At 35.6% G+C, this 242,078-nt stretch overlaps 2 protein-coding genes and 1 pseudogene across 8 annotated transcripts; all 3 read left to right on the top strand.

Moving 5' to 3' along the window:
- The first annotated feature begins 5,758 nt into the window (after positions 1-5,758).
- INTS2 (integrator complex subunit 2) lies at positions 5,759-59,012 on the top strand. 6 transcript variants are annotated; one of them, XM_027626474.1, is made up of 26 exons: positions 5,828-5,842; positions 6,755-6,827; positions 7,115-7,421; positions 8,068-8,206; positions 10,376-10,478; positions 11,777-11,890; positions 15,263-15,393; positions 15,646-15,819; positions 18,685-18,911; positions 20,802-20,927; positions 24,647-24,718; positions 24,796-24,910; positions 27,472-27,540; positions 29,187-29,321; positions 30,462-30,638; positions 31,405-31,513; positions 40,232-40,336; positions 42,448-42,612; positions 44,190-44,391; positions 47,776-47,901; positions 51,846-52,044; positions 54,086-54,337; positions 54,917-55,024; positions 55,154-55,259; positions 56,688-56,864; positions 56,966-57,141. In XM_027626474.1, exons 3-26 carry the CDS (start codon positions 7,129-7,131, stop codon positions 57,133-57,135), a joined length of 3,594 nt encoding a protein of 1,197 aa, XP_027482275.1. In that variant the 5' UTR covers positions 5,828-5,842; positions 6,755-6,827; positions 7,115-7,128; the 3' UTR covers positions 57,136-57,141. The 6 variants fall into 6 exon arrangements, with proteins under 6 accessions (XP_027482273.1, XP_027482271.1, XP_027482277.1 ...); XM_027626473.1 differs by having other exon boundaries at positions 5,838-5,855; XM_027626472.1 differs by lacking the exon at positions 6,755-6,827 and having other exon boundaries at positions 5,759-5,842.
- Positions 59,013-60,580: 1,568 nt separating this feature from the next.
- Positions 60,581-237,827, top strand: BRIP1 (BRCA1 interacting protein C-terminal helicase 1). 2 transcript variants are annotated; one of them, XM_027568558.2, is made up of 20 exons: positions 60,581-60,776; positions 62,549-62,667; positions 63,782-63,893; positions 65,756-65,929; positions 77,492-77,619; positions 80,173-80,292; positions 114,468-114,755; positions 117,169-117,390; positions 120,513-120,712; positions 126,209-126,341; positions 139,316-139,470; positions 142,064-142,229; positions 142,339-142,479; positions 145,861-146,022; positions 186,082-186,241; positions 187,465-187,586; positions 210,435-210,547; positions 228,390-228,472; positions 230,985-231,311; positions 234,832-237,827. In XM_027568558.2, the coding sequence occupies exons 2-20, from the start codon at positions 62,572-62,574 to the stop codon at positions 235,575-235,577; spliced, it is 3,648 nt and encodes a 1,215-aa protein (XP_027424359.1). In that variant the 5' UTR covers positions 60,581-60,776; positions 62,549-62,571; the 3' UTR covers positions 235,578-237,827. The 2 variants fall into 2 exon arrangements, with proteins under 2 accessions (XP_027424359.1, XP_027424358.1); XM_027568557.2 differs by having other exon boundaries at positions 62,545-62,667.
- On the top strand, positions 65,092-65,177 carry LOC113908404 (annotated as a pseudogene).
- Positions 237,828-242,078: the final 4,251 nt, after the last annotated feature.

The following is a 242,078-nucleotide window of genomic DNA, read 5'->3' as shown; positions in this document are numbered from 1 at the left end:
TTCTGTGATTTTTTTTTTTTCTTGGTAGCTTAAAAACCCTTTATGGGTGCTTCTTGCTCTAAATATCAAAAGTCTTACATGGTCTGTCCCCTACCTTCTTTTCCACAGGCCTCAGAATGGGCTTTCCTTTGTTTTCCTCCCAGTCTCTTAGGCATATGAGTTCTTTGAAAGCCCTATGGTTATTTTTGCCTTAAGACTTCCCCCACTTTCCACATACACACCCTTGCTTCATACTAGGTCCCCAAGTTATATTTCTTTATTGTAATATTCTATATGGAGCCTTCATAAGTGTTTTTCACAGTTTGTATATGTCTCCTACCAAACAACCCTATGAGGGCAGAAAATGGGTCTATTTTGCTTACTCCTGCATCTAGAATCCAACACAACATCTAGCACATTAGTAAGGCACTGAAAAACTTGAATAGACTTCTTGTGATAAGTACCTCAAACTACAGTACTTAGTTGAAGCGTGAGTTTTGCAAATAATTTAAATGAACTTGTACAATTCTAATTAGGACTATTTTCACATTAGTAGAAATAGTTTAGGATCACTAGATTAGGATTCTTGTGCTCTTAGGTTTGCTACCTTCTAACTGGTGACTACAGAGAAAACATTGGAACCTCTTGAGATGTCAGTTTGTTCATTTGTACGTGAACTCCATAGTAACCATACCTTCCTAACATTAGCTTTGGGAACCTCAAAGGATTACAAAAATTTAGAAATTTGTAAAATACAAATGTGAGGGATGATTAATACCTGTGTTCTCTAGAAGAGTCAAATCCAGAATAATTAAGCCTTGCCAGAGGGGAAAAATGCTTAAAGGCTACAACAGGACTTTTATTTTTATTTATTTATTTTTTAAAGATTTTATTTCTTTATTTGACAGAGACACAGAGAGAGACGGAACACAAGCAGGGGGAGTGGGAGAGGGAGAAGCAGGCTTCCTGCGGAGCAGGGAGCCCGATGTGGGGCTCGATCCCAGGACCCTGGGATCATGACCCGAGCCGAAGGCAGACGCTCAACCAGCTGAGCCACCCAGGCGCCCCTGCAACAGGACTTTTAAAATATGCTCTGGGTGCCTGGGTGGCTCAGTTGGTTGTCTGCCTTCAGCTCAGGTCATGATCTTGGGGTCCTGGAACCAAGTCCTGCTTCGGGCTCTCAGTGGGGAGCCTCCTCCCTCTCACTCTCCCTCTAAATCTCCCTCTCACTCTCCCTCTAAATGGCCCTCTCTCTCAAATAAAATCTTAAAATATGCTTCTAGCAAGATCAAGGATGGAAAAAATGCAAAGAATCAAGTATTTAATACTTTATCTCTCTTTTTTTTAAGATTTATTTATTTATTTGAGACAGAGAGCACATGAGAGGGGGGAGGGTCAGAGGGAGAAGCAGACTCTTTCGCTGAGCGGGGAGCCCGATGCAGGACTCGATCCAGGGACTCCTGCTTCATGACCTGAGCTGAAGGCAGTCGCTTAACCAACTGAGCCACCCAGGCACCTTCTTTATCTCCTTTCTCTCCTAACCTACTCCCAACTAAAAAAGCCAGCTTGAAGGGTCTTAAAGCTCTAAAGTGTAAAATAACTTGTCTATGATGAAATTAAAATCTGAGATAGTTAACTGACTTAAAGGATTTAAAGGTGCCAGGTCCAAATGAGTTACAACCTTGGTGCTAACAGAACTTCTAGATAATGATTTCAGAAATACTGTAGAAAACTAGAAGATGCCAGAGGAGTGGAAATGTGCAACTTCCCCGGTTTTTTATTTTAAAAAAAGTTAGAAACTACTAACAAATTTACCTCACTTTTATGACAAGATCTTTAGAAACCATCATAGTTTTACTAAAGCACTGTTTTAATAGACTACCATAAACTAGTTATGAGATACAAACCTTTGACCTTTAGCCCTAGTCTACTGAGAAACATACTTGTATATACATAATTAGTACCATAAGACTTCTAGAGTGATATGAATAAGTGTAGTACATATACTACACTTATTCATATAGTGTAGAATAGAGAGAATAGAATAGTTGAAATCAATCTCCACATTTCATTTTGACAGCATTAACAAACTGATAGAGTATAGAGATGCATATTCAGGTTATTTAATAAGGTCTCATGAGATCATTACACTTAAATCATTAATTCAAACCAGTATTAAGTACCATACTGTGCCAAGGGCAAAGAAATAAAATATAGGTCCTGCCCTCCAACAAGGGGTTTTTGTTTTTTTGGTTGGTTGGTTGGTGTTTTTTTGTTTAGGGGAGACAAGTTTTAACAGTATAGTGCAATATGTGAAGTACTATGATGGAAGGAAGTAAAGGGTGTCTTGGGAGCATCAATGAGACATACTTAAATCTAATGAAGATACAGGTGGTTTGTCAAGGAAAGATTTCTTAGCAAGGAAACACTGGAAGTGAGACTTAAAGTATACATAGGTACTACATAAAGAGAATAAAGGAATTCAGACAGAAGGAACGGGGGGTGGGGGTGGAGAAGGCCCATGAGTAGCATGAAGGATTTGGAAAACAAGCAGTTCCAACAGACTAAAACAGAGGTGCTTATGGTGGGATAGATAATGCAGGAGTTCAAGACAGAATTAAGAAGTCAGACCATGAAAAACTCTTAATTTTGAGTGCCACCTTAGGGAAAATGAACTTTATCCTAAAGCAGGGAAGTGTTATAGTAGTTGGGATTATTCATAATTAATTGAACAATCATACCAAAAAAGTCTTGATTAATGGGGCTATATCAACCCAGAGGGGTGTCTCTAATCTTGTGCTATAGAATCTTGGCTGGACCCAATTCTATTCAATATTTTATCCATAAAATTAATGAAGATAGATCTTCAGATAGAAATGGTCATGAGCCTCAGTACCACATTGGTCTTAAAAGGGGGTTATTCCCTCAAACATTTTATATCACAAAGGGTACACCATAATTATATAAGATACTCCTTTAAAAAAGTTTTGTGGTTTATACTCCTTTAATAATCAAAGTTTTTGTGGTTTATAGGCAACTAAATGTTAGGACTACTTTACCCTTCTGTAAGTTCTTAATCTGTCTAAAGACCAGAGCTGCAAAGTCTTTAAAAATTGATTTTAGTATGTTTGGGAATGAGCCTCAGAGGAAGCTGATCTAAAACTCAGAAGTTCATGAGTAAATCTTTTTTCACTAAGTTCTATATGATTGTCAAAATGACTTCACTGGCAAACATTACAATGTAGATTTGAAATACTCTGACTACATGGATATGAGTGGGGAGAGGCTGGAGTTTGGGATGACTTCCAGGTTTCTGGCTCTGAGCAATTCCGGGTAGTGGATGACACTCACTGAGAGTAAGAACTGGAGGAGAAGAACAGGATGACTGGGTGGCTCAGTTGGCTAACTGCTTCTGCAGCATCACAATTCCGGACCTCAAGCTCTACTACAAAGCTGTCATCATCAAGACAGTATGGTACTGGCACAAAAACAGACACAGAGATCAATGGAACAGAATAGAGAGCCCAGAAATGGACCCTCAACTAATCTTAGGCAAAGCAGGAAAGAATATCCAATGGAAAAAAGTCACTTCAACCAATGGTGTTGGGAAAATTGATCTGCTGATCATAGACTGAGATGTATCTGCATGTTGTTTCTCCATTAATGATTACAGGATCATAAACTAGAGTTGGAAGAGATCTTAAAAATCACTTAGTTCACAACCCCTTTCTCCTCTTTCACCCCTCAAAACAGTCTTTGATTTCTCTTCATTCTCCCCCTGTGAAATGATCATCCAGGGAGATTAAATTGTTAAACTGCTCTCAGTCTTAATTTCCCCACAATTATAAAATAGAGACTATTACCTACCTCAGAGAATTAAATCAGATAATAGATATAAAATACTAGTGCCTAGCAACTGTTCAATAAATGTTCTTATTAAATATCTGCTTAAAAATGACAATTTACAATTTGTAAGTCTCTTGACTATGAAATCAGTTTTAGTGTGTAGTGACCAGCAATTTAAAAAAAAATTTTTAGGGGCGCCTGGGTGGCTCAGTTGGTTAAGCATCTGCCTTGGGCTCAGGTCATGATCCCAGGGTCCTGGGATCTAGCCCTGTGTTGGGCTCCCTGTTCAGCCCTGTGTTGGGGAGTCTGCTTCTCCCTCTCCCTCTGCCTCTCCCCCTGCTCATGCTCTCTGTCACTCTCAGATAAATAAATAAAATCTTAAAAAGAAAAAGAAATAGAACATGTAACATGTGGAATGTGTATTACTCCATAAAAATTTTGTTCCATTTAAATGTGGGTATAGGGGTGCCTGGCTGGCTCAGTTGGTGAAGCATGCAACTCTTGACCTCGGGATTGTGAGTTCAGACCCCGTGTTGGGTGTAGAGATTACTTAAGAAAATAAAATCTTGGGTCACCTGGGTGGCTCAGATCATGATCCCAGGGTCCTGGGATCAAGCCCCACATCGGGCTCCCTGCTTGGCGGGAAGCCTGCTTCTCCTGCTTGGGTTCCCTCTCTCACTGTGTCTCTCTCTGTGTCTCTCACTGTGTCTCTCTCTGTCAAATAAATAAATAAAATCTTAAAAAAAATAAAATCTTAAAAAAAATGTGGGTATATATGCACATGTGTGACCTGGGTCACAATAGGAAATGTATTACTGTAGGTCAGGTGGAAAAAAGTTTTGAGAAACACTGCAACACACATTAATTCTTTTCTTCCTTTGCTGATTTATTTTTAATGTTGAAAGCAGACTTTATTAGATTATCACTCTATGCAAGCCTTGAAAACTATACAGTATGAAGTTGCAGCTCTGTAAAATATTTTTGCTTCCAGCTTGTAGCACAATAGCTGGTAAAGAGAAGGTGCTAAATGCACGCTGCTTGTACCAGGAACTAGAAATAGTATGAAAATATATAGAGATTAGTAGTTCTTAATCTTTTCTGGGTGCTTAGACTCCCTTTGAGAGGTTGTTGAAAGTTTTGGACTCTCCTTCCAGAAGTGCCAAGCACTCACAATTTTGCAGATTCTAGGGAATTCCTGAAACTCCATCCATCACTTTCTAAGGATCTATGGACCCTAAGTTTTTGGTTTTTGTTTTTAAAATGGAAGTAAAGTTGACATACAATGTTACATTAGTTTCAGGTGTACAATATAGTGATTGGACAACTCTGTTATGCTATATGCTCACGACAAGGTAGCTACCATCTGATAGCTATTACAATACCACTGACTATAATTTCTATGTTGTGAGGGAGTTACTCATCCATAACTAGAAGCCTGTACCTCCCACTCCCCCCTCACCCATTTTTCCCATCCCCTAACCCTTGACCATAAAGTACAGAACCCTGAAAGTAAGATGTTTAACTCCCGACCTTGAGGGTGTGAGGTCAAGAGCGGAAGAAAGCTCAGGAAAATATTAGTTTTTCAATTCACCCAGAAATCCTAGGATTCTAGAACTTTGGTGCTAGGAGGGCAGAGGCAGAGATGGAGATAGTACTGTCTGATTCCATTAAGTGTTCCGGTCAAAGAATAGTGGAAACAACTTTAACATTTCTTTTACATACGTTACTTCATTCAAGCGCCACAAAAATCCTGTGACGATGAAACTGTAGCTCGGAGAGGCTTAAGGACTTAATCGAAAAGGACACAGGTACTAAGTACCCTCTGGAGAAGCACCATTCTAAATCTCCGGGTCGAGGGTGGTGTAGTTAGGCTGGGCAACTGCGGGGAGGAAGGGGTGGGGCCGCGCACGCGCACCGTTGCATCAACGCAGACGTCTCTGGGTTTCCTTTCGCAGCCAGCCGTCCTTTCAGTTCAGTACGGTGGCCGACGGGAGCCAGAGGCTGGGGATGAATGAAGGTGCTGGCTGCAGGTTGAAACAGCCCCCTCCGCTTTCCCCTCCCTTCAGCGCGGGTTCTTCCTTTGTGCTTGTGCGGTGTCCCCATACAGTCTATCGCACTGCCAACCCCATTGGTCCCGGCGTCTGGGTTTTTGGTGCCTGGGACGACTCAAGGCACAGCTAGGGTTGGCGAATCGGGATTTTTCGCCTAGGCCCAACTTCGGATCGCGCTCTAGATTTCTACCGCGTCCCGCCTCTAGGGCGTGGAATCCGTGTTGGGTCCCGGGAGGTTGGAGGGCAAATCTTAAGGTATGAAGCTTCCGCCTCTCAGGCTTTAGCGCGTTTCCCGGTCCACGTCGGTCACTGGCTTTACATTTCTCTGCCAGAGGGACTGGTTGGTTCTCGTTAGGCTGAGGGCGAAATCTGTGAGCACACACAGGCTTGGTGCCTCCGCTCCCTCAGCCCGCCCCTCTGTTAAAAGGCCAGCGCCTCTTGCTTAAAAACAAAGTAACGTTTCTGACCACGACTCTGTTAACCCACGATTTTGCTAGTCTGTGGGTTTTAGAGGGGATGGCTTTGCCACCTACTCCCTGCCTTTTTTTTTTTTTTGGAGGGGGTGGCTTCTGATTACTAGTGAAGACAAATGCTCAAGCGGAACTCATCTTTCTCCCATAGCTAATTGCACCTCCACAGCTGTTTTTCTTTTTCCCCAAGCAACACAAGGGACATTAGGATAGTGTTATGGCCTCCAGAACGTTGATTCTGGCATTGCTTTTGGTTAGTGAGGAGATTTTAGCTTCCATTGACTCGTGGAGGGTGGGAAAGAGAAGCCTAACAATTCTTTACATTTGTTGAGTAGGCATAAAAAACTAAAGAGGTGCGGAAGAAGAACATTCTTTACTACTCATTTTTATTTGCATTGTGGTGCTCAGATGATTGATGCAGTGGAGAAAGTCTTGGACTGAGATTAAGCAGATGGGGATTCAGCGTTGGATTTTGCCACTAGTTAGTCATCACTATATGCCTCTTATTTAATCTCTCTGGGCTTCATATTTCTTTGCAAAATAAGTATTAGAATAGAAGATCCCTAGGGCTGGAGGAGATATTAATGTACTCTGTTTTCTTTCTCAATTTTTAGGTGGGAGTAAAAACACAGGGAGCCTTTAATTGTGCCAGAAACCTAGCCAGCATAGGGACCTATTAAAGATAAACCACGTTTCTCTGAGTTTTTAAAAAGAGGGGCGTTCATACATGTAGGAATTATACCTGCTTTCTTTTTTTTTTATCATTAGGATCAACAGTGATAATGGCTGAGTGTACAAGTCTTCAGTTTGTCAGCCCTTTTGCTTTTGAGGCAATGCAGAAGGTGGATGTTGTTCGGTTAGCATCTTTAAGTGATCCGGAATTAAGACTTCTCCTGCCCTGCTTGGTGCGGATGGCGCTCTGTGCGCCTGCTGACCAGAGCCAGAGCTGGGCTCAGGATAAAAAACTGATCCTTCGTCTTCTCTCTGGAGTGGAAGCTGTCAATTCCATTGTTGCGTTGTTGTCTGTGGACTTTCATGCCTTAGAACAGGATGCCAGCAAAGAACAGCAGCTTAGGTAATGTGTTATATAATATGTGGATTGGGATTTACTTAGATTTATCAAAGAACAGGGAATCAAATATTTCTTTGGAGCTTTTAGGACTTTTTATTGGATGCACTTTCCCAGAAAAGACTGAGAATCTAAACTTTGGAGAGCATTTTACCTAGTTCTTTTCTATTTATAGTTAAAATTTTAGGATCTTTTGAGTTCTGTATTCTAAAATGTGTAGAGAGAAGTTTGGCGACATATACTGTTGTATTCATGCTAAACTGATTAGATCAATTACTCTCAGTGGGAAGTGGGTAGGGTAAGTTCCCCTAGAATAGAAGTATTTATTGGAATCACCCGGCAGGCTTTTTGAGCTTACATTGATTTCCCAAAAATCTGGGCAGTTGTTTGGTTGGTTCTTCCCTACCCATTGTGAATCCCAATAGCAAGCCATTGTTGTTCATCGAAGTAAGTGTTAACTATCAGTTGGAGTCTTTATATAGGTTGTGAATCCCTGAAATAGGCAAACTAAATAGTATTTCAGAAGTATTACATTCATGAAATGTATGAAAAGAATTCACACATTCTTTTGTAGATTATTTCAACAAAAGATAATTTTATTTCTGTGTCAGTGTTCTCATGATAGTTGTTTTACACATTTGTACTTTATTAGGCATAAACTTGGAGGAGGCAGTGGAGAGAGCATCCTGGTATCACAGCTTCAGCATGGATTGACGTTGGAGTTTGAACACAGTGATTCGCCTCGTCGATTGCGTCTTGTGCTTAGTGAACTGCTGGCAATTATGAACAAGGTGCATTTATTTTAATCACACATCAGAATATGCATGATTTGATGTCTGCACATAGAAAGTAGAAACAGGGGACGCCGGGGTGACTCAGTGTGTTAAGCACTTGCCTTCGCCTCAGGTCATGATCCCCGGGAGCTGGGATCGAGTTCTGCATGGGGCTCCTTGCTCAGTGGGGAGCCTGCTTCTCCCTCTGCCTGCCACTCCCCCTGCTTGTCCTCTGTCTCTGACAAATAAATACATAAAATCTTAAGAAAAAAAAAAGTAGAAACAGGCTAGAAGGCAGGCAAGTTGCATCCTCCTTTACACGTATTTCTATTTGTTTTGAACGTGTTTTCTGTGAAAGGCTTAAAAGGCTGTTAAATGCCTATCTTTCTCTACTATTTTCTCTCATTTATACCTATTCTGCATTTTCTATTGTAGAGATTTTTTTTCTGCATGGACTCCATACAATGGCTTTTTGATATTTAGAAGGGTATATAGCTCAAGACTTCTACAAATTACCAAATTTGATAATATCTTTATAGGGTATGATTTTCCTCATAAAATATTATAAAACATAACTGAAAAATGTATGTGATTCCTTTAGACACTGAATGAGCATTCATTATCTCACATAATCAATGAATAGGGAATATCAAAGCTGAATTGGATGTGGGATCATTGGCTAGGCTTACTCACTATATGACTGAATTGCAGCTATACACTATTGAAAGCTATTCAACTTTGAATGTCAGCAAAATGATAGATTACTTAGTTCATGGACTTTTGGGTAATTATGATTAATTGAAACTCTGAATTTTAATTTGTGCATGTCGGGGTTCTACTATAAAAATAATTAAGCTGGATCTTCATATTAAGATGGCTTATATATTAAGCCCAGAGTTTCGGAGGCAAAAATTATTTACTCTTAGAATTTCAAGGTCAGTTACTTTATAATAAATAAAGTTTAGTTTTATAAACTGCAGACTGAACAACTCTAAATTCTGTTTCCAAGGAAAATACTGGTGGTGGTTGGGGGGTGCAGTTAGTGCAGTCTTTAAGATATGTTAGAAATCTTTATTTTTAAAAATTTATTTATTTATTTATTTTAAAGATTTTATTTTTTTATTAGAGAGAGAGACAGCGAGAGAGGGAACACAAGCAGGGGTAGTGGGAGAGGGAGACGCAGGCTTCCCGCTGAGCAGGGAGCCTGATGTGGGGCATGATCTGAGCCGAAGGCAGTTGCTTAACCGACTGGACCACTCAGTCGCCCCTATTTATTTGTTTTTTTAATTCAAATATATATGTTAATATCTTTTAAAAAAGGTTTTTGTATTACAAACAGTTATTTCTTTCTATTCTTTTCTACTATGTTGATAGCCTTAATTTCAGTCAATATTTTTCCAACACCTTTTTCTTAATATCTAACTTGATGGATCTTGTAAAATAAGTGACCTTTCTCCCCTGGGAGGTTTCCAGTATTTTGGTTCAGAACTCTTCAAATGGGAAGTGTGATGAAGCTGCTGTAGGAAATTTTTAAAAAAGTTAGTAGCTACTTCTGTTGATCTACATGTTTATTTTTTGTTTTTCCTACAGTTCATTTGCAATTGAACATAATTTATATCTGTTATACTGCTTTAAGTTTACCATTTCTTGCCTTTTTTTGAGCTATAACTTAAAAAAAAAATTTTTTTTTAATTTTAATTTATTTGTGAGAGAGAGAGAGTACAAGCAAAGGGGGGGAGCAGGGAGATGGAGAAGCAGACTCCTTGCTGAGCAGGGACCCTGATGTGGGACTTGATCCCAGGACCCTGAGATTATGACCTGAGCCGAAGGCAGACGCTTAACTGACTGAGCCACCCGGGCATCCCGAGCTGTAAGTTTTGTAGGTAGCATTCCTGGTTCATTTGTTTGGTTTGTCTTATCTTTAATTCCAGATATCTCCAAATATTTATATAGAAATAAATTATTGAGACCCATATTGCCATGTCTGAATAATAATTAATGTGACTGTGATTAAAGCGGCTCAAATTTATGAAATACTGCATATTCTGCTGCAGTATATTAATAACATATTTAGAAACGTCTGTAAGCTCAATAAATAATTATAAAAATAGTAAGGGATTTAGTACATTATCTGAAATTAATAGAGTTCATCATTTCTTTTTTCTTTTTCTTTTTTTCTTTTTTAAGGTGTCTGAGTCCAGTGGAGAATTTTTTTTTAAGTCATCTGAGCTGTTTGAGAGTCCAGTGTATTTGGAGGAAGCTGCAGATGTACTTTGTATTTTACAAGCAGGTACTGTAATGACTGCTAAGATACATTACCTTCATAGTTTCTTGTTAAATGGTACTGTGTAACTTCTTAACTTGGAAATTGTGTTATTTTATGTAAATATATATTTTATAAAAATGCACCTTAAAATGTTAAGACAAAAATGGCTAGTAGTGTGACAATGATTAAGTGAATTATACTATTCCCATAGTATGGCATGTTAAATAGCCATTAACATAGTGTGTTTGAAGGAATTTAATGATCTTTTGGAAAATGGTCATAATCTGTAAGTGAAAAAAACAAAAGGTAAAATGATAAGTAGAATATAATCCCAATTTTGTTTAAAGTTAAGACAAAACCTGTGAGGGGATTGAAATATTTCAAATTATTAACTTTGAATGATTGGATTAGAAAGAGGACATAAAAATGCAAAGATTTTCATGAAAATCCCTCTTGCCCACACTGTCCAGTGTCACAGTGGCAGTGGTGCGTGTTGTGCTTTCCATTGTAGTAGTAGCCACTAGCCACATGTGGTTACGGATTGCTTGAAATATGGCTAGTGGGATTGACTATTTTTTTTAAATTTAATTTGAATTAATTTAAAGATTTTATTTTTTTAAATTTTATTTTTTTTAAAGATTTTATTTATTTATTCATGAGAGACAGAGAGAGAGAAGCAGAGGGAGAAGCAGAGGGAGAAGCAGGCTCCCCACTGAGCAGGGAGCCCGATGCGGGACTCGATCCCAGGACCCTGGGATCATGACCTGAGCCAAAGGCAGACGCTTAACCATCTGAGCCACCCAGGCGCCCAGAAGATTTTATTTTTAAGTTATCTCGGGGCACCTGGGTGGCTCAGTTGTTAAGCGTCTGCCTTCGGCTCAGGTCATGAACCGGGGTCCTGGGATCGAGTCCTGCATTGGGTTCCCTGCCCCTCGGGAAGCCTGCTTCTCCCTCCCTCTCCCACTCCCCCTGCTTGGATTCCCTCTCTCGCTGTGTGTCTCTCTCTCTCTGTCAAATAAATTAAAAAAAAAAAAAAAATCTTTAAGTTATCTCTACACCCAGGGTGGGGCTCGAATTTGAATTTACAACCCTTAAGACCAGGAGTTGCATGCTCCATCCACTGTGCCAGCCAGGCACCTCAGTTAGTTTAAATAGCCACATGTGGCTGGTGGCTATCCTACTGGACAATTCAGCTCTAGACTATGAAAAGAAAGTACCTTAATTGCTTTTAGATGACATCTGTGAAATGTCCAAAAAATGCTTATGTATAATACAATGAAATATCACTCCTTAGTAGTAACATTGACTTTATTTTCTTGTAGAGCTCCCTTCCCTGCTTCCTATAGTAGATGTAGCTGAAGCCTTGCTACATGTTAGAAATGGTGCCTGGTTCTTATGTCTGTTGGTGGCCAATGTTCCTGATAGTTTTAATGAAGGTAAATATTACTTTAAAATAGGATATTGAAGAAATTTTTTTGGGCAGATACAGGACCTGCTTTTTGAGCTAAGAAGAAATATTTATGTGCTTTTATTTGAGGTTTTATCTTTGGAAAATTTATTAGTGATTATTCATTGTAGAAATGTTGAGAAGATTTCAAAATTGTTTTGAGATTACAAATTTAAGTACGGTGAGTGTGCAAGAAAATTTTTTTGTCACTAGACACCAGTACTATAATAGGACAGTAAAAATATTAAAGAACTAGAAGCTATAAATCTATGTTCATGGAGCAAAGGGAAGAAGACATATATCTGTGAAACATCCAGAGTGCAATGCAAGATAGCATGTAATCAGAAATAGCAGCAATCAAACCCTTTGTGTTTTAGCCTTATTGCTGTCAGTTTGCAGAAAAGTTGAAATTGAGAAAAATCAACTAAAATTTTCACCTCTATTTCAAACTACTACTGATTGGAGATTGTTGTTTGGGTCTGTGTGATATAAAAATAAAAGCATTTTTGAGCAAGGTTGTGAATTGGGAGCTAAAGAGGAAAAAAAACACTGGATGTGGCAGTCATAATTTCTAGTTTTGTCACTCCCTTTTTGGGTAATCATCAAGATACTTATCATATATAAAATGAGATATTAATAATAACGTTTCCCTTACATTTCTAAGAGATTTATTGAATATCACAAGATATATAAAAGTTTTTTGTAAAAACTGTGCTAGTGCTGATTTTCTGTCTATGTGTTTTGTCAGTTACTGAGAGAGGAGTGTTGATGTCTCCAAACAATTTCCTCCAAACAAAATCTCCTTTCATTTTGTCAGTTTTTGCTTCATTAATTTTGGAGCTGTGTTTGGGTCCATGTACATTTAGGATTGTTATATCTTTATGATGAGTTGAGCCTTTTTCTTTTTCATTATGATATGTCCTTCCTTATCCCTGGTAATATACCTTCTTTTGAAGTCTGCTTTATTAATACAGCCATAGCAGCTTACAATTACTGTTTACATGGTATATATCCATCTCTTTGAAAAATCTGTATCTTTAAGGTGGGTTTCCTGTAGACAAGTATAGTTGAATCTTTTTTTTTTTTTAATTTAGTTATAGTCTCTGCTTTTTAATTGGAGAGTTTAGACCCTTTACATAGACCATTTAATGTGATTGTTGTGATGGTTGGATTTAAGTATATCATATTGCTATTTTCTATTTGTTTCTTTTTCCTTTCTTCATTTGGATTGAAATTTTTAGGATTCCATTTTATCTCCACTATTGTCATATTAGCTATACGTCTTTGCTTAATTTTTTCTTTTCATTTTTATTTCTTCATTTGTTGTTGTCAGGTTTAAAGTCTGCATCTTTGGAGCACCTGGGTGGCTCAGTCAGTTAAGTGTCTGACTTTTTTTTTTTTTTAAGATTATTTATTGATTTGAGAGAGAGTGTGAGTGGGGAGAGGAGCAGAGGGAGAGGGAGAAGCAGACTCTGAGCTGAGTGTGGAGCCCAAGGTGGGGTTTGATCCCACAACCCTGAGATCATGCCTGAGCTGAAATCAAGAGCCGGTCACTCAATTGACTGAGCCACCCAGGTGCCCCAAGCGACCGACTCTTGACCTCAGTTCAGGTCTTGATCTCAGGCTCATGAGTTTAAGCCTTGTGTTGAGCTCCACGCTGGACATGGAGCCTACTTAAGAAAAAATAAATAAAAAAAAAAAAGTATGCATCTTTAATTTATGGCAGTCTACTTTCAGTGATTTTCTACCTCTTTACATATAATGTAATATACTTCTATTTCCCCCTCCTGTCCTTTATGCTACTGTTGTCATAGATTTTACTTTGACATGTGTTACAAGACTCAGAATACATAGTTACTACTTTTGCTTTAGCGATTAATTATATATATGTATAAAATTTTATTTTAGAGTGAGAGTGTGAGTGAGGGGAAAAGGACAGAGGGAGAGTGAGAGTGAGAAGGAGAGAGAGGATCCTAAGTAGGCTCCACGCTCAACGAGGAACCTGACATGGGGCTCAGTGTCATGACCCTGAGATCATGGACTGAGCCAAAATCAGGTCTGACGCTTCATAGACTGAGCCACCCAAGTGCCCCACTTCATTCCTTTTTATAGCTTCACATTTCCATCTGGTATAATTTCCCTTTAACATGTCTTGCAGGTCAGGTTTGTTGGCAACAAATTTTTCCAGCTTTTCAAGTTTTATTTTTACTTTTTAAAAGATTTTATTTTTAAGTAATCTCTACACCCAAAGAGGGGCTTGAACTTAACCTGGAAATTTTTTTTTTCTTAAAGATTTTATTTATTTATTTGAGAGAGAGAGAGAGAGAGCGCACATGAGAGGGGGGAGGGTCAGAGGGAGAAGCAGACTCCCTGCTGAGCAGGGAACCCGATGCGGGACTCCAGGATCATGACCTGAGCTGAAGGCAGTCGCCTAACCAACTGAGCCACCCAGGTGCCCCTTAACCTGGAAATTAAGAGTCACATGCTTTACTGGTTGAGCCAGCCAGGTGCTTCTTTCCAGTTTTTTTTTTAATCTGAAAAAAACAAACCTGATTTTGTCTTCATTCTTCAAAGATATTTTTCACTGGGTATAAAATTTTAGGTTGACATTTTCTTTTAGCTCTTTAAAGATGTCATTCTGTTGTCTGTGGTAGTTTTGATTTCTGCTTCTCTGTGTATAATGTTTGTTTTTTTTCTCTGGCTGCTTTTATTTATTTTTTCTTTCTGTCTACTTTTAAGATTTTCTCTTTTCCACTGATTTTCAGAATTTTGATTATGATTGGTCTCAATATGATTTTCTTTGTATTTATCCTGCTTGAGCTTCTGTGATTATAGTTTTCATCAACTTTTTTTTTTTTTTTTTTTAAAGATTTTATTTATTTATTTGAGAGAGAGAGAATGAGAGATAGAAAGCATGAGAGGGAAGAGGGTCAGAGGGAGAAGCAGACTCCCTGCTGAGCAGGGAGCCCGATGCGGGACTCGATCCCAGGACTCCAGGATCATGACCTGAGCCGAAGGCAGTCGCTTAACCGACTGAGCCACCCAGGCGCCCTAGTTTTCATCAACTTTGAAAAAAATTTCTTCAAATATATTTTTGTCCTCCATTTTCCATTTTCTTTTTCTTTGAGACTGTAATTATATTTGACTACTTGATATTGCCCCACAGGTCACTGTTCATTTTTTAAGTCTCTTTTCATTCTGTGCTTTATTTTAGCCAGTTTCTATTGCTGTGCTTTCAAATTCCCTGATCATTTTCTTCTATAGTGTCTATTCCACATAAATGATTAATTCAAAGGCTGAAGAAATTGTTTCTAACATCTTACTTGAAAGCTTAAAGTAATAGTGGCTATTAAATGTTCAGTTTGCAGGGGTCTGATAAAAAATGGAGAACGACAAGATGAAGAAAGTCTTGGAGGAAGGCGCAGGACAGATGCACTACGCTTCTTATGTAAAATGAATCCCTCTCAGGCCCTCAAAGTTCGAGGGATGGTGGTAGGAGATCTTATTATTTTTATGACACAAAAGCCTTTGTATTATGATCAGAAATTTTCCCAGGGTGGTTTTAGAGTCTTGTAGCAATTTGGAATTATATACTGGATATATTATTACCATCCTCTCTGGGTTTTTATGTTTTGGGATATGCCTTCTTCTAAACTTTAGAAGCTTTAAAACATCTAAACACTGAAGTGTCCTGGCCCCTTTCCTTATGATTCTCAGTTCAGTTTGTTTTCTTTGCTGTGTTAGGTGGAAGAATGTCACTTGCCAGGGCTTGGAGTGGCTTTGACGTTGGATCATACTAAAAATGAAGCTAGTGAAGATGGAGTGAGTGACTTGGTTTGTTTTGTTAGCGGTTTGCTTCTTGGAATAAATGCGAAAGTCCGGACTTGGTTTGGAACTTTTATCCGAAATGGACAGCAGGTGAGGGTTTAAAGATCTTATAGGCTAAGAATCAGGATATTTTGGCAACTAGTAAAAGAGAAAGAAACACTTTTAGAATGATGTCATTAGAGCAGTGGTTCTCAATACTTCTAGTCTCAGGAACTCCTGACTTTTTAAATCCTGGGGGTTACTAAAGAGCTTTTGTTTATGTGCTTTTATCTGTTGATATTTAACATATTAGGAACGAAAACTGAGGGCTCCTGGGTGGCTCAGCATTAGGCATCTGCCTTCAGCTTGGGATCGAGCCCCACATGGGGCTCCCTGCTTAGCGGGAAGCCTGCTTCTCCCTCTCCCACTTCCCCTGCTTGTGTTCCCTCTCTCACTGTGTCTCTGTCAAATAAATAAATAAAAATCTTAAAAAAAAAAAAGAAATGAAAACTGAAAACTTTGAAATATTTACTTAATTCACTTATTTTTATTTTTTTATTTTTAAAGATTTTATTTATTTATTTGAAAGAGAGAGAGTGAGAAGGAGCAGGGAGGAGGGAGAGGGAGAAGCAGACTCTCTGCTGAGCAGGGAGCCCGATGTGGGGCTTGACCCCAGAACTCCGGGATCATGACCTGAGCCAAAGGCAGACACTTAACCAACTGAACCACCCAGGCACCTCTACTTAATTCATTTAAAAATAATAACTGTATTAAATATGAACATATTTTTAATGAAAAATAACCATATTTTCCAAAAATTTAGTGAGAAGAGTAGTATTGTTTTACATTTTTGCAAATCTCTTTAATGTCTGGCTTAATAGAACCTTTGGAAAGCTATATTGTACGCTTGTGAGAAAATGAGAATAGAAGCGGCCAATAATGTTTAAGGAAATGTTTTTGACCTCTGGACCCTCTGAAAGAGTTTTGGGAATCTCTAGGGTTCTGGGTTAGATTTGTCATCAGAATAAGTTATTATAGTCTGTAATTTTAATAGATATTTTTTATTGTAAAATACACATGACATGAAATTTACTGTTTTAATCCTTTCTAAGTCTGTGGTTCAGTGGCATTCACAATATCTTGCAACCATCATCACTCTTCATTTTCAGAACTTTTTCATCATCTCAAACAGAAACTCTGTACCCATTGAATAATAATTCCCCATTCCTCCTTTCTTCCAGCCCCTGGTAACTTTTTTCTACTTTTTATCTCTATGAATTTGACTGTTCTAGGTACCTCATATAAGTGGAATCACACAGTATTTCTCTTTTTGAGTTTGGCTTGTTTTAGTTATCATAATGTTTTCTTTTTTTTTTTAAATTTTATTTACTTATTTGACAGAGAGAGACACAGCGAGAAAGGGAACACAAGCAGGGGGAGTGGGAGAGGGAGAACCAGGCTTCCCCACAGAGCAGGGAGCCCGATGCGGGCCTCGATCTCAGGACCCTGGGATCATGACCCGGGCTGAAGGCAGACGCTTAACTGACTGAGCCACCCAGGCACCCTATCATAATGTTTTCAAAGTCCATGCATGTTGTACCATATATCAGAATTTCTTTCTTTTTCAAGGCTGAATATTATTCCATTGTATGTATATACAAATATTATTTGTTTATTCATCTATTGATGAATATGTATTATTTTGCAACAGTTTTTAAATTATAAGAAATTTTACTTTTTCAAAGAACATTTCGTGGTGGAGCACCTGGGTGGCTCAGTCAGTTAAGCGTCTGCCTTTGGCTCAGGTCATGATCTCAGGGTCCTAGGATCGAGCCCCACATTGGACTCCCAGTTTAGCAGGGTGTCTGCTTCTCCGTCTCCCTCTGTCCCTCTGTCTCTCAAAATAAACAAATAAAATCTTAAAAAAAAAAAAACATTTCATGGTAACTCTGTAAATAGAGTTTCTATGAAGGACTCTGTGCAGACTGATTTTTATCTTGTTGAAATCAGTGAATTAGACAGTACTGCCTGGTCCTCCAGTCATTTTTTTATGCTACTGGCTCACCATACTTTTCTATATTCCAAATTCTACTTTATTTCTAGCCCATTTGAGAACAATTTTTTTTTTTTTGAGAACTAATTTAAGCTTTGCTTAAGGGAAGTGAACATTTATTGTACGCTTTCTATATGTCAGGCACTGTGTTAAGCACTTTGGTATGTTCATCTTGTTTGTAATTGTCCTTTGTGTGCAGTAAATTTCTCTTATTTATACCTAATCCTATTAAAAATGCAGGCTTATTATATTTTACTTAGAAACATTCTAAAAATGACTAATGTTTGCCTGGTTTTTTACAGTTTAGAACTGCTTTCATATGTATTTTTTTGTTCATTCATCAGTATAAAAGATACTGAGTGCTTGCTATGTGTAAGGCACAGTGGTAGGCCCTGCCAAGTAATAGATGACTAAGACATCCTTGCTTGAAGAACTGTGAGGGTGATAGATTTGTAAACTCCTAATTACAACACCCTTGGGAGTTAAATATTATTAATAAAATACTCACTTCCTTGTCATTAAGGAAAGTGGGGTTCAGAGAGGTAAGCATACATAATCAATGGCTAAGTTATTGTTTAAACCCAAGATGTTCTGTCTCCAAAATCTGAGCACTTTCTACTGTATCAGAGATGACTCCTTTAGTCATTATGTATTTGCAAGTTTAATGTTTAACCATTTAAATGATAGTTTACAGTTCAAATTGTCATTAATTTAGTGTTTTCTGTGCAGCCAATCCAGATTAAGGTGAGTATTCTTCAAAGGAATCAGTGAATTTTGAGTTTGCTCATTTGGTTAAAATGAGATTCTGCAGTTCTGACAGCCTCTTCAAATGGGTCGGTTTTAAATGTTTAACGGGGGAGTTTCGTTTGAGCATCCTTAAGTGCTCCATGCTTCCTTCCTTTTGTGGTCCATATTTTTTACAGAGAAAAAGAGAGACCAGTAGTTCTGTCCTTTGGCAAATGAGAAGGCAGCTTCTTCTGGAGTTGATGGGCATTCTTCCCACAGTAAGAAGTACCCGCATTGTGGAAGAAGCTGATGTGGAGATGGAGCCCAGTGTGTCTGTGTATTCGGGGCTGAAAGAAGAGCATGTTGTGAAAGCCAGTGCGCTCTTACGTCTGTACTGTGCTTTGATGGGGATCGCTGGACTCAAGTATTCAATAATTTGATATTTTACCTTTTTATCATTTTACTTTCTTGTTTCTAATCCCAAGAAAGTGAGCCAAAGGCCTTTTATTCTGAGGATTTGGGTTTTCTGTTGGGCTTAGGCAGTGGGCTGGCCTATATTAAGAATAAAGTCCTAAGGCAAAAACGTTCCCAGGGGGGATGTATCCATCTATTTTTGTCGGATTGTAAATAGAATTATGTGGATATGGGAGGGGCCAGAGCAGTTTAAGAAAACCTGTGACTTTACCACAGCTTGACATGACTAAAGTGAATGATATGTGAGTGATACTTTATTGAGCCCATGCAGCTAGTTGAAGTAAATCTCTCCTGTTTCCTTTCACAACTGAGATCACAGATTATTTAAAATTGATATGTAGTGATTATTAAGCACAAGGTTTCTTATGGAGTCACTGCACTACATCCTTTTGAATAATGATCTCAACCGTTATACATACAGTCCTCACTTTGCATGTCTCTGAATTTCACTAACTTAAACTTAGCGTTGGCTTAGTTAAATAACACTGTTCCCTCAACAGCTAATATATCAGTTACCGTGATACATTGACGAAATAATTGTATGATATACAAATTTTGCCGAGAGCTCTTCAAGCCACAAGACGGTCTGTGAATAGCAGACGCACCTCATTTCTTTTAAAGTTGTTGGGGACCAGTCACTGCCAATCTATTACTCAGCTGATGAACAGACAGGAAAGTGCAGAGTTGTACTGTTGCCTTGTCTCAGTGATAGACCCATGTGTCATTTGACAAAAATAATTGAAAGAAGAAATTGGCCAAGAAAGATGAATGTGTAGCAAAGAAACGAGGGTGGTAACACTGGAAGTGGCATTTGAACCAAACATAAATGGAATAGCTGATCATGACAATGTCGATGCAGCTGCCATTTGAGAAACCCTAGATACATAGCAGAAGAACTTAGTGAAGGTGCCCTTGTCAACATGATTGAGGAAAGTCATTGTGAAAAAAAGGATGACGCCCCAGAGGAGGTGATTCTGGCAAAAATCTTCACATTAAAGGAACTCTTAGATATTCCATGACTGAACATAACAAAGGATAAAATGTTGGAATTAGATCTGAACTTAGAAAGGGAGATGACAGTTCATCAAGGCGTGAGAAAGAGGTTCACTCCACATTATAAGATATACAATGAGAGGGGCGCCTGGGTGGCTCAGTCGGTTAGGTGGCTGCCTTCGGCTCAGGTCATGATCCCAGGGTCCTGGGATTGAGCCCCGCATCGGGCTCCCTGCTTAGCAGAAAGCCTGCTTCTCCCTTTCCCTCTGCCTGCCCCTCTGCCTACCTGTGCTCTCTGTCTTTCTGTCAAATAAATAAATAAAAAATATCTTAAAAAAAAAAAAGATATACAATGAGAACAAAGCAAGGGCTTTTCAAACTATTCTTGATAAATTAAGAAAAAAACCACTTTAATTCCCAGTGTTTGTAATATTTTCAACTATAGAGCACTATATAAATATTTGCTGTTTTTTTTTCACTTCCCTATGCATTATGACTGACAGAGTTTTTGACGTTTTGGCAAATTTTAAAGGTCATGAACATTTAACTTTCCCCATTGGTTATTTCAATCAAGATGCATAGTTTCAGCTTGCATAGTTATTTTTATGGTCCCACACTACTGTGCCAAGTGAGGATTGCGTGTATTTGTGTCTGAGGAAAAGCCCTCGTTGTAAGCTCAACAGTTCTGCTTTTAATGATTTAAAGTATTAAAGATTTTATAAATAGGAAGGTATCATTATAAAGCTCAGAATTTATATCTGAAAAGTTAAACTCTTGGGAAGTTCCTTTTTCTCCCTTCCTCTCTCAACTAACAAAAGTAAAGCCTAATAATATATCCCTTTTTTAGACCAACTGAAGAAGAAGCTGAGCAATTGCTGCAGTTGATGACAAGCCGTCCTCCTGCTACGCCAGCTGGAGTTCGCTTCGTTTCGCTTTCCTTTTGTATGCTGCTGGCCTTTTCTACACTTGTCAGGTACCTTTCTATATAGGTTGCTGTTTTCTGAGGGTCTGCTTTTGTTTATTGAAATGCACGTATAGCATTAATTGAGAGCTTACTAGAAAAATTGGTCTAGGAATGGTAGGTGGTATTATCTTTTAGTAAATGGCCTCAGTAGCATCTGCTGTATGCCAGTTGAAGGAGTCATTCTGGTTCTTCAAGATTTGGTAATGCGAAGAGCAGTCCCTATTCCCTTCCATCCTGTTGCCCTTCCCTCAAGGCGACTTCTTTCAACTTTCTTCAGTTCTTTTAGCTGATTCTTTTGGTTTTTATTTCCACATCTTTAAATAACATGTTCGTATTTGCCATGTTTTTGATTTTTCGATTTTAGGAGTAATCGTTGATTTCCTACAATGAGAGATGAGGAATTAGTTGTCTCCTTCTTGTCTTCCCCCCAGAGTATCTACATATCCTTTCCATCTTCCCATTGTCCCAGTACGGTTATATTGCAAGTTTGCTTTGACAAATATATAGTTGTTCAGATTGTCTCTCCTGGGGGCTCAGCCACACAGTAGATGATAACTTTTCTTCTGCAAAACTTGTTTTTTGTCTTAATAATTATCCTGTGTTTTGTTTGTTTGGTTTTCATTTGCTCTTTATTCTGTGTACTTACTTTGATGCAACTTCAAGCTCTGCCAATCTGACCCTCCTCTCAAGATATTCAGGCTCCTTCTTCTTCTTTTTTTTTTTTTTTAAGATTTTATTTATTTGACAGAGAGAGACACAGCGAGAGAGGGAACACAAGCAGGGGGAGTGGGAGCGGGAAAAGCAGGCTCCCCGCTGAGCAGGGAGCCCGATGCGGGGCTCGATCCCAGGACCCTGGGATCATGACCTGAGCCGAAGGCAGCCGCTCAACCGACTGAGCCACCGAGGGGCCCCTCCAAAACCATCTCTTACTTGGATATTGGACTTTCTGAAATGATTATCTTATTTTCTTACCCTTTCCTCTTTTCCTTATCTTTGTCTTGTTCTACTTTTTAAGAAACAGCTTAGTTGAGAGACCATTTACATACCATACAATTTGCCCATTTTAAAATGTACAATTCAGTAGTTTTAAGTATATCTACAAAGTTGTACAACCATTACCACAATCTGATTTTAGAACATTTTTATCACTCTGAAAAGATACTGCTCATTCTACCTTCAAGGATTTGTTTTCAACTTCTAATCCTCTGTCACTTCTGATATCTAAGAGCTCTTTTTTGTTTTCTGGTTATTTCTTCTGTACGGTAGCTGTTGCTTCATGGTGGCATGATTTTTCTGATATTAATCATGATGATTGAAGTTTTATTAGTATTGTTGCTTTTCTCTAAGTTTTTTTTTTTTTCCTGCTTTTTTTGGTCTCTATTTTTCAAGTTAGAAATTTTTTTTCAGGGCTTTGATCATTCTTGATTGTTTATATTTAAGAGTAGGAGGGGTGCCTGGGTGGCTCAGGCAGTTGAGGGTCCGGCTCTTGATTTCAGCTCAGGTCATGATCTCAGGGTTGTGAAATCCAGCCTCACATCAGGCTTTGCGCTCAGCGGGGAGTCAGCTTGAGATTCTTTCCCCTGTGCCTCCCCCTCATTCCTGTGTGCTTTCTCTCTCTCAAATAAATAAATAAATCTTAAAAAAAAAAAAAAGAGTAAGGAACTAAAAAGCAGATTGAATCTTTTAATGCATAGGTGGCTCTTTCGGAAACTCTTGGGCTTATTACATTCTTAGAGAAGACTTTTGTCTTGCCTGGGGAGTAAAGCCCTGAAAAGAAACCCATAAGCAAAGTTAAAAAGTGAGGGTTAAGGGCTAGGGATCTAAACCTGCAGTATAATCATTCACTTAATTCTACTTTTAGAATGGTGTCCCAGATATCCCTGGTTGATCCTCAGTTCAGAGACATCCTCTTTCACCATCTCCAGAGCACAAATCTCCAGTCTTCTCTCTGCTGGGGGATGGGGATTCATCTAATTGTGTCAAATGGAGGAGGTGATCTGGAGGTCTACTCCTATATAGACTGTTGATCTTTTTAATTTAGTCTGTTTTCACTCTCCCTCCCAGAAATGCCTGGAGCTGTCAGTTCCTGAGCTCTTTGGGGATGCTGTGGTATAAAGTGGATTAGCTTTTCCCTCATGTTAGTTTAGTATTCTGCTTTCTTGAGTCTGCTGAGTTAGTTACCACTCTTCAGAATGTGCTCTCGCTCCTAGTAGTTTGTGTTGTCGTTCCTCAGTATCATCTTATGCATTTATGCCTTTTGGGAAAATCCCTTTAATGTAGTTTGGAGTTCTAGGAGGGTGTGAAATTAGGTAATAGAATCAAGTGCTTTCCTTTCTCTTTACCTGAAGTAATTGCTAAACATTATCTTTAATCTTCATTACTTCTAGAAGGTGGGTATTTCTATCTGTATTTTTGGATAGGAGAGTTAAAGTTTAGAAGGATCATTTAAATTTCTTGTTTGAGATCTCATTACCAATAATTAATAGAGTTAGGATTCCTCCTGAGCTCTGCCTTGCTCTAAAGGCTGTTATCTTTCTATTATGTAATGCTGTCTTTTATTAGTGGAATGGTTTAGCTATAGTTGAGAATGACCTTTTAAATTTTCTTAGCATGGGATAGCAGGCTTTTCAGTTGCTTTTTGTTTTACCCATTTACACTGCAGTGAAGTAGAAGAAAATCAAAATTATTTTCACAAGTCAAAGTTGACTTGTACCTTTTAATGTAAGTCTTGGAATTCCTTTTAAAAACATTGTTAATCATTTTTTATGTCTCATGAACCCATAGATCTTTTTTCTTGTTCTTTGAATAGTGATCACTTACTTCTCTATAATTTTGAGTTCTGCTCAAAATGTTTCTGTAAGGGGCTCCCGGGTGGCTCAGTTGTTAAGCATCTGCCTTCGGCTCAGGTCATGATCCCAGGGTCCTGGGATCAAGGCCCGCATCGGGCTCCCTGCTCAGCAGGTGCTCAGCGGGAAGCCTGCTTCTCCCTCTCCCACTCCCCCTGCTTGGGTTCCCTCTACCGCTGTGTCTCTCTGTCAAATAAATTAAAAAAAAAACTTAAAAAAATGTTTCTGTAAATTAAATTTTATTTTCCTTGGGTGCCTGGGTGTCTCAGATGGTTAAGCCTCTGCCTTCAGCTCAGGTCATGATCCCAGAGTCCTGGGATTGAGTCCCACATCTGGCTCCCTTCTCAGCGGAGAGCCTGCTTCTCCTCTCCCTCTGCAACTCCCCCTGCTCATGCTCTCTCTCTCTATCTCTCTGTCTCAAATGAATAAAAAAAAATTTTTTTTTTTAAATATATTTTCCTTGGAACTGCTCTACTACTCAGTTTGTGACTTCTTGATGACTGCTTTAACTCTAGATTTTTTTCATATGAAATATTAACCGTTAATACAGTTCTTCTACCATTTTAATCCCAGAAGGTCTTTGCTTTTCTAAAAAATGAGAGGAATTTCACTCCAACTTGCAGATGCAGTAATTAAGCCTTTGAGAGGGTTTTACTGTTCACATTCATAAAGAAAAGCAAAAGGCCCTTATTCTTCATCTCTGGAACTACTTCATATTTCATTGACAGTTAATGGCCACTTCAACAAGCAATTAATTTGAATTGATATTTCAAAATAGGAAGGAAAAAATAATTTCTGCTAAAAATAATTCCAGAATGTTTTCTCATTCTTATGCTAGTATACCTGGTTTAAGCCAGTGACTTTTTTGTATGTTTTATATAGTACACCTGAACAGGAGCAGCTAATGGTAGTGTGGCTAAGTTGGATGATAAAAGAAGAAGCATATTTTGAAAGGTAAGATGACTTAATTTGTTGCAGTTAGTGTTTCTTATCCTCTTTGGAAATTCATATTTTCTTTTTTGTTTCAACAGTACTTCTGGTGTCTCTGCTTCTTTTGGGGAGATGTTGTTATTGGTTGCTATGTACTTTCATAGCAACCAACTTAGTGCTATCATTGACTTGGTCTGTTCCACTTTGGGGATGAAGGTAATTTTCTTTTATCTTCTTTCTAAGGAAGGTAGTTCTAAGCTGGGTGGTTTTTTTTTGTAGTGTACAGTACATTTTGTTTCCATTTTGAAGTAATTTTAGTTTAACAGTTTAAAATTTTGTCAGGAGCTCTTAGAAAAAATATATATTATGAAAACATTTATTTACAAGAATAAAAGATGTTCAATATAGAAAGTTGTGAAAACCCAAAATATAGAAAGCTTGGATAACACAAAAGAAAGGAAGAATATTATTTCATTGTTCATTGTTCCAGATATCAAGTATACTACTGTTAACATTCTTGTGTCTGTTCTTCCTTTACACTGGTATATATATTTTGTATATATTTAAAGAACTTAACTAATATATGATGACATTTCCTCAGTAAATGTTCTTTAAAGATTTTTATTTATTTGAGAAAGAGAGCAAGAGAGAGAGAGCACGAGCAGGGTGAGGGGCAGAGGGAGAAGCAGACTCAGCACGGAGCAGGGAGCCTGATTAAATGTTCTAATACAATATAATTCTCATTGATTGTATCGTAGTCCGTCTTATGCACCAATCATGACTTTCTTAATGGATCCTTTCTTATTTGCTATGTAAATTTTCTAGTTTTTGAATGGTGCTTAGATGGTTATCCTTATTTACATAAATATATACAGAGGCACTCACATATGTTTATCTTTAAACAGTTTTTTTTTTTTTTTAAGTAATCTCTACACCCAACGTAGGCCTTGAACTCAGGACCCCGAGATCAAGAGTTGCATGCTCTACCAACTGAGCCAGGCGGGCGCTTCCTTTAAACAGTTTTTGGATTAGCTCCTTAGGAAACAGTTCTAGAAGGCAGTTACTAAGTAAAAAAAAATATAATGATATTAAGGTGTTTAATGAGTATTGCCATATACCTTTAAGAAAGATTATACCAGTTTAACTGTTCTCATCAGTGAATGAGAGTGCCAATTAACTGGACTCTCACCATCACTGGGCATTACCATTCTTTTTAATCTTTACAATTTTGATTGATGAAAGATGATCTCACTTATTTTGCATTTCATCCATTACTAGGGAAACTGTAGTTTTAATTATTATTCTTTTTTAGTTATAGTTTATAGTGGGGTTTTTTTGGTAGTTTTAAAAATCTGTTTTGGCTGTTTTTTTTTTTTTAAGATTTTTTATTTATTTATTTGAGAGAGAGAGAGCGTGAGCAGGGGGAGGAGCAGAGGGAGAGGGAGAAGTAGACTCCCTGCTGAGCAGGGAGCCCATTGTGGGGCTTGATCCCAGATCATATTTCATTGATTTCAAGACACACATTTTATCCAATATTGAAATGGGGCTTTATTTTATAGTTGACTTATAATGTAATATGGTTGTATTCCCTCCCCCCGATTTTTTTTCTTGAAAAGTTACTATTTTTTTTTAAGATTTTATTTATTTATTTGAGAGAGAGAGTATGAGCAAGAGAGCATAAATGGGGGGAGCAGCAGACTTCCCACTGAGCAGGGAGCCTGATACTGGGCTCGATCTCAGGACCCTGACTGAGATCATGACCTGAGCCGAAGGCAGCCGCTTAACCAGCCGAGCCACCGAGGCGCCTCTTGAAATGTTACTATTAAATCAGCATATATTATAGTCCTTAGTGTCTTTAAAAGTGAGAAGTATACAAATGTTGCAGTTGATTCCTCTGAGTCTTTTTGGCTATGTGGAAATTATTTTTATGTGTATTTAGTATTTCCTTTATGGTTCCTACTTTGCTGTTACACTTAGAAATGTTTATTTTAAAAAAAAAAAGTGGTACCTGGCTGGCTCAGTTGGTAGAGCATATGACTCTGGATCTCGGGGTGGTGAGTTTGAGCCCCATGTTGGACATAGAGATTACTTTTTTTTTTTAAGATTTTATTTATTTATTTGACAGAGAGAGACACAGTGAGATAGGGAACACAAGCAGGGGGAGTGGGAGAGGGAGAAGCAGGCTTCCCACGGAGCAGGGAGCCCGATGCGGGGCTGGATCCCAGGACTCTGGGATCATGACCTGAGCCGAAGGCGGACGCTTAACGACTGAGCCACCCAGGCGTCCCTAGAGATTACTTTAAAAAAATTTTTTTTTAAATGAAAAAAATGTTTTTCTTCAGGTTTAAAGAAACAGTTACCTATATTTTCCTCCAATGTTTTTGTGGCTTTGTGTTTCACATTTAAATCTTCAGTACGCTTAGAGTTCATTTTGGATATAGTATCATGTGTGCAGGTATATATATATATCTGTATGTATATATTTGTTTATTTATTTATTCCCCAGAAAGGTAGCTATTTCACCTTCATTTATTGAATAATCCACTTCTTCCCACTGACTTGAAAGGCTGATAGTAATATTTACTAAGTACTTTTGTATGTTGGTTCAGTGTCTGAGCAAAAGCACACTTAAATGTTGGGTTTGAGAAGCTACTTTTGAAATAGAGTATTTGAACATTAATGTTACATATCACAGTCCTGTTAGATAATACATTTATCAGAGAAAAATGTGCTTCATATATTTTTGCATGCTGTTAGAATTTTTTTGGTTGTTTTAGATTGTAATTAAGCCAAGCTCCTTGAGCAGGATGAAGACTATCTTCACACAGGAAATTTTTACTGAGCAGGTACTTCTTTTCACGTTATTCTTAGGTATTTCTTTAACTTTCTTTTACAACATTCTTTGGGGGAAAACTTGTATATCTCAGTTTAAGAGAATACTATGGTCTTTTTCTATTCCTTTTTAGTTTCCAGTGATGGTTTCTTTAATCTTTATTTTTTATTAAATATTATTTTATTTTAAAGATTTTATTTACTTATCTGAGGAAGAGAGAGAGAGTGCCCAAGTAGAAGGAGAGGGACAAGGAGACTCCCCACCGAGCAGGGAGCCTGATGCGGGGGGCCGATCCCAGGACCCCGAGATCATGACCTGAGCCCAAGGCAGACGTTTAACTGACTGAGCCACCCAGGCGCCCCAGTTTATTTAATCTTTAAAATATCTGTAAAGAATAATCCCATGTACTTACTACATACAAACGCATGTTTTAAATTTATATATTTTGGAGATGTTAAATAAATGCTTAAGAATATGGTCTTCAGTACTGATGGTAGGGATCTCACATGGGGTGATCATTTGGGTTTGTCAGGAGAAAAATAAAATTGAGACCTGTTAAAACTTTTAGGCTGTAACATTCATTTCTAACTAAATTATAAGCTACAGTCTAAATTTTTTATTCTTTAAAAAAATTTTTTTAAGTACGCTGGGCATGAAGCCTAACCAGGGGCTTGAACTCATGACCCTGAGATCAAGACCTGAGCTGAGATCAAGAGTTGGATGCTTAACCGACTGAGCCACCTAGGCACGCCTAAATTCTGTATTCTTGTATTTACATGTTCTTATTTGGCCCCAGCACTTTTGTCCATGGGTAAACCTAAGGATATTTTATTTTTTCAGCCAAAGAGACAATTCTGAAATTTAAGATTAATTCCCAGATTAATTTGTCAATTTAAACTTCAGATTAAAAAAACAATTATTTCTGAAAAAATGACATATTTGAAAATGCTCATGGATGCATAATTGTTGCTTCTTTTAGGATAATATTCTCATCCCTTTACCACGCTCTCCTTTCTCCCCTCAATATACATGCACTCCCACAAAACAGACACAAATAGTACATAGGAGACTTGTAAGTTATTTTTTATGTTTTTATTTGAACTCACTGGACAACTTTGGGGAGGGTCTTTGAAAACCATTAGAAGTCTGTGCATGACACAATGAGAATCACAATAAAAATTCTCTATCACAGAGTATTTATGTCACATATAAAGATTTGATACTTTATAATTCACATATGTTTTTCAAACATATTTTTCAGTTTTTTTCCCCTCACAGAAACCTTTTGAGGCAGATAAGACTGTATTGTCCCATTTTGTAAATGTGAAAATAGGCCCAGAAGATAAAGTGACTTATCTAAAAATCACTGAGTCCAGATTTTATGATTCCAAATTTTATATTTTTTTACCTTACTACATTACTGTCAACATATCTATGTTTAAAAAACAAATTTAAAAAATTAGAGTGTTTTACAAATCCCTAAATGTATGCTGCCTTATCATCTAGAAAAAATTAAATCATGTAATAATTAGTTTTTCTCATTCATTCCTAGGGACTACATTTGTATTAAGTATTGACACTACCTGCTAATCCTCTTTCTTTCAGAATAATTTTATATTTGGTTCTGTCATATGTATTCATACTATTTTTCCCTTTTAGGTTGTCACAGCTCATGCTGTTCGGGTCCCTGTCACCAGCAACCTGAGTGCCAACATTACTGGATTTTTGCCTATTCATTGTATTTACCAGCTTCTCAGGAGTCGTTCCTTTACCAAGCACAAAGTGTCAATAAAAGTATGATCTTACATTTATATTTCAAGCTACAACCCAAGTTTATGTTTTTTTTTTTCTAGTTCTGTTTCAGTTTATAGGCTTCTACTATGGATTTTGTGTATGAAATATGTCTAATTACTAATCATTGATATATAGTAACTAGGACTATAATTAATTTCAGATTTTTTTAAACAATATAACTCTTAAGTTATTGACAAAATGTACAGTATTACTAATCCATTTAAAATTTCAGTAATATCATGGGGCTATTTCATTAAAACTTGGTAAGAAATTGCCATTTTCTATACTTTGGTTTTGTTCACCAAACTGAGAAAGTTGCTTGTCAGCCATGACCAGTATTTGTACTTTTGTCACAAGGACAGCTAACACTTATATACATATTTTGACATATTTTCCATTAGTTATAGTTGGCTATATCAAACAGTTAAAAGGCCTTCTAAAGAGAAAGATAAGTCCTGGAAGGTAAAGAGATATGAGCCTTTTCTAGAGGCTCTTCTATTTATAAAGAACAATGAACAATATATGCATTGATATATCACCTTTAACTATCCTTGTTTTCATGATTTAGTGAAGTTATTTTCCAGGTAGATTGTGTCTTCTACTTCTTTATGTTTTTAGTAAGTGAAATAGATAAGAGTTAAGAGTCTGAATGCACACCCAATGTATCCACATATCCTCTATCCATGTATAGTTAAGTGATGGTCTCCCATAAGAGGTTGCTAAGGCCACTTTCTTAATCTATCTGAGGATTTGCTGTGAAGAACTATCCCTCTCCCTCAATTCCTCTGTGCTGTGGGGTCTTCTACAACACAGATGGTGCTCTAAATAGAGATACAGTAGGGACTTAAAATATTTTTCCCTACTCCTTAAAAACTAAGAGATTAAAAACCCAAAGTCCAAATTCAAAACCCAAATTCATCATTATAGATTTATCTTCCACTGGACAATAGTCTTGATTAGGATATAAAAGTAATTCATATATTTTTAGATCAAAGACAGTTGTGAAACAGGGTAATGTATTTGTAGCGGCTAGAAGTTAATAGTTTCACTGATTCATAAATTATGTAAATTTTGTTTTTACTAAATTTCACTTTTTCTTATTGCCATAATTGACTTAGTGCCTATAACTGTCTTTTTTAGGACTGGATTTATAGACAGCTGTGTGAGACCTCTACTCCACTTCATCCTCAATTGCTTCCTCTGATTGATGTGTACATAAATTCCATACTTACTCCTGCATCTAAATCTAATCCAGAAGCCACAAATCAACCAGTCACAGAACAGGAGATTCTCAGTATTTTCCAAGGCGTCATTGGGGTAAAATAGTAGTTCCTGTACATTTATTAGCTGATTTTTCTTTTATTCTTCTGACTTGTTCCATATTTTTTCTTTGATTATTAGAGGGCTTCTAGGTGGTTCTGAATCTGAAATGGGATTACATTTCTTCAGATCACTTATGAAATTTACAAGTATGGTATTAGTTCCAAGTAGTTTGCTGAAGAGGCACTTTCTGAGGAATTCTTTAAAAGAGCTCCATTTTAAAGTCTAAAGAGTGCCCCGGAGAGCGTGTGCTTAACAAAGGATTATGTGACATTTCAACACGGTCAACAGAGCTTTGTTTAGCTTCTTGAGAATCTAAGGTATACTTAGATTCAAATGGGAAATTTGAAGAAAATCTTTCTCTCTCCACCTTTTAAGAAGGAAAAAATGGTTATATTTTTCACAAATGTATTCAAATGTACACTCTTTTTTTTAGGAGTTATTTTCTTCATTCCAGGTAATACTTGAGACTCCTGTAAACCTTTTTCAGAAGCAGCCTGATGGAATTGCTGTTAAGGAACAGCTGAAGTCTTTTTTTTAATCATAAGGACTGTTAAGCATGTTGCCTTTGATCTCCCATGCCATCTCAAATTTAAACTTCAAGTTGTCTCTTTGAGTTTAATGCAAACATGGCAGTGTTTCTCCCATTTTATCTGAGCTTGGGAACAGTGACACTGAATAGTCTAATTTAAGTGCATTTACCATCAAGAAAGCACTCATGAAATTTAACAGTATTTTAAAGTATTTATAATATTACTTCCAGGGTGATAACATCCGCCTTAATCAACGGTTCAGTATCACAGCACAGCTTTTGGTGCTTTATTATATACTGTCTTATGAGGAAGCTCTCCTAGCAAACACAAAGACTTTAGGTAAGTTGTACATATACATGGGGGAGTGTTTCTAGTGATAGTTCATTTTATTTGTTTACATTTTGTTACTTTCCAAGCTGTCATGTGAGAAAATAAGGTCAGATATTCTAACAAGCTCCAGTATCATTCTGTAATCTTTGTAGTCTAGGCATTATATACTCTGATGTGTAAATACATATATGTGTGGGCACATAACCACCCCTTGAGGCTCTCAGCCCTTTTCTTAGTAGGCTAAATTAATAACTGAATTGTCTGTATTTTAATAATTTTAGGGACCTTACTAAGTGCTGATAAATTAAGAGATAAACCTGAAGGAAGTATAACTGAAAATTGTTTTGCTTGATTTCATTCTTTGCCCTGCCTCCCTTCCATTAGGTAAAGAATAACAATCTAGTCAAAAACAGTAGAAAAAAATAACAGTTTCATTTTGACATTAAAATTATCATTGAACTGGGCTTTCAAACACAGCTACTTTCTATAATATCAGAAGGTCATGGGCGCCTGGGTGGCTCAGTCGTTAAGCATCTGCCTTCGGCTCAGGTCATGATCCCAGGGTCCTGGGATTGAGCCCCGCGTCGGGCTCCCTGCTTGAGGGGAAGCCTGCTTCTCCCTCTCCCACTCCCCCTGCTTGTGTTCCCTCTCTCTCTGTGTCTCTCTCTCTGTCAAATAAATAAAATCTTTTAAAAATAATAAAAATAAAATGTAATATCAGAAGATCAGATTTAACATAGAAGATATCAGTATAAAGCAGTGTGTTTTTCTATATTTGGAAAAGAAAACTCACTTGTCTTTTAGGCTTGCTAAATGCATGTAGTTCCGTATTTGAACAAAAATGTCAGAAAGCTGTAGGCACTGACTATGTACATGCAGGAAAAATTCTTCAAAGGGTTGTTATTTTGCCACAGCTGAGTTATTTTACTTCTTGAAAGCTATAAATCAGAAGTTACTTTTCAGTGTTTGGCAGATCAGTTTCTTTTATTGATCTGAAGTATTATGTTTTAAATATACTGTGAATTTCTCAGCTGCTTTCTTTTCTGACTATAATTGTTAGAGTTATACAGATGATATCTCATAACTATAATTATAGTCTTTGTTGTATTAGCCAAAAGATGGGCTAATAATAAGCATTAGATGATAGTCTCTCACTTTTATCCTCTTGTAATGAATTCTGTTAAAGAATATGACACAGATAGTGGAAGAATAAATTACAAGGAGGTGTTTTGGGGAAGAATTCAGACCATGAATACTGTAGCAGGGACCAAGATACACCCTTATTTTTTTACATACATGAATATCTAGCAAAATTTGTTTTTTAACACAGGAAAGTACAAAGAGTAGTATAGCCAACCCTTGTGTCTATACCATGAGGAAATAACAAGGACTCAGAGTTTTTTAGGGCTGGAAGAGTCTTTAAAGATTATGTTTTCCAGTCCCCAGTGACATGCTTAGTTCAACCCAGTGTTCCTGGTTGCTGCTGTCCTTTTTATTTTTTTTTATTTTTTATTTTTTAAGATTTTATTTATTTATTTGAGAGAGCGAGAGAGAGAGCGCATGAGCAGGCAGAGGGGCAGAGGCAGAGGGAGAAGCAGACTCCCCGCTGAGCAGGGAGCCTGCTGTGGGGACTTGATCCCAGGACCCTGAGGCCATGACCTGAGCTGAAGGCAGACCCTTAACTGACTGAGCCACCTGGATGCCCCTCCTGTGAAGCTGCTGTTCTTTATGTAACAGTCTGATGGATCTCAGTGGGAAAGTTAAAGATTTTAGGTTAGGAGTACAACTCAGCCTAGATTGAATCTTGGGAAAAGAACTGAGGGGTTAGAGGAAGTAGTTAGTAGGTTTTTGTAAGATTCTAGGCGAAAGGAGGTGTGGTTTGGACTGGTAGCAGGGTATATGCGTTTTGAAGGTAGAGTTGAGAGGTTTGCTAATGGACTCATGAGGTTTGAGAGACATGAGCCAAGGTTGATGTGGAGGCTTTTGGCCTGAGCCTAAGGACAGAATGGCTGTCAACTAAAATAAAAGAGCCTGGGGAAGGAGCAGACTTGTGGGGGATCAGGAGCTCAGTTTTAGACATGTTAAGTTTGAGATGTCTGAAAGACTTTCAAGTGGCAATGTTAAAGAGACAGTTATATATATCTATATACATATATACACTGTTATATACATATATATACTGGCCTGGAATTCAGGGGAGATACCTGGACTGAAACTTTGAGAGTCTTTAGTATATAATAGTGCATATATATATATATATATATATATATATATATATATATATTTAAAATCACGACATTAATTTGGATCACCAAGGACGGGCGTTTGGGAGAATCAGGAGAATATGATGTTTGGATGCCAAGGGAAGAAGAATGTTTCGGAGGATACAGTGATCACCTATGTCAAATGATGTTGCTAGATCAGTTAAGGTTAGGACAGGCTTAGCTGATGACTGCATATTGCTTGCTGGAGGTCATTTGACCTTTACAGTTTTACTAGTAAAGTGGTAGGAGAAAGCTCGATTGTAGTGAATTGAAAAAATTAGAGGAGATATACTGAAGACAATGAGTAGAGACAGCTCTTTGGAGGAGTTGTAAAGAAAGGAAAGCAATGAATGTGGTAATCTGAGAGGGAAATGAGGTCAGGAGAGGGCTTTTTTTTTTTTAAGTGAAATAGCTGAGAGAATATGTGTTGTTGGGAGTAACTTACTGGAGAGGTAAGGTTGATAATGCTTAAGGGAGACTCCCTGAACTGATGTCCTTGGGAGGCAATGGGATGTAGAAGACAAATGGAGAGATTGGCCTTTCCTTGGAGAATTTTTTCCCCTGGTTGAGGAGACCTTTTCTTAGTCTAGTTTCTCATCCCCAAGGAGAATAAATGACTGCAGAATATGTCACAACATGAGAGAACTTTGCTCTTTCACAGTCAAAAAAGGTGATTATTCTGCCTCACATTTGTTCTTATATGTGAAATTGTGTTGTAGTTTCGGTACATTGTTAAGTATTCTGTGGTTTTGGCCTTAGAATAAAAATTATTAGCAGCCACCAGGTAGCTGTAGATGTTCACATATGGAATTCTAAAATTTGAGTTAGAGCCAAGTATTAGAATGTCATAGTCATTTAAAAAAAAAAGTGTGTATTTGTTTACATATATGTATTTTCATATGCACATATATTTTTGGTTTAAAAATATTTATATTTATATTATGTCAATTTTAGTTAAATATTATATTGATCCAAAAGAATATGTATAAGAAATAGAGTACTATAATAAATTCTAGTGTACTAATACCAATTAAAATGTGAGCATTACCATTATATTTCCAGTGTTTAGACTTAAAACGTGTTGCCTGTTTATTACATCTGAAGATTTTATTATTAGGTATAACAGTTTATTTTTAGATAGTTTTGAAGATAAAGACAGTAGTAATTAATATTGAACATATGAGTAGACTATTTATCTGTTCCTAAGGGAGCCAATGGATTCTAAATGCAATCTCATTCTGAAATAGCTAAAAGTACTACTTGCTTAACTCTTTCCCTCAAGCTTAACTTCATTTAAAAACAGTTTGGCCTTTTTTTCCTGCTTTTGTCTGTTACATGTAAAATTTCCTAAATTTCCTTCTTGGTCACCTGTAGATGACACATCCCATGGTACTTGGGAAACTGTAATGTTCTCTGGCTTTAAATTCCTTGAACTTGAAAATTTTCTTTGCACTTTACAGTTAATTATTTTCTTTCCAGAAGAAAGTTAACTCCGTCTGCCTCTTTCAAAATGCAGTAACTTTTAAGCAAACATTGACCAATGTTATTTTTTGGCAGCTTCAAGTTTCAGAGCTTTAAAATAAAGTTTTGACAAAAAGCGATTCTAATAGTTATATGACCATATTTTAGAGTAACAGTATAAGAATTTTAAAAACTTATTTCATTATTTACCTAATTATATCTTGCTCAATCCAAAGGAACTGGTTTTTAAGATAAAAACATGTATTAGAAGGTGTGTTTACTGGAAAAATATCTAGGAAATGAGAAAAGTAAAAAGATCGAAGTATAAACCACCCATAATTCTACTGCTAATCACCATTAGAATTTTGCTAGAAAACCCTTCAATCTTTGAACAGATGATAGCTTTTACAAAGTCAGAATCATAATACCTTTTTTTAAAGATTTTATTTTTATTTATTTTTTTAAAAGATTTATTTAATTATTTTAGAGATTGAGAGCACGTGTGCTACCAGGGGAAGTGGCAGAGGGAAAGAATCTTCAAACAGACTCCCCATTGAGCACTAGCCTGACACAGGGCTCGATCTCGTGACCAATGAGATCATGACCTAAGTGGAAACTAGGAGTCAGGTGCTCAACGGAGTGAGTCACCCAGGTGCCCCAAGATTTTATTTTTAAGTAATCTCTACATCCAATGTGGGGCTCGAATTCACAACCCCGAGTTTAAGAGTCACCTGTTCTATCTACTGAGCAAGCCAGGCACTCCCAGAATACATGTTTTTAATCTACCCTTTCTCCTTAATAGCACATTTTAAACATTTGCCTATTATAGTAAATTTTTAAAGACATCTCTAAATAGCTGTATAATATTTCTTTATAAATATGTCTACTTAATGTATTATGTCCTTATTGTTGGACATTGAAATTATTTCCAAATTTTGCTGTTATAAACAGTGGAGGAATGAATATCCTTAGGGCGAACTTTGTATATAGGTATGATTATTTCTGTCCTTAGGAGAGATTCCTGGATATAGAAATACTAAGTCTAAGATTTTGAAAAATTACAAGATTTAAAAAATGAATTGCCATATTGCTTTCCAGATAGGTTATACCATTATAGACTCCCACATTTGTATAAGATGTGAGTGCCTTTTTATAATATTGACTGTTATCATTTATTTATGGTGTTTTTTAATTATAGAATTTTATGGGGAGGAAAATCTTCCAAAGCAAGGTACTAACGTTAATATAACTCATCACCTATATATTATTTTAGGACATTATTATTTTATTTTTAAAATTTAAGTATGCCTTTAATTTTGCTGTAAAGTATGGAGTACAGATCCAGTTTTATTTTTTTATAATTGGTTATTTGTCAACATCACAAAGTGAATAATCTATTATTTTCCTATTATTTTGGAAAGTTGCTTTGATGTATACTGAAGTTTTATTACAAACCTATGTCTGATTTTGGATTTTCTTTCTTAAGTCAGACATTTCCAGTGCCTTCATCATAACCAATCTTATTCAGTATTTCTGTCTATTCTCATATATTTAATCTTTCACATGAACTTAATAATTTTGTCAAATTTCAAAGAAGATTATCAAATTAGGATTTTGATCAGAATTATGTTAAACAAAGATTTGGAGACAATTTACATCTTTACAGTATTAAACCTTCCCATCTAGATACATGAAATAATTTTTTAAAATTATTAAAATGTAAGCTTTGGGGCATCTAGGTGGTACAGTTGGTTGAACGTCTGGCTCTTGGTTTTAGCACTGGTCATGATCTCAGTAAATATTTTTTTTTTGGCAATTATTGAGATGATTTTGTTTGGTCTATTTATATAATTAGTTATATAATTAATATCTTTCTATTCCTGGAATGGGTCCTACTTGCTGAGCACAGAGCCCCCTGGGGGGCTCAGTCCCACGACCCTGAGATCATGACCCGAGCTGAAACCAAGAGTCAGATTCTTTACCAACTGAGCCACCCAGGCGCCCCTACCTTTTCATTTTGTTGATGGTTTTCTTTCCAGTGCAGAAGCTTTTTAGTTTGATGTAGTCTCACTTGTTTATTTTTGCTTTTGTTTTTGGTGTCAGATTAAAAAAAAAAATCACTGCCAAGACCTAATCAAGGAGTTACCATCTATGTTTTCTTTCTTTTTTTTTTTTTTAAAGATTTTATTTATTTATTTGACAGAGAGAGACACAGCGAGAGAGGGAACACAAGCAGGGGGAGTGGCAGAGGGAGAAGCAGGCTTCCCGCAGAGCAGGGAGCCAGATGCGGGGCTCGATCCCAGGACCCTGGGATCATGACCTGAGCCGAAGGCAGACGCTTAATGACTGAGCCACCCAGGCACCCCTATGTTTTCTTTTAATAGTCATATAGTTTTAGGTCTTGTGTTCAAGTCTTTAATCCATTTTGAGTTAATCATTGTGTGTTGTGTTAGATAGTGGTTGAGTTTCATTCTTTTGCATGTGGCTGTCAAGTTTTTTTTAACACCGTTGAAACTTTTTCAACACTGTCCTTTTACTCTTTATATATTCTTGGCTCCTTTGTTGTGGATCAGTCGACCATGCAGGGATTTATTTCTGGGCTTTCTCCTTTGTTCCATTGATGTGTCTGTTTTTATGCTAATACCATACTGTTTTAATCACTATAGCTTTGTATTACAGTTTGAAATCAGGGACCATAATGCCTCTAGCTTTGTTTTTCTTTCTCATGGTTGCTTTGGAGTCTTTTGTAGTTTCATACAAATTTTAGTATTATTTGTTCTAGTTCTGTGATAAATGCCATTGGATTTTTGATAAGGATTGCATTGAATCTGTAGATTGCTTTGGGTGGTATGGGCATTTTAACAATATTGATTCTAACAATCCATGAACATGAAATATTAGTTTGTGTCGTCTTCAATTTCCTTCATTAATGTCTTATAGTTTTCAGTATTCTGGTCTTTCACCTCCTTGGTTTAATTTATTCTTAGGTATTTTATTTTTGATGTAATTATAAATGGGATTGTTTTCTTAATTTCTTTTTCTCATAGTTTATAATTAGTGTATATAAATGCAACAAGTTTTTGTGTATTGATTTTATATCCTGCATTTTTACTGAATTCGTTTATTCTAACAGTTTTTTGATGGAGTCTTTAGGGTTTTCTACATATGTCATCTGTAGAGTGTGACACTTTTACTTCTTCCTTTCCAATTTGGATGCCTTTTATTTCTTTTTCTTTCCTAGTTACTTTAAGACTATTTCCCTCAATAGTAAGTGTTGGAACCAGGATTTGACTATCATTGGAACCTATTTTGTTTAACTGCCTTCTGAAACATGTTCTTACAGAATTCATACAAAATTGGTGTGGAAAACTAGGATGCTAATTTATTAATTTTCAAGAGGGGGTTATGTTTAGTCAAAAGGTATATGGTCTTTGGGGCGCCTGGGTGGCTCTGTCATTTAATTCCCTGCCTTCGGCTCAGGTTATGATCCCAGGGTCCTGGGATCGAGCCCCATGTCAGGCTCCCTGCTTAGCAGAGAGTCTGCTTCTCCCCCTCCCTCTGCTCCTTCCCCCTGCTTGTGCTTGACTCTCACTCTCTCTCTCTCAAATAAATAATAAATCTTTAAAAAAAAAAGGTATATGGTCTGTATAGGCAATGATTCTCAACCTTTATTTATTTATTTTAGATTTTATTTATTAGAGAGAGAGAGAGAGAGCATGAGCAGGGGGAGGGGCAGAGGGAGAGGGAAAAGCAGACTCCTCGCTGAGCAGGGAGCCTGCCATGGGGCTCTGTCCCAGGACCCTGAGATCATGACCTGAGCCGAAGGCAGATGCTTAACCGACTGAGCCACCCAAGCACCCCAGTTCTCAACCTTTATTTTAACACTTGCACTTATGTACTTCTTGTCTTCAACCAAAGAAAAAAAAATTGAGTCATTTTGTGGTTTGTATTTGAAAAAGAATAAGTATATTGCATATGCTTTTTCAAACTATGAACATCCTTGTTGAAATTCTCATATAGTCCTATGGTATACAAATAAAATACCTTGGAATGAGATGAGGGTGCCATGCATATAGACTGTGATGGAGGTGAGGGACTCCTGGGTGGCTCAGTTGGTTAAGCTTCTGCCTTCGGCTCAGGTCATGATTCCGGGGTCCTGGAAAAGAGTCCCGCATCGGGCTCCCTGCTCAGCGGAGAGCCTGCTTCTCCCTCTGCCTGCTGCTCCCCCTGCTTGTGTGCTCTCTCTCTCTGAAAAATAAATAAAATCTTGAAGAAAAGAATATGATGGAGATGAGACAGAGAGAGATAGTGTTGATTGGCATCTACCTTTACTCTGTAGGATATAGGAATACACTGAAGGTTTTTGAACATGAGGTTTTTTTATTTTTAAGTAATCTCTACAGCCAATGTGGGGCTCAGACTTCTGAGATCAAGAGTTGCATGCTCCACCAACTGAGCCAGCCAGGCGCCCATAAGATGGACTTGTCTTTTTAAAAAAGGAATTGTTTGCTGGCTGAAGATGGAAGTTGTGAGAGAAGGGAGTCAAATTCATATTGCCCAACTTCCTTTAAAAAGAGTCACCACTATAACATGTAATTAAATTAAGACTGTTGGAGTCATGAAGCTTTAAGCCATATGGCCATGACTGAATTTAGTCTTCTAATTAGATTTGGGAGAGTCTTGACTTACTTATCAGGGGTTTTGTTTCATTTTGTTTTGTTTGTTTTTGTGTTTTAGTGTAGGGCACGTCTGCAGATGGCTTCTCTCACTTACGATTTTTCTCCTCACTAGTTTCAATTTGGGGGCATTTTCCAGATCCTGCCTTTAGATATGTTCTTGCTTTTCCTGTGTATCCACTATTTCTTCATTTTTTTGTGAAGTATATTCACAGGTTAAGTGAATTAAAAGTCACCTAATGTTGTTTTTGTTCCATTTAGGTTGAAGGTTAAGATTTCTGTTGTTCATTACCCTGTTCTTACTTTACACTTTGTATCTTTGACAGCCGCCATGCAAAGAAAGCCCAAGTCCTATTCGTCATCTTTAATGGATCAGATTCCTATCAAATTCCTTATTCGACAGGCTCAAGGGCTGCAGCAGGAGTTGGGAGGTATTTGTTTTCCTTGTTTTTTACTGCTAGCATTTATTGTTAAAAAATACCTTACTTTATAGTGTTATGAAGTGTAATATGTGCTCAGTGGTTAAAAAAAAAAAACCATTCAGGTGTGAAATTCCTCTTTACCCCCCTCACTATCTTACTACTTGCATTCCTCCTTCCCCAAAACCCAGTTTTATTTTGGTATGGAATTTTAGACTTTTTTCCTATTAAGTTGAACCATATGAAATTGCAGGTATTCAACTTTTTTTGACCCACAAAAATACAGTTTCATATGGTTGAAGCTAATAGATACACACATGAGTAAAAAATTGTTTTTTTAAACTATGAATGGCATTATACCCTATTTCTTCTTTTTTTTTTTTTTTAAAGATTTTATTTATTTGAGAGAGAATGAGAGATAGAGAGCACGAGAGGGAAGAGGGTCAGAGGGAGAAGCAGACTCCCTGCTGAGCAGGGAGCCTGATGTGGGACTCGATCCCGGGACTCCAGGATCATGACCTGAGCCGAAGGCAGTTGCTTAACCAACTGAGCCACCCAGGCGCCCTACCCTATTTCTTCTGAGACTTGTTTTTTCCTCTTCAAGTCTTAGAAATCTTTTTATGCCATTACGTGTAGATCTACCTTACTGCTTTTAATTCCTCCACAGTATTCCATAGCGTGGAATTACTATATTTTTTACTGTAAAATTGTCAAGTAGATATATAGTAATATTTTTTGGAAATTAAGTTTTCTTAATTTGACAGCTCTTTTTATAATGTTTGAGTATGGGTTTTTTGTTTGTTTCTATGAAGTTGGAGTTTTCGTTTTCTTTCTTTGTTACGGTTGATTTCAAGCAGGAACAAAGATGACCTTCTTTGGTCACCTTTAATCAGTTGTATGCATTTATTTACTTATGTCTTTGCATAAACTAATGTTATATTTGGCAACGTTTGGCAACTAACATTTTACTGAAGAGATTATGAAATGTAGATTAGTTTTCACTATGGTAAGGAGTCATTTTGTGACTGTTTTGAGATAGTCTTAACTATACATGTAGTTGCTGCTTTTAGATATTTAAATGTGTAATACTACTTTTGCTTGTTGCAGCATTTTTTCAAACAGAAATATTAATTTTAATCAGTTTCTATGACAAAGGAAGCAGATACTCTCCCTACTGTGACTAAGTGGTATGATTTGATCTAAGTTGCATAATAAGGAGATTTTTGGATGAAAAGTACTTTTATTACAACTAATACTGTTACTACTACTCTTACAACTCTGACGAGGATGATAATATAGTAACAACAATATTTATTAGGTATTTATGTGCTAAACACTTAGCATAGTGGTACTTCATATATCTAAGTAGACATTTTTTACAGAACCATTTATCATTAAAAATAATAGTCATGAATAGTCAAACTGTGCTAAAAGCACTGTCTTGTAGGTAACATCCATACTTGCTTTGGTTGGCTGACATACTTAGCTGTGTGACTGGGAAATTTAATAAATGCCTTTCAGTCTGTTTCCTTGCAGTAGAATGGAGACAATATTGCTTACCTTGAAGGGATGTTAGGGAGAAATGGAAAGCTGTACATAGAGTGCCTGAGATCTTTTTAAGCACTCAAGGTGGCAACTTTGATTTTACCCGTCTGTAGCAGTGATTCTGAACTGGGTTGGAAGGGAACACGTGTTCTTTTGTAGAAGCCTATCAGAATTTCTGAGTAAGGCCTTTCTCAGACCATATATGATCTCTCTCAAATGGACATTCTTTTCTCCTTTTTTTCTTTCCTCCCCAGTCAACTCTTGAACTACTGCTATGTAAAACAACGTTTCCCGATTGGAGACTTTTATGTTGGGATAGGGTGGAAGAAAGTTTGAGAACTTTTGATAAAACTAGTAGTTTCCACCTATTTGTGTATCAAATCATTTGGGGATCTTTATTTAAGCAGATTCTCTGGCTGAATTACCAAACAGAAGTCCTCAAAGGGTAGTGTGCATGCACAAGATGCGCACGTTCCTTTGGTTTGCTGTAAATGAAAGGGACAAGGGAGAGGGGAAGTGAGGAGAGATTTTGGTATTTGAGAATGAAGAATCCAGTTGACTTCTTGTAAATTTTCAAGGGCTGCATTCTGCTTTACTACGTCTCCTTGCAACTAACTACCCACATTTATGCATTGTGGATGATTGGATCTGTGAAGAAGAAATCACAGGGACTGATGCCTTGTTAAGGCGAATGCTACTGACTAATAATGCCAAAAACCACTCTCCTAAACAACTCCAAGAAGGTACAGTAAATTGGATACTCCTTTTACCCCTTTAGTAGTACAAAGAGATGTTAGGCTCATTGAAGTGTTAAAAACATGTGGAATTTTCCTGGGTATGTAACAATGTTTGGTCAATATATTGAAATCTTAAAATCATGTGGAATTTTCCTGGGTATGTAACAATGTTTGGTCAATATATTTTAAGTAATTTTCTTTGAGTTTAAGGAGTTTTAACCTTTTCAAAAAAATTATTTATTTTATTTATTTGAGAGAGAGAGAAAGCACATGTGTCGGGGAAGGAGCAGAGGGAGAGGGACAAGCAGACTATGCACTGAGGCCGGGGAGGGGAGTCCTACTCGGGGCTTGATCTCACGACCCTGAAATTGTGACCTGAGTGGAAATCAAGAGTTGGACACTTAACTGACTGAGCCACCCAGGTGCCCAGTAATTTTAACCTTTTCTTTCTGACTTGATTGTGTCTGTTTTATCATAATTTCTGCATTATATGGTCATGTAGTTTTAGGAAGGTCCTAAACTGGTCAGAAATAAATGCTGTGGAATAGAGCAATGTACTTGCGTTAATGGATAAAGTTCAAGCCCTATCAAATAGAAATATGATACGAGACACACATAAAATTTTAAACTTTTTATAGCCACATTAAAAAAGTAAAATCGGGGCACCTGGATGGCTCAGATGGTTGGGCATCTGCCTTCGGCTCAGGTCATGATCTCCAGGTCCTGGGATCGAGTCCCACGTCCGGCTCCCAGCTCAGCGGGGAATCTGCTACTTCCTCTCCCTTTGTCTTTGCTTCTCTCCATGCTTGTACTCTTCTCTGTCTCTGTCTCTCTCAAATAAATAAATAAATCTTTAAAAAAACATTATTTAAAAAAAAGTAAAACACAGGCAAAAGTAGTTTTAATTATTTTATTTAACCCAATATATCAATATATTATCATTTCATGTAATTAATATAAAAATATTACTGAAATATTTTATTGTTTTTCCACAGAAAGTCTTTGCAATCTGGTATATATTTTATCCTCACAGCACATCTCAGTTTGCACTAGCTACATTTCTTAAGTGTTCAGCAGCCAGATGTGGTTAGTGACTATTCTATTGAAAATCACAGTTCTAGAAATTTTTTACTAACAGCAGTCTGCTGGATACTTACATGCTATAAAGGGGGCCATCCAGACAGAAAATATCAAGAAGTTTGAATCTTATTGAATGTTACTACTAAAAGCACTACTTGGGTATATTTTCATGTTTCAGTCAATTTTTAAAATTAGTCTGAATCACCAAGGAAATGACATTTGTCTTTGGGTCACTAATGTGTTTTTTAAAATGGGATTTTTATTACTTTGGTCTTTATGATTATTCTTATCTTTATAATATAAGTATACTTAACATGAATTTTTCTTAGGCCCTTATTTTAAGTGTAGCCAAAACTTGTGGCCAGCATTGAAAGTTTTACTCTTTTTCAGCAACAATGTTTCCTTGATTTGTGTGGTATGTAGTCTGATAGGAAAGTATTACCAAATATTATTTGGTAAGTTGTATAGAATTTAGATCATGACTGCTTAAGTTTTCCTTTTAGCATTTTCAGCCGTCCCAGTAAGTCACACACAAGTGATGCAGATTCTAGAACACTTGACTCTACTCTCTGCCAGTGAACTTATACCTTATGCAGAAGTATTAACATCCAATATGAACCAGCTATTGAATTCAGGGGTTCCACGGCGAATTCTTCAAACCGTCAATAAACTGTGGATGGTTCTTAATACTGTGATGCCTAGAAGGTAATTTCAGTGTATTGTTTCATGTAATAAATAAGCATATAGCAGTGATTGTATACGATAACCTAAACTTAAATGTTGAAAAAATTGTTGATTATCTGACAATATAAGGCAATTCTGAAGACCACTAATTAAAGAGCTGTTATAACTCTAAGGAAAAGAATAAACTTTAAGAAGCAGAGAAACCTTAAAGTATTTCCAACTTGAGAAAGTTCTTTAAAAATGAGTTCTCACATAAGTCATTTGTGTCTAATTGTGACTTAGATCACCATGTGTCTTGCAATCCTTGTGGTGGCTTCAAATTTTGCTGCACATTAAAATCACCTGGAGAGCTTTTAAAACTCCTGATCTGCAAGTTGTAACCCATGCTAATTAAATCAGAATGTCTGTTGGTGGGAGTTAGCCATTAGTTTTTTTTTGTTTTTTTTAAGGATTTCCTGAGTGATTCTAGTACACATAAAATTTAGAGAACACTAGGTTAATTATTTTGCCTTTAGGAAGATGAGTCTCTCCTGTTCCCATATATTGCATCAAAAACACCTGTTCTAAATAGGTGATGGGATTAAGGAGTATACTTGTGATGAGCACAGGGAGTTGTATGTAAGGGGTGAGTCACTAAATTGTACACCTGAAACTAGTATTACACAGTATGTTAACTAACTGGAATTTAAATAAAAATAACAAAAAAACCCTTTAAATAGAAAAACAAACAAAAAACACCAGTCTGCTCTAAAAAAACCCAGAATACTGGGCTGGACTTAACTGAGATTTTGATTCAATAAGTCTGGGAATATTTATGCTTTTTATTTTTATTTTTAAAAATTTTTTTACAGATTTTATTTATTTATTTGAGAGAGACAGAGCTGCACAAGTGGGGGAGGGGGAAAGGGGCAGAGGGAGAGGGAGAAGCGGATTTCCTGCTGAGCAGGGAGCCTGATGCGAGGCTCAGTCCCAGGACCCTGGGATTATGACCTGAGCTGAAGGCAGACCCTTAACTGACTGAGCCACCCAGGCTTCCCATATTTATGCTTTTTAAATTTAATTTTTACTTCTATCAAATAAATTAATGCATATAACTTAAGAACTTAAATAGTATATTCCTTTCCATTTTAAGATTGTTGCTCCCCAGAGACAGCTGTTTTCAGCTCTTTAACCTTTTTATTCTGGCATTTATATCCCCCCGTCTATCTCAATAACATACCTATAATGACTGTGATTTCCTGACTTTCCAGTTTAGAAATCGTCTGTGACTTTGCACTATATAAGATGAAGTGTTGGCCCTCTTACCGGTTTTCCTCCCCTGTGAGTCCCTCTTCCCCCAACACACACTTTCCATTCCTCCCTTTCTCCCAACAGAGTAATACCACAATTTTTGGTCAAAGCATATTCAGTGTGCCTATTATTATGACTACAACAGTGCTGTTTTTATAGTTGACACATGCAATATCCTTTGATTACAATTTCTTTCTTATACAGCTGCCTTCCTTCCTGCCTCACACACAAACCCTGAGTTCATACTTCCCTCTTCCATTTACTTTGGGGTTTTTTTTGTTGTTGTTCTGTTTTTGTGTTCATTTGGTATCAATAACTAATTCATCCCTAAACTCTGTTATTGAGGGGACATTTATGTTATAATTGTTACAACACATCAGGTAACATATCAGTAACATTTTTTTCTTGGAAACATTCCTTTCATAGCTTTCCGTCCTCATGTTTTAATTTGGGACATGCGCAGTAGCCATCCTGGAGTTGGTTTTGTCTCTCTTCTTTGTTGAATTCCATGTTTTTCTCTTAGTGTAGTTCCTCATTTTAGTGAGTGGAACTCACACTTAAGTTGCTTCCTGAGAAAGGGTGTTTAGGGAACTTATTTATTTGTCATTCTACTGAATGATTTAAGCTTCCCTTGTTGCTATTAATTAATCCAATGATATGTCAATTCCCACTCCTTGGTATGTGACCATTGTTTTTTCTCTCTTAAATTGTAGGGTTTTTTCCTTTCACTGTTTTCTGGAATTTCATGATGTTGTATTTTGGTGTGTTTTTTTTTTTATTCATAGTGTTGGGTGCTTGGCCTTTTTTTAGTCTGGGCACCAATGCCTTAATTTCTGAGAACATTTTCTTATGTTTTTTTTTTCTTCAGTGATCTCTTTCCCTTTGTTTTCTGTAATTTTTTGTAATTTAGTTTTTAAACCTCTTATTTAAAAACCCCAGATTTTCCAATTTTTTCTCTTCTTTTTAAATTTGTCTTTTGAATATACTTTGAGTATTCTTCAATGTTATCTTCTGATCTTTCTTTTGAATTTAAAAGTTTATTATATTCTTAATCTCTAAGAGTTCTTTCTTAACTGATATTTTTAGTTTTTTCTTTTTTTTAAATTTTATTTTATTTTATTTATTTATTTGAGAGAGAGAGAGGGAGGGCACAGAGGGAGAGTGAGAGGGAGAAGCAGACTCCCTGCTGGGCAGAGAGCCCAATGTGGGGCTTGATTCCAGGATCCCGAGATCATGACCTGAGCTGAAGGCAGATACTGAACCGACTGAGCCACCCAGGCGCCCCATCTTTTTTTTTTTTTAAGTAGGCTCCATGCCAGCATGGAATCCAACATGGAGCTTGAACTCATGACCCTGAGATAAAGAGTCAGATGCTTAACTGACTGAGCTACCCAAGTGTCCCTTACCTGAATATTTTTAAATGCCTCCTGTTCTTGTTTCATATGTACAATATTCTATCCTTTAAGGATATTAATTATAGACTTTAAAAAAGTTTCTCATCCCTACATTCTCTGTTTCTTTAGAGTTTCTATTTGCATATTTTAATCTTTTTCAAACTAGATGCTTTCCTTAAATGTCTGATGACTCTTGGCTGACCACTCATATTTAAAGAGTGGGCAAGCTCTGTGTGCAAGTGGGGCTGATGGACTCCTGGGCTTCACTGAAAGAGATCAGGTACCCTTCCTGTTGGCATATCCCTTAGTAATTCTGATGTGCAGTCAGGTTAATAATCACTTTTAGAGTTTATTGATGTCTAATCTCAAAGTGGCTTCTCACATTGAGATTTTGTGATGATAACAGATCCATGGCTTATTTATGGGGCCAGATACAGTTTCAAAGTGCTAAGGTTTTAATTCGTACTTTCATTTTATATGCCATGACTATTCCATTACAACTGTGAGGATTTTTGAAACTACTTTGTGTTTACAGTTTTATCTTCATTTGTTTTAGAGACATCATAATAAGGTAGATTTCTATAATTCTTAATTTTTCCAAGTTCATTCACACCTGTTTTTTAATTTTTTTCTGAATATATCCTTCTGAGTTAGTACTGGATGGCTGCAGGTTTCAACTATAATATAGCTGTTTTTGAACATGTGATTATTTTCTCGTCAGGCTGTGGGTAATGACAGTTAATGCACTTCAGCCTTCAATAAAGTTTGTACGACAACAAAAGTATACTCAGAATGACCTGATGATAGATCCTCTCATTGTCCTAAGATGTGATCAGAGGGTACACAGGTATGTGTCATTTGAGTTTCATTTTTATTCTGGAGTTATACTTTGGCGAGCCAAAAGAAATTGAAGAAATTCAGTTTAAACATCTGTCTTAGTGTTCTTGCAGGTGATTGGTAGTGTGTGCTCTGAGGTTTTTTGTTTTTGTTTTGTCTACATCCAAGAACTCTTCAGTTTAATATTTAATATGTGATTAGTAAAATCTAGCCTTGTTGCTAGCATTTTTTAAAAAGGCTTTTAAAAATTAGCTTATTATGAACCATTACATGCATTAAAACTGTGATCTTTTCCACATCCTCAGTTTTGATATTAGCTTCATTGATTTCACATTTGTCTGTAATTCCTTGCCAATTGCTGAACTTAATCAATTGCTTTGAAGTGGCTTCACCTCAAGAGGCTGATTTAATTAATTCACATCATTAATATTTGAATTTCCTATTGCTGTGCTAAGTAATGTCAATGATACATAGGTTAAAGTGATTATCACCTGTATGGAGAAATAAGGCAAATACATGAAAAGTTAAATAATATGGTCATATGCAGATGAATGGTTTAGTAAGTGGATGCTATTAAAGGTTCAGGAAAGATATAGAGGAAGTGGGGACCTGAGTAGTTTTTAAAGGATAGAAATGGGGTTTGGATGAACAGACACTATAATGATGGGGGTAAGGGGTTAAGGAAGGCATTGTGGGGGAAAAGGAAGTGTGAGCAAAAGTATAGAAGCACAAATGAAAAAGGCTTGGAAGGGAGGGATAATTTGTTGAGAGGAGCACACTTTAGAATTGGAATCTCAAGGTAGGGGTCAGACTATGGAGGGCCTTGAATGTTAGGCTGAAGAGGTCATTTAGGTGGTAACTTAAGAGAAGCTTTGCATTAGATGGCTTAGGGGAGAAAGAAATTGGAATTAAAGAAGACTTAACTAGGATACACACTCTATGAATGTAGTCATCTGTCCTCAACCCAAGGGATGACATTCATGAAGTGACAAAATTTGCAGAATCAGCTATGTATGGTTTGGTGAGATCAAGGTCTCATAGGAAATAGGAGTCAGGAGAATGAACAGTTTAAATGACATTAAGTATCTAGTAAAAGAAAAATAACATTAAGTAACACTTCCAGAAAAGAGCAACTTCTAAAACAATTTATCAGTGTTAAAAATCTGTTTAAGTAAGTAACCTTTCACCTGAATTGCCTCCAGTTATTCAGGAAGTTGTTAAATTTTGCTATCATAATGTATATGTTTTTGTACCCTGGCTTTTCTCTTAACTTGCCAACTTTTCCCCTCAGTAATAGATATTCTGATATTAATTGGCTGCATAGTATTCCACATAGATATCTTTGCCTAGCCCAATCCCTATTGTTGGACATTTTGTTTATTTCTGTTTTTTGTTATTATCAATAGTACTGTGGTGACTATTCTATGTACTATTTCCTTAGAACAGATTCTTTTTTTTTTAAATATATTTTTTTAAAGTTTATTTATTGAAGTAATCTCTACACCCAACGTGGGGCTCGAACTCAGGACCCTGAAATCAAAAGTTGCATGATCTTCCAACTGAGCCAGCCAGGTGCCCCAGAGCAGATTCTTAAAAATGGAATTATGGGGGCAAAAGTAACATGCTCATTTTTTAAGACTTTTGATGCATATTTTTCATATTGATATTTTGATTCATATTCATTTTTTTCATTCTGCCATCTAGAAAGGCTGAACCAGTTTACATTCCCAAAGCAATGTTTGATATTGTACTTCACTACTTTATATAATATTTTCCAATTTGATAAGTGAAAATTTGATTCTCAGTTTAATTTCTATTTTAGATTGAATATTAATATGCTTATTCACTATTGATATCTCTTCTTTATATTTTAGTTTAGTTTTCTATTGAAATGTTTATCTTTTTGATTTGGAAAGAGTTCTTCATAAAGGACATTAGCTCTTTATATTACAGTTTTTTCCTTTGTTCTGTTTTGCCTTTTAATTTTGTTAATTTTTTAAAATTTAGTTTTTTTACCAAGTGATCATCCACATGATTTTTAAAAATATGAAACAATATAAGAAGATATACACATATATAATGTTTAGGATTTGCTTTGAATTAACCCACTGGTGGTGATGGGAAAGTGGATGGGGGTGTAGAGGAAATGACTGGCCATGTGTCGATAACTGTTGAAGGTAGGTGATAATTTCTTGGAGATCCAATATCATATTTCCTTTGTTATGTATGTATGAAAGTTTTCATTATATACATTAGTAAGTGAAAAAACAAGAAGATCAACAGTAAGAAAAAGGTGTACAGTGAAAAGTCTTGTTGTTCTCTCTCATATCTATCATGTTGCTATGGCTAAAGCAAAGTTGCTCTGTGACCTCTTGACCAATCCCTGTTCCATCTCCAGAGGAAACTTTGTTGTCATACTAGTGTGTATGTAGCTTTACTTTCTATGTATTTACAAATTTATAAATAGAAATACTTACTTTTTCTTTCAGTGGTTTAAAAAAAACATAAGTAGTATTATATTGTAGGCATTATTTTGTTCTTTTTTTTTAAGATTTTATTTATTTGTTTGACAGAGACAAAGCGAGAGAGGGAACACAAGCAGGGGGAGTGGGAGAGGAAGAAGCAGGCTTCCTGCTGAGCAAGGAGCCTGATGTGGGGCTCGATCCCAGGACCCTGGGATCATGACCTGAGTCGAAGGCAGACACTTAATGACTGAGCCACCCAGGCGCCCCTATTTTGTTCTTTTTTTAAAAAACTTACTGTTGTTCATATGTTTTCCGTATGATATGCATAATTCTAACTCATTTTTTTTTTAACTGGTGCATAGTAACCCATATGTAAATTACTAGGCTTATCATCCAGAGACTCTGATTCAGAATTTTGGAGTGGAGCTTGAGATTTTTGGAAACATTGCCAGTTTTTTAATACTGACACATATTTTTTTTTCACTATAAATACATAGATGTTTATTGTAGAAAATATGGACATTTCAGAAAAACCATTGATGAACATTTAAGCTCTTTCCATCGTTACATGGTTATAAACACAGCTATACTGCCTGTTCATGCATGCTAGTTCCTTCTGTGATAGACTGAGACGTGGCATTATCAGGTTATTCTAAGGGCTTGGCTTTTTTTAAAAGATTTTATTTATTTATTAAAGAGTGTGCATGTGCACACACACGCAGAAGTTCAGGGAGGGACAGAGGGAGAAACAGACTCCCCACTGAGCCCAGAGTGCAGTGAGGGCTGGATCCCAGGACCCTGAGATCGTGACTTGAGTCAAAGGCAGATGCTTAAATGACTGAGCCACCCAGTCGCCCCAGGGCTTGGCTTTTTAAATTTTAGTGGTTACTAATTTATCATTTTTTTCCTTTTTTATATTTAATTCTTATATTTGTTCTTATCTCATTTAATCTGTAACAATCTTTGAGGTATGAAAAACTACTCTTTTTATAGATGAGGAAACTGAGGCTCAGTAAATAACTTATCCCAGATCAAGTGGATGAAGTACTTTTGGAATAGCAAGTTGTCTTGCTCCAAAGAAGAAACAGGAGTAGAAAGAATAAATATTCTGTTCTAGTCTCCTTCATCTTATCAATAATAGAATATTTCTCTTCTTAGGACAGCTGCTTTGCAGGTTCCTATTTAAGAGACTTCCTGGTAGTGCCATTTTTTTGCAAAAAAGGAATCTTTTCCCTAGGGCATTCATTATATTTGGTTTTAGCTGATAAGATGATATAGATAATATTTAATATATATTCAATATTCAATATAATCTTGAAATATAGAGGATAAGACAAATATTAAACTTTTATTTTTAGAATAAATATTTCAGTGGAAGAGTGTTACTACTCTTAGGTTTTTCAGGTACTGTTCAGGACTGATTGATCATATTCTGACTAATTTATAAATATATATTCTTTCTCATGTATTTTTCTTCTTTCTGTGTTAGATGCCCCCCACTGATGGATATTACTCTACACATGTTGAATGGATATCTTCTTGCATCCAAAGCCTACCTTAGTGCTCATCTGAAGGAAACGGCAGAGCAAGATAGGCCTTCCCAGAATAATACAATAGGTTTAGTTGGGCAAACTGATGGCCCAGAAGTTACCAGAGAAGAATTGAAAAATGCATTACTGGCTGCTCAGGTAATAAAATTTAGTCAAGAAATGCATGGGTTTCCCCGTTAATATAATTAGTTACATAGATGGCATATGATAGCCCTTTATGTACAATGGTGACATATTGTGCGTCTTTCATTACAGAATGTATTATAATGCTGTTTCCTTTGCTTCTGAAGATCAGATGGACTATATTACTTAAATTAGGAATAATCTTCATGATATTAGTTTAATAGCTATTTAAATGAGATTTATATTTTAACAAAATATAAAACTTTTGTTTTTTAAAATCAAATGGTGGAGACAAACAGAACAAGAAGTGTATATAATAAAATGTCAGGTAGTGGTAAGTAGTATGGCAACATAAAGTGTTCACTTTTATATTTAGAAAAGTTTTATAACAATGTAGAATTTTACTGAAGCCTTTAGTAATTTTTGAATAAGGCAGGAGATGTGAGATGATTAAATGTTAAGCAGTTTGAGGTCTTCAAAGTAGAAATGTTTTCTTAATTTGAAATATACCTTTTGAAATGTTTTCATTGGCAATAAGGGGAATTAGAGCAATTATATATATCCACAATCCCTTATCTATGATACAGAGATCAAAAATGAAAACTGAAGCATTTTTTTGGTAATTCAGTTGGCAGAAAGACCTGACCTGATGTGATCTCATTTGTGACAAAACTTGACCTGAATTGATATGAAGCTATTTATGGCCTTATCCCACTTATTGTGAATGTTGTTTTGCTGTAGAAATGTGAATATGTTTGACTGTACTGTGTGCTATCCTAGTCTCTGCTGGAGATATTATATAATATTACATGAAAAAAGACTTCTGAGTTCTAAATAAGTCTGGCCCTGAGAATTTCAGATAAGGGACTGAGGATCATAATAGCTACCATTTATATAATGCTTACTGCATGCTGAGTGTATTGTAAATTCTTTTTTTTATTAACTCATTTATTCTTTACAGCCAACTGATGAGGTAGGGAGTATTATCATCCATTTTTACAGATTAGGAAAATGAGACTTAGGGAGGTTAAGTCCCTTGCTCAAGGCTACGCATTAATAAGTGGCAGAGCTAGTATTCAAGCCTGGGTAGCCTGGCGCCAGATTCTACAAACAAAAACAACAAATCAACAACCCCAAACCAAAAACCCTTTGACCCAAGAATGATAATTATAAAATAAAGCTAACCTTACTTTATAATCAAATCCATCAAACAATTAGATGAAGTAATTGTTTTCTTCTATTCCAGGCAGTGGCTGTCTTCCAGAGATACATGTCATATATTCATTTTTTTGTTACCTTTTCCTGCTAGATAAGAGTGATTACAGCTCTCCTTTAAATGTAGGAGCTGCTACATTTAAAGGTGGATCACCCCTCAGGAAATTACTGTTCTATGAAATGACACTCAAGCTTGTAGACTGAACAACAGTGAGTTGTACAGGTGGAATAGATGGTAAGGCAGAATTTTTCTTTGCAAAACCAGGGCCATAAAGAGCCCATCTTCAAATTAAAAAGGGAGAAAAGCTTTAGGAAGTGACGTTTAGGCATTAATTATTAATCACCATCTTCAGAGGAATTAGTTAATTGGTGAGAAAAAAAAGCCAGGTGAGAAAAAGAGGAGAATACAGGAAAGGATCTTGGGAGATGTAGGAATTTAAGAGGAAAGAAAGAAGATTCTGGTAGAAGTCATTTTTTTGCTTAGGCCCTGTTTAGGATGTCACTGAATCAGAATACTCTTCTAGTACATGATTTTAAACTGGATCTGCTTTAGTGATATGTGACTACCCTGAAATTATGCAATATATTTGTTTGTATGTTAATTTTTATACGGAGAAGGTATGTAGTTTTCTTTAGAGACTTAAAAGTTTTCATGACCCTAAACAAGGTAAGAACCACTGCCCTATAGATTGCTCACATTTGCTCTTAAAAGTACCTCCTTTTTTTTAAATTTAAGAAACAGTTATTTTACCACTTTTGTTCATGTGAGAACAAAATTAGATTTGGTTTTCAAACAAAATTCTCAGAAACTTCTTAAATTTACTGTTTTATTTGCTTGTAGGATAGTGCAGCTGTCCAAATTCTCTTGGAGATTTGCTTACCTACTGAAGAAGAGAAAGCAAAGGGTGTCAATCCAGACAGCTTGCTAAGGAATGTTCAAAGTGTTATTACTACCAGTGCTTCAAATAAGGGAATGGAGGAAGGAGAAGACAATTTGCTCTGTAACCTTCGAGAAGTTCAGTGCCTTATCTGTTGTCTGTTGCACCAGATGTACATTGCTGATCCCAACATTGCTAAACTTGTTCACTTTCAGGTGTGTTTTCAAAGAACAATGCTTATATGGTTGACCTTGGTTTTTGAGAGGGGGAGTGCTTTGATTACTATATTAATGGGGATCAGTTAGCAATCAGAGATCACACAAATGATCATAGTCCTTTGCAATATGGCCCCAAATCCAGAGTTTTTAGATTTTATTTCACACTAATAGATTCAGATAATTTACTTTTATTCTGGTGCACCAGAAAGGTGAAACGCCAGGAAACATGTAGGGCACTGTAGCCTTCTGAGCAACTTTTACATAAAGGAAGAAAATCTCGGGGCGCCTGGGTGGCTCAGTTGTTAAGCGTCTGCCTTCGGCTCAGGTCATGATCCCAGGGTCCAGGGATTGAACCCTGCATCGGGCTCCCTGCTTGGCGGGAAGCCTGCTTCTCCCTCTCCCACTCCCCCTGCTTGTATTCCCTCTCTCGCTGTCTCTCTCTCTGTCAAATAAATAAATAAAATCTTAAAAAAAAAAAAAGGGAAGAAAATCTCCCTGTGTATTTTTGTCTGTATTTGACTTACAGTTGTTTTTTTTTTTTTTCTAACTCTTCCCCCCCTTTTCTTGTTGAGATAGGGTTATCCATGTGAGCTTTTACCTCTGACCGTCGCAGGTATTCCATCTATGCACATCTGTCTGGATTTCATACCTGAGCTTATTGCACAGCCAGAACTTGAAAAACAGGTAATGAGCATTTTGGAGGTTTAGGAAAATTTTAATCTCCCTCCAGTCTTGCTAGTTATCAAATATTTAAAAAAATTTAATACTTAAGGATTCTTCAGAAACATGTAACATTTTGATTTTGTATTGCAGATATTTGCTATCCAGTTGCTTTCTCATTTGTGTATCCAGTATGCATTACCAAAGTCACTCAGTGTGGCTCGCTTAGCTGTGAATGTCATGGGAACTTTGCTAACAGGTGTGTAGCCAACCAACATCAGTAACAAAAACTTCTAACATAAAGTAGTACATATTTTTACTGAATTTAGGAGTATGATGTTTCTGTGTCACTAATAGTTTAATTTACACCATCTTTTCAATTATTCTTTTGAAAATTTTTTTATTACAAATGTGATTTATAGTGTAGAGGAGATGAATAGGTAGGCAAATTGTATCTTTCATTTTGTGAATAATTATATATAGATTTAAGTAAATAAAATAAGCTTTCCAGGGGGGCTTGGATGGCTCAGTTAGTTGAGCATCCGACTCTTGACTTTGGCTCAGGTCAAGATATCATGGTCGTGGGATTGAGCCCCACATTGGGCTCTGTGCTCATGCAGAGTCTGCTCCAGATTCTCTCTCCCTCTGCCCTTTCCCCTGCTCGCACACGTGCATGCTCGCTCTCTCTAAATAAATAAATAAATAAAATTTTAAGGGAAAAAAAAGCTTTCCATATTTTACAAATGAAAATCAGATCTGCTTTCTGAATGTCATTAGGTCAGTAGAAGGCAAATTACAATTTATTACAAGGGCTTAGAGTTCCAGAAAAATCATGATGTGTAAATAAGAGATAAATATATTAGTTGTTTCCTTAAGTTCTAAAACATACCCTAATGTTTTAATCGCTGTCTGGTTTGTAGAGTAAAACAGTATGAAAATAAACTACTTTAAAAGATAGAACTATAATTCATTCTTTTAAAGTTATGACTTAATTTCATATTCTTTTGTTGTGCTCCCATAATGCTTTGCTCATTTTTCTTTTCATCATATATAGATCATGTTATTATTTTTAGTGGTTAAGAGCTTTAACTGCCTGAGTTCAATCCCAACTCTACTACTAACTGGCTGTGTAGCCTTGAACAAGTTTCTTTCTTTCTTTCTTTCTTTTTTTTAAAGATTTCATTTATTCATTTGAGAGAGAGAGAATGAGCGGGGCAGGGGAGAGAGAAAGGGAGAAGCAGACTCCCCTCTGAGCAGGGAGCCCGATGCAGGGATGCAGGACTCGATCCCAGGACTCTGGGATCATGTCCTGAGCCAAAGGCAGATGCTTAACTGACTGAGCCACCCTGGCGCCCCCTTGAACAAGTTTCTTAATGTATGGTTTATTTAAGAGTTTTTCTCCTCTATAAAAGAGGTGTCATAATAATACTTTCCTCATTTATAAAACTGTGAGAATTAATTAAATTAAATAATGCATGTAATACACTTACCACAGTGCTTCAGAATAAGAATTTATAGGTTGAATGATGGCTGACTATTAGATTGTAAACTCCCTGAAGGCAGGGATCAGATATATCAGACAACTTAGTAATCTCAGCACAGAGCATAGTGCTTAATATATTTAATAGGCCATGTACGTTGAATTTATATCTGTAAAGTAAAAAATTGTTTAACTTCTTTCCAACAGTTTTAACACAGGCTAAGCGGTATGCTTTTTTCATGCCAACTCTGCCGAGTTTGGTCTCTTTCTGTCGAGCCTTTCCTCCACTGTATGAGGATATTATGTCTTTGCTGATCCAGATCGGGCAAGTCTGTGCCTCTGATGTTGCTACTCAGACAAGAGACATCGATCCAATTATCACACGTAAGTAGGAACTGATTTTCAAACTTGCTTTAATATCTCAAACATAAAGGCCAAACTCCTTTCCAGATTCCTTGCCTTATTTTTTTTCCTTATGTTTTTAGGTCTTCAACAAATAAAGGAGAAACCAAGTGGATGGTCTGGTATCTGTAAAGATCCATCTTATAAAAATGGGTCTGGGGACACTGGAAGTACGGATCCTGATGTGCAGCTCTGTCATTGTATTGAAAGCACAATAATTGAAATAATAAACATGAGTGTTAGTGGAATTTAAAAAAAATGAAGCTGTTTGCTGCATATACTCAATACGAATTTGCATCTTAAAACAACTCTAAATTGAATGGGAACAGTAACATCTTGGAATCATTAAACAATTCAGTTCAACATGAATATAATTTAGAACTCTCTTTAAGAATTATGCTTGCTTGTATTTGATTGATAGTTCTTTGAATCTGCTTTGCTGGTATGTTTATAGTATAGCAGCAGAGCTTTGTTTTTTCCTATTGGGAGCACATTTAAGAAACTCATTACTAGAAAGTGAATTTGGCCTTGTATTTAGTTTTTGCAATGAAGAAACAGTGCCATGCTTTTAATTTCTTATAAAAATGCATCTGTCGGTAGCCCTACTGTTTAATGTCAGCTAGTAACAGTGTGACAGTGAAGCAATGATGAGAGGGAGAAAAAGGGAAGGGAGAATTCAGGAAAAATTAAGAGTTTTAAGTACCCAATAGAAATCGCTAAAACTTGCAATGCAAGTAATAGTAATGCAAGTTGGAATTCTGCTTCTCAAGAAATAGTATTGAGAAGGCTTTAAAAACGGCAGGTAGCTTTTTGTAAATGATTTCCATGGAATTACAGGTGAGAATTTTAAGATTTTACATATTTGCTTCAATTTTTACTAATATGGAGACATGTTTAAAGAGATACTTGAATAATTTGGAATTTTAAGATAATAATTTAGAAGTGTTTACAGAAACATCTTTGTGCAGAGAAGAACCTGAAAGGAGATCTCATTTATTTTTTTTTTAAGATTTATTTTTATAATATTTTACTGACTTACCTAATGGTCAGTGGAAGGAAATGCATTGGTATCTAATTAAAGTTCAGAGCAGTGAAACACACCAGATTAAAGAGCCCTTGCTGTGCCATCAGATTTATAATTCATGTCATAATTTTAGAAGATCTCTGAGTAAGAAAATATATACAGTGTTTGGACCTCAGGAAAAATTAAAAAGCATAAAGTACCATGTTGCTGAAGGATTTTGCAGTCCTCTGTTAGTAACTTCCATTGATTAGGTGGATGCATTCAGGTAAACCGTAGTCCTTATTTTTTCCCTTCAATTAAGTATCTAACATAGAAGTTACTTCTCCTTGCTTTCTGAGATATACCTGAATGACACACTCTTCCCAACCCCTTCAGTCCCCTGCCTTGAAACAGACCACTTGTAAAAGAAATTAGGTAGGCATAAGGAAGTGTGGTTTTTAAGAAAAGGAATTTTTCAATCTTCTCACTAGCATATAGGCACATGTCATTTTCCTCCTTTGTAAAATGGGATTACTACTGGCCCTACCTCATAAGGGTATTATATAAGAACTAATTTGTAGCTGTTTCAAATCATGAAGTACACAGTATCCTAGATGATAGAATATTTATAACTTTTATTAGATGCTTACTGTTCAATTAACTAATTTTGATGCAAAAAGTAAAAGCATCCACTTAAAAAATACCATAAGAATTTTCATATTTTTAAACAAGGCAGTTTTATAAGTCTTTTAAGATTAAATACAACTGCTCCTGTTTGTTTTGTTTAGTTTTTAAACTGAGACTTTGGAATATTTTGTGTGAGTAGGTAACCTCTAGGAAATCAGAAAAGGTTGAAATATGTTTTCTAACTAAATGCAGTGCACATTCCTGGATCACTTTTCAAAGACTGGTCAAAACCTGCTGTGTTAAAATAACATATGCTGTTTTTCATCAGATTTGTTGATGATGTAAATAAAATGTAAATATATTAGTAAATGTTAATATTCATGTATTTTAAGTTAAGCTTATAAGATTTGTCACAATGTGATTTTTTTTATTCAAGTGAAAACAGATGTGTGCAGCTATTTTGAATATTGGTTTATAAACATTCATATTCTTTATTCAAATGAACTTGTAGTTTTTTGTGTTTTATTTCACTGCTACTAACTTGAAAGGGACATTTCAAGGGACTGGTATCCAGGACTGGCTCCAGAGTCTGTGTCCCTTTCTGTTGTTATGCCACATACATCAAATGGCAATACAAGGTTGGAGTCAGTTGAGAGCCTTAGGAATTTAGGAGAGGAAAATCAGAATAGTTACCCTGGAGCAGTTACTTAAAAGATTAGATATTTAAAAAATTTATAAATGCAGAATAACAATTTGGAAGGTGTTTTTGAGGACTTTTATAAATTACCCTTCACTGTCTAAAAAGTTACATTTTTAGTACTTTCTGTTCATCTTTGCTTATGCACACATATTGTCACATAATGGAATTCATAGTATCCATTTGGAGTCTGCTTTTTTTCATTTAATTTCATATGAAATTGTTTTTGCAAGTTGTTTAATTTTTATAATTATGGTTTATAGTAATTTATTTTTTATAATTTTATTATAAAATCATCAATCATCATGGCTTCATGATGATTGAATTAATATAACCATCTCCCCTGTTACTATACTGGGAAGTTTTTTTTTTTTTCCAATATTAGGCACCCTTAAAAATTGAGGTATTACTACTTTTCTTTTTCTTTCTTTTAGATTACTTATTTAGGATAAATTTCTGAGTCTGAGTAAAGGGCAGAACTTATTTTCATGACTATGTTTTGTCATTTGGGGACAATGTAGTAAAATTAAAGTGAGGCAAACAAATCAGCTCCCCTCCTGCTGCATCCTCTTGCCGCAAACCTCTCTCCCAAATCAGTTTCTCGAATCTGAGAAAATGTCTCAGGACACTAGTATTTTAGCCAAGTTTAGGCTATACGGAACTCTTTAAAAATAACAATTCAGCGAGATCACGATTAACCTAGTTTTGAGGAAATTTAAGTGTACTTCTTGGCAAAGAATGAACTGGTCTCGGGAGGGACAGAGGTGGCTGAGCCTTAAGAGAGGTAGAAGTCATCTGGTGCTGGAAGACCTCGCGAGCGTTTGTCTGGTTTAATTTGGTATCTGGGAAAGACTTAAATATTATGAGGTCCTGTAGACGGTTGTCATCGAACCTTTTCGCCTGGTTTGGCTCATTCTGGCAATTCCCGCCTCAATCTTTTCGATAGCCTGCCTACTTGTAAGTTCGAATTTGAATTGAGTGGTACTGATGAATGCTCGGAGAACTCGGCAAGGCTTCTACAGACTTTACGAATAGAGACTTCGAATTTCCAAGAAATCTATGCACGGGTTAAATAACCGGTTGCAAGAAGTCAAACGGAGAGAACTCTCCCTTTAAACCCCTAAGATTTGGACGACTTTTTCCCTCTTCGGCTGTTCGCCTTCCGGTGCCGCCAAGTACCTCGGGCCCATTCTTATTACGAAGGCTTCCATTGGGTGCCAGAGTTCTCGTCCCCTAGCCTTGCGCCAGGATTGGTTGCTTGATATCTGGTCTTGGCAGGTGATTGGTTGTCTGAGCTCGTCCGGCGATTGGATGCCGGGAGTCGAAGGGGTGGGAGGCGGGAATTCATCCGGGAGAGCGTTGTTGAGAGGACTGATGAGAACTGGCGGGGGAAGGCTCAGCACCCGCGACCCTGCGACCAGGCCCGGGTAGTAGCAGCCCGCTGAGGAAGAGAGAGAGGCCTGTGACCCTCTTTGCCAGAGCTCCACTGTATTTGCTTGCGGATATGTTTTCTTTTCTCCCGTGAGTCGGAGTCCAGTCCGCGGTGCTTCAGTTTTCCTCAGGACAGGCAAGTCTGTCTCCCCGGGGGAGAGCGCGAAGCCTGCGGGAAGACTGCTTTCTGCTTTCGCCCAAACTCCCCGCTGGCCCCTCGGTGTGGACTGGATCACTAGGGACTCTGGGATCTCCACGGGCTGAGGGAGGAGGGAAGTGTGAGGACGAAAACCTGGGGAGAAGGGAGCCTGCTCCTCCCCGCCCCGGGAGCGGAGGCCTGTTAATATAGCCCGGGGCCTGGCGCTAACTCTTGGCGGCTGTGGGCGACGGCGGGAGGCAGATAACCGTGGTGTGTTTTTGTTTTTGTTTGCTTTATTCCATTGTAAGGGGGAAGCTACCCCATTTTGAGATGCCTGTTGCCACAACTGGGGCTGGGGTTGGATTGATTTCCGGGTTATATCCGAGTAACTAGGCCAGCGTTGAGTTGTTGGTTTAGATTAAAGGGTTGGATTCCACCAAATCTCATTCTCAGAATCACAAAATATTAGAACTGGAAAATACGTTAGAATAGTGTTTCTTTTGGAACACATAGGCTTTGGTTAAGGTTATTACTGGCTTTCTAATCAGTTGCATTGGTATTTCAACCATCCCTCCATCCCCAGATTGAGTTTATAATTTTTTTTCACTTTTGCAGTGATACCAGTGTATATCATTTACCCCCCCTTTTCAGTTTTTTTTCTTTAGTGTATATTTCTGGGAATGAGAAATCTATGGACTCTCTTTTCAGAAGAATGCAGTCGTGCACAGAAACTTCCACATGCAATAACAAGAGATCACAGTTGCTGAATTATATCTATGTATCTTAGGTTAAGAAAAGGTGGTTTAGAAGGGTGGGGGGATTAAAGTAGATCACTTCTGTTTTAGATCCTGGAGTTTTTCCGCACATTTCTGTACAGAGGGAGAAACAGGGTCCCAGCTGAGCAAGGAGCCAGATAAGGGGCTCCATCCCTGAGCCCTGGGATCATGGCCTGAGCTGAAGGCAGACTCTTAACCAGCTGAGCCACCCAGGTGCCCCTCTACTTTATTGTTTTTTAAAGATTTTATTTATTAGAGAGTGAGCACTAGCGGGGGGCGGGGGGGGGGAGGTAGAGGCAGAGGGACAAGCAGACTCCCTGCTGAGCCGGGAGCCCATGCGGGGCTTGATCCCAGGACTCTGAGATCTTGACCTGTGGAGAAGTGAGAAGTTTTTTTTTTTTTTTTTTACGATTTTATTTATTTATTTGACAGAGAGAGACACAGCGAGAGAGGGAACACAAGCAGGGGGAGTGGGAGAGGGAGAAGCAGGCTTCCTGCTGAGCAGGGAGCCTGATGCAGGGCTCGATCCCAGACCCTGGGATCATGACCTGAGCCAAAGGCAGACGCCTAATGACTGAGCCACCCAGGCGCCTCCCCACTGATCTTTAAATTAGAATTATTGGGTACCTGCTTAGTGCCAAGGCATTTTCTCCCTCATAACAGTTTTTAAGTTAGGGGTTACTACAGATAAGGATCTTAGTTTAGAGAAGTGATAACATATATGAGTTGTTTTCAGAACCTGGTCTAGATCTTATACTGTCTCACTTCTAGTCCACAGCTTTGGCACAGCAGGAATACAAATCCACATTTGTCACATTCCAAGACATGCTGTCAACCACTGTGATTTATAAGACTAGGAAATTCTTTTACTTTCCCATTTGTTTTGCTTAAACACTTGTTCCAATTTTTATTTCCAGACATCTGTCCTAGTGTTGGATATCTGGTTTTCTTTGGTACTGTTTCAATATTGATTTTCATTTCTGTTGCAGTTAGGAATCTGAAGTAAATAGTAAAGTATGATGTCTTCAGTTTGGTCTGAATATACAATTGGTGGGGTGAAGATTACCTTTCCTTATAAAGCTTACCCATCACAGCTTGCTATGATGAATTCTGTAAGTATTTTTCAATAGTTATTTTAAATCTTTATTAAGATACAGGTGCTTATAATTCATGAGACTGCATTCACTTTTCCAGATAGTAAATGGATTGAAAATATTTGCTGGGTTCATTGAAGAACATCTAAACTTGGAAAAATAATACTGATCACTGCTAAACTGTATCTGTCCATTGTTATAATGGAGACAAAGGAGAACATTCTGAAAAATGTTCTCATCTCAGTTGGAACTTCTATTTACTTTGCAGAATTAGTGCTTTCTACAAAATATTTGCTGTACATTACACAGAACAGTGTATTTCTCACCATAATTTTTTGAGATAGTTGTCATATAGAAAATTAATATACAAACTTAAGTAAGCCAACTTTCCAACTTTGTTAAATCTGAATATTTTACCATATTTACTTTATATCTTGTTTGTGAGCAAGAGTATTTCACATAATTTAAATGTTGCATAATGATATGATACTATACCTACCTGCAGAAGTTGACTTTTTTCGCTTAAAATTTTTAAGAGGCCTGTTGATTGTTAATCCATTTTACTTGCTGTATAGTATTCCATTATATGAATGTACCAGAATTTTTTTGTCCATTTTCTTTTGTTAGACTTTTAAGTAGTTTACATTCTTTAGCAATTATAAACAATGCTGCTATGGACTTTCTTATACAGGTTTCCTTGTGTTCATGTGGGAAAAGTTTGGAGTATATACATAGGACTGGACTTGTTAGAGTTGGGGATCTTCACCTTTCCTAGGAATTGTTAATTTCTGTACAGAGTGGTTTTAACAGTTTACACTCCAACGAGCAGTATCCTCCGTTAAGTTTTCATCAAAAATATTCATGTGGCTACATTCTAGTTTTACAGAAATGATTAAGGCACAAATTACTTTTTTCATTTCTTTTTTGCTTGATATGCTTTTAAGGCCATAATAATTTTAGGGAGAGGTATAAAGGAATAAAGTTTAGGTTTAGCTAAATACTGGTTCTCCCTTCTGCTATTGCTGTGCTCCTGGAAGTGCAACCTTACTTCTCATTCTGTTTGTACTTCTGATGGAGAGACCCTAATGAAGTAAATTGTTTATTGATATTTTTATTGTTTTTGTTTCCATAGATTGTCAGAGGATTAAATAGTAAGCAACATTGTTTGTTGGAGAGCCCTACAGGAAGTGGGAAAAGCTTAGCCTTACTTTGTTCTGCTTTAGCATGGCAACAGTCTCTTAGTGGTAAGTAGTTGGTTGATACCTTTAGGTTCCTTAGTGGGACCAGAAAAAAATATTTTAATAAACTACTTTTTATCCAAAATGACTCAACCATGTTCTAGCTAGCTAATTTAAGTACAGATTCTCTTTTAAGGTATTTCTTTATAAGTTGTATATCTTCCTTTTTTTATTTTATATTATTTTATTTATTTATTTGAGAGAGAGTGAGTGAGCAAGGGAGCAGGGAGAAGAGCAGAGGGAGAGGGAGAAGCACAAACTCCCCGCTTGAACAGGGAGCCCGATGCGGGGCTTGATCTCAGGACCCTGAGATCATGACCTGAGCAGAAGGCAGATGCTTAACCAACTGAGCGATCCAGTTGCCCCAAGTTACAGAGCAAAATATGTTGTTAATTCTAAAACAGTTTTGAACATAATATCGTCCTTTATTTGATGATTCAGAGTCTAATAAGAATCTTGGATGCTTAGTTATTATGAAAATGATTATGATATTTTGTATGTGAAAGATGCAAGAGATGGGCCTGTCATGATGCTATAACATACACAAATAATTGCTTTGAATAAATCCTTTAATATATTTCCTTATCTGTCCCTTCTTTATAACATCAGACCATAGGATATATAAAGGAAATATTCTAATTGATTTTTCTACTTGTTTGGATGCCGGATAAGGAAAAGTTTATTATAATATTGTTTTCATAAATACATATTATTTTGTATTACTTTTACTTTATTTGCTAACAAAGGCCTAGTAACATTCACTTTTATGAAAGACTAGCTAACATACCTAATGAATCTGAAATACAGTATTGGATATATTTTAGTTACATAATTAGATGGATTTTGACCTAAAGTTTTAGGAGAATTTAAAGTTAACTGTGAGTGTATGTAGGTATGTACATATGTATTTTTATGTGTGTGTGTGTATATATATATATGTTTTTTAAAAGGAAATGTGCTACTGATAAGACTATTAAAAAGTAAATATTTTATAACTTTTGTTCATTTTGATTGTTAATGATGTTACTTTTTGGGGAAAAGTGAGATAATCTGTTAATAACTTAACATTTTAATGGGAGACTGAAAAATAGAATTAGTAGTATTCATGTAGTACAGATGGGAAAATAATGTCAATACTGTTCATAGAAAATAGATTATTCACTTTTTTTAGTATCTGTGAACTGTGTATTTATACATGTAGGCCATTGCTTCTTGGCCTTTTGGCTAAGATCAAGTGTAGTATACATGTAGGCACACAATGTAGACCTCTATTAAAATTATGTAGTCTATTTAAGTATTAAAAATTATCTGTTTTATTTCAATATTGACCTTAAAATATATTTTGATACATGTATCAGAACTGATAAATCATGAAACATGTTTCTATTTGAAATAGTTACATAAAGTGGGAATGATTTAACCCTTATATATTTACATTATTTAATGTATTGAGCTTTGTTTCTTCAGGAAAATAGTAGTAATTAAGAATATACTTTAGGTCTTTATTTTAATCTTCCCTGCTTGATATTTTAATAAAAATATAAATGAATACCCAAGTGGTTAACATTATTATTCTTTGACTATTATCAGATTTTTACAAATTATGTAAATTGATGATAATTTCTCTATAAGTGTTTCTGGTATAAGTGTTTCTCTCTTGTGATTTGTTGCTGGAGATAGGGTGACCGACTTGCTTATATCTGCCAGGTACTTTTCCAGTTTTCCTCCAGTTTTAGCGCTGAAAATCTTGTATCTTAGGAAACCTCCCAATCTCGTGCAAACTGGGTGGTCGCTCACCGTAGTTGCAAAGGAAGATTAATGTTTTTTACAGAGAAATATTACAACTTGGGTTCTTTCATTTTTTTTAGGGAAGCCAGTGGATGAAAGCTTAAATAAAAAAGCTGAAGTACCATCATCATGTTGTTGTGTATGCCATTCAAAGAATTTTATAAACATTGACTTGAGCCAAGGAACTTCACATCATTTCAACAGTCCAAGTACACCACCTTCTGAAAGAAATGACACTTCATCAACTTGTCAAGGTAGTTTATATTTTGCCTGGCTCTGTTGGTATCTGTAGTAGCCTTAATTATTGCTGTTGTGAGACTTAAATTTGTTTAGCATAATTGACTATCTCCACCTAATTTCTCTGGAATTATGTTTAGATAACACATAGGATAGTCAGATATCCTTGGACTGTTTTATTGGCTTGACTTTTAATTTATTCAGACACTTTGCTAGCTTAAATCATTTTTTGAAGAAGGCAATGCACAATAAATGATATTTAGAAATTGATCTTATTTGTAGGCAGTATTGTTAATTATATGTTAGAATTTTTGGGGCGCCTGAATGGCTTAGTCAGTTGGGCATCCAACTCTTGGTTTCCACTCAGGTGGTGATCTCGGGGTTGGGGGTTGAGCCCCTGGTTGGGCTCTGCACTAGGTGGGGGGACTGCTGGCTGGGGAGACTGCTTGGAATTCGCCCTTTCCTCTCCCTCTGTTCCTCCCTCCATTTGCATGCACCCGTGCCTCCCTCTCTCTCTCAAATAAATAAATAAAATCTTAAAAAAAAAATTATGTTAGAATTTAAAAACACACTGATTTTTTTTTTTTAAGATTTTATTTATTTATTTGACAGAGAGAGACACAGTGAGAGAGGGAGCACAAGCAGGGGGAGTGGGAGAGGGAGAAGCAGGCTTCCCGCGGAGCAAGGAGCCCGATGCGGGGCTTGATCCCAGGACCCTGGGATCATGACCTGAGCCGAAGGCAGACGCTTAATGACTGAGCCACCCAGGTGCCCCTAAAAAAACACTGATTTATAAGACAAAATGCAATTAGCCTCATTTATTCATCCTTATGAGTTTGCCTGAACTTCTGAGGACAGTATATCTTATATGAGGCTTTTTTCTTTTTAACATATATTAGTTTTTTTAATTGAAGTATAGTTGACATACTGTATTACATACATTAGTTTCAGGTGTACAACATAGTGATTCAACAAGTCTAGGTGTTATTCTGTGCTCACCACAAGTGTTGTCTACCATCCATCACCTTATGCTATTACAGTGCCATTGACTGTATTCCCTATGCTGTACCTTTTATCCCTGTGACTTATTTATTCTGTAACTGGAAGCATGTATCTTCCATTTCTTTCTGGCAACCATCACTTTGTTCTCTGTATTTATGGGTCTATTTCTGCTTTTTGTTTGTTTATTCATTTGTTTTTTAGATTCCCCACATAAGTGAAATCATGGTATTTGTCTTTCTCTGACTTACTTTACTTAGCATAATACCCCCTAGGTCCATCCATGTTGTCACAAATGCCAATATTTCATCCTTTTTTATGGCTGAGTAGAGAATCAGGTATGTTTTAAATATGATCCTTAAACAGTTCTTACTAGATTTTTTAAAGAGAGGTGTACTAAGAATATCACAAGATTATTAATTTTTAAAAATATTTCTTTGGCTTTGAGTATATGGAAAGGATTAACAACCATTATTTACCTAAGCCAAAAACTGAGGAGACATCCTGTACACTTTGTTCTTCCTTATTTCTCCATGCAAACTTCTATCTCCATTGATACCTCCTTAGTCCAAAGTGCCATCTCTTGGTTAGAGTATGTGATAACTTCTTTTCCTGCTTTCACTCATGCCATCCTTTAATCACTGGCAGGAAGAAAAGAGGTTGCCATGATTGACTTAAGTCTAAAGAGTATCCACTTCTTCTTTTTATTTATTTATTTATTTATTTATTTATTTATTTATTTGGTTGGTTGGTTGGTTGGTTGGTTGGTTGGTTGGTTGGTTGGTTGCGGGGAGAGAGACAGAGGGAAGAGCAGAGGGAGAGGGAGAAAATCTCAAGCAGACTCCTGATGAGCATGGAGCCCCATGTGGGGCTCCATCTCATGACCCTGAGATCACGACCTGAGCCGAAATCAAAAGTCAAGCACTTAACCAACTGAGCCACCCTGGTGCCCCTAAATAGTATCCACTTCTAAAACGAAGGATGGAGTTATCTTCTAAAACACATGACCATGTGTGGAGGAGGGTAGCTGCTTGAACTAAAGTATGATTCTGTTAGGAATGAGGAAGAGGTGGTTGAATATATGCTGGAGAGGTGACCAGTAGTGTTGTCTATACTGTTTTGACGCTTAGCCCTTTTGGCTTTCTTTCCGTTCCTTAAGAGGATCATGCTTTCGCCTGCCTCAGAGCCTTTGTTTATATTAGTGTTTCTTCTGAGGAAAGGCCCATCTTCCATTTGTTATCCTGCATTTCCTTTAGGTCTCAGCTTAAATGTCATTTCCTTGAAGGAGCCATACTGACCTTTCTGTCAGATTAGATTTGGTTTCCCTATTATACTCTGTCCTCTCACTGTGCCTCTCCTTCATAGCACTTGTCACAGTTTGTATTATCCATATGCCTGTGTACATCATTTATCAAGCTCTGCTTCCTGTAGCAGACTATATACTCCTTGAGGTCAGGGACCATGTCAGTTTGCTTATCATTGTATTTTTATTTTTTTTAAAGCATTTTTTTTTAAGATTTTATTTATTCCTTTGAGACACAGAGATAGAGAGAGAGAGAGAGAGCATGAGGAGGGGGAGAGGCAGAGGGGAGAGGGAGAAGCAGGCTCCCTGCTGAGCCAGGAGCCCGATGTGGGGCTCGATCCCAGGACCCTGGGATCATGACCTTTGCCAAAGGCAGATGCTTAACCATCTGGGCCTCCCAGGCGCCCCTTATCATTGTATTTTTAGTACCTAACAGAGTGCCTGGCATATGGTAGGTGCTAGATAAATATTTGTTGTATGAATGAATGGAATTGACTTTGAGATAATTAAAGGAATTCTGGTTTATGTTTATATACAAACTGGTCTTTTTTAAGATTTTATTTATTTATTTGAAAGAGAGAGAGAGCACAAGCAGGGGGAGCAGCAGAGGGAGAGGGAGAAGCAGGCTCACCACCAAGCAGGGACCCCAACTGGGGGTCTGATCCCAGGACTCTGGGATCATGACCCGAGCCAAAGGCAGACGCTTAACTGACTAAGCCACCCAGGTGCCCCTACAACCTGTATTTTTTTTTTAAAACAGCCTTATTGAAATATACTTGACATAACTATACATATAAATGGTACACTTTGATAAGTTTTGACATAGGTGTACCTCCATTAAAGCATCAAGATAGTGAACATGTCCATCACTTTCAAAAGTTTTCTGTTGCCCCTTTGTTATCCCTCCTTCCCAAGCCTCCATGACTCACTCTTTCCAAACAACCACTGATTTGCTTTAGATTAGTTTGCATTTTTTAAGAGTATTTACATGGAATCGTAGTTTGTACACTTATTTGTCTAGCTTCTTTCACTTAACATAATTCTTTTGTTGTGTTTGTTGTGAAACATAATTCTTTTGAAATTTATCCATGTTGCATGTATCGACAGTTTGCAGTTTGTTAATTTTTATTGTTGAGTAATATTCTATCGTATGGATATACTACAAATTGTTTATCCAGTCACCAACTGATGTATATTTGAATTATTTCTAGTTTTAAGCTACTACATATAAAGCTACTGTGAATATCTCTGTATGAGTCTTTGTGATGGACATATGCTTTCATTTTTTTAGAGTAAATACTAGAAATAACCAGATCACTTATGTTTAACTTTGTAAGAAACTTCCAAACTGTTTCCCAAAGTGGTTTTACCATTTTACATTACCACCAGCAATGGTTGGGAGTTCCCATTTCTTTATATCCTTGTCAATACTTTGTATGGTCAGTCTTTTACCATTCTAATAGGTATGTAGTGGTATCTCATTGTGGTTTTAATATGCATTTCCCTAGTCACTTATGACAGTTGAGCATCTTTTCATGTGCTTATTAGCCATCTGTATCTTTGATGAAGTGTCTGTTCAAATCTTCTGCTTGTTTTTTGTTTATTTTTTCTTCCTGTTAAGTTTTGAGAGTTCTTTATATATTTTGAGTACAAATTTTTTTTATCAAATATGATTTTAGCTTTTACTTTTAGTTTGAGATCTATTTCAAGTTAATTTTGTAGATCGTGTGAGGTATAGATCCAAGTTCATTTATTTTGCATATGGATATTTAATTGTTTGGCACCATTTATTGAAAAAGCTATTTTATCCACTGCTTTGCCTTTGTGCCTTTGTAAAAAATCAGTTGTCAATATATATGCAACCTGCATTTTAATGTGACTGTGAGTTGAAGTTGTTTAGAATAGTCTCTTGAAGAATCAGATGGAATCAGGGTTATATTTTGATACTCTGTATTTTTAAGTAAGTTCTTTAATATAATATAACCTAAATACAGAAAAGTTCAGGGATTGTAAGTGTATAAGCTTGATGAATTTTCACAAAGTAAACAGTCATGTAACTACCACCTAGATGAAAAACATGGGACGTAACCTATATCTTAGTAGAGGCCCTCCCTAATTGCTATCCTCCCGTCACCATTGATGGTTTTTATATCCAAAGAAATGGTATTACATGTGTACTCTTGCACATTGTGCTGCCTGTCTGCTTTTGCTTAACATTGTATTTCTGAGATTCATTGGTGTTGTTGCATATAGTACTAGTTTTTGTATATTATTTCTACCGTTTATTAATCTGCTCTACAGCTGTTAGGCATTTGAGTGGTTTTTATTTTTGGTCATTAATGCTATTATCAACATTCTTTTTTGGGGGGATTATAGAGATTTTATTTTTTTAATTTTTTAAATTTATTGTTATGTTAATCACCATACATTACATCATTAGTTTTTCATGTAGTGTTCCATGATTCATTGTTTGCATATAACACCCAGTGCTCCATGCAGAACGTGCCCTCTTTAATACCCATCACCAGGCTAACCCATCCCCCCACCCCCTCCCCTCTAGAACCCTCAGTTTCTCAGAGTCCATAGTCTCTCAGAGTCCATAGTGTTCCCCTCCGATTTCCCCCCCTTCATTCTTCCCCTCCTGCTATCTTCTTTTTCTTTTTTAACATATAATGAATTTGTTTCAGAGGTACAGGTCTGAGATTCAACAGTCTTATATTATCAACATTCTTGTTCATTCTAGTGCAAATGGATATTTTTTACTAGATATATACCTAGAAATGGAATTGCTGGTCATAGTGTGTGCTTATGTTCAGCTATAATAGATATTGCTAACATTTTCCAAAGTGGTTGAACCAATTTATTTACCCTTCTGCCCTACATCTAACAGTATTTGAAAGTTACATCGTTCAACATTCCTGTTAACACTTAATATTTCCAGTTGTTTAAAATTTTAGCTGTTTGGGTGCATCTGTGGTGTTCTCCCGAGTTTTAATTGGTATTTCTCTGGTGACTGATGAGGTTGAGCATCTTTTTATATGTTTATTGGTTATTTGAATATCCCCTTTAGTGAATTGCCTATTTAAGTTGTTTGTCCATTTTTCTATTAGGTTGTTTCTTAACTAATTTCTAGGAGGTTTTTTTTTTTAATATATTCTAGATAGATCTTGTTTCTTTATACATTATATTTTAAAGACTTTGATAAACTTCCTACAAACTCCCCTGCTGTAAATATAAAGAACAAGAAGATAAGCCTTTTTTTATATGCATATAATGTGATTTTTTTTTAAGATTTTATTTATTTATTTGAGAGAGAGAGAGAGAATGAGAGATAGAAAGCACGAGAGGGAAAGAGGGTCTGAGGGAGAAGCAGACTCCCTGCTTAGCAGGAAGCCCGATGTGGGACTCGATCCCGGGACTCCAGGATCATGACCTGAGCCAAAGGCAGTCGCTTAACCAACTGAGCCACCCAGGCGCCCCTATAATGTGATTTTTAAAAAATGATTTGGGATTAATCTAATTTTGGCACATGGCAATTCAGTTTTTCTAAAACTAAATTATTGTTTTGAGTGGATATTTCTTACCCTTTAGTGGGCCATACAAATTTGCCCCTTGATTTATTTGGAGCAGAGTTTCTCAACAAAGACACTATTATATTTTGAATGGTGTAATTCTTTGTTATGGGGGCTGTCCTATGCATTGTGGGATGTTTAGCTGCATCTCCTAGGTCTCAACCCACTAGATGCCAGTAGTATTCCTGTATTTCTTGACAAACAGAAATGTCTATGCCCAATGTCCCTTGGGTTGGGACTTGGGGTGTTAAAAGTGCCCCAGTTGAGAACCAAGATCTAGATTCATTTTGTGGGTATTTTACCAGTTTGACAAAAAAATCACAGAGCTCAAAGTTACATGTCTTTTCTAAAATATATATGGAAACACAAAGGACTAAGACATTCTTCAGGAACCAGGTCAAGGTGAGAGGACTTGATCTATGAGATATCCTGATTTTTTATGTATAAAGCTATAGTAATTAGAACAGTTTTATATTAGCACAGTGTTAGACCAGTGGAAAACAATAGAGAACCCAAATTCAGTTCCACATCTATCTAGAAACTTGATTATTTATAGAAGTAATGTCTAGGGGTGCCCGGGTGGCTCAGTTGGGTAAGTGTCTGACTCTTGATCTCAGCTCAGGTCTTGATCTCAGGGTTGTGAGTTTAAGCTCTGCATTGGGCTCCATGCTGGTGTGGAGCCTACTTTAAAACAAAACAAAAAAAAGCATGTTTATGAGCAGAGGACTGAGTAGGGACTTTTTTTTTTTTTATAAGCGGTACTTAGATATCCTTATGAAAAAATTTAAGTTGGAGTCCTACTTTATGCCATACACAAAAATTCATTCCAGGCAGATTAAAGATTGAGGTATGAAAGGCCTTTTGTGGTTCCATACAAATTTTAGGATTGTTTGTTCTAGTTCTGTGAAAAATGCTGTTGGTATTTTGATAGGGATTGCATTAAATCTGTAGATTGCTTTCAGTAGTTTAGGCATTTTTAACAATCTTTGTTCTTCCAGCCCATGAGCATGGAATGTCTTTCCATTTCTTTGAGTTGCCTTGAATTTCTTTCATCAGTGTTTTATAGTTTTCAGAGTACAGGTCTTTCACCTCTTTGGTTAAGTTTATTCCTAGGTATTTTATTGTTTTTGGTACAGTTGTAAATGGGATCATTTTCTTATTTTCTCTTTTTGCTGCTTCATTATAAGTGTATAGGAATGCGACAGATTTCTGTACTTTGATATTGTATCCTGAAAATTTACCATATTCATTTATCAGCTCTAGTAGTTTTTTGGTGGAGTGTTTAGGGTTTTCTGTATATAGTATCATGTCATCTACAAATAGGGAAAGTTTTACTTCTTCCTTACCAATTTGGATGCCTTTTATTTCTTTAGGTTGTCTAATCGCTGTGGCTAGGTCTTCCAGTACTATATGGATTAAAGTGATGAGAGTGGACATCCTTGTCTTGTTCCTGACCTTAGGCTCTCAGTTTTTCACCATTAAATATAATGTTGGTTGTGGGTTTTTCATATAAGGCCTTTATTATGTTGAGATATGTTCCCTTAGACCTGCACTGCAGAGGGTTTTTATCATGAATGGATGTTGTACTTTGTCAAATGCTTTTTTTGCATCTATTGAAATGATCATATGGCTTTTATCCTTTCTTATTGATGTGACATATGACTTTGTTTTGCTTCAATAGCCAAAGCAGTCTTGAAAAAGAAAAACAAAACTAGAGGTACCACAATTCCACAGTTCAAATTATAGTGTAAAGCAGTAGTAATTAAAATAGTATGATACTGGCCAAAAACAGACCCACATATCAAGATCCACATATCAAGAAAACCCAGAAATAAACCCACAATTACATGGTCAATTAGTCTTTGACAAAGGAGGAATGAGTATACAATGGAGAAAAGAATCTCTTAAAAAAATGGTGTTGGGAAAACTGGACAGCCACATGCCAAAGAATGAAACTGGGCCACTTTCTTTCACCATACATAAAAATAAACTCAAAATGGATCAAAGACCTAAATGTAAGACCTGAAACCATAAAAATCCTTGAAGAAAGCACAGGCAGTAATCTCTGACATTGGCTATAGCAACATTTTTCTAGATATGTCTTCTAAGGCAAGGGAAATAAAAGCAAAAACAAATTACCCTGAATACATCAAAATAAAAAGCTTCTGTGCAGCAAAGAAAGCAACCAACAAAACTAAAAGGCAGCCTCCTGAATGGGAAAAGATATTTGCAAATGAAATATCTGAAAAGGTTAGTATCCAAAATGTGTAAAGAACTGATACAACTCAATACCCAAAAAAATAATTCAATTAAAAAATGGACAGAAGACATGAGCAGATATTTCTCTGAAGAAGACATACAGATGGCCAACACACATGAAAAGATGGTCAACATCACTCATCATCAAGGAACTGCAAATCAAAACCACACAAGATACTACCTCATACCTGTTAGAATGGCTAAAATCAAAAACATAAGAAAACAAGGATGTGGAGATAAAGGAACCCTCTTGCACTGTTGGTGGGAATGCAAACTGGTATAGCCACTGTAGAAAATAGTATGCAGGTTCCTCAAAAAATTAAACATAGGACTATCCTGGGGTACCTGGGTGACTCAGTTATATGTTTGAGTTCAGCTCAGGTCATAATCTTGGGGTCCTGGGATCGAGCCCTGCATTGGGCTCCCCGCTCAGTGGGGTCTGCTTGTCCCTCTCCCTCTGCCCCTTCACCCCTGCTTATACTCTCTTTCTGTCTGTCAAATAAATAAATAAAATCTTTAAAAACAAAGGAAGAAAAAAAACAACTACCCTACAATCTAGGAATTGCACTATTGGGTATTTACCCCCCAAAATACAAAAACACTAATTCAAAGGGATACATGCACTCTTATATTTATTGCAGCATTAATTGAATAGCCAAACTATGACTTTGTATCCATTGATAGCAGCCCAAGTATCCATTGATAGATGAATGGATAAGGAAGATGTGATATATATATATATATACAACGGAATATTATTCAGTCATAAAAAGAATGAAATCTTGTCATTTCCAACAACATAGAACTAGAAAGTATAATGTTAGGCCAGTCAGAGAAAGACAAATACCATATGATTTCACTCATGTGTGGGATTTAAGAAACAAAACAAATGAGCCAAGGGAAAAAAAGCAGAGACAAACCAAGAAACAGACTCTTAACTATAGAGAACAAACTGATGGTTACCAGAGGGGAAGTGAGTGGGGGATGGGGGATTTATAGGATGGCGATAAAAGAGTACACTTATGATGATGAAAAAAAGTCATCTGGAAGGATTCATTCTGAAAGATAAGTAGTGATTAGTTCAGAGAGGAAGAATTCGAAATGAGCAAGTTGGGGAGGGAGGGAGGGAAGTGGATGGCATTTTACTATTTCTTATTTATACTTCTAATTTGCTTAAATCTTTTTTTTTAAAGATTTTATTTATTAATTCATGAGAGACAGAGGGAGAGAGAGGGAGAGAGAGAGAGAGAGAAGCAGAGGGAGAAGCAGGCTCCCGAGGAGCAGGGAGCCCGATGCGGGACTCAATCCCAGGACCCTGGGATCATGACCTGAGCCGAAGGCAGATGCTTAACCATCTGAGCCACCCAGGCGCCCTAATTTGCTTAAATCTTTTACAGTGAGCTTATATTAGTTGGTAACTTTTTAAAACTTAAAGCTATTGAGGGCACCTGTCTGGCTCAGTGGGTAGAGCATGGAACTCTTGGTCTCAGGGTTGTGAGTTCAAGCCCCATGTTGGGCATAGGGCTTACTTTAAAAAAAAAAAAAAGTTAAAAAGGGGCATCTGGCTGGGTTAGTCAGTAGAGCATGCGATTCTTGATCTCTGGGTTATGAGTTCTGGCCCTATGTTTGGTGTAGAGATTACTTAAAAATAAAATCTTAACAAAAAGGTTTTGGATTATGTTGGAAACAGGTTTGGAATCAATTCCATTGTTTACCTTGGGCACTTACTCCATTTTTCTATGTACTGTAAAATAATAATTGCTACTTCATGGGATAATAGAAGGAGCTGATCTGTGTAAAACTTTTAGCCCACTGCCTGATACTAATAAAATTGAATTGTATAGGTCAAAAAAAGAAAAAAAACCCTAAGTATGAAAGACAAGACCATTAAGATTTTAGAATATAGTGATATTTGTTTATGTATTTATTTAGAGCACTCGAGTGTGAGTGGTCGGTGGGGGGGTGCAGAGTAGAGAGAATCTTTTTTTTTTTAAGATTTTATTTACTTTGAGAGAGAGAGCGAGCGTGAGTGGGTGAGGGGCAGAAGGAGAGGGAGAAGCAGACTCCCTGCTGAGCAGGGAGCTGGATGTGGGGCTCTATTCCAGGACCCTGGCACCATGACCTGAGCTGAAGACCGATGCTTAACCGACTGAGCCACCCAGGCACCCCTGAGAGAGAATCTTATGCAGGCTCCATGCCCAGCACAGAGCCTGATGCAGGGCTTGGTCTCATGACCCTGAGATCATGACCTGAGCTGAAATCAAGAGTCGGTCACCCAACTGACTGAGTCACCCAGGTGCCCCTAGAATACAGTGGTATTTAAACTATGTTCCTAAGAGTCATAGGAAAAAAATATGGCCTGTGGGGGTGGGGGGCAATGAGTCAGGGAAGTTCTGGGTCTTTTATTCTACTTTGGAAATTTTAAGCAATATTTCTTTAAGATATATAGTCCTCTCGGAAAAAACTTGAAAATCAATGCTGTGTGGCATAGATTTACGTGTGTTTTTACAGACTCAAACTTGGTTTTTGAAAATAGTATTGGACCTGCTTTCAGGGCTTTCTTCCCTAATAGTCTGTAAATCTATTAAGGCCAGAGGCTGTTTCTTTTTCACTGTTTTCCATGATGTCTGGAATTGTATGGACTCAGTAAAAGCTTGTTAAATGAATTCAAGCCCTGGGAGTGGAGAGCTGAGAGGAAGGAAGGTACTTTTAAGAGCACTCACATTCAGGGAAAGGAGAAACCCATGTATAGGAACAGTTAAGAAAAGAGTTACAGAAATTAAGGAAAAAGGAAATGTGTGTGTTGTATTTCAAGAAGACAGTGTTATGTTTGGCTGTATCCCTAGAAGTTATGCTGATGGATTTTGGAGTCAGACAGTAGGAGTCACTCATATCCATGCTCTGCCTCTTACTAGCTATATGATATTGGGCATATTAACTTGACTTCTTAAAAACCTAGTGTTCACATTTATTAAGTGTGTTAATATTAGGTGATTAAGAGGTCACTGATGACCTTCAAGGTAGTGGGATTAAAGGACAGATTTTAGGAGCTTGATTCTGCTGTATTTTGAAGCCTAAAGAACATATAGAAGCTTAGTGGGGAAAAACATTGAGACACTGTAAAGAAAGATTTTTATATAAATGAAATATGTTTTCTTGTGAGACCCTTACAGTTATATTTTTTAAACCACATTATCTGGAGTCATTTACAAAAACATAAACCTATTAAATCAGAATTGGACTTTCCTATTGAAAGCATATTTCTCAAAATGTTACATCTTTTTTAAGTAAACTCAGTAGTAAAGAAATGCTTTTAAACATGTTGAGCTTTTCATGTTTTAAAGTATGTTTTGAAATTTTGAGAAGTCTTAACATCTTGATTCTGATTTTTCCTAGAAAGATTGCCTAAGTTTTTTATGCTAATTTTTTATGACTTCTTATATAAGACTCTCCTGAAAAAACTACGCTGGCTGCAAAGCTATCTGCCAAGAAACAGGCTTCCATAAAAAGAGATGAAAATGATGATTTTCAAGTAGAGAAGAAAAGAATTCGACCCTTAGAAACCACACAGCAGGTAAACAGTTTATTGGCAGTGAAATAATACCGTTATTGCTGTACACGGGAGTTAAGTATCAATCAAGTTTTCAGTGGCACTTGTACAATTTAATTGGGTTGTATCATAGACATAAATGGTAAATTATTGTAAGTTCATTTTGTATAGTTATTCATTACAAAGGAGTTTGTTATTATAGTAGATTACTCATAATAACATGTCTTTAAAGTGAAACAGCATGGTGCTTTTCTATATATGAAGAATTTGATGGTAAAATATTTACTTAAGGCATATATTGGTAATACAGATACTTTGTACTTTTTAAGTCCTCTGTTGTTTTTACCTAATGATGGCATTTTCTTTTGGCCAAAGTATCTTTGATATGAATATTTTTGTTGATAGTTTTAGCATAATGACAAGGTTTAGTCTTATTTATTGAGTTTTAATATCAATACATGATAAATTTTTTTTTTTTAAGATTTTATTTATTCACTTGACGGCGAGAGAGGGAATACAAGCAGGGGGAGTAGGAGAGGGAGAAGCAGGCTTCCCGCTGAGCAGGGACCCTGATGCAGGGCTCAATCCCAGGACTCTGGGATCATGACCTGAGCTAAATGCAGACGATTAATGACTGAGCCACCCAGGTGCCTCGATAAAATGTTTATTTCTAAAAATTGCTGAAAGACCTGAATTACTAAATATTTTATATGAAATGTGTTTTTCATACATGAATACAATGTTTTTGTTTTTGTTTTTAAGATTTTATTTATTTATTTGACAGAGACACAGTGAGAGAGGGAACACAAGCAGTGGGGAGTGGGAGAGGGAGAAGCAGGCTTCCTGCCGAGCAGGGAGCCCGATGTGGGACTCAATCCCAGGGCCCTGGGACCATGGCCTGAGCCAAAGGCAGAACGCTTAACGACTGAGGCACCCAGCCGCCCGTGAATACAATGTTTTGTCATAGAGTTGATGGCAGTGAGGTAGGGAGATAGGCTGGGACTTTGATAGACTTAGTTACAAATAAAGAGATTATTATAATTAATTAGCATGTCCTTTGTAGATAATTACATATTTCTAATTGAATATACTCAAAAAGTGTTTGCATTCTTCTGTAGTTTACTCTACTTACAATCTTTATTAACTTCCATAGTTAAACCTTGATTTTAGAAATAGAATGAACTAGTTTATTTTTGGAAAAGTAGTGATTACAAATGAAGTATGAATCTGTATAGATATTCTTCTTCACAATGTGTACATAGAGTTGGATATTGTGTGATAGGGCTCAACAAATAACATTTATTCTCTGACTTAATTGACTCTCATTTCTTTTTTGATAGGAATGGGATTATCAGTAGAAATGCTTTTTTTTTCCCCTTCATAATTTAAGTAAATAGGTTTTTGGCAAGTAGGAAAAGGCATAGACAGTTTGGAAAGAAAACTTAGCGGTATTTATAGAAGAAATTTAGTCAAGTACAATTTGAATTATCAAATGTCTAGTAAGTAATAATACTAATAGTCAAATAATTTATTTTATCATGTAGGAAATCATAACTATTTACATTTAAAATTTTTATTCTGAGTTTTTTCAAATTATTTTTTAAAGATTTATTTAGTTGAGAAAGATATAGAGTTTGGGGGCGGGGAAGGGTAAAGAGAGAGGGAGAGAGAGAATCCCAAGCAGGCCAGTGTGGAGCCCCACACAGGGCTCTATCCCACAACCCCGAGATCATGACCCAAGCCAAAACCAAGAGTTGGACACTCAACCAAATGAGCCCCCACCAGCCACCCTGAGTTTTTGTAATTTAGAATGAAGTTTTATTTTTATTTACTTTTACTATCCAATTAGATATGTAATTGAACTTTGCTATAATACTATACTTGATATTCATATGGTAGGACTCTTTATGGGAAGATCATTTTAGAATACTATAGTTTTGACACATGACTAATTAAAGCTATTTTGGTTAGGATTTGAGAGATATAAGGTGCTCATTTGTGGGGCGCCTGGGTGGCTCAGTCGTTAAGTGTCTGCCTTAGGCTCAGGTCATGATCCCAGGGTCCTGGGATCGAGCCCTGCATCGGGCTCCCTGCTCAGCGGGAAGCCTGCTTCTCCCTCTCCCACTCCCCCTGCTTGTGTTCCCTCTCTCACTGTGTCTGTCTCTGTCAAATAAATAAAATCTTTTTTTAAAAAAAAAGGTGCTCATTTGTATTTTTAAAAATTATTTGATTAGAGCGCCTGGGTGGCTCAGTTGGTTAAGCGACTGCCTTCGGCTCAAGTCATGATCCCTGAGTCCTGAGATCAAGTCCCACATCGGGGTCCCAGCTCAGCGGGGAGCCTGCTTCTCCCTCTGACCTTCTCCCCTCTCATGCTGTTTCTCTCTCTCTCTCTCAAATAAATAAATAAAAAATCTTTAACAAAAATAAAAATAAAAATTATTTGATTATTGCCAGTTAGAAAAAGTCATCTTTTTTTTAATGCTGAAAACATATCGAAAACTATTTTGACCTTCAAGAATAACTGGCCTGCTCAGACTTTTGTTTACATTAAACTTCATTTTGGTTCTGTGTTTACAGATTAGAAAGCGTCATTGTTTTGAAAAGGAGGTACATCATTTGGATTCAAAAGTTGCTTCAGGAAAGACCACAAAACTCAACTCTCCATTAGGAAAGATAAACTCCTTTTCTCCACAAAATGTATGTATTTATGCCATTGTTCAGTTTAAAGAAGGAAAATGTGGAATTTGCTAAACTTATTAAAAAAAAAAAGGAATAGTATAATGCAAAGAATAGTAGAAAACAATTCAGAAGTCCTCTAAGTGCTATCACATCTCTGCTACTAATATGTGAGATGGGAAATGCTATTTTCTTTGAGCTCCAGTTTCCTCATTTGTAAAATGAAAGGAATTGGGCTAGAAAGAAATCTGAAATGTTTTTTCCTCTTGTACATTCTAATGTTGTGGACTCTTCTTTCCTACAGTTCTTTTCAGTGTCCTTAGAGCAAATAGTTTTCAAGGAGTAGTCCAGGGAGCTCTAGAGATGACTGGTATTTTTTTCTCAGGCAAGTGTGTGTGCTCAAAAGTATTTTTATAGTAATAAGAAGATGTTATTTGCCTTTTTAAAAACTGTCTTGACTTTTTCATTGATGGTGCAAAAGCAACAATGGGTAAAATTGTCAGTGCCTTAGCACAATCAAGATAGTGGTACCGACCTGTTTTAATAGTGGTTTTCTTCACCATCATTAATGCAGTTAAAAAAAGCCAGTTTCACTTAAGAATGTCCTTGATGAAGTAGTAAAAATGACTAATTTTATTAAATCTCAGCCCTTAAGCTGTTTTAACATTCTGTGTGAAGGAGTGAGTAGTACTCAAAATGTTTTGCATAGGAATAGGATGATTGTCTTGAGGAAAAGCACTTATAAGATAGTTTGGATTGTTAGCTGAACTAGCCACTTTTTTTCACGGAACATCATTTTTACTTGAAAGAATGACTGACAGATGAACTATGGTAATTCTTAAAGTAAGCCTGATAAAATTTGAGTGAAAATCAGAATTTTGAAAAACTATATGCCACTGTGAGCTTGGCAGTTTTATGATACTTAAAGACTTTCCTGACGACAGTGGTGGTAATATTATAGAATGTGACTTTTTTGATATTATATAATGAACTGTGTTAACATTTATAAGATCTGTAAAATCAGGGAACCAAATATTTTCTGAATGGTTTGTACATGATATTACAAGATAATGCCTGGAAAAGATCCATCCTAAGTGCCAGATAGACGAGTGGATTTTTTTTCTTTTGCCCTATCCCCCCATCCCCAGGCATCCTTAGACTTTTTTTTTCAGTCACTATAGTGACTGATGAAACTATAGTTTTCATTTCCATAGTTTTATATAAATGGAATCATGCCTAGTTTTTTAAAATTAAATTTCAGATGTGAATTTTAATTGCTGGGTGTTGAATGTTGTTATATATATGTATATATATTTTAAGATTTTACTTATTTATTTGAGAGGGAGAGTGAGAGCATGAGCTGGGGGAGGAGCAGAGGGAGAGAGAGAAGCAGACTCCCCGCTGAGCACGGAGCCTGATGCAAGGCTTGATCCCAAGACCCCGGGATCATGACCTTAGCCGAAGGCAGACACTTAACCGATTGAGCCACTGAGGCACCCTGGATGTTATTATATTTCTATAAATACTTGAGTTTTGTTCTGAGATGCAGTTAATTTAATTGGAATCAACTTGATCTTTTTGGGTCTGCTTTTAGAATTTGTTAGATGGGACCTGAGCTTAATATAGTTGTAGGTTACTTTAATAGAGGCTAACTCCTTCTGAGTCCTCTAATGCTCTATGAATTGTTAGGTTTTTCAGTCGGGCTGGTGGGAACAGGCACTATTCCATGCCCTGTATGAGTGTCTCATCATTTCAGGTGGTTCTTTACATTATCTTGGATTGTTAACTCACATATGTTGATCAATACTCGGCTAGATATTTGAGAGGTTCCTCTACAGATCTGTGAAATTCATTCTTTGTACAGCTCTTTCTACTTTCATATTCTTCCCTGTGAACTTTAGTCTTCTCTGACTTCCTGGACTGAAGAGCAATGTCTCTTCAGCTCAGGTTTACTGGGCTGTATCTGTGTTCCCCTTCCCCATGGCACAACCTAGAAACTCTCAAGACAGTAAGCCTAGGCAATCATAGGGCCTATCTCATTTATATCCTATCTCTCAGGGATCACTCTTACCTGATATCCCATATCTTAAAAACTATTGCTTCATATATTCTGTCTGTACTTTTAGTTTTTCAGGTGGGAGATGAACAAACTCATTGACTATGGAGGCAATTGTTTATCTGTACAGTCATAAGACCTTTATAAACTTACTGTTTTCTTTTGCCCTTTCTGCTCCTCCTCCCTCTTTTTTTTTTTTTTTTTTTGATAAACTTCTGCTAATTCTTCAGAAAGCCTTTCTTGACATCCCCAATTTTGAGTTAGATTCCCATCTGGAATGTTCCTTCTACTAGAATTTTAACATTTACCCTTATTATCTTCTCTGCAAGGCTTTTAAGTTCCATTAAGGAAACACCAGGTTCTCTAGTATATTGAGACCTCCTTGAAGGCTGTGACTGTTTTACTCATTTTTATGTTCCAGGCACCTAGCATTGTGCTAGGAGCCTAGTAAAGGCTGAGTGAATGAAAACTATATTCCCTGCCCTCAAAGAGTCTTCCTTTAAATTCTTAAAAATGCTAAATGGGGGGAAAGTTGTTGGTTATCTTCATAGAAGGCATATAGTTGGAGAAGTCATTTTAGGAGCTTTTAATATTAAATTGTCAGTAATAATATATGCTATATGTTTGCCTCTGCCAGTGTTTTCTCCCTCATTTCCCTTAACAGTGCCTTATTTTAATAGCCCTTAGTATTTGAATTTATCTACCTTTTTATTATCTATCTGCTCTGTTAGAATAGAACGTCAGTCTTTTTCACACGTATCTCTAGTACCTAGAATAACATATAGTGTATATTAGTTGCCCAATAAATATTTGTTAGTAGAATCTTCTTGAATTCTTACAATGACACAGGCAGGTAATATTGTTGTTCCCATTTTACAGATAAGGATACTCTGAGAAGTAAGTAATTTGCTTAAGGTCACAAAGCTGGCAGATATCAGAGCTAAATCTTACCTAAGTAGTATGATGCTCTGGCAAATGCTCTAATCACTTTATTGTACATTATCTCTAAAATGCCTCTCAAATCCTGGAGTCATCTAAGCAGGATTCTCATACCAACATAAAGGAAAGAAATACTATGTAGAAGCCTCCAGAATAAAGAAATAAAGCATAGAATAAGCTGTGATTAATAATAGCTAAAATAAGAGAAGTAGATTTTTTTTTTAAGTAAGTGGAACCCAGATAAATCTTATGTATTTATGTATTTATGTATTTATTTATTTAGAGCATGTGCATGCAAGCCAGTGGGTAGGGGGAGAGGCAGGGGGAGAGGGGGAGAGAGAATCCTAAGCAGGCTTCACCTGGGGCTTGATCTCATGACCGTGAGATTATGACCTGAGCCAAAATCAAGAGTCAGATGCTGAACTGACTGAGCCACCCAGGCACCCCTAGAGAAGTGGATTTTTAAATTTTGTTTTGTTTTTATTGGTTAAGAGAATGAACTTGAATCAGAATGCCTGGGTTTTAATCATAGCTCTGCTCTTTACTAACTGTGTAACCTCTCTGAAGTTTTTAAACTGTTGCTACTTCAGTTTCCCCGTTTGTTAAGTGGGGATAGTAATAGTACCTATCTCACAGGGCTGTTATGAAGATTAAGCAGGTTAATATTTATAAAGTGATTAGAGTATACCTGGCATATTTTAGGGCATATTAAGTGGTAAGTGGTAGTAGAAGTAGTGATAGGAGTAACAGCAAATGGTTGTTACATTTGTGTGCTGCTAATAAAGATATTATATTAATATTGATTAATGTTACATATCTGTAGTTATCTTTAAATGCTGCTAAAATGTATTCTGTAGTATTGATACTAATTTTGAGGAATTAGGTTTATAATTAAGTAACAAATTTTAATATCTGTTAAGGATGTCTATGGCTGAACCTGTTTAGAGTCTAGACCACTTGTAAGCAGAGTTCCTCACTAGGTACCTTAATTTTAAGCCAAGTGCTTTGATTGATTTCTCCTTTTGGTTATGTACTATGTTAATCATTTATTATGGTCTTATTGGTTAGGTATAATTGTATTTATAACTGTATATCCATATCTTTATATTGGTTATATTTTTAAACCAGAATTTATAAGTTTTGTTTCCTTGGCTATAGGTGGTATAACAATATTGCTGTAGAAATGCAGTATTTGGGTGGGTGATTTATTATTTATAATATTAAAGGCATTGGTTTCTGATAATTTCCTCATAAGTTTGAAGATTGTTAAACTAAATTTCTCAATTCAACCTAGTAACTCAAATGATAACATTTCACTAGTGTGACATAGAGCTTTTATTTATAAAAAGATGTAAGTGGTATATGCCATACTAATTCAACATATATAAAGTACATTTATCATCCCCAGAGTACTTTTGCAATGACAGAAAAACCATATGGTTGAGCTCTAATATTTGTTCTTTTTTTTTTTTTTTTGTAGTCTGTAGTCAAAAACATGAATATATGAAGTACTTTTAGGTACTTTCTGAATGGTTAGGGAAAAACTCACAAATAGGTAAAGTGATGTATATTTTCAATGTTATTTTTTTCTTCCATACCAAATTAGAATAAGCAGTTAAAATAGAAACATGATCAGTACAAAATATAAAATTGTAGTTAATATTTTCATATTTTAGTAAATTGGTAAATTTTAGTAAATTGTTAAGAAAACCTATAGATTTGTGTGTGTGTATTTTAAAGATTTAATTTATTTATTTAAAGATTTAATTTATTTATTTGTCAGAGCACGCACACACACAAGCGGGGGAGTGGCAGGCAGAGGGAGAAGGAGATTCTCCGCTGAGTGGGGAGACTGACATGGGACTCAATCCCAGAACCTTGGAATCATGACCTGAGCTGAAGGCAGACGCTTAACGACGAAGCCACCCAGGCATCCCAGATTTTATTTATTTATTTTAGAGAGAGAGCATGCTTGTGAGAGCAGGGGGAGGGGCAGGGGGAGATGGGGAGAGAGAATCCCAAGCAGACTCTAAGCTGAGCATGGAGCCTGATACGGGATTCTATCTTATGATCTTGAGATCATGACCAGAGTCAAAACCGAGAGTCAGACATTTAACTGACTGAGCCACCTAGGTGCCCCAGTGTAGATTTGTGTGTTTTGACTGTCATCTTAATTTTAAAAGTGGATAGTGGCATTTTTAGTGTAAATCTCGTGGACATTTAGCGCTAAGTAATACCTCTAGTTTTTCAAAGAACCAGGACTGATCATTTCCATGGATATAAGAAAGAATAATGGGGATATGAGTAGAGGTAATTTATTTAAAGAAAGGAATCTTTGAGTATAGAACTATTTTTTCACCACTAGAAACTCACTTTGCTACTGGTATAACATTTTTCTTCTCTCTTTTTTTTTTCTTTTGAATAGAGGTGTAATTGCCATTTTCAAGTGTATAACATAATGATTTGATATTTGTACACCTTTTATAGTTACAGAGCTTTTTTTTCTTGTGGTGAGAACTTTCAAGATTTACTCCCTTAGCAACTTTCAAATATAAAATATAGTGTTAACTGTGGTCACCATGCTGTGCATTACATCTTCATGACTTACTTATTTTATAACTGGAAGTTTGTGCCTTTTACTCCCTTCACCCATGTCTCCCACCCCACCCCCCTGCCTCTGGCAACTACCAATCTGTTCTCTATGAGCTTTTTTGTGTGTATGTTTTTGTTTTTTTAGATTTTATGTATAAGCAAGATCATGCCATATTTATCTTTCTCTGTCAGACTTACTAACTTAGCATAATGTCCTTGAAGTCTATCTATACATGTTGTTGCAGATGGCAAGATTTCATTCTTATTTATGGCTGAATAATATTCCGTTGTATATATATACATTTTCTTTATTCATCCATTGATGGACACTTAGATTGTTTCCATATCTCAGCTATTGTTATTTTATTTCATTTATTTGAGAGAGTGAGCATGAGCAGCGGGAGGGGCAGAGGGACAAGGAGACTCCCCGCTGAGCACAGAGCCTGATGCAAGGCTCCATCCCAGGACCTGGGATCATAACCTAAACTTTTTCTTTTTCTTTCTTTCTTTTTTTTTTTTTAAATATCTATTTATTTGAAAGAGAGAGCACAAGCAGGGGGTGCAGCAAGCAGAGGGGGACGGAGAAACAGGCTCCCAGCTGAGCAGGGAGCCCAATGCAGGGCTTGATCCCAGAACCCTGGGATTATGACCTGAACCGAAGGTAGCCATTTAACCGACTGAGCCACCCAGCCACCCCTGTATTTTGGTTCTTATAAGATGATAGAGGGAAGATAGAATTTATTTTTGGAAGAATAGTTATTTGGATTAATAAATTAATGGTTTAGTTCTCTTATTCCTACAAAAATACAAATGTTGCAGTCTTTATACATTTAAAATCCATAGTTGTATTATTTCTTCGGAAAAATTTTCCTTCGTAAAGGAAATGATAAATTAGTGTAATGATTTCTCTTTTCCTCTAAATTCAACATTAAACTTTTTAAGTTTTTCTTTATAATTTTCTTAGTTTTCATTAAAATAATTTAGTTTCCAGCCTGTCAGTTGGAGAATTGGATAGTTGTCTTTTTACCATCCTATCATCTCAAATGTTCTTGCTGTCTCTTCAAGTCAGAAAATATTGTCAATACCTCCTCCTTACATAATTACCTTCCTTGTCCATGCTATTCTCTTTCTTTACATTTTAAATTCTCCTTTTCACTGATAATTCAAATGTCAAAGATCTAGTAAGGCATTAGTCTCCATGTCAAAATATAGTTAAGAGAAACATTGTTTTTTCATAGTGTTACCATTCTGATTTTACTTGTTCCTCTATGCATAATCATTTTCTCTAGAATTTATTTCTATTCTTTTCACTCTTTTAGTAAATCTTCAGAACAGGTGAGGTGTTGTTATAGACTCACTCTTATGCTTATACCTGATTTTTATTCATTCATTAGATAAGTTCTAACATTGACCATATACTTTTGTAAAAGTAGTTCTATTTTTTTTTGATTTAGTACGGCAGGGGCCTTCATTACTTTTGCCTAGTGTGTAGAAGAGATGTGGGTCCAGTAGAGTGCGCTGTTGGCCTTCGATAAAGTGTTGATGGGCAAACCTTGGGGTTTTTCTCCCTTTTCTTCCTCTTACATGTCCCTTTCTTTCTTTTCTTTGTCTTTCCCTCTTTCTCTTCCCCTTTCTTCCTTTCCCTCCCATCAATATTTAAGATGTTCTCTAGGATTTCAAGAGAAAATGATGAGTTTTCTCTGAAATTATTTTGTAAGTCATTTTCTCATAGTTTAATTTACTTGCATTTAATATTACTGCTTGTATAGTGATATGATGCTTACTATGTGCCAGAAACTCTTCTAAATATTCTAGAAACATTAATTCATCTGGTAAATACAGGTTCTTAGGAGTTAACACCTGTTGCAAGTTCTTTTAACTTTTCTGTGGATTTGACAGTTTTCCAAATAAAATGAAAGAATTTAACTCAATCCTATTATAGCCCTTTGAGAAAGGTATTAGTATTTTCCCCAATGACATATGTGGAAATTGAGGCACGAGAATTTAAGTAGCTTGTTCATTTGACAAAACTGGTAAGTAGAGGCTAGTTTAAAACCCAGGCAATCTGGCTCTAGAATTGATTCTCTCAACCACCTCACTATTCTGCCTGTGAATAAACTCTTCCAGATGACCTTGGATGAAAGTTCTTTTTTGTACTGTTACAGGCCATATTATATTCAGTACCATATAGATAATTAAGATTCGTTCCTCTTTTAGTCTTTCTCTCAACACCCTGTTCTTTACAATGCTTACCAAAGTTTATAATTATATATTTATTTGTAGGTTTTTTTTTTAATTTTTATTTATTTATTGAGAGAGAGAGAATGGTAGAGAGAGAGCATGAGAGGGAAGAAGGTCAGAGGGAGAAGCAGACTCCCCACTGAGCAGGGAGCCCGATGCGGGACTCAATCCCGGGACTCCAGGATCATGACCTGAGCCGAAGGCAGTTGCCTAACCAACTGAGCCACCCAGGCACCCCTTATTTGTAGGTTTAACTGTTTTGTTTGACTCCTTGTCAGGCTGTCCATAAGGACAAGTGTTATGTCTCTCTCGTTGCCTTTTTTTTTGTTGTTTTTTTGTTTTTTTAAATTTTATTTATTTATTTGACAGAGAGATAGCACAAGTAGGCAGAGCGGCAGGCAGAGGGAGAGGGAGAAGCAGGCTCTCCGCTGAGCAGGGAGCCCGATGCGGGGCTTGATCTCAGGATCCCGGGATCATGACCTGAGCCACCCAGGCGCTCCTCTTGTTGCCTTTTTAATAACCAGCATCTGGCACAGGACCTGCACCTAGTAAGGCACTGACATATTTGTTTAATAAATGAATGAGAAAATGGCCAAAGTTGAGAAAATGCAGGATTTACTATTGTAGCTTACAACTTTTACTCAGATCCTTATTCTAAAGGAGGTGTAACAGTACTGTTAAATAGAGGAGACTTAAAGCAGGTTTAAAATTTTTTTTCTTTTGCAGTACATTGTGGAAGTAGTTTTTATTTGGTGGCACACAGAAATAAAATACCAAACAGTGATTTCAGGGGGTAAGAGGTAAATTGATGCTTAATATAAACAAAAGATTAGAAACACCTTTTGATTTCTGTAGCCACTATAGGAATAGGTTGTTAAATAATTTTACCAACTAATTGAAGTATAATTTATTCAAGGCAGCAAAATTTTTGAAGCCTATTACATGCCAGACACTTAAAAACAATAACGTATATTTCTTAAGGGGTTAATAATGATATGATGATAGCTTTTTAGAATATATACTTGTGCCAGGCAATTTATATGTTCTCTTATTTAATCCTTGTATCAGCACTGTGAAGAAAATTGAGCACTCTTTAGACTCATTTTACAAGTAAGAAAATTGAAGTCCAAAGATATTAGATTATTTGACTATGATCATACTACAAGTAAATGGTGGAACCACGATTTGAGCCTAGCTCTAAAATTGAGTGTATATAGATTCATGGATTATAAATGGGGAGAAAGGAGAGAAAGGAATGGCTGGGAAACTTTTTTTTTCTCTTGTTGGCTGGTGAGGAAAAAACCAAATCACTATGCTAGAGAAAATAGATTTTATTATTCAGTATATGTGGCATTAAAGAACTACTTTATTTTATTTTACTTATTTTTTTAATATCTACTTTTAAACAGTTAATGTGTAGTTGGGGAAAGATTAAATTATCTTAAACATTTTGTGTATTTTATCTACTAAAGAGTTTTAAACTAAAATTTAAAAATTATGAGTAATACACATCGTTTGAAAAACCTTTAATAGTGTAAAAGTGTACAGAGTAAAAATTAAAATATTCTCCCTTAAAACATTATTCCCATCCCCCTTTCTGCTTCCCAAAAGTAAACAAGATGAACACTTCCATGAGAATCTTTCTGGATCCTTTTGTAGAAATTTGCAACAGATATTTTTCATAGTTCAGTATAGTTAAAAAAAATTTTTTTAAACATTTAACCCTTTTATTTAAAGGATTTATTTTAGTATATGTATGAGTTCAAGCTCTGATTGTATGCCTTTCCAAGTAGATAATTAGTTGTCCCAGTGTCAGAGAATAATTTTTCCTGATTTGAAGTTTTGCTATTTTCATACACTAAATTGTTGTATATATTTGGGTTGGTTCCTAGACTGTTTATCTTTTTAAATTTTTATTATTTTCAAAGTATATATGTAAATAGAGTCAGAGAATTCTACATGGCTTTGAACAAACATCAGTAGACCTTTGCCCTAGTTCCATTCTCCAATTCCTATTATCTGAAGTCAATAATTTTTAATCATTTTACTTATTTATTTTGGTATTTATTTATTCAGGAGTAACGTATACATATTGCTTTGCTCTTGAATTTTTGGTTTTATATTTTTAGTTTTAGTTTTTTAGATTTTATTTATTTGACAGAGAGAGACAGAGAGAGCACAAGCAGGGGGAGTAGGAGAGGGAGAAACAGGCTTTCCGCTGAGCAGGGGGAGCCCGATGCGAGGCTCGATCCCAGAACTGTGGGATCATGACCTGAGCCAAAGGCAGACACTTAACTGATTGAGCCACCCAGGCACCCATTGAATTTTTGGTTTTAGATACCTTCTCTTGCCTTCCTAGTATCCTTTCTAATTGTCCCATTACTTCTCTGTCTTAAACCTCACAACATTTGGTGTTTACATTATTGTAATTATATAAATATCATTAAAAACAGAGCTAAATATTCTGTCATTATGTTCTTTCCCCAAACCAGGTTTTATTCATTTGTTTAGTTTTCTTTCTTTTTTTCTTTTTTTTTTTTTTAGATTTTCTTTATTTAAGAGAGAGAGTACGCATGTGAGTGGGGGAAGGGGCAGAAGGAGAGAGAACATCTTAAGCGGACTCCGTGCTGAGTGAAGAGCCTGCCTTGGGGCTCAGTCTCAGGACACTGAGATCATGACCTGAGCTGAAGTCAGTAGTCCTGCACTCAACCAAATGAGCCATCCGGGCACCCCTGTTTAGTTTTCTATATAACTGTAACTATCCTCAAACTTTGATAGAATGTAAAATCTTTCAGCTCATTCAAATGCATCAGGTCAAGAATGTCCATATTTTTAGACTCTCGGTATTTCACTAAAATAATGAAAAATACTTTTTAATATTGAATTATGTTATGTGTTTTTTGATGATGTTGAGGTTTTTTTTTTGTTTTTTCTTTTTAGAGAGCTAGAGTGTGCGCAAGTTGGGGGGAGGGGGAGAGGGAGAATCCCAAGCAGGCTCCACACCCAGCGCAGAGCCTGATGTGGGGCTTGATCCCATAACCCCAAGATCATGACCTCAGCCGAAGTCAAGAGTTGGATGTTCAACCGACTGAGCCACCTAGGCGCCCCTGACATTGAATTTTTTGGATACAAAGGCATTATCTGTCTTTTAGTGAAAATTTGGAAAGCACCAAAATGTGTACTTAAGTTACTAATATTAATCTTTAATTCAACTATTTTCCTTAGTATCAACGCTGATATTTTGCTTGCTGTCTGTTCTTAACACACACGCACACATACACAATTACCCATTACTGTGTAACAAACCAACCATTTATTTAGCTTACTATTCTGGGGATCAGCAATTTAGGCTGGGCTCAGCTGGGCAGTTCTGCTGATCTCAACTGGGCCACTCATGTGTCTATGGTCAGCTGCAGGTCAACAAAGCGGCTGTGTTTCAGGGGCTTGGTTGGCAATTGGCTGGAACTGGTGGGTATTTCTCATCATCTAATCCTAGCATATATTATATATAGTGACTGAGGGTTCAAGTAGCAACAAGAGAGCAGACCCCAATGTGCAAATACCTTTGAGCCTCTGATTGTGTCACATTTGCTAATGTCTTAGTCACCAAAGCAAGTCACATGGCCAAACCCAGATTCAAGTGTTAAAGCTCACTTTTTGGTGGGAAGACCTACAAAATGACCTTGCAAAGGGGCTTACATATAGAGATGGGAAGAATTTGTGGCCATATTTGTTATATCACATATATGTAGAAAACACACATATAATATGTATTATGGATATATTGCATTTTTAATTTTTGTTAAAAATTTGGATTATAGTGTATATAGCTTTTACTTTTCACCTAATATATCATGGTCATAGAAAAGGCTTTTAAAAATCCAAATGATAACTGGTCTATTTTGATACATACTTTTTTTTTGTAAAGATTTTATTTATTTATTTGACAGAGAGAGATATAGCAAGAGAGGGAATATAAGCAGGGGGAGTGGGAGAGAGAGAAGCAGGCTCCCTGCTGAGCAGGGAGCCTGATGCAGGGCTCAATCCCAGGACCCTGGGATCATGACCTGAGCTGAAGAGAGACACTTAATGACTGAGCCACCCAGGAGCCCCGATACATACTTTTTTGATGCAACATTTTTTCTATGCCAGGAATTGGCAAACTATAACTCATGGGCTGACTAAGACCTGCTGCTTGTTTTTATAAATTTGGGGGAACATAGTTTACATTCATTTCATATTGTCTGTGGCTGCTTTTTTGGTACAGCTTTAGAGTTGAGTGGTTGGAGAGCAATCATATGGCTCATAAAACCTAAAATACCTACTCTCTGACCCTTTAAAGATAGTTTACTAACCTTTGTCCTATGCTATTTTAATCTTGGTAAGTGAGGCCAGAAGTTAGGGGAATTAGTGTGAATTTGTTGCTTTATCTGCAAATTTACCTAAGGACAGGATGGTAGAATTGATTAGTAATTGCTTGAATGAATTTCATTCAGCTCCAATAATTATGATTTTTTTGAACATTTATAGAAAACATAAAAACATAGTGACCTCTATAGTGGAAATACAACGGAAAAGTCAAAAATTTCAAATCTTTTTTATCATGTTGAGTGAACTTGGTGCATGTTTTAGAAAGATTGACAATTATTTTTCTTGATATGTATACTTAATGAAATATCTATACCAGTCCAGCCTACATGTGTATGTGTTTAGTGACAATAGAATCTACAATTGCCATACAGAAACTTTTCACTCATGGATAGTGGGTATAGAAAGATTACTTTAGAACACTGCTTTGTTAATTGACATATTTTCTGGCCAGTAGATTTACTTATTTGTTTCTTTATTTTAGCTTTTTTAAGATCTGACATAGCTACAACATTCTCCAAAAATTGGAAGTACAATACAAATATATCTTTTTTTCTCTGGAACCATTTGTGAGTAAGTTGATGACCCGATACTCCATCACTCTGGAATACTTATGTCTCTATTTTCTATAAGCAAAGACATTCTTCTATATAACTACAATAAAACCATAAAAATCAGGAATTTAAAACTAATTCATTTCTATTATTTAATACTCAGAACCAGGTCAAATTTTGTCAGTTATCTCAATAAAGCTTTTATAGCAGGAGGATCCAGTTCAGAATCATGCATTGCATTTAGTTGTCATTTTGCTGTCTTCAGTCTGGAACAGTTCCTTAGTCTTTCCTTGACTTTCATGACCTTGATACTTCAGAAGAATACAGCCTTTGTAGAATGTCTCTCAATTTTGGGTTTTATCATAATTAGATTAAGGTTATGTATCTTTGGCAGGAATGTCACAGAAGCGGTGCTTCCCATTCTGCCATTCTACCCATTGCATTCTGTGAGGTGGCAAATAGTTTCATTTTGTTTCATTAGTGGCGATTACTTTGATAATTTGATTAATTTGATGACTGGTAGGCATCATTGTAAAGTTATTTTTTTCCTTTTATAATTAAAGAGGACTTTGTGGAGAGGAACTCTGAAACTTTATAAACAGCATGTCCTCACTAAACATTCACTTTATTTGTATTATATCTTTATGGACTCCTGATTTCCCATTTTATTCAGTGAGTGCTAATCCATTATATGATTTGTTTACATATTCAAGTGGGAGTTTATTTAAAGTTGCTTTTGTATTTCTGACACATATCCATTATTCTTGGAGCATTTCCTTACTTTCTGGCACAAGATGTTCCAGGCTTCTATTATCTTTTCTGTGCCCCTGTCCTGGCTTCAGCCATTTTTCCAGAGAGCCCTGGTTCCTTTTGGCAAATAATATTTAGAAGCCAAGTTCTGGGTGTTAGCTTTCTTTATTGCTGTTGGGATTGCTCTTCCAGGTCCTTTCAGCAGATAGAGCTAGGAATTACGTGTGTGTGTGTGCAAATACACACTCATATGTATTTATATTTTTTCTACCTGTATGTTGAAAATTACATGTTCCTATCAATACATCTAATTCCATTTCAACACCAGAGGGTTCATTCTAAGTTTCTCCCTTTTCATATTTTTAACGGAAAAACCTTGTTCCCGTTTTTCAGAAAGTTGAAAATGGAATTACCATATGTTCCAACAGTTTCATTTCTTGGTATATATCCAAAAGAATTGAAAGCAGATACTGAAATATATACTTGTACACCAATATTCATAGCAGCATTATTCATAATAGCCAAATAGTAGAAACAACTTAGGTGTCCTTTGAGAGATGAGTGGATAAACAAATGTGGTATATGCATACTATGGAATATTTAGCCTTAAAAAGGAAGGAATTTCTGACATGTGCTGCCACATAGATGAACACTGAAGAGATTATGCTAAGAGAAACAAGCCAGACACAAAAGAACAAATATTGTATGATTCCACTTTGAATTTATTTTCCAGTTATGTGTTTTTATTATAGAAATAGAGTTCATTTTTGTGTATTGACCATGTAACCTGCAACTTTGCTAGATGACTTTTTGGTTCTACTTGATGTTGGAAATTTTGTGGAACTTTGTAAGTACACAGAATTGTACATTTATATTCTCTGGTAAATATTTTACTTTTATAATGTTTGGCTCTTAATATATTTTCTTGCCTTATTGCAGTGGCTAGGATATATAGTACAAAGTTGAATTGGAGTATTGAGAGTGGATATCGTTGCCTTGTTCACATCTTGGAGGGAAAGCATTCATTCACTCTTTCACCATTAAATAGGACATTTGTCATTGATGTTTTATATACATCTTTTATCAGGTTAAGAAAGTTTTTTTCTATGGGGATGCCTGGGTGGCTCATTCGTTAAGCGTATGCCTTCAGCTCCGGTCATGATCCCAGGGTCCTGGGATTGAGCCCCGCGTCGGGCTCCCTGCTTGGCGGGAAGCCTGTTTCTCCCTCTCCCACTCCTCCTGCTTGTGTACCCTCTCTCGCTGTGTCTCTCTCGCTGTCAAATAAATAAAAAAATTTTTATTTTAGAGAGCCAGGGAGAGAAGAGGAGTGGGGGTCGGGGGGAGGGGCAGAGGGAGAAGGAGAGAGAGAATCCTAAGCAGGCTCCACACTGAGCATGGAGCCTGAAGCAGAACTCGATCCCAGGACCCTGAGATCACGACCTGAGCTGAAATCAAGAGTCGAACACTTAACTGACTGAGCCATCCAGGCTCAGTTTTTTTTTAAAAAACTATTTAATTCTTTTACACATTTAATTCTTAAAATAAATATTCAGATTTTCTCTTGCTTCTTGAATTGGTAATTAGTATTTTTCAAGAAATTTGTCCATTTCATTCAAGTTTTTTAGTTTATTGGCATACTGCTCAAAATATTCTCTTTAAAAAATGTTTGCAGGATCTGTAGTGATATGCCTCTTCCTTTCTGATATTCATAATTTGTGTTTCTCTTTTATGATCAACGTAGGCAGACATTATAAGTTTTATTATCTAAAACACAACTTTGTCTTCTCCATTTTCTCTGTTTTTCCATCTACTAGGTTGATTTCTGCTTTTATCTTTATTTCCTTTGTTTTATTTTGGATTTAGTTTGCCCTTTTTCTAATTTCTTGAGGTTTAAGCTTAATTGATTTTGGACCTTTTTTTTTTTTCCCTTCTAAGGCAGCCATTGAAAGTTATACATTTCCCTCTAAGCACTACCTTATCTGTGTCACACAGATTTTGATGTTAGGTTACTTTTTTTTTTTTCTTATTTTCCTTGTGATTTCTTCTCTGACCCGAGATTCATTTACAAGTCTAAATAAACATACTAAGTAGGTGTTTTTTCCACAGATATTTTTCTCTTAATTGATTTCTAATTTAATTTTGTGGGTTTAGAGAACATATTCTATATGTTTTTAGTTTTAATGATCTATTGGTAAATGCTCTGAGTTCTTGGTGAGAGTATGTATTCATTTATAGACTACTGCTCACTTATTCATTGTAGTCGTCTATAAATGTCAGGTCAGTCTGGCTGATTATGTTTATGTCTTCTGTATTCCTGATTTTTTTGGTCTATTTGTAAATTAGAGAAGAGTGCTGAAGGCCTTATAATTGTGTATTTGCTGCTGCTTTCAATTCTATCAATTCTTACGTCTTAGATTTTAAGTTTTGTTATTAGTGGTATATACATTTAAGATTATGTCTTCCTGGGGCTCCTGGGTGGCTCAGTTGGTTAAGTGACTGCTTTCGGCTCAGGTCATGATCCTGGAGTCCCTGGATCGAGTTCCACATCGGGTTCCCTGCTCAGCAGGGAGTCAGCTTCTCCCTCTGACCCTCCCCCCTCTCATGTGCTCTCTCTCTCATTCTCTCTCTCTCAGATAAATAAATAAATAAATAAATAAAAATCTTAAAAAAGAAAGATTATGTCTTCCTCATGAGTTAACCCATCTGTCATTAGGAAAGTCTGTTCTGAAATCTGCTTTGTTTAATATTAATATAGCCACTCTAGCTTTTTTTTTTTTTTTAAAGATTTTATTTATTTGACAGAGAGACACAGCGAGAGAGGGAACACAAGCAGGGGGAGTGGGAGAGAGAGAAGCAGGCTTCCTGCGGAGCAGGGAGCCCGATGTGGGGCTCGATCCCAGGACCCTGAGATCATCACCCAAGCTGAAGGCAGACGCTTAAGGACTGAGCCACCCAGGCGCCCTGCCACTCTAGTTTTTCATGCTTAAGTATTTTTTCATCCTTCTATTTTTAACCCATGTGTGTCTTTACATTTCAAATGGATTTCTTATACACAGTTGAATTTTCCTTTTTTCCCCCAATTTGACAACCTCTGCCTTTTAATTGGAATGTTTACATGATTTACATTTAATGTAATTATCAGTATGGTTACTGTATGTTTTCTATTTGCCCCATCTGTTTTTTATTCTCCTTTTCTTTCTTTTCTGCTTTCTTTTTAACTAATTGAACATGTTTTAGGATTCCATCTTTTCTCTACCATTGCTTTCTTAATTATATCTGTTTTGGTGTTACTCTCAGGTTTATAATTTACATCTTAAATTTATCAATGTACTTTAAAATTTTTATTTCACATATAATGTATAAGAACCTTCTACCACTATACTTTCATTTCCACCCTCATCTTTTGTGTAACTTTTGTTATATATTTTACTTGAACCACACAGTATTTTATTACTTTTTTCAAATCATCAGTTATATTTTTAAAATATTTATTTATTAATTTTAGAGGAGAGAGAGCATAAGCGGGAGGGACAGAGGGGGAGGGAGGGAGAATCTCAAGTAGACTCCACACTGAGCACAGAGCCTGACATGGGGCTTGATCTCACAACTCTGCAATCACAACCTGAGCTGAAACCAAGAGACGGATGTTTAACTGTGCCACCCAGGCACCCCCAGTTATATTTTTTAAATTTTAGTATTTTTATTGAGAATTTGTTTTTGTAGGGCAGTTTAAGGATCACAGCAAAATTGAAGAGAAAATACAGAGATTTCCCATATATGCCCTACCCCTGCCAACATGCATGGCCACCCCTTTATCAACATCCCCCACCAGAATGGTGCATTTATTACAGTTAATGAAACTACATCAGCACATCCTAATCACCCAAAGTCCATAGTTTATTTACAGTTCACTCTTGGTGTTGTATATTAAGTGGGTTTGGACAAATGTATTAACATGTATCCGTCATTATGAGGTCATACTGAGTATTTTTACAGTCTTTTGTGGTCCACCTATTCATCACTTCCTATCTTCCCTGAAAACTCCTGGCAACCCCTGATCTTTTTCCTGTCTCCATAGTTTTACCTTTCCCAGAATGTTATATATAGTTGGAGTCATATAGTATGTAGCCTTTGGTTTGGCTTCTTCTTAGTAATATGCTTTTAAGGTTCTTCTGTTTTTTCATGGCCTGAAAGCTCATTTCTTTTTAGTGCTGAATGATGTTCCATTGTCTGGATGTGCCACAGTTTGCTTATTCATTCACCTGCTGAAGGATATCTTGGTTGCTTCCAAGTTTTGTATGAATAAAGTGGCTATAAACATCTTTGTGCAGGTTTTGTGTGGACATGTTTTCAGCTCTTCCAGGTAAATACCAGGGAGTATGATGGCTGGATCTTATGGTAAGAGTATGTTTAGCTTTGTAAGAAATTGCCAAATTGTCTTCCATTGTGGCTATACCATTTTGTATTTCATCAGCAATAAATGAGAGTACCTATTGCTCCATATTCTCATCAGCATTTGGTATTGGCAGTGTTCTGGATTTGGCCATTCTAATTATGTGTGTAGTGGTATCTCATTTTAATTTGCATTTCCCTGATATATGATGTCAAGCATATCTTCATGTCCTTATTTTTCCATCTGTGTATTTTCTTTGGTGAAGTGTCTAATGAGGTCTAAAGGGTTAGGGGCACCTGGGTGACTCATTCGGTTAAGCGTCTCCCTTCTATCTCAGGTTATAATCTTGGGGTCCTGGGATTTAGCCCCTCATCAGGCTCCCTGCTCAATGGGGAGTCTGCTTCTCCCTCTCCCACTGCCCCTCCCCTCTGCTTGTGCTCTCTCTCTCTCTCAAATAAATAAAATCTTTAAAAAAAAAAAAAGGTTAAAAAAACTCATTTTTAATTGGGTTGTTTGCCTTTTTCTTAAGTTTTAAGAGTTGTTTGTATATTTTGACTAATAGTTGTTTATCAGATGTATCTTTTGCAAATATTTCTCCTAGTCCAGTTTATCAGTTATTTCTTTAATGGATTGTGCTGTTGGTGTTGTATCTAAAGCCATACCCAAGATATTGACAGAGGGAATCATAAAACTCTATGTTGTGTACAAGAAGCTCAACTTTAAATATAAAGATACATATAGACTAAGAGTAAATGGATAGAGGAAAATATGCCATGCTAATAACTAATCAAAAGTAAGCAGGAGTAGCTATATTAATATCAGACAAAGGAGACTTTAAAGAAAGGAAAATTATCAGAGATAAAGAAGGGCATTGCATAGTGATAAAGCGTCCAGTTCTCCGAGAAGAAATAGTAGCATCAAACTATATGAGGCAAAAACTAATAGAATTGCAAGGAGAAATAGTGAATAATAATATAGTTGGAGACCATTCTCTTTGGTAGTCTCTCTGCTCAGTATTTTTTTCTTTTATGTGTATTTTTCAAAAATCTTTTTGTAAAAATGATATTTATTCATTATAAACAATTCAAGAAACACCAGAGTATAAAGAAGCAAGGGAAAAAAAAATCAGACTGCCATTATCATAGTCTAGTTGTTAATTAATAATATTTCTTCTGTTACTATCTTTTCTTTTCTTTTAAAGATTTTATTTATTTGACAGAGAGATACACAGTGAGAGAGGGAACACAAGCAGGGGGAGTGGGAGAGGGAGAAGCAGGCTTCCCGTAGAGCAGGGAGCCCGATGCGGGGCTCGATCCCAGGACCCTGGGATCATGACCCGAGCCGAAGGCAGACGCTTAACGACTGAGCTACCCAGGCGCCCCTGTCTTTTCTTTTTTTTATAATTTACTATTTTAAATGTTTACAGGGGAAGACATTTCATTCATCAAATTTTTTTCAGCTTTGTCAACTTTTTATTGATTATGGCTTCTGCCACTTAGTTCCTTTTTTTAGGCTGTTGATTTCTAACATTCAGTATTTATAGGTGATGTTTCGCTAGTCATAATTTTGTAAAATAATTGCTTCTTAAGTTTTAGTCAATAGTAAGTTTTATCTTGTGCTGTTTTAGCCAGTGTGAGATGTTTTGTTGTTGTTATTTCTACAAGTAATGATTATTAAGTCTTCATTCTCTGTTAAGAGTGAAATGGTGATGTCAGTATATCCCACTTCTCTATACATTGTTTCAACATTATAGGGAGGAGCTGTGTCTGTAGTGCCAGAGGAAGACAATTTGGTATTTTAATTTTTTAATTTACATTTTATTTATCTATCCTTGAGAAGCATATATGCCTATGGTATAAAATTGAAGAAGAACAAAAGGGTGTATATTAAAAAGTCTCCCACACCCGATTTCTCAGCCATTTTGTTTCCCACCCCAGAGGCAGTTGTTACTGTTTTTTTATGAGTCCTACCAGAATACTAAAAGCAAATATATATATATGTAATATATATTTTAGTATTATAAAAGTATATATATTTAGGTAGTGTGTGTATATATATATATATATATTATAAAGGTAAATTACACATAATACTCATGCACATACGTATACATGTTAACCACTCTTGCAAATGAGTTATGAGTGAGGTTGAGTATCTTTTTTTATACCAAATTATTCCTTTTGTCAGTTAGGTTTTTCGTCTTTTTCTTACTATTTTACAGGGTTCTTCAGTATTAAATTAGACCTTTGTGTTTTGAATTGCAAAGATCTTTTTTTTTTAGTAGTTATTGGTCTTTTGACTTTTTTATAATGATTTTTATCATGCAGGAAATTTTTATTTTATGTAGTTGAATTTATCAGTCTTTTATGGTCTTTGGGTTTTGGTCACACTTAGACCTTTCTCACTCAGGTGATTTAAACATTTTTGGGGGCGCCTGGGTGGCTCAGTCGTTAAGCGTCTGCCTTCGGCTCAGGTCATGATCCCAGGGTCCTGGGATCGAGCCCCACATCGGGCTACCTGCTCGGCGGGAAGCCTGCTTCTCCCTCTCTCACTCCCGCTGCTTGTGTTCCTGCTCTCGCTGTCTCTCTTCTGTGAAATAAATAAATAAAATCTTAAAAAAAATTTTTTTTTTTCAAAAAAATTGCTTTATTTAAATCTGAAGTTTATCTGGTGAATAGTATGGGATATGAACACAACTTTTTCTTTCCCTTGGATTGCTACCCAGTTATTCCAACATCATTTATTGATAGTTCTTTTCCCTACTAATTTGAAATGCAACTTATATGACTTTATGATGTTCTAGATTCCTTAATGTATCTGGTTCTCCTTCTGGACTTTCTATTTTCTTTTCCATCCCTCCACACTGTTTTGATTATTGTACTCATTAATATTTTATGTGTCTAGTTCCTCCTTATTACCTATTTATCTATTCTTGTTTATAATTACAGATGTATTTTGGAATTAGACTGTCTATAGCTAATAATAAATTTTTGGTATATTTTATAGGTTATTTGGAAGAGAGTTGTGTTCTTTATGATGTTGTCTTTCTATTTAAGACCATGCTCTGTATCCATTTGCTTTGTTGGTTTTTTTTTTTTAATTCCCTTCAATAGTGTTTAAAGTTTTCTTAATAACTTTTTTTTTCAGGTTTAATGAGGTGTAATTGATAAATAAAATTCTAAGGTAAAGTATACATCTTGATTTGATAAACATACAGGTTGTGAAAGATTTGCCCCATCTAATTAATACATCCTGTTACTACTTCGATATATTTTTAAGTTGATTCCTGGGGAATTTATCTTTTATTTCTATATAATTGGGATTTTGTTCTTCAGTTACATTTTCTAATTTGTTATGGTTTTATATGAAGATTACTGATTTCTGTCTTTCTTTTTACTGAACTACATTTACTATGTTTTTTTACCAAGCCACATCAATGAATTCTTTTAATAGTTGCAATAAATTTTCTCAGGTTTTCCAACTATATAATCATATTTTCTGTAGTGATCATTTTATTTCCTTTGCAATTTTATATAATATTCCCAGTGTTAAGTGTAATAGTAGTAACAGAAGAATCATATTTATTGTCCAGAATAGGACACTTTTGGGAATCAAGGTGGTGGGGGGCATTATTAATAATGAAGCTGAAACAACAGATATAAACTGAGATTGTCCCAGGTACAATGGGAAGTAATGGTCATCATTGTCTTCTTTGAGACATTAATGGGAATGCTTCTAGAGTTTCTTCATTAAGCATGAGAGTGGCTTTTGAAAATTATATGTAAGTCATATCTGTAAATATATAAATATGTTAAATTATACAAATTATATATTTATATGTAAATTATAGATTTAATTATATATTAATTTTACATATAATTTTTGTTATAGTTGAGAAGAATCATTTTATTCCTATTTTATTCAGCATTTTCATCAAGAATGAATATTAAGGGGCGCCTGGGTGGCTCAGTGGGTTGGGCGGCTGCCTTCAGCTCAGGTCATGATCCCAGGGTCCTGGGATCGAGCCCTGCATTGGGTTCCCTGCTCAGCAGAGAGCCTGCTTCTCCCTCTCCCTCTGCCTGCCTCTCTGCCTGCTTGTACTCTCTCTCTATCTCTCTGTCAAATAAATAAAATCTTAAAAAAATGAATATTAAACTATGGATATGAATATAATTTTTCACATTTTATTTTTTAATATGTTAACTACATTAATAGATCTTAACACTGAATTATCCTTTTGTTCTTGGCTTTTTGGTGTGTGTGTGTGTGTGTGTGTGTGTGTGTGTGTGTGTGTATACACGTATAAGAATCATAAGAATCCTATTTCCTATTACATTTAGAATTCATTGTTAACAATATTCATGTATCAATGATCTTGATCTCTTCATATTTTCGGTTAGAAAAGTTTATCCAGATTTGCTTTAGGATCAATGTTGTACTTGTTTTATAAAAAGGAATTTGTAGGGGCACCTGGGTGGCTCAGTCAGTTAAATGTCTGCCTTCAGCTCAGGTCATGATTCCAGGGTCCTGGGATTGAGCCCCGTGTCAGGCTCCCTGCTCAGCTGGGAGTTGAGCTGGGAGCTCTCCCCCCGTTCATCCTCTCTGTCGCTCTCTCTCTCTCTCTCTCAAATAAATAAATCTTAAAGAAAAAGAATTTGTAAATTTTCCTTACTTTAAAAATATTATGGAAATTTCATACGCAAAGCAGAGGACCGTATAATGAACCTCCTTGTGCCCATTACTCAGCTTTTATAATTATCAATATTTTGCCATTTTACCTCCCCTATTTGTTTTATTTACCCTTTGCCTTTTTTTTTTTTTTTTTTGAGAGGGATGAGAAGAGGAAAGAGTGAGGAACTGGAACTTTTTTTTTAAAGTTTTATTTTTAAGTAATCTCTGCATCTAACATGGGGCTTGAACTTACAACCCCAAGATCAAAAGTTACATGCTCTACCAACGGAGCCAGCCAGGGGCCCCAAAAGGGGCTGCTTTCATTTTATTTTTTTAATTAATTAATTATTTTTTTAAATTTAATTTTTTAAAATTTTATTATGTTATGTTAATCGCCATCCATTACATTGTTACTTTTTGATGTAGTGTTCCATGATTCATTGTTTGCATATAACACCCAGTGCTCCATGTAATACATGCCCTCTTTAATACCCATCACCAGGCTAACCCATCCCCTTACCCCCTTCCCCTCTAGAACCCTCAGTTTGTTTCTGAGTCCATAGTCTCTCATGGTTTGTCTCCCCCTCCAATTTTCCCCCCTTCATTTTTCCCTTCCTACTATCTTCTTCATTTTTTTTTCTAAACATATAATGTATTATTTATTTCAGAGGTACAGGTCTGTGATTCAACAGTCTTACACAATTCACAGTGCTCACCACAGCACATGCCCTCCCCAATGTCTATCACCCAGCCACCCCATCCCTCCCACCCCCCACCACTCCAGCAACATTATTTTTAAAAATAATCTCTATACCCAATTTGGGGCTGAGGGACTGAGGGACTGGAATATTTTAAAGCAACTATTAGACTTTACATATATTTACCCATGCATAATTTACCTTTTATTTCTAACAGCTATTGACTTTTAAAAATATAGCAATGACATTTTAAAGATAATATTACTATGGTTTAGAAAATTAACAGTAATTGTTTGTCTAATACCCAGTCTGTTAACAATTGTTTTTCATAGTTTAAAAAATGTTTTAGAATTGGCTTTTTAAAAATGAGAATCTAAACAAGGAAGTTGCATGACATTTCTTTTAAGACAGATGCCATTTATTTGTTGAAAAAAACTGCATCATTTGTCTTGTAGGATTTCTTATATTCAGGATTTGTTTGAATTTATCCTCATGGTATCATTTAAGATAGTGCTTTATCCCCAGATTTCTAGTAATGGTAGTTAGATTTAGAGGTTGAATTAGATTCAGGTTTGATTTTGCCCATGTATTTTGTTTTTCAAGACTAACACAAAGTGATATATGCTTACTGTTACATCCTTCAGGAGACAAATAGTGTCCAATTATTTCTTTCTCTTTTTTAAAAGATTTATTTATTTATTTATTTATTTATTTATTTATTTAGGGAGAGAGAGAGCACGTGCGAGTGTGTGAGTAGGAGGAGGGGCAGAAGAAGAGGGAGAGAGAGAGAGAATTCTCAAGCATACTCCCCACTTAGTGCAGAGCCCAAAGTGGGGCTTGATCTCAGGACCCTGAGATCATGACCTGAGCTGAAACCAAGAGTCAGTCACTTAACCGACTGAGTTACCCAGGCATCCTCAATTATCTTTCTTTATAATAATGGATCAGGATCATGTTTTCATGTCACTTAATATTCTTCTGCATCACTTTTAATGACTACATTGCATTTTGTTGAGTGGCTGGTCTATAATTTATGTTTATAGTCTGTGTCTGGATATTTAGGTGAGAGTCATTGTCTTTATGCTAGTTATTAGTGGGTTTTATTATATTGAAGACTCAGAGACTTCTTTAACTTAGGGAACGTCTTGTGTTATTACTTTGATCATTTCAACCGTCAATCAAGAATAATTTCTTTTGAGGGGCGCCTGGGTGGCTCAGTCGTTAAGCATCTGCCTTCGGCTCAGGTCATGATCCCACGGTCCTGGGATCGAGCCCCACATCGGGCTCCCTGCTCGGCGGGAGGCCTGCTTCTCCCTCTCCCACTCCCCTGCTTGTGTTCCCTCTCTCGCTGTGTCTCTCTCTGTCAAATAATAAATAAATAAATCTTTAAAAAAAAATAAAAAGAATGATTTCTTTTGAAGAAGAGGAAGCCCATTCAAAATAAGGTCAAGCAAGAAATACAGTTGCCCTTAATGGAACTCAAAAGTTCTTAGGTTCTCTTTGGGGCCTCAAGTTTGTCTTCTCTGCCTCTCTCTGCAGAATTCTCTCAGTTTTTTTCTCTGTCATATGAATTTACCATGACGTCTCAGAATGGAAACCTTGAAGTCTTACGAAATGTTCTTGTCTACTCTCGTTAATCTAAATGCCCCAAATACAAGTTCTCGGAAAATGAATCTTACTGGTCTTGCTATGCCTGGGAGTATTTTGGGTGTGGTCATGTGTTATTAGGTCCACCTTTTTAGCAGGGGCTATAGATGATAAACTCTTTTAAGAATATAGGGTTGGGGCACCTGGGTGGCTCAGTTGGTTAAGTGTCTGACTCTTGATTTTGGCTGGGGTTGTAAGATGGAGCCCCCATCGGCTGAGCACTCAGTGCAGTCCGCTTGTCACTCTCCCTCCCCCTGCCTGCCCTCTCTCTCTTTCAAATAAATAAATAAAATCTAAAAAAAGAAAAAAAAGAATATAGGGTTGGACACATGTCTAAAGAGGTGCCTAGCACAACATTATCACGTATACTAAATTCTTACATATATAAAAATACCATTCTTGCCTATCTTCCTTTCCAAATACTTTTTGGTTATTCTCACTAGTTTATTTTTCAGATTAAATTTAGGACCTGTTGTAGTATTTTAAATCTACATTGATATGGTAGCCGTTAGCCACATGTAACTATTTCAGTTAATTAAAATGTAGTTCCTTAGTTGCACTAAGCACATTTCAAGTACTCACTAGCCCTGTATAGTAGTTAGTGGCAAGTGTACTGAATAGTGCAGATACAGAGCATTCTATCGTAGAAAGTTCTATCGGGTACTGCTGCTTTAGAGGTTTGTATAATGATAATAAGTTATCCCTTTTTTAATGCTCATGAAAGAGTCAAAAATCTATTTTGTGTGGGTTTTGCTTGTAACATTTTGGTCAATTATGTAGGAGAAGGTGATGTCACAGGATAGCTTTGTTTTCTCATTTTAAAAAGTTCATTGAAGGAAGTTTGAAAAATATGTAAGTGTGCAGTTGGATTAATTTTCACCAACCAAATAATACATAAAAGATGTATATAAAGGAAACCACATTTCCTTTATTCCTGGGTTCTATTTGATTCATGTCTGATTATTTGGATTTCATAATCATGTAGTTTTGTTCAAGAAGAGCAGATAAGTATTTTTCTAATACCACATCAAGAGGTACGTTGATACCAGTTTGTCTGACCACTGTATCGTTTGACCATTTGGTTAAACTGGTGTCCATGATAAAGGCACATTTTTCTTTTGCCATTAATAAGTAATCTGTGGGGTGATATTTGGAGGCTGTGTGAATATCTTGTTCCCCAACAACTTTACACTCAATGATTTTAGCATCCATTTAGGTAGCTTTCAGGAATCAGTTATTACATGAGAGTTGCAAAGTGGTGATTTTAAAAATTCTTTCTGTTTACATACAACTTTTAGCTGATATTCTTTAAGGAAGAGCTTTCCCTTTTCCCCTCATATTCTTTGATTTATTTTTTCTTTTCTTTTTTTTTGTTATAAACACCCTAGGTATGTCTCATGAAGTTGGCCAGTGTGACTTACTATACTTTGAGACTTGTTGCTATAGGCACTTCTGTGTAAAGTGCTGTTAAACCAAGAGAATTTTTGCTTTATAGGTTTGGTCATTTTTAACATGTGTTTATTCTTAAAATGAGAATTTTTATAGAATATAATTGTTATGAATTAGGTAAAAAGTTATACTGCTTTGGATCTTTTTTGATTAATTCTACTGAAACATAAACTTTTCAGAAACTGGGGCAACTGTGTTAAGGAATTCCCATTTACACCAGGCAAGAAAGTAAACAGTAAGTGAAGAGTAGGGTAACAAACACTTATGGTATCAAAAAACAACCGTGAAAAGGATCTGTCTTAATGTGCTAGCCCATTGCAGTTTAACATATTGCTTACAACCTTCACAATAGAATTTGAGTGACTTCAGTTACACATTCCAGGAGACTGGCAGTCTGTTACAATCAGAGTCTGAACTTTAGAGCAGGCTAATTTACAGCGATGGGATGAAGAAAGTTGTGGATTTGTATTACACACTCTCACCTGACACTGTATCTGATCCCTTACCTGCTGATTGACATCTTGAATGAGCTCTTTGAAGCAAGTTCCAGCTTAATTAAAACGTTTGCTTGGTTAGCAGTGATCTGTGAAAGCCTGTGATAAATATTGAATCAGGTTCACCTGCTGGTTGCTGTGAGTGGATAAACAGCTGCTTTGTGCAGTTTAATCATGAAACTGGCAGTAGAGTACTACTGTTTGAATTTTTTAAAAAGAACAGTTGAGAAGGTATAGTTATGTCACTTTTGCAATCGTACTAGAGTGTGTGCTTATGTGAGATTTTGCACAACAGGCATTCAGTACCTGTTTAGATGGCTTAGACAACAGCACTTGGTTGATAAAGATTAACAATAAACCCTCTTTTTTATGTCTCAAAGATCAGAGTATAATTCTACCTTCATTGGCTTTTTACCACTAGCTTTTTATGTACATGGCATTCTGAAATTAAAAAGGGTAATATTTTGCTTTTTTGCCAAATTAAATGGTAGATGAAAATGAGCCTGTTAAGCAGTCTTTGTTTTGAGGTTTAAGTTTATGAATTCCAACTTTTCCACAAAGTTATCATGTATTTTATAACAACTTGAGGAATTCTTTTAGATTTTATTTTTTTATCTGTAAAATGGAGTTAAAAATAAACAATGGCAATAAACTAGGTGTTTTAGAATTATGTTAATATTAGGTAATTAACAAAAGAGAAATGAATTTATAAGCAGTGGAGGAACTTTATAAAATTGTCTTCTTTGGATTCTGAACTTGTTTATTCCTCTACAGAACAAATGTGTCTGGCCAAGTTGGTTGTAAAGAAAATACTGTTTCTATTTGATTTTCGTTATAAAATCAGACATAAATTCTGGAAGAAAGCCCTCACCCAGTAAGTCACAGTCCAGTCTTCTCGAGCACCTGAGGAAAGTTTGGACTTACTTTCTGGAAATGCACACAAAATTGTGTCTGTAGATTCTGGGTGATCTCAAACCCTCTCTTCTGTAATAGTTCATGGACCCTAAATTAAGAACATATTTCCTAATAAATTAGGTTGAAACATTTTGGTCAAGAGGTATTAAGATGAAAGCTATCTGCTTTCATAAGCAGCTGAGGAAGAACCAGAATAGACTGTATTTGCTGTGCTAGGTTTCTTTTGAAGTACTTTTTAGCATTTTTCAGATATATTGTCCACTACAATCCTTAGCTCCAAAGATTATCTGCTACAGTGGGCGTTCCTATTTCTGTACCTAAAGTTTTATAGTTTTATTTGTATCATCAGTTTGTTTGGAATTTTATGGGGAGAATAAAATTTTATTTAAGTTACACTCGGTCTGCTCAACATTGTTTTTTTGATGTTTATGTTAATGCATGCAACTCCGGTTTTTATTTTTTTCATTATGGGTAGCATTCTCTTGATTGAGAAAAAAACCCACAATTTATTTCTCCATTCTTTTTTTGATACATTTAGCTTGTTTTCCTCACTATTAAAACAGTGCTACAAAGAACATCCCTATTGTATCTGTCTTAATGTGCAAGAGTTTCTTTGGTACGTATACTTTACAGAGTCACGCTGGGTCAGAATGTCTACGTATCTTTGATTCACTAGATCGACAGTTTCCTCTACGAAGTGGATGTGCCACTTTCTACTTGGGTCAGCAGTGTGTGAGAGTTGCTTCATATCTTCTCTGACACCCTGTCTGATGGATGGGAAACAGAATTGAATTATGATTTTACATTTGCATTTTCCTACTTAGTAATGAGGTTGAGCATTAAATTATATATCTTTTCTGATGTTTATTGGCTTTTCAGCTTTTCTCTTCTGTGATTTTCTTGTTCTGGGCCATCTATTGGATTTGTCTTTTAAAATTGATTTGTTGGAATTCTTCATATGTTACAGATACTGGTCTTTGGTTATATGCTATCTTCACTTAGTCTGTGCTGCTGCCTTTTTCCTTTTTTCCTTTTTTTTTCTGTTTTAAATGAAGGGGAGTGCCATTTTAAATAGAAATTTTATGTCTTTAACAAGATTGTGTTTTCAGTCATTGTGTTTTTGGTGTATTGTTTAAGAAATCCTTCCCCACATTGGAATCATAAACATATTTTCCTAATAAGTGCCAGAGACCTTATTTATCACAAAACATAAAATATTTACTTTCTGGCCCTTTACGGAAAAAGTTTGTTGATGTGTGCTTTAACAGTCTCTTAATTGAGAGTTTTGGTTTTTTTTTTCCTTGAGGAACATAATGTAAATCTTGTTAGAAAATATTTGATTTAAATATCAGCTAATAATAAGTTAAAATAGTTTTTTTGAACTAAATTTTATACTTTACTTTTAGGAATATTTTGTAATTGCATTCAGTAAATAATGTACTTGGAGTACTAACTTTAAACAGTTCTGTAACTCATGAGTGAAACTGGTATTGATAAGCTCCAAAAACTGCTTTGTAGAACAAGAGTGAAGCATTGTCAATGAGATAAGGTGACACTTGTCATTATCTTCTGCTTGGCTTGATCTATCAGGAATTCTAATATTTCTTGAATGAATGAATGGGATAGAACATATAAAGTGTTTAGCACAGGGACAGTCTTAATAAATGATCACTATAATTAACAATGACTATATCAGGATATGGGTTTGTTGCTCACAACTATAAAGTGGCCCAGATATTAGCATAACAAGATGATTTTTCTTCTTGGCCTTGAAAATAACAGATTGCCCTGCACTTTTTCTTTTAAAAGCTAACCTCTTTATTTTGAAGTAACTTTTTGATATGTGAAGAACTTCAAATTAGGACATCAATTATGCATCTGTTGGATAAATACAATGTTGTACATGTACAGTACTTGGCTTGGGGACATAAGTCACAGTCCTTCAGTTAAAAAAAGTTTAAGTTATAGTCATGTGCAAAACACCATGTTTCTGAATGAGTTATATAAAGAAATGTAAGACATAGTTTCTGTCCTCAAGGAATTTGCAGTGTGGTTGAAAGACAGTACATGCACATGTGGAAAGTTTCAGAAAAGTATGTAATTATTTCATGGACCTAGTTTATCCTTTATTTCCTACAAATTAACTTCTTTTGGTCTTTTTTCCTCTTTACTTTTTTTATATACTTACTTTTCACATAAATATACCCTTTTATGTCTGTGTGTAGAATTCAATTCAGAGCCTCCTTTTAGAAGGTTACCTGATTTTTGACTTAGCAAAATAACTTCTCTGACGATACAACAACATCCTTTGTTATTTTCCATTTTTAAATGTATTTAGTCACCATGCTCATTTTTATTTTTCAACTATTTAGGCATAGTAATTTTTTAATGTATTTTTTAAAGATTTTATTTATTTATTTGAGAGAGAGAGAGCGAGCGAGTGGGGTGAGGGGCATGGCAGGGCTCGATGCAGGGCTCGATGCAGGGCTCGATCTCTGGACTCCAGGATCATGACCCGAACAGAAGGCAGGCGCTTAGCCAACTGAGCCATCCAGGCGCCCCTAGGCATAGAAATTTTTAGGTTGTTGTTTTTGTGGGGAAAGGTTGGAGAAAATTATGAAACTTTAGACCTTGACATTTTATCTTATTCTACTTGAACTTATAACTTTCTGAAAGAACTATTTCTGAAAATAGTGACAAGGACTCAGAATTTGGTCTTTCTTTCAAGATCAAATCTTAAAATCTTTCTTCATTCTTTCAGAAATTTAGATATATATTTCTATATCATAGGACAAGAGGGAGAATAGATAGAAATTGTTAGACATGAAGAGAATTTTCTAAAATCCTTGGTTGCTGACCTAAGAACAGTTTGACTATTGTAGATTTGAAATGTATTTTAAACAATTGACTCCTACATATGGAAAGAATATAGTGTCACGCCGACATGCATCTCTTGTGTTTCTTCTTATGTATGTAGGCTTCATGCCCAACTCATGACCCTGAAATCAAGTCACATGCTCCACTGATTGAACCAGCTAGGCGCCCTTATAGTTTTTTTTTTTTTGTTTGGTTTGTTTTTTCTCTTTAAATGATAATGGAATTTTGGTGTTATTTGGGTTGATTTAGTGTTATTTCTTGTCTTTTGTTGAAGTAAAAGGACTCTAGGCAGTTTCTATAGGAAAAGCAGCCATCTCTTAAAGGGCTTGGCTCTGCCACCCAGTGTAGCTACTTTCAGGTCTTAGAGATTACAGGTTTTGGGGAGCCTATATGTTTTATCTTTCTTGACATGCAGATACGTTGGATGAAAGTGAACACTTTTTTAAATTTATTTTCCATTTCCTAATGCAATCTCTGTAAATTCAAAGGTCAAGAGCAAAAGGAAAATATCCTTTTGAAAGACAAACCTGATAGCTTGTTAGCAGGAGAAATACTTAATGAAAGGTACAACATTATTTTATTTTGTTCATTTATTGTTTCAAGACGGCTAGGTCAAAGTGTTTTCAGAGAGAGGCCATAAAGTGTTAGCCTATTAATTGGATTGGAGGATATTATGACTTCCTGCCATGACTGTTTTTAGTATTCTTTCTCTGGTTTTCTTACAGAATTGGAAGTAGGTGATTTTGGTACAAATAATTCTCTTTTGTTGTTAAATAAATGTCTTTTTGAAGCCTCTGTTCTCCTGCCACATTCTGTTTTTTTCTATATTAAATATGATTGTACCAAATCCATTAAATGGAAACTTCAATAGAAGATCACTTCTGAAGAAATAATTCTTCTTTAATATTGCAAAGGAAAAAGAAACAGCTTTCTTTCTTAATTTCCATCTTCTACAATACTTGCTCAACCACCCACTGAAAAACCATATTCTTGAGAGTCGGCCTCAAATTCGTAGATGATATAATTACTTCAGACCACTATAAAACATAATGAACAAAAATATGTTTAATATAAAATTAGCCATAGTTTATAATTTTATCAGTTATGGAGTGAAAAACAGATTTAAGGTACCTAAATAAAGCTGCTCTAATGGGAAAAGTTTTTTTTTTTAAAGATTTTATTTTATTTATTTATTTGAGAGAGAGAGCACAAGAGGGGGTAGGGTCAGAGTGAGAAGCAGACTCCCTGCCGAGCAAGGAGCCTGATGGGGGACTCGATTCCAGGACTCCAGGATCATGACCTGAGCCGAAGGCAGTCGCTTAACCAACTGCGCCACGCAGGTGCCTGGGAAAAGTTTTCTGAAACTAGTTCTCGATCTTTTATTTTTGTTAGTTACAGCTACTATCATAGCATTTTAAGATAGGGAGATCCTTTTTTAAAATTATTAATGCCAAATTCGTCCCTTTTAAAAAGTAAAAAGTTTTAATACAGAACAGCAAGTTATAAAACTATATAATAGCATCCCTTTTTATTTGGAAAAATATGGGAGATATATATGTATGAAGGTATTTAAGTTATATATTAAATTATTTGTCAGAGGTGGTTGACTTATTTTTATTTCAGTATTGTTTGGACTTTTGGTTAGAAAAAAGTGGAATTAAAATAAAAGGTGTAGGTGATAAAGCTTTAACTGAAATTGATGTTGAAAGTGTTTCATCAAAAAGGAGGTTTTCTAAGCCTTGAGAGAAGACCACTTTATTGGATTACTTTTATGCTTGGACATGATATAGCTATATGGTATATAACATTTCAGTATTCAATTTAATATTCAGTATTTAATTTATTGTATCAAAGGAAGAGAAATAGTATAATGAGTGAAAAGATTAAAGGTACAGAAAAGTAAACTAATTCTACCTAGAGTTATCTTAATTCATTTACCAGGTTAATTAATGTGATCATTGCAAAGGCCAAAAAAGAATTCAGTCAGAAATACCATGATATAATTTGCATTCCATTTTCTGTGTGACCATAAATTGTTAGATATTGCAACATATGTAACATAAACCACATGTCAGCTGTTTCCGCCCCACTGTTGACAAGAGCCCCATTCATAACTCTTCTTTTTATCCTTTCAGTGAATAAGTAATTATTCAATATAGAAGGCAGGATATTTGGAACTGGCTATTTAATGTGGCAGCACTCTGTAATGAAATCTGCTGCTACTGGCAACCTGAGAGGGGAATGTAACAATTCCAGCATGGCTGTAACTTTATCTGCTTTGACTGACTGTTTATTTGGCACATCAGTGAACCTTTTATCCCAGTGAGTGACAGCTCCAGAAGGGTCACATTTACATCCATTCTATCATGTATTGTAATATTTAATGGCGGACAAGGTTGAGCGAGACTGGGAGTAATTTGAACTTCTTTTCCACTGAGTTGAGGCTAAAAGACAGCTTGATCCCCAGTATTGTGGTGTAACATGCTATGACTTAGCATTTGTTTATGAAGGCTACTCTTACTGATTATAATTAAAAAAAAAAACAAGAAAAAACTTCAGTTAAAAGGTGTCTTTGTTCTATTGAACAAATTCTCTTAACCTACTGTGCTATTTAGCTTTTTTTCCCCATCAGTGACCACTTCTATAACCATTTCACAGTATTTCTCTTAAATGAGGCTGCATTTTGTCTCATTTGTATAGTAATTGAAGTTGAGGAGGGAATAGTTATTAACAACTCATGGTTCTAATATAGAGCGTTGAACTTTTTATTTTATTTTTGAGTTTGGAAACAAGAGAAAAATCAGGTAAATAACAGACTATATTCCTGCTCTTCCATATGTTGCGTTTAGGAGACATTTATCTAATTATTTTAATTGTGGAACTGAATTATGAGTAAAATTGTCCAGAAAAAGCTATCCTGAAAAATTTTACTGATGGATTTGAATTCCATGACAGGTAATCAAATTTCAGATGTATTTGTTCCACACAAGCAACCTGCCTCATTATTAAATATTGATAATTTGCATTCATTTGCATCCCTTTGCTAGAGGATAGTTTTCTTGTTTTTAATGCTATTTTAGATTCAACTTGATATTTCTATTTTTTTGTAAGCTGTATTTAAAATGCTCTTTAAAGTGTTGGTATAGAATATTTGAATGGGCTACACTGTGAACAAAAATAGCACTATCAACTCTAAACTGTATTATTACGAGTTCACTTGAAGCCTAAGCAAAAATGAAAATTGTCCTCCATTTTGTCTTATTTTTATAATTAAAACCTCTTAAAACATTTGGAATTTGAGAGTCGGAATGATATGTTAGAAAGCCATGCAAATATGGAAACATTGTAACTTTTAAGAGTGCAAGAAAAGCAATTTGAAATGGAATTTGTAGTTTTTTCTTTAATGGCAAGTTTTAGATGATGTAATATCTTGACATTTCTCTTTATTTGACAGTTGTGATTTATTACTTATAGATTCTGATTCTCTGAGGGGTTTAATAACATTTTTTGTGGTAACCAGGCATAAGTTCTCTTTTCTTTCCTTTGTTATAGCCCCCTGGTCACTGTTCCAGGTGTTGTTCTACTAAACAAGGAAGCAGTCAAGATTCCTCCAGTACGACTAAGAAGGATCATGGGGGGAAATCCAAGATACCCAAAATATATTTTGGGACACGCACACACAAACAGATAGCTCAGATTACTAGAGAGCTCCGGAGGACAGCGTACTCAGGGGTCCCAATGACTATTCTTTCCAGCAGGGATCATACTTGTGTCCATCCTGAAGTAGTAGGTAACTTCAACAGAAATGAAAAGTGCATGGAATTGCGGGATGGAAGAAACGTGAGTAAAGTTATTTTGTTTTAGAGAAAAAAATAAGCTGAAAAGATTCAATTTACTCAATTTTTTACATGTTCATTTTCTATTTTATATGTATATTTCCAGTGATAATCAAATAACTTATGAAAACCAAATGAATTGCTAGTATTGCTATTTTTTTTAAAGATTTTTATTTATTTATTTGACATAGAGAGAGACAGTGAGAGAGGGAACACAAGCAGAGCGAGTGGGAGAGGGAGAAGCAGGCTTCCCACGGAGCAGGGAGCCCAATGCGGGGCTTGATCCCAGGACCCTGGGATCATGATCTGAGCCGAAGGCAGACACTTAACCATTGAGCCACCCAGGTGTCCCTAGTATTGCTATTTTTTGAAAAATAATTTTACCATAAAATCTTTCTTCAAGTTTAAAATGATAGGTTTTGGTTCTAAAGCTTGGGGATATTTAATTCCTTGAAATTAATTTCCTAGTACCTCTTTGAAATCCCGCTACCAAAAGTAGTCAAATATGGATGATGTCATAGGAGGAGATAAAAGTATTTAAATAATTTAGCCTAATTCGATCTAATTAATATATTTTGTATATTTTAAAACTTCATGAGAAGATAGTTTATTTAGGCTCTCTGAGTAAATTTTTAAATGCTTTTTAATTGAAAGAAATATAATGATTATCCTATCTTGTAATTCTGATTAGTACAAACTTCTCTTTAAAAAAAAGTTATATTAAATTATTAACTTTAAAAATATGTCATTGGTGGTTTTGAAGTTTTCAAGGGAAATCTTGAATAATATGAATTTGGTCAAGGTGGAATTGAGAAGTCTTCTTTAGTAAAACCAATAATTTTTTTGGCAGTATTAGTTTGATAGTCTGTGTACAGTTTAATAACTCATTTAGTCTGAAACTGAAGTTACAAGTCTGGAATATACTCAGAAATTATTCATGAACCATAAATTGATAGTCTGAAATGACCAATGGTAAATTAATATATTTTGAAAGTTGTTCTATCTTTCACTAGTATTTTGTCGAACAGAGTTGGTTCTACACAAAAGGCTATGAGCCATAGACCCTAGAGTTTAATTTAATTGATATATCACCTTCTACCATGTAATGTGAATATATTATTTTATATTATGCATTTCTTTCTCATTGGTTATAAATAATTGAAGATACCTGCTTTTGGTTGTCTGGACCTAATTCTGCCTCAGAATGCTTAGCTCATAGCCATACATGAACATTCTTTTTCTTGTTCTCAAGTCCTTAGGGTAATTTGGTATTGTAATGATGGCCAATTACAAAGTCACTATAGGTGTCTATGTTTACTATGGCTGAATTACCAAAGCGAAATGATAAATAGATAACTGACAGTTTGAGTGAAAAAGAGCTTAAAGTGTGATAACACTTCAATTGACAGACTCCCCTCAGGGTTGTGTTACACGGCTAAAATGGATGAGCCATTCTAGTTTTGCTATCAGCCTGCACAGGAGTGTCATTCTAAGTGCCCTTAAAGTCTAAACTTTCCGATTTTTTGGCTTGATCCAAAGGCACATGTGTTTTTGTTCACTGTTTCTTTTACGGTAGTCGTCCTATACTGGAAAAGCAATGCACTTACCTGCTAAAAGTTAATTTTTGTTTCAAGTAAGAAAAACTAATCTTAACTAGCCCCGGAAATAATTCTAAAAAATTATTTTAGATTTGGAAGAATTTTTTGTGAAGATGAGATTTAACAGTTAATAATCATGTTCTCATTATTTTAATATTGGGTCACATTTTAGAGATGTATCCATATGTACATAGTTATAGAAGAAGTATAAATGAAATACATCAAAATGTTACTAGTACATTCTTTCTGTGATAGAATTATAGATAATTTAGTGGGATTTTTAGTACTCCATTGTATCTTCCAGATATTTTATAGTGAACACTTCTATTTTTTTCCCCTAAGACATCCCTTTCTCCCTTTCTCCTTTCTTCCTTTCGTTTTACTTCTTTATATTTGATTAAGTAATACTGTCTCATGGCTCAAACTGTACAAAAATGTAAAAAGTGTTTATAGAGAAAAATCTCTCTCACTCCTGTCCCCAAGTCACTTAGTTGTCATCTTTGAAAGCAACCATTTTCTTGTGTATCCTTCAAGAAATGTTTTTTGCCTAATATCACTTTAATCAGAACAATGGCACAACAAACATAATTAAAAACATTTTTTTCAGGTTAGTTTAGAGTATTAGAGCTATACTGATCTGGAGCTCTATCTGAGTCAACTAATAGAGTTTCTTTAAAATGGCTGTGATTATGGTTATGGTATAATTTCTCTCCTGTAAAATCTTTGCCTTATGGTTTTAATGATGTTCTGAAAATTATGAGATAAACTTGTTTTATTCCTTTGTTGATTCACATTTCAGTAACGCATGTTTGTTTTTAGGGCAAATCCTGCTATTTTTATCATGGTTTACATAAAATTAGTGATCAACACACATTACAGACTCTTCAAGGAATGTGCAAAGCCTGGGATATAGAAGAACTTGTCAGTTTGGGAAAAAAACTAAAGGCATGTCCATATTACACAGCACGAGAACTAATAGAAGATGCTCACATAATATTTTGTCCTTACAACTATCTTCTAGATGCACAAATAAGGGAAAGTGTGAGTAACTATGTGAAAATTAGAACTTTTCTCCTACTTACTGGAATGTAAATGATCAATGTGAAAGCTTTTAGATGTTTTACTTTTTACTTTATTTTTTGCTTTATATTTAATTTATGTAAATGTATAAGCAGATTAGAGTCCTGAAAACATATACTGAGGTGTATTAAAAACCGAATTTTAGATCTTATCACCTTAATGTCCAAAGTAATTAATACTTTTAAGGACCTAGTACTGAGTGGGATTTTTTTTTTTAAAGATTTTATTTATTTATTCATGAGAGACAGAGGGAGAGAGAGAGAGAGAGAGAAGCAGAGGGAGAAGCAGTCTCCCAAGGAGCAAGGAGCCCGATGTGGGACTCGATCCCAGGACCCTGGGATCATGACCTGAGCCGAAGGCAGACGCTTAACCATCTGAGCCACCCAGGCGCCTGCCCTGAGTGGGATTTTGATGGGGTTTTTTCAGCCTATAATAATGACATTTTGGGCTTGACAATTCTTTGTTGTGGTGATATCTTGTGTACTGTAGGATGCTGAGCAGCATCTCTGGTTTTATCCACTAGACACCAGTAGCACCCTTACAGCTGTCACAATCAAAAATGTCTCCAGACATTGCCAAATATAACCTGGGGGTGCAAAATTACCCCCAGTTGAGACCTAGTAGTAAGTATCACTCCTTCTACTTATGAATGGTCAGAATTATTTTAAAACATTCATCTGAAGAATCTATAGTTTGAAGAACTTTGTGGGGAGAATATACTATGCAAATTATGCTTTGTGAGATTTTGAGAAATGAAGTTCGGATATAGCATTTGTGTTTATTTGCATGGTTCGTCTTAAAACCATCCAGTTGTTACAGCATAAGAGAAAAAATGAATAACTTGGGGGAGCCTGGGTGGCTCATTCAGTTAGTCGTCCGACTCTTGATCTCTGCTCAGGTCTTGATCTCAGGGTTATGAGTTTGGGCTCCATTTTGGGCCCCCCACTGGGCGTGGAGCTTACTTAAAAAAAAAAAAAGCGAATAACTTGGTATATTCACCTCTTATTCCTCTCTTTAGATCTTACTGCACAACTCTCATTAGCTTTCTATTTAAACTTAAAATTAATAGGCATTATTATGTTTACTATTTCTACTGTCCTACCTCTTATTTGGTTGCCTCTTAGCTAGGCCCCTTTCATTTGAGCCACTGTACATATTAATGCCAGGTCAGTCTTCCTAATATTACTTTTATTACAGCTTTCATCTGCTTCAAAATCTATTGCACTCTTGGCTCATGGGATAAAGTCCATATTTCTTTTTTATTTTATCTAATTTTTAAAATTTTTTAAAATTCAAATTCAATTAACATAGTGTATTATTAATTTCAGAGGTAGGGTTCAGCAAATCATCAGTCTTATATAATACCCAGTGCTCATTACATCACGTGCTATCCTTAATGTGCTATCCTTAATGTCCATAACCCAGTTACCCCATCCCCCCTACTCCCCTCCCCTCCCCTCCAGCAACCCTGTTTGTTTCCTATGACTGAGTCTCTTATGGTTTGTCTCCCTCTCTGACTTCGTCTTTTATTCTTCCCTCCCTTCCCACATGATCCTCTGTTCGGTCTCTTAAATTCCACATATGAATGAGATCATATGATAATTGTCTTTTTCTGATTGGCTTATTTTGCTTAGTATAATACTCTCTAGTTCCATCGATGTCATTGCAAATGGCAAGATTTCATTTTTTTGATGGCTGAGTAGTATTCCATTGTGTATATATATACCACATCTTCTTTATCAATTCATCTGTCGCTTAAAGTCCATGTCTCTTAAGCTTACTTTCAAGATGCTCAATAGTCTGGCTTGAATCTACCTTTTCTGATATCTCTGCCTCAAACTCCCAACTTGGACCCTTCAAAAATTACCTCGTAGTCCCCTGAGGATACCTTGTTCTTAACTATATCTCTGCTTCTGATGATGCCTATATTGAAATGCCCCGACTCCCTTTGCTATCCAAATCCAAATTCTACTCACCTTTTATTTATTTATTTTTGAAGTGGGGGGACAGAGGGAGAGAGAGAGAGAGAATCTTAAGCAGGCTCCGTGCCCTGTGCGGAGCCTGACTTAGGGCTTGATCTCACGACCCTGGGATCATGATTCTAGCTGAAATGAAGAGTTGGACGCTTAACTAAGCCACCCAGGCAACCCTCTACTCATCTTTTAAACCCCAATATATTTCCTATTCTTCCATGGTTCTTTTTCAGTCATTGTCAACTCTGTATATTTTTTCCTCAGAATAACTCACTGGCAATTGCTTTGTTACATTACTTTGTATAAGCCAGGACTCTTTCAATTGCAAGTGACAGAAACCCAGCTTCATTAGAACTTAAGAAAAAATACTTGGCTGACTTCATTGTGAAGGCTTTATTCTCAGGCAGTTTCTTTCCAGTGGGAACAAAGATAACCACAAGCAGCCACCTAACCTGGAAAAAAGAACATGATCTTATATTCAGCACCCAAATTTCTCTGATTGGCCTACCTTGAATCTCATCTCCTTTCTTGAACCTGTGACCACAGAGGGATGGAATACTTTAACTGACAAGCCTGGGTTCTGAGTCTATGGTGTGAGAGTGGTGATGTCCCTTAATTAACAGATTAACAGTTCTGTCAGCATCACATGGCAGCTGGGGAAGAACAGTTCTCAAAATGAAGGGTTGTAGCAACAACTAAAATGAAACAGATACATGCTGTATTTATATTAGTATTTGGAGAGTCTTTTGAATCTTGTATAATTATTTTAGTTTTAAAGTTTTTTTTTTAAACTCCTCTTTTAAAATTGGAGATTGCATAGTGAGATTTTTATACCCTTTTGTGTGGCCAGTTGTACCTTAATCCAGACTCAGTTAACTCATATTTTGGTTGATAGATTCGCAAAGTATTTTGAGAGTGAAAAATGGGAAACTATAATGTTGATATTTGTTAGCCTTAGTGCTTTAAAAGTTTTAGACCTAGAATCAGTTACTTAGATAATAATCCTTGCCATGTTGGCCTATAGTGTGAAGTTTTAAATGCAATATCTTGCCTACTGCTGTTAAGTCCATTTTACTGAATGTTTTACAGGAAAATTCTTTTGTCTTATAGATGGATATCAATCTAAAAGAACAGATTGTCATTTTAGATGAAGCTCATAACATTGAAGACTGTGCTCGGGAATCAGCAAGTTACAGTGTAACAGAAGTTCAGCTTCGGTTTGCTCGAGATGAACTAGATAGTATGGTCAATAATAATATAAGGAAGAAAGACCATGAACCTCTACGAGCTGTGTGCTATAGCCTAATTAAGTAAGAACATTTGTCTAACAGTGTCATTTGTGCTGCCTTTGTATTAAAATCATGTTCTATTATGCCATAGTATTTTAATTAGTAAACTTTGATCAGACAACTTGGGAAATGGATTATTCCTTACCTGTTAAACTTTTAGAAATGGGCCAGTCCAAACTTTTGTCTTGTTCAAAAGAATATAATAAATAATCGATTTTTAAATTGGTAATTGTGAATCTTATTTCTAATTTAACAGCCCATGTATGATGTATATAGGACATTGGGCTGAACATTAAAGATTTTAAGTAACATTTTGAAATTTTGGATTATGGCTTTAACTTATTGCTTTATCTTTCAGTTTGAGTAGGATTCTGGTTTGATGAGTTTTAATCAAGATTTCACTACTTTAGTAGATTTAGTAATAGTTTTATTAAAGTTTACATTGAATTCCTTTTTATTAGACGTTAGGTTGTTGATCTAGAATCTCTTTATCTTAGATCTTGACCCTACATCCTATTCCATTTACTGTAGCAGTTTACTGTTTCCTTCATAGTGTACTTAGTTTTTTTGGAATGTTATATAGTCACATGTTTGAACATAAAAGATATACAAATTTATGTTGTAAAAACTCCTTTCCACCCCATTCCCCATCTGCTTAGTTTCCCCTCCTTCTGAATAAGTTTATCCTTCAGTGCATATTTATGAGCAATTCAGTGCATATATGAGCCAATATAGATACTTTCCCTATTCCTCCTTTTTTACCCAAATGATGGCATACTATACTTTCATTTTTTTTTTTTTTGTCTTCTCCATTTTTTTTTTTTTAAGATTTATTTTAGAGAGAGTGTGTATGCATGTGAGGGAGAAGGGCAGAAGGAGAGGGGGAGAGAGAATCTCTAGCAGACTCCCTGCTGAGCATGGAACCTGACAATACAAGGCTTGATCTCACAACCCTGAGATTATGACCTGAGTCAAAATCAAGAGTCAGACGCTTAACTGACTGAGCCACCCCGGTGCTCCATTGTCATCTTATTTTAAGCATAAAAATGTTATTTTTAAAGCCATTTTATTGAGGTATGATTGACATACACAAAACTGTAAATATTTAATGTATACAACTTGATGAGTTTGTGGATAAGTATACATCCATGAAACTATCATCACAATCTATGCCATAAACATCACCTCTGAAAGTTTCCTTCTGCCCTCTATATTATTTTTTTATAAGAACACTTAATGTAAGATCTACCCTCTTTGCAAATTTTTAAGTATACTGTACAGTATTGTTAATTATTGGCACTGTACTTTTACCTACATTTTCCTGTATCTTGCCTTTTTTCACTTAATATATTTTGGAGATGTTTCCATATCAAGATTTAGAAAGCTTTCTCAGTTTTAAAAAATAGTTGCCTGGAATTCTGTTACATGGATGTACAATAATTTAACTAGCTTCTAATTAATAGGTATTGAGGTTTACAATCTTTGCTGTTACATTGCTGTAATGAATAACTTTGAACATAAATTATTTCATATGTATGGGAGTATATAGGAAAATTCCTAGAAATGGGATTGTTGTGTCAAAGCATAGATCTACCTGTAATTCTGACAAGGATTTCTAAAATTTACACAATAAGTGAGCAGGTGGAGGACTAATTTATACTCTTGTGAGCAATGTATGAGAGAATGAACGTTGTTTTTTTCTAGCCTGATGGGTGAAAAGTGGTATTCCAGTGCAGTTTTTACTTACATTTCTCTTAATATGATTGGTATTAAGCATTTTTTTTTAAAGATTTATTGTTTTAGAGGGAGAGCGGGGTGGGCGGGGGGAGAGGCAGAAGGAGAGGGAGACAGAGTCCCAGGCAGACTCCGCACTGAGCGTGGAATCCAACGTGGGGCTCGTCTCACAACCCTGAGCTCACGACCTGAGCTGAAACCAAGAGTAGGACACTTAACTGACTGGGCCACCCAAGTGCCCCAATATTAAGTATTTTAAAAGGCCACTTACATTTCCTTTTCTGTCAACTGTCTGTTGACATCTCTGTCCTTTCTTTGGTTTTGTTATGGTTGTTACTGATTTGTAGAAGCTCTTTGCAAATTAACCCTTTGCCTGTCTGTGATAAAAGTTGCAAATACATTTTCCCCTATTTTGCCATGTGCTTTGTGCCTTTCCTAGTGGTATTTTTGTCATGTAGCAGTTTTTCATTTTTATTTCACAGCATAATTTGTTGAAAGAGTTGTCTATAGTTGCTAATTCTATTTTCTCACTTCCCAGTCTTTCCTCACTGAAGTCAGTTGTGTTGTCTGCAGAATTCTACTAAAACTGTTCTTATCAAGGTCACCAGTGATCCATATGTTGCCAGATCCAAAGGTTAATTTTCTGTTACCTTACTCAGCCTCTCAACAGTGTTGTTTGGGCATTGTGGACCCTCACTCTATAAAAAATGTTTTTGGCTTACCTTCTGTGAAATAATGGAAAATATATACACATTGCTCTGTGTTCCTGGTTCCTGGCACAGAGTTCCTAAAACCTTTGTAATTTCCTAAGTGATAAGAGCACTAAGAGCATGTTTGACTCCAGTTCCTGACAGAACTCCTAAATCCTTTGGGATTTCCTGGGTGCTAGGGCTGTCTTTTGTTCTAATGCGGTGATGCTTAGTGGGCTCCTGGATGGGGGTGGTCACTAGAAAGACTAAACCATGATTAGAAGCTTAGAACTTTCAGGGGCGCCTGGGTGGCTCAGTCGTTAAGTATCTGCCTTCGGCTCAGGTCATGATCCCAGGGTCCTGGGATCGAGCCCCACATCGGGCTCCCTGCTCTGCAAGAAGCCTGCTTCTCCCTCTTGCACTCCCCCTGCTGTGTTCTCTCTCTCTGTCTCTCTCTCTGTCAAATAAATAAATAAAATCTTTAAAAAAAAGAAGGAAAGCTTAGAACTTTCAGCCCCCCCTCCCTCTGGAAAGGGGAGATTGGGAGTGGAGATTCATCATGCCTACGTGATGAAGCCAGGATTCAGAGAGCTTCCAGATTAGCAAACATATTTATGTGCTTGGAGCATCCCACCTTTCCAGGGGCAGAAGCTCCTGTGCTCAGACCCTTCCAGACCTCTCCCCATTTATCTCTTCATCTGGCTATTTATCTGTATCCTTTATTATATAATAAATTGGTAAACATAGGTGTTTCCTGGAGTTCTGTGGGTTGTTCTAGTAAGTGATCACACCTGAGGAGGGGTCATGGGAACCTCTGATTTATAATTGCTTGGTCAGAAGCACAGATGACATTTTGGACTTAAATGCTGGCCTCTGAGGTGAAGAGGTGGGGGGGGCAGTCTGGTGATATCTGAATGCTTAGCCTGTGGAGTTTATGCTAACTCCAGTTAGTGTCAGAATTGAATTGAATCATAGGACACCCAGTTAGTGTCTTGGAGAATTGCTTAGTGCAAGGAAAAAAAAAACCCACATATATTTAGTGACCAAATATGTCAGAAGTGAACTAGTGAGACAAGAGGACACATATAGGAGTACTTTTTCCTAGACAGCTTCTATGAGAACTGATTTTCCTCTTCCTCACAGTTCATTCTTTCTCAGTTTCTTTTGATAGTTCTTATTCTGTTTGATGTTTAAATGTTGAAGTGCCTCAGGACTTGGTCCTGGGACCTCATTTCTTCTCTATCTCTGTACTTTGCCTAAATTACATAACTGAGTACCATAGTGGTACTAGTAAGGCCTGAATCTCTGTCTAGCCCAATCAATAATAAATCTAGATTCTAATCTGTCTCTGGAATGCTATTTTCATATATCCAACTGTACTTTATATATGTCTGTTTGGATTTTATTTTCAACTTTACAAAACAAATTCCTTCCCTTCCCCTACTTACTCCGCCCAGATGCTCTGTCTTCCTTATCTAAGCAAACAGTACCAGCCAGTTCCTCAAATCAGAAATCTATTATCCTTGATTACTGCCTCACAATGCCACCTGTATAGTATATCCCAAATCCTTCAATCTCATATCTATTATCCCAGAATCATCTCTCAACTAGAATTCTGTAACAGCCTCCAGCAGGCCTCTGCTTTCATTCTTGCCTTTCTCCTATAATCCATTCTGGCTTAGAAACTGGAATCATCTTTTAAAACTTAAAATGGATTTTCTCTCTCTCTCTCTTTCTTTTTAAGATTGTATTTATTTAGAGAGAGAGTGCACTAGTTGGGGAAAGGGTAGAGGGAAAGGAAGAGAGAGAATCTCAAACAGACTCTGCAAGCGCAGAGCCAGACCCAGGGGTTGATCTCACAACCCTGAAGAGAGTCAAATGCTCAACAGACTTAGCCACCCAGGCGCCCCAGATTGTCTCTCTCTTATTTAAAATACTGCATTTAAGGGGTTCCTGGGTGGCTCAGTCAGTTAAGCATCTGACTCGACTTGGGCTTAGGTCATGATTTCAGGGTCATGGGATTGAGCCCCACATCAGGCTCTATGCTGGGTGTGGAGCCTGCTCAAGATTCCCTCTCCCTCTCCCTATGGTCCTACCCACCCCTCTGCTCACAGGCTCACGTTCTCTCAATCAACCCTCCATTTAAAATCTTCCCCTTTGCATTTTGAGTAGAATCCAGATTCCTTACCTTGGCTCAACATGATCTGATTCCTGCTTAACACTAATATTGTTCTAACATTGTTCATAATGTTATTCCTTATTGCCCATTGTGTTGCAACGACAGTTGCTTTCTGTCAGGTCTTTAAATAAGCAAAATTTGTTTACTATTTCAGAATCTTTGCACTACCTGTTGTTTCTGCTTTGAATTTTTTTTTTTCCTGATCCTTTCATGACGGGGTACTTTTTGCATTCAATTGTTAGAATAAATGTCACCTCACAGAGAAATTCCTTGACATTCAAATTAAAATAGCAAGTAGACTACATTAAGCTAATTTATTTTCATTATATGACTTTTCATTACCTGATATTTTCTTGCTTCATATATGTGTTTCTAAGTTTATTTTTCCCTTTAGTAGAATGTAATTTCCATGAGAATAGGATCTTGCCTATTTTACTTATTGCTGTATTTCCAGTACCCAGTCCCATTAGTGTCTGACATAATATAGGCATTTAAGTACTTACTGAATGTAAAAATGTATATGTATACATAAAAATGAATATATTTTCTAGTAACATTTTTGTCTTAATATGTAACACCTTAATTTCTATATTAGATTGTTTTATATTTCCTTTATGTGCATTTGGGATCAGCTCCTATACCTGGTTCTCAGTTGGAAAGATAAAACAGTGTGAATCTAAAAAAACACAACTGGGAAATCACATGCATGTTTCTCTTTTCTGAATAAAAGCTTACTTTTTAGCTATATAAGTATTTATTGTGCAATATGAAACGTGCATGCATTTTAAAATGTCTTAATTCACATTTGGATACTAAGAGTTTCAAGGAATATGATCAATGTATCACAGTTCTCTTTGTTTTGTTGAAATAGTGCATGTAAGGATGATACTGGTTGATGGAATTGTTTTATTTTAGTTGGTTAGAAGCAAATTCTGAACATCTTATGGAAAGGGATTATGAATCATCCTGTAAAATATGGAGTGGAAGTGAAATGCTCTTAAATTTACACAAAATGGGCATCACCACTGCTACTTTTCCCATTTTGCAGGTAAGATTTTTTTTCTACCTGTGACATTTATTTACTGGATCAGAGATGGTTTAACAGTGAATAAATTAGTGCAGACTTAAAAAATGACAATTCAATTATTTTAAAATTTTATTATCTAAGTTTGGTAATCTTTTTAAAAAAATTTTTTATTGGTAATGTTAATCACCATACATTACATCATTAGTTTTTAATGTAGTGTTGCATGATTTATTGTTTGTGCATAATACCCAGTGTAAGTTTGGTAATCTTTAACTAATGGTGTAAATTATGGATTTAAAAAGTAGCATTATTTAGTTTGAAAGAAATACAGCTTAAAGGAATGAATTGCTTTGTTCAAATCTAAAAGAAGTCAATATTTTTAGGTTGTAAAATTATTTTGTCAGTTATAAGATTAAAAATTTGAAGATAAAAAGATAAGGAGAACAAAAAATAATTTTGTTCTCCTTAACTTAGACGTTATAAACCTGGGTGGATAGAAATCATGAGTGGGCTGGAGGTTACTATGAATCTCATGAAATTGTATGTAAAATTTTATGAGTATGTACTTTTGTACCTTTTTCTGAATAGAGGCTTTCTGACTTATATTGTGAAAGGTTTTTTTTTTTTCTTCCTTCAGATGAATGTTTTTCTTTTCTTTTCTTATTATTTTTTATTTAAATTCAATTAGCCAACATATAGTATATCATTAGTTTCAGATGTAGTGTTCAGTGATTCATCAGTTGTGTATAACACCCAGTGCTCATTACATCACATGCCCTTCTTAATGCCCATCACCCAGTTACCCCATCCCCCCACCCACCTCCCCTTCTGCAACCTTCGTTTTGTTCCCCAGAGTCAAGAGTCTCTCATGGTTTGTCTCCCTCTCTGATTTCTTCCTATTCAGTTTTCCCTCCCTTCCCCTGATCCTCTTTGCTATTTCTTATATTCCACATATGAGTGAAACCATATGATAATTGTCTTTTTCTGATTGACTTATTTCACTTAGCATAATACCCTCCAGTTCCATGTACATCGATGTAAATGGTAGGTATTTATTCTTTTTGATGGCTACGTAATATTCCATTGTATATCTAAGCCACATCTTCTTTATCCATTCATCTGTTGAATGACATCTCGGCTCCTTCCACAATTTCGCTATTGTGGACATTGCTGCTATGAACACTGGGGCACGTGCCCCTTCGTTTCACCACATCTGTATCCTTGGGGTAATTACCCAGTAGTGCAATTGCTGAGTTATTCAGTAGCTCTATTTTTAACTTCTTGTGGAACCTCCGAACTGTTTTCCAGAGTGGCTATCCCAACTTGCATTCCCACCAGCAGTGTAAGAAGGGTTCCCCTTTCTCCACATCCTCGCCAACATTTGTTGTTTCCTGTCTTGTTAATTTTAGCCATTCTAACTGGTGCAAGTGGTTTCTCATTGTGGTATTGATTTGTATTTTCCAGATGACAAGTGATGTGGAGCATTTTTTCATGTGTCTGTTGGCCAATTGTACGTCGTCTTTGAAGAAATGTCTGTTCATGGCTTCTACCCATTTCTTGACTGGATTATTTGTTTTTTTGGGTGTTGAGTTTGATAAGTTCTTTATAGATCTTGGATACCAGTCCTTTCTCTGATATGTCATTGCAAATATCTTCTCCCATTCCATAGGTTGCCTTTTAGTTTTGTTGACTGTTTCCTTTGCTGTGCAGAAGCTTTTTATCTTGATGAGGTCCCAATAGTTCATTTTTTATTTTGTTTCCCTTGCCTTTAGAGACGTGTCTTGCAAGAAGTTGCTGTGGCTGAGGTTGAAGAGGTTGCTGCCTATGTTCTCCTCTAGGATTTTGATGGATTCCTGTCTCACATTTAGGTCTTTTGTCCATTTTGAGTTTATCTTGGTGTGTGATGTAAGAGAATGGTCCAGTTTCATTCTTCTGCATGTGTCTGTCCAGTTTTCCCAGCACCATTTATTGAAGAGACTGTTCTTTTTCCATTGGATATTCTTTCCTTCTTTGTTGAAGATTAGTTGACCATAGAGTTGAGGGTCCATTTCTGGGCTCTCTATTCTGTTCCATTGATCTATGTGTCTGTTTTTATGCCAGTACCATGTCTTAATCACAGTTTGTAATGTAGCTTGAAATCAGGCATTGTGATGCCCCCCAGCTTTGGTTTTCTTTTTCAACATTTTCTGGTGATTCAGGGTCTTTTCTGGTTCCTTGCAAATTGTAGGATTATTTGTTTCAGCTCTGTGAAAAACGTCGATGGTTATTTTGATAGGGAGTACATTGAATGTGTAGATTGCTCTGGGAGGCATAGACATTTTAACAACATTTATTCTTCCAATCCATGAGCATGGAATGTTTTTCTATCTCTCTGTGTCTTCCTCAATTTCTTTCATAAATGTTATATAGTTTTTAGAGTACAGGTCCTTTACATCTTTGGTTAGGTTTATTCCTAGGTATCTTATAGTTTTTGGTGCAATTGTAAATGGGATCTACTCCTTAATTTCTCTTTATTCAGTCACATTGTTAGTGTATAGAAATGCAACTGATTTCTCTGCATTGATTTTGTATCCTGCCATATTGCTGAATTACTGTATGAGTTCTAGCAATTTTGGGGTGGAATCTTTTGGGTTTTTCATGTAAAGTATCATGTTATCTGCGAAGAGTGAGAGTTTGACTTCTTTGCCAATTTGAATGCCTTTTATTTCTTTTTGTTGTCTGATTGCTGAGGCTAGGACGTCTAGTACTATATTGAACAACAGTGGTGATAGTGAACATCCCTGCTGTGTTCCTGATCTTAGGGGAAAAGCTTGCAGGTTTTCCCCATTGAGAATGATATTTGCTGTGGGCTTTTCATAAATGGCTTTTATGATAGTGAGGTATGTTCCCTTTATCCCTACATTGTGAAGAGTTTTAATCAAGAAAGGATGCTGTATTTTGTCAAATGCTTTTTCTGCATCAATTGAGAGGATCATGTGGTTCTTGTCTTTCATTAATGTGATCTATCATGTTGATTTATTTGCGAGTGTTGAACCACCTTTGCAATCCAGGAATAAAACCCACTTGGTCGTGGTGAATAATCCTTTTAATGTACTGTTGGATCCTATTGGCTATATCTTGGTGAGTATTTGGCATCCATGTTCATCAAGGATATTGGTCTGTAATTCTTTCTGATGGGGTCTTTGTCCTGTTTGGGGATCAAGGTAATGCTAGCCTCATAGAATGAGTTTGGAAGTTTTCCTTCCATTTCTATTTTTTGAAACAGCTTCAGCAGAATAGGTATTATTTCTCTTTTAAATGTTTAGTAGCATTCCCCGGGAAGCCATCTGGCCCTGCAGTCTTGTTTTTTGGGAGGTTTTTTGGTTACTGCTTCAGTTTCCTTACTGGTTATTGGTCTGTTCAGATTTTCTGTTTCTTCCTGTTTCAATTTTGGTAGTTTATGAGTTTCCAGGAATGCATCCATTTCTTCCAGATTGCCTAATTTGTTGGCATATAGTTGCTCATAATATGTTCTTAAAATTGTCTGTATTTCCTTGGTGTTGGTCATGATCTCTCCCCTTTCATTCATGACTTTATTAATTTGGGTCTTTTCTCTTTTGGATAAGTCTGGCTAGTGGATTATCAAAGTGATTCTTTCAAAGAACCAGCTTCTAGTTTCATTGATCTGTTCTGCTCTTTTGGTTTCTGTTTCGTTGATTTCTGCTCTAATCTTTATTATTTGTCTTCACCTGCTGGGTTTAGGCTTTATTTGTTTTTCTTTCTCCAGCTCCTTTAGGTGTAAGGTTAGCTTGTGTATTTAAGATTTTTCTAATTCTTTGAGAGAGGCTTGTATTGCAATGTACTTCCCTCTGAGGACTGCTTTTGCTATATCCCAAAGGTTTTGAACAGATGTGTTTTCATTCTCATTAGTTCCATGAATTTTTAAAATTCTTCCTAAATTTCCTGGTTGACCCATTCATTCTTTAGTAGGATGCTCTTTAACCTCCAAGTGTTTGAGTTCCTTCCAAATTTCCTCTTGTGATTGAATTCAAGTTTCAAAGCATTGTGGTCTGAAAATATGCAGGGGATAATCCCAATCTTTTGGTTTCAGCTGAGACCTGATTTGTGACTCAGTATGTGATCTGTTCTGGAGAAAGTTCCATGTGCACATGAGAAGAATGAGTATTCTGTTGTTTTAAAATGGAATGTTCTGTACACATCTATGAAGTCCATCTGGTCCAGTGTGTCATTCAAAGCCCTTGTTTTTTTGTTGATCTTCTGCTTAGATGATCTGTCCATTGCTGTGAGTGGGGGGCGTTGAAGTCCCCTACTATTAATATATTATTATCAATGTGTTTCTTTACTTTGGTTATTAATTGGTTTATATAATTGGCTGCTCCCATTGGGTTGGGGGCATAAATATTTACAACTGTTAGATCTTCTTGTTGGATAGACCCTTTAAGTATGATATAGGGTCCTTCTTCATCTCTTACTACAGTCTTTGGTTTAAAATCTAATTTGTCTGATATGAGGATTGCTACCCCAGCTTTCTTTTGAGGTCCATTAGCGTGGTAAATGGTTCCCCACCCCCTCACTTTCAGGTTAGTGGTGTCTTTAGATCTAAAATGGGTCTCTTGTTGACAGCATATGGATGGGTCTTGCTTTTTATCCAGTCTGATACCCTGTGTCTTTTGATTGGAGTATTTAATCCATTTACATTCAGAGTAACTATTGAAAGACATGGATTTAGTGCCATTGTATTGTGTGTAAAGTCCCTGTTTCTGCAGATTTTTTTAAAAAGATTTTATTTATTTATTTATTTATTTATTTATTTATTTATTTATTGGAAAGAGAGTGATAGTGAGAGAGCACAAGCAGGAGGGTAGCGACAGAGGGAGAGAGAGAGAGAGAAGCAAACTCCCCACTGAGCAGGGAGCCCGACGCGGGGCTCAGTTCCAGGACCCTGAGATCATGACCTGAGCTGACAGACGCTTAACCAACTGAGCCACCCAGGCACCCCCCCTTTTCTGTAGATTGTCTCTGTTTCTTTCTACTCTATGTTATTCTTGGCTTCTCTCTTCGCTTACAGAATCCCCCTTAATATTTGTTACAGGGCTGGCTTGGTGGTCACATATTCTTTCAGTTTCTGTCTGTCCTGGAAGCTCTTTATCGCTCCTTCCATTCTGCTTTTTTTTTTTTTAAAGATTTTATTTATTCATTTGAGACACAGAGATACAGAGAGAGAGAGAGAGCATGAGCAGTGGGAGAGGCAGAGGGAGAGGAAGAAGCAGACTCCCCGCTGAGTCAGGAGTCCAATGTGGGGTTTGATCCTAGGACCCTGGGATCATGACCTGAGCCAAAGGCAGATGCTTAACCATCTGAGCCACCCAGCCGCCCCTCTCCTTCCATTCTGAATGACAGCCTTGCTGGATAAAGTATTCTTAGGTGCATGTTCTTCTCATTTGGTACCCTGAATATATCATGCCAGCCCTTTCTGGCCTGCCAGGTTTCTGTGGATAGGTGTGATGTTCCCCCCTCTGTAGGTAAGGAGCCTCTTGTCTCAAGCTGCTCTCGGGATTCTCTCTTTTTCTCTAAAATTTGCATGCTTCACTATTATATGTCAGGATGTTGATCTATTTTTATTGATTTTGGGAGGAGTCCTCTCTGCCTCTTGGACATGAATGCTTGTTTTCCCAGATTAGGGAAGTTCTCTCTCTCTCTCTTCCCGCTTGGACACCCCAATAATTCTGACTTTGGTACCTTTCATGGCATCATTAATTTCTCGAAGCCTTTGTTTATGGGCTATTAGTTGTTTTTCTCTTTTTTTCAGCTTCCTTCTTTTCCATCAGCCTGGCTTATAGATCACTTACTCTCTCTTCTGTCTCATTCACCCTGGCTGTTAGTGCATCCAATTTAGACTGCATCTCAGTTATAGTATTTTTATGTTCTACCTGATTAGATCTTACTTCTGCACCGAGAGATTCTCTGCTGTCTTTATGGTTTTTTCAAGCCCAGCTATTGACTTTATAATTGTTATCCTGAATTCCATCTCTGACATCTTATATCCGTATCAATTAGATCTGTGGCAGAGAATATTACCTCTGGTTCTTTCTTTTGTTGTGAATTCCTCCTTCTAAGTCACTTTGCCCAGAGAAGAATGGGTGAGTGAGTGAGCAGAATCAAAAATACCAACCATGACCCAAGCTAAATACACACTAGACAAATCCGAAGTGGTCAGAAATCAAGACGGAAAAGCAAATAAAAACAAAACAAAAAAGAAAAAGGAAGAAAAGGGGGTGGGGGAAGAGAGACTATATATAATCTCACAGCGTGGACGAAGCACGGTGATCCACTTGTTCCTGAGTGAATTTTGGTCTGTGTGTTAGACGCACTAAATCCCAAAATTGCAAAGAAAGCAAAACTTATATGTATACAAAATAAAATTGAATAGAGTGAAAAAAGGCCAAAAATGAAGCATATATCTATAAAATGTAGATGTAAAAAATAGTTAAAAAGCGACTTAAAACCAAAGAATTGATAAAAGAAGAAACTAGTTGAAATGGGGAAAATAAAAAGAAATGGAAAATTTTAGACAGAAAGATAAGCAAATCATGAGAAAAAAACCTCAGGTTCTGTATACTATTTTCCTCTAGTGCTGGAGTTTTACAGTCGTGTGGGATCCATAAACTAGTTGTGCACCTGTTCTTCCTGTTGGTCTTCTGGGGGAGGGGCCTGCTGTGCTGCTTCTCAGGTGTCTTTGCTTGGGCAGAGTTGCACTGCCCCTTGCCAGGGGGCTGGGCTTAGTGTAAGCTGGTCCTGATTGTGGTTTTTGTTCCCTGAAGGTTTTCTGTGCCTCTTTAGAGGATCAGAATAAAAATGGCCCTGCCCTGATCTCCAGCCCCAGAGCCAAAAGATCACGGTCCCCCCTCTTCAATAAACCCTCTGAGACAAACAGTCTTCACTTTTGTGTGTGCCAAACTCCACAGACTCCTGTGGTGCATGCCCACAGCAATCCTCCTGGGCAGGGAGGGGAGTCCAAGTGACCTGCATTATTGCCCTTTGTGTGTCCTGGGGCTGAGAGCAGTTGTGAGCTGCCCTGAGAGCTGTTGCCCAGTCATGGGCACCCGTTTCACCCCTCCCAGGGATGGCAGATGGTCCCTGCATTCAAGTCCTTTTCAGGGTGCACTGGTGGAGAGTGGTCACCTCATCGGTCCAGCTCACGGTTTATGGCCACCTGAGCTGAGAGTTCTCTCCTGGGCTTGCTGACTGTAACCAGTTTTCCTGCTCCACTGCTTGGGCAACTCTATTGACTCAGGCTCTCCTGTTAGTTCTGTGGCTCTTGGGATCCTGAGACCACACTGAATTCTGCCCTTTTCATCCCCTGAGCCCCTTTCAGATAGGGATGTCTCTCACTGGAGCAGAAGGGTTCCAAGTTTGCCCTCTGGGGCTATATCACTTTCTGGCAGTGGGCTTGTGGAGGCTCCCTCCCCCCTCCGTTTATCTTCTGATATCTCCCCTCCGACTCATGTCTCTGCACCTCGTACCTTGCAAAAAGCAGCTGCTTTTCTACTTGCAGAGTTCTAAATATATTTTCTTACATCTCAGGTTGAATTCATGGGTGTTCAGAATGGTTTGATAGTTATCCAGCTAAATTCAAGGGACCAGATGAAACGAGGGCCCCTACTCTTCTGCCCTCTTGCCTCCTCCTATCCTCTTTTCTTTTTTGTTCTTAATTACTTATTTAAATCAATAGACTTTGCTTTTAAGAGTGGTTGTTTTAGGTTTACAGAAAAATTGAGCAGAAAGGACAGAATTCTCATATACCCTCAACCCTAGCTACACACACACACACACACACACACACACACACACACACACACACACACACACACACACACACACACACACACACACACACACTACAGTTTCTCCAGTTAATAACATTTTACAGTAATATAGTACATTTGTTATATTTGATACAATATCATTATATTATTGTTTACTAAAGTCCATAGTTTACATTAAGGTTCACTCTCTATTTTGTACAATTCTGTGAGTTTTGATAGAAACAAAGTCATGTATTTACCATTACAGTGTCATACAGAATATTTTCACTGCCTTAAAAATCTTCTGTGCTACACTTAACTAATTCATCCCTTTACCATACTTCATTTCCCCTGCTGAACCTCTGGTAACCAGTGATTTTTTTTTTTTTTTCCTGACTCCATAATTTTGCCTTTTCCAAAATACCATTTAGTTGGAATCATACTAAGCTTCCCTCATGTCTTTTTATGGCTTGATGGCTTGTTTCTTTTTACTGCTAAACAATATTCATTGTATGTATGCACACCATTTTTTTATCCTTTCACCTACTGTAGGACATACTGGTGGCTTCCAAGTTTGGGCAATTCTGAATAAATTTGTTATAAACATTTGTGTGCATATTTTTGTGTGGTTGTGCTTTCTTCTTATTTGGGTAAATACTTAGTACAATTATTATATTGTATGGTAAGACTGTTTTTAGCTGTGCAAGAAACTGCTGTCTTCCAAAGTGGCTGTGCTGTTTTACATTCCCATCGTCAGTGAATGAGGGTTCCTGTTATTATCCATCCTTGCCAACATTTGGAATTGTCAGGGTTTTGAATACCAGCCATTCTAATAGATATGTAGTAGTATCTTATTGTTTTAATTTACAATTCCCTAATGACATTTGATGTGGAACATCTTTTCACATGCTCTTTTGCCATCTGTATATCTTATTTGTGAGATGTGTCTTCAGATCTTTTGCCTACTCTTCAGTTGGGTTCTTTGTCTTCCTGTTGTTGAGGTTTAAGTGTTCTCTGTATATTTGGTATACAAGTCCTTCATCAGATACGTGTTTGCAGATATATTCTTCTAGTCTGTGGCTTTTCATTTCATTCTATTAACAGTGTCTTTTATGGAACATAAGTTTTTAGTTTTGACAAAGTTCAGCTTACCAATTTTTTTTTTTTGATGGACCATGCTTTAGGTGTTGTGTCTAAAAACTCACCACCAAACCTGAAGTCACTTAGATTTTCTTCTGTCTTTTCTTCTAAAAGTGTTAGAGTTTTCATTTTACATTTTTAGTTAATTTTTGTGAAAGATAGAAGGTCTGTATCCAGATTCATTTCTTTGCATGTAGATGTCCAATTATTCTATCACCATTTGTCGGAAAAAACCATCCTTCTCCATTGGATTGTCTTTGCTCCTTTGTTAAAGATAGTTGACTATATCCTTGTGGGTCCATTTTTAGGCTCTTTGTTCTTTTCCATTGATTGATTTTTTTTTAATTTAAAGATTTTATTTATTTATTTGAGAGAGAGAGAATGAGAGAGAGCATGAGAGGGAAGAGGGTCAGAGGGAGAAGCAGACTCCCTGCTGAGCAGGGAGCCCAATGCGGGACTCGATCCCGGGACTCCAGGATCATGACCTGAGCCGAAGGCAGTCGCTTAACCAACTGAGCCACCCAGGCGCCCTTCCATTGATTGATTTTCCTGTTCCTTTATTAATACCACACTATCTTGATTACTATAGATTTGTAGTAAGTCTTGAAGTTGGATAGTATCAGTTCTCTTTCTTCTGTATTGTGTTGATTATTCTGGTTTGTTTCCTTCCAGATTAACTTTAGACTCAGTTTGTCAATATCCACAAAGTAACTTTCTGGAATTTTGATTGAGATGGCATTAAATCTATAGATCAAACTAGGAAGAACTAACAACTGGACAATATTGAATCTTCCTATCTATGAACAGAGAGTATCTCTCCATTTGTTTGGATCTTTGATTTCTTTTATCAGAGTTTTGTAATTTTCCTCATGTGGACTTAAAGAGGTTTTTGAACCAAAACAGATAGGAACTATGGCTACCGTGATCACCGCTAGCCTTCTGGGCATATGAATATAAAAAATGTGTTTTAATCAGATTATACTTATAATTTTTGCCCTGCATTTTTTAAAATGCAATATAGTATTGTAAGTATTGTCCGTATTATGACATCTTTCCATGATTTTTTGCATAAACTTTACATTTGAAAGGTGAGCTGTATACTTTAGTACATTATATATATTATAATTTAATAAAAATGTACAAATACATACATGTCAAAGGAAAAAACTTAGAAAATACGAAAGACACAAAGGAAAAAACTCATAAACTTAAAGATGATCGTTATTAACTTTTGGATTTATATCCACCTATCTTATTTTATGCATATATTTACTTGACATAGATTTCTGATATGACACATATTTCTTTGCAGCCTCTTTTCATTTAATGTTATGAGTACTTTTTTTTTAAGATTTATTTATTTCAGAGAGAGCACATGTGCAAGCGGTGGGGAAGGGCAGAGGGAGAGGGAGAGAATTTCAAGCAGACTCCCCACTGATCATGAAGCCTGTCAGGGGCTTGATCACAGGACCCTGAGATCAAGAGTGGGATGCTTAAATGACTAAACCACCCCGGTGCCCCTACAAGTACTATTTTAATAGATTCTTTCACATGATTTTTATTCTTTTAAGTATTTATTTATTAGAACGGGGACTGGCGGGGGAGAGAGCAGAGGGAGAAAGAATCTTAAGCAGATTGTGCACTGAGCGTGGAGCCCATGCAGGACTCCCAAATTACGACCCTGAGATCACAACCTGAGCCAAAACCAAGAATTGGAGCCTTAACTGACTGAGCCACCCAGATGCCCCTTTCACATGATTTTTAATTGCAGTGTAGCATTTTTGTGAGTGCACATATTCTAAATTACTTGATGAATCTGGCACTTGAAATGTGGGTTGTTGCCAGCTTTCCCAGAATAAGAAACAATTCTGTTATGAACATCCTTGAAAATATATCTTTGTATATTTCGCTCTTTCCTTTATGTATTCTAAATACTAATTCTTTGTTGCTTATTGCATTGCATATATATTCTTGTGTTTTGTGGCTTATTTATGGAGTATTTTTCTGAAAGTTTATTTTAGTGCATTCAAAGTTATTAGTGTTTTTTCTTTTATGAATTGTATTTGAGTTTAAGCAGTCTTTCCTTATCTTGTGCTATATTTTCTAAAAGTGTTATTTTTTCTTAATAAAATCAGCTGAAGATTCATTTTTGTTTACATTGTGAGGTTGGGAATCCATTTTATTTCCTGCATGGATCATTTTCTCAGCATCATTTACTAAATAGTTCATTTCTTTCTGATTTGTAATGACACTTCTGCCACATACCTGATTTTCATTTATTTTTGAATTTTTGGACTTTGTTCTGTGACCTAAACTCATATTTTTTAATTACTCTAGCATTAGAAAAATGCTGATATATGGTAGTGCATATCTCCTTACTTTGTTCTTTTCCTTTGGGATGATCTTGGCTGAATTTTAGAATTAGCTTGTAAATTTCCATGAAAAATTCTGTTGGAATTTTGGTTGGAATTTCACTGAATTTAGGAAGAATTGATGTATGTATAATACAGGAGTTTTCCCATTCACAAACAAGATGTATAAAGTTCTTCATTTATTATATCCTATATCTGTTAATAAAATTTTATGATTTTATTTTTAAAAGTCTTAGGTGTTTTGGATAGATTTATTCCTAAGTAAGTTAAAGTTTCTGTTTCTTTTTCAAATGGTAACTTTAAAAAATTGCATTTTCTAGTTGTTATTGCTGTATAAAAACGGTAGTGGATTTTTATTTATCTTGTAACCAACCACTTTGCTGAACTATCTTATAGCTTTGTCTATGGATTCTTAAATTTTCTGTGTAATTATACTGTTTATAAGTAATGACTATTTTCTTTCTTTCCAACTCCATCACATTCTGTTTATTTCTTTGTTAGCTTAAACTTCCAGTGCATTGTTTATCACAGGCAGTGAAACAGGCATCCTGGTCTTATTGCTACTTAAAAGAGACTATATTACTAGTCTTGCATCATTTAGTAATGTCTGTTGTTTTAAAATTCTTTATTTTTTTATTAACAGCTTGACTGAAATAATCACATGCCATAAAATTTACCCTCTTAAAGTATACAATTCTGTAGTTTTTAGTGTAGTCACAGAATTATGCAACTGTCACTGCTATCTGACTTCAGAATATTTATTAAAACTTATGAGCCACATGAAAACAAATGAGCCAGTTAGTATACATTTTGTATTTAGCATGTATTGTTTCCTTGAGTCATTTAAAATTTTTTACTTGTCATACAGTCATATTATTCTCATCATTGGAATACTACCTGGAAGTAATTCAGGCATTTAGGTGGCATATCAACCCTTGTAAGCTCTTTGGAAAAACCATTTGTTGCATTTTTATTTAGTCCTTTTTACTGTTTTTTGTTTGTTTTTTAAAAGTAAGCTCCATGCCCAACATAGGGCTTGAACTCACAACCTTGAGATCAAAGGTTGCAGGCTGTACCAACTGAGGAGCCAGCCAGGCGTGCCTAGTTCATTACTTTTGAAGGGCACTAAATGATACCCTGATTGCCTGAAGAAGTAATGAACCTCCTAAATGTATAACTTACTGTTAAAGTGTCTTTGATTCTGAAGAGAATTTGGGAATATATGGGAATTTGTCTATCTATCTATCTATCTATCATTTTTAACAAGTGATAATTTATTAAAAAGGTTGATTTAAGCATAAACACTAGGAAAAAGTAAATAAAAAGTAAATGTTACAAAAGAAAGGAAGTATAGTATACTATATATGGGTTAGCTATAACAAGGTATATGTAATTACAATTTTGTTAAAAATAAATATTGATTTAGTAAAAATTATGATATAACTATTGTGAGAATGGGTAAGTAAAATGTATGTTTGGTGGTTTAAGAGACTTAAAGATGTACTTTTGTGTAGGGTGCTAGGGACTATGTGGGAATTTAAAACATAGCTCTTGTATATTAATAGTGTTTGCCTAAAATTTCAGTGTATATTTCATTTGGGTTTTATAATTTTAAGAAGTTTGTTTTCCTCTTCTTCCCATTTCCTGCAATGTACTTAATAATGGTAATTTCTTATAGGGACATTTTTCTGCTGTCCTTCAAAAAGAAGAAAAAGTCTTACCAATGCATGGTAAAGAGGAGGCAAGAGTAGTACCGATTATTAGTGCTTCAACTCAAATAATGCTCAAAGGACTTTTTATGGTGTTTGACTATCTTTTTAGGCAAAATAGCAGGTTAGTAAATATATATGATTTGTCTTTTCCCTCTTAAAAATATTAGTTTTATTGGATGCTAGTATGTGTTTAAGTTGTGTGAGTACCTAGGTTCATTGTAAAGAAGTGGTATAAATATTGTTCTTACTTGTTGGTACAGACTTAGATCAATTGAAATAGTCTTTATTAATGAAAATGAGTATTGAAATAAAAAAGTAGATATATTTTAAATACATTTTATTAGTTGATGCAGTATTAAATTTGTAAAAATTTATTTTTATAATTTATATTGTGTAATTTATACAACGTATTATACATTATAATTATACATTAAATTGTATATGACTGAACTTAAACATTTAGGTTTTAAGGACAGTTTTAGATATGTTTCTTCCAGTGTCAGAAAGTCTCTTATTGCATAAAGCCTCTATTTAGTGAAACGTGGAAAATGAGAAACAGTTAACTCCCCTCACTCAATCCCTTATTAAATTATAGTACTATCTGGTTCCAATTTTTTTATGGTAAAACATACATACATAACATAAAATTTACTCTTTTTAACCATTTTGTACATTTAGTAGCATTAAGTATATTCATATCACTACTATCCATTCCCAGAACTTTTTCAGGAGCTCTATACCCATGAAACAATAGTTCCCATTTCCCTCTTCTCACAATCTCTGGTAACCTCTTTTCTTTCATCTCCATGGATTTGCCCCTTTTAGGTATCTCCTATAAAGTGGAATCATATAATATTTGTTCTTTTGCATCTGGCTTATTTAACTTAGTATAATGTTTTCAAGGTTTATCCATGTTGTAATATATATCAGAATGCCATTCTGTTTTATGGCCGAATATTATCAGATTCCATTGTATGTATATACGATAGTTTGTTTATCCTTTGTTATGTTGATGGACTTTTGAATTATTTTCACCTTTTGTCTATTGTGAATAATGCTACAGTGTACATTGATATACAAGTATCTGTTTGAGGGGCGCCTGGGTGGCTCAGTCATTAAGCGTCTGCCTTCGGCTCAGGTCATGATCCCAGGGTCCTGGGATCGAGCCCTGCATCAGGCTCCCTCCTTGGCGGGAAGCCTGCTCTCCCTCTCCCACTCCCGCTGCTTGTGTTCCTGCTCTCGCTGTCTCTGTCAAATAAATAAAATCCTTTAAAAAAAAAAACAAAAACACAAATATCTGTTTGAGTCCCTGCTTTCAATTCCTCCATGTAAATACCTGGAGTGTGGAACTTCAGGGTCATATGGTAATTCTGTATTTAACTTTTTGAGGAATCAACATACTATTTTCCCATTTTAAATTCCCATAGTTATGCACAACATTTCTAGTTGCTTGACATCCTTGCTAGTACTTGTTGTTTCTCACTTTTGGGATAATAGCTATCCTAATGGGTATAAAGTGGTATTTGCTTATAGTTTTTATTTACTCCATCCTCCACTAATGGCTAATGATGTTGAGCATCTTTTCATGTTCTTATTGTCCATTTGCATGTCTTCATTGGAGTAATGTCTATTCACGTCCTATGCTCATTTTTGAATTGGGTTGTTTTTTGTTGTTGTTGAGTTGTAAAAGTTGCCTATATATTCTGCATATTAATCCTATATCAGATGTATGTTTTACACATATATTCCATTCTGTGGGTTGTCTTCTCACTCTCTGATAGTGTCCTTGGATGCACAAAAGTTTTTTAATTTTGATGAAGTCCAGTTTATTTTTTCTTTGTTGCTTGTGCTTTTGGTATATACAAGAAATATGGCCAAATCTGGTATCATTAGGATTTTCCCCTATGTTTTCCTCTAACTGTTTTATAGTTTATAGCTCTCAGTACTTTTATAAAATTCTCTCCAAGGATTGTAGGGTAATCCTTGAACTTTGAGATCTGATCTCTCTAGGGGTGAAGTTAACAGTCAATATTATTATGAGGACATGGTGGAGACTACCATATTTTATTCTCTTTAAGCTGAAGTGTGCATAGCCTTTTTTTTATGTGTGTGTGCATAGCCTCTTATTGAAAGAAATTATAAGTTGGATGGGATCACAGAGATCAATACCTTCATTAAAAGTTAATGAAGACTGAAACCCATATTTTAAAGGAACTTAAAATTTATAATTCGTTTTCTAAACTTTTAAAACTTTCAGTAAAAATTCTTTCCATTTTCTCGTATAATAAAAAAGTATAATGCACTGTTTAGCTTCTTTAAGGAAAACTGTTACTATTTTGTGACTGATAATGTAACACAGAGTGCAAAGAGCTCTAGACTAGGAGTTAGGAGACCTGGATTTTAATTCTAGTTTTGCCATGATTTATATATTGTTCGAACATAGGGATGGGAAATGGTAAGGGATGGATATTTAGATAATATCTAACCTCTGTAAGAGGAAGTTGATTGTAAGATTTAATGGCTCATTTTCTATCAGAATTACTGAATTTAATTAGCAGTGGGGGGTGTTGGTGGGGAAGATGGTATCTTTGAGTGGGAAGATACCAGGACTCTCGATTTAGTTTTAGTTTAATCAGTTTTTATATTGTATGTAGCTGGGACATTATGTGTTTCATAAAGTTTTGCCATTTAATTAACATTTAATTTTCATCCAGATTTGCCGATGATTATAAAGTTGCTATTCAACAGACTTATTCTTGGATAAATCAGATTGATACTTCAGATAAAAATGGATTCTTTGCTCTGGCAAAAAATAAGAAACGTTCAAGACAGAAAATTGCAGTTCATGTGCTAAACTTTTGGTGCTTAAATCCAGCTGTGGTAAGTCTGTCATGTTGTAAATGAAAATTCTGTCATCTTGCTCAATACCAACAATTAAATAAATATGTTTTACTCTTGTAAAGATGTATCTAATATTGTTTCCTTTTAGGCCTTTTCAGATATTAATGGCAAAGTTTGGACAATTGTTTTGACATCTGGGACATTATCACCAATGAAATCCTTTTCATCAGAACTTGGTGTTACATTCACTGTCCAACTGGAGGCTAATCATGTCATTAATAACTCACAGGTTAGTATGTTTTTTGAAGGCTCTCAGTCTTTTTACCTCAATATAATTTTATATGAAGAAAATTAGAAGGTACCTGAAATACTAACAGATCCTGATAGGAAATTCAGCATTTTAGCTTTAGAATAAAAGAAAAATCTGTCAGCTGTTTGGTAGTGTCAACAAAAGGAAATACTGATAAATAGCATTCCTTCAGTTCATTGAGTAAAAATATACACTTTAGATGCAAAGTTTATATTGCAGTTTCTTCATTTAAGTATGTTTTAGGTTTTTAAAAATGAGAATTAAAAACAAAACAAAAATTTAATGTCTTTACCATAGTTCCTATTGCATAATTATTTGTTCATGTGTTTCTCTTTTCCAACAGACAGTAGTATATCGTTATTCTTTTTATGTCCCCGTTCTTCCAGTGCACCTGGATTAATACTGGGCATTAGTTAATTAGCAAGGGTTCAGCATGTGTTTGAATATCTGAAACGAATTAAAAGTACTCTCATGGGCGCCTGGATGGCTCAGTTGGTTAAGCGACTGCCTTCGGTTCAGGTCATGATCCTGGAGTCCCGGGATCGGGTCCTGCATCAGGCTCCCTGCTCAGTGGGAAGCCTGCTTCTCTCTCTGCTGCTCCCCCTGCATGTGTGTGCGTGCTCTCTCTCTCTCTCTCTGACAAATAAATAAAATCTTTTAAAAAAATAAAAATAAAAAAATAAAAGTACTCTCATGAGTCCTATAATTTAAGTTTTTAATGTTTTATAATAATACCATATAAATGTTATTTAATTTCCTAGGAACATTTGAATTGTCATTTGTCATTCTACCTTCTGCTTCTTTTTATGAAGTAATTTAAAGTGGCTAGCTACATACTTAGCATCACCTGTGCACCTAACACAGTTCTAGTTCTTTATAAAACTGTTTTTTTTTTAAGATTTTATTTATTTATTTGAGAGAGAGCATGAGTGGGGGAAGGGGCAGAGGGAGAGGGAGAGGGACAAGCTGACTCCCTACTGAGCACAGAGCCTGATGCTGGGCTTGATTCCAGGACCCTGAGATCATGACCTGAGCTGAAGTCAGATGCTCAACTGACTGGGCCACCCAGGCACCCCATAAAGCTGTTGTTTTCAACCAAGGTGTATGTGTAGGGACATTTTTAGTTTTCACAATTACTTGGGAGGAACTACTGATATTTAGTAGGTGGGGGCCTTGAATATTAAGCTCCCGTATAACTTAAGAATTGTGCTTTCTATAGTGCCAGAGTGCTCCTGTTTAGAGACATTGCTATAAACAATAGTAAAGGAAAAATATATGTTCCACATTTTTAAAAAGTTTTTATTTAAATTCCATTTAGTTAACATACAGTGTAATATTTGTTTCAGGTGTACAATTTAGTGATTCAGGACTTAATAGAATACCTGGTGCTCACCACAAGTGCACTCTATGTTCTGTAGTTTGTTTTTTTTTTTAAGATTTTATTTATTCATTTGAGACACAGAGATACAGAGAGAGAGAGAGAGAAAGCATGAGCAGGGAGAGAGGCAGAGGGAGAGGGAGAAGCAAGCTCCTCGCTGAGCCAGGAACCCGATGCGGGGCTTGATCCCAGGACTCTGGGATCATGACCTGAGCCGAAGGCAGACGCTTAACCATCTGAGCTACCCAGGCGCCTATGTGTTCTGTAGTTTTAAGTTACCTTTTTTAGAGGTTCAAATAAATATGGGAAGTTATTAATAAATTTAACATATTTTCTCATAAGAATGTTGTTATGAACTCTATATTCTCAGTCTAGTACACAAAAGCCCATTTAACCTGTAATGTCAATGGATTATAATAGTAAAAATGCTAATTCTTCAGTTGAATTCTATTTCAATATTTGCCCCCAACTTTAAAAATTTATTTTTTATTGTGAAGTGTTTTATTATCTTTTTAACATCTGTGAGCTCTGTAGTTGTGTTCTTATCCCTACCTGATATTGTCAATTTGTATTTTCTGGTTTTGTGTTTTTTTTATCAGTGTCGGTTTGAGTTTATTGCTTTTATTAATCTTTTTAAAGAGTAAACTCTTGGCTTTTGAGTTTTTCTGTTATAAAAAAATATTTTTATTTTTATTTATTTTAGAGAGGGAGGGGGGAGGAGCAGAGGGAAAGGAAGAGAGAGAATCCCAAGCAGGCTTCCACACACCAGTGCGGAGCCCTATGTGAAGCTTGCCTTGGGGATTTTTTCCCTCTCTCTCTGCCTCTCCGCCCCCACCTTTCTTAAATAAATAATCGTTTAAAAAAAGAACAAGTACATAATCCTACATAACTACAATACCATGATCATACCCAAGAAATGTAATATTGGTACAATAGTGTCAATATTTATATTTTTCCAGTTATTTCCAAAATTGGAAATAACTGGAGAAATATAATGTCTTTATCCTTTTTATTTTTATTCTTGATCCAAGATCCAATCAAGTATTACATGTTACACTTGACTTTCATATTTCTAGTCTTAAAACTTTTTTTTGACTTTTTTTTCTCTTTGTTTATCTTTCATGACATTTTTATAGAATTTGAGTCACCAGTTATCTTGAGGAATGTCTTATAATCTGGATTTTATATGGTTGTTTCTTCTTGATAGATTCAGGTTAAAAGGTTTGGTAACATTACTATATAGGTGATATTGTTACTTTCCATTGCCTCATGTCAGGAAACACTTAATATCAGTTTGTCTTATTACTAGTTAATCATTTAGTTAAAAGTTGGTTAAATTGGTGTCCATCAGATGTCATCTTGGAAAATATACCTCAATCTCATATATCATTTGAAAATATAGGGCTATTACATTTTTCAACAATCTGAAGTCTTTATTGTCTTAAGATGACTAATAAAGTTTTTTCTTTCTCTTAGTCAGATTAACTATACTAAAACTAGGTCTTTATGAATGTAGAGCAATTGCAAATAACTAAAATTTGGTGGGTCTGATATTTTAGGACTATAGATCTTTGACCATCAGTGAATTTGTAAATTTGTTAAGTATATTCATATTGAATGTACTTAGCTGTTGTCATAGTTGAGTCTCAGAGGCTTATCTACAGCAGATTGTATAAGCCTTCATCTCTAAGAGTTTGGAATCATTTCTGATTTACTCATTTCATTTGTTCGCATCCCACAAAATTTTACTACATGTTTAATTTTGCAAAGCTGTTGGTCTGCTTAAAGTAAAATTTCTATAAATTAGATTTATATATAATTAATTAATGATAATAGAAAAACACCACCAATTTAAAAATAAATTTCCTCTAAACTTGTTGCTTCGTCTTCTTTTGACATACATATAATTAAAGTTCTCAACTAAATGCTAATTTGCCTGTGTAGTTTAGGCATGACTCTAATATGACATATTTATATTCTAGGTTTGGGTGGGCACCATTGGGTCAGGCCCCAAGGGTCGTAATCTCTGTGCTACCTTCCAGCACACAGAAACATTTGAGTTCCAGGATGAAGTAGGCGAACTTTTGTTGTCTGTGTGTCAGACTGTGAGCCAAGGAATTTTGTGTTTCTTGCCATCTTACAAGGTAAGACAATATTTGTTGTTTCTTTTGCCTTTAAAGAATCACATGGGATTACCATGATAAGCTTCCAGAGTTCAGATGCAACAGAGGAATTACAGTTTTCTAAACATCATATATAATTCTACTTATTTATTGATTAAGATATTGATTGTTCAATCACTGTTTTACTTGAAACTATAAGAGATTAAAAGTCTTCAAGCAATGTTATATAAGGACTGTTAATATGTACGTTATTTTTATTCTTGGGGACAGCTTGATTTTTTTCATAGTTGAAGGAAAACATTCTTCACTTTCATAAATTACACTTTTGAATGTTTCGTTAATCTGAATCTAAAGTCGGACTTCCTTTGTTACTCATCTTTTTTACTTCATGTATTTGGCTAGATATTTTTCTTGCTTTTAAAGTCATTCTGATTTTTAATAATATTTTCTTGTGTAAAATTGAGTTATATAGTGTATTTTAGTCCTAATATTCAAAGCATTAAAACCACATATAATTCCTGAGAGTAAAATCGTACTTTATCAAAACCCAAGCTAAATTCCAATGTAGAGAAGTGGTATTCCCTTTTCTTTTCTCATAGGAAATTATATATGTAGCATAAATAAGTAATATATTTGAATGGTAATACTGATAACTTTTGGCTCTTCTATCTTTTCGTTTGTATACATACTGCTGTGTATGAATGTGTCCTCCAAAATTTCATATGTTGAAATCCTAACCCCTAAAGATGGTGCTCTTAGGAGTGGGGCCTTTGGGAGATGCTTAAGTCATGAGGTCAGAATTGTTATGAATAGGATTAATGTTTGTAAAAGAGGACCTGAGAGAAACCTTGCCTCTTCCACCATGTGAGGACATAGAGAAAAGGTGCCAGCTATGAACCAGGAAGAGGGCCCTCATCAGATGGGACCACGCTGGTGCCTGATCTGATCTTGGATTTTCCAGCCTCCAGGACTGTATGCGATAAATTTCTTATGTTTAAAAGCTGTCCAGCTCGAGGTATTTTGTTATAGCAGCCCGAAGGGGGATGAAGACGTACTTTGTTAGCAGAGACAGTAAGTTAGTCTTCCTATAGATAAATTGAAAGAATTGCTTTCAGAAGAAATTTAATCAGATAGGTTTTTTTTTTCACAAGAACATCTGAAAATAAAATGGACATAAACATCTTAAAAATTCTTAATAAAAAGCATTATTTATCCCAGAATGTGTACATTTACACCAAACAGCTATGTTAAGGAAAACTAATAATTAAGCTTGGAACCAAAGAAAAGTAAAATCTCAGTCACAATCCCAGAAAGTGAGCCAGCAATGTCCAGTTGAGTAAATGAAAAATTTCATATTCTGCTAAGCTTCAAAGACATGGTAAGAATGATTCTTTATATGCTAGGAAGCAATCTGGTATGTTTTTTTTTTTTTCTGTTTTTTGTGTATATAGAGGAAAACCAAATCTAATATAAAGTTATTAAAATTGACAATAATATAATTGCCATTGAAAAAGTTACAGTGAAAAAACAGACTGTTGAATAATGAACCATGTCTTTTGGTACCAGTTTTCTCAAATAGTAAAATTTTCGTTAGCCAGTCTCAGTAGTTTAAAAATATATTCTAATTCTTAATAAATTTAGGTAAAATATATCACTTGGTAGAAGAAAAGTAACTACTCTAAATGTAGAAGTAATGTTACCTCCTAAATTTAATTTCTGGAATAAATTTAGCACAGTATTAATTTTATAGTTACTGAAACTGATGATTGATTATTGGGTGACTACAGAGACAAACATTTAACTATACTTTTTAGCAGATTTATAAATTGGCATAACAAATGGATTATTTTTCTTCTACCTTTTCAACTAAAAAGGAATGAGAAGATACAGAAAATAATCTTTCAAAAGTATTTTGTTTCAGTTTTAGTTTATTTATTTTATTAAGAGTGGGATTGATAGTTCTCTGGGTTTTTTTTTTTTAAAGATTTAATTTATTTGAGAGAGAGAGAGAATGAGAGATAGAGAGCATGAGAGGGAAGAGGGTCAGAGGGAGAAGCAGACTCCCTGCTGAGCAGGGAGCCTGATGCGGGACTCGATCCCGGGACTCCAGGATCATGACCTGAGCTGAAGGCAGTTGCTTAACCAACTGAGCCACTCAGGCGCCCATCTCTGGGGGTTTTGCTTATTTCTTATTTTCTAATTTATTGTCTTTATACTGTATTTATTTTCTTTATTGATTTGTATGGACTTTTAATAGATCACGTGGATATTAATTCTCTATAAAACATATCAAAAAATTACCCAGTTTTTCATTTTTGAATTATTATAATTTTTTAGGCTTTAAAAATTTAATTTGTTATCAATTCTTATACATAATTAAATAATACAAAATGATTATAATGACAAACATTGGTCCCCTGTCTCATTTCTCACTTTTCAGTTCTATACCTCAGAGGCTTCTCAAATCTTTGACCTATTCCTCTGATATTTATTATTTCTTTTTTAAAAATTGTGGTGAAACATGCATAACATAAAATTTATCATTTTAACCATATATTCACAATTTATGCAACCATAAACACTGTCCGTTTCTACAACTTTTGCATCATCCCAAACAGGAAATCTCTGACTATGAAATAGTAGCTCCCCAGATCCCCTCCCTGGTAATTTCTATTCTACTTTCTGTCTGTAAGAATTTGTCTGTCCTAGGTACCTCATGTAAATGGAATCATACAATATTTGTCCCAATATTTGTTATCAGAATTTTATTTTTTTTGCATGTGGATACCCAGTTTTCCCAGCATCATTTGTTGAAAAGATTGTCTTTTCTCCATGGAATGGTCTTGGTACCCTTGTTGAAAACCCACTAACCACATATGCAAGGACTTATGTGTGGACTTTATTCTGTTTCCTTAGTATATAAATCTGTCCCTATGCCATTACTGTTTCAGTTACTTTAACTTTGCAATAAGTTTTAAAATCTGGAAGCGTAGGTCCTCTAATTTTGTTCTTTTTCAAGATTGTTTTGGCTATTTGGAGTTCCTCAGGATTCCTAATGCATTTTAGGATGGATTTTTTTCTTTTTCTGCAAAAGAATGCTGTTGGGATTTTCATAGGGATTGCATTGAATCTGTTCTGGTAGTATTTCTAATAATATTCTTCCAACCTATGAACATGGGATGTCTTTCCATTTATTTATGTCTTCTTTAATTGTTTTCAGCAATGTTTAGTAGTTTCAGGGTACAACTATTTAACCTTCTTGTTTAAATTTATTTCTAAGTATTTTTTTAATGCTGTTGCAAATGGATTGTTTTCTTAACTTCCTTTTCCAGTTGTTTGTTGCTGCTGTATGGAAAGGGAATTGATTTTTCTGTATTGATTTTGTATCCTGAAACTTCTGAATTTATTTGCTTTATATTTGGTGGGGGTGGGTGGTGGGAAATCTTTCACTTTCTATTTAATAAAGATCATGTCATCTGCAAACAGATCATTTTAGTTCTTCCTTTCCAATTTGGATGTCTTTTATTTCCTTTTTTTGCCTCATTATTCTGGCTAAGAACTTAAACTACTATGTTGAATAGAAGTGGTACAAACTGGCATCCCTGACTTGTTCCATTGAGTGTGATGTTAGCTGTGGGTTTTCCATATATTGCTTTATAATGTTGAAGAAGTTTCCTTCTATTTCTAGTTTATTGACTGTTTTTTGTCATTGATGCTTTTTCTGTATCAATTTAGAATAATCATGTGTTTTTTGGTCCTTCATTCTATTAATGCTCTGTATTACAGTGATTTTTTTTTTTTAAGATTTTATTTATTTATCTGACAGAGAGCTATAGCGAGAGAGGGAACACAAGCAGGGGGAGTGGGAGAAGGAGAAGCAGGCCTCCCGCAGATCAGGGAGCCTGATGCGGGGCTTGATGACCTGGGATCATGACCTGAGCCGAAGGCAGACGCTTAACAACTGAGTTACCCAGGCTCCCCACGTTGATTTTCATATGATGAACCATTCTTTAATTTTGGGAATAAATCCCACTTGGTCATGGTTTATAATCTTTTCAGTATGTTGCTGAATTTGGTTTGCTTATATTTGTTGAAGATTCTTGCATCAATATTTGTAAGAGATATTTGTAGTTTCTTTTGCTTCTGTCTTTGTCTTTGCTCTTAGGATAATACTAGGCTCATAAAATAAGTTAGTAAATATTCTGTACTCTTCAGTTTTTTGGAAGAGTTTGAGTAGGATTGGTGTTAATTCATCTTTAAGTGATTTGTAATATTCACCAGTGAAGCCACTAGATTCAGGGATTTTCTTTGTTGGAAGGGTTTTGATTACTGATTCAATCTCCTTACTAGTTTTAAGTCTATTCAGATTTTCTATTTCTTAATGATTCAGTATTTGTAGATTGTGTGTTCTTCAAATTTGCCCATTTTATCTAGGTTATCCAGTTCGGTGGCATACAGTTGTTTATAATATTCTTTTATAATCCTCGTTTCTGTAAAATTGGTAGTGATGTCCCCTCTTTCTTTTGTGGTTTTAGTAATTTGAGTCTTTTTTTCCCCCCAAAGTCAATCTAGCTAAATGTTTGTAAATTTTATTGATCTTTTCAAAGAACCAACTTTTGATTTTATTGATTTTCTCTACTGTTTTCTATTCTCTAATTTATCTCTTCTATAATCTTTATTATTTCCTTCTCTCTGCTAGTTTTGGATTTAGTATGCTCTTATTTTTCTAGTTCCCGAATGCATAAAATTAGATTACCAATTTGAGATCTTTTTATAAGTGTGTCATTAAAGCTATAAATTTCCCTCTTAGCACTGCTTTCTTTGCATCCTATAAGTTTTGGTATGTTGTGTTTTCATTTTCATATTTCTCAAGGTATTTTCTAATTTCTCTTGTGATTTCTTCTTTGACCTATTTGTTGTTTAAAATATGTGTTGTTTAATTTCCTTATATTTGTGAGTTTTCTAGTTTTCCTTCTTTTATTGTTAGAAATTCTAGTTTTATTCTATTGTGACCAGAAAAGATATTATGTATGATTACAGTCTTTCTAAATTTATTAAGACTTGTGTTGTGGACTAACATGGTCTCTCTGGGAAATTGTTCCGTGTCCATTTTGGAAAAATGTGTATTGTCTGTTGTGATTGAAATTTTATAAATGCCTATTAGGTCCAACAGGCTTACAGTGTTGTTCCAGTTATCTGTTTCCTTTCTTATCTCTATCCAACTTCTAGTCATTATTGAAAGTGGGTAACTGATATCTCCAACTATTGTATAGTTTATCTTTTCTCCCTTCAATTCTGCCATTGTTTGCTTAATAGATTTTGGGTCTCCGATTTTGGTGCATGTGTTTACAGTTGTTAGATGTTTTTCATGAAATGACCTTTTTATCATCAATACCTGGTATCCTTTGGCCCTTGTAACAGTTTTTGACTTAAAGTCTATTCTGTCTGATATTAGTTATGGCACCCTACCTCTCTTTTGATTACCATTTGTGTGGAATAGCTTTTCCATCCTTTCACTTTCAGCCTTCATGTCTTTAGATCTAAAGTGAATCTCTTGTAGTCAATATATAGTTGAACCATCTTTTTAAATCCATTTTGCCATTTATTTGTTTTCTGTATGTTTTACAAAACTTCTATGTTCCTCATTTTCTCCATCACCACCTCTTTTTTGTTTAGTTGATTTCTTATAGTTATACATTTTGCTTTCTTGTTTTGTGTATATTTTATAGATACTTTTTTTTTTTTTAAAGATTTTATTTATTTATTTGAGAGAGAGAATGAGAGATAGAAAGCACGAGACGGAAGAGGGTCAGAGGGAGAAGCAGACTCCCTGCTGAGCAGGAAGCCCGATGTGGGACTCGATCCCGGGACTCCAGGATCATGACCTGAGCCGAAGGCAGTCGCTTAACCAACTGAGCCACCCAGGCGCCCTATAGATACTTTCTTTGTGCTTACAATGTGGATTACCTATTAGCATCCTAAAGTTGTAACTATCTGATTTGAATTGTTATCAACTTCATTTATGTACAAAAACTTCACATTTAAACAGCTCCATCTCTCCTTTGTGTTATTGATGTCACAGAGTGCTCCTTTATACATTGTGTCCAACAACAAAAATTTATACTAAATTTTTATGCATTTACCTTTTAAATCCTGTAGAAAATTAAAAATAGAGTCACAAACCAAAATTACAAGAATAGTGGCTTTATCTTTTTTCATGTTTTTACCTTTACTAGAGATCTTTATATCATTATACCATTTGAAGTTACTGTTTTATATCCATTCATTTCAAAAGGCCTAATAAACTCTTTCAGCTTTTGTTTATTTGATATGTCATAACTTCTCCCTCGTTTTTGAAGGACAGTTTTGCCAGATATAGAATTCCTGGCTGATAGTTTTTTCTTTAGCAGAGGCCACTGCTTTCTGGCCTCTCATAAGAGTTTTCTGATGAGAACTGAGCTTATGATCTTATTTAGAATCCTTTGGTGAGATGAGTTGCTTCTCTCTTGCATCTGTTTATTCATTTATTTATTTATTTTGCTCTTCATCTTTTGACAATTTAATTATAAAGTATCTTTGTATAGGTCACTTTGGATTTATTCTGATTGAACTCGTTAGGTTTCATGGATTTGTAGATTCATTTCTTCCATTACATTTGGGAAAATTTCGGCCATTATTTCATGAAATATTTGAATTGAGACATAAGGGAAATACAAAACATCACAATTTATATAGTAGAGCTAAAGTTATACTTAGAGGGAAATTCATAGCTTTTAATGCTTATTAGAAAAAAGAGAAAGGTCTTAAAATCATAATCTGAATTTCTGAGGAAAATAAACACAGACTAAATAGAGGAAAGGAAATAATGAAGGACAAAAATCTAAAATAGAAAACCAAGAAATAATAGAAACAAATCAATGAAACCAAGAGCTGTAGGGGCGCCTGGGTGGCTCAGTCGTTGAGCATCTGCCTTCGGCTCAGGTCATGATCCCAGGATCCTGGGATCGAGCCCCGCATTGGACTCCCTGCTCGGCAGGAAGCCTGCTTCTCCCTCTCCCACTCCTCCTGCTTGTGTTCCCTCTCTCGCTGTCTCTCTCTCTGTCAAATAAATATATAAAATCTTTAAAAAAAAAATGACAGTTTTAACATGGTTTCATAGTAAAGGTATATATTTTTTTAAAGATTTTATTTATTTATTTGAGAGAGAGAATGAGAGAGAGAGAGAGCACATGAGAGGAGGGAGGGTTGGAGGGAGAAGCAGACTCCCTGCTGAGCAGGGAGCCCAATGCGGGACTTGATCCTGGAACTCCAGGATCATGACCTGAGCCGAAGGCAGTCGCTTAACCAACTGAGCCACCCAGGCGCCCTAAAGGTATAATTTCTAAATAAATGAAAATTTAAGTAAAATTAAAAAAGCATTGGTTTTATTATGATAAAGATTACATACTTAAATGTTACCTTGGTATAGAGTTTTTATGTCATATAATTATGCTATATGGATCTAAAAAGATACACAATATGTGGGTTACAGGTTTTTTTTTTCTATGTAGAATGTATCATAATAAAAAATCATTCATCATGAAGCATATGAACTTAAAGACATGAAATGTTTTGAAAATTTGAGAGCAATTACTTCTTCACAATTAAAAAAAAGTATGTTTAAAACAGAGAAGGTTCTGAAGAATCAATATTCTAGCACAGAGGAGAAAAGTTTTCTTTATTCATAATTTTCAGCTAATTCTTATTATAATTAATTACCAATTGATTCCTATTATAATTTTTCAAAATCTTGAATTTTTGAAAATTCAGAAGCATAATTATTTTTTCTTTCTTTAACATTTTTTCTTAATATGAAGTTGGTTTCCTTCCTTTTTGTTTTTATAAAAAACTTTTTCTTTGAGATATAATTAACATACCATATGATTCACCCTTTTAAAGTATAGAATTCAGTAGTTTTGAGCATTTTTACAAAGTTGTACAGCCATCACCACTAATGGTCTAATTCCAGAACATTTTCTTCACTTCAAAAAGAAACCTCTTATCCAGTAGTAGTCAATTCCCATTCTTACCTCCCCTTACTCCTAGTAACCACTACTCTTTGTGTTTTTGTGGATTTGCCTTTCCTGGACATTCATATAAATGGAATCATATAATATGTGGCCTTTTGTGTGTGGCTCCTTCACTTAGCATGTTTTCAAGGTTTATCTGTATTGTAGGATGAATCAATACTTTATTCCTTTTTATGATTAAATAATATTCCTTTTACTTTCAATATTTGTATCTCTGAACTTAAAGTGTATCTTTTTTAGACAAAATATAGTTGGGTCATTTTTTAAAAACCCATTTTTTATTTCATTTACATTTAATGTAATTATTGATAAGGTAGTTTTTATGTCTGCCACCTTGGTATTTGTTTTCTGTATGTCATCTTTTTCCCCCCTTTTCCTCCATTAGTGCCATTTAAATTTTTCTATTATGGCATTTTAATTCCCTTGGTGTTTCTTTTATTGTATATTTTTTAGTTATTTTCTTAATGGTTGTCCTGGGAATTATAATAGCCATCTTAATTTATAACAGTATAATTTGGATTGATAGTTAATTTCAATAGTATATAAAAATTTTGATGCTAGATAGCTGTTTTATGTCCCACTTTCCTTGTGCTTTTATTGTCATCGACATAAATGTACATGTATGCCTATCAACACAGATTTATAATTACTGCATTTGTAGTTGTCTTTTAAATCAAATAGATAAAAAATGTTACAAACAAAAAATACATTTATACTGTCTCTTATATTTACTTATGTTACTTAAGTTACTTTTATTAGTACCCTTTAATTCTTCATGTGGTTTTGAGTTATTGTCTAGTGTCCCTAAAAACTCATTCTTAGGGTTTGAGATTACAGCTCTCTCAGTTGTAATACACGGTCATTATCCTGGAGCCCTGCCGATATGATGGTAAGGTATGGGGAAAGGGGACGCATACTCTAATTCTATGCTTAAGTCTCAGTCTTTTAGTGGTACTGTGTCCTTAGGCTGTGACCTTCACATATGTTTCCCAGGTCTTTATTCATCTCCTTAGACAGGAAGTCTAGAGGGAGCTGGAGTTCAGGTAATGTTCCTTCCCCACAGTTCAGAACGCTTACTGGGAGACTGGCCTTTATTTTGGGGAATGTTTTGATTCTATTTCAAAATGGTTACTTTTCTCCTCCCCGTCAGAAACCTTGCTCTTTACTGTGAGAACCTGATGGGGTTCCTGAAGGCAATATATCCAGAAATGTGGGGGACCCCGAAGACTACAGCCCTAGGAGTTTCTCACTTTTGCATTAGTATACACTGTGCCTCCAGCAATTCATCAGAATGATCATACCAGTTTATGGTTTTAGTAGCTTCTGCTGTAAGTAAGCAGATATAGACTATGAGTCTCCGTATTCACCTCTCTCTCCAGAATTTAGGGTGGCAATTTGCCTTTTGATATCAGTTCTCTATGTGTCCAGGAAAAGTGACTGATTTTCAGTTTGTTCCACTTTTTTCTCAGTGTAAGGTGGGTATGATGACTCCCAAGTTCTTTACATGTTGGAGCCGAATGTGGAAGTTTTAACTTTATTTTTAAAAATGTATTTCAACTGTGTTTTACAATGTAGGTGTAATTTACTTAAAATGTCAAACTAACACATTATAATCTTTTGTCAGTATTATTGTCAGCTGTTGCACAGTACAATAACTGGAGTTATTAAATATATCATATCATCTATTTTTCATTTTGAATGGGCTTGACATTGGACATGAAGAAGATGTGAGAGCTTACTTTAGAATTTATTTCAGGGGGATATTTGGGACTAAGATTGAAATATATATAGAAGGGTTTTATTTTCTATTGTTGCATTGTAAATGCCACAAACTCAGCACCTTAAAACAACATACATTTATTATTTCAGTGGGTGAGGAGTCTGGGCATGCCTTAGGTTTTTTTCCCTTAGGATTTCACAGGGTTTTTCCCCAGGATCTCACAGGCCTATCAGGGGTCACTTGGTGCTGCAGTCTCCTTGGAGGCCTGATTAGGGAAAGATTAGCTTCCCAGTGCCCTCAGTTTATTGACAGAATTTATCTCCTTGTGGTTGTAAGACTGAGGCACCCAGTTTCTTATTGGCTTTTGGCTGGAGATGGCTCTTAACTCTTAGAGGCAGCCTTGAGGTCTAGCCATGTGGTTCTCTCAACCACATGTCAGCTTCTTCAAATCCAAAAAGTGTGTCGCTTTTCAGAATGGGGGTAATCTGTCTTTTAAGGATTTTACCTGATCAAATCTACCCATGATAATCTCCCCTTTGTTTAACTCAGAACCAGTTGACGTGGATTTTAATCACATCTGCAAAGTCCTTCCACCTTTGCGCCATAATATAACCTAATCATGAGAGTGAAACCTTATTATTTACATTTACCCCACTCACAGTCAAGGGGAGAAGTTTATACAGGGTGTGTACAGAGGACAGAAATCTTGAGAGCTTTCTTAGACTTCTTCCTACACAGGGGTAAATCATCAGGGTAAGAAAAGGGTTAAGAAGAACCATTTGGATCAGGTTTTGCTTCTTTGGCATATGCAGAGAAGATTGACTAAAGTGAAATGAGATTTTTGAAATGCAGTCAGGTAGCAAAGGCATCATGACTGGCACATAGTAAATTCTCCATAGATGCTTGTTCAATGAACACATAAATGGATGGGTATTAATTCTCCTTGGTTCAAGTGTTTCTTATTGTGTCTAATATCAGAGATATTTTAGAACTACAAGCTTAACATCCCTGTGATTTGCACCTAGATCAATACATTCTAATCCCTGCATATTAACATTGTTTCTATATTGAGAAGGAACTTTTAATATTCTTAATTAAATTTTTTAAAATACCAAAATTATTTACATTGAAAAACGTGCTCATATTACATTTAAGATCTTTCTGGGAAATCTAGTAACTTTATTCACATTTATTTTTATTTACTTGATCCATTGAGGAAATAATTACTGAATGTGTACTTCATGCAAAGGACTGTGCTAAGTCCTATTGAAGGTTCAAAAATGAATAAGATCTCTTGTTCTCTTATCCCTTTAAGATGATTTCAGTTTCGGTAGTGGTATAAAATATGTTGTGTACAAATCTCTGTGGTAGTTGACAAAGTCTTTAATCATTAGGAAGATAAAAGTGATAATGGAGTTAAGAGTAGGAAGAGACCACATTTGATTCAATGAATCAGTGACACTTCTTAGAGGAGATGCTATTTCAGTGGGTGTTAAAAAAAGGTGGGTAGATGTGCAGTGGTAGATATGGGAGTAGGGATAAGATTTTAGACTGAGGGGATAGCATTAGCAAAGTCAGAAAAAAATAGTAGTTTTATGTTCTTAAATTTCTTTTTAGAAAATATTTGTATAATCGCAATTTCAGCTTACCTGTATGAAAGAATTTAATGGAAAGACTGCACATACAGGAAGTTACAAGTTTTCACAGAAGAAACGTAGGATAGCAGTCTAAAGTTCTCAAACAACACATTTCAGTGGTAGTTTTTCCCTGTATGTCTGGATGATTAGGATGAGTGATTTACTCAAAACTTTACTCTTTCACTGGGAGAAATAAAACGAATTTCCTTTTGTTATAAACTGCAGGATGGATGAAAGTGAGGTTGTCATTCTACATCTTTTCCCCTGCATTTCTTTCAGTCTTCTCAAGTTACTAAAAATTGTAATAGTTTTGTGAAGAGTATCATTCCTCCAATAAGATAAATTTTATTTTTAACTATTGTCATTTAACTAGTAGCACCACTGCTTTAGGACTTCATGAGAGATCATTTTTATAGGTAAAAGACTTTCTAAACTTTTTTTTATGAATAGAAAAGTTTCCATTAAGTCATTTGGAAAAGAGATACTCTGGTGCAAAAGTAGCAACTTGAATCTTTTTATTCATTTCAGTCTGGTTTTCTTTTATATCTTTATGAGTAAAATGCATGAACCATTTTCCCTGAGGGAACATTTTTGCATTGACCATTGATTGTCAGATGAGGAATAAAGTGCAAGTGTTTCTGTTCAGTCTCTAGTAATAATTTTTATAAGTATTACTTAAATTTGTTGAGAGAAATTTACAATGCTGATAGTTTGATATTTTTCTCATTTCTCATTAAGCTATATTGCATTTAATTTGAAGGAGAAACCAAATTGTCCCATTTAAAATATTTTTTTTCTTATTTAGATACTTGAAGTTTCTATAGATTATGGGTTTGCCTTATTTTAAGTAACCAACTGAGCCTTTTTAAGGAACATTTCTTCCACAGTGTTAAGTAGAAGGAATCTTCATGGTGTTGAGGCCTTTGGGATTGTGAGAGGTTACATGTAGTTCTTAAGAATTTCTCTTTTGGGGGTGCCTGGGTGGCTCAGTCGGTTAAGCATCTGCCTTCGGCTCAGGTCATGATACCAGGGTCCTGGTTTCGAGTCCCTCATCAGGTTCCCTGCTCAGTGGAGAGTTGCTTCTCCCTCTCCCCTGCTTATTTCTCTCTCTCTCTCAAAATTAAATCTTTAAAAAAAAATAATTTCTCTTTTTAATTAAGCAATATTCCTTCATTTGTTCATACCTTCGATTTTTTTATTTAACAAACATTTATTGGGCACATACTATATTCTGAGTAGATGACTCAAATTACTTGGCCAAGGTCATATGTTTAATTAATGAAAGCACTTGCCCTAGGACTCTTGATTTTCTGGCCCAGTGCTATCTTCATAATAGCATTCTAGAGTTTGATATATGAAATAAAGCTGATCTGATAAACATTAATCTGATCTATTTTTATTTAGAATAATATGCAGATTTATATGAAACATATTGGTATGTCAGTATTTATATTTGCTCTTCACATTTAGCTTTGCTTGTGAGGTAAACTGTTATCCTTGGAAAGTAGACAAAGAGCTACTCTGAAAGGGTATGCTGAAAAGTGGCTTTAATGAGTGAGTGATCAAATATCCTGAAAAAAGAGGATATCATTTGGAAAGCAGCTACTTAAATAACCAGGTTTTTTGCTTTGTTTGTGTGTGTGTGTGTGTGTGTATGCATGCATATAATCATTCATGCCATTTGTCTGTAAATAATATGTGTACATTTGTGCCATGTCTGGCTTCAGTAGACCTTTATAAAAATATACTGATTATAATTTTTAAGTGAAAAATCTAGGGAAAATAAGAGCAAGGAAGTTAAGTTTAATTAGAGTCAAGGATGGCCAAATAACCTAGGTCGAAGAGGCAAGGGTCAAGCACTAAATCTAGAAGCTGCATTCATTCTAACTGCTTGTGTATCCCCCACACTCTAACCTTGGTTCTAAACTACATTTTCCATGGATAAAAGCATAGATATAGAAAGCACTTTTGGTGAAATGATGGGCAAATTGGTTAAGTTTAATTCATTATTAATTTACTATACATGTCCATATTAAAGTGATTTATTTGAATTTTATATGGGCTAGAAAAATTTGGAGGCCGCAGGCATTTTTCTTTGTTATAATCTTTAATATCCATCTACAGTTAATCTTCATAATAGTAACCATTGGATTTTTCTTTTTGGCTGACAGTTTCAGATTGGTAGCTTTTGAATTTAGATGATTTGGGTGTTGACAGGTAGGAAATTACCTTGATGCAGTCGTAGCCACCAAATACTGCCTATTAGATAGGCTGTCCCAGTGGGAATGGGACAGAGAAGCTGACAGACCACATTAAAATGCTTAAATCACATAGTTTATTAAACAAATTTAAAACCACAGTTAGAAGCAAGGGGAAAGAGTTGAGAGTTAATACATTTAGGATAAAGTACAAGTGGATGGAACGGACTACATTACCTAAATCCTGGGTTATACAGTGTTCATATGTCTTGTCTTTCTCTCTCTGCTATTTCAGCTTTCCTTACGGATGGTATGGTTACAAAGACTAGAGATGAGGTTTGAGCAAGGTGCCACAATAATGGAAAGTACTCAAAGCTAATGCTCACGCTTATTTTATTAGAGAAAAGTAGGGGTGAGTGCACTTGGCCATAGCTGTAGTCCACCAATTAGCCTGCTGAGCAACCATGTATTTTATTTACCTTTCTTGGGCAGAAGATATGTGCGGCCAGGATGGGTGTCAACAATGGATGGCTTAATTAAGAGTTCTTGAATATTGAGTGTTTCATATGACTCAGATATATTTAGTATATTTGGAATATTTAGTATCTACTTGATCCATCCATTCCTTTCCATCTGTGTTTACACACACACATGCTATGCTTATCTGTTTAATGTGTTTTACAGGTTTCCAGCTTCTATCTATGGCTTAAACATCTTGTGAATTTCACCCATCCATTTGGTTTCTTGCCTTTTGTATTAGAATTGAATATTCTCAAGTAATAAAACAAATGCAAACTACAGATGTGAATTCTCTTGGTCTCTTGACTTCAATTTTAAGGTGCCAGATACTCAAGGGTTACCACATTTTAAAACTCTTTCAAAAGACATGGCACTTTCTACAGGACATGGTGAATGAATGGTTAGAATTCATACCAGTTCATTGGTATTTGCCTTGGAACAAATGACTATTTCTGAATTTTTTGAAATACAATTTGCCTCACTTGCCTGGTTTAGATAACATTAGCTTAAAGGTGGTATAACTAGGAAGTCATGGTATCATGACAGATTTTGAAGTGAAAAATATCAAAAAAAAGATGGAACAGGGGCGCCTTGGTGACTCAGTTAAGCGACTGCCTTCAGCTCAGGGCATGATCCTGGAGTCCCAGGATCGAGTCCCACATTGGGCTCCCTGCTCAGCGGGGAGTCTGCTTCTCCCTCTGACCCTCCCCCCTCTCATGCTGTCTATCTTATTCTCTCTCTCAAATAAATAAATAAAATCTTTAAAAAAAAAAGATGGAACAGATAGCAGCTCAATGTAGAAAAGTCTGTAGGTCATGTAATCTTTTTTTTTCTTTTTAATAGATTTTATTTTTTTTAAAGCAGTTCACAGCAAAACTGAGTGGAGAGTGCAGAGAGCTCCTATTCCCACACATGCATAGCCTCCAGTGTTATTAACATCCCTCAGCAGAGTGGTATATTTATCATACTTGATGAATGTATATTGACACATCATTATCATGCAAAATTCATAGTGTACGTTAGTGTCTTCTTGGTATTATACATTCTATGAGTTTTTATAAATATATAATATGTATCTATCATTATAATATGCATAAGTAGTTTCATTGCCCTAAAAATCCTGTGTTCCACCTATTCATTCCTCCCTCCCCAATCCTTAACAACCATTGATTTCTTTGTCTTCATAGTTTTGCCTTTTCCAGACTGTCCTATAGTTGGAATTATATAATATGTAGCCTATTTCACTTACTAATAGGCATTTAAGTTTCCTCCATGTCTTATCATGCCTTGCCAGCTCATTTCTTTTGGGCATTTAATACTATTCATTGTCTGGATGTACCAGTTTATCCAGTTACCTACTGAAGGACATCTTGGTTGCTCCCATGTTTTTGGCAATTATAAAGAAAGCTGCTTTAAACATCGGTATGCAGGTTTTTGTGTGGACATAAGTTTTCAATTCATTTGGGTAAATACCAAGGAGTACAATTGCTAGATTATATTTACTTTTGTAAGAAACTGCCAGATTATCTTTCAAAGTGGCTGTACCATTTCCTGTTCATACCATATCCTTGTCAGCATTTGGTGTTGTCAGTGTTTTGGATTTTGACCATTCTTACAGGAGTTTAGTGGTATCTTGTTTTGATTCGCAGTTTCCCGATGTCATAAGATGTGAAGTGTCTTTTCATATGCTCATTGGCCATCTGTATATTTTCTTTTGGTGAAATGAGCGTTCCAGTCTTTGGCCCATTTTTTAATTGGGTTGTTTTCTTATTGTTGAATTCTGGTAGTTCTTTGTATGTTTTGGATAATCCTTTATCAGATGTGTTTTGCAAATATTTTCTCCCAGTTTGTGGCTGTCTTCCCGTTCATTTATTGAATGTTACAGTATTTCCACTGTCACTGTGTTAGTTTGATCCTCATTTCTAAACTCAGTTATTGTTAAGTGGTCTTTCTCCCTTCAGTCTTTCATTCATCAGTTTTTCTCCACACTGATCATGTTACTCTCTTGTTTAACCCTCAATATACCAAGAAAAGTAGTTATAGCTTTTAAATTTTTTAATTATTATTATTTTTTTTGGTTTAAAAAGAGTGGGAGCAAAGAGAGCCTTAGTATAACTATATTTAATACAATTCACTGTATGTACTGTGTACATTATAGTTTATATACAGCATGAACAAGGTCAACTTCATATATTTATCTTTTTTTTTCTTCTGCAGATTGCACACCAGGGAAGGAGGCTTCTTGGTTTTATAGGCCACTTTTCTGGATATGCTCTCCTTTGATGTTTTATATATATATTTTAAGTCATTGTAGGAATAATTTATAGAAGAATAAAGGAATAGATAAAAATTATTAGGGACTTTAACAAGAGTATAGATATAACAAAATCTCTGTTTCAAGTAAATTTTGGTGTACAAATATGTCATATGTGTTTTCAGCTACAATGAGATGGGAAGGGATGGTCAATGTTGTTGTCACAAAATATTGTGTGATGAAGTCCTTCCTGCCGAATAATTAACTTGGTGAGAATACCATGATTCCTTCTTGTCCTCGAATATGTGTTGATCACACATTAATTCTTGAGTTTAGGAACTTTTGTCTAGGATATTGTTATCTGAAGAGTCATAGGGGTTTTACTTACACCATCCAATTTCATCATCATCATTAGAGTTGGGGTGCTGCTCTCTGTCTCTTGATTCATCTTCTCCTCATTTGGTAATTATGAAACATCTTCCTTTGTTAATTTCCTTTTTTGCCATTTTGGGCAGAAAATGAAAAATTTTTGTTTCTCAACACTGTTCAATGAAAGCTAAAAACAACTACAAATCCTCAATTTTCTTTTATACTTTCTGAAAAGATGATGCAATACTTTGAGCAACACAGTAAGAAGAAAGAATGGCAGTTTATTATTGCATCATCCTACATGATACTGTCATTATTTTCTTATTTTAATTGTTTTTTAACATTACTAGAAATAATTGATGAGTAATAATGGGTAGTGATGGGATAATTTGCAGGATAATGAAATAGCTGAATGTTTCAAGATGTAGGAAAAATAATATCAGTAAGATCCCATAATATAGCTTAGAATTATAAAAGAGTTCAGTTAACCCATATGGTAATTGCAAGATACAGTTTTTCTTTTTTTAGAAACCTTTGCTCTATTTATTTGTAGGGTTATAGTAATCACTAAGTATATGTCAGCTTTTTCTCTTTATTAGAATTTTTCTTTTTTTATTGTTATGTTAATCACCATACATTACATCATTAGTTTTTGATGTAGTGTTCCATGATTCATTGTTTTTTAAGTAAATTTTCTTTTGGTAGTCCTCTAAGAAAAAATAGTGATGAAATTGATTATTTGAAATTTATTATCTTACAAATAGTTAGAAATGTTCAGAAATGAAAAATGGGCCCGTTGGACCATAATAGTATATCAAGGCTTAAAAAACCTTTAGTAATTCCCTATTTTCTGAAAAATAAAGCCTAAAATCCTTTGCATTACCTAGAAGCCTTGGCTGTTTTTCAGCCTTGCTCCTCCACTCCCCCATCCTATATATACCTTTTTTTGGGTTACATTGTATTATTAGAAGTGCCTTCAGCTGCCATATATTTTCATACTTATATATATGTGGTAGGCAGAATTCTAAAATAGTCCCATTAAGATTCCTGGCTCCTAATGTGCATACTCCTCCTGTTTATTCAATGAAATACTAATCTAGGTACTGGTGTGAAGGGATTTGCATAGGAAATCAGTAGACCTTAAGATAGGGAGATTATCTAGATGGCCCTTATCTAATCATACAAGCCTTCTAAAAACAGTTTTCTGCAACTGGTTGCAGACAAGGAAGTCAGAGAGACCTGATCTAGCCCGGAAGAAAGCAGACACCCATGTTGTAAACTGATTGGCGGGAGAGGTGGGGCATGTGGCAAAGTATTGCCGGTGGCCTCTAGCTGCTGAGAGACATCCTGGCCCATAACTAGCAGGAAAATGGGAACAGTAGTCTTATAGCCAGTAGAAAATACATTCTGCTAACAACTAGTGACCTTGGAAGAAAACCCAAGTTTCAGATGAGAACTGCAGCCCTGGTGGACACCTTAGTTTTAACCTAGTGAGACCCTAAGCAAGAATCTAGTTGTACTGTGATTTGTACTGTGCTTGGACTTCGTCATCGTCGCCTTTTTTTTTTTTTAAGATTTTATTTATTTGAGAGAGAAAGAGTGAGAGAGAGAGCACACAAGCAGGGGAAGAGGGAGGGGAGAAGTGGACTCCCCACTGAGCAGAGATCCTGATGCTGTACTCCATCCCAGGACCCTTGGATCATGGCCTGAGCTGAAGGCAGATGCTTAACTGACTGAGCCACCTAGGCATCCCGCTGGACTTCTGATTTACAGAAACTGAGAAAATAAATGATGGTGTTTTAATGCTGCAACATGAATGAAACTGGAACACATTATGCCAAGTAAAATAAGGCAGTCACAAAAAGACAAATACTGTATGATTCCCTTTATATGAAGTACCTAGAGTGGTCAAATTTATAGAGACAGAAAGTAGAAGCGTAGTTGCCAGGGGCTGGGGGAAGAAGGGAAAGTGGGGAATGAGGAGTTGTTTAAGGGGTATAGTTTCAGTTTTGCAGGGTAAGTAGAATTTTGGAGATTGGTTGTACAATAATGTGAATGTACTTAACACTACTGAACTATACACTTAAAAATGGTTAAGATGGTAAATTTTATGTTATGTACATTTTACCATAATTTAAAGAATTATTTTAAAAAGTGGGTATTGTTTTAAGTCACTAAGTTTGTGAGTAATTTGTTATGCAGCAGTTGTGTTCATAGTTTTGTGCTTGCTTGAAATCCACTCTCTGGCTTTTTTATTATCCAGAGAGGTTATGCTCTATATCCACCTCAAAGGTTTACTCTATTAAACCATCCTTAACCCTCGGGCAAAGTTAGTCACTCTTTCCTCTGCTTAGCCACATATACCTATACTAGCACTTACCACATTATATTTTAAGCATTAGGGGAGGGGGGGTTCTCCACTAGATTGTGCACTGACCACATTATAGTTTACTTTAATTATTAGCCTTTTAACAGAGGGATAGTCATATTTCTCCCTCCTACCCCGTACCCCCGCCCCCCCCCCCGCCTTTTTAGCCTGAAGTTAATCTTGTCAGGTAAGGAGCGAAACATATAGATAAATAGATTTATTCATTTTGATTTCAGCCAACACTGAGTCAATACTTCCTGACTCTAAAGTAGCAAAACTGGTCAAATATATACATTTTAACCATATGGTTGTTTCAGACACTGATGAACCATGTAGATCAGTCAATAGAAATTCAGAATTCATGTTTTAGAGAATTAGTAATTTGTTCCATAAATAAATAAATATTGTTTTCTTTTCAAGATATTTATATTTTTGGTTTTCTCATATTTTACATTTGAATACAGCAAGAATTAAGGATATGCCCATTTTTACTATAATTTTCAAGAGTTATAAAAAACCACTACCACTTTATTTTTCTTCTTTATTACTATTTAAAAGGAACTGTACTTTATTCCTAACATGTGCCACCTACAGATAGACACATATCAACTGACTGAAAGAAAATAAATATTTAACATCAGTACCTCATGAAATGAATAGTGAAGAATCATCTTCAGATGGAAAATATGACAGGTTTTACCTATGAAATTATGTGAAAAAGATTACAAAACATGGTAGTCTGTTTAGGCAAGCCTATTAAAAGCATTAAGACTTGAGTACTGGCTATTAAAGTGAGTAAATGGCAATATTATAAAGTTAAACACATGCCAAAAAACATTTTCCAGAGAACCAGCATTGTAACAATACCATTAATGAGGGCAAAGAGGTCTTAATGCAATTTTCACTTTCTAAAGTTTCAAAAAGAGACTTTGAGTTAGAGCATTATTAATGTACTGAACATCTGGAACTGTGTAAAAGCTATAGACCTTGAGCAAATGCAGAAATTCCCCACTAGGTTGCATTCTAACTTACTGCCTCCCTAGTGAGATACGGTTTTAAGAAGTTTGAAAAAAGTAAAATAACAATATCCAGATAAAGCATAAATATTCCAAAATGTCTTTTAATTTGTGAGATCTGACCAAAAAAAAGTATTTGAGGTTACCAAGTCCAAGTGATGTGAACTTCAATTAATAGATTAAATCATCTATATATTACTATATATGAGCTAGTTTCTGTGTATGTGGATAGCATTTGCTCTTTATGAGCTAAGTAAACTATTTTATAACAGGTTTACCTCACATTTTTCATGTATGTAAGTCGTAAACTTGAGAGATGGCTCTGTGTTAATGCACTTTCCTCTAAGTTATTTTGATTTTTAGGTGCCTAGTTGGGATACTTAAGAAATTTAAAAAACGACTGAGTTATGTGTGTCTTTAATTATCTGTATGATTTCTCTGGCAAGGGGGGAGTAATTAAGATGTATAAATATGTAATTTGAGTGTCACCTGCAATGAGAATGGAAAAGCTGTATATCTGAATATTCTGTTAATCTAAAACTGAAAATTTGCTATAGACCATTTTCACCAAAATAATCAGTATGTCTCTGCTATAGAGCTACAGTCCAAATTTGCATAGTCACTGTATAATCTTTAACAGAAGGCTTTTAAGATACTTTTTAAAAACTTCCACTGAAGTGCGCACTTCGGCAGCACATATACTAAAAACTTCCACTGAAGAGATTAAAATAAACACACTGTGTTCTGTGAAAATGTTGTCTCGCAATTACCAAATTCTCCCTTTTTCATAGTGTTCCTTGTACTTCCTTATCTGAATTGAAATCTGCATATAACTAGAGGATATGTCATTTCTTCATTAACTCAAGTTATGGCTGTTTTCTTTGTAGTAACTCGGGTTTGGTATCCTATTTACTCTTCAGTGCTCTTTCTAAATCTTTACCTCCATTTTTCCTGAAGGAGGGATGGGAAGGGGAGAAGGAGGGGAAGAGGGTTGGGCGAGAGAGAGAGAGAGAGAGAGAGAGAGAGAGAGAGAGAAAACTCACCAACAGAAGTTCTAGTCTCTGAGCTCATGTCTTTTAATTGATATATATCATCCTTTCCCCTTCATCTTTATTGACATCTTACAAATGACTTGAATACTCTTTTATTAAGGACTTTTGGTACCAATTGTACAAAAATTTTTCCCCCCTTCTTACTCTCCTCTCTGACCTTCCATTATTTTAGCCCTTCCTTTTTCATTCATTTATGAAATTCATTCAACAAATATTTATTGAGTACTTTCTATGTGTCAGGTACTATTCTAGGTACTGGACAGTCAGCAGTGAGCAAAACAAAAAATCATTGTCCTGGGGCGCCTGGGTAGCTCAGTGGGTTAAGTGTCTGCCTTTGGCTCAGGTCACGGTCTCAGGGTCCTGGGCAGCAGGGAGTCTGCTTCTCAGTCTCTCCCTCTGCCCCTCCCTCATGCTCATGTGCACTCCCTGTCTCTCAAATAAATAAATAAAATCTTTAAGAAAAATCATTGTTTTTACAGACATTATATTCCAGGGATATGAGACAGAAAGAAAATAAACCAGACACATAGAAACATAGTAGTATATTAGATGGTGTCATGGACTGGATGTTTGGGTCTATCCCCTCCAACTCCCACCCCCCCAAATTCATATATTGAAGCCCTACCCTCCTGTATTTGGAGATAGGGTCTCTAAGGAAGTAATTATGGTTAAATGAGGTCATAAGGGTGGGGCCCTGACCCAATAGTATTAGTGTCTTTATAAGAAGAGATACCAGAAATCTTGCTGTCTTCTGTGCAATGTGAGCACTGAGGAAAAGTGATGGGGTGACTCATTGAGAAGATGTCTGCCTGCAAGCGTAGAAGAGAGCCTCACCAGGAACTATGTCAGGCAGCACCTTGATCTTGAACCTCCCAGCAACCAGAACTGAGAAATCAATTTCTCTTTTTTTTCCAAGATTTTATTATTTATTTAACAGAGAGAGAGAACATAAGCAGGGGGAGCAGGAGAGGGAGAGGGAAAAACAGGCTTCCCACTGAACAGGGAGCCCAACATGGGGCTTGATCCCAGGACCCTGAGATTATGACCTGAGCCGAAGGCAGACGCTTAACTGACTGAACCACCCAGGCGCCCGAGAAATAAATTTCTGTTTAAGCCACCCTGTCTGTGGTATTTTTTTCCAGCTTTGTTGAGATATTGTTGACATAACATGTAAATGTGATTTGATTCTACATATCTATTGCAGAATGATTATGGGGTATTTTCTTATAGTAGCCTGAGGGGACCAGTACAGATAATGGTAAGTGCTATGTAGAAAAATAATGCAAAGAAGCGGGAGATGAGACTCCTAGGAGAGTGGGGGGGAATGGTTTAGAATTTTATTTTATTTATTTATTTTTAAGATTTTATTTGCTTACTTGATAGAGAGATTGCGAGAGAGGGAACACAAGCAGGGGGAGTGGGAGAGGGAGAAGCAGCCTTCCCGCTGAGCAGGGAGCCCGATGCGGGGCTCCATCCCAGGACCCTGGGATCATGACCTGAGCTGAAGGCAGATGCTTAACGACTGGGCCACCCAGGCGCCCCTTGTTTAGAATTTTAATTGGGTGGTTCTGTTTGGCCTGTCAGAGGTGACATCGAGTGAAGGCCTAAAAGAGGAAGCAAACCATTGTGATCTGGGGGAAGAATGTTTAGACAGAGGGAACCTTGAGGTAGAGAACCCAGAAGGCTACTGTGGTTGAAGCAGAGTTGGGGTGAGGTAAGAGGAGGAGTTGGATGAGGTCAGAGAAGTAGCTGCAGTAAAATCATGCCACAGTAAGGATTTAGGTTTTATTCTAAATGCAATAGGAAGCCATTGGAATAGGCTTTAGACTTAATTTTTAAAGGATTATACTGGCTGCTGTATAGAAAATGGACTGTAGAGAGCATAGGAAGAAGCAAGGTGGCTGTGTAGGAGTCTACTGTAATAACATATGATGGATAGTGGCTTGGACCACTGTGGTAGCAGTGTTTGGAGTCTAGATATGATTGAAAGTAGTGCCGGCAGGATTTGCTAATGAATTGGATATGCAGTATGATAGGGAGGGAGGAAGGTTTTCTTGCTGGGCTATTTTCTTTATCTGTACTGTACTGCTAGTCAATCACATCTGTGTTCGCTCTTCTAGTTACATTTGTTGTCTTGGTTTCCCAATTTCTCATTCAATTCAGTTTTCCTCTAAGTACCACACTCCAAAGAAAAAACTTCTTGTGTGCCTCCTCTCAGTAATATGCCACAATACAGCTTTACTTTTGACACCAGGCATGTGGTTGTCCTGTAGTTTATCTTAATACTGACACTGTCTGCCTAGAGATAGAGCATCAGATCCCACAGGTTAAAGGTTCAGTCCCACAAGATTGCCCCCATTCTGACACCAGTCTCAGGTCCAGATTGTTTACCTGTGTTTCTGAATGACTGGCTGTAAATTGGAGGTACCCACCACCCCCTCCTCAGGTTTGATTAATTTGCTAGAGTGGTTCACTGAACTCAGAGAAACATTTACTTAGGTTTGCCAGTTTATTATAAAGGATAAGATGAATAGACAGATGAAAAGGTATATGAGGTGAGATCTAGAAAGGTCTGAAGCACAGGAGTGTCTCTTCGCCTGGAACTGGGGTATACCACCCTGCAGCATTTGGATGCATTCACCAGCCTAGAAGCTCTCTGAACTCTATCCTTTTCGGTTTTTATGCAGGCTTTATTAATATCGGCGTGGTTGATTAAAAGATTCACTACTGGCAGTTGATTCAACTTCTAGCCCCTTCCTGGAGGTTGGGGGTGTACGCTGAAAGTACCAACCCTCTAATCACATGGTTGGTTCCCCCTTGCAACCAGCCACCATCCTTAGGTTACCTGGGGGCTGTCCAAAAGTCACCTAATTAATATATACTCAGGTGTGGTTGAAGTGGCTTGTTATGAATAAATAATTTTCACTTTTACAGCTCGAGCTATTTCAGGAACTGGAACAAAAGATGCCCCTATAGTTCTTATTACTCAGGAAATTCCAAGGATTTTAGGAGCTCTCTGCCAGGAACAGGGATAAAGACCAAATGTATGTTTCTTATAAATCACAACATCACACATAACCATATCAATATGAGTATCTCAAAGGCAACAAACTTGTGATCTTTCCCCCCAATCTTGGTGCTTTTTCAGTGTTGTCATTGTGAGTGAATGATACCACAATCTATATTTGGACTAATCATATAATCGGGGTTATCTATGAACGTTTCCCCCTTCCCTGTCATATCTAATCTTACATTTCATTTAAAATTTTAAATATTCATTTTAAATCTTAGATATTTTTATTTTTATTCATTTTAAATTTTATTTGAAAATTTAAATATTTTTATGATTTGCTCACTTTTCTTTCTCTACAGTGTAATTTTCAAAAAGGTGAAATCATGACTCAATGTAAATATAAAGTGAAAACCTACTGAAGAGTTTATTCAATTTATTTTGATTAATGAGGGAATGAGTATGATGTTAGGCTGATTCAGAGAGCATTTAAGGAGCTATAAATGTATAGGCCATTTAATAAAGAATACTGCAGTTGATTTCTGTAAAGTGCATTTCCCTGTATAATCCTTGGCTGGGCCTTTGCCTTCATGCGAAGTATATAAAACTAATGTGCGCATCTTAAGTGATAAAATTGACATTGACATATCCACCACCAACTTAAGAAAGAGAACATTACTCTTACATTAGAAGAACCCACATACTCCTTCACAATCATATACTTCCATCTTAAGAGATAATAGTTTTGCATTTTAAATAGCATATATATGTGTATAAATATGCTTAAATAATACAGTTTTTGAGCTTTATGAATGAAATTATTTGTTATCTGTCTGATTTGTTTTTTATTATTTAGAGAGAGAGAGTGTGTATGTATGTGAGCAGGGGGAGGGGGTAAAGGGGAGAGGGAGAGAGAGAATCTCAAGCAGACTGCCTGTTAAGTGTAGAGCTGGATGTGGGGCTCAGTCTCATCACCCTGAGATCATTACCTGAGCCAAAATCAAGAGTCAGACACTTAACCGACTGAGCCACCCAAGCAGCCCAGTAATTTGCTTTTTTAAATTCAGCATCTATAGATTTATGTTCATCCTTGTTGACAGCGTGTACTAATTTATTCATTTACACTACTGTATAGTATTTGTTTTTGTGCGTGTGTGGGTTTATTTTTTTCAATTTTTAAGATGGTAGTAAAAAAATAACATAAAATTTGCTGTTTAACCATTTTTAAAGTATACAATTCCATGTCATTAAGTACATTTACAATATCGTACAGCTGTCACTACTATTTCCAAAATGTTTTCACCCCAAATCTAGAAATTCTATATCTGTTAAACTATAACTCTTCATTTTCTTTTCTCCCCAGGCCCTGGCAAATCCTACTTACTTTCTCTATGGATTTGTCTATTCTGGGTATCTCATAAGAATGAAATCATAGGGGCGCCTGGGTGGCTCAGTCGTTAAGCATCTGCCTTTGGCTCAGGTCGTGATCCTAGGGTCCTGGGATTGAGCTCCACATCAGGCTCCCTGCTCAGCGGGGGAGTCTGCTTCTCCCTCTGCCTCTGCCCCTTCCCCCTGCTCATGCTCTCTGTGTGTCTCTCTCTCTCAAATAAATAAAATCTTAAAAAAAAAAAAAGGAATCATAATATATTTGTCCTTTTGCATTTGCCTTATTTCACTTTCCATGTTTTCAAGCTTTATCTACATTGTAACATGTATCACAGTTTCATTCCTTTTTATGACTGAATATTCCATTGCATGTATATACTACTTTGTTCATCCATTCATCTATTGATGGATGTTTGGGTTGTTTCTACCTTAAAACTATTGTGAATAATGCTGCTATGAACATTGATGTACAACTGTCCATTTGAGTTTTTGCCTTCACTTCTTTTGGTGATATACCGAGGAGTGGAATTGCTGAATCATATGGTAATTTTATGTTTATAAATTTTTTGAGGAACTGCCAAATTTTTCCACAGTGGCTATATCACTTTACATTCCCACCAGTAATGTACAAAGATAACAGTTTCTCTGCAGCCTTGCCAACACCTATTTTGTGAGGTGTTTGTTTTATAGTAGCCATCCTAATGGATGTGAGGTAGTGTCTCATTGTAGTTCTGATTTGCATTTCCCTAATGATTAGTGAAGTTGCGCATCTTTTCATGGGCTTATTCGTCCTTTGTGTATCTTCTTTGGAGAAATGTCTATTCAAATTCTTTGCCCATTTTTGAATTGGATTGTTTTTGAGTTATAGGAGTTCTTTATATTGTCTGGATATTAATCTCATCAAATAAATGAATTGCAAATATTTTCTCCTATTTGTGGATTACCTTTTTACTTTCTTGATGGTATCCTTTGATGCACAAAAGTTTTAAATTTAGAGAAGTTCTAGTTCCTCTCCTATTTTTCTTTTGTTACCTATGCTTTTGATGTCATATCTAAGAAATCATTGTTAAATCCAATATTGGAAGATTTTGCCCTATGTTCTCATGTAATAGTTTTATAATTTTAGGTCTTACATTTAGGCTTTTGGTAATTTTCAGTTACCTAAATGGTGTAGGCAAGTCCTAACTTCATTTTTTTGTATGTGGATATCCAGTTTTCCCATCATCATTTGTTGAGAAGACTGTCCATTCCCCTTTGAATGGTCTTAGTATCCTGATTGGAAATCAGTTGACAATGGTCTTAGTATCCTGATTGGAAGAAAAAAAAAAAAAAAAAATCAATGCAAGGGCTTATTTCTGGGCTCTTTCCTATTCCATTGGTTTATATATCTGTCCTTAGGCCAGTATCACACTGTTTGATTGCTGTTGCTTTGTATTTAGTTTTGAAATTAGGAAATTTGAGTCCTCCATTGTTCTTCCCCGCCCCCCCCCCCCCCCCCCCCCCCCCGCCGCCCCAAGATTGTTTGGCTATCCAAGGCTCCTTCTGATTCCATATGAATTTTAGGATGGGTTTTTCTATTTCTGGAAAAAAAAATAGGATTTTGGTAGGTATTTCACTGAATATAAATCATTTTGGGGGTAGTATTGTCATGTTAACAATATTAAGTCTTCCAATCAATGAACATGGCATGTTTTTTCATATATTTATGTTTCTTTAATTTCAGCAGTGCTTTGTAGTTTTCGGTATACAAGTCTTTCACCCTTTGGTTAAATTTATCCCTAAGTGTTTTTTCTTTTTGATGCTATTATGTATGTGTTGCTGAAGTGAGCACTCTTTCTGATACTATTGTGAATGAAATTATTTTCTTCATTTCCTTTTATGGTTGTTTATTGCTAGTGTATAGAAATGAAACCAAATTTTGCATGTTGATTTTATATCGTGCAACTTTGCTCATTTCATTTATTAGCTGTAACAGGGCTTTTTTGGAGGAGGGAGTTGATGTGTATTCTTTAGGGTTTTCTAGATATAAGACCATGTTATCTGTGAACAAAAGATAGTTTTACTTCTTTTTTTCCAATTTGAATACCTTTTCTTTCTTTTTCTTGCCTAATTGCTCTGTTTAAGTGAAGTGGTAAAGTTGGACATCCTTATCTTGTTTCTGTTTTAGAGGGACAGTTTTGTGTTGTTCACCATTGAGTATCATGTTAGGTGTGAGCGTTTCATAAAAGACCTTTAATATGCTTAGGAAATTTTCTTCCTCCCTAGTTTGAGTGTTTTTATCATGAAAAGGTATTAAATTTTGTCAAATGCTTTTCTGCCTCAATTGAGAAGATCAGGTACATTTTGTTCCTCCATTCTATTAATGTAGTGAATTATACTGACTGTTTTTTATGTGTTAAACAATCTTGTGTTCCAGGGGTAAATCCCAATTGATCATGATATATAATACTTTTATCTTATTCTGTTTTATTTTTTAAGAATTTTTTAAGTTTTTTTTTTTAAGATTTTATTTATTTGACAGAAAGAGAGACCGTGAGAGAGGGAACACAGCAGGGGGAGCGGGAGAGGGAGAAGCAGGCTTCCTGCTGAGCAGGAAGCCCGATGCAGGGCTCGATTCCAGGACCCCGGGACCACAACCTGAGCTAAAGGCAGATGCTTAACGACTGAGCCGCCACCCAGGCGCCCAAGAATTTTTTAAGTTTCTATTTATTTGAGAGAGAGAGAGAAAATGAGACAGAAAGCAAGAGTGGGGAGAGGGTGCAGACTTCCCACTGAGTAGGGAGCCCAATGTGGGGTCAGCCTCAGGACCCAGAGATCATGACCTGAGCTGAAGGCAGACGCTTAACCGAATGAGCCACCGAGGCGCCTCTATAATACTTTTAGTATGTTGCTGAATTTTATTTGCTAGTATTTGTTGAGGATTTTTGCATCAATATTTACAAGGGATATTTGTCTGTAGCTGTCTTTGCTTGTGATATCTTTGTCTACCTTTGGTATCAAAGTAATGCTAGCTTCTAGAATGAGTTAGGAAGTGTTCTTTCCTTTTCACTTTTTTGGGAGAGTAGGAGGATTGATATTCTTTTTTTTATATATTAATTCTTCTTTAAGTGGTGGAATTCACCAGTAAAGATGCCTGATCCAGAGCTTTTTTTTTGTTGGAGGTTTTTGATTATTGATTCAATCTCCTTACTTATTATAGGTTTATTTAGATTTTATTCATGATTCAGTTTTTGTAGATTATGTGTTTCTAAACATTTATTCATTCCATCCAGATTATCCAATTTGGTGGTATACAATTGTTCATAGTATTGTCTTATAATCCTTTTTATTTCCAGAGTTGGTTGTTATGTCTCCATTTTCTTTTGTGGTTTTAATCATTCATTGAGTCTTCATTTTTCCCTTAGTCAGTCTATCAAAGATTTGTCAATTTTGTTGATCTTCAAAGAACTTTCATTTCTCTATTTTTTCTATTCTCTATTTTGTGTGTTTTTGCTCTATTCTTTTTCTTTCCTACTGCTAGTTTTTGGTTTAATTTGCTATTTTCCAGTTTCTTAACACGTACAGTTAAGATTAATTTGAGGGCGCCTGGGTGGCTCAGTCATTAAGCATCTGCCTTCAGCTCAGGTCATGATCCCAAGGTCCTGGGATCGAGTCCTGCATTGGGCTCCCTGCTCCGCGGGAAGCCTCCCTCTCCCACTCCCCCTGCTTGTGTTCCCTCTCTTGCTGTGTCTATCTCTGTCAAATAAATAAATAAAATCTTTTAAAAAAGATTAATTTGAGCTCTTTTTAATGCATGCATTTATAGCTATAAATATCTTTTGTAGCACTGTTGCTATATCGTAAGTTTTGATATGTTTGTATTTTTGTTTTCATGTGTCTGAAGATATTTTCTAATTTCCTTTGTGATTTCTAGTTTGATCTAGTGGTTGTTTAAGAGTGAATTATTCAGTCTCCACTTTTGTGTGTATTTTTCAATTTCCTTCTGTTACTGATTTCTAGTTTGATTCCATGGTTGTCAGAAAAACTACCCAATCCTTTTAAAATTTGTTATGACTTGTATTGTGGTCTAATCTGTGGTCTATTCTAGAGGATGTTCCATGTGTACTTGAGAAGAACGTGTATTCTACTTTGTTGGGTTGAGTGTTGCATATATATCTGTTAGGTCAGTTTATGGTCTTTCTTTTTCTTTTTTTTTTTAAGATTGATTTAGAGAGAGAGAGCGTGCAGTGGGGAGGGGCAAAGGGAGAGGGAGAGCAAGAATCCCAAGCAGACTCCCCGCTGAGCACAGAGCCCAATGTGTGGGGCTAGATCTCTCAAGCCTGAGATTGTGACCTGAGCCGAATTCAGGAGTCAGATACTTAACCTACTGAGCCACTCAGGTGCCCGATAGTGTTTTTCAAATCATCTTTTTTCTTTATTGAACTTCTGTATGGTTGTTTTGTTCATTATTGAAATTGGGGTATTGAAGTCTCTTACTGTTATTGTAGAACTGTTTATTTCTCTATTTTGTCCATTTTTGTTTCATATGTTTTGGGGCTCTCTTCTTGATATTTACATGTTTATAATCACATCTTCATGAGTTAACACTTTTTTCAGTATATAATATCTTTGTCTCTTTAACAGTTATTCACTGAAAATTCATTTTTTATGGTTTTGTGTTGTTGTCTGCACCTTTATTTCAACTTGAAGGACTCTCCTTAACATTTCTTATAAGGCAGGTCTAGTGGCAATGAACTCCCTCAGTTTTGCTTATTCTAGGGAAGTCTTTAGCTCATCTTCATTTTTTACTGAATATAGTATTCTTGGTTGGTAGTTTTCTTTTCTTTCAGCACTTCATATATAGCATTCTACTGGCCTGGAAGATTTCTGCTGAGAAATTCACTAATCGTTTTATGGGGGCTCTTGCTTTGCTTTTGCTGCTTTCAAAATTCTCTTTGTCTCTGACTCTTGACACATTTATTTATAATGTGTATCAGTGTGACCTCCTTTGGTTTCATCCTATTTGGTGTCTGTTGGCTTCTTGAAGCTGGGTGTCTGTTCTCCACCTCCACCTCTGATTTGGGAAGTTTTTGGCTATTCTTTATTTTTTAAATTTTTTAAAAAAGATTTTATTTATTTATTTGAAAGAGAGAAAGAGCACAAGCAGGGGGAGCAGCAGCAGGAGAGGGAGAAGCAGGCTTCCTGCTGAGCAGGGAGCCTGATGCGGGGCTTGATCCCAGGACCCTGGGATCATGACCTCAGCTGAAAGCAGACGCTTAACGACTGAGCCACCCAGGTTGCCCGTTGGCTATTCTTTAAATAAACTTTGTGCCCCCTTCTCACTTTTTTCTCCTTCTGGGAGCCCCATATGTGTATACTTACTTATCTGCTTGATGGTGTCCTATAAATACCCTAGGCCTTTTTCACTCTTTTTCATTCTTTTTCCTTTTTACTTCTCTGGATAATTTTTAATAACCTGTCTTCAAGTTCATGGATTCTTTATTTTGGTTAAGTCTGCTATTGAATCTCTTAAGTGAATTTTTCAGTTCAGTTATTATTTTATTCAGCTCCAAAATTTGTTTGGTTCTCTTTTATATTTTCTCTCTCTTTTAAAATTCTCATTTTGCTTATGTTCATTTTCCTGAGCTTGTGGAATCTTTATGATGGTTATTTTGAATTCTTTGTCAGGTAATTCGTATACCTCCATTTCTTTATAGTTGATTCTTGGAGTTTATTTTGTTCCTTTTTATCTACCCATATTGAAAAAAAAAACAGTCTTTTATGGACTGGCTTTGTAGGTACAGATTCTGGGGACCTCCAAAACCTTTCCTGTGGATGTGTCTTCTCTAGACTCCTATGTGTAAATTCCTAATTCGAGGGATTTTCCAATTTTTTTTTTAAGAGTTCGTAATCACTTGCTCCCTCTGGTTTTTGTCTGTGGTACTATAGGTTCTCTGGAGTGCTATAAGCCATCTAGCTCTCTTTTGTTTTCAGCAGCTCGCAGGCCTTTAGAGTATGTCAGATCCCATCAACTCTCTGAGTCAGGCAAGACAGAAACCAGTCCCTCAGTCAGTGCCAAGCTGGAATGTTGTTCACTCTTCTCCCCATCCAGGGTAGAGACCACCAAGCTATATTGGTTTGTCTGCTATACCACTAGTCCTCTGTAGTACCAAGCTACCTAGCTGTCTTTTGTTCTCAGTGGCCCCCTGGCATCTAGGGTATGCTGGGTCTGTCAGTGCTCTGAGACAGGTGATACAGAAACCACCAGTCCTTCAGGCAGCTTCCTGAAAAAGTACAACATTGGATACACAGTCCAACAGTTTCCTTTCCCTGGAGAAATTGGGAGTTGGGGATTTTCTCCCCCTAATTAAGACCTGAGCCAGGGGGAAAGACTACGGTGAGTGAATGCATTCTAGTCTTAACTTTATCCTTTGTGCTCAGTAGCCCCCATTTCAGCACCATTTCCTGTCAGTGCTTAGATTTAGGCAAGACAGAAACCAGTCCCCTAGGTACGTCCCCAAATAGTCTGTAGATTGGACATATGTTTCAGTCTTCTCTTTCCCTCCTCAGGGAAAAGCCAGGGGTTGGAAATTTTCCCTGAGTCATACCATGCTGAGCTGGGGAGAGGGACTAAGGCAAGTGGTGCCACGAATTTTCCTGCCTTCTATGCAGCTGGTTTCATACTCATCTAGGGACAGGAGCCTCTTAACTGTTTTCCAGATTTCTCACAAAAGTAATTGCTCCATGTATTGTTGGTGAATCAGTGTTTCCATGAGGGAAAGGAGGGTTTGCTGATGCACACTTACTGAATTTTTAAAGTGGAGATGTGAGTGGATGATGTGGTAAAATTAGTGTTTTGAAGATACTCTGTGGCTGAAATGTAAAGATGTAAGAGTGATAGATGAGAAACAGGGAATCCAGTTAGGAGATTATTGGAGTAGTTTTTCAAGAGATTTTAATAGCTTGGACTGGGGTGGTGGCTTTGGATATGGAAAGACAGTTGGAAGACCAAAAGTTAAGGGTTGGTAATAGATTGTACATGGGCAGTGAGGGGGAGAGGGAATTGTTAAGGATAACTCAGTGTTCTAGCAAAGGCAACTCAGTGAATGATGATATCCTTTATTGAAATAACAAACACTAGAATGTTATAAATTTGGTCTCATATGAGACATTTCAGGTGCCTTTAGATATCTAACTGGTGAATTTGACTAGGCTTACAAATATAGCACATAAAGGAGCAAACTGAGCTGTAGATACAAATTTTGGAGTTTCAGGCCATATTTATTCTGCATCTTTAGGAATATAATGTTCTCTATTTAGAATGTTAAATGCCACGAAGGCAGGTATCTTTTCTATGATGTTCCCTGCTTTATCCTTAGATTTTTTGATGTTTCTGGCACTTTGTATGAGCTAAATATGTTTATTATTGTTTTACTATCTCCACCCTCCATCCCCACTGCCCTGATATTACTAAAAACATTCAAAAGAAATACACCCTACTCCATTTTCACAATCATTATGTAATATTTCATATTTACATAAGAGCACATGTAATATATATGTGAGTTATGAAGTATTAATATTAATAAACCAATATTAATAAACTAATAAAATGAAAACATCAAAACTGTCACTTAAGAACCAAATATTACTTTTAAAGCTACGTGGATGGTGTTAATTATTGTCCTGGAGTCATTCATTTTTTTAAAAAATTTACCATATGCATACATATTCCCTAATACATATATATTCCTAACAATGTTACTTGCTTTTGCTTTTTTTTTTTGAGTTTTTTAAAATGCCATGATATATCATTTTTTGCCATTTGCTTTTTTCAATAATCCATGGTAGAAGTTATTTTTATTGCTTATCATAATCCATTGTATGAATATGAGACAATTGACATATTACCTTTAGTAAATATTTTTGGTTATTTCTAGTCTTTTTATGTTCTGCTATTTAAATAATGCTGCTATTGACATTTTTGTAGAAATTGAGACGCTGATTTAAAATTTATACAGAAAAGAGGGATGCCTGGGTGGCTCAGTTGGTTAAGCAGCTGCCTTCAGCTCAGGTCATGATCTCAGAGGGTCCTGGGATCAAGTCCCGCATCAGGCTCCTTGCTCAGCAGGGAGGCTGCTTCTCCCTTTGCCTGCCGCTCCCCCTGCTTGGCTCGCTCTCTCTCTCTCTCTCTTGCTCTGACAAATAAATAAAGTCTTTAAAAAAAATAAAATTTATACAGAAAAGACCTAGCATGGCCAAAATGTTTTTAAGTAATTCTTTTCCATTTTATTTCCCTCTTGAACCTAGAAATTGTTCCCCAAAAAATTGGAAAATATTTTTCCTATTTCTGTGTAAATCTTTTTTTGTTCTGGTATAGAAGGCCTTTCTGTTAATATTCATTCCCGTTGAATCTGTATGATTCCAAACTTAAAAAATTTATTGATATGTTTTTATGTATATTTTTCCGTATTTGGAAAGAATCATTATTTTCCATTCAACACCAAGTTCCCTACATATTAGAGCAAGGTTGATGATTTTTTTTTGTTTGAGAGAGGGAGTGAGCGAGCAGCAGAGGGGCAGATGGAGAGGGAGAGAGAAAATCTTGAGCTTCGTCCCACGACACTGAGATCATGACCTGAGCTGAAGTGACACACTTAACTGACTGAGCCACTCAGGCGCCCCTAGAGCAAGGTTGATGAACTTATAAACTCCAATCTTCTTTATCCTTACTAATTTTGTCCAATTTATCTATAGGTAGCTAAGAGAGGTACATCGAAATCCTCTGTAGTATTTAGGGAATTGATCAGTTTATCTTTGTATTTCTTGTCAGCTTTTCTTTTATATATTTTGAAACTATGTTTTATGCATAAAGATTCATGACTGTTACATCTTTTTAGTGGATGTACTTTTTAAGTATATGGAATATCTATCTGTTTCTTATAAAACTTTTTGCTTTGAAGTCTATTTTTTATGACTGTGATATACCTAATTGCTTTTGGTATATGCCTTGCATTTCTTTTTTTATAAGTTCATCTTCAAGATTTCTGTGTGGTTTGAGTGTCTCTATTGAACAACAACATATAATGATTATTTCTTTTTCTCTCCCCGCCTCTTGCCTCCCTCCCTACCTCTCTTCCTTTTTATTCAAACAATCTGAGTGTCTCAGTTTTAATAAATGAGTTAAATTCATTTGTATTTGCTTTAATTCTAGACATATTTTGACTTATTTTCTACCACCTTATTTTGGGCTTTCTTTTACCTCTTTTCCCCTTTTGTTTGTCTTACTCAATTGATACGTGTTTTTGTCCTTTTTCCCCCGTACTGGTTTGGAAGTTCTGTATCCCATTTATCATTTTCTCAATATAACATCTTTATTGTGATATAATTTGCATACAGCTCACTCATTTAAAGTGCAAATTCATTGGTTTTTATTTGATTCACAAAGTTCTGCAACTTTACTTGAACATTTTCATCACTCCATACCCATTAGAATCACTCCCCATCATTCGCCTACTTTCTCCCTTCCCCAGCCCTAGGCAACTTCTAATTTACTTTATCTCTCTAAGCATTAGCCTAATCTGGAACTTACATATAAATGGAGTTATGCAATATGTGGTCTTTTGTGTCCGACTTCTTTTACTTGGTATAATTGACCCTTAAAAAATGCACTAATCCCCTATGCAGTCAAAAGTCTGTGTGTGTGTAACTTTTGGCTCCCCCAAAACTTAACTACTGATAGCCTACTGTTGACCAGAAGCCTTATTGATAACATAAACAGTTGATTAACATGTATTTTGTATGTTATATGTATTATATACTGCATTCTTAACAATAAGCTAGAGAAAATCATAAGGAGAAAATACATACATGGTACTGTACTGTATTGAAAAAAGTCTGTTTATAAGTGGACCCACACAGTTAAAACCTGTGTTGCTCAAGGGTCAACTGTATATTGTTTTTGGGTTCATCCATGTTATAGCATGTATCAGTACTTGATTTTTATGACCAAATAATATTCCACTGCATGAATATACCATGTTTTACTTATCCATCAATCAATTGAAAGATATTTGGGTTGTTTCTACTTAGGGATATTATGAATAAGGCTGCTATGAACATTTATGTACAAGTTTTTGTATAGACATGTTTTCATTTCTCTTGGGTATTAGGAGTATAATTGCTGGGTCAAATGGTAGCTCTGTGTTTAACCTTTTAAAGAACTGTCTGACTTCTTTCCAAAGCACCTGCACCATTTTATATTTTCACTGCAGTGTATGAGAGTTCCAATTCTCTGTATTCTTACCAACACTTATTAAAAATAGATAAAACTGAAGAGCAAATTTTTTTCTTTTTTTCTAATTTCTGACTAAGAGCTCTCCTAGTTATGATCAATTATTTGTCTCTTATCTGCCTCAGTACCTGGGTAGCTCAGTTGTTAAGCAACCAACTCGATTTCAGTTCAGGTCTGTTCTCAGGTCATGAGTTCAAGCCCCGCGTTGGGCTCCACACCGGCATGGAGCCAGTAAATGAATGAATGAATGTTGGCCATGGAGCCTACTTATAAATGAATGAATGGTATGGTATGGCAATTTGGAAAGGCTGATAGGTGTCAAAGTGCAAAAATTTTTCTGGAAAAAATAGTTCAATAACTTCTTAGCTATGATTGGATAATTAAAATAATTCTTCCTTTTCAATTAAAGCAAATTTGAATGGTTTCTATTTGGGGAAAAAATTTTGTTCTAGTTATAAAATTTGCATTAACAATGAAGTTTTTCAGCTCTAATGCAAACCTAGGAAAAATTGCCTGTCTTTTAGTGTCCCACCTTTCTCCTTTTTGTTCTCTCCTGTTCTCTGAATTATAATCTTATATGTAAATATTATATACTAGCCATTCAGTTGTTTTTTTTTTTAAGATTTTATTTATCTATTTGTCAGAGAGAGAGCACAAGCAGGGGAAGCAGCAGGCAGAGGGAGAAGCAGGCTCCCCTCTGATCAAGGAGCCCAAAGCAAGACTTGATCCCAAGACCCTGGAATCATGACCTGAGCCAAAGGCAACCACTTAACTGAGCCACCCAAGCATCCCAACAATTCAGTTTTAAAAATTTAATAGAATTAAAGAGTTTTAGAGCTTAAAGTTCTTTCAGATATATCAACAAACTTTAACAGCCTTATTTTGCAGATTATTTTTTTTAATTTCTATTTTTTTGTTTTAATCTTTTTTATTCAGTAAAGATCATACACTTATTGAGTACAAATAGACATAAATTAGTACATTTGAATTCATTAGGGTTTATTGTGATTCTCATCACAATAATTATTGATCTTGGCTCATTTCTTTTTTTTTTGGTTGTTGCAGATAATTTTTTAAAGACCTATTAATATATAACAGTTTGTTTTGTATTTGCCATAAGAGTTGCCTGAAGTGATTGGTATAATGCATATTCTACTTTTTAATTGTAATAGTCATGATTTATTTACAAATCTGTGGCTATTTTCATTGTCCATAAGTTTTTGAAGTTCTTAGACTCTAAAACGTCAGTAGATAGACTGACTGAATTCTTTTCTATATAATGAGAATTTCTTTGAGGGTAAGTGTATGTTGAACCAATTTCTTTGTTATTTCTCAAACCTGCCTTCTTAAATAGATTTTATGGAATATATTTTGGAATGACCAACTTAATGATCTTCCTCAAGTAGTGAGAGGTATCCATCCAGATTTTTTTTTAAAGATTTCGTTTATTTATTTGAGAGAGAATGAGAGAGATCATGGGGGGGGCGGTCAGAGAGAGAAGCAGGCTCCCCACTGAGCAGGGAGCCCGATGCGGCACTCGATCCCGGGACTCCAGGATCCCATGACCTGAGCCGAAAGCAGTCGCTTAACCAACTGAGCCACCCAGGTGCCCCAAGATTTTAAATATTAAAAACATATTGTACTGGCAGTTGGTATTTCAAGATCAAGGAAACAAAGATGAAATGCTGTTTTCAGATGACAGAAAACAGTATATCATTGGATTAAATTGCATTAAGTATCAGCAATTGTGCAAATTCATGACACATTTTACCTGGTTTTACATCCTTAGGATATTTATATCTTCTTCTAAACTGCTTATTCAGTAGAAAAATTTAAAGAGATTAATATACTATTCTGAACATTGTCAACTTTATAATAGTCCTATCTTATCTCTGAATACTTGTTAGAAGGCTTTCATACTTCCTAGCACTGATGAGAGACTGTTTTTCAAAAAGCAAATTTTAATAGCCAACCTTGAGGCACTCAAAGTGAAAAAGACTTTAGATTAATGATGGCCCTACTTTTTTTCTTTTTAACCTAATAACATGGTGTTACAGAGAATTTTTCTTTTTATTGATCAGGGTACCTTGATCACTGTATAATACACAATGAGGTATTTTACCAATTAGTGATTTTCTTAATCTTTTACAGCTGCTGTAACAAAATACCACAGACTTTGTAGTTTATAAACAACAAAAATTTGTTTCTCACAGTGCTGGAGGCTGGAAGTCCCAAGATTAGGTTGGATGACAGCCCTCTTCCTGGTTAGTAGGCAGGGTCTTCTGGCTGTGTCTCATATGGTGGAAGGAGCAAGGTGGCTCTGTGGGACCCCTTTTATAAGGGCACTCATCTCATTCATGAAAGCTCCATGCTCATGACCGAATCACCTCCCAAAGGGCCCATTTCATAATACCATCATCTTTGGGGATTAGGAGTTCAACATATGAGTTTTGAGGGAGCGCAAACATTTACACCATAGCTGTGATAAAAATTTTATCTTATGATCTTAATTAAGTTTATTTCTAAAAAAGGTGAGGGTGATGGGGCGCCTGGGTGGCTCAGTTGGTTAAGTGTGGGACTCTTGATTTCTGCTCCGGTCACGGTCTCAGGGTCCTGGGATCAGCCCCTGTCCAGCTCTGAGCTCAGCAGGGAGTCTCCTCTCCCTCTCTCTTCTGCCTTTCCCCCACCCTTGTGTGTGCATTCTCTCTTTCAAATAAATAAAATCTTTATTAAAAAATCAGATAAGGTTGAAATTCTGAGGAAATAAACCATCTTACAAAAATTAGTTTCTGTTCTCTATAGAGAATTTGGGGTAACGTCCTGTTGCTTGCCTACATTATAATAACTGGTCCACATTGCACAGAACTCTGCATGGAACAAGTGGGTAAAACAGGTCAATTTAAATCATAATAATCTCTAGTACTGGCTTTTGTCCTTTTATTTCAGTTCTTATGTTAATTGTTAACTTCTTTCTTTGCATTTACTATTTGATTTTCTAGCTTCTTAAAAAATGCTTCATTCAATTTCATGTTTTTAAAATAAATATATCTTAAACTCTTAAGTATCTATTTGTTGCCTTTACTGAATCCCCTACTTTGCATTGTGGGTGCTTTTCTTACCATTCATATCTAAAGATTTCATGAATTCTACTGCGTTTTTTCTCTTTTAGCTATATGTTCTTTGTTTTTTCTAGTTTTATTGAGATGTAATTGACATGAAACCCACATGTTCTTTAAGAATATAATCTTCAGTGTGGAGTTTGTTTGCTGGTTTTTTTTTTACCCCACTAACTTTGTATTGTTTTTTAATCTAAAGTTATGTTGTTGTTAGGATATGTGGTTAATCTGATATTCTTTGAAATTTGTTGAAAATCCTTTTATAATCCAGCACATGGTTATTTTTGTAAATGTTCTCTTGTGCTTCTATATTTTCTACTTGTTAGCTCCCTGAGTCTCTGTTTATATATGTATTTGATTCAGTTTTATCAGTGATGATCAAATTTTTAAATGGCTTAGCTGCCTATAGACTAGGTAAAATGGTCTTAAAGAATCTTCGATAAAGAATCTTTAGTTGGGGTGCCCGGGTGGCTCAGTCAGTTAAGTGTCCGACTCTTGATCTCAGCTCAGGTCTTGATCTCAGGGTTGTGAGTTCAAGCCCTGCATTGGGCTCCACTCTGGGCATGGAGCCTACTTAAAAAAAAAAAAAAAAAAAAAAAAGTAAAGAATCTTTAGGTGAGGATATTAAGGAATTTCACTTTAGGTTTAAGGAGACAACTTAAAATTTATCAACTTTGACAGAAGTCACTTTTTTCTGCTTTTGAAACCCCAAGATAGCGATCACAGGAGTCGTAGCAGCCCCAGTGGCAGCCGTAGTGTTAGCAGTACTGGAAATGCTAACAGCAGCAGCGGCGGTTCGCTTTTATGGAGCTCTTACTATCTGCCAGGCATCATGCAGAGCTATCTAAATCGGTTAATGAATTTAACCCAGTAACGACTCTGTGACATATTCTTATTTTTCTCCACTTGATCTTAGCCAAAAGGCCGAGAAGCGATCTTGTTTTTCTCATTTTATAGATGAGAAAAGTAAAATGCAGAAAGGTTAATTTGCTTGCCATAGTCACATTGTCGTCACATTCTCTTTCAACAAACCAAGGTAAGTTTGGTTCATTTGGACACATAACAAGTTCATTTTTTTCTTTCTCCTTTTCAGTTATTAGAAAAGTTAAAAGAACGTTGGCTCTACACTGGTTTATGGCATAATCTAGAGTTGGTGAAGACAGTCATCGTAGAACCTCAGGGAGGAGAAAAAACTGATTTTGATGAATTACTGCAGGTGTACTATGATGCAATCAAGTACAAAGGAGAGAAAGGTAAATGGAAGTTATCTGATGGTCAATGAAAAAATTTTTATAAAGTAAGAAGTTGGTGCTGTCAGAATTTTGTTTATGTTATCTTTTTAAATGAATTGCACTTGAGAGAAAAATTATACTTTATAATCTGGATGTAAAGAAAATAAGTTGAAGAAATTCTTTTATTTGGAGCTGTTCTCCTATGAATATTTTCATTTGGAGATGCCAGTTCAACTTTAACATAAACAGCATATATTCAGGTAAGGAAGACGTTTAGTATAGTCTTCCTTATACTACCTAAAATGTTTTGTGAAAGAGGGTGGATGGAGTATGCACAAATATCTTCCTTACTAGCCAGATGAACCCTACATTTTGATGCAAATAATGTACTTTATGCTTACATTCTATTACGTAAGGTAAATTTGAGTTTTCAAAACACAGCTAAAATCTCAATTTCAAATTTAGAGAATGTCCATCAAAAGTTTGACAGGAAGAGCTAATAGTAATAACTTACGAACAGTGTACCGTCTTAAAGATGCTATAACGTAATTGTCAATATTGTCTGTATGATAGGATTATACACAGTGTTCTGTATGTTTTAAATATTTTCCAATATAATATTGATTCAATATGATATATAGTACAAACTAGAATTGTTTAAATCATTCTAAGAACTTTACATTCTGGTGGTAAAAGTAGTGATTGCAATTTCACTTTTTTAAAGATAAAACAGTTGGTGCACAATTGCTTAGTTCATCTGTACGTAAATAATACTCTGATGTGGCTTTTCTGTATTTTAAGTTATCTGGGAGATACACAGTTTGTAAATTGGTTTGGTACCACAGAAATGTAATTTTTTGTCTGTTTTAAAACTTTATCTCGCCATAGTTTTTTATTTTGATTCTTTTAAATTTGCTATGATTACTTAATTAGATCTTTTCAAAATGACAACAATAACCAGTTTCAGGGAATTTTGGGTGTGCTTTTTAAAATCTTTATTTTTGGGGGTGCCTGGGTGGCTCAGTCGTTAAGCGTCTGCCTTCGGCTCAGGTCATGATTCCAGGGTCCTGGGATTGAGTCCCACATCGGGCTCCTTGCTCAGCGGGAAGCCTGCTTCTCCCTCTCCCACTCCCCCTGTTTGTGTTCCTGCTCTCGCTATGTCTCTCTCTGTCAAATAACTAAATAAAATCTTTAAAAAAATAAAATAAAATAAAAAATAAAATCTTTATTTTTTATTGTTTAAGATGGAGCCCTCTTGGTAGCAGTTTGTCGTGGTAAAGTGAGCGAGGGCCTGGATTTCTCAGATGACAATGCCCGTGCTGTCATAACAATAGGGATTCCTTTTCCAAACGTGAAAGATCTACAGGTAGGCCATCAAAGCCTTAAGTTTTGTTTATCACAGAAGTTGTTGATTTTAAGTTTTTATTTAAATTCCAGTTAGTTAACGTACAGTGTAATATTAGTTTCAGGTGCTGAAGTTCTTGATCATTATGTAAAGTTAATCATGTTTTTTTGTTTGTTTGTTTGTTTCTTTTTTGGTATCCTTAGATATTTTAATGCTTTGGTGACTCAGAATGAATGAGAAAGTTTTCGTAGACGTCGATTATTTTATTTTTAACTTATATTGTCTTTTGCTCAATAAGAGTGATTTTCAAAGTGATCCAAGACCAGGAGTATCAGTATCACCTGGGAACTTGATAGAAATATACATTTAACAGGCTCCATCCAGACCAACTGAATCAGAAACTATGGAGGTGGAACCCAGCAATTTGTGCTTTATCAAGCTCTTAGCCATAGACTTACAAAGGTCCCCCAGAGAATTCTAGACTTCTAGGGCTCTTTCTCTATTTCCTTTCTCTCAATACCATACCCTGCCCTGCTGATTTCCGTGATTTTAGCTGCTCCAAAATCTGATCTCTTGCACCTCAGCTCAGCGGGACCACCATACTTCAGTGTTCTAGATACAGTTGTCAGGAAATTATACATAGGAAAAGAGCTGAGAATCATGGGGTTCATCTAATGGATTTCCCTTATCTCTGAGATTATGGTTTTATGCTGCCTGATATCTACTCCGTGAAAATAGTTGCTTTATCACACTTAGTGCAGTTTTACATTTACTTACAGTGGGAGAGATATTCCCAAACTAGTTATTCTATGTTGGCCAAAAACAGGAGTTTTGCTTCATTATCACTGATTATTTACTAAACATTATATTTGAAAAATTATCTGTAGCAATAATTTGAAGCCTAAGGTGATGTTATTTTTCATCAGGAAGGATTTTCTTTTACTTCCTACTGGAATTTGAAGGTGCCAGCAATCTGAGACCAAGACTTTAGGTTTTCTGGCCATTTAGCTGACTAGTTAGATCCTTCCCCCTAGGATACAACCTGTTAGGGTCTCATACCAGAGCAAGAATTCTTTCCCTAGGCAGTTATTTATTGTTAATACTTTAGTAGACACTGTGAATTATGTAATATTAACAGTAATAAGTAGTATTTCTCTGGTTAGCTCCTACTCTTCCCTAAGCTCTAGATCTCTTAAAAATTTCTGAAAGTCCTCAGGAGGTATCTAATCCTTTCAGCCTGCACTAACTTTGGTGGCTTCCACTACCTTTCTTCAGCCCACTAAGGGCTCCCATTGAGAGTGCTGATGACCATACCCAGTGCTCCTATTCTAAAATGGTTAATACTGCCTCTCACTACAGCTACTGATGAAATAGTTGACATCTACTCAAGAAAACTGTTATGTTCACTATCAGTAGCTTTTGTTGCCACATTCCACTGAAGCTGAGGGCTGCTGCTGATACTGCTATTGGCCATATTACTGTCTCTCGTTGATGTCTTATCATTTTACCATGGTCCTATATCATTGCACTAATGCTCCTTTGTTAGAGTGGAGAGAATCCCTTTTCCCTCTTTGTACCACACATTCTCCCAGTGTCTTAAATATATATTTTTTTCCCTAGAACTAGCTCTTTCAATTTATGCTTATATCTTCTCTTTTTCTTGGACCTATATATGAGTCCTTGAGGACCACAGAATATGATAACTTCTTGGCTAATAGTATGTTGTACTAAATATTATACTCACAAAATAGCAAGGCCTGAAAAGATTCATTCACATAAAACTCATACTAGTGATTATGCCTGAGAAGAGAAAGGAATGATATTGGGGGTGGTTATCAAATGGGACTTTAACTTTTTCTATAATATTTGTTGTTTTAGTAGAAAACAAATTTTAAGAAAATGTGGTGAGAATAAAGATATTTGTTATGTCATTCTTAGAAAAAATTTAAATAAAATGTTACTTGTGAAGAAAAAAAATTACATTTACCTTCTACTTTCTCTACCCTCACTCCCAGCAACTCTGATTATAGGCATTGTTATTGCACTAGTGTTGAGTTCTTAATGCTCTCTTTCCTCAGAATTAGTTCCTCTCAGGCACCTTCTCATTTTGTCATACAAAAAAGGCAGCTGATAGCCATCAAAAGGAATGAAATCTTGCCATTTGCAACGACATGGATGGAACTGGAGGGTGTTATGCTGCGTGAAATAAGTCAATCAGAGAAAGACATGTATCATATGACCTCACTGATATGAGGAATTCTTAATCTCAGGAAACAAACTGAGTGTTGCTGGAGTGGTGGGGGGTGGGAGGGATGGGGTGGCTGGGTGATAGACATTGGGTAGGGTATGTGCTATGGTGAGCGCTGTGAATTGTGCAAGACTGTTGAATCACAGATCTGTACTTCTGAAACAAATAATGCAACATATATTAAGAAAAAAGAAAAAGAAGAAGATAGCAGGAGGGGAAGAATGAAGGGGAGTAAGTCAGAGGGGGAGACGAACCATGAGAGACGATGGACTGAAAAACAAACTGAGGTTTCTAGAGGGGAGGTGGTAGGGGGATGGGTTAGCCTGGTGATGGGTATTAAAGAGGGCACATTCTGCATGGAACACTGGGTGTTATGCACAAACAATCATGGAACACTACATCAAAAACTAATGATGTAATATATGGTGATTAACATAACAATAAAAAATTTTTTAAAAAAGGCAGCTGATGACCTTCTCTGACATTCCTCAGTAATGGTCTTGCTTGTCACAGTTCTGCTTATCTGGATTGCAATGGCTATAGTTATATAAAATAGCAAAACAACAGAAGCTTCAATGAGATCTTGGTGCAGAGGAGGAGGGTGGTTCTAAAGAAGTTTCCCTAGTGTTTCATGAAAGGGGCAAGTAGAGTAGACCCAAGAGTAGTCCAAACTGCAGAGACAAGGGATAGATAAAGAGGAAAATTCTTTATGGGCAATATCAGATGTAAGGGAAGTGTATTTCTTGTTACCTTACGTCTAGATCAACACTTCCTGTGTAACAAACAGTTGTAAAAACATTTATTAGGAATCACACATCAATTGATGGGGAGTAGGAGCTGGGCTTGGCTGAGCAGCTCTGCCGATTTCTACTGGGCTCAGTCACCTTGCTATGGTTCCACCAATGTAGGTTTGGCCCAACTGGGTCAGCTCTGCTCTACATGTATCTCATCCTTTGTGTACCAGCAGACCAGCCAGAACATGTTACCGTATTTTATACTTTGGCAGAGATATAAGAGGGCAGGCTTGATTGAGCAAGCACTTTTCAAATACCTACTTATATCATATCTACTAACCTATTGGCCAAAGCATGTCATGTGCCTAAGCCCAAAGTCAGGAGCAATAGGAGAGGTGTGGGTTTCTGCCACACATGGCAAAGGGCTTAGAGTCAAGATTCTAAAAAGGAGTTTTGGCTTTTTTCATAACTAAAGGATATTTGTAAGGCATCCATTCAAAAGACTGATGTTCATAAGCTTTTAAGAGTATAGGTATGTAATTTTTATAATAATCAGGAAGGCCTTTTATCATTTGGAAATGACCAGAATATAGCCATCAATACCTAAAATACTTGAAATAAATCAGAGCACTATTATGGCTGATTTCTTAAAATTCATAAATTATCCAATAAGTTATTGAAAGTATTTGGGATAAAAAAATACAATCAAATTTATAAATATATTAAATTTATGTATTAATTTATAAATATAAATTAAAATATAAAAGAAATAAAAAGTTTGATAATGAAGTCCACTTTATTTTTTTTGTTTTTGCCTGTGCTTTTGGTGTCGTATTTAGGAAACTATTGCCAAATTCAGGCCTTGCAGATTTGCCCATTTTCTTCAAAGAGTTTCATAGTTTGAGCTCTTAAATTTAGATATTTGGTTCCATTTTGAGTAAATTTTGGTGTATGATATAAAATAAGGGTCCATCTTCCTTATATCTGAAATGAGTCTCTCGTTCACACCATATAGTTAGAGCATGTTTTTTTAATTCATTCAGCCAAATTCTCCCTTATAGTTGGAGAGTTTAATCTATTTACCAAGTAGTTACTGATAAGGAGGAACTTAGTTCTACTATTTAGCTGTTTTCTGTGTGTTTTCTGTGCTTTTTGTTCCTCAGTTGCTTCATTATTGCTTTTTTGTATTGTTTTTTCATTAAGTACTATTTTGATCCCCTTTTCTTTTGTGTACATTGTTTGTTATTTTCTTAATGTTACCCTGGGGATTACAAGTAACATCCTTAATTTCTGTCCTTCCCTTTTTATATTGTTACTGTCTGGATTGTATTTTTATACATTGTATGCCCATTAACATAATTTATAATTATTGTTTTATACATTTGCCTTTAAATCATGTAGGGAAAAAATAATTACAAACTAAAAGTATAATAATACTGGCTTTTATATTTACCTACATAGTCCTCTTTACCAGTGTCCTTTATTACTTATACTTAGTAAAGCATATACTATACTGCCTTCATTATATTTTAGTGCTTATAAATATGTTCTATAATGTGTTAGATGGTGTATGTCAAGGATTAGGATAGTTTCTTTGTGTCTCTATAATTAAAATAATGCCTTGGAATATAGTAGGTGTTCAGTAAATGTTGATCTTTTAAAAAATAAAAATAAATGTTGATTTAATTAATGACTAAATATAAACATTACTTAATATTGCCATATTCTTGTTTTCTGTAAAATGAGATGATGTTAATACTCAGTCTATTATACAGAAATAAGTAGAAGTTATTTATATTGAAAACCTTAAATATTCTAGCTTTTGGAAGTGAAACAATCTATTTCTACATGGTTTTCTCTGTTGTTTCATTTGAATTCATATTTTAAGGTTAAGATCAGTGTCCGAGTTAGAAAAGTGATTTGAGTGGGGAAAAAGAGCAATGGCATTAATTTTATGATACTAAAAGTTTTTTTCTTAAATTTGAGACACAGATTATGGAAGTAAAAGTTAAAATACAGTTTAAAATACTAACTTAAGACTCTTGTAGTCTCAACTGCAGAATTTGGCTTTTAGAGAAGCAGGAAAATGTATGTTAGAGCCAAAAATATGACTTCTTTGGCTGTGACCAGGATTTCCTCTTCCCACCTTGGGGACTAGAAAGTAGAGGTAGGAAAATTTCATTTTGGAGCCAAGTGTGACTTGTTTAGTTCAAGTCATAATTTATTGCACATACCTCAGGGACCTGAAAATAAAGAAACCCACTATGAAATGTTGATAATGGGCCACTCTGAAGGGCAAGCATTAAGCTAACTTTCCCGGTGAGGGTTTTTTTCACTTCCACCTTTCCCAGATGCTTCTGATCATTCTATAAGGACATACTTAATCGTGTAATAGTTAAAAAGAAAACTTTCTGTGCACTAAAGCATAGTATTTGAGGGGGAGGAAAGTGAACCAAGGCCTTTATATGATTAGATGTTGGTGAAAAAGTATAACTAAAAGAAAAGTTGTTTTCTTTTAATGGATTTAAGTCACACTATAACAAGGCTGCCATTTAATGGATATCTAAAGCAAATCCTTTGGCCAATTAGTATGATCTACAAACTACAAAAGCCTTCAACTTTATAATTCAGGCATCTACATCTTAGATTGGTGGCATGGTCATAATTTGTGAGACATTATAAGGTACAATAGTTAGATTTTAAAATTGCATCTTATTTATATTCCCTAGTATAGCTTGGTAATATATAAGAAATATTTTCTTTTCATGGGTATTGTGCCTTTACTCCCCTGTGAAAAAATCATAAAAATGGCAAATGGCTAAAAATTTTTGTACTTTAAAGATGTTCAGATAGTATGTTAGATTTTTATAATTGGTTTCATAAAATTTGATGGTAATATTTGTAACAGAAGCGCTCTTATAGTGATTAAAATAACTTAAGATAATAAATTTTATATTTTGTATTTTTTCCTTTATTAATGTAGTATGTTGAGTTACTAAAATAGATTTTATTTGGAAACTTTAAAATTCAGAGGATGATCTGATTAGTTATCTTAGTATTGACATACATTATTTTTGTTTGTTTAGGAAACTTCTCTTAGCTTTGAAGGTACTGAATTATTTGAGTATATTTAATCGATTTTGGAAAATTACATTCATGATTGAAAAATACAAGCATGTTAAATTATGTTACTGGCTTTATAACAGACATACATAAATTTATAGCCTTCTCATGCATTCTTATATTTTATAAATTTCAGAAAAGGGCTGTTATCTTTGCTTACCCCAGAAGATAACAGCATTAATAAGACAGAGTGCACATTAAACCACATTCAACCAGTGTTTTCAAGTGTCAAAATATTATTAGATGATGGCCATATATGAATTCTTAAATCTGACATTTCTTTTTAAGGAGAATGATATTGATTCTTCATTATTGTTGCTTTGACAGCAGTGTGTGTATATTCTGTACCAGCAGACCAGCCAGAACATGTTACCATATTTTATACTTTGGCAGAGATATAAGAGGGCAGGCTTGATTGAGCAAGCACTTTTCAAATACCTACTTATATCATATCTACTAACCTATTGGCCAAAGCATGTCATGTGCCTAAGCCCAAAGTCAGGGCTTAGGGATAAATGAAGGCAGGAATGCAAGGGGCTGTAGTATATCAAGACGAACTTGATTTCAGAAACAGAAACCATTCTTAATAATTTTAAGTAGACTTATATATTCCTTTTGTATCACTTTCATAATTGTGTTGATGATCTTAAGTGCTGTAGCATTCATTCATTCATATAATATGCTTTTACTAAGAGCCTAATTTGTACTAAATACAGTAGGTACAAAAATAAACACAATGCTATCTCTACACTACTGAAGTCTATAATTTAGTAAAGGACCTGAATGTGTAACAGAATGTTTTGGTGGGATTGAATCTGCGTATTCAGATGCTTAGAGAAAGTGAAATTGAGCAACACTTTTCACCTCTCATCCAGATATCCATTTACTTTGATTTGCCTAAAATAGATGAAGGAGGCAGAAGAGATGAGATTTGAATCTTGTCTACACCAAGATTGAAACATACAAACATTTGATAAAGTGGGTTGGCCTCGTCAAAGGCCAGATTACAAGACTATTCAGATCATTAAGACTTCAGGATAATGAAACAACCATTTTTTGAATATCTGCCTTGAGTACCAAGTACTTTAATAGACTGGTGACACAGTGATCCACTACACAGATTATAGTCCCTGTCTCATGGAACTTACAGTCTAGCAAGGAAGAGTGACGTTAAAGTAATAAACAGTTGATTACAGTTGTGATAAAGGCTGTAAGAAAAAGTCACAAGAACTATGAGAATGTAGAACAAACAGGATCCTGACCTAGTCCTTGGGGGTAAAGAAAGACTTCGTGAGGAAGTGATATTTAAGCTGACATAAGAAAGAAGGCTGGGAGTTATATAGGTGAGCAGAATGGTTAAGAATATTCTCAGAAGAGAGAATAGACTATGCTAAGGCCCTAAAATTGTGAAAGAAGATAAGCAGTTTCCAGGAATTGAAAGAAGCTGAGGTAGTGAGTTGGGGAGAATGGCATGTGAATAGAGGCTGGGAGAGGTATTAAGGAGCCAAATCATTTAGGACCCTGTATGCCATTTTAAGGATTTGAGACTGTTCTAAGCCAAGGGAAATTCTAAGCTATCCTGTGGGAAACCAGATCCGGGAATAGAGCCTGAGGTCAGAATGTGGTGGAGCTCTAGTTATAGTGTAGCATCTGATACAGAAACCCACCTGGATCTAGCCCCGATAATAACATGTGGTTACCCAGGGGAAATGGCTGTGTATATAAACTTAAAGGTCTGTAATACTAAACTCCCAACATTTAGGAGTCCAGCAACTTGCTGTCGGAATTTTTGGAAACACTTAGGCCAAAGCACAGATATGGAAGAAAAACCATGTCACCTCTAAAGGTCTAGAATGGGTTTATCCTCAGTTACTTAAACATTTTTTTCCTCCTGAGAACACTTTTTTTTCCAGCTTTTTTTTAAAAAGATAGTTTGGCCAAAAGTATTATTAAGTAGGTTGTAAGTATATCTTGAAATAACAAAATGAAAATCTAGTTTAAATCCAATTACGCCATCTAGGTTGACAATTTATAATTTGCCTTGGACAGTAAAAACTGAGATAACCAAACCCTTGCTCCCACCCCTCCTGAGAAACAAACATAAAACACAAAAATAAATGGCTGAGGTATTTTTAATTCTTAAATTAAAAAAAAAATTCCCTATTTCTTAAAGGAATGTTTTGGGATTAGGGGAGGAAACATTTAAAAATCGCAAAATTGTAAGCAAGTTTCATTAGCCTTTTTCCTTCTTTTTCTCCCAATAGTCATGTCATTCTCTTTCCATAGAGAAAAAAGCCATGCCTGAATATGGCTACAAATAAAACCTTTGGATATTTAATAAAACAAAAACTTGGTTTATGAAAAATTTTTAAATTATTTTCTTGTGTTCATCTTGTTTTTGGCAAGAACAAGAACTTTATTGACCTTTGTATTTTACTTTTGTTCTCATAGCAGATTCAAGGCTTTAAAAGTGAAATTATCACCCTGGGGACCCATAAGGTTGATTGACATATTACTTCTGTTGGCCCAGACATAATCAGCAACACTACCTCAAGGGAAATGGTGGAATTGATTTTTAACTTCTCTGAAAATAACTTTGTGTTTTTCTTCAGAGTAGAATTTTTTTTTTAAGGTTTTATTTATTTATTTGACAGAGAGAGACACAGCGAGAGAGGGAACACAAGCAGGGGGAGTGGGGGACAGAGAAGCAGGCTCCCTGCTGAGTAGAGAACCCGATGCGGGGCTCGATCCCAGGACTCTGGGATCATGACCTGAGCCAAAGGCAGACGCCTAATGACTGAGCCACCCAGGCACCCCAAGAGTAGAATTTTTTATGGTGAATTTTAGTCTATTTATATTTACTTAGTCAAATTCCCTTAAAGCCTACAAGGTACAGATACGTAGGTAGGCCTAGGTGAGTTTGTTACTTGATATTTTCTCCAACTGTAAAGCCTTAAGGTCTCAGATAACATAAACTGTAGTAGACAGCACTGTTTATTTAGTGTGTTTACATGTCAGTCTTTCCTCTTTCCTATTTTTTACTGAGACTAAAGGCTTGATAATTTGGAAATAAGTTCAGTTTATTTTTTCTAACTGTGGGACAAAATAATGTGCCAGGGAGTATAAGCTATACAACACCTCATAGTGTATTTTCCTATTGCATCAAAATTACCAGATTTGTAGATTAAAATTCCTTAAAGCAGGTTTTCTCAAGCTTGGCACTAATGACATTTTGGGCAGTTTAATTCTTTGTTGTGAGCAATGTTCTGTGCATTGTGGGATGTTTGGCAGCATCTCCGGCCTTTACTTATAGATGCCAGTAGCAAACCCTTCTCTCCCCACTAGTTGTGACAACCAGAAATATCTCCAGACATTGCCAAAATCTTTTGGTAGGCAAAAATCAATCTCAGTTGAGCATCACTGGTTTATATGGTAAGACATATAAGTAAGTGTATGTCATGAATTAAAATGAGCAATCTGCATTTATTTTTTAATTATTTCTTATCAAGTTGAAAAAAGTCCAATAAAGCTTTTCCAAAGGTCTAATTTATACAAAATACAGTACATAGTTTCTTGTATTAACAGCTTCTTGGATTCTGCCCCTCTCCCAGCCCCTGCTTCTGAGAGGCTGTGACTTTCACTTATAGCCATTTTATATGGTATTTACTGCCATATTTATTATTATTTAATCAATTTTAAACCTGTTTACTTCCTATATGAGATAAAGATTTTAGTTCACTACACTTTCTCCTTTTTCCTCCTAATGTAGTTATATCACATTTTAAAAATTAAGTCCATAATGAATATTCAAATCATGATCGGGGTGCCTGGGTGGCTCAGTCAGTCAAGCATCTGCCTTCGGCTCAGGTCATGATTCCAGGGTCCTGGGATTGAGCCCTGCATCAGGCTCCCTGCTCAGCGGGAAGCCTGCTTCTCCCTCTCCTTCCAGCTCTCGCTCTCTGTCATTATCTCTGTCTTTCTCTCTCAAATAAATAGAATCTTTAAAAAAAAATCCAGATCATGACTATGAAAATATTGTTCACTGTGGTCAAATGATTTCCTTCCTTTCTTGAACTTTTTATCTTCCCGTTAATAATGCCCTCTGCCATTTTTCCTTTTTTTAAAAGATCTTTTTTTAAAAAAAGATTTTATTTATTTATTAGAGAGAGCATGAGTGGGGAGAGGGGCAGAAGGAGAGGGAGAAGCAGACTCCCTGCTGAGCTGGGAGCCCTATGTGGGGCTCTATTCCAGGACCCCAGGATTACAGCCTCAGCCAAAGGCAGACACTCAACCGACTGAGCTACCCAGGTACCCCTCCTTTTTAAAATATCTTTACATTAATCTTCTGTCACCCTTCAGTGAATCTGTACACCACCTCTTCAATTATCCTATCACACCTGTCAGATAATAGGTCAGTCCTTTTCATACCCCTGAAGACATCACTTCTCGAGCCTCCTGATCTCCTACTTCAATCAGAGCCAAGTTGTTCTTTAGCCCACTTAACTGCCAAAATCCTGAGATTTCCCTTTGCTGTCGTCCTAGGAATTTGATTTGCCTGTCTTCTATGTTGGATCCCAAGTTTCCTGGGTCTCAAATCTTCCTCTTGTTTCTTGTTTACTGTTTCATCTTCATAGTACACATCCTCCAGCAGTTTACCTATACATTCATTTCCTGAACTTTTTTGGACTCCTGCGGGCCTAACTGGCTTATTTCCCATCAGTAGCTCTGTGGGTACTTTGGTTTGAACTTTCACCTCTCTGCTTAATCATACACCATTTGTCCATCTGCTTTTCACATTCATGTATTGGGTTTTGAGGTTGCAGATTTCTTAGTTTAATTGAAGATAAAGACTGTGTTTTTCTTATTTGTCTTTTAAGTTTGGGGCAGTTTTTGAGAGGCAAAGAAAGAGGAAATGTCTTTCTTTTTTCCTTTCTGAAACTGGAAGTCTTCACTACTTTCTAGGATAAAGTATGAGATTTTAAAATGCTGTGATCCCATATACCTTATTCCCACACTCACACATTCACATTTGAGAAGCTCTAAATCAAATATTCCTAACAATAATATTGTAAAGATAAAAAGTAATAGTTTTTTTAAGTCAAGCATATGCTTAATGTTTGAAAGATAAATTTGGACATAATAAAATCTAGATGGAGAAAGTATCAGAATTCACTTGTTGGGCTATGGAGGTAATAAACAGTTTTAAAGTTTTAAGTATATTTCAGTATTTTTCAGTACTTAGGTAATCTTTTTGTTATGTGGACACTTTCTCTTGACCATGTTTGTTTTTAAATGTCACAGTGTTTAATCAGGTGAAATTTGAGTCTGAGCTTCCTCTTAACTGTGATTACCTCTACTTTTGATGCCTACCCTTGCCACCAAACTTTTATGCAACACTCCCACACCCACCCCAGGACCAAAGGGCTTTGTGTTGCATTTTCTAACATCCACAAGCCTCTTGCATGAGAGATCTTGCCCTTCTTCCAGAGTTATGTAGGAGTAGGTACAGGTCTCTGTCACTTGCTAAATGCAGCTGCTCATTCCCCTTAAAAAAGTCTCTTGATATTAGCTCATTCCTTTAAGAGCCTGGGGTTCCATTTATAGCCCCACATTTTTTTATGTATGATAGTATTTCATTTTGTTGACTGTTATTGCTAGAAGTGTTTATTCATAGTTATTTGGCTCTCCTATGTGACTTTAACAAGGGAAGCTCTAGATTATAAGATATGCTAATGAGATAATATTCAGACTAATAAAGGACCAGTCATGCACTCATTCCATAGATTACACCACTAACATATTTTATATAGTTCAAATACAGCTAATGGGTTGCATAGTGATAAAAAATATTATGAAGTACATTAAAAAGTGCTTATTTATCAGAAAATTTAAGATCAGTTGCAGAAATTATTTATCAAAAATTACATTTCAAAACTGAATACTCTTCTCTTTGTCCTGCCAATGTACATATTTTCATTCATATTTGATGAAGAAGTAGCCACTTTACAAACTGAAGAAACTTACTTTATGTTACCTAAAACAGTGTGCCTATACATTGAATAGAATCAGTTAAGCGCCTTCATAGGGAGTTGATCTAGCTGTTAAAACACTGATTTGAGGTGACCAGCCTAAGAGATGGCCCCCATTGTCTCTGTCAGTCCTGACAGGCTTTCACAAATGTGCAGCAATATAGTACGACAAAATGTAAAGCCTACCCAAACCTACATTGGGTTTTAGAAATATAGGATAAACAATGACTCCAGCCCACTTACCTCCAATATATGATGCTTTTCTGTTTTGTGCTAATTGTCATTTATTTCTTCAACCAACTCTGTGAGGTAAGGTCAGAATTATTTTCTTCCATTTACACAAAAGAGGAAACTGAGAAAGGAAACTAAATTGAGGGAGTACTGGTGACTTGCCCAAGGTCAAGCAACTAGTTAATGTCAAAGCCTTGAATCCAGGCTGTATACTTTTACCTCCTTCCCTCAAAACGTACTATAGCATTTAAAAAAAAAATATATATATATGTATATATATAAAACTTTTTCTGGAGATGATAATTTAAGCATTTTCAGGTTTACCTAGACAATATTTTGTTATGGCTAGCCTAACTAAATTGCCACAAAGCTTATTCTTTTAAAAAAATAACTTTGCCCTTTATAGAATAAGGGTATTCATTTTAAGGTATCTAGCATGTCTTAAAGTATTAACTGCCTTTTTTTTCTTTTAATAGAAAAATATTAATTTCTGCTTTTTTCTGGGCTCATTTTCTTAACAAATTATTTTCTTATAAAACTCCAAAGATCTAATGCTCCATACTGACAGAATGTTTTTGCATTATTACCTAAAGCATTTATTTAAGATTATTTTTTTTAAGATTTTATTTATTTAAGAGAGAGACAGTGTATGGGGGGGAGGGGCAGAAGGAGAGGGAGAAGCAGACTCCCCACTCCCCACTGAGCAGAGAGCCAATGTGGGGCTCCATCCCAGGATCCTGGGATAATGACCTGAGCTGAAGGTGGACACTTAACCAACTGAATCACCCAGGCACCCCCAGGATTATTTAAATGTTACTGAGTTACCAATAAACTATTCTGGATAGTAGCTAAATTATAATAACAAATTAAGGTAAAATATGTTGAATATATTGAGAATAAGAGATGCCTGGTTTGAGGTTCTCCATTTTTTTCTTATATGTGAAATTTCTAGGCTATATTTTTAGCAATGACAATTTATAACAGTTTAATACAGATTTTCTCTGTAGAAAGTATGTTATCCAAAGCAGCCTTAAAGCATATGTGAGATAAATTATGTTACTGTTACTGTGTCTTGATTCTTATTTCTTGGTAGATTATTTTGGTCAGTCCTAATATAACAAGAAAAGTAAGTAACAGTTGAAAACCATCTCGTGTGTGTGTGTGTGTGTGTGTGTGTGTGTGTGTGTGTGTGTGTGTGTGTTTTGTTTTGTTTTAAAATCTAAAAGGGAGCGTGGCTTCCTAAGTTTTGGCAGAAACCCATTTGTCCCCATTTAAGAAAATACATATACTATATTTGGTTAACTTGGTGTTTAGAAATCTTGAAAATATGCCAGATGAAATAAAACCAGCTATATTCCTTTTATCTGGCTAAATTATTTTACATACAAGATCTTACGCTGAGTTTAGAACTCTAGCCATTGGAATTTATATTGTGATACCCTGATAAAAGTGTTTATACTGTGATGATATAGAGCAGTAAATGTCTCTAATGCACAGTCTCTGTCTTCCAGATTTGGCTTGCTATAAATGTTTATGTTTTAGGTCCTGTACCTTGGCGAAAGATAAAACTATTCTCCTTGAGTGTTTGCTAGACGAATGTGCTTATTTTTCTGAAGCAAAGTTTTAAAATATTTTTAATTAAGTTTAGCTGATTATATGGTCTCAGTCTTGTTTCGAGGCTTGAACTTTTGTAAAGCTTACATATGAGGGAAAAAAATATATGCTGCCTATATTGATTGCTTTTAGAAGGGCATTTATTACTAAAATCATAATGCATATTTATATGAGTTGGGATAAATTCCCCTGTCTTTCATTTGAGGCAGTAAAGTGAGGAGATACATTTATGGTTCCAGCTCATATTTATCACACGACTTATTTCTTATCAGACGCTACTTATGAAAGGCTATTCTTGTACAGAGCTACTTGTGGCCAACACTGTTGTTTTGACTAAGTTGAAAAAATAATCTAATGTTCAAAATTGTGACTTAACTTCTTGTTGACATATATAGTATAATCCTTTTGGTTATTTTAATATATACTGTGCCCATCAGCAGTGTACTACCTATACCGTCTCCAGGAAAACTGAGTCATTGAAGGACTTAAGGAACTTACTGTTTGATCCCAAGTATACAATAATGTAATAGTAAAATCAGAATCCAAAACCATGTAACTTCTGCTTGAAAGCTATATGGGTATTTTTACATAATTCTGTAAGTACCACTTCCATCTTGATTTATCTATCTTTGGCATTCAGGATCTCATCTTTGCTTATGTCAGGTTAGCTTTTGATGCAGAGATATTTTTGGTTGTCTAGAAACTACTATATTAAGAGTGTTTTTTTCATTTTGTGTGAACTTGAACTCATTATGGAGAAAAAATGTATGGTGAATCAATGTAGCATCCGAACCAGTGGGTTGCAAACTCAAGCCACTAAAGGAGTTAAACAGATTATTTAAATAGTGAGCTAGTTGAGGGTTGGCAAATAGCTCAAATTATTTTAAGCAACAGTAAGGGGGTCACAAAAAACACAACTTTGGGCCCTCGGTTTGCAACGTTTGGTAAAATCGTTTCATTTCTCTCTGCTGCTCACACATCCCTCCAAAATTACACATACACTAATTTATTGGGGGTGGGGACCAAGTGGTTTGAACTCCTTCTAGAGTATACAATTAAATATAGCTTTCTATTCTGGGAAAGCCTTGTAAAATGTATTTGAAAAGTAATGTTAACTGATCTACAAGATCATTTTTCCAAATCACACTTGAGCTTAGTTTATGGTGTTCACTTTCTGTCAAAACTCAGAAAAAACATTCACAGTTAACTTCCATAATATAAAATGTCTGTCTCATTAGGCATTGAAAAAGGATTGGTCAACAGGTATAATGTTGTTAGACTGTATTGCTAATGTGAATGTGGACATGACCTCCCAAATAGATCAAAGACTAATCTCTTTGACAGTTACAAGATGGTGGAGCTTGCCTTAGGCCTTTTGCTGCTGCACATTGAAACTGTTTGTTTGGAAAGCATTCCTGAGGGATGAGAATGTGTTTATAAGGATGAGCAGGTAAAAGTAAAAGGTTGTCTTTTGACATTTCAACTAATCCCTTCCAGCCTTTGGTTTACTTAACATTTAGGCTATTTGCTGGCAGGAGAAACTGGCTTTTTCACATATGCTTTATGTCATTTTAAATTGGGCATTGATTTTCGTGACTGATAATCCCCAAGTGTATGATGAAATAGATTCTGATGTCATTAAAATGAGGTATACTAGCTTCCTACTTTTTCTAAACCCTTAGTTTTGCTTTCCCTAATTAAATGTGTTCCCCAAGATAATTTTTATTTTTTATTGATTTTTTAAAAGTCTGTTTCTTTATATAATAAAAAAAATTAATGTTAACTGGCATATATATTTACTTTCAGAAGATTTTTGTTTTTTCTTTTCATCTAAAATACTTTCCCTAGGTAAAATACTGGCTCTCTTTTAAAGGCCATTTGCATTGTAAAAAGTATTTGAAAACTTATAAGAAATTGAATTCATGTTGTCATACATAAAAACTAGTTCGTTTTAATGAAAACTAAAAGACCAAGGGGAGATAATTTTGTTTATTTAATCTAATAGTTGCTACATTATCTCTATTTCGTTTATAACTAGTACATCCTAGAACAACTGTTACCATAGGTAGAGTGATCATTATAAAGTATTTGTCTGGAACAGGGTGTAGGAAAATTTGAAAACCCTTAAGCTATTATGTCTGACAAAGGATAAATGCTACAATTTGATGGGGGCTGGAGGGTATAGCATATAGGATATAGAAAAACTACTTAGTTACATTTTGAGAGATAGGAAATGTATATTTTTCCCAGTTGGATAGAATTTTTAAAGCATATTCTCTTTTACTTTTTTTTAATATCTTATTTATTTATTTGAGAGAGACAGCGAGAGAGGGAACACAAGCGGGGGAGTGGGAGAGGGAGAAGCAGGCTTCCTGCGAAGGAGGGAGCCCGATGCGGGGCTCGATCCCAGGACCCTGGGACCATGACATGAGCCGAAGGCAGACGCTAAATGACTGAGCCACCCAGGAGCCCCAAGCATATTCTCTTTTAATCTCTACATATTATAATATACTTTATCTCCAAATTATTAGAAATTTTTACATGCTATTATCTATTTCCTGTGATGCCATCTTATTTATTATATATGTATTTAAAACATACCCTATAACACTTAAAGGAAAGTTTATTTCCTTTGTATTCTAGTTATAAAGCTAATATAGAAATTTGACAGATTATTTTGAGGGGATATAAAATACAATTTATTTCCTAACAATTTGAAAGCTACTTGTCAGGAGTGTACCCTTCTGATTTCTCATCTAACACATGTCCTTTTATTTTAAAAGGCTCATAGTATGATAGACTGTATTGAAGAGACTTTGTTTTCTTTTGTGTAGTTTTAAAACTTCTTAAAACTAATTTGTTAATTTATCTTGAAAGTCCAGAATTTTTCCAAGAAAGTAACTCTTTATATCTTTGATTAGGCATATACTACAAAAAATATACTATATACTTGCCCAGGAATAGTACAAAGGAGATCTTTGAAAGTTGACTAAGTGAAAAAAGCAATTCCTACTCGTTCACATTAGATAACTAGTTGCTAGGTATTGTAGTCAATTTCTATGAGCTTCCAATACTAGCAGATGGTTATAGGTGATTAAATTGTTGTTGTATTTGAGAACCATTTTAAATTTTATTTTAATTAGATTTTCTTACTCATTCCTTTTCTAATTAAGAAAAGTAAACCACAACAGAATTGACTTACCTCAGATCACTCATAGGAGCTATACTGTAGTGTTTTGGCTCTAGAGTTTTCACTCATGACCCCCAGATCAAGATGCTCTACCAACCAAGCCAGCCAGGTGCCCCAGAAATTATCATGAATTAAGCCATCTTCTTCCTTAAACATACTTCTTTTCTTGTCTTCTCTCGGTGGATTACTAGATTGCTTCTCTCTGGTGGTTGGAAACTTTGTGGAGTCATTTTTTACTTTTCTTTCTTTAGTAAGCCCTACATCTACTTTGTCACTAAAGTTCTATAGCTCCACAATGTGTTAAAAACTTGGGCCTCTTTTCCATTCCCTTTACCTTTCCAGGTAAGGCCCTCATTACTTTTGCACCAAATTCATATCATGTCTTCATGTCTCAATTCTTCTTACTTAAAACTTATATTTACTTGATGGCCATTTGTACTCATATTCTTTTCTGTTCCTTATAAGCTCTTGCTAGGCAGAACGTATTTTTAATTCATCTTTATTTTTAAGTTTTATTTTTTTATTTGAGAGAGAATGCATGCAAGCATGAGGAGGGGAGGGGCAGAGGGAAAGGGAGAGAGAGAATCTCAAGCAGACTCCCCACTGAGTGTGGAGCCAACACGGCGCTCAGTCTCACTACCCTGAGATCGTGACCTGAGCCAAAATCAAGAATCAGGCAGTTAACTGACTGAGCCAACCAGGTGCCCCTAACTCATCTTTGTATTTCTACTGCCTATCACAGATGCTTTGTACTAAGTGAAACTAAATATTAGTTAAATTCAGTGTTTCTTTCTTTAAGCTACCAAAAATTTCTTCCTCCCATTATATCAATTTTTCTACTTTAAGTGTTCTATTTTTGATGTTTCTACAGCATTCTTTCTTATTTAGGTTCTTTTTTTTTTTTTTTTTTAGCTTTATTGAGACATAATTGACTCTATAGCATTCTTGAGAACTACCTAAAACATAACCCCTTTGGGGTGCCTGGGTGGCTCAGTTGGTTGGGTGTCCAACTCTTGATTTCCATGCCCAGCGCAGAATCTGTTTAAGATTCTCTGTCTCCCTCTCCCTTTATCCCTCCCCTGCCTCCTTTCTCTCTCTCTCTCTCAAAAAACAAAACAAAACAACAACAAAACCCACAACTCTTTTCATTCAATTAGTTTAGAAAAATATAAAATCATAATGCATAATTTCCTTTTACTCAGAACTTGAATCTTTTTAGAGGAGAGCTTTTACAGGAAAAAGCTCATTATCTTATATATTTAAGTAGGTCAGTCTGAATTGTGTATACCATACACTCTGACCTTGTATAAAAGTAGTCCACTCTCAGGATGATGTAATTTTAACAATTTTTATGAAGACCAGATGAAGGCTGGGTATGTGGTAACCTTTGGTGTGACATAGCTTTTAATAGAATGCAGTTTTATGTCCTATAATTAATTCTGAGTCTCTTTGAAAAGGGATATAATTATACTATCAAGTTCAGTTGACTAGATAGCAGAATTTATTGTGCTTTCTTTTCCAGCAAAGATTAACACAGTTTCTGTGTGTTAGTACTGTGTGTTAGTACCTAGATAGGAAAATGAATGTAGATTCAGTCACTCAGAAACATAAGAGATTCTTGATATCTTATAATAGTGGAGTCTTTGAGGCACTAAATATTGTCTCAAATGCATTAGTACTGTGTTAGCTCTGAATTTTAAATTGGTTTAGATCATCACTGAGTGCTTTCATATGCTTGGATTCTTTTACACCTATATTTTTGGTGTGCGGGAAGTTATTTTGCTCTAGTTGATGTTTTTCATTGCTTCTGTGGATCTGTCTTAAGACTTACTAGTTCTTTTATCTTCTCCAAAATGCTGTTAAACCCATCCAATGGATTTTTATTTCAGTTAACTGTATTTTTCAGGTGTAGAATTTCCATTTGGGTCTTTTTTATAGTTTCTGCTTCCCTGTGGAGATTCCCTAAAGTCCATTCATTAAACTGTATGTTTCTAAGTTATTTAAATATATCCGTAATAGCTACAGTAAAGTCTTTGCTAATTCCAACAGCTGGGGCCTTGCTAGATTGGTTTCTGTTGACTGTCTTTTTTTTTTTTTCTCTTTGATTATGGATCACACTTTTTAGTAATTTTTATTGTACACTAGACATTGTAGATGGTACATTATAGAGATTCTGGACTCCATTATTCTCTGAAAAATATTGATTTTTGTTTTTTGTAGGTCAGTTAGCTGATCATCTTGAACTTGTATGAGCATGATTTGACAGTTTTCTAGGGGAGATATTGGAAAAGCTCAAAAGTACATAATCTTTAAACTCTGTCTCTCCTGTGGTTCTTGTCAGAGTTTTGGTTTAAGTCTTTTTGTTTAGAATTGGTATTGCTCTAAATTGTGGTCCTATTTAAAAACTTGATACCTGGTTCTGTGTGTGTGCGTGTGTGTGTGTGTGTGTGTGTGTGCGCGTTTTACTTGATTTTTACTTACAAAATATATTTTGGTTAAATTTCCATGTCAAAATGTATAAATATTTTAATCCAATATTTATCTCAGAATAAATGTAATATAACATGATTAATCCACTTAATAGGTTGTTACTTGTTTTCAATGCAGAGATGCAGTGAATATCCTTGTATAATTCTATTTGTACTTGTAGAAAAATATAAACACTTTTGGTAAATATTTGTCAATATTCTTCAGATAAAAGCAGTGGGATGGGCGCCTGGGTGGCTCAGTCATTGAGCGTCTGCCTTTGGCCCAGGTCATGATCCCAGGGTCCTGGGATCGAGCCCCACATCGGGCTCCCTGCTCCACGGGAAGCCTGCTTCTCCCTCTGCTGCTCCCCCTGCTTGTGTTCCCTCTCTCATGGTCTCTCTCTCTCTCTCTGTCAAATAAATAAATAAATAAATAAAAAGCAATGGGATTATTAAATTTGCATTTCTTCATTAGACTAGTAAAATTAAGCATCTTTTCGTGTGGGTTGCCAGCCAGTCATCATTCATCTAGTTCTGTAAAAGATGGCTTTTGCATTTTGATGGGGATTGCATTGAATCTGTAGATCACTTTGGGTGGTAAGGACATCTTAACAATGTTAATTATTTCAATGCATAAGCACAGGATCTTTCCATTTATTTGTGTTTCTTCAATTTCTTTCATCAGTGTCTTACAGTTTCCAGTGTAAAGATTTTTCATGTCCTTGGCTTAATTTATCCCAAAGTATTTTATTCTTTTTGATGCTATTGTAAATGGGACTGTTTTCCTAATTTCTTTTTTTGGATAGTTTGTTGTTAGTGTATGGAAATACAGCTGATTTTTATATGTTGGTTTTATATCCTCCAACTTTACTAAGTTTGCTTATTAGTGCTGACAGTTTTTTGGTAGAGTCTATAGCATTTTCTACATAAAAGATCGTGTCATATGCAAAGATAGTTTTACTTTTTCCTTTCTGGTTTGGATGCCTTTTATTTCTTGCCTAATTGTTCTGGCTAGGACTTTTAGTACTTTGTTGAATAGAAGTGGTTAGAGTGGGAAACTTTGTCTTGTTCCTAATACTAGAAGAAAAGTTTTCAACTCTTCACTACTCAGTATGATATTAGCTGTGGGCTTGTTATATACAGCCTTTATTATGTTGAGATACATTCCTTTTATATTAATCATGAAAGGATGTTGAATTTTCTCAGATGCTTTTTCTGCTTCTTCTGTTAATGTGGTGTATCACATTTGTTGATTTGTGTGTAGTTAAACCAGTCTTGCATTCCAGGGATAAATCCCACTTGATCGTGTGTCTAATTCTTTTAATATGCTGTTGAATTCAGTTGCTGATATTTTGTTGAGGATTTTTGCAACAATGTTTATCATATAGGGGTATAGGCCTGTAATTTTCTCTTCTTGTAGCATCCTTATCTGGCTTTGGTATGTGAGTAGTGCTGGCCTCTTAAAATGATGTTGGAAGTTTTCCCTTCTCTTCAATATTTTGGAAGCATTTGAGAAGGAACATTGTTAATTCTATCTTAAATGCTCAATAGAATTCATCAGTGAAGCCATCTGGCCCTGGGATTGTTTTTATTCAGAGATTTTTGATTACTGCTTTATTTTTCTTGTTACAGATCTGTTCAGATTTTTTATCTCTTCATGATTTAATCTTGGTAGCTTGTATATTTGTAGGAATCTATCCATTTCTTCTAGGTTATCTAATTTTTTGGCATATAATTGTTCATAGTGGTCTCTTATGATCCTTTGTATTTCTGTAGTATCACTTGTACTCTTTCATTTATAATTTGTTGACCCTTTTGCTTAGTTAGCAAAAAGTTTATCAGTTTTATGTTTTAAAAAAACCAACTCTTAGTTTCAACCATTTTTTTCTTTTGTTTTCTAGCCTTAATTTTATTTCTGCTCTCATCTTAGTTTCCATCCTTAAGCTAACTTTGAGACTGTTTGTTCTTTTTCTAGTTTCTTAAAATGGAAAGTTAGGTTGTTTATCTGAGATCTTTGTTTTTTTTCTCACTGTAGATATTTATCACTATAAACTTTTCTCCTAGAACTGCTTTTGCTGCATCTGATATTTTTGGTTTGTTGTATTTCCATTCTCATTTGTATCAAGATACTTTTTGAGTTCTCTTATTCCTTCTTTGATCCATTGATTGTTTAGTTGTGATATTTATTTCCACATATTTGTGAATGTTCCAGTTTTCCTCATGTTATTGATTTCTAATTTCACACCATTGTTGTTGGAAAAGATACATTATATGATTTCAATCTTCTTAAATTTCTTAAGACATATTTTGTGGTCAACATATAATCTATCCTGGAGAATATTCCATGTGTACTTGAGAAGAATGTGTATTCTGCTGCTGTAGATATAAAGCCAAATCATAGCAATATTTATATTAAATGTGAATGGTCTAAACATCCCAATTAAAAAGCAGAGATTATCAGTCTGAAAAACATTAAAAAATGAACCTTTGATGTATATTTCAACGTGAACGAATTCCAAAATCATTATGCTAAATGAAAAAGACAAACGATTACATACTGTGTAATAATCTTTATAAGAAATTCTAGAAGAGGCAAAACAGAAAGCCAATCATTGGTTGACAAAGTCAGCAATGGAGAGAGACTGAAAAGGAATAGAAAGGAGATTTAGGGAGTGCTGAAAATACTCTATATTAAAGTTATGGTGGTGGTTGCATGACAATACATTTGTCAAGATTTCTCTATGTATACATTGAAAATTTGTGAATTTTATTCTTTGTAAACTATTTCTTAATAAAACTTTTGATTTAATCAAACAGCTAATTAATGAGTTGCATGGAGGAATTCAGGAAAAGTAAGGATGAATGGGCATTTTTTTTAGTTTTTAATTTATTTTTTAAAGATTTTATTTGTCAGAGAGAGAACACAATTGGGGGGGGCGGTGGCAGAGGGAGAAGCAGGCTCCCCACTGAGCAGGGAGTCCAATGCGGGACTTGATCCCAGGACCCTGGGATCATGACCTGAGCTGAAAGCAGATGCTTAATTGACTGAACTACCCAGGCGTCCCTGAATAGACATGTTTTAAAGGAATTGAGTAAAATTCAATACTGATATACTGAAAAACAAAATCTCTCTACCTTAATAAAATGGTGTTCAGAATGTTAGAACTTAATGTGATTTTTAAAATGAGCCTTAATTTATCTACTATATTTTTAATATTTCTTAAATTGTTAGGTTGAACTAAAGCGACAATACAATGATCAGCACTCAAAATTGAGAGGTCTTTTACCTGGCCGTCAGTGGTATGATATTCAAGCATATAGGGCCTTAAACCAGGCCCTAGGTAGGTAAGTGAAATTTAATGTAATGTTACTGTAATATTATCTGTGGCCAGGGCTATAGAAAAGATAGTCTTGCTACTTCTTAGGATAAATTTGATAGCATTTTGTTTTCTTTTTTTTTTTTTTAAGATTTTATTTATTTATTTGAGAGAGAGAAAGAGAGAGAGAGCACATGAGAGGAGGGAGGGTCAGAGGGAGAAGCAGACTCCCTGCTGAGCAGGGAGTCCGATGCGGGACTTGATCCCGGAACTCCAGGATCATGACCTGAGCTGAAGGCAGTCGCTTAACCAACTGAGCCACCCAGGCGCCCTGATAGCATTTTCTTTTACTAGAACCTTAGGAACTGATATATTTTTAATGATAGATGTCACAAGTGAAAGCTGAAAAGAGTAAATGAAACCCTAAAACCTCAAAATTTGCTAAAGTTTAAGAAGATTTATGATTGATCAAACAATGAATGTCACACAGAAGGGTACTCAGTAAATGTTTAGAGAAGTTCACCACCAAACAGTAAAAGTTTTATCTTGTGAACATCAGAACCTAGATGATGGTTTTATGGGTATAAAGCAAACCATTCAAGAAGAGTTAAAAGAAACCATGCTTTTAGGGGCAGCTGGGTAGCTCAGTTCGTTGAACATCTGTCTCTTGGTATCAGCTCAGGTCATGATGTCAGGGTTGTGAGATCAAGCCCCACTTCAGGCTTCAAGCTCAGCCAGGAGTCAGTTTGAGATTCTCTCTCACCCTTGTCCGTCCCCCTGTGTGCACTCTCTCTCTCTCACTCTCAAATAAATAAATCTTTGAAAAAATAAAATTAAAAAAAAATTTTTAAAGCTAAGGAATTAATGCCAACTAATAACATTTAGTTAAATACTTCTTTTCCTAAGTATTCTGGTCCATTAAGATTTGTGCTTTGTGGAGCTAGTTATTAAGTTACCATTTTATAACATAATTTTCATGTTGTAGAACATAGCATTTAATTTATAAACACTTTAATCCTTAGACTTTTAATAACCTAATATTTTATATTCTCTATCCATGAAATTGTAACTAGTTAAAACCATGTAATAATTTTTTCTTGTGGAAGCTGTAAGGCACTCATATAATCAAAATAAAAGAACACAGGTTAAGAATAAAATCATGAAAACATGACCATTTGACATATTTTCTGTTCAGCCAAAAGACCCACACCTAACTGTAATCTGACCTAACCAAATCCAGAATTTAAATTTTTCTCATCTTGTTCACTCACATTAGCCTATTTACACATATTAGATTTCATTTGAGTTCAGATTTACAGATAGCTAATGACGGGACTACAACAGCTGGACTTAAGTCCCAGAACACATCACCCACTCCCTAACCCATCATTTAAAAATGATATTCTGCAGGTATTTCCCTTCAAATTGAATGATTCGGTTCTATGGTTAATCTACTGGTATGGTTAAGCTGCTGCCCTTCTCTGCCTAGAAATTTCATTGGTACTTGGCATCATGTTGCACTATAAATTGTTCTTGAAGTATTTCATCTGCTTACTTGGTGTCTCCCTGTTGTTGACCTGTTTTGTGTTCTTGTATTTGTATTTTAATATTCAGCAAATAGTTTCTAGGGGAACCTGAATATTATTTAAAATTCTTGACTTTTAGTCACTATACTTAATTTCAGGACAGTAAATATTCTTACCTCAGTTATTTTTTTTCCTTTTAATATAGGCAATGCACTGAATTTTAAGAAATCGTTTGAAGCAAAAATATATCTGTATCCTACTTTGTCATTTATAAACATTTTCTACATATATTAAACAGGTTGTAAGAGATGAAATTACTTGTCTGATATCACATAATTACTAAATGGGCCTTCATATCTTGGCCCCACCTACTTTTAAAACCTCAGGACCTGCTTTTTCATCTTTAGACCCTACCTTTATCCTCTAAAGCTCTCACTGTTAAACATAAAACGTCTTATTATTAAACATACCGTATCCTTTCACTACTCTCGGCTTTGGCATAACAAGCTATCGGACAATTCATTTGGCAAGTTTACCAATCAAAACCTAGTTGAAGGTCATGTCCTTTATGAAGATTTCTTTTTACTTTTCCAACTAGTTATTTACACCTTAGGAAACCCATAGTAGTTTATACATTATCTCTATTACACATATTATCTATTACACATATCTCTATTATACATATATCTCATTATATTGTAATAACCTGTTTATATATCTGTCTGCTTCCCTAAACATGTATTTTACATTCTCAGCAACCAACTATGCCTCAGCTTGGGGCATAGATGCTCAATAAATACTTGTTGAATTCATGAAAAATGGTATCATGAAAAATGGTCCACTATACCATGTTGGCCAGAGAGCATCTGGAGCTTCAAAACATACTTTTCTAGAATTTCATAAAAAGACATGTGTTTGTAACATTGATATATAATACTGTAGTTTTCATATTTTATTATTAATTAAAAAATTGATAGCCTAACTGTCATTGTATTGATTTTCAGGGAAACAGTATCAACAAGTAGCAACTTTTTATTACAAAGAAATACTCATTTAAAAATCAAGTGAATGTTTTACATCACTTGATAAAACTCATAATGTGTATTGATAGACATAAAGGTACTTATAACCAGGCACTCTTCTTATAAGGGATAAGTCTAGAAGGTCTAAAGTAAGCAGAAACAAATTGAGTTTAAAAAAAAAATTTTTTTTTAAGCCCACATGGGACTGTTAGAGTATTTGAAGTAATATAAGTCCATGAAATGTAATAACAGCCTTTGGGAATGTACCAGATGGTTTTGTGACCAGGTTACAACTGCACTATGAGTTTCCTAACGGGTCTGCTTTACTGAAAGTATAATCTTTGTCTCAAGTGGGCATAATTCATTTGAACGAGGCAGAATGAAAACAATGGAAAAAAGAAAAGGTGAAATTCTTTTCTCTGAACTGTTTTTGGTAACCTAAATGCCTTTCTACCTTAGAACACTTTAAAATAAGCCAAAATGGAATAAAAAATAGAGCGGCACCCCAACTTTCCATTAATTTTCAACACTGGTCTATAATATTGGCAATATCCATCTTCCTGTCCTGCCTAATTTTGTGGTCTGATGCCTCAGAACCTGCTTTAAAATATTTTTAAAAAGTCATATAAAATTTAGATTGTTTTAAATCTCTGGAAAAATCAAGCATTTATATTAATCTTCACCCCTCTCAAAACTAAAGGAATAAAAATGATAAAAATGCCAAAACTACAAAGTTAAAAAGAGTGGGAGAGGGAACACTACCAGATGAGATGTCAGCAAATTTTGAACACTGAAGAACAGATGAATGATTGAGTGACTTAGCAGGCAAAAGAAAGCTGTTGTGAAAGTCAGCAAGATTCTTCAGATTCAGGCATGGAAGAACTTGGGATGTGGGGGCACTCTAAAGTATCATTTAAAGTAGGATTAATCACAAAATAATTGATTGCAAGTTACTGTAAGTAGACAGCCCCTTTCCCCACTCAAATTTACTCTCTGGAGAGATTGTATTAGAGAGTTTATATGTTCTTCAACTCCAGGTATAGCTAAGGATGTACTAAAGATGGGGGTTAAGAAAAGTCTGTTTATGGAATGTGAGAACTCTACCCCCCTTTTCTTCTCAGCTCTGAATAGGCTTATAATCAATCTTATATCTCCAAGGCAGGAACGTACAGTATTCCTGTCTAGGGATACTAATTACCTCATGAGTAAAGACCTACAGATAGTAGTAAAGTGGTCCTCTTCCTACCAAAGTACCTTACTCTGGCACAGCTTCCCGGGATATAAGCCATACCCATGTAGGCAGAGCTACCAATCAACATTTTCATACTTTACTCTTATGTAAGTGCAAAGAGTGATCACCAGATAATCAAAAAAAGTCTGTAACATGAAAAATACAGACCAAAACAATATCAAAATTATACCAACAAAACAAAAACAGGGTGGAAGAACTGGTAGAAAACAAACAGTGCATTAGAACAGAGGTTGGCTGTTCTTTTTGGTCAGGTCTCTACAATAGAACAGAGGTTGGACAAACTTTTTCTGTAAAGAAGTGGACAATACATATTTTAGGTTTTTTGGGCCATGTCCAGTCCACCCATATTCTTTATTTTTTCTCTAACCATCTGAAAATGTGAATATCATTCCTGCCTTGCAGGCTGTACAAAAACAAAATATGGACCAGATTTCCTGTGTGGGCTTAGTTAGCCAACCCCTTATCCAGAGAGGGTAAAATATTTCCTCCATGAAATAAGAACAGATTTATTTTAAGAAAAGTTTCCAGGCATTAACATGATAGCAGACTTTAAATGCAGAATTAAGCTCAGAAGATAAAATTGAAATTTCCTAGGTCAAAATAACAAAGAGAGAAAATTTAAAGATCAGTATGCAAGAGGCAATTTCTGATAAAAAGGAGATCTGTAGGAAGAGACCAGAGAAAATATAGAAGAAGAAAATATAGAAGAAAGGAAATATGGAAGAACTTAAACCAATCAGAGAAATAATTCAAGAAAAATGCTCAGAATTGAAGGGCATAATTTCCTGATTAAGGGGCCCACCCAAGCACCAGTAAAGGGAGAAAAGCTACAAAGTATCTCACTGTGCAGTTTCAAAGTACCTGAGATAAAGAAAAAGTCCTAGAACGTTCCAGAGAGAAGAAAACAGGTCTCATACAAAAGACATGAAATCACAATTGAGAGACTCCTTAAAAATCAACATTAGAAGATAGAAGACAGTTTTAAATTATCTTCAAATTTTTCAGGGAAATTTTGACTTGCAATTTAAGTTTATACAACTCAAACGATCAATAAGCTATAAGATAGAATAAAGCCTTCAATATGCAAAGGACCTAAAACATTAGGGACACCTGGGTGGCTCAGTCAGTTAAGCATCTGCCTTCGGCTCAGGTCATGATCCCAGGATCCTGGGATTGAGTCCCGCATCAGGCTCCTTGCTCAGCAGGGAACCTGCCGCTCCCTCTGCCTGCCACTGCCCCTGTTCGTGCTCACTCTCTCTCCCTCCCTCTTTCTCTCTGATCAATCAATAAATAAATCTTTAAAAAAAAAAAGGACCTAACATATTAGCTTTAAATGCAGGATACTGCATTTATTTTTTTTTAATATTTTATTTATTTATTTCACATAGAGAGAGAGACAGAGTGTGCACAAGCAGGGGGAGTGGCAGGCAGAGACAGAGGGAGAAGCAGGCTCTCCACAGAGAAGGGGGAGCCCGATGCGGGACTCGATCCCGGGACTCCGGGATCATGACTTGAGCCGAAGGCAGTGGCTTAACCAACTGAGCCACCCAGGCGCCCGCAGGATACTGCATTTAAATGCATTTAAATACTTTCTCAGGATGCTACTGGAAGATATGCTTCATCAAATAAGAGAAAATTCAGACAGAGGAATATCAAAGTTGCAGGAAACTGGAGTTCCAACCCAGAATAGAGGAAAAGAGAATTCTCAAATTAGGAAGGGAAGCTCTGGGATGACAGGTGTGCAGCAGTCCCATAGTAGTCAGTCTAGATTGGTTTCTGAAGATGGATTTTGACCACACTTAGAAGAATTTTTACAGCTGTGGCAAAGTTTGGGAATTAATGATAGAATACATAGAAAAGCAAAAAAGGAGAGAGACAGTTAATAACTCTAGGGCAGAACAAAAAGTCTTGTATGAGAAAGAAAATGTAATCATAGTGTACAATATAACACCTGTAAATGGTTATCCACTGAATATTGATTACATAAGAATTGTGGTATAACTATCAGGAAAATGAAGAGGTGATGGAGTATCAGTGGTATAAGAGAAGAAACATCTTCTATAGGAAGAATCCATACATAATGTGTAAAGGTTAAAAATCAAGAAGTAGTAGAAGTAGTTCTAAAAGTTATTTAGAACATGGAGGTAAATGAGTAGAACTATAATAAATTTAAGGGAATTGTTTCTGAGGATTGGGAATTGGAGATAGAGTGTACATAGGTAAAAGAATTCTATTTTTTTTAATTATAGCTACTGTATTACTATTTGATTTTTAAACTATGCTTGTGTATTTAAAAATTAAAATTTACAAAGTTAAAATTAACTTTTAAAAAATAGGTTTCAACTCTAGATAAGATGAAATAAGCATACTACTGTCTTAAAAACCTAGACAGAATGCTAGGTACAGCTAGCATTCTCAATAGGAACAGCTATTTGAGTACTGTGAAAAGTAAATAGTGGCAGACAGACTTGGGAAGAAGACTAGAATTCAAAGTACAAGTGAACTTTCTGGAGTAACTTCATTAATATCAGACAAAGTGAGTTCAGAGCAAAGAGTATTAGTGGAGTATTAAAAATGAAAATTATAAAATGATGAAAAGGTCAATTTACCAATAAGATACAACAATCCTTAATGTGTATGCACCTAAAAACAGAGCTTCAAAATATATGATGCAATAACAAATCTGAATAGAGAAATAGATAAGTCCTCAAGTATAGTTGAAGATTTCATTTCCTCTCTCATTAATAGATAGAAGGAGTAGACAGAAAACAAAGATACAGAAGACTTGAACAGTGTTATTAACCAGCTGGATTGAATTGACATAGAGCACTCCATGCAACAATGTTAGAATAAACATTTTTCTAAGTGCATAAGGAACATTTATCAATATAGACCATATCCTGGATGATAGACTTTACATTTTTTTTTAAGATTTTGTTTATTTATTTGACAGAGAGAGACACAGCAAGAGAGGGAACACAAGCAGGGGGAGTGGGAGAGGGAGAAGCAGGCTTCCCGCTGAGCAGGGAGCCCAATGTGGGGCTTGATCCCAGGACCCTGGGATCATGACCTGAGCCGAAGGCAGACGTTTAACAACTGAGCCACCCAGGCGCCCAAACTTTACATTTTTTAAAAGAATTGAAATCCTAATGTGTTCTCTGACCAAAATGTAATTAAACAATTAAATTAGAAATCAGTAATATTTGACAGAAAAAAATATTTGGAAATTAAAAACATATGTTTTTATAGTAAATGTCTAGTAATTTTAATTTTTTTAATTTAAATTATAATTATAATTAATTGACCTACGGTTCAATATTGGCTTCAGGAGTAAAGTTTAGAGGTTATCATATATATCACCCATCACATATAACACCCAGTGCTCATCATAACAAGTGCCCTCCTTAATACCCATCATCCATCTATCCCATCCCCCACCCTCCTCCTTCCATTAACCCTCAGTCCTCTACAGTTAAGAGTCTCTCATGATTTGTTTCCTCCTCTCTATTTCCCCCTCCCATATGTTCATCCATTTTCTTAAATTCCACATATGAGTAAAATCATATTAAAAGCCTACTTCTAGTGGCACCTGGGTGGCAGTCAGTTGAGCATCTGACTCTTGGTTTCAGCTCAGGTTATGATCTCAGGGTCATCAGATCAAGCCCTGTGTCCGACCCCACACTCAGTGCAGAGTCTGCTTAAGACTCTTTCTCCCTCTTCCTATGCCCCTCCCCCCTCTCTAAAATTAATAAATCTTTTAAAAAAACTATACTTCTAAATAATCCATAGATAAAGCAGAAAGTCTTAGGAAAATTAGAAAATATTTTGAGCTAATCAAAAATGAAAATGTATCTAAATATGTGAGCTGCATCTATAGCAGTGCCCAGTAGGAAATTTCAATCATTAAATGCTTATTTTCAAAAAGAAGAAAGGTCTCAAATCAATAAGCTTCTACCTTAAGGTCGGAAAAGAAAAGCAAAATAAATATAAAGCAAACAAAAAAAGGAAATAATAAAGATAAGAGTATAAATCAATGAATTTGAAAACAAATCAGTGAAACTAAGAATTAAAAAATTGCTTTTATTTTTTTAGAAGATTTATTTATTTGAGAGAGAGAGCAAGTACAAGTGGGAGGGGCTGAGGGAGAAAGAGAGAATCTCAAGCAGACTCCCTATTGAGTGGAGCCCAGCGCAGGGCTTGATCTCATGTCCCTGAGATCACGACCTGAGCCGAAACCAAGAGCCTAGATGCTCAACTGACTGCACCATCCAGGTGCCCTTAAAAAATTGAGTTTAAAAAGATAAATAGAATTGGTAAATCTCTAGGTAACTGACAAAGAAAAAAGGGAAGCCACAAATTATCAATCTCTGGAATAAAAGGAGTCATATTACTATATACCCTGCAAATGTTAAAAAGATAATATGGAAAAAACTATACTATATGCATACATTCAACAACTTGGGTGAGATAGACTAATTCCCTCAAACCCACAAAGTACCAAACTCACGGAAGATGAAAAAGATAACCTGAATAGTCAGTCCTCTGTCTAGTAAAGAAAATTTGTAGTTTGAAAAAAATCACCTAGATGGGTTCACTGGCAAATATTACCAAACATTTAAAGAAGAAATAGCGGGGCGCCTGGGTGGCTCATTCATTAAAGAGTCTGCCTTCAGCTCAGGTCATGATCCCAGGGTCCTGGGATTGAGCCCCACATCGGGCTCCCTGCTCGGCGGGAAACCTGCTTCTCCCTCTCCCACTACCCCTACTTGTGTTCCTGCTCTCACTATCTCTCTCTCTCTGTCAAATAAATAAATAAAATCTTTTAAAAAATGAAGAAATAGCACGAATTCCATTTGATCTCTTCTAGAAAATTGTTATATGGGGCACCTGGGTGGCTCAGTTGTTTAAGCGTCTGCCTTTGGCTCAGGTCATGATCTCAGAGTCCTGGGATCGAGCCCCTCCTTGGGCTCCCTGCTAAGTGGGGAGTCTGTTTCTCCCTCTTCCTCTGCCCCCCATTTCTCTCTCTCCCTCTCTCTCTCTCAAATAAATAAATAAAATCTTTTAAAAAAAATAGATGATAGAACCCTTCCCAATTCATTTTATGAGGCCAGCACTATCCTACCAAAACTAAATGAAGACAATATAAAAACAAAGAAAACTACAGACTAATATCTGTCAAAAACATAGGTGAAAATAATCTTAACAAAGTATTAACAAATTGGGTGAGATGCACAAAAATGACAGAGTAAAGACCTCTGAAAATTCTCTAACAAAGGAATGAGAATCGCTTCTCGGCCTTTTGGCTAAGATCAAGTGCAAAGGAATGAGAAAACAGACTAAATAATTAGAATCAACTTTTTCAGAACTGTAAATTAACCAGTTTACAACGTTACAGGAAATATTTATTCATGAATATTGCTGAATCTCATTAAGAACAGTGAATGTTGTGGGATTTTCACTTGCCCAATTCCCATTCCCTCTCTTCAAGTTCACAGTTTTAAATTATGGTGAAAGCCAGTAATCTGCCGGCCACCCGAAGGGCTGAAGCTTACTCCTTGAGAATTGTCATTATGGAACCTGTCTGGTGATTTCCTAGACCCTATTCACAAGGCTATCTTTATATGACCTGACTAGGAGCTCACCCAGGCAAGTAATTGTTTAATTTCACAACCTCCTAAGATGATGACTAAATTTGGGCCAAATAATAAGCTAACTAAATAGCTTACTGGAAAAAGCTGGGAAATGAGATATACATAGAGGGCTTTAAAAGTTCTGACATATTCCTAGGACTTTCGTGGGCTGTGCCTGTATGTACAACAGTGCATATAACCATGCTCAGGAAAGACCTGAGAAGCTCCTAAGTTCTCACCTCTGGTTGACCTTGAGGCTCTGTTGAAGCAGGAAGAGAAGACTATGGCAGAGTTGTTTGTTACCTGCCTGGCTGAGGATCGAAAGCATGTTGAAAAACATGTGGAAAGCCTCTTGGCAAATGAGACATATATTGGTTACAGATGTTTGCCTAGTCATTAACTGGCTACTAAGCTGATCTAGCAATGGTCACACATGACAGAAAACAGACTTTAAAAGAATTATCTTTAGAAAGTCACACCAGCAACAACAAAAATCCTTGAGCAGAGGGAAGAATCTGAATTCTACAGTTGCCACATTGTATTATTTATTTATAAATAATTTTTATTGTTATGTTAATCACCATACATTACATCATTAGTTTTTGATGTAGTGTTCCATGACTCATTGTTTGTGCATAACACCCAGTGCTCCACGCAGAATGTCCACATTGTATTATTTAAAATGTACTTTTTTTCCACAAAAATTATGACATCAAAGAAAGAAGAATGGATGTCCCATACACATGGGAAAAAGCAATCGATACAAAGTGTCCCTAAGGTAGTCCAGATATTGTAGTTAGTGTATAAAGTTATTTTAATATAGCCAAAGAACTAAGGAAAATATGTTTAAAGAAATATAGGAAACTATGAAAATGATATCTCACCAAATAGAAATTTTTAAAAGAAGATAGAATCAATAATAAGAATTTTTTAAAAGAACTTAATGGAAATTCCGGATTTGAAAATTCCAGTAACTGAAATGAAAAATTCATTAGAGTGACTCAACAGCAGTTTTGAGCAGGAAGAAGAATCAGTTCACTTAACGGTAACTCAACTGAGATTATCCAGTCTGAGGAATAGAAAGGAAAAGAATGAAGAATAATGAACATAGCTTCAGGGACCTATAGGACCCCATCAAGCTCATATAATGGGAGTCTTAGAAGGAGAGATGAGAAAGAAAGGAACAGAAAGATTAGTTGAAGAAATAAAGGCTGGAAACTTCACAAATTTGATGAAAAACAATCTGCACATCTAAGAAAACCAGCAAATTCAAAGTAATTTTAAAATCAAAGATATGTAGACATGTCATAATCAAACTGCTAAAAGACAAAGAGAATCTAGAAAACAGCAAGAGAAAAACAACTCATAAGACATCCTCAATAATTTTAGCATATTTCTTACTGAAAACTATGGAGAGCAGAAGGCAATGAACTGACATATTTAAAGAAAAAGGCTGTCAACAAAGTCTATTATATCTAACAAAACTATCCTTCAAAAATGAAGGAGAAAGTAAGACATTCCCAAATAAACAAAAACTGAGAGAATTAATATCTAGAGAACTTGTTCTACTTCCAAATCAAAAAAAAAGAAAAGAAAAGAAATACTACACGTGATCCTTTTTGGGTTGAAATGAAAAAACACATTCCATAGGCAGTCACATATCCATATGAAGAGATAAAGAGCATCCGAAAGGGATTTTCATAGATAAATATAAAAAACAATATAAATGTATTTTATACTCTTTTTATCCTATTTGATTTTTAAAGCAACTGCATAAAGCAATCATTTTAAATATGTGGTGATAAGCATTGTCTTGGGGGTGCCCGAAACCACCACAGGTTCAGTAATTCACTAGGAGGAGGAATACATTCATCATAGAGTTGTATGCACATATAGGATTTATTGCATTGAAAGAATACAGCAAAATCAGCAAAGAGAATAGGCACATGAGCAAAGTCTAGGGGAAAGCAGGCAAAAGCTTCTAAGCCTCCTCTCTCAGTGGAGTCATATGGAACACACTTAATTCCCCAGCAACGATTGTGGTAACATGTTCAAGATATTGCCAATTAGGGGAGCTTATAAAGACTCAGGACTCAGTGTTTTTATTTGGGGCTGTTCAGATAGACAACCTCTGCCTAGCACTTACCCAAAGTCCAACCTCTTAGAAACAAAGCAGTTGTTCAGCATTAATCATTGTTTGCACAAACATTTTAAACACAGGGAGCATCTTTTATAAGTCAATGATTGGAACCCTCCTGACATCTAAGTTCCTAAACACCAAGTCTACCTTGTATGCAGGCCTCTGTGGGGATAAGCAGTTTGGCATGCTGTTACCTCTTTTCTGTACAGGCATACGATGTATAAAGAGGTAATTTATATTATAGTAATAACACAAAGATGAGGGGGGAAGGAACAGAATTATATAGGAGCAACATTTTTGTATACTATTGAAATTAAGTTGGTATTAATCCATGTAAGATTGTTGTAAGTACGAGTGTTAATTAAAGCAGCCACAAAGAAAATAACTCAAAATAGTAAGAAATGACAAGAAATTAACATGATACATAAAAATACCTATTATGCACAGGGGGTGCCAGAGTGGCTCAGTCGGTTAAGCATCTCACTCTTGATTTCGGCTCAGGTCATGATCTCGGGGTCCTGGGACAGAGCCCCACGTCAGGCTCCACGCTCAGCGAGGAGTCTGCTTGAGGATTCTCCCTCTCTCTGATAAATAAATCTTTATTTATTTATTTATTTATTTATTTTAGAGAGAGAGAGAGCACAAGCAGGAAGGGCTGGGAGAGGGGGAGAGAATCCCAAGCAGACTCTGCACTGAGGGCAGGACCTGACATGGGGCTCCATCCCACATCCCCGATATTTTAAAAAAACATGACCCATCTATATGCTGTCGCTAAGAGAAATACTCTAGTTAAGCGTGTGCGTGCACACACAAACAGATTAAGGTACACAGATAGGAAAAGACTTACTATGCAAACAGTAAACAAAAGCAAGCTGGTTGATTATTCTGGTATCAGACAAAATAGACTTTAAGACAAAAATTGTTAATAGAGACAATAAATATTCCTTTTTTAAAAGATTTTATTTGTCAGAGAGAGTGAACAGCAGGCAGAGGGAGAATCAGGCTCCCCGCTGAGCAAGGAGCCTGATGCAGGCCTTGATCCCAGGACCCTGAGATCATGACCTGAGCCAAAGGCAGATGCTTCACTAACTGAGCCACCCAGACATCCTGAGACAATAAATATTCTATAATAAATTTTTACTTCATCAAGAATATGTAACTTCAACTATGCAACATATACACATATATGCAACTAACAAAGGGATCCTAAATCGTATGTAGCAAAAACTGTCAGAAATAGACAATTCAACAGTTAATAGTTGGATAATTTGTTACCTTACTTTCAATAATAGAACAATTAGGAAGAAAAATCAATCAAAAATGTGAGTCTTGAACACTATAATCCAGCAGTTATAAACCTAACACATCTATTACACTCCACCCTCCTAAGGTGCATGTGGCATATTCTTCAGGATAGACTACATGTTAGTCTACAAAATCAGTCTTCAAGAAATTTTAAATGGCTAAAATCATAGAAAGTATTTTTCCTGATCTCAGTGGAATGAAACTGGGAATCTATAACAGGAGAAAAAATGGGAAACTCATAAATATGTGGAAATTAAAGAACACATTCTTAACCAGTGGATCCAAGAAGAAATCATAAGAGAAACTAGAAAATACCTTGTGATGAGTGAAAATGAAAACACTGTGTACCAAAATTTTGAAGAGACAATGAAAGCATTGCTCATAGAGAAATTTATAGTTGTAAATGCCTATATATATGTATGTGTATATATATATATATATATATGTATATATTTTTTTAAGAAAAATCTGAAATCAATAACCTCCTACCTTCAGGAATTAGAAAAAGAAGGGCAAGGGGTGCCTGGGTGGCTCAGTTGGTTAAGTGGCTGCCTTCAGCTCAGGTCATGATCCCAGGGTCCTGGGATCAAGTCCCACATTGGGCTCCCTGCTCTATGGGGAGCCTGCTTCTCCCTCTGCCTCTCTCTCTCTCTCTCTCTTTCTCTCTCTATTTCTCTGTCTCTCATGAATAAATAAAATAAATTTTTAAAAAATTAAAAAAGAAAAAGGGCAAGCCAAGCACAAGGCAAGCAGATCAAAGTGATAACAGATACCTGAATGGAAATAAAGGAGAGAGAATAGAAGATTCAGTAGAGGGGCACCTGGGTGGCTCAGATGGTTAAGTGTCTGCCTTCGGCTCAGGTCATGATCTCCAGGTCCTGGGATTGAGCCCCACGTCAGGCTCCCAGCTCAGCGGGGAGTCTGCTTCTCCCTCTGTCTCTCCCCCCCGGTTGTGCTCTCTCTCAAATGAATAAATAAAATATTAAAAAAAAAAAAAAGGATGTTCAGTAGAAAAAAAAGTAAGGATAAAAAAAGTTAGTTCTTTGAGAAGATAAAGAAAATTGACAACCTTTAACTAGACTGACCAAGAGAAAATACAAAAAGGATTTAAATTACTAAAATTAGGAATGAAAGAGGGGATGTTGCTTCCAACCTTATAGAAATATAAAGCATTATAAGAGAATGCTTTGAACAATTGTTTGACAGCAAATTGCATAACTTAGATAGGATGGACAAATTCATAGAAAAACACAAGCTACTGAAACTGACACAGCAAGAAAAAGATCTGAATAGATCTATAAAAGTAAAGAGATAGAAGAATTAGTAATCAGAAAATTTCCCACAAAGGAAAGCTCAGGACCAAATGCCTTCACTGATGAGTTCTAGCAAATATTTAAAGAAGAATTAACACCAGTCCTTTACAAACATGAAAAAATAGAAGGTCAAACATGTATCATCGTGTTCTACGAGGCCAGCATTGCCTGTTACCAAAACCAATCAAAGACATCACAAGAAAGGAAAATTACACAGCAATATTTCTTATGAGTATAGATGCAAAAATTCTCAACAGAAGAGTAGAAAACTGAATCCAGCAACTTACTAAAGGATTATACACAATGACCAAGTAGGATTTATCCTGGGATTGCAAGGTTGGTTCAACATCCAACCAATTTTGTTGGTCCAACTAAAATCAATCAATGTAATATGCCATATTAATAGAATAAAATACAAAAACCATGTGATTTCAAGAGGAGAAAAAAGCATTTGACAATATCTAACACATTTTCATGATAAAATAAGTTCAGTAAGTTACAAGAAACATTCAGTATACAAAAATCAATCACTTTGTGTACAGAGGGAATAAACAATCCAAAAATGAAATTAAGAAATCCATTTACATATTGTAATAGTGTTGTATGGTGATAAAAAGTAGCTACATTTGTCGTAAGCATAGTATAGCATATAGACTTGTTAAATCACTTATGTTGTAAACCTGAAACTAATGTAAAATTGTGTATCAACTATATTTCAATAAAAATAAATTTAAAAATTTTCATTTGCAATAGCATCAAAAAGAATAAGTTACTTAGGAGTAACTTTAACAAAAGAATTGCAAGATTTGTACACTGAAAGCTACAAAATATTGTTGAAAGAAATTTTTAAATGAAGAATTTCATGGATTGGAAGACTTATTGTTAAGATAACATTTCCCGCAAATTGATCTGCAGAGATTTACTGCAATCCCAAACTACCAGCTGGATTTCTTGCAGAAATTGAGAAGCTGATCCTAAAATTTACATGGAAATTGAAGGAAACTAAGAATAATCACAAAAATCTTGAAAAAGAACAAAATTGGAGAACTGGCAGTTCTCAACTTCAGACTTACTGCAGTGCTACAATAACCGAGATTGTGTTGTACTGGCATAATATAGACATATAGAACAAGGGGTAGAATTGAAGGTCCAGAAACAAACTCCCCATATTTACAGTGAGTTGATTTTTGACAAAAGTGCCAAGACAGAGGGAGAAGAAGATGGTGGAGGGAGGAGTAGGAGGACCCTAGCTAGGCTTATCTCGTCTCATGAAGACAACTAGATAACTACCAAATCATCTTAAATACCCAAGAAATCAACCTGAGGACTGACAGAACAAAGTCCACAACTAAAGGGTGAGAAGAGGCCGTACTGAAGAAGGTATACTGTGCTTCTTGGTGTTCTCTGACTATGTCAGGTGAGCTCTTTCTCCAGGGTCTTTGCATTTGCATTTCTCTCTGCTGGAATATTTCCCTTCCACATATATACACAGCTCATTCCCTTACCTGTGAAGAATCTTTATTCAAATGATGTTTTCTCAGTGCTCAATATCGCCGTGTTTAAAATTCAGTACCCCCTACCAATGTTCTCTATTCTCTTTCCCTTTTTATTTTTTTCCTTAATACGTAGTACCTTCTCATATACTATATAATTTTCTTATTCCCTGCCATGGACTGAATTGTGCCTCTCTCAAATTCATATGTTAAAGCCCTAATCCCCAAGGTAATGCTATTTGGAGATGAGGCCTTTGGAAGGTAATTAGGTTTAGATGAGGTTATGCAGTTGGGGCCCTCATGATGGGATTAGTGCCCTTATCAGAAGAGACACCAGAGAACTTGTCTCTCTCTTCCTCTCCCTCTTCTCACCCCCACCCACGTGAGGACACAGTGAGATGGCTAACATCTGCAAGCCAGGAGGAGAGCCTTACCAGGGAACTAAATCATTTCACCCCTCTTTCTTGTACTTCCCAGCCTCAAGAAATGTGAGAAATAAATTCCTATTGTTTAAGCCTCCCCACCCCCAAAAATGTGCCAAGACAATTCGATAGGGAAAAAAATCTTTTTTAACAGATGGTGTTGGGATAACTGGATATCCACATGCAAAAGAATGAAGGTAGTCCCCTTCTTCACACCATATACAAAAGTTAATTCAAAATGGCTCAAAGACTAACAAGGTGTAAATCTTCTTGTCTTTGGATTAGGCAATAGTTTCTTAAATCTGACATCAATAGCACAACTAAAAAAATTAGATAAATTGGGCTTTGTCAAAGTTAAAACTTTTGTTCTTCAAAGAACACTACTAAAAAATGGAAAAGAATTCACACATGGGAGAAAATATTTGCAAAAAGTGTGTCTGATAAGGGTGTAGTATCCAGAATATATAAAGAACTCTTATAATTCAACAATAAGAAGACAAATAATGCAATTTAAAAATGGACCAATAATTTGAATAAGTATTTCTCCAAAAGAGATCTATAAGTGGCACATGAAAAGATGCTCAATATCACTACTTAATAAGGAAATGCAAATTAAAACCACAGTGAAATAACACTTCACACTTCCTAGAGTAAATATAATGAAAAAGATGGATAATAACAAGTGTTGATGAGGGTATGGAGAAATAGGAAATCTCACACAAAACTGGCAGAAATGTATAATTGTGCACATGCTTGGGGAAAAAAGTGTGGCAGTTCCTCAAAAAGTTAAACATTGAATTTTGTACAACTCAGCAATACCAATCCTAATTGGATTCATATGAGAATTTGACGCAAATGTTCATAGCAGCATTATTCACAATAGCCAAAAGGTGGAAACAACCCAAATGCCTATTAACTTATGAATGGATAAATACGATGGAATATTATTCAGCTGTAAAAAGGAATGAAGTACTGATACACAATGGAAGTAGCCTTGAAAGCATCATGCTAAATGAAAGAAGCCAGACACAATATGCCATATGTTGCATGATTCCAGTTACATGAAATTTCCAAAACAGGCAAGTTAAAGAGACAGAAAATATATTCATGATTGCCAGAGAATAGGGGGAGTAATTGGATAATTGGGAGTGACTAGTGGACACTGGGTTTCTTTTTGGTAACATAAAAATGTGTGCTAGATAGTGGTGTAGGTTGCACAACTTTGTAAACATACTAAAAATCAGCAAATTGTACACTTAAATTTTTTTTAAATAATTTTTAAAGCTTTATTATTTTAGAGAGAGAACATGGGGAAGAGAGGCAGAAGGAGAGGGAGGTCTCAAGGAAGAGAATCCCAAGCCAACTCCCCACTGAGTACAGAGCCTGTCACAGGCCTCAGTCTCCCAACCCTGAGATCATGGTCTGAGCTGAAATTAAGAGTCGGACACTTAACCAACTGAACAACCCAGGCACCCCTTGAATAATTTTTAAAATTAAAAAATTTCTTAGCAAACCAAATCCAACAACCTATAAAAGGAATAATGCACCATAAGAACATCTGGTTTATCTTAGGAATGAAAGAGGGAGAAAGACTATCAAGCAGATTCCACACTGAGGGTAGAGCCTGGTATGGGGCTCGATGTCACGACCCTGAGATCACGAACTGAGCCGAAACCAAGAGCCAATCAGCTGTGCCACCAAGGCACCCTGTTGGCTTTTATTTTCGAAGTCATTTTTGTTTGATTTTTCTCCCTATTTTTTTTATAGGTGTATTCGACACAAAAATGATTGGGGAGCTCTTATTCTAGTGGATGATCGTTTCAGGAGTAATCCCAGTCGATATATATCTGGTAAGATTCTCAGCTGGGTTTAGAGTAAAAACAATCTTTGGTATTTAATAACTGGTAGTTTTAAAGAAAAATTTTGGACAGAATTTGAATTATTAGGTCAGACATAGAAAAATTCACATTGATGGGAAATCTAGCCTTTAAATGCTTATGTGTTTACAAAAAAATCTTTATAGAGGAGAATCTGGTTAGTTACTAACATAGTATTCATCAGTTAGGATCCTTCAATTTCATAGAATGTGGGATTTAATTAAGTAACAGAATAATAATTTATTTAGCATTGTCAGGGAAAAGGCTGTTCACAGGAATTAACTTTACAAGAAATAAGTTTTTACATTTAAGCACGTAAGCACATCTCCTTTGGATGCTTAGGATTCTTCATTCTTTCATTCTGGATTATACTGAAGTTTGGTGATTGTTTAGAAATGCTTCAGCTGTTCTACAGTTCGTGTTAGAGCTAGTATTTTCTAAAAGAAAAAAAACACAAACACCACTGTTGGCCTCAAGATGAAGTAGATGGTCATTTTTTCCCCACTCAGATGAACAAATACTATGTGCCTATAGTTTTTATTCAGCTGTGACACAGTCTCTTTAGAGTCAATACCAGGAATCCATCTGTTATTAAGGAACTGTTGGAAATACTTGCATCTTTATTATCTTTAAAGCTAAAAAGTTCATACCATACTATGATAAAGAGATACAAAATGTTAAGTTTCTTTCAGATTAGCCACCTGTGGGTATGGACTCTTTCTATTTCAGAGCCTTATATTTGGTTTGGTATTAAAATGTATCCACCTGGATTAAAGCACTCTTTTCTGCCCTTTCCATGTAAAGCAAGCATTTGAGCTTAGGTCCAGACATAACTAAAAGCAAAATGTTAAGTGCTTATGTTTAGTCAGCAGGTGGAGCTCAGATTCTTTGAGTTTTCAAAAGCAATCTGACATTTTACACTGAAAAGGCTTTCTTTGATTACAGAAAGTTCCAAACATGAAAGAAGTGACTATAACACTACAGTTTTTCAATTTGAGAAAGTTTCATGTTTAATCCATATAATTATTTTCGCCAAGCAAACAAAAATAAAGAACTTTAAGGGAAATGCTTATTTAAAATGTTCTTCTAGGGGCACCTGGCTGACTCAGTAGATAGAACATAGGACTCTTGATCTTGGAATTGTAAGTTTGAGCACCACGTTGGGTGTAAAGATTACTTGAAAATAAAATCTTTAAAAAATTAAAATGTTCTTCTTGTCAACTGTACTTCAACAAAAAAAATACAAAATCTGAAAAGTTTTTCTTATTTTAAAATCTTAAAGTTAAATTTTTACCTGATAGTTCAGATTTGTTGAGAGATTTTTTTTTCTTTTTAAGATTTTATTTTTAAGTAGTCTCTACACCCAACGTAGGGCTTGAATTTACAATCCCAAGACCAAGAGTCTCATGCTCCACCTACTGAGCCAGTCAGGCACCCCTGAGAGATTTTTTAAAGTAAGAATTTTTCATTATTTCTGTATGGGTTTTATTTATTTTTTTCTGAGATTCATAAAAGTGTGAATTCTTATCTCAATAATAGTACAACATACAAATTCCTTTTGATGGCTAGTCTTTGTTTAAATTCAATTTGCATTAACTATAGAACTCAATTTGATTTGCATTAAATATAGAAAAGCTCCATTAAAAAAAAAGTAAATATAGAAAAGCTCCATTAAAAAAAGAATCCATTTTGAAATGAATGTATTGCCACTTGAAGCCCTGTCTTATTTTTTAACTTAAAATACCATAGTGACTTTTTAAACTACTTCAGAAGATGATGATAGTTTTAGTAACACCAGCAGAGTTTATTTTCTAAAAGTCCAAATATCTGATTTTGAATTTCATTCTGTAATGAAACAAAACACCTTATACTGTCAATATGGTTCAAGGTTATACAGTTTTCACATATCACAGGTCAAATCATATCCCTTACAACTTCATTATTTATATATTTAAAAAATAATTATATAATAAATAGTCAAACAGGACATGATTTGTCCCAAATACCATTGTTATTCCTTTCATTCCTAGGATAGTTTAAGACATATTTGGAATTGAGGGAGAAAGGCAACAAAAAAACCTGAGATTGGTATCTTGAATTTATTTTCATGAAAGAAATCAAAGTTAGAAAGTTGGAAGGGAAGACTGTGTTGTTTGTACTTCTAGCTTTCCTAAAATTAAAATATAAGCAATATTTGTTGGGAATTATGATGAAATTAAATTTGCCTTATTTCCCCAGTTATTCTACATTTCTCCCTTTCCACTCTACTCCACTGCCTCTTCCCTCCCTCCAGTTGATAATCAGTGCATATAAAGAAAAATGTTACTGATGCTTGAGCATAGTGTACATGTGAAGATGTTTAGGCAGGGAAAATATTGAGAATCATTCTATATATCCTAAATTGATGTAGATTACTTCATTAAAAAAATTATCTAAGTGGATTCTTAATGCATAATACCTTCCTGGGGTTTACTTTTTTCCTTAGGACTTTCTAAATGGGTACGGCAGCAGATTCAGCACCATTCAACCTTTGAAAGTGCACTGGAGTCCTTGGCTGAATTTTCCAAAAAACACCAGAAGGTCATTGATGTATCCGAAGAGGACAGAAAGTTTTTACAGGACAGTGAGTCTACACTTGAAGTGACCCATTTGAAGGACAATAGTTTAACTTATTTATCAGAAGCGGCAAGTCATCTAGCACCAGAAAATCCTGGGAAAGGTGAAGCAAAAATGTGTGTCCAAGAACGACAGTGTCCTACAATAACTAAAAGTCCATCTCTACCAAGAGGTATCATTTCCAGAAAGGAAAGAGGTTTGAGAAGTTCTGTCTATTTACATTTGATAGAGAAGTCTTTTGTTATATCTAGTGAAATTATATTTATTGTGCTATAGATTAATTTCCTTAAACATGTTGGTCTGAAATAGAAGGTGTTATCATGAAATAATGAAAAAATATGGTGTATTAGAATGGGAACAGACTTCTGTCAAGAGACCTAAGCATATTTTCCAATTTTCCACTTGCCAGGTTTGCCACCACCTAGCTTTGTGACCATGAGCAAGTCACATAACTTTTTTGAATCTTAATAGAAAAAGGAATCTCTGCATACCTATCCCTGAGGTTGGGCTGTAAAGATCTAATAAGATGATAAATATCATAGCATGGTAAAATACTGTACAAATGGTACATGTTTTCCTAAACGCTATATTAAAATTGGTCTAATTTATAGATTCTTCCCTTACATGAATTTCTTAGTTTAGGGAAGTGAGAGTCATTTATTCTAAATGTTAAAAAAATAATTTTTAAAAATATATTAGAGGGGTGCCTGGGTGGCTCAGTTGGTTGAGCATCCGACTCTTGGTTTTGGCTCAGGTCATGATCTCAGGATCTTGAGATCAAGCCCTACGTAGGGCTCCATGCTCAGCAAGGAGTCTGCTTGAGATTCTTTCACCTCCCTCTGCCCCTCCCCCCCACTTGTGTATGCACTCTCTCTCGTGTAAATAAATAAATAAATCTTAAAATATATATATATTAGAATATAATACTCTGTGTCAGGGATTGGCACACTGTGGCTTATGGACCAAATTTGGCCATCTGTTTTTGTAAATCAAGTTTAATGGAACATAGTCACGTCCATCCAGTTACATATGGTACACAACAGGAGAGTTTAGTCATAGTATGTTTTGCACTAGAACAGCATAATTGAGAACATATATACCTCAGAGATATTGCGAGTTTGGTTCCAGACCACCACAATAAAGCAAATATCACAATAAAGCAAGTCAAATGAATTTTTGGGTTTCATAGCACATATAAAAGTTATGTTTACATTATACTGTAGTCTCTTAAGTGTGCAATAACTTTATGTCTTAAAAAATAATGTATATACCCTAATTTAAAAATACTTTATTGCTAAAAAATACTAATCATCTGAGCTTTCAACAAATCATAATCTTTTTGCTGGTGGAGGGTCATGCCTCATTGTCGATGGCTGCTAACTGATCAGGGTGGTGTTTGCTGAAGGCTGGGGTGGCTGTAGCAATTTCTTAAAAAAGACCACAGTGAAGTTTGCCACATCAATTGACTGTTCCTTTAACGAATGCTATTTCTATAGCATACAATACTATTTTATTCAAAAGTAGAACTTCTTTCAAAATTGGAGTCAGTCCTCTCAAACCCTGCTGCTACTTTATTAGCTAAGTTTATGTAATATTCTAAATTTTTGTAGTCATTTCAACAATTTTCACAGCATCTTCACTAGGAGTAGATTTCATCTTAAGAAACCACTTTCTTTGTTCATGCATAAGAAGTAGTTCCTCTTCCATTGAAGTTTTGTTATGAGATGGCAGAAATTCAATCACATTTTCAGGCTTCCCTTCTAATTCTAATTCTCTTGCTATTTCTACCACATCTCTACTGAAATCTTGAATCCCTCAAAGTCACCCATGAGGGTGACTTCCAAATTCCTCTTAATGTTAATATTTTGACCTCTTCCCGTGAATCATGAATGTTCTTAATGGCATCTAGAATGGTGAATCCTCTCCAGAAGGTTTTCAGGGGTTTTTTGCCCAGATTCATCAAAGAAATCCTATCTATGGCAGCTGTTGCCTTACAAAAATGTATTTCTTTTTTTTTTTTTAAAGATGTATTTATTTTAGAGAGACAGAACAGGAGCAGGAGGAGCAGAGGGAGAGAGAGAATCCCAAGCAGACTTTGTAGTTGAGCACAGAGCCCAACGTGGTGCTTGATCTCATGACCCTGAGATCATAACCTAAGCTGAAACCAAGAGTCAGACACTTAACTGACTGTGCCACTTAGGTGCCCCCAAAAATGTATTTCTTTCTTTTTTTTTTTTTTAAAGATTTTATTTATTTATTTGAGAGAGAGAGTGAGAGAGAGCACATGAGAGCGGGGAGGGTCAGAGGGAGAAGCAGACTCCCTGCTGAGCAGGGAGCCCGATGCGGGACTCGATCCTAGGACTCCAGGATCATGATCTGAGCCAAAGGCAGTCGCTTAACCAACTGAGCCACCCACGCTCCCCAAAAATGTATTTCTTAAATAATAAAACTTGAAAGTCAAAATTACTCTTTGATCTATCTTGGTTTCAACATGTCTTCCTCACTAACCATATTATTTCTAACTTTTGATTTAAAGTGAGAGACAAAAATAAATAAAGTGAGAAACGTGTGACTCTTTTGCTTGGACACTTAGAGGCCATTGTAGGATTATTAATTGGCCTAATTTTAATATTGCTGTGTCTCAGGAAATAGGGGGCCTGAGGAAAGGGCAAGAGATGGGGGAACAGCTGGTCAGTGGAGCAGTCAGAACACACACATTTGTCTGTTAAGTTCATCATCTTACATGGGTGTGATTTACAGCCCCAAAACAATTACAATAGTAACATCAAAGATCACTGATCACAGATGACCCTAACAAATATAATAATAATGAAAATGTTTTAAATACTGTGAGAATTACCAAAATGTGACACAGAGACATGAAGTGAGCAAATGCTTGTAGAAAAATGTTGCTTGTAGGCTTGCTTGATTCAGGGTTGCCACAAACTTTGAATCTGTAAAAAATGCAGTATTAACAAAGTACAATAAAAAGAGGTATGCCAATAGTTGCAACAGATACAATAGGACCCACAAAGCCTAAAATCTTTACTGTCTGGCCAGTTATAGAGAAAGTTTGCCAAACTGTGGTCTATATCAATGGATATCATTTTAATTGTTTTAACTAATATATGATAATTTAATATATCAAATATTAAATATTTATTTTGTAGTATCTGGTGGCTTTTTAAAAAATAAATGTCATAGTGAATTCAAGGCCATTAGACTGGTAATCAGGAAACCTAAGTTCTAGTTTGGATCTGAGTACTAACCAGTTTTATAACTTTAAACAAATAATTTAGTCTTTGTGGTTGCCCGTTTCCTTTAGGGAATTAATCTAGGTCAATTTTTCCCAATACTTGGCTAGTGGATTTTCAAGACAGATTTTTATAGTGTGTTTCTCCCGTTACTCAGCCCTCTTCCTATTCCTTTTTACTCCTTTTTTCATTCACTGCTGAGGTCCCTCGTGTGGAATTTGATAGTTTACCAGACAGCATTATAACTTGGGCTCAGAATCACTGGAGACCTAGGATTCCTTTCAGAGTTCACATTTTGTGCTTTATGTTCTAAGATGGAAGTCTTGCTACTATTAGTTGTGGGCTTTAAATTATGATCCTATATAGTTATTTCAGTATTTTTAACAAAAATTACATTAATGTATCAATTATCATATTAGTTAGGAGCAGAAAATTAACACTCTTAAATTTTTGTATTCATAGATGATCCTGTATTATTGGAAGAGTCCGCCCAGGCAGTGAAAGCAGAAAAAATTGTGATTTCCAGATCCACAAGCCCAACCTTCAGCAAACAGACAAAGAGAGCTAATTGGTCTAGCTTTAATTCTTTGGGACATTATCTTACTGGTGAAATTCTGACTGCAGCACCTAAGTTCAGGTCACCAGAGGACTATACCTCCAGTGTCTCCACTTTCAAAACAGAAAAGGGATGTAAAACAGTTTTGCCACTCACTGATAAATGTGAGTCCTCATCTCTGACGGTAAATGCATCATTTGTACCATGCCCTCAATCAGAAAGTACTATTTCATCAATAAAGATTGATTCTAATCTTCTTAAAAAAAATGATTCCAAACAGCTGTCCTGCTGTGAAGAAGCCCTGGATCCAGACATTGAATTGTCTCTAGTTGGTGAAGAAGCTGAACTTTCCACTTCACACAGAGCTTCTGAAACAGAAGCAGAGGATGAATCTATCTATTTTTCACCTGAGCTATATGATCCTATGGATACAAATGAAGAAAAGAATGATCTAGTTGAAAGTGATAGAGACAATAGATTGGCTAATCATTCCAATTGCATTTTAGTTGAAGATCTTTTTGAAATTAGAACTATGAAAGGAGTGGATTCAGTCCAAGAAATGAAAGCTGAGGATTGCACAGACACAAAGTTGAATAGACTCATGCATATTAAAGAAAGTAAAATCGATAACATCGGTAGTAATGTAATGTAAAAACAACTCATATAAACGAATTGGAACTGGGGAAAAGTTGTGAAACAGATATAAAGAATTTTAAACAGTCTCCTTCCAAAAATAAAGGTGTGTTCCCTGGTGTTAGGTAATAATACTTAACTGTAACACTATAAATATATGTTGTCATGCTTATATTAAATGCTATCATAAATGACAATTTCTACATTGGATAAATGGTATTTTTTTTTATTTTAAAAATATTTTTCACTTTAATTCTTTGGTATTAGAGTTTTAAAAAGTCTTATGTTCAGAATGTAAGTTTTATTGTTTTTGAGTTTTGACAAAAGTGATTCATACAAAATATTTTCCTCTAACGAGTTTTTTTTACCTATATACAATTTAAAATTAATCTGAAAGATATGTAGTTTCCTTTAAATTTCACATAAATATTTGTATTTTGTGGTCCTCTTCTTCCATTTATTTTCATACTGATACATAAAAATGAATAGCAGTCTAATCCAGTCACACCTCAGTCATGTTTCACTATATATTTACCTCAAATCAGTATATTATTTTAGAAATCAAAGTTTTCTTAAAAAGTTTATTCCCATATTAAACTGCCTACTTATAAGCAATTAAGGATTCAGAAGAAAACTGTTTTTATTTGATATTGCTTTACATTTTTCTGTTTTTGATGAACCAAAATCAAGCACATTTTAAGCAAATTATGTAAAGTTACAAAATGCCAAATGAATGACTCCAAATTTTCAATTCTGATTATTTAGCTTCATCATCATTGTGGAAAAAAGTGACATGTTCTAGCATGAAGGCTATAATTATGAAACAGGAAAGAAAACTTCATATATAAATTTTATAAGTAAAGCCAAACATGTAACTGCAGCCGAAAAATGTTCTCTTGTTGTTCACTAATTTTTCTGTAAATTTTGACTCTTTTAATGTATTTGTGAATGAAGCTATACTTCTGATCAATAATGGTTATAAAAGATGCACTTCTCTGTCATCATTCCAAAAATATATTCACTCATCTTTTTCTAAGAAACATTGTTATTCAATAGACATTTAGGCTTCGTGTGGGTGATTTGAATTGAAATGTTATGAGTTGTCAAGTTGTGGATGTGGTTTATTATTTTCAAGTCAAAATTCCTAGCAGTCAAGTATTTTATATATTCATTTGGATGAATGAATTATTATATATGTATATATTTGCTTTTTATTTTGAAGGTGTTTAGATTGAAAACAGCTTGTTTCTATAGCATTGGATGGTACAACTGTAAGCATAGTTCAAAGAAATTTGAATTGATAACTTACCAGTTAAAGAATTCATCTATAGATTAGGATATATTAGATCCCTAGTATTATATATTTTCTTTAGTTGATCAGTGAGTAATAAGTTACAAACACTAGAATAGAAGATAATTTCTAAGTTGTTTTGAAAGGGTAAAACCATTTATCCTTTCTGGTATAGTTCCTAATCCACAGATAAGGGTAGTGGGGTAGTAGAAAGAATACCAGGTGGAAGACAAGAGACTTGGGCTCTATTCCTGGCCCTGCCACTAATTTGCTAAGTCATATTGGCAATCACCATGCCTTCTGAGAAATTAGTTTTATCTGTTAAATGTGGTATTTAGTACTATAAAATCATGTAAATCCCTTTCAGCTTTAAAAATCCATAGTTTAAAGAAATATATGTTGATATGTTATTGAGTCAATTTTCATTTGCTTTTGTTCCAGAATGCTTAAAATAAAGTAAACTATTTTGTAGAAAAGGTGAAGTGACACTTATCGACCTTTAAGGAATAACTATGAATATGCTACTTAGTAACTTGAGAAGCAAGATATTTATTTTTAACAGTGCTTCAATTAAAATATTTTTTGACCCTTAAAATTGCCTTTAGAATAATTGGTAAACTACATGAGAAAAATTAAGCACAATATTTTTTAGTCATAGCTTGATGTATTATCCAAATTAACCTCCAATTTATTCTCTCCAAAATCTAATTCTCTCTGAAGCTAAAAATTTCCATTAACTGAGAATTATGTAGAGATGTGACACAAGCATTTAGGGATTCCAAAAGGTATTTCAAAAATTTTGTGCAGTGATCTTACTATTGAAACAGGTATAGAGTATCCAAAGATAGCAACTATGACCAAGATAATATTGCAAGAATATAAGTACCAGCCTTTATGGGGCACCTGGGTGCCTCAGTCAGTTAAGTGTCCAACTCTTGATTTCAGTTCAGGTCATGATTTCAGGGTTGTGGGATCAAGCCCCAAGTCAGGCTCAGCATGGAGTCTGTCCCTCTCTGCTCCTCTCTCTGCTCGCTCACACACTCTCTCTAAAATAAGTAAGTAGGATCTTTAAAAGATTTTTTAAAAAAGTAAGTACCAGCCTTGGGGCACCTGAGTGGTTCAGTTGGTTAAGTGTCTGACTCAATTTCGGCTCAGGTCATGATCTCAGGGTCATGAGATCCAGCCCCACATAGGGCTCTGTGCTCAGCAAGGAGTCTGCTTGGGATTCTCTCCCTGTCCCTCTGCCCCTGCCCCCTTCCTTCTTTCTCTCTCAAATAAATCAATCTTTAAAAAAATAACGAAGCACCAGTCTTTATAATAGAGTAGGAGGTAGAACATTTTAATTAGTAATAATGTACTTTTAAAAGAGATGTTTTGGAGACTTTAAAACATGTGAAAGCACTTAAAGATTTTTATTTGAGAGAGCGAGAGCACATGAGTGGGGTGAGGGGCAGAGGGAAAGGCGGAGAGATCTTCAAGCAGACTGCACTGAGCGTGGAGTCCAACTCCACGGGCTCCTTCCCATGACCCAAAGTGAAATCGAGAGTCTGCTGCCCAATTGACTAAGCCACCCAGGCGCCCCTAAAACATGAAGTTAAGAGTATTTTGCACATGGCAGACCCTCAAATATTAGCTAGTGAATCAATCATATATCTGAAGTACACACACCCTTGCTTTATGTGAAGATTTCCCTGATGATGATAGATGATAGAAAGATAGAGGGCGCCTGGGTGGCTCGGTTAAGCGACTGTCTTCGGCTCAGGTCATGATCCCAGGGTACTGGGATTGAGTCCCACATCCAGCTCCCTGCTCTGCAGGAAGCCTGCTTCTCCCTCTTCCTCTGCCTGCCATTCCCCCTGCTTGTGTGCTCTCTCTCTGTCAAATAAATAAATAAAATCTCAAAGAAAAGATAAACTGACAATAAAGAATTATAGGAAGGAGAAATTATTTGGCTAGTTTATTTCTTAAGGCTTTGGAAATATATAAGTTAGAAATTGTTTATCAGGTAATTTGCCCTACCCATTCAATGGATATGAAATAATTATCTTATACCAAATTTATTTAAGGCCTGAAAGTATATAGAGCATACCAGCCAGGAACCAGGAAAACTTCCAGTTGGAGAAAGATTTATTGATGGAAGAAAGGTACAACATAAAGAGTAGATGTTTCATGACTTGACTTTTGAAATTTAGATAAGTCATTTAAAACTTTTTATAATGGTATTGGAAATTAATGACTTCTTACTATGCACTTAATTATTAAATGATTTTTAATTTGCTACTGTAAGTTCACATGAGGCTTTGTTTTTATTATGATCTTTGTATTAATATTTTTAAAATTTTTTAATATTTTTCTGCAGTGACTGTCATATTTTTCTGAAGTAAAATACATTCAAAATATTTAATTCTTTAGGATTGCTTATTAAAACTTCATGAAATCAAAGTCCCTCTTGTAAAATCACTTGAAAGACTGGTTATTGTAGTTATTTAATCTCTAAGTGATGGCATATTTTTGTGTTTGATTACAACACAATTCTTGCTCAGACCTCAGATTTATCAGTGAGCTGCACAAGATTTTACTTTAACCTTTATGAATTCTTGGTAGTTTCTTATCTATTCCATAGACAAATGCAGTCAATCTTTTATAAATAGAAAGGCAGTATTAATACTGGACTTTTTCATAACAAAAAATAAATTTAAGACCTCATCAGACAATGAATGTCTTACGCTAAAACTGTAACATGAAGTATATGTGCAGCTATTAAATATACAATAAAGAACATCACTTCAGGAAATGGAAATTTAGACAGATGACCTAGGCTTATGATTCTCTGGACTTAAACGATTTTCATGTCTACCCCCAAAAAAGAATTTTGTTTCTTAAGGTTTCATTTGATAGAACATTAGCTGCCCAGCTTCCTGAACTCTACAATGGAGCTTTGTTATAATATCCATGGGATCTGAGCCAGTGGATCACCTTATTGGTGAAACCACCTTATAATGAAGTGCTTTCAGTAACTAAACTCTTGGACAAGGTCCAAAACAACCCATCTTATACCAAATTCCACTTTGTAATAAACAAGCTTCAATGCATTGAAAGAAAAATAAAAGCTGCATGAAACTTACTATTCCCAGAAATCAACCTTTGAAAATCTAATGGTAAATACTGATTAAATATATATTTTTTTAACAAGGCATAATCAGGTAGTTACTTCAATGCTTTTTTATAATAAATTTGTATTTTTTTTATCTTGGTCTTCCTTTTTCAAGCAATTTATATGACTTTGATGTTCATGGTTTTCCCCCAAATTCTGTCATTTTACATAAAATTATATCAATATTTATAAAACTCAATATTAAAATGTTTCATTTGGCTCTTCACTATTATAAAGTACTAAGTTGTACAAGTGGCATATCATTTATAAATCTAAACTGTTAGATGACATCATCTCTTTTTTATGATTCATGTATAGTTGGAAGATTTAAAGATATTAAATACTGATTGTTATTTTGAATCAAGTATAGTCTCGGTATATTTTCCCTTTTTTTCAAACTGGTGTTATGGTATTTATATTTAAATATTAACATTCTTTCAAACATTGATCCCTTCCATCTCTTGTAAAAGGCCCAAAGTAACTTGCCTTGCCAGTCAGGACTTTATTGTATTGCATGTGGAACTGAATTATTACCTAAAGCAAGAGGTAGGAAATATAAAAAAATCTTTGTGCTATCCTTAGTATAGGTCTACCTAAAATTATAATAAAGTGGATTGATGTATTAATATTTCCATATTTCAGCCTTTAAAGTTGATTGCAATATACATGAAGTTTGTTACTGGAAGCATGTTCCAATTCTACCTGCTGACTTACTTTAGGCAAGTTACTTAAGTTCACTGAACTTCTGTATTTTTGATCTTAAAATGGAGATAAATAATAATTTCATAAGAAATAGATCAAACATTACCAGTATCAAATGCAGTAGAGTGCATAAAAGCTTTTTTTTTAATCAGGCAAGGAGAAAGATAACAGAATTTGGGGTCACAGGAATAAGCTTGAGTTTTGGCCCTGTTATTTACTGAGTGGTCTTTGTGGAGCTTCAGCTTTATCTTCTGGGGGAAAAAGGTGAGCAATATCTACCCAAGAAAATTGTGAGAATTACACAATATGTGAAAGTGCTTTATAAATTCTGAAGCAGGGCACCTGAGTGGCTCAGTCGGTTAAGCATCTGCCTTCGGCTCAGGTCATGATCCCAGGGTCCTGCGACCAAGTCCCAGGGGCTCTCTGCTCAGCGGGGAGTCTGCTTCTCCTCTGCCTCTGCCTCCCCCGCCCTGCTTGTGCTCTCTCTCTCACAAATAAATAAAATCTTAAATATATATATGTTTATATTTATATATATATAAATTCTGAAGCACTGTTCAAATGTTAGGAAACTGAAATAATACAGTATAATGGTCATCTCAGTATGCTGAAATTATACCTTCAAAAGGACTAATAAACCTGTTAGAATTTGATCCATATACTCAAAAGCACTTTGAGATTTTCAAAAAGAACTCAAAGTATTCTTTTACTAGCAAGACATATATATCATGAGTTTATTTTCCATTTTTACATTTCATTTTTATATCTTAAAATGTGTGTACATTGCAAAGAAAAAGTTATCAAAGGAACACTGAAATCCATAAATCCCATTGAGAACATTCTATGTAAGATCCACAGGGAAGGGATTTTTATATATATATATATATACATGTTATTCACTGCTGTACTCCCAACATTAAATTTTTTATTAAATGTATGGAGCATTCTACTAATAATGTATTTATTTCTCCCAGGACTTTATCATATGATACTTGACTCTCATAAATGCTTATTTCATTTGACCAGTTTCTAGACTCTAGTGACCTTTTTTCTAAATGTTCTATTATTGCTTTAACAGCATTAAATCCTTCATATCTTCTCTGTTCCTTCAGTTGTGGACCAGAGATTGTCTTTACTCTTTTTTTTTTTTTTTTTTTTGAAGGGTATCCTTTTATCAACTTTACCTACAAGGAATGCTGGGCTTTTGTACATTCTGTTGTGATGTCCATAGACAGTATATTATTCTGACACAACTGGATTCTAAAATATTAATTGAATTTCATATTAACTAATTGATTAGCCAAAATACCAGCAATTTTTGTAAGCCCTTCATTACCGCCCCATGATAAAATTATTCCCAATGTAATATTTAT

Source organism: Zalophus californianus, chromosome 16, assembly GCF_009762305.2.
Source record: "Zalophus californianus isolate mZalCal1 chromosome 16, mZalCal1.pri.v2, whole genome shotgun sequence".
NCBI classification, from domain to species: Eukaryota; Metazoa; Chordata; class Mammalia; order Carnivora; family Otariidae; genus Zalophus; species Zalophus californianus.
Note: the sequence above shows the minus strand (reverse complement) of the source record. Positions and strands in the feature narration are given on the sequence as shown.

Bases quoted from the DNA above. Each gene is read 5' to 3' on its own strand.
- INTS2 (XM_027626470.1), top strand. The intron at 11,891-15,262 runs GTAAATATTACT...TTAAATGTTCAG, and splicing joins TCCTGATAGTTTTAATGAAG to TTTGCAGGGGTCTGATAAAA. The intron at 47,902-51,845 runs GTATGTGTCATT...TTTCTGTGTTAG, and splicing joins TGTGATCAGAGGGTACACAG to ATGCCCCCCACTGATGGATA.
- BRIP1 (XM_027568558.2), top strand. From the start codon at position 62,572: ATGATGTCTTCAGTTTGGTCTGAATATACAATTGGTGGGGTGAAGATT. The intron at 142,480-145,860 runs GTTAGTATGTTT...TTTATATTCTAG, and splicing joins ATGTCATTAATAACTCACAG to GTTTGGGTGGGCACCATTGG. The intron at 228,473-230,984 runs GTAAGATTCTCA...TTTTTTCCTTAG, and splicing joins TCCCAGTCGATATATATCTG to GACTTTCTAAATGGGTACGG.